This window comes from Mastigoproctus giganteus, chromosome 9 (assembly GCF_048544385.1).
Source record: "Mastigoproctus giganteus isolate SK-2022 chromosome 9, ASM4854438v1, whole genome shotgun sequence".
NCBI lineage: Eukaryota > Metazoa > Arthropoda > Arachnida > Uropygi > Thelyphonidae > Mastigoproctus > Mastigoproctus giganteus.
In genome coordinates this window covers 96,833,006-97,082,322 of record NC_143583.1, presented here as the reverse complement: position 1 = coordinate 97,082,322, position 249,317 = coordinate 96,833,006, and the positions used below count along the sequence as shown (strand labels likewise).

General features: G+C 37.3%; 2 protein-coding genes across 2 annotated transcripts in view; both read left to right on the top strand.

Moving 5' to 3' along the window:
* The window catches only part of LOC150080572 (lysophosphatidylcholine acyltransferase 1-like), a 190,724-nt gene extending 142,942 nt beyond the window's left edge, over nucleotides 1-47,782 (top strand). The window contains exons 10-13 of the mRNA XM_090380741.1: nucleotides 12,500-12,647; nucleotides 17,175-17,273; nucleotides 26,079-26,220; nucleotides 47,649-47,782. Coding sequence (XP_090236867.1) covers nucleotides 12,500-12,647; nucleotides 17,175-17,273; nucleotides 26,079-26,220; nucleotides 47,649-47,782 — 523 coding nt within the window. The remainder of the gene's footprint in view (nucleotides 1-12,499; nucleotides 12,648-17,174; nucleotides 17,274-26,078; nucleotides 26,221-47,648) is intronic.
* A 39,672-nt stretch (nucleotides 47,783-87,454) lies between these two features.
* Nucleotides 87,455-248,561, top strand: LOC150080571 (protein BANP-like). Its single transcript, XM_090381938.1, has 8 exons — nucleotides 87,455-87,541; nucleotides 98,696-98,879; nucleotides 142,947-143,039; nucleotides 155,555-155,630; nucleotides 173,855-174,018; nucleotides 189,245-189,366; nucleotides 219,069-219,311; nucleotides 248,168-248,561. Exons 1-8 carry the CDS (start codon nucleotides 87,506-87,508, stop codon nucleotides 248,420-248,422), a joined length of 1,173 nt encoding a protein of 390 aa, XP_090238064.1. The 5' UTR covers nucleotides 87,455-87,505; the 3' UTR covers nucleotides 248,423-248,561.
* The last annotated feature ends 756 nt before the right edge of the window (nucleotides 248,562-249,317 follow it).

Here is a 249,317-nt window from a genome sequence, read left to right as displayed (position 1 = left end):
GTTCCATTTACTAATCTTGTTGCCCTTCTCTGTACCCGTTCCAGCAGCTCTACATCCTTCTTGAAATGAGGCCTCCAGACCTGTATACAGTACTCAAGATGTGGCCTTACCATTGCCTTATACAAGGGAATAATCACCTCCTTATCCCTGCTAGAAAAATTCCTGTATATCATTGACAAGACACCATGCGCTACTCTTGCAGCTCGTCTGCACTGCTCAGAGAACTTCATATCTGCCTGCACAATTACCCCCAGGTCCTTTTCATTCTCCACCACTGTCAGTGTAGTACCGCAGAGTTGATACGTTGCTCTGGGGTTACTGTTTCCCATATGCAGCACTTTACATTTGTCGATGTTAAACCTCATTTGCCACCTCTCAGCCCATCTGTTCAACCTTTCCAGATCCTGTTGCAGCAGCATAGCGTCAGTATTGTCCTTAACGACCCTGCCAACCTTTGTATCATCTGCAAACTTGGACATTAAACTTGATATCCCATCATCAATATCATTCATAAACACCGAAATGATGTTAGATTGTTACAGTATATTCTGTTGATACACTTAAGCTGAAGATTATAAGGCTACTGTTTTTACCTTTTAGTACCAGTTTTATGCGACCACTGGTTCAAATTTTATTTTTGAGAGCACATAGATTCCATCTGATAAGGTACTATGAAGTCTGTGACCTAGGAGGGAGCTATTTGCAACCAAAGTGGAATGTCCTGGATGCTATTTGTAATGTTATTGCTTCAGACGTGCATCACAAAGAGACATCATCAAAGATGGTCCAGCAAATGAATGTGATAGCAACATTTGAGGGATGTAGACTGAAGGAACATGGATTGGATTTTATTGGAGAATTTGAGGAATTTGTTAATGGGAATGATGATGTTCTTAACAGCACCACCACCAATACTAGAAGAGCTGCTGACCATCAAGCAAAATGAAGTTTTTGTTACTAGTGATGAAAGTGAATAAGCACATTTGCTATATATGACTATATATTTGCTATATATTGTTCAGATGAAATTGGTTTCTTTTTTAAATTAGGTTAATTTATTAATGGGTTAGTGGGTTTTCATGTTCTTTTAGTATTAATGCTGCTATGATTCTACTGTGGTCTTTCTGTAATTATATATATAAAAATATATATATAATGCCCTGGCAGTGCAAAGAAAATAAGTAATAAGGAAATGATAAAGAAATAGGAAAGGATGCAATAAAAAGAAGAGTATAAATAGTTTATAGAAAAATAAAAGAGAGAAAAAAAAAAATATATATATATATACAGAATTAGAAGAATCGAGAAGAAAGAATATTGCTGTATAACTCACAATCCTGGTGTCTTTGTCAGGTGTCAACTACCAGATTGAAAGTTAAAACGGCAATAAGATGTCTCTATTTCTGATGTACAATACATGCCAATAAAGGTACAGACAAGGCATAAGTATAAAATGAAATTTATTAAAAATTTTGGTATAAAATTTAAAAAATTAATTAAATTTAATGAAAAGTTTGGTTAAAAATTAATGGAAACTGAATAAGCAGGTGTATTAAATAGGAGGGATGATTTATGTAGATGGAATGTAGTTGACACAACAGAGACCATTAATTTGTATCGAAGGAGAATGAGAAGGTGCAAAAGATAACTCTCACTTAGAAACTTCAAAATATATAGCTTAAACTAGTGACATCTAACAAAAAAAAGGGTGAGAGATTAAATTTGCGATACTTACAGCTAAGTACAAAGTAATATGAAAATAATCTAACTAAGGAAAAAGGAGAATTTTAAATATTGTATAGAAAACATCATACATAATAATATGTAGATTACTATCCAATGCATGCTTTTATGATTGTACAAATCTAGATAATGAGAAGTGAAGAATAAAATTAGCAGAAATTCAATGCTGAAGTTGAAATATAATTGGACAAAAATATAAAGAAAATTTAGAAGTAAATCTGCATGTGAGGTACAGTGAAAAAAAAAACACAACAGAATGGAAAAACTTATTTGAAGACGAAATGCACAAGTCATAATCCTTATGGGTTTTGGTAATTAACTATATAATATTGGTGTAGATACACCATAGTTAACCCATAAATTTGAACTACGTATGTAGTGTAAAAGACATTGTTTTAATAGTATCTCATATTGTGGATGCCTTCACAATGAGATAGCTGGTATTGCACTACTTCAAATAAATAATGCTTCTCTAATAGAGAAGACTACTGTTATTTATTTTCAGAGGATACCACCACCCAGATGATCGTTTTTGAAGCTAGTGGGCTTCATCAGTGAGCAGGCAGGTACCCTGGTAGTGCAACATGCCATCGCAGTTGCAAAGTTATATCCACGATATGAGAGATGCCAAAGGGTGTTGGTAATAAAGTATTTGAAGGCAAAATGCACAAGGCATGATCCTTATGGGTTTTGGTAATTAACTATGTAATATTGGTGTAGATACACTATAGTTAACCCGTAAATTTGAACTATGTATGTAGTGTAAGAGGATACTACCAGGCACCTCCGTAGCCAGGTGGGCAGGAGCAGCAGTGTGTAGCACACGCTTCTTGATTAGACTGGGGTTCGAGCCCGTGACCACCAAATTCGGAGGATGCGGAAAGGTCAGGGAATGACCACCGCATATTCCCGGAGCAATATGGCCTTAGTTGATAATGCTTCTAAAAACCAAATAACCAACAACAACAACAGGATACCACCACTGGGTGGTGGTATCCTCTGAAAATAAATAACAGTAATCTTCTCTACTAGAGAAGCATTATTTATTTGAAGTAGTGCAATACCATATATCTCGTTGTGAAGGCACCCACAATATGAGATACTATTAAAACGATGCCTTTTACATTACATACGTAGTTCAAATTTATGGGTTAACTATGGTGTATCTACACCGATATTATATAGGAAAAACTTATGAAATGAGCAAAGAAACCAGTAAATAAATGAAGATAGTAGATAAAGCTAGATAAAAAAGGAATAATAATAATAAATAAAAAAAAAAAATAAGAAATAAAATGAAATAAGAGAGAGAGAGAGAGAGAGAGAAAGAATAACATTAAAGGAATATGTATCTAACAAATTTTTGAATAAATTAAATAAAAGGCAAGTATAGTCAAAATTACAAATTAATAGATAACAAATTTAGACCCTACCCAGTCATAATGCCAAGGCCAAATATGTGTGAAATATCATGTCAAGATACAATAAACCAACCACAAAAGTAATAAGAGTAAATGAAACAATAAAAAATAGAAATGAGATTGCATATATTTTTACTTTTGATGTCTCAAAAAAATTTTTTCCTCTTCTCCCTTTAATTCTATTTATTAATTTTACTTTGCCATTGCACGTACTTTATGTTAGAAATAGACGATAGTTTGATAATCCAAACTATATTTCATTTTGTCATGCAATTCGGGTGGTTGATACTTGAGATGCCAGGGGTGTGCGATATGTGACAATATAATCATATATAAATATTTACAGTGGATCCCCACTTTACAATATTAATCCTTTCCAGAGACACCATTGTATCATGAAAATATCATAATGTGAACCCAAATTAACACATTATTTTTTGGTAATTCGTTACAAGACCTAGGAAGTTGAAATTTTCACTATATAATTAAGCTATTTATCTCTTTAAAAGATGATTTTTATAGTGGTAATTGTACATATTGATTAAAAAAATTTATTAAAACTAATATATTGATTAAAGCACAACACAAAAAATCACTTCAACTAAAGGATGTAAAAACAAAACATGTGGCCAACATGTTTACAAATGTGCTATTGGCTGAGAGGAGGGACCGCATTGTTGGAGGCAATTGTAAGCCCATCCGATCGTAAAGTGAAATAAGTAGGCGCCGGTTAACATTATCGCTGGTTAGTGGAATCAGCTGCTTTAATTTCAAAAAATCAATTCAAATCACTAAAATGCACTACACTTGCATTATTGTCACATGTTCACTTATAAGAATCAATTTTGAATGCCTTTGGCACATTTCTGGAGGTCACTACAATAAAACAATAAAAGCAATTTGCAGTTTCCAGTTTATTGGGCTTTTCTGTTAGTGCAGTCTATTATAAATAGGTAGTAAACTCGATCTTATTGCATTTGCGATAATACCAATAGCTGGAATCCTGTGGATTTTTACACTATTATTGTGAAACGTGTTTCCCCTTCCTCTTCAATCATATAAAAAACATAAATTTTAGTCTTCTCTTCATTCCTATTTTTTATAGCTTTGTAAACTTGTTACTTCATATCTCACTTGCGCGTATCGAATTAGTTGCAATTTGTGCATGCCGTGTTCTTTGTTATCAATGGCTTATCTTTTTTACTGTTTTACATTTTACAATCCCCCCAAAAATGTCAGTGAATAGAAATATCAACTAGTTAGTATGTACATATTACATACCGATAGTACATATTAATTAAACTATGTACGTAAGCATAAATTTATTTTTATTTTGCTAACCTGTGGAAAATATTCTTCCGATTTTCACGTATCATTTAATTTTGTTAATTAGTAATTGTAATAAAGTGTAAATTTGTGATCTTTAGTTTTATAACCTGTGGATAATGTTCCTCCTATTTTCGCTTATTAGAATCTCCATTTAATAGAATTAAAATTCAATTCACAAATGTGATCACAATGACCAGCACTTACCACATATCGTATATATATATATATATTTTTTTTGTTTGTTGTTGGCACATCGGCTTCTGTGGCCATAATACACCTCCCAAAGTTTTTGCATTTTACTCTGATCCAAGCCCGAGGCAGGATTTGAACCCGTGACCTTTGGGTTACATATCGTATAGTGAACGGTATTTTATTATGGAGAGTTCATTGTAAAGTGATTCGATCTTATAGTGAACTAATTGTAAAGTGGGGGCTCACTGTATTTCTATATATTGTTTAAAATTTATTCATTTGGATTATCAATTCTCTACTATATATATATATATATATATATAGTAGAGAATTGATAATCCAAACTAATTGGGAGGGATAGTTCAGACTTCTGGTTTGTTCAGATTTTCGAACTTATCAAAAATACTGTTCTTGAGACTTAAAAAAAAAAAAGGTTTAGTAAGTTTAGAAATAAAATCACTAAATTTTACTTACATATTTTTATCCATAGGTAACAAAACAAATGGAACTTTCAGCCACAATAACACATATGTATAGGCTTTAATGAAAATAATTACTTATTTTTTGCTGCACCATTTTCGAACTTTTCAGCAAGAGTAGTTGAGTTGGATAGCATTCAGTTTGTTCCTCATACCAACCATTGCAGTGTCTAGTGCAGCAAATGCCTCAGCATGCATAGGCTCGGTGTTGATGTCATTTTCTTTGTTGTCATCTTCGTCCATATCATTTTCAGGACCTCCAGTTTCTTTTACATTCACAATTTTGTTTTCATTTAAAATAGGAAACCCTGTAGCATCAATATCATTTTTCCATTCCCACCCTTGCATCACCTTCATCTTAATCTTCAAACCCAGGGATTGACTGAAACAAGTTGATAATTCCATTCAGTATTTGTCCCTCATCTCCTTCAGTTCTCCGTAGCCGAGTGGGCAGGAGCGGGAGTGCAGTAGCACACGCTCTTTGAATAGACCGGGGTTCAAGCCCCTGACTGCTGAATACGGTCGATTTGCCAACCCGCACTGGACCAGCGTGGCAGATTATGGTCCATTTCCCTCAGCATGAATTGTTGAGGAGGCTTCCATCCTGCAGTGGGTTGATAATGGCTGCACTTTACTTTACTTTTTACTCCTTCAGTTTGATTCTGCTCACTCCTACGGTTTCTTCTGCAGTAGGCCACAGTTTATTCCAAGCATTAAGTGTAAGTTTGTGCTTTATATCTTCATTTTTATATCCTATGGATAATATTCCCCCAATTTTCACTTATTAAAATTTCCATTTAATAGAATCAAAATTCAATTTGCAAATATGATCACAATAATCGGTGCTTACTGTAATCATTTTATGGCACCAGCATAAAAAATAAATACTGGCTCGTTCGGATTATTGACGTTCAGATTTTCGACACTTTACTATGTGTGTGTGTGTATATATATATATATATATCCGATAATTCAAAATAAAACAAATGATTACAGTAATATTTATTTATTTTCCTATTTTATGTTAAACTTTTAAGCCATTATTTAAATATATATATATATATATATATATATATACTAAATAGATACGTTATAGTGTAAAGTTAATATCTTTAAAGTTTGAAAATCCATATAGCCATAGTCCTGCCATATCTCCAGTATACATGAAAACCAAAATATAAATCATATTAAGTAAATTAATAAAATAATAAAATAATAAGCCCAACACAGGAAAATTATTTTGCAAGGAACTTTGTCGAGGGCTAAACCCTTACAAAATAACCAACCCATGCTAGACTGAGCCATCGGTTTCTGTTATCATCTGCCTGTATACTAAAGCCAAAATAATATAATAGTGGAAATGTGGAATAATTTAGTATAACATTAACGTAAGATTTGAGACAAATGTAAGTCTAGAATGCCAAAACAACAAGTGTCGTACCGTAATACATAACAACAATTTATAAATGATACAGGCTGGATGATATTTAGCCCGACCGATCGCTACCACATTATAAGCACAACTGAGTAATTATTAAAATTTTTGCTGAACACAATTTAGCATAAAATTTTGCAGAAAATAGCTAATAAAGCTAACCGAAGGAGAACGGAAAAATGTATAGTAGAGCAATAGTACCTCACTCCCCCTCGAATTACTCTAATAGTTCGCGAGGTATGAAAAATAAGGCAAGAGGAAAGCTAAAAGCAAAAAGAAAGAAAAGGTCAATTTATCGATAGTACATCGGATATTAACCGGGAGCGTAACTTCCCGACCCTAAAAGTAGGGATCCTGGTTAGGTAGTAAAGGCCTGTAAAAATATATCAATCGAATAAAAAGAAAAAGAAGAAAAAGAAAAAGGAAAAAACGGAATGGCTAATTCCTAATAAAGTTTACTTTAAGTAGGACATAAATAATGTCAGATAAAGTCAAATTGTCAGTAATGCTAAGAGAACGAAAGACGGAACCTGTCAGATAAGGTCGAATTGTCAGTAATGCTTAGAGAACAAAAGAGGGGACATGGTAAAAACCCCGTAAGGAATCTACCAAGCATACTTTACCGTAGCCCAAGGCGGGAAAAACAAACCGCCTGCAGCAACCTCACTAGACTTATATAACTACAAAGCGTCATGCGCCACCTAAGATTTGTCAAGAATTAGCCGGTGTTTTTTGGATGAACAAAAGCATAATAGCGCCCTCTATAATAGAGAAAACAAAACCAATAATACTCAGATGTAGAAGAGAAATCCTAGTATAATATAGAATTCATTCCTACTGTAAAGAACCCATATAGGTACCACTTTTCTAAGGCGTAAGCTATATATAGCGAGTTCAAAACAGCAGTCCCTAGTATGTACATGTATATACAAAGGCTAATTAGTACACCACTCGCTATATCTATACCCTATATTAAAAAACAATAATGATTACATTAAGACCACGGCAATATCCAAAATGTATATAACAGTTTAATAAACTGCCTGCCTAATATTTTCGATAATTTCCAACTGGTTTAAATTATCGTGGTACTTTTTTAGTGCTATGGATAAAGCAGTACTCATATGTTTCAAAATGAAATTATATGGGAAACCGTTATCCAATAATTTATGCTTAAGATCGATAAGCGCATATATAACATCACTTTTATTATTACAAATATATACTCTTCTGATAGTTTGTGTCACTATAATGTTTTTAAGTATACGTACAGAGATATTAGTACCCCAACGGGTTAAGTCTATAGTTTTGAAATTGAATTCTTTGCGTTTGTCAAATAGCTTGGTAGATAGTGTATTATTATTAATCTGAATATCTATGTCCAGATATGCTACTTTAAAAGGGTCACCGTTGTTAGTGACTTCTAGAACCAACTCCTGCGGGTAGTGTTTAACCGCTTCTGTAAGAAAGCTAGTATTGTTGAACACAATTAGGTCATCAATATATCTGAACATATGGATATCTTTAACAAAGTTGTTTTCAAAATGATGCAGATATAAGTTGGCGATGAGACACGAGCTACTCGCCCCCATGGCAATGCCAGCATGCTGTATGAAAATATTACTACCATTATAAATATAGCTGTTGGAAATACAAAGATTAATCAAGTTATCCCAATAATTACGTTGGCAGGGTAAAATTTGGCTATATTCTGTAAAATAATTATTTAACACCAATTTTAGACTATCATGTGGGATGCTAGTAAATAAATTTTTGAAATCATATGTATTTATATGTTTGATGCTATTCATATTGTTCTTTATAAAGGTTAAAATAGGTCTATTGTTATTAATAATTCTGGAGGAATCTATAGCCTTGAAAATCATGCTGAGCAATTCAACTAGCTTACTATGTGGGACTTTTGAGTAGCTATTTCTACAAGATGTAATAAATCTGAAACTAATAGGCGATTTGTGAAACTTGGGAATACCATACAAATACGGAAAATTAGTATTATAGTTACTAATTTTTAACCTTTTTTGTATAGCCAGTAGCTTTTTGGTAATAGTACCAAGGTTACAGTTAGATTTAGTATATGTAGCACTGCTATGTAGTTCATTGTATAATAGTGTGGCATAGAATTTTTTGCAGATGAAACTGTAATTATTAGCGGCCTTATCTATAGTTGTTATGATAAATATATCCTGTAACTCCTTTAAATGTCGTTTGATTAACTGCATATTATATCTTTTGCTATCTCTAATGGTATGATGCTTCCTATGTAAAAGCATACTAAATATATGTTGTTTAAAATCGCTATTAGTAAGAACTAGCCAATTATAGAAGGCCTCTAGTGGTAAATTAAACTTATAGGCCAATTTAAGGCAAAAATGCATAAGGTCAGAATGTATTAGTTTGGTTATAAGATTAGCATTAAGGCTAGTGTTAGGTCTGTATTTAAAACCGTAGGAAAGAACAGATCTCAATTCCTGGTGAGGAACCAGGTTAAGATTACCAGTAATTACATGCCCATGATGTAAGTCAACGAAATCATGGTATTGTGGTAAGTGGCAGTAGCAAATAGCATCCTGGTAGACATTATCTAAGTTGCAGGCTAGCTGCTTATAATTACAAGCAGTAAGCCCAAATGGTTTATTGTAACTAAACCTAGTTACTATATTCCTATTACTGAGTGGAAAACTGCTAACATGTTTATTTAATATCTCCTTTAACGGTAAGTAGTCAAATATAATGTTACTGAATTTAATATTGATATAGATGTTATGGATAACAGGTTTATTACATAGACGATATTTAAAAATATCCCTAAGTAAGTGGTCAAGATGCTGGTTACGATGTGAATATGTCTGGTTAATTTTTTCTAAGGCTTTTAACTTGCTATGCTTGAGGCCGAATAAGATATCATGTATGAGTTTAATATTTATAACATTTTTATCCCAAGTATCCAGCATGTCGGTAAATTTTCCTAAAGTATGCTTAGTGCGCATTTGAATGCCAGTACCAGTATTGTTAAAAACTTTGTTTCTCATCTTACTACGTGGCAATTTAGGCTGGGATCTATTAGCCATATGAAAAAGTTTATAAACACAAGTATCTAAACTACCAATATTATAATTACGTCCATTAAACAAACTATTGAGACCATAAGGGTACAGGGTTTTATATTTAAGAATATTGCAGTTTTCACGTTGTAATCTATTGGTTCTAGAAGTCACTAACAACGGTGACCCTTTTAAAGTAGCATATCTGGACATAGATATTCAGATTAATAATAATACACTATCTACCAAGCTATTTGACAAACGCAAAGAATTCAATCTCAAAACTATAGACTTAACCCGTTGGGGTACTAATATCTCTGTACGTATACTTAAAAACATTATAGTGACACAAACTATCAGAAGAGTATATATTTGTAATAATAAAAGTGATGTTATATATGCGCTTATCGATCTTAAGCATAAATTATTGGATAACGGTTTCCCATATAATTTCATTTTGAAACATATGAGTACTGCTTTATCCATAGCACTAAAAAAGTACCACGATAATTTAAACCAGTTGGAAATTATCGAAAATATTAGGCAGGCAGTTTATTAAACTGTTATATACATTTTGGATATTGCCGTGGTCTTAATGTAATCATTATTGTTTTTTAATATAGGGTATAGATATAGCGAGTGGTGTACTAATTAGCCTTTGTATATACATGTACATACTAGGGACTGCTGTTTTGAACTCGCTATATATAGCTTACGCCTTAGAAAAGTGGTACCTATATGGGTTCTTTACAGTAGGAATGAATTCTATATTATACTAGGATTTCTCTTCTACATCTGAGTATTATTGGTTTTGTTTTCTCTATTATAGAGGGCGCTATTATGCTTTTGTTCATCCAAAAAACACCGGCTAATTCTTGACAAATCTTAGGTGGCGCATGACGCTTTGTAGTTATATAAGTCTAGTGAGGTTGCTGCAGGCGGTTTGTTTTTCCCGCCTTGGGCTACGGTAAAGTATGCTTGGTAGATTCCTTACGGGGTTTTTACCATGTCCCCTCTTTTGTTCTCTAAGCATTACTGACAATTCGACCTTATCTGACAGGTTCCGTCTTTCGTTCTCTTAGCATTACTGACAATTTGACTTTATCTGACATTATTTATGTCCTACTTAAAGTAAACTTTATTAGGAATTAGCCATTCCGTTTTTTTCTTTTTCTTTTTATTCGATTGATATATTTTTACAGGCCTTTACTACCTAACCAGGATCCCTACTTTTAGGGTCGGGAAGTTACGCTCCCGGTTAATATCCGATGTACTATCGATAAATTGACCTTTTCTTTCTTTTTGCTTTTAGCTTTCCTCTTGCCTTATTTTTCATACCTCGCGAACTATTAGAGTAATTCGAGGGGGAGTGAGGTACTATTGCTCTACTATACATTTTTCCGTTCTCCTTCGGTTAGCTTTATTAGCTATTTTCTGCAAAATTTTATGCTAAATTGTGTTCAGCAAAAATTTTAATAATTACTCAGTTGTGCTTATAATGTGGTAGCGATCGGTCGGGCTAAATATCATCCAGCCTGTATCATTTATAAATTGTTGTTATGTATTACGGTACGACACTTGTTGTTTTGGCATTCTAGACTTACATTTGTCTCAAATCTTACGTTAATGTTATACTAAATTATTCCACATTTCCACTATTATATTATTTTGGCTTTAGTATACAGGCAGATGATAACAGAAACCGATGGCTCAGTCTAGCATGGGTTGGTTATTTTGTAAGGGTTTAGCCCTCGACAAAGTTCCTTGCAAAATAATTTTCCTGTGTTGGGCTTATTATTTTATTTTATTAATTTACTTAATATGATTTATATTTTGGTTTTCATGTATACTGGAGATATGGCAGGACTATGGCTATATGGATTTTCAAACTTTAAAGATATTAACTTTACACTATAACGTATCTATTTAGTATATACATAACGTCCGATGTAATGTTCGATCGTTTGATGGCATTAATTGGGTGTTCTATATATTACACTTTAACTATAATTTTACATCTTCACAACCTAAACTCAGTAATTTTATGGATGCTATATATATATATATATGCATGATATTTTCATTTCAGCTGTGTTCTGTCTTTTCTTATGGTTTCTCTTATACATAATATTAAAAAAAGTATGTATTATTTTGTACAAGATTATGTTAAAATTATATATATGTACCAAAGAAAATCTTCAAGTTTGATATTTTTGGCAGACATTGTTATTACAAAGCCTTTTTATTACAAAAACCTGAAAATTTAGGTTCCCTGAACTTTGTATTAACAAGATTTTACTGTATTTCTTTACACTCCCTTCCTTCCCTGTCTTTTGTTTGTCATAGCCCATTTAATTTTTCTCTCACAATCCTCATTAGTTGTGTACACTAGTTGCAATAGATGTCATCTATTGCAGCTAGTGTGGATTGTGATAGGTGAAAGAAATTTGGACATGTTTTTAACATAATTAGCTGTATATATTTTGTTTTAACCTAGTTGTACTTATTTATTTAATGATTTTATTTTTACAGTATCCAGTTGTCTGTTACAAGAAATTTTTATGAGTTAAAATTTATAAAAAATTCACTAAAAGTTTTATTAATTTTTAATACAGCCTGATGCCACTTTTTATTTTTATTTATTTATTTTTTTGTTTGTCTTGCATTTCTACATGGGTTAGTCTGTTCCAAATTTATTTTCTGGTAAAAACTCAGTTTGCTCTATGCAGACAGCACAGTAACACACTTTAATTATAACTGCACTATATTAAAAACAAAATTAGATATGTATTTTTTTTTCATATATATCAGCATTATATATCTTTCTTTTATTTAAAGACAGTTTGAACATATTCATGACGAATTATTGTTTCTCACAAAAAAATTGAAATCCATGCCTGTGTACTGCACATATAATCAATTTGCCAAGTTCCTTGAAGTTCAAGTTTCTGATGCTCTTAGAGAATTCTTTGATGTAATTGACCAGGTATAGTATGAAATAACTACTTTAATATAATAATATTATATAAATCAAATATTCTAATAAAACTAATATTACCTAATATAATAATTTATTTAATGTATGTTATAATTATTGGACTTCTGCTAATGAGGCCATCTGGATGTGCAACTTTTTTTGGGAGCTGCTAAGTGGGACTTTCTCTATTGCTTAAAAATTTTTAAAACTTTTGATTTAAAATTAGTAGTGTAATAATTATTTGTGATTCTCCGATAAAGTTGGTGCTTTTGTTCTTTACTAGGCCTTTGTAATTGCTTAAAAAACCACAGTTTACCTCTGCCACCATTATGTTGTATTGATAAGAACATTTGAATTTGCTGCCATCATTATAGTATTGATATAGGCGATAATTAGAGGTTAACATACTTTTGTAGCAGTGTAATCAGTATTAAAAGAGGCCTATAAACTATAATTTATAGCAATAAAAATGTGCTTCAATAAATTAACTTTATCACACAATATGTAACATACAACATTAATATTCATAGAGCTTTCGTATCGGTGATTTGGCATGAATATGTTATCACGTAACTAGTAGTGTAGTGCATAGTAGTGGAATTGTAGGGTTTTAATTGTGGTAAACAAGTAACTCATAGGTTCTAATCATGTAGGATGGTGTATAATTTTTTTTTGTTTTAGCTAAGAAACTTTATTTTAGTAAGGCTATAACTAATTTAAAATTCAACAAACATAACAGTATAGCATAATACATATTATTATGTAAACTTCATAGCATAATATGTATTATTGCATTTAGGTATCTATCAGTTTATTCTCAAGTTAAGTTGAATTTAAATGGAAATCACCTCAGACTAGAGCAGCAAAGCAACAGGCTCAAAGTAGTGGGAGAACTGAAGGGGGTTCTCCTGTGAATCATGGAAAATGAGAAACTTGTGCAGTGTTTGTGGACCTATCTGGAATGGGACATGATACAGCCAAGGGGGAGGGGAGTGTCTTTGTGTGTGTTTGGTTCAAAGAGTATGAGAAAATTAGGCATGAACTCAGCATTCTGATGGGCATTTATGAGGGCTTGAAGAACAGGGTGGATGCCCTTGAAGGAATTAAAATGGGGGAACATCAGGCTTTCAGCTGCCCAACTCAGTGCCAGAGCCCTCACTTGGGCATCAGGCAACATAATGACAATCCCCAAAGCAAAACGTGCTGGTCCTAAAGGAGGTAGTTATTGCTGGTGACTCTATTATCAGGGAAACGGGAACTATGTTGTTCAAAAAGGATATTTGGAAAGCGACCAGCATATATCTGCCAGGGGGAAAAAGGATATAGAGCAGATATCTACATGGGCACTAATGATATTAAGTGAAAATCTGGAAATTTACTTAACGAGTACAGAGCAATGTCAGGAAAAAGTTGCAAGTTAGGATTAAATTTGAAAGTGTCTTCAATCCTGCCCAGACCTGATAGGAAGGGATACATGTTGAGAGCCTTGTCAGTTATTTGAGCCCTGGACAAATTGTGCAAGACTCGTGGGGTAGAAAATTTCCCAGCATGGTATGTGCTTATTAACAGGAGAGACTATTTTTACAGGGATGGAATACTCTTAAATAAATGGGATACAGAATTTTCGCTGATGCTATAAAGGCAGTGTTAGGTGGGTCAGAAAAACTGAAAGCTTTGGGAGGATACATAGACTAATAAATTAACTAGCGCTACAGGCAAAAGTGAAAGTGATTCTTGCAATGCTTTTTTTTGGAACATGCGGCAGCCTGGAAAGAAGATTTTGGGGATGTCGAGCCCTGGTGTGGGTTATCATGAAACAAGTAAATACATGGACTATATTAAGGAAACTAATAGTAAGAACATGTGCATGAATACTTGTATGTACAATAACGCTAGGAGTTAATCAAGTTGATGGATTTCAAGGACTGATTAAGTCATAATTGTGGGGATATTAGAGATAATGGTGTCACTCAGACATAAGGGATGCAGACTTTGAATATGGGAGTAAAATATGTACAGAATATGTACAGGAGGGGTTATGCTCATGGTTAAGAACCACAGTATATCTAAGACAGTGCATCCAATCAACATGAATGGCCTGTGCAAAGTTGAGTCAGTTTGGTGTGACATATGCACTGGGAAAACGAAAATGAGAGTAGGAGTGTGTTATAGTCCCAATGACTGTAATGAGTATAACAAACAAGGATACGAAGAAATAGAGCAGGCCATAAATGAGAATGTCTTATAATGGGGGATTTTAACTTTACAGATAATGACTGAAACTTGTGGATTGGCATTCACACATTAGCAAGACTTTTGTAGATTTCTTGGATGACTGTTTCCTACAGCAGCATGTTAGAGAAACAAGATGAAGCAGTACTCTTGATCTAATTTTCAGCAGTGATTCTTTATGTGTTAAGAATCTGCAGGTAAAAGACTCTGTGGTAGTGATCACAGTGTGCTGATGTGCGATTTACTTAAAGACATAACTATGGTTAAGGGTAAAGGGAGCAGTTTTTGCTTTTAATGGGAATTACAGTGGTCTCAGATAGTTTTTAAATTCTGTGAAGTGGGACCAACCAATGGTTGTTACCAACAGCAATTCTAAATGGGAAGCAGTAAGGGAAGTAATCATGGAAGTTACTAGGCTTTTCATACTAATGAAGAAATACTGTCCAAGGCTTAGATCTAAATGGATGTCCGATGAACTGATGAAGCTTGTAGCTGAGAAGAAAAATGCATAAGATGCATATAAATTATTATGTGATGTAGAAGAATGTGGTAGATATAAACTAGTCTGTAATCAAGTCACAAAGGAGGTTAGACAAGCTAAGGCAGATTACGAGAAAAGCTGCATGAAAAGCTGCAAAGATGTCTTTACTTATATCAACAGTGGAAGGAAGGGGTTGAATCACATTGGGCCACTTGTCAGTGGGTTAACTTCTGATAATCCTGCTCAGGTTGCTGAAAAACTGAATAGGTATTATTTTGCCAATAAATCATTAATCAATTCAATCATTATTCAATTGCCAGATAAAAAAGTTAAAATAATTGCAAATATTTATTTAAGAGTGTGAAATCCTTTGTGAAATTTTAGAACCATTAGAAGATGAAACATTGTATAATAGGGTTATCTATTTTAACAGGTTCTCATATCTTAACCCTTTCTAGGCATCCCAAGGGCTCACATCTAGTGAGTATGGGCTTGGCACACCCAGGGTCCAGAGCTGGATATCATCATTCTTCTCTTTCTTGGTGATTCCTTTCTATTTCTCTCTCTCTCTCTCAGAGTAACTCAGAATAACTCAGAATTTTTTTTTGGTTGGTACAGCATAAGCCTCAGGATTCCTTGCAACATATGGCTAATAATAATAATGTACATTTATGTTTTCAAGGTCATTCTTATTCTTTTTCTAATAAAATGGATAGAATCTAAAAAAAATTGCTGTACAATTTCTCCTTCCCCACTTCTTTTAACTTGGACCAAATAGTTTAATTTAAGGTATTCTAATAGGATGCATAAAATCTTTATCTGTCATCTCAGTATATAAAGGAATATTACTGGAATAATGTTGTTTCCTGTAGCATTTCCTGAAGTTTAACATTGACAAACGCAAAGTACTGCATATGGATAGCAATAACCGAAGAGAAACATACCAACTGTGTGGTACTACCTCAGGGAAGTAGAAAGTTAAAAAGACCTGGGGGTAATTGTACAGTCAAATATGAAGTTCGCCCATGGAGTCTTGTCAATGATATATAGGTATTTTGCTGGCAGGGACAGGGAGGTTATTATCCCGTTATATACAAGGCAATGGTCAAGCCACATCTAGAATACTGTGTACAGGTCTGGAGGCCTCATTTTAGGAAAGATGGATGTCCAATGAACAAGGCTTAGATCTGACAAACGCAAAGTACTGCATATGGATAGCAGAAAAAGAAGGGCAACAAGATTGGTCAGGGGAACAAAGGGGTGCCCTTACCAAGAAAGGCTTAAGTTCTGCAACTTGCAGCACCTGGTGAGTAGGCACCTGCGAGGTGATCTGATTGAGGTGTATAAGGCCTTGAATGGGTTGAGCAAGCTGGTGGGATTCTTACTCTTGCTCAGACTAAGAACCTGAGGGGGCACAGTATCAAATTGAGGAAAGATAGTTGTAGAATAGAGGTGCAGAAATTTGCCTTTAGCCAGCGGGTAGTTGATTGGTGGAACAGGCTTCCATCTTTTGTTGTGGAAGCTAATAGCCTTAAATAAATTTAAGGCTGAGCTGGACAGGCATTTGGAACAAATGGAGGAAAAAAATGTTTTTTTTTTTTTTGGCTGATGCTGCATAAGCTTTCTTTCTTCCATCGTATGACTCTGCTAATGTAAGGCACATTAATTAGATTCAGTGCTGGGAAAAAGGATATTAAAATTTCAAAATGGAATAATTTCCTTTTTAATAAAGTTTTTACATTTTATCAATTGATATGATAAAAAGAGCATTATTTTTATTTATAAGGAACGTATAAAACTGATTTCTATTTATTCAATTGCAGGATAAAAGAGGTAAAATAAATGCAAATATTTTCCTTGCTGGGTTATGGATTTTAAGAACAGATCTGACCAAATCTGAAAGATTAAAACATGCATTTCAGGTAAATTTAATTCTCATAACATTACAATAAAAACTAGGAAAATCCAGAAAAACCATTAACTTTTGAAATTGGAACTATGACAAAAGGGAATATAATGTGTGCTTTTTCTTCCAGATGTACTTCCTTGTGTGCTTTTTCATGACCTTATTTTAGCATTTCCTCAAAATGGATAAATACTGGAGGTGGCCATGTAAAGCATGGCTGTGAGGTGCAGTGTTATCATTCTGGAAGATATTTGTTCTGGATAGGCAGAAATACTTCAGTATGGAGTGTAGATGATTGATTAGAATGGTTGTGCAGCTCATTCCAGTGATGGCCATCTATGGGATGGGGTGGGGAACCGAGACCATGCCTGGTGAACTTGTCACAACACATTACTACAGAACTTCTAGAATCCTTGACTTGGATACTTCCTTAAATCCTTCTTCTGCAAGTATCTTATAATGATGTAATGTTCAGATTTTCTTATCTGAAAAAAAAGAAAAACATTAATTTCAATGAGTTTTTGAGCAAAATATAAAATAGTTTGAACCTATTTTTTTGCATTTGTTTATACAAACAACTAAATAACCAAACAAGATTATATTTACATTATTATCATTATTTCTATATGAGATTACAAACTTTTCAATATCTCCCTCCCCATACATCTCATATTGTGAAGTGACACTTACCAAGAATAAATAGAAATATACTTCTCTTCATGCAGAAGTGCTATTTATTTGAAAGTTAAGAATGATGCACATGATTTGCTTCACTATACAGTGCTTTTATGTATAAACTTCAGTTTGCCATTATAGCAATGCCTTTGAGATATACACTTTCTGTATCTTCCCATAGCTCAAAATTTCTTTTCTTTTATCCTTTTTATTAGCTAAAAATCCTTTATAGCTCAAAATTTCTACTCATTTTAATCATTAACACACTTTGTCAGCTCCTTAAACTAGGAGTGCCTAGTAATAGGCAGAGCTGGGATTACTATTCTCCAATGAAGGGATAATAATTTCGGAAATGGTCTGTCTGAGTCATGCCAACCACTGAGAATAAATAGCAAATATACATCTTTTTATGGATAGCACTATTTATTCAAAGATTAAGAATGAGGTAACTCCCTATTGTTAGTGGTGGTGGTTTTACGGCGCAATGGCTACTAAAGGCCATTATGCGCCAAACAATGGTAGGAGTAACTCCCTGTGATTTGCTTCACAATATGAAATGTGTGATGCTTTTATGTGAAAATCTGAGTTTGCCATTATATTTGCAATACTTGTGTGATAGTTAAATAATTAAAATAGCTAAAAAGCTTAACAAATACAGTAGACTTTAAGAATAATGGCACCTTTAGGGATTCAAGGTGCCACTATTTCGATTTTTCCATTATCTAGAAAGTTTTATTTTTAATATATTTAATGCAGAAATAATAAGCTAAATAAGAAATAGAGATTAAGAATGCAATTTTATTAACTGCACATAAAAAACATGTTGACAATCCAGTGCTACATTCTGCTATTAATATACTCCTGCTTACGCTCCATTCTATTTTCTTTATTATATCAAATTTAGTCTGTGCAGTAGCACAGTGATATCGTCACCATCCTCCCCACACTGGGCAGAAAAGTCCTAGGTTTGAATCCTGTCGATGACACAAGGAACTTTTATGGGCTTTTTTTACTCCATGGCCGAGTTATTTGGTCTCTGGCATAGATAGCAAAGTTTTTCCCCAGAAACTGGGGTTTTTCTTCCAGAAAACAGGCAAATCAACCAGAGAATACACACAATTTACAGACACATTACACATGGGTATATGAATTAACTTTTCGGTTGATCCTAATGTAATATTTTGATTATATAAAGTTTGTCACAAAGCTTTAATGTTGTTTTTTTTTCTCTGTATGAGGTTTATTAACTTTAGGAGCCATAGAGAGGGGTTTTTAATTTAAAATGAATGTAAAACAGCAGTATAATCCACGATATCAGTACAGAATTCACTTTCAAAATGGCAAATGTAAACAAATTCAGTAATCATGTGACTTGCCGTTTTTTCTTTTTTTGTCACTGCAAGACATCTGTGCTGTATGTAAACATCTGATCTCAATGTGCCATTAGCTCGAATGTTCTGTTATTTGGGGTGCCATTATTTCCACAGTCTACTGTATATGGTCCTCACCTCCTGTACTGCAATGGTATGCTTGAGAGTTAAGACAAACTTAAGTGATATAAAAAATATGAAATTAAAGAAGATATCCTCATTAGAGAAAAGGTGCACAGTTTCTTTCTTAGTTTGTAAAATTAAAAGTTTCTGACAGTAAGCTAAAATTCAATCATTAAATGATGTGAAATTATAAAAGCATAATGAAGTTTTTTAGATATGTGGTACAGGGTATGTGGGCTAGAGGTATCCAAAAATAATGGCTTATAATGCGAGAACCACTCATTATATTTTCTCAAAAAAAGCGCTGTCGATAGGAAATATCTCCAAGATTTGTTTCATCACACTGTCAAGATCACTAGTCAGGAGCGTCACCAGTAGCCACACATGTGCAAAAATGGCATAAGAATGGCTATTGCCTCAGTCCCTCATTCGAGATGTGGACACCACAGTGGAAGGTGCAGTGCATGCTTTGGTTAGCTGAATTTCAATTAGTTACGTGTGTTCAGCGGTGTGCACAAAGGGAATGGAATGTGGATTCTCCCACCTCCAAATCCATTCTTCAGTGGGATAAGACTCTAAAAGAGAAGAGAAGTTTGGTTTCACAAACTGGGAAACACCTGAAAAAGCATGTGACCGATGAGACTTTGGATCGGGTGTGTGAGTCATTCTATAGGAGTCCATATAAGCCAATTAGACTGGCTAGTAATGAACTGCAGATTCCTTGTTCAACAGTTCACGACATTGTTCGCAAATGTCTTCATTTGCGTGCGTACAAACTTCAACTTCTTCAACACCTTAAGGCAGATGATCACCGCTTAAGAGCTGATTCCACTGCTGAGATGAGCAGCTGTATCGATGAAAATTCCAATTATCTTGATCTGTTGTTATTCAGTGATGAATCAACCTTTCACATTTGCAGGAAAGTTAACAGACACAATTGCCGCATTTGTGGTATGGAGAATCCTCACCAAGTGATCAAAAGTCAATGTCTGGTTAGGAGTGCACAAAAATGGCGTCATCAGTCCATTTTTTTTCATAGAGCCCACAGTGATGGGACTTACCTTGACATGTTGTAGATCTTTACTGTTCCACAGATTCCCCCAGGTTTCAGGTTTCAGCAAGATGGTGCTCCACCACACTTCCCTCGAGATGTTACCACGTTTTTGAACAAGACTTTTCCTAGACGTTGGATCGGAAGAGGAGGCCCAACTGCCTGGCCGTCTAGATCTCTGTATATGACTCCATTGGACTTTTTTGCATGGGGCTTTATTAAAGACTGTGTGTACCAGAGAAAAGTTCGGGATTTCGACGATTTGAAACCACATATCGTTGAAGCAGTTGCTCTAATAATGCTTCAGATGCTGGGAAACACTTGGCAAGAGCTCAAGTATCGTTTTGACATCTGTCGAGCTACAAAAGGAGCCTACATTGAACTTTACTAACCTTCACAAAAACTTGGTGAGTTACTCTGTATAATAACAAAAAATTATTTTAATACACGTTATAGATGCTGAGATATATGTGTGTATTTTTGGATTCCTCTAGCCCAGACACTGTACTGTCAACAGTTTTACCAGGAAAAAAATGCATGGGAAAGAACTACTTATAAAGGAGAAGTCACATGTCATTGGGTGAGGCATAGTTATATTTGATTAGCTGTCTCAAAATGATCGTGCAAAAGGTGCCATTTCTGTCAGGTGTAACTATTCTTTGCTTTTCATCTTTTTAATTTTATTTTTGAATCTCACTTCATGTCTTCATCTTTAACTTTTAAATATACAATACACTATGGCAGTGCTAGAGGTTTGATTCATATATTTGTAAAGCAGCTGAATTCATAGTTCAGTTTTCTTCAGGGGGGGGTTATTGGAGGTTTGTAAAATTAATGTGCTTCCATAATGGAATTGGATATTGCTCGGCTGATCCCTAACCAGCTTGGTTGACACAATCTTCTGTAAGGGTAGACCCTCTGGGATATCCTCTTCCTTTTTAAACTGCTCCACATATTATTAATGAACTCTCCAGTTGCCCATATTCACTTAATAGACTTTTTATCTACTATATTGCAGAAAATGTATAACTAAACACAGCACTATTACAGGTATGATGAAATCTGCATAGGCCTTAATTTTTCTTTATTATTGGATTAATTAGATATCTAGGTTTACTCTGTACACCAGCTAAAACTCACTATTGATATACCACATTACATCTGCAAGACAGAGGTATTTTACTTTATATATCACTTATGTTTTAAAATTTGCATTATTTTCCTTTATAATTCATTTTTTTAAATTTTTTCACTTTTTTTCCCACTTTTTATTATAATAATAATTATTATTATTTTTTAAAATAATATTAACCCAAAAAGACACTGTTAAACCACGTGCAAATGATAGCACATTTATTGGAACATTTACAAGAGAACTAAATAACCATCACAACAGAGGTATTTAATGACATGATGATATTTCATTGTATTACATTAGTAGAAGTATACAATGCAAGAAAGCAAGCTTATGCAGAACCAGCCAAAAAAAACCTCCCATTTCACCCCTCCATTTGTTTTCAAATGCCTGTCCAGCTCAGCCTTAAATTTATTTAGGCTATCAACTTCCACAACAAAAGATGGAAGTCTGTTCCACCGATCAACTACCCACTAGCTAAAGACAAATTTCTGCACATCTATTCTACAACTGTCTTTCCTCAATTTGAAACTGTGCCCCCTCATGTTCTTAATCTGAGCAAGAGTAAGAATCCCATCAGCATTCAGCTTGCTCAACCCATTCAAGGCCTTATACACCTCAATCATATCACCTCGCAGGTGCATACTCTCCAGGCACTGCAATTTGCAGAACTTAAGCCTTTCTTGGTAAGAACACCCCTTTGTTCCCCTGACCAATCTTGTTGCCCTTCTTTGTACTTGTTCTAGCAACCCTACATCTTTCCTAAAATAAGGCCACTAGACCTGTACACAGTATTCTAGGTGTGGCCTGACCATTGCCTTGTATGACAGGATAATCACCTCCCTGTCTCTGCTAGCAAAATTCCTATATATCACACAAGACTCCATGATCTGCTCTGGCAGGCCGTCTGCAATGCTCAGTGAACGTCATATTTGACTGCACAATTACCCCCAGGTCTTTTTCACTTTACTTTTCTCCGAGTATAGTACCACATAGTTGGTACGTTTCTCCTCGATTATTGCTACCCATATGCAGTACTTTGCATTTGTCAATGTTAAACTTCAGTTGCCACTTCTCAGCCCATTTGCCCAACTTATCTAGATCCAGTTGGAGTAGCATACTGTCTTTACTGTCATTAACAACCCTGCCAACCTTTCTATCATCTGCAAACTTGGACATTAAACCTGATATACTTTCATCAATGTCATTGATAAATATACAAAACAATGGGCCCAACATCGAACCCTGGGGAACTCCACTAATAACATTTGACCATGAAGAGCAGTGTCCATTAATTACCACTCTCTGTCGTCTCCCACGCAACCATCCCTTTATCCATTGTAGCAAATTACCCATTATGCCATACCTCTCCAATCTGTACAGCAGTCTTCCATGTGCAACAGTATCAAAAGCTTTCCTGAAATCCAGTATATGATATCAAAATTATTTTTTGCATTCAGTTCCTTTGTGACTACATCATAGCATCCAATTAAATTGGTCAGACAAGACCAATTTAACAAACCAATGCTGTGTCTTAACTATTACTGCAGTCTTGTATAGATGATTCTGCAATGCTTCTTTAACCAGTGATTCCATTATTTTCCCCAGAACTCAAGTTAAACTAACAGGCCTATAGTTACTTATGTCACCTTTTGAACCCCCTTTGTGAATTGGTGATACATTTGCACACCTCCAGTCCATGGGAACCTCCCCTGAGTCCAAGGAATCTCTCATAATTATGACTAAGGGTTTGCTTACTTCCTTTGTTGCCTCTTTTAATATAACTGGATAGATCCCGTTACCCCCCCCCCAGGTGCCTTTTTTATGTTTAATTTCAACAATTTCTCCTCCACTTTGCTCTCAACCATTACAAAATCACTTAGTTCCCTGTTTGATAACTTATTCAGTGAATGTAAATGCAAAATACTCATTCAGTTTATCAGCTACCTGAGCATGATCATCAATAGTCAACCCATGTATGTTAAATGGTCCAATTTGATTCATTCCTTTTCTTCTAGAGTTTACATGAGTAAAGAACTCTTTGCTGTTTTTCTTTGCATCCTTTGCCAAAGATTTCTCTTTATATGCCTTTGCATGCCTAACCTCCTTTATGACTTGATTACAGACTAGTTTATATCTGCCATGATGCATATAAAGTGTCACCTGATACTTTATATGCATCCCATACATTTTTCTTCTCTGCCACAAGCCTAATTAATTCATCTCACATCTATTTAGGTCTAAACCTTGAACAGTATTTCTTATTTGGAATGAAAAGCCTAGCAGCCTCCAAAATTAAGTCCCTGAAAGCTTTCCATTTAGAATTCAACATTGGTAACACATCCATTGATCCCACTGTACAGAATTTAAAAACTGTCTGAGACTCCTGTAATCATCTTTACGAAATCAAAGCCCTTCCCTATAGCTTTGATGGTAGTTACATCTTTAAGTAATTCCCACATCAATAAATTGTGATCACTGTCACCCAGTGGTTCTTTTATCTGCAGATTCTTAATGCATGAATAATCACTGCTGATAATCAGATCAAGAGTATTGCCTCTTGAACATTTTGCTGTAGAAAACAGTCATCTAATAAATCCACAAAAGTCCTGCTGGTGTACGAGTGACCAACTCACAAATTCCAGTCAATATCTGGAAAGTTAATTCCCCCATTATAAGACATTCTGATTTATTGGCCCACTCTATTTCTCTGCACAATTGCTCATTATACTCATCAGATTCATTAGGCCTATAACACACACCTACTCATTTTTTCCTTTCCCAGTGCTTATCTCACACCAAACAGACTCAACATTGCAATGTCCACCCATGTCAACTGGATGCACTTCCTTTTAGATTTTATGTGTTTCTTAACTAAAAGCATAACCCCTCCTCCCTTCCTGTCCTGTCTATCCTTTCTGTACACATTGAACTCCCCAAATCCCAATTCTGCACTGCTTATGTCTGTGTGACACCATGTCATTGATATCCCAACAATATTTGCCTTTGATGTCTTGACTAGCACTAAAGCTCATCAAATTTATTAACTATATTCCTAGCATTGGTGTACATGCAAGTATACATGCAGCTGTTCCTACTCTTAGTTACCCTAATACGGCCCATGTATTTACTTGTTCCACTATGACTCCCAGCAGTCCTGGAAATCTCCATTGCCTTGCTTTCCAAGCTACTGCTCATTCTAATAGAAGCAGTGCAAGTATCACTTTTGCCTCTGCCTGTGGCTACTGTTAAACGTTTAGTCTGTGTATCCCCCAAGCTAGCAGTTTTCCAACCCACCTAACACTGCCTTGATGGAATCAGCAAATATTATTGTACCCTTTCTATTTAAGTGTACCCCATCCCTGTAGAAACAGTCTCTCCTGTCAACAAGCACAGACCAAGCTAAAAAAATTCTATCCCTTGAGCCTTGCACAATCTCTCCAAGGCCGAGTTGATTGACAAAGCTCTCAACATATACTCCCTCCTATCATTTTGGGCAGAATTGCAAACACTTTCACATCCAATCCTAACTCGCGACTTTTTTTCGACATTGATCTGTACTTGTTAAGTAATTCTGCCAGTCTCCTACTCTTAATATCGTTAGTGCCTACATCTATAACAATATCACCTTTTGTGCCCTTAAAAGATGATATCTGCTCTACAACATCATCAACTCTTGCCCCTGGCAGACATACCCTGGTCCTGTTCCACCTATCCTTTTTGCATAGCATATTCCCCTTTCCCCTGACAGTAGTCACCAACAATAACTAGTTCCTTTGGGACCAGCACATTCTGCCTTGGAGATTTCCTCTGTGTTGCCTGATGCACAGGAGTGAGCTCTGCCATTGAGCTGGGCAGCTGAGAGCTTGATCGCCCCTCATATTAATTTCTTCAAGGGCATTTACCCTACACCTGAAGCTCTCATAGATGCCCATCAGAACGCTGAGTTGCAGCCTAATTTCTCGACACGCTGATTATTTTTTAGTATTGTTAGTTAATAATTATTATTAAATATATAGTAATTATTATATTAATGTTTATATTAGTAATATAAATGTATATATCTGTATTAGTATATTAGTCATTATATAGTAATTATTATTAGTTATTAGTAATTATTAGTTTTTTTTAATTATTTTTTTTTACCTCCCCTGTATGCTTTTTCTGTCCCTTTGTGTGTAGGTCATTTTGAACATGTCAACATGCTCACAGCAGTCATACACAAAATGGCTTCAGCCTATTCACTATTTTTTTTTTTAATTTTCATATAATCTTAAACAAAGGTATTTTAAAAAAACAGTAAAATTTGGTGATTTCAAGAAAACTTAAATCTATATGAACTGATATGAAGTATTTCCATTACAGGAATTTGTTTGTGAAGTTTTCAGTAATTTTACAGAACATTTCAGTAATTTTTTAGAACATTTTAATAATTTTAGTTTAATCAACATTCTGCTTTATGAACAGGTATTTTGCACTGGCAAGGAATTGAAACTGAGTAGCAATACCTTTGCTTCTGTAGCATTTTTATGGTTTGGAGTGCCATTTCATGTAGCAGTAGAGCTGTTTTATTCTCTCAACACAAATAAACAGGATCACATTCATTTCAGTAAGTACATTAATTTTTAGTTTAAAATGTTCTTTTTTTTAATTCCAAATAATGATGACATAATACTCTAAACAGAAAAGTCCTATGAACAGCAACAGGAAGAGTCTAAGAAGACAGACAGAGGTCAGAGAGAGAGAGAGAGACTCAGTTCACCAATAAAATAAATATTCCATACTGAAAAAACAAAATAATTATTACATGCCACTTTGAAGGATTAGTTTTTAATTACCTATTTGACAAAAATATTATGGATGATACCACACACAAGTATATATTATACATGCTACTGTGTGTATATCCAATTCTCACAAAGTACCATAATTTTTTAATTTTTACTTCTTCTTGGTTAATGTGCTTAATGCTTTTGGCATCGATGATTAGTTGGTATGTCACACTGTGCCATCTAGACATTTTGATGTGATATTTAATAATTAAATAATTTAAATTGCTGCTTCACTTCAAACCTTAACAATTTCACACTTAATTTTAATTCAGGAGCATGTTTTCCTTACCAAACTAAATATCAAGTTCCTCGTGGAATCAAGCGGTTACCATTTTAAACTGTCACTGTGGCTAACACATTCCCTCTACAGATAATAAACTGAGATGAAGTTAAAGTGGTAAACATAAATATTGCTATAATATTTAAATAGTGATATTTGACATTTGCAAAAAAACATTGTAACCTTATTTTGTGATCAGCCCTCATACTTTTTGAAACTTTGCAACCCTACTCACCAGTAGTTGTTGGTCAAGGGCTGGTTCCATAGAATGATGAACATGATGATTTGACACCGCACCATGTGTACTATTTTTTTTTTCACATGTTGATATTGATGTTTCCTTATAAACCTCAGAAATTTGGTGATGAATTTCTGCTATAATGTACTTTGCATATAAAATCTGAATATTCCACAAAGTTTCTTGCAGAACCAAGTTTCCATTTGGTTGCTATGACACCATTTATGGGCAATAAACTTTGAGTTTATATCAGTCTGATAGAATTAAATACAGTCGGTCCTCGTATTGAACAATAGTTGTGTTCCTAGAAACCCTCGTGCAATGCAAAATCGTGCAATATAAACAACAGGCCCTATGGGAAAAATAGGGTTAGGTGCCGACCACCCAAGATTGAACACACATTTGTAACCAAAACATTACCAAATACAATAAATAATCGTAATAAAATACTTACGTATTTTATTACGACTATTACGTAATAAAATATTGCTACTGCTTTTGCTTCTATCGTAAGCCAACTTGTTTTTTGTTTGATTTTTCTATCCAAACAGATGACAGCTGTTCCAATTCTTTGTGTCTTAATCTAATGGATTTTAATTACACTTTGAGTTGTTCCTGCTATGAAAGATTTTTTCTCTGCATTGCCTCATTTAGGCCTGTAGCATGTGCAATATCACATGGTTTTTCATTTCGCTCAAAGCGTTTCACAATTTCATATTTTTTCTCTATTGACAGAGGCCGACTGGCCATAAGTCTTACCGGGGAAACCCCGGTGGGCCAGAGACCGGTGTGATTTTGGCCATAAACGCTAGTATGAGGCCACTACAAATTTTCCCAGATAAGAATTTTTGACCCAGTCCACCTCTGTTTATCGATATTGCTTTTCTTTTTCTCTCTGAATCTGTAGTGTCTTCACCAGGATGCTTCCTGTTCACACCTTTTAAGAATTTTACTCATTTTTAGGGAATAAAGCACAATTACAAAATGAAGAGGCAAGCTTGATACACATAAACAAAGCTGCAAGCGTGTAGCAACTGAATAAACAGCACCATAAAGACAGAGATACACTATTAACACCTCACATTTTACTAAAGCACATTTCTAGGCGTTACTACCATAAAACAATAAAAACAATTTCCAGTTGCATTTCTGCCAGTGTAATCTGTTATAAACTGGTAGTAAACTCTATCTAATTGCATTTGCGATTATACCGATAGCTGGAATTGTGTTGGTTTTTACGTTATTATGGTGAAATGTTTCCCCTTCACTGATATAAAAAACATAAATACATTTTCAGAATCTTCTCTTCGTTCCTATCATGTTGCATTCCGTTGGGGTGATTCTGCGTTTGACTGCCATTTCTTGTAAACACAAAGGCAAATCGTGCATAAGTGAATTCGGTTCGTGTTATATAAGATATCGTTCCCCTATTTATAAATCATGTATGATCGAATTCGTGTAGTGTAAACACGTGTTATACGAGGACTGACTGTATGTCTTAATAATTTAAATATTAATTTTGACACTTTTTTCCAAAAATATGATCATTGTAACCTTAATTTTCCAATCAGTGCTCTTATATGAGTTATAGATAGACATATATTATGCACAGTTTGGAGCATTCTGTTATATTTAATTTTAAAAAAAACTTGCGTATACATTATAAATGAATAAATCTTGAATTATTTAGTCCAGATAATCAGGAATTTACTGTGCTAATGCTGGGAAAAAAATGTTTGAAAAATGTGTAAGTGTCAACTTTGTTTCATATCAAATTGTACTTCAGCAGAGAACTGGGCCTTTTTTTCATTAAAAACTTTTTTGCATGATCTGTGACGTGTACACTTACAATTGTAATTTTTTTTGCTGATTGTGGATGGATGGGGATCTGTCCAAGTATATTGAGGGTGGCAGCAAATTATGACTAAAGGTAAGCAAATCTTTACCCATAATTCTGAGAGCATCCTTGGATTCAGGGGAGGTTGTTATGGACTGGAGATGTGCAAATGGATCTCCCCAGTTTAAAGGGGGATCAAAGGGTGACATGAGCAACTACAGACCCATTAGCTTGACTTCTATTCCAGGGAAAATTATGGAGTCACTGGTTAAAGAAGTAATGCAGGACTGTCTACACAGAACATAGTTATACTGCAGTCACAGCATGGATTTGTTTGTATGAAAGCGATCTTATCTGACCAATCTGATTGGATACTGTGATGCTGATGAAAAAAAAATAATTTCCACATTGTAAAGTTGGATTTCAGAAAATCTTTTGATACTGTTGAACATAAAAGACTGCTGTAAAATTGGAGCAGTGTGACATTGAGGGCAAGTAACTGCTATGGATAAAGGAACGATTGAGTGGAAGAAGACAGAGTAGTTATCGGTGGGTACTGCTGTTTTTAGACTTAATGTTATGCTCTGATGGGTAGTATAGTTAGTATAATCACCATCCTCCCTACGCCAGATGGAAAAGATCTGAGTTCAAATCCATCTATGACACAGAATTTTTATGGGCCTTTTTCACAACATGGTTGAGTTAGTTGGTCTTGGGCGAGGGTGGCATGGTTTTTGGCTCCCAGAAACTTGGGTTTTTTGTCCAGAAACAGCAAATTGACTACACACAGCACAATTTACAGACATATTATATATGGTGCAACAGTTGCTGATGTGCCTAAAACCCTACAACAACAAACAACTAATATTATTGGTGGATTTCAACAGAGTTCAGAGTTGTGCCCATTGTTTGTTGTTTTCTGTGTTTATTAATGATATTGATAAAGGCATATAAAAATAAATTTTCTGTTTATACTCTGGCACGACAACCAAGTCAGTAGAGTTTACAATAAATCATCAATACAAATATTTATCGTATTTAGTAGTCACGGGCTTGAACCCCGGTTCTCTCAAGGAACATGTGCTATGCACTCTCGCTCCTGACCACTGGGCTATATCAGGTTTGATGCCTAAGTTCGCAGATGATATGAAGTTGGCAGGGTGGTTAATGACAGTAAGCAGGGTATGCTTCTGAAACAAGATCTGGAAAAATTAGGCAGATGGGCTGAGAAGTGGCATTTGAAGTCTAACATTGACAAATGCAAGGCACTGCATATGGGTGGCAGTAATCCAAATTAACATACAAACTGTGTGGTGCCACACTGGGGGGGGGCAGTGAATGAAAAATACATGGGGATAATCATGTAGTCAGATATAAAATTATTTGAGTAGTACAGCCAGGCTGCCAAGTCAGCTCATGGGGTTTTATTGATGCTAATAGGAATTTTTCCATATGGGATAAGTAGGTGATTATCCCATTATATAAGGCATTGGTTAGGCCACTTCTTGAGTATTGCATACAGGTCTGGATATGTTACTTTAGGAAGGATTTGGATCTGCTGTTGGAACAGTTGCAGAGAAGAGCAATAAGATTAGTGAAGGGAACAAAAGATTAGTGAAGGGAACAAAATTAGTGAAGGGAACAAAAGAGTACTCTTGTCAGGAAAGACTTTAGTTCTGCAAATTTCAGCACTTGCAAGGAGATTTGATTGAGGTGTTTAAGGCTTTAAATGGATTGAGTAAGCTCAGTGCTGATGGAATCTTTCCTCTTGCTCAGACTGCACATATGAGGGGGCATAAATTCCTAATTTGAGGAAGTAATTATGAAAGACATTTAATTAACTCAGCAGCTGCACAATGATGATAATGTTCCAATCCTTTGGGATTCGTTTTTTAAATCTAAAAGAAAAGACAAATATTCTAACCATATTGGTAAATAATACAGAAAAACATTTCAAGAATAGACAGCTATTCTATCATTACCTGCATGTTATTATACAAATCATTCATTACCTGCATGTTATTGTACAAATTATATATAACGAATATTCTGAATCACGCTAATAATTAGTATTAGTAATGGCCGCATGGTGAAGAAAGCCTATGCTTATGCTGCACCAGCCAAAACAAAAAAAAAACCGAATAAAACAATGATAAAAAAAAAAAACTAATTATTAATAAAAGAAAAGGAAATTAAACCTATCATCCTATGCATTTCCCTCACCCGAAGGTACTATCCAGATGTCCTTTGAATTTCCCCAAACTGTCAGCCTCTACCACCCATGTAGGCAACCTATTCCAGTAATTTATAACTCGTTGGCTAAAATAAAACTTCCTGCAGTCCAATCTAAACATCTCCCCCCCCCTGTAACTTGAATTTATGTCCCCTAGTTCTAACATCATTTATAATCTTGAAAATTTCGTCCTCATTCCTCTAGTGCAGAGGAACATTTAAAAAACGAAGACAATTAGTGCAGAGGAACATTTAAAAAAGCGAAGACAATTATTCTAATCAAAGCAGTGACTATTTAGATAATTTTTAAATTAGATGTGATTAGTTATTAATAAGAGTAAAGTACCATATTACAAAATAAGGTAAGTTTTTTGTGACTGCACATTACAGAAATGACTGCACATTACAGAGAATAACGCTATTATTGTGCATTTTTATTTTGCAACATAGACTGCCACAGAACACTTGATAGCCAATTCTTTAATGAAAATAAGCAAAAATTCACAAAAAGGTTTTTTTAAAAGCCAATTTTAATGTGAGTTTTTGGAAGAAGACAGACTCTTCTTCATCAACTATATTATGATGGTAAGATGGAGAAAGGTCAAACTGAGTAAAAAGATGGAGTTTCTATTGTAAATGCAGAGAGTCAGCACTTATGAAATCATTTTCTTGGTACAAACAGTGGAAAGGATTTAATTCTTTACTTTTCTCAGAGGACTCACTTTTGTGTTAGTGATATTAGTATTAGTAGTGGCAAATGATGCAAGAAAGCAAACTTATAAGCATCAACCAAAAAAAGACCCCACATCATCTCTCCATCTTCTCCAATAATTTGTCTAGTTTTTTCTTGAATTTATTCAAACTATCCACTTGCAAAACAATATGTGGAAGTTCGTTCCAACAATCAACCACCTGCTGGCTGAAAGCAAACTTCCATACATCTGTGCTGAACCATTCTTCTTCAGTTTGAATTTATGCCCCCTCTTGTGTGTAGTCTGAGCAAGAAGAAGAGTGCTAACAGCATTGAGCTTGCTCAATCCATTCAAAACCTTATTCACTTCAATCAGGTCACTTCACAAGTGTGTAGTCTCCAGATGCTGCAATTAGCAGAACTGAAGCCTTTCTTGGTAAGACCACCCTTTTGTTCCCTTCACCAATCTTATTGCTCTTCTCTGCACCCATTCCAGCAGATCTACATCCTTCCTAAAATGAGGCCTCCAGATCTGTATGCAGTACTCAAGATGTGGCCTAATCATTGCTTTATACAATGGGATAATCATCTCCTTTTCCTGATAGCAAAGTTCCTGTATATCATTGACTAAACTCTATGAACTGTCTGCACTGCTCAGAGAACCTTCATATCTGACTGTGCAATTACCCCATGGTCTTTTTCATTTTCTACTACCCTAAATGTAATACCATGCAGTTGGTACATTAATCTTGAATTACTTAACCCATATGTCCAGATTAACCATTGTTTCTATTTCATTTTCATTCAGTTCACTTAAAAGAAATGCATGAAAACCTCAAATTTCTTAATAAAGTTAAATAAGAAGGTCATAATTGACTGTTTTGTTCTTGGGTTAGCAATCAAATTACATAAAATGCTATATTCATATGTGAATGAGACAGCAGAGCACAAAGTCAACACTGGACAAGGAAGCCACAACCATGCAGAGACAGCATTTTATCACGTTAAAAAAATATTGAATGCAGAAGTCTGGCAGATTTACTGAAAGACCTGTTACTTCTATTTCATATTATAACAAGAAAGGTAATTATTTTAAGTATCTTTGCAATAAGATTGTTTATCTGATACAATACTCTAAGAGGGAATTTTCATTGGATCACATCCAGTGAAAATGCCCTCAGACAAGCAATTTGAAGGAAAAGTGACCAAAACTGAAAAAAGGGAACAAGAAAAATGCTAGTTATGAGAATATTTCATCAATTATATTACTAGTACTGGAAATAGAAATGTATTTCTAATTCTTAGAGAACAAGAAAAATGGCAGTTGTGAGAGTATTATTGAAAGTAGGCTGAATAAATTTCAAAAATTATAATGTTAGATGGACTTGAGGGTTCATTTTTTGTACTCCCACACACATTTTGTTGCAAATTCTTGGTTCCATCAGTAAGGAAATCCACTAAGATTTAAAGGAAATAAAGTACTGAAGGGATAACATAAACATGGCTTATTACTGCTAGTCTTTAAGTGGAGTTTTTATTCTAATGTGTACACTACAAAACATTCATTTGAAACTATAAGAACTAGAATTTATTCCAATAAATCTGATGAAACTGCATAAACATTCACTTTTATTAATATTATTCTGTTTTTTTCTTGTTTTGTCCATTTAATTACAAAAAAATGTACCATGTGGATAAATAAAATTTACAAAATAAAGAAAAACGTCTTGTTTTTTTTATAATTTCTGTACAATTCTTATGTTGTACAGTAATGTAAATGAATTTTTAAATCAGCATAAAGGAAGGCAGCATATTAGAATAAAAACCCCATTCTGAAAGTCTCAATCTGTTGGCCTCTATTGAGTTATTAAATGATGGAGGCCTCCCTTTATAGTGTCTGTGAATGATCTTTATAATTTTAAGCTTTTGTTCTTTAGAACATATTTAAGGTAAAGTTGAAACATATGCTAGCTAGAAAGATCATCTCAGAAGTTTTAACTTGACTTCTGGGTTGCAGTTCACTGTTCATTATTGCAAAATGGTGTACAGTCACCAGAAAAGACATTTTGTGTGCTAGCCTTTCATTAAATATAATCTGTTGTGATAGAAAAACAACAGTTTCAGCATAAGTACTGAATAGATTCACCAAGTAAACTATCAGTTCTTAGCTGGTACAGAGATTTTGTAAATATTGGTGGTGTCTGTAAAGGAAAAAGCACTTGCAGTCCTGTGTTAAAGACATTGGTGACTCTGTTGTCAGGGAAACTGGAAACATGGTATGTAAAAAGGATAGGTGGAACAGGACCAGGGTATGTCTGCCAGGGGCAAAGGTTGATGACGTTGTAGAGCGGATATCATCTTTTAAGGGCACAAAAGATGATATTGTTGTACCCGTTGGCACTAATGATATTAAGAGTAGGAGATCAGCGGAATTACTTAACAAGTACAGGTCACTGTTGAAAAAAAGCCATGAATTAGGGTTGAATTTGAAAGTGTCTGCAATTCTGCCCAGACACGAAACATCAAAGGCAGATATTGTTGGGATATCAGAGACGTAGTGTCACACAGATATAAGGAATGCAGAACTGGAATTTGGGGAGTGTAATGTGTACTGAAAGGATAGACAGGATAGGAAGTGAGGAGGGGTTATGCTATTAGTTAAGAAACACAAAATCCAAGGAAGAGAAGCCAGTCGGCATCACTGGACAGTGCAATATCGAGTCAGTTTGGTGTGACATAAGCATTGGGAGATCAAAATTGACAGTAGGAGTGTGCTATAGGCCTAATGACTCTGATGAGTATAATATGAAACTGTACAGGGAAATAGAGTGGGTTGGTCACTCACACACTAGCAAGGCTTTTGTGGATTTATTGGATGATTGTTTTCTACATCAGCATGTTCGGGAGGCAAATAAAGGGAGTAATACTCTTGATCTGATTTTCAGTAGTGATTCTTCATTCATTAAGAATATGCAGATTAAGGAACCACTAGGTGGCACTGATCACAGTGTGTTGAAGTGGGATTTACTCAAAGAGGTAACTACCATCAGGGGTAAAGGGAAGGGTTATTGCTTTTGTAAAGGCGACTAAGATGGTCTGAGACAGTATTTAAATTCTATACAGTGGGACCAACTGATGATGTTACCAATAGCAAATTCAAAATGGGAAGCATTCAAAGAATTTATCTTGGAAGCTACTAGGCTTTACATACCAACTAAGAAATATTGTTCAAGGTTTAGGCCTAAATGGATATCAGATGAACTAATGAGACATATGACAGAGAAGAAAAATGCATGGGATACATATAAATTAATGAGTGACATGGAAGCCTATGATAGATATAAGCTGGTCTGTAACCAAGTTGCAAAAGCAAATTATGAGAAATCCTTGGTAAAGGATGCCAAAGAAAAACAGAAAAGAGTTCTTTACCGAAGGAAAGGGATGAATCAGATTGGTCCACTGGATATTGATGGTTCAATTGTTGATGATCCTGCTCAGGTGGCTAACAAACTAAACAAGTATTTTGCATCTACATTCACACATGAGGAGTTATTCAGGAAGGGGAATGACAGAGGTGAAGTAAACTCTGGCAGTGAGCTAGATGATTTTGTAATAATGAGAGGAAATTGGAGGAGAAATTGTTGAGGATAAGCATAAAAAAAGGCACCTGGGGTGGATGGGATCTATCCAGTTATATTAAAGGAGGCAGCAATGGAAGTAAGCAAACCTTAGCCATAATTATGAGTGCTTCTTTGGACTCAGGGTAGGTACCCATACACTCGAGATGTGCAGATGTGACCCCAATTCACAAAGGAGGATCAAAGGCTGACACAAGTAATTATAGACCTGTGAGTTTAACTTCTGTTCCAGGAAAATTAATGTAGGCACTGGTTAAAGAAGCACTGCAGGATCATCTAGACAAGACTTCAGTTATAGCTCGGACACAGCATGGTTTTGTTAAGGGAAAGTCTTGCCTGAATAATTTGATTGGATACTATGATGCAGTCACAAAAGAACTGGATGCAGGGAATAACTTTGATATTATATATTTGTATCTTAGAAAGGCTTTTGATACTGTTGCACATGGAAGACTGCTGCACAAATTGGAGAAGTGTGGCATTGGAAGCAAATTGCTGCTATGGATAAAGGAATGGTTGAGGAGGAGAAGACAGAATGGTAATCAATGGACACTGCTCATCGCGGACTTATGTTATTAGTGGAGTCCCTCCGGATTCAGTGTTGGTCCATTATTGTTTTCTGTATTTATAAATGATATTGATGATGGTATATCAAACTTAATGTCCAAGTTTGCAGATGATACAAAGGTTGGCAGGGTTGTTAAGGACACTACTGACAGTATGCTGCTGCAACAAGATCTGAAAAGGTTGAGCAGATGGGCAGAGAGAGGTGGTAAATGAAGTTTAACATTGACAAATGTAAAGTACTACATATGGGAAACAGTAACCCCAGATTAACATATCAACTATATGGTACTACTCTTAAGGTGGTAGAAAATGAAAAGGACCTGGGGGTAATTGTGCAAGAGTAGCTCGTGGTGTCTTCTCAATGATATACAGAAATGTTTCTAGCAGGGATAAGGAGGTGATTATTCCCTTGTATAAGGCAATGGTTAGGCTACACCTTGAGTACTGTATACAGGTCTGGAGGCCTCATTTCAAGAACAATGTAGAGCTGCTGGAAAGAGTACAGAGTAGGGCAACAAGATTAGTGAATGGAACAAAGGGTTGGCCTTACGAAGAAAAGCTTTAGTTTTGCAAATTACAGTGTCTGGAGACTAGGCACCGGCGAAGTGATCTGATAGAGGTGTATAAAGCCTTGAATGGTTTGAGCATGCTCAATGCCAATGGGATTCTTCCTCTTGCTCAGAATAATCACCAGAGAGAGCATAAATTCAAATTGAGGAAAGACAGATATAGGATAGATGTGCAGAAATTTGCCTTTAGCCAGCGGGTGGTTGGTTGGTGGAACAGACTTTCATCCCTTGTTGTGGAAGTTGATAGCCTAAATAAATTTAAGGCTCAGCTGGACAGGTATTTAGAACGAACAGAGGGGTGAAATGGGAGTGTGTGTGTTTTTTTTTTTTTTTTTTTTGGCTGATGCTGCATAAGCTTGCTTTCTTGCATCATGCTAATACTAATTAGTAAGTCATTTTTGCAGTTTGCAGAAATTGCAGCAGCATGCAAATTCAGCAACTTAACATTTCGCAAGTTTTTTGAAAGTGAAAGTTCGACAGGTTGTTTGCCTTCATCTATGTGCCTATCAGTTAAATTTTTCAGCAACTAAAACCCCAGTGGCTCTCATCTGGTGAGTATGTGCTTGCACACCCAGGGTCCTAAGCTGGATATCATCTTTCTTCTCTTTCTTGGTGATTCCCTTCTACTTCTCTCTCTCTCTCTCTCGATAAATCGGGAATTTCTTCTTTTTTTTTTTTTGTTTTTTTTGCTGGTGCAGCAGAAGCCTCAGGCTTCCTTGCACCATATTGCTAATAATAATAATAATAATAAAACTCACAAATGAAGCAAGTGATATGAGTTTTGTTCAGAATTCCTTGAAAATGTGACTAATGATGACATGATTATGAACAAGTTAGCCTTCAAAGCAGTGAAATTTTGTGCCACTGCTTCTTCAATGCAATCACTTTGTGTTTAAATAAGTGTTATTGAAAGAAAAAATTATAATTCCTCAGAGCGGTTTTTAATTTCAGAATACACATACAATACGGTTAATATATAAATATAAAGAGCTTTCGGCTGAGTGGACAGCCTTCTTCAGTTAGAAATTTATTAAAATGGCAGTTGGAATGGAGATGTGCACTGCCAAGATGGTGCGTGAGGCGCGTGGCTAATTGTTTGAGGTTGAAGTTTGTGGCTGTGACGTATGGTGGTGACGTGGCCAGCGTTTGTCTATGGACAGAATTATTGCTTCTGTGATGGGGTTAACTTGACAACCACTGTTCCTGTTCAAAGAGGTATCCCAGCATTTTATGTTTAACGATTCCAACCAGGTGCGCCTTAGGTAATGGTGGGACCTGTCCACAACCACGACATCGCGGTGTGGGTCAATGTCGTGGTGGGTTGTCCAGACATGCTCGGCGATAGCTGAGTGTTCCACATCTGCCAAACGGATCGCCCTTTTATGTTCTGAGAGATGTTTCTCGAGCCGACGTCCAGTCTCTCCAAAGTAGCAGCTAGTGCAGTCACGGCAAGAGATGCGATAGACAAAACCGCTCTGCAGAAGGGTGGGGACAGGTGTTTTCATGTTGGAAATGAGAGAACGCAGTTTCTTGCCTGGGAGTTGGATGCACTTTATCCCATGTGATTTTAGGATTTTACCGATCTGTTGTGACAGATTGGAGTAGTATGGGATAAATGCCCTCGTGGATGACTCGCCACTGTTGGCGTTGCTGTTGGTCGTCACGTTGTCGCGTGCCTGTAGGTCACACCTGTCAAGGATGTCGATGGGATAGCCACACCTCGCAAGGTCCACTTTGACCCTGGTGATCTCTGTGCGTCTTTCAGCACACTTATTTAAGGTGTTTAAATTAAACACCTTAAATAAGTGTTTAATTTAAATTGTGCATTTAAATAAGTGTTGGACTTACTTTTAATCTGGTATTTCAGTTCGTCCTAAATATATCCTGTGAAACTGTGAATAGAACTCTGTGACAGTCAAACCACAAACCAAGTTCTGAAGACCATTAAGGCTCAGCTGGACAGGTATTTAGAACGAACAGAGGGGTGAAATGGGAGTGTGTGTTTTTTTTTTTTTTTTTTTTTTGGCTGATGCTGCATAAGCTTGCTTTCTTGCATCATGCTAATGCTAATTAGTCAGTCATTTTTGCAGTTTGCAGAAATTGCAGCAGCATGCAAATTCAGCAACTTAACATTTCGCAAGTTTTTTGAAAGTGAAAGTTCGACAGGCTGTCATTGCTAAACAATTTGGTCTTCTTCAGTGATAAAGCAACATTTCATATGTTTGAAAAAGTAAATTAGCACAATTTGTGGATATGAAATTGACTTGAGTTAATTGAGCATTGAAAAAGAAAAGCAGTCCCAAGGTTAATGTTTTTGCTTTATGTATGATATATGCTGAATTGTTAAAGGAAAAGATTGGATAAAAATTGTCTGTCCCAGAATGAACAGGTTATGAAATACTCTTATTGTGCTAAAAGTGGTACCTTTGGTAGTAGTAGTGCCAAAACCCTCTATGCTGCCAGATTTATTATCCTGCAATATTGAGAATATTATGGACAACCCCAGTGGTAACCAGGGCCGGCCCCAGTATTTGTGGGGCCCTGTTCAAGAATTACTTGTGAGGCCCTGATCAGGAATTACTTGCTGGGCCCTGTTTGTTATTTCCTTACCTCCAGAAGTTAAAAAAAATACAGGTATTATTGAAAGTGAGTATACCATAAAAATTCCATTTGTAAATAATGTCCTATGTTTGATATCAAATGAAACACATATTGAGAATGAAATATATGCTCTACTTCTAGCAATTTTCAAGTCAACTTGTGCAAGCACCCTTGGAGTGACAATAATGTGGGTAACTAGACATTAAGACGGTAGGTTCATTGATAGAAATATGGAAAGGACAGGGATGATATTATTATTTAGACCATTTGAACACTGGGCCCTGTTCGACAAGAACCAGTTGAACATGCTTGTGGCCATCCCTGATGGTATCTACACTGTCAGTTCTGTGGAATTGGGCCTCGTATGTTCTGTCCAATAAAGTCAAATTTGTACATTTGGTTTGATGAAAATGAGATTCCACAATTGGTTTGACTGTCACAGAGTTCTGTTCACAATTTCACAGGATATATTTAGGACGAACTGAAATACCAGATTAAAAGTAAGTCCAACACTTATTTAAACACAAATTGATTGCATTGAAGAAGCAGTGGCACATAATTTCATTGCCTTGGTTGCATTTGTTGGTTACTTTATGCATCAGTCAAAATCTTCCATTCATGCCAAAGGTAGGCCCAGTGGTGGGATTCAGCCGGTTCGCACCGGTTCGGCAGAACTGATACCTAATTTTTTGTTGAGTTCGGCGAACCGGTTGTTAAAATGGCACTTGTGATCAGGGTTCTCTCTAAGGTGGGCGCCTGGTATTCTATGCCATTTATTAATTCAGCAAGAAATTTTCGTTTAATATCGATAAAATGAAGAAAATGTATGTTCTGACTGATGTTTATCAATGGTATAAGCATAGTGCTTTGTTTATAAAAGTTTATGATATGACCACACGTGGACAGAACCAGTAAAAAAATTCAAATATATTGGCACATATCCACTCCTGCTCTATAATATATTAAAATAAAACATTTTTAAAATTTTTTTGCAGTAGCCCTTAAAAGAATGAAAAGGCAACAGAGTTTGACAGATTTTTTTCAATAAGAAACCAAAATCAGAATTTGTTGTATTAGAATTGGCATTGGATTCAGTTACATCACCAAAAATTTTCGTTGAACTAGTTGAATTGGAAAAACAAGATGCAGAGACAATACGTTCTTCAGTTATGGAAAGTTTAAATAATGTTGGGCTTACTAAGAACTACCTAGAAAAAAATTTAATAGGATTTTGCTCCGATGGTGCCAGCGTTATGCTTGGAAGAAAATCTTGAGTGAGCACTAGGATTGCAAAAGAGTTTCCAAACATAATAATATGGCAGTGTTTAAATCATCGCCTCCATCTTGTTTTAGATGATTCGATAAAGGAAACAAAGCAAGTAAATCATTTTAAAATATTTATTGATAAGATATATAACTATTTTTCATCAATCCAATAAGAACCAAATTGAACTTTCCAAAATATCCGAACAACTTGGAATTGAAATTATAGATTGGTAGAGTTTTGGGACCAAGATGGGCTGCCTGTGGTTTAAGGTCAACCCTAGCTGTGTGGCCCACTTATCCAGCGCTACATCGCTATTTTTATTCAAATAAAAAGTACTTAAGTATGGCTGCCCGTCTTGAAAATATATATTTTATAACTGATTTTGCATTGATGATTGATATTTTAAACGAAATTTTTCTTCTTTCAAATGCACACCAAGCAAGAAATATAGACATAATAAAGGCTGAAAAACTCGTGATAAGATCTATTAAAGCATTTCAAATGCTTGGAAAAGAAAAGGGTCCATACGAAAAAAAAGTTGATGAATTAATTACTTCAGAAACCTTCAAAAATATAAAATTTGTAGAAAATCATCGATTTGTCTCGGGCTTCCTCGGGAAAGACTTTTAGAAAACATCGTAACGAATTTGAAAAAAAAAAAGACTAATGGATTGTAAACATTTAAAAGCAAGTTGTAGCTAATTTCAAGATAGGAATAAATTTCAATTTCTCAATTTTTTGGAGCCAGATTACTGGAATATTGAAGAAGTACTAGTTCCATGGAAAGCAGCTGAAGAACAATTGCTCGTATTTAATGACATTTTTAATTACCAAATTGATATTAATGATTATCGAGATTTCTTGGAAAACGTTTTAAAAAATTCCCAGAATTATGCAATTTCAGAATTATCCTGAAAGTGTTGTCAAATAGTGTTGTCAAAAATATTGTCAGAACAATTGCTGTAAGTTCAGCAGAAGCGGAAAGGGGTTTTTCAAAGATGAACATAATATGTTCAGAGAAGAGAAGTTGCCTAACTGTTTCTAATATATCAAACACAATGACTATTAGTCTAATCGGTCTACCTCTAAAGGAATGGGATCCTACTCCTACAGTGGTTAAGGATAAATCACTCAGCCGATGATGCTCGGATAAAAGCGAAGAAAATTGCAAGCGAGGACGCCAATCAAGAAACAATATGGAAATATCTTAAATAACAGTTTTATTGTTTTTTGTCAGGTATTATTTAATATTTTTTCATTAATATTTTAAAACTCTTTCTTATAACATAATCTAGTTTTGTGGACCTCTTTTATTGTTCTTATTTAAGTATTAACTGCATGAAATAATAAACTACCTTTCGGTATATAGTTTTTTTATACTTAGAATGGTCATTAGGGCAGCAAACCGGTTGTTAAATTATTTGAATCCCACCACTGGGTAGGCCCATACATTTTCTTTGATAAAAATTCATTTATTTCAGTATTACTGATGTTTGAATACTTTTTAAGAAATTGTGTATGTACAAGGAGACATTTCTGAAGTTTCCTATAAAGCACGAGTGAACTTCTGTTAACTGATGCTAGTGTCATCTCCCATTGTATATAAATGACATCAGCAAAGTGTTTGGTTGGTTCAATTCTCAGTTATAGATCACAAAATGATGCAAGTAAGTTTCAAGTTTAGATGATTAAATTTTGTAGTAGTAGCAGGGGTGGCAAACGATGCAAGGAAGCAAACCTCAATAGCATCACCCAAGAAAAAAAAAAAAAAAAACTGCACATTTCACCCATCTACACCAAGACTTTGTCTAATCTTTCCTTGAATTTATTCAAACCATCCACTTCCACAACAACAAATGGAAGCCTTTTCCAACAATCAACCACTTGTTGGCTGAAGGCAAACTTCCACCAACTTTCCTAGATCTATCCTGCAATCATCCGTTATCAACTTAAATTTATATCCCCTTATGTATGATCTCATCAAGAGGAAGATGCCATTCACATTCAGCTTACTCAATCCATTCAAGGCCTTAAACACCTCAATCAGATCACCCCACAGGTGAGACCTCCAGACCTGTATATAAATCTCAAGGTGCAGCCTAACCATGGCCTTGTACAAAGGGATAATTACTTCCTTATTCCTGCTAGTAAAGTTTCTGTATATCATTGACAAAACCCCATGAGCTGTCCTGGCAGCATGTCAGCACTGCTCAGAGAATTTCATTTCTAACTGCACAGTTACCCCCAGGTATTTTTTCATTTTCTACTACCTTGAGTTTCATTTACCACTACCACGTAGTTTATAAGTTACTCTGGGATTACTGCTACTCATATGCAGTACCTTGCATTTTTCAATGTTACTTCAGCTGCCGTTTCTCAACCCATCAACCCAATTTTCCTATATCTTGTTGCAGTAGCTCACCCTGATTATTGTCGTTAATCACCCTGCCACCTTTGTATCATCTGCAAACTTAGACATTAAGTTTGATATACCTTAATCAATATCATTAATAAATATTGAAAACAACAATGGGCCCTGCACTGAACCCTGATGGACTCTGCTAATAACATTAGTCCACAAAGAGCAGTACCCATTGATAACTACTCTCTGTCTTCTTCCACTTAATCATCCCTTTATCCAAAGCAGTAACTTGTCCTTAATGCAATATTGCTCCAGTTTATACAGCAGTCTTTTATGTGCAACAATATTGAAATCCCTCCTGAAATCCAAGTACAGTAGACTTTCAGAATAACGGCACCTTTGGGAATTCAAGATGCTGTTATTTTGATTTTTCCGTTGTCTAGAAAGTTTTATTTTTAATGTATTTAATGCAGATATAATGAGGCTAAATGAGAAATAGAGAGATAAAAAATGCAATTTTATTAACTGCACATAAAAAATGTAAACATGTTGAAGATCCAATGTTATATTCTGCCATTAATACACTCCCTTATGCCTGTTCTATTTTCTATTATTACATCAAGTTTTTCACTAAGCTTTAAAGTTGTTGTTCTTTTCTTCTCTGTATGATGTTTATTAACTTTAGGAGCCATAGTGAGGGGTTTTTAATTTAAAATAAATGTAAAAAAGTGGTATAATCCATCATATCAGTACAGAATTCACTTTCAAAATGGCGAATTTAAACAAATAAAGTAATCAAGTAACGTGCCATTTTATTTTTTTCTGCACTGCAAGATATCTGTGCTGTATATAAACATCTGATCTCAATGTGCTGTTAGCTCGAATGTGCCATTATTTGGGGTGTCATTATTTCGACAGTCTACTGTATATGATATAAAAATTATTTTTTGCATCCAGTTCCTTGATCACAGTAACCTATCGGATTTCTTAACAGTACACAACAAATCCATTTTGTATTGTTAAGAAAAATTCAAGTGAGTCCCTAAGTCCTTCACTTGGTTATGACATGTAATAAAACCCCCCAACAGAAAATGAAACTTGGCCACAGTGTGAACTGTGACTAAGTTTCATTTTTCACTCCGACTATGTGGGAAACTCACTTGTATTGCTTTCATGATTTGCAGCTGAAGACTGAATAAATGCCCTCTTACCTGTGACATTCATGTATAATGTGCAGCTGATACTAGCATCACACTAATGAAATTTCACTTGCAAATAATTACATGCTAGCATTAACCATACCAGAAAATTCTGACATGCCCCTCATATATTAGACATAAGTTATAAACATAAGTTATAAGCAATATAGAGTTCAGATAATAACCAATATTCTACTATATATCCTTTCCGTTATAAAAGTTTCATAATCATCCCATATATTGGTAGAAAACTATATGATATCAAACTATATTAGCATTAGCATTAGTAGAGGCATTTGATGCAAGAAAGCAAGCTTATGCAGCATCAGCCAAAAAAAAAAAACCACTTCCACTTCACCCCTCTGTTCGTTCGAAATACCTGTCCAGCTGAGCCTTAAACTTATTTAGGCTATCAACTTCCACGACAAAGGATGGAAGTCCGTTCCACCAACCAACCACCCGCTGGCTAAAGGCAAATTTCCGCACGTCTATCCTACATCTGTCTTTCCTCAATTTGAATTTATGCCCTCTCAGGTGATTATTCTGAGCGAGAGGAAGAATCCCATCAGCATTGAGCATGCTCAAACCATTCAAGGCTTTATACACCTCTATCAGATCACATCGCTGGTGCCTAGTCTCCATACACTGTAATTTGCAAAACTTAAGCCTTTCTTCGTAAGAGCACCCCTTTGTTCCATTCACTAATCTTGTTGCCCTTCTCTGTACTCGTTCCAGCAGCTCTACATCCGTCTTGAAATGAGGCCTCCAGACCTGTATACAGTACTCTAGGTGTGGCCTGACCATTGCCTTATACAAGGGAATAATCACCTCCTTATCCCTGCTAGAAAAATTCCTATATATCATTGACAATACACCATGAGCTACTCTTGCAGCCCATCTGCACTGCTCAGAGAACTTCATATCTGCCTGCAAAACTACCCCCAGGTCCCTTTCATTCTCTACCACTGTCAGTGTAGTACCACAGAGTTGATACATTGCTCTGGAGTTGCTGTTTCCCATGTGTAGTACTTTACATTTGTCAATGTTAAACTTCATTTGCCACCTCTCAGCCCATCTGCTCAACCTTTCCAGATCCTGTTGCAGCAGCATAGTGTCAGTAGTGTCCTTGACAACCCTGCCTACCTTTGTATCATCTGCAAATTTCGACATTAAGCTTGATATACCATCATCAATATCATTTAAAAATACAGAAAACAATAATGGACCCAACACTGAGCCCTGAGGGACTCCACTAATAACATTAGTCCACGACGAGCAGTGTCCATTGATTACCACTCTCTGTCTTCTCCCCCTCAGCGACCCCTTTATCCACAGCAGCAATTTGCCTCCAATGTCACACTGCTCCAATTTGTGCAGCAGTCTTCCATGTGCAACAGTATCAAAAGCCTTTCTAAGATCCAAGTATATAATATCAAAGTTATTCCCTGCATCCAGTTCCTTTGTGACTGCATCATAGTATCCAATCAAATTGGTCAGGCAAGACTTCCCCTTAACAAAACCACGCTGTGTCCGAGCTATAACTGAAGTCTTGTCTAAATGATCCTGCAGTGCTTCTTTAACCAGTGCCTCCATTAATTTTCCTGGAACAGAAGTTAAACTCACAGGTCTATAATTACTTGTGTCAGCCTTTGATCCTCCTTTGTGAATTGGGGTCACATTTGCACATCTCCAGTCTGTGGGTACCTCCCCTGAGTCCAAGGGAGCTCTCATAATTATGGCTAAGGGTTTGCTTACTTCCTCTGCTGCCTCCTTTAATATAACTGGATAGATCCCATCCACCCCGGGTGCCTTTCTTGTGTTTATCCTCAACAATTTCTCCTCCACTTTACTCTCAGTTATTACAATATTCTCTAGCTTACTGCTAGAGTTGAATACACCTCTGCAATTCCCCTCGCTAAATAACTCCTCATGTGTGAATGTCGATGCAAAATATTCATTTAGTTTGTTAGCTACCTGAGCAGGATCATCAACAGTTGACCCATCGATATCAAGTGGACCAATCTGATTCATCCCCTTCCTTCTAGAGTTTACATAAGTAAAGAACTCTTTGCTGTTTTTCTTTGCATCCCTTGCCAAAGATTTCTCGTAATCTGCCTTCACCTGCCTAACCTCCTTTGTAACTTGGTTACGGATCAACTTGTATCTATCATAGGCTTCTGTGTCATGTGTTAATTTGTATGTATCCCATGCATGTTTCTTCTCTGCCATATGCCTCATTAGTTCATCTGACATCCATTTAGGCCTAAACCTTGAACAATATTTCTTAGTTGGTCTGTAAAGCCTAGTTGCTTCGAAGATAAGTTCTTTGAATGCTTCCCATTTTGCATTTGCTGTTGGTAACATCATCAGTTGGTCCCACTGTATAGAATTTAAATACTGTCTCAGTCCATCATAGTCGCCTTTATGAAAGCAATAACCCTTCCCTTTACCCCTAATGGTAGTTACCTCTTTCAGTAAATCCCACTTCAGCACACTGTGATCACTGCCACCTAGTGATTCATTTGTCTGCAGATTCTTAATGCATGAAGAATCACTGCTGATAATCAAATCAAGAGTATTCCTCCCTCTAGTTGCCTCCCGAACCTGCTGATGTAGAAAACAATCATCCAATAAATCCACAAAAGCCTTGCTAGTGTGTGAGTGACCAGCCCCCAAATTCCAGTCAATATCTGGGAAATTAAAATCTCCCATTATAAGACTCTCTGATTTACTGGCCCACTCTATTTCCCCGTACAGTTTCTTATTATACTCATCAGAGTCATTAGGCCTATAGCACACTCGTACTCTCAATTTTGATCTCCCAATGCTTATGTCACACCAAACTGACTCGACACTGCACTGTCCAGCGATGTCCACTGGCTTCACTTCCTTGGATTTTATGTATTTCTTAACTAATAGCATAACCCCCTCCTCCCTTCCTATCCTGTCTATCCTTTCTGTAGACGTTGTACTCTCCAAATTCCAGTTCTGCATTCCTTATATCTGTGTGACACCACGTCTCTGATATCCCAACAATATCTGCCTTTGATGTTTTGAGCAATACCTCAAATTCATCAAATTTATTTACTAAACTCCTAGCATTGGTGTACACGCAAGTATACATGCACCTATTTCTATTATTAACTACCCTAACACAACCCATGTGTTTACTTGTACCGCAATGACTCCCAGCAGTCTCTGAAATATCCTGCATCTTGTTTTTCAGGCTTCTGCTCATTCCAATAGAAGCAGTGCAAGAATCTCTTTCACCTCTGCCAGTGGCTACTGTTAATCTATTTGTCTTTGTCTCCCCCCAAGCTAGCAGATTTCCGACCCACCTAACACTGCCTCGATAGCATCAGCAAATATCCTTGCACCCTTTCTATTTAAGTGTATCCCATCCCTGTAGAAGCAATCTCTCCTGTTAACAAGTACAGTCCAGGCTGAAAAAAATTCTACCCCTTGAGCCTTGCACAATCTTTCCAAGGCCGAATTGATCGACAAGGCTCTCATCATATATACTCCCTCCTATTGTGTCTGGGCAGAATTGCAGACACTTTCAAATTCAACCCTATTTCACGGCTTTTTTTCAACAGTGACCTGTACTTGTTAAGCAATTCTGCCGGTCTCCTACTCTTGTATTTATGTTATGTTATGTATTTATGTTATGTAATAATATTTATGTTATTATTTCAATTCTTGCAATACTATTTAATCTTTACAGATATGGTGAAGGAATATTTTCTTGGTGAAAAGTGTGATATACTTCCATTTGATGATGCATTAAATAGAATTAAAAATGAACTTTCCATGGTTCGTAGCACCAATATATTAATTCAAAAGCCAAAAGCAGCATGAGAAGGTGCCTTCTACTTATTTAAAACATTTACTTGTGTTATTTTTCATGTATCTTTTGCTTTTCTTTGTGTGTTTCCTGTAATTATTTCTAATATACTGTTATTTTGTAGTAATTGGCTGTTGATAATTTTATAGACTTCAGACACACCCAAGGTATTTCAAAATAGGATTTTTATTGATGTTTAACGGTTAATTATAGTGATGTCATATTGGTTTTTACTGGCTTTAAAAATAAAAAAACAAAAAAAAAAAAAAAAACTACAATGAAGATGTAAACTCCTCTGTGTCCAGCCTGGGACTGTATCAAAAGTTTTTTTTTTTTTTTTTTTAAATATTTACTCTACTCTGGCAGAATTACTGGGGATACCATGGTTCATTGACAAAAGACATGCTTATAGCCATTGCTTAAGTTGGAAAATATTAATACCTAGAAAGCTAACATGTGGCAGTGACCTTGTAATTGACAACAACCACATTTTGGCTAACATTTTTTTTTTTTGGAGTTTAATAAACAGAACACTTTAGCTTGGTTTTAAAATGTAAAATTGTTGCATGGAATATGTAGTTCCAGTGTGTTCAGCCCAATTTGAGCACTGCTTATAGCATAAACCTTGATGACAAGTAGAACTGCTCTTGACACACTTTGATACTTTTGGGCACATTCTCCATAAATTTAGGGAGAATGTGCCCCAAATTCATTCCTCCTGCAAAGCATCACCAGATCTAAACTGTATATAATCTGATATGACATTTGACACTTTAAAAAAAAACAATCAATATTGAAATTGCTAAGAATTGAGACAGCTTTTCTAGGTTTTTGTCCCCAAACCTATCATTCATGGCTTCTGCCTTGACACGACATAATATGATATTGAAACAAAAATGGCTCTGCCCTCACAAAAATTAAAACAGAAAGGGGAATTATTAAGGAAGCACTGAACACTGTGTTCACTTTTCTTTCACAGATGTCACTGATTTTAGACCTTTGTCAAAGACTTTGGTGTAAAGCTGAAACATAACAGTAAATGTACTAATATTTTTGGACTGTGGTCTATCTATTTCTAAAGCTAATTTAATTTGTTAACTAAGTTGTTAATTGTTAGTTGGTTAATTTTTGTGTAGCTGCACAAGAGAGAATAAAAGTAGTGCATTTAAAAAAAGACCTGTGTTTAGTGTTCTTTAAGAGAAGAACACTAAACGCAGTGTTCAGTATTTTTATCTTAATAATTCAAGTGTTTGTTGCCTGAATGATATCATGTGAATCACACATATTACCAGTAATATATAGAATATAATTGTACACTCTATTATTCATGCTATCAGGAAAAACAATAATCCTGCTCCAAACAAATAAAAAAATCATCAAAAAAAATATGCAACATGACTCTGCCAATTGTTAAATTTTGTTATAAGAATGAATCACTCTTATATGAGGCCAACATTCAGAGATCAGCAACAGTGGTGCTACTAAAGGATGTTCCCCACAGCCTGAGATGCTCCATGGTACTGTTTTGTGTAGAAATTGACTAACTCCTAATGACAAATTTGAGGCAGTGCCAGTTAAATCTTTGAGTGAAAAGGTTTTCAAAATGATGCAATATTGGAATATTGAAAAAAAAATCAACATTCCGACATCTCCAGCATTCTGAAAATTCATACATAATGGTTGAAAATTAAAAGTTTGAAATTCATTGCTAAAAGCAAATACTTAATTTTGTGCTGAGCTGTAAATCAGAACAAATCTTAAAATTTTATAAAAAGTTTATTCATATACATCAACTAACAAAAACAACACAAGCAAAGAACAAATAAAATGTGTGGCAAGTCTATAAACAAAAGCCAAGCATTACTGAAAAGCATTCAATCAGTGTGCCAGTGCTGAATATCTGGGAATTTCTTGTGCCTTTACATTTATGGCACTCATTGGTTGACCTCTCGTATGTGTTATGGCACAGGTGCTTGGGTGCATTTTGAATGCTGATATGCATTGCGGCACATTACCTTAGTGCCATTTTACACATATATACATAAAAGCAGCAAATGTGTTAGTATTTAATGTTATATTATGTGTAATCTCAAGAAATTATGCATAAGCATGACATGAATGATGGTTAGTGGATGACTGTGGAGAAGAATGGTTAGCAGTATTTGTAACATCACACCCAGCATAGCAATGCATATGTATAAAATGGAAAGGAACAATGAACCAGGCACAGAATAATAATAAGTTTAATTGTCAGATAATTTCACAAATTAGTGGTACAATAAAGACAGTGGGATGGTGCATTTGTACTCCCTGAGCTGAATTTCATTTAGTAATACACTACTGCATTATTTCCATTTCATTCTCTGTTACTTAGTAACTTCACTTTTATACACTACTTTTATAGGAATAATGCACTACTGCTTTATTCCTATTTCACTCTTTGTTACTTCGGCTAAGGTAAAGAAAGCCAACACGAGAACGACGAGAAATGTCAGATAACTTACGCGGAAAATTAGTTTCCCAACACCGAACTCTAGTGCTGCTTGCTCAGTAAACAGATGGTAGGTGTTATCGGTCTGGAGCCAAAATCGAGAAGGATATATTGATTGACAGGTAGGCGTGGCAAACGATGAAATGATTGGTGGTGGGTGTGACAGAGGACAAGCTACTGTGTAGTCATTGGTTGGCATTATAATGTATTTATGAGTAAAGAACGGTACATAATAGTTTTGTAATGAACGGTAAACAGGTAATAGTAGTGATGAATATTTGGATGGAAGAAATTTGTAAGGAAAATAAAACATTGGTTGATTTTTTGATGAAAACTAAATTAATAAAAGTTTTGTTCTGTTCATTTTTATGTTCTTCCTTATGTTTTTTTCTCATTATTAAAAGCAGATTTTTGGAGTTCATGAGTGTTTTTACTATACTGTTGATTTAGGTTTGGTTACGAAAAAAGGAAAAGGTTTCTTTATTTTTCGTTATATTTCATAACCTAACCTTAAACGTTAGGTTAGGAAATAATACAAGAAAAGAAAGAAAGATTCTATATATATATATATAGTGAATAGCTGTTGAGGTGTTGATTGATGTTATGATACGTGTGTATCTGCATGAGTGTCTTTAAAAATAAAAGTACAGTAATAAAAAAATATTTAATATTATGTATTTCATAAATTGTTTATTAACAAAATAATATTTTGTTAATAAACAATTTATGCGGTAGTCCACATGATTCTAAAGAAAAAAGGTTATGTTACCCCCCTCCAGTTTGGGAGGGGTTCAAGCTTCCATGGGATTCAAGTGGAGGTAACCTGACCTCTTTTCACTATTAGGGCATATTATTGAACAAGAAAATAAAAATAGTTATAAAAAATTTATTTTTTATGAATGTATTTCTAAATATGACTGTGATTCTAAAGTAAAAAGGTTAGGTTACCCCTCCACTTCGGGAGGGGTTCAAGCTCTCGTGTGATTCATGTGGAGTTAACCTCACCTTTTTTCCCCATTACGCAAAGCGTTCTTTAGGGCAAGTTACCATTAGTGCTTCTGAGTGCTACTAAAATGATACTGATCCGATGTTATTGTGTGTTGTGTTCGCGCACCAATCAGCACATTGTTTGCTACGCCCACCTGTCAATCACTGTATCCTTCTTGACTTTGCTCCAGACTGATAACACCTACCGTCTGTTTACCGAGCGAGCAGCACTAGAGTGCTGTATCGGGAAACTAATTTTCTGCGTAAGTTATCCGACGTTTCTCGTCGTTCCCGTGTTGGCTTTCTTTACCTTCGCCGTTACTTCTTCTGAACTTCACTTAGTAATACACTACTGCATTATTCCCATTTCATTCTCTGTTACCATTGATTATGTAGCCATAATTTTTTAATAATTTTCTTTAAAGCACAGTACTATAACGGAGTTCAAGATAACCGCTGGGTTGCACTCACATACAGTATTCTTTCTACTAGTAACACAAAAGATATGAATTGCAAAATTCAAGTTCTACACTTGCTCCATTCCCTTTCAAAGGTTAAGGTAGTAGCACGAATGCACCCAGTTCAAATGGGTTAGAGCTGGTAGTCTGTACTGCACACGATTACTGATTGTATTTTGTTGCTTATTTCATTTAAAAAATCTTACAAAATAAATTTAAAACATCAGAACAAAAGTTATTCTCATTAAAAATTCTGTTATTAATCACAATCTAAATTTGTGATATATTTTAGATAGAATAATTGAAAATTAGAAACTTGAAGCAAATATTTTTCCATTGGCATTAATGGCATCCCATTCCAAATTTTTTGTGCTGCTATACCAAATCAGGATAAAATCCTATGAAAATTTCTAGGATTATACACAAAATAGGACATAAATTGAAACTGGAAAAGGATGATTGCAGGATAGATATGTGGAAATTTGCTTTCAGCCATAGACTAATTGATTGTTGGAAGTAAACTTCCACCTGATGTATAGTCTGAACAAATTTAAAGAATTGGACAAATTATTAGAAGGGGTAGACAAGTGAAGTAGATAGTGTTTTGCTAATGCAGTATATGCTTTCCAGCACTTGGGAGCATTGAGCACAATGTATTGATTTGGGAGTTACACATAACTACTCTCAAGGCTTTGCTTTTATAAAGGTGACTACAATGGCCTCATACAATTTTTAAAATCTATTCAGTGAGACCAACTAGCATTAGCATTAGCATTAGCAGAGGCATTTGATGCAAGAAAGCAAGCTTATGCAGCATCAGCCAAAAAAAAAAAAAAAAAAAACCCACTTCCACTTCACCCCTCTGTTCGTTCAAAATACCTGTCCAGCTGAGCCTTAAACTTATTTAGGCTATCAACCTCCACCACAAGTGATGGCAGTCTGTTCCACCAACCAACCACCCGCTGGCTAAAGGCAAATTTCCGCACGTCTATCCTACATCTGTCTTTCCTCAATTTGAATTTATGCCCTCTCAGGTGATTTTTCTGAGCTAGAGGAAGAATCCCATCAGCATTGAGCATGCTTAAACCATTCAAGGCTTTATACACCTCTATCAGATCACCTCGCTGGTGCCTAGTCTCCAGACACTGTAATTTGCAAAACTTAAGCCTTTCTTCGTAAGAGCACCCCTTTGTTCCATTCACTAATCTTGTTGCCCTTCTCTGTACTCGTTCCAGCAGCTCTACATCCTTCTTGAAATGAGGCCTCCAGACCTGTATACAGTACTCTAGGTGTGGCCTGACCATTGCCTTATACAATGGAATAATCACCTCCTTATCCCTGCTGGAAAAATTCCTGTATATCATTGACAATACTCCATGAGCTACTCTTGCAGCCCGTCTGCACTGCTCAGAGAACTTCATATCTGCCTGCACAATAACCCCCAAGTCCCTTTCATTCTCTACCACTGTCAGTGTAGTACCACAGAGTTGATACGTTGCTCTGGGGTTGCTGTTTCCCATATGTAGTACTTTACATTTGTCAATGTTAAACTTCATTTGCCACCTCTCAGCCCATCTGCTCAACCTTTCCAGATCCTGTTGCAGCAGCATAGTGTCAGTAGTGTCCTTGACAACCCTACCAACCTTTGTATCATCTGCAAACTTGGACATTAAGCTTGATATACCATCATCAATATCATTTATAAATACAGAAAACAATAATGGACCCAACACTGAGCCCTGAGGGACTCCACTAATAACATTAGTCCACGATGAGCAGTGTCCATTGATTACCACTCTCTATCTTCTCCCCCTCAACCACCCCTTTATCCATAGCAGCAATTTGCCTCCAATGTCACACTGCTCCAATTTGTGTAGCAGTCTTCCATGTGCAACAGTATCAAAAGCCTTTCTAAGATCCAAGTATATAATATCAAAGTTATTCCCTGCATCCAGTTCTTTTGTGACTGCATCATAGTATCCAATCAAGTTGGTCAGGCAAGACTTCCCCTTAACAAAACCATGCTGTGTCTGAGCTATAACTGAAGTCTTGTCTAAATGATCCTGCAGTGCTTCTTTAACCAGTGCCTCCATTAATTTTCCTGGAACAGAAGTTAAGCTCACAGGTCTATAATTACTTGTGTCAGCCTTTGATCCTCCTTTGTGAATTGGGGTCACATTTGCACATTTCCAGTCTATGGGTACCTCCCCTGAGTCCAAGGAAGCTCTCATAATTATGGCTAAGGGTTTGCTTACTTCCTTTGCTGCCTCCTTTAATATAACTGGATAGATCCCATCCACCCCGGGTGCCTTTCTTGTGTTTATCTTCAACAGTTTCTCCTCCACTTTACTCCCAGTTATTTCAAGATTCTGTAGCTTACTGCTAGAGTTGAATACACCTCTGGCATTCCCCTTGCTGAATAACTCCTCATGTGTGAATGTCGATGCAAAATATTCATTTAGTTTGTTAGCTACCTGAGCAGGATCATCAACAGTTGACCCATCATTATCAAGTAGACCAATCTGATTCATCCCCTTCCTTCTAGAGTTTACATAAGTAAAGAACTCTTTGCTGTTTTTCTTTGCATCCCTTGCCAAGGATTTCTTGTAATCTGCCTTCGCCTGCCTAACCTCCTTTGTAACTTGGTTGCATATCAATTTGTATCTATCATAGGCTTCTGTGTCATGTGTTAATTTGTAAGTATCCCATGCATTTTTCTTCTCTGCCATATGCCTCATTAGTTCATCTGACATCCATTTTGGCCTAAACCTTGAACAATATTTCTTAGTTGGTATGTAAAGCCTAGTAGCTTCCAAGATAAGTTCTTTGAATGCTTCCCATTTTGAATTTGCTGTTGGTAACATCATCAGTTGGTCCCACTGTATAGAATTTAAATACTGTCTCAGTCCATCGTAGTCGCCTTTACGGAAGCAATAACCCTTCCCTTTACCCCTAATGGTAGTTACCTCTTTGAGTAAATCCCACTTCAGCACACTGTGATCACTGCCACCCAGTGGTTCATTTATCTGCAGATTCTTAATGCATGAAGAATCACTGCTGATAATCAAATCAAGAGTATTACTCCCTCTAGTTGCCTCCCGAACATGCTGATGTAGAAAACAATCATCCAATAAATCCACAAAAGCCCTGCTAGTGTGTGAGTAACCAGCCCCCAAATTCCAGTCAATATCTGGGAAATTAAAATCTCCCATTATAAGACTCTCTGATTTACTGGCCCACTCTATTTCCCTGTACAGTTCCTTATTATACTCATCAGAGTCATTAGGCCTATAGCACACTCCTACTCTCAATTTTGATCTCCCAATGCTTATGTCACACCAAACTGACTCAACACTGCACTGTCCAGCGATGTCGACTGGCTTCACTTCCTTGGTTTTTATGTGTTTCTTAACTAATAGCATAACCCCTCCCCCCTTCCTATCCTGTCTATCCTTTCTGTAGACGTTGTACTCCCCAAATTGCAGTTCTGCATTCCTTATATCTGTGTGACACCACGTCTCTGATATCCCAACAATATCTGCCTTTGATGTTTTGAGCAATACCTCAAATTCATCAAATTTATTTACTAAACTCCTAGCATTGGTGTACACGCAAGTATACATGCACCTGTTTCTATTCTTAGCTGCCCTAACACAACCCATGTGTTTACTTGTACCGCAATGGCTCCCAGCAGTCTCTGAAATACCATGCATCTTGTTTTTCAGGCTTCTGCTCATTCTAATAGAAGCAGTGCAAGAATCTCTTTCACCTCTGCCAGTGGCTACTGTCAATCTATTGGTCTTTGTCTCCCCCCAAGCTAGCAGTTTTCCGACCCACCTAACACTGCCTCGATAGCATCAGCAAATATTCTTGCACCCTTTCTATTTAAGTGTATCCCATCCCTGTAGAAGCAATCTCTCCTGTTAACAAGTACAGTCCAGGCTGAAAAAAATTCTACCCCTTGAGCCTTGCACAATCTTTCCAGGGCCGAATTGATCTACAAGGCTCTCATCATATACTCCCTCCTATCGTGTCTGGGCAGAATTGCAGACACTTTCAAATTCAACCCTAATTCTCGGCTTTTGTTCAACAGTGACCTGTACTTGTTAAGTAATTCTGCCGGTCTCCTACTCTTAATATTATTAGTGCCAACGTGTACAACTATATCACCTTTTGTGCCCTTAAAAGATGATATTCGCTCTACAACGTCATCAACCTTTGCCCCTGGCAGACATACCCTGGTCCTGTTCCAACTATCTTTTTTACAAAGCATGTTCCCCGTTTCCCTGACAATAGAGTCACCAACAACTACTAGTTCCTTCGGGACCAGCGCATTCTGCCTTGGGGGTTGTCTCTGTGTCACGCGATGCCCAAGTGCAAGCTCTGGCGTTGATGGGCCCCTCAACTGATAATGTTACCAACAGGAAATTCTAAATGGGAAGCATTCAGGGAAGTAATTGGAGAAGGTACTAGGCTTTTTATACTAACTAAAAGATAGTGAACAGAGTTTAGACCTAAATGGACGTTAGATGAACTGATGAGACTGGTGGCGGCACCTCCGTAGCCAGGTGAGCAGGAGCAGCAGTGCATAGTAGTAGTAGTGGCATGTGATGCAAGAAAGCAAGTGTATGAGCTTATGCAGCATCAGCCAAAAAAATAAATAAATAAAAAAAATCAAATAAAAAAAAATCACACCATTCCCTCCAAATGCCTGTCCAGTTCCTCCTTAAATTTATTTAACCTATCAACTTCCACAACGACAGATGGAAGTTTGTTCCAGAAATTAACCACCCACTGACTAAGGGCAAATTTCCTCACATCTATTCGACATCTGTCTTTTCTTAATTTGAATTTATGCCCCCTTAGGTTCATAATCTGAACAAGCGGAAGGATCCCATCAGAATTCAGCATGCTCAACCCATTCAAGGCCTTATACACCTCAATCAGATCACCGCGCAGGTGCCTAGTCTCCAGCCACTGCAATTTTCAGAACTTAAGCCTCTCTTGGTAAGGGGATCCCTTCATTCCCCTCACCAATCTTGTTGCCCTTCTCTGTACACGCTCAAGCAAATCTACATCCTTCCTAAAATGAAGCCTCCAGACCTGTACACAGTACTCAAGGCGTAGCCTGACCATTGCCTTATACAGAGGGACAATCACCTCCTTTTCCCTGCTAGCAAAATTCCTATATATCATTGACAAAACCCCATGACCTGCCCTGGCAGCTTGTCTGCATTGCTCAGAAAACTTCATATCTGACTGCACAATTACTCCCAGCTCTTTTTCATTTTCTACCACCTTAAGCCCCTCGACGTGGGCACCTGTACGTGGTGAGGGGACTACCAGTGACGCTGCTGGACTTCCAGACTAGCATCACTGAGATCCAATGCCCACAGCCCAGGTTCCAGGCTTACATCAATGGAATCCAGCATGTTTGCCGTCCACTGCAACCCATGGAAATTCGGAAAGGGGGATCCTGGTGGTTGAGGGGCTCAGCTTCAATACACCACTTTGGAAGGGTTTGGAAGGGTTGGCAGGCTCTCCTAAGTCTGTCAAACGGCTTTGTTCGGGTGACATACTTGTAGAAACCAGAAATGATATACACTCAGAACAGCTCCTCCGTGCTACATCTATCGGGGGAATGCCTGTCACTATAACCCCCCACAATACACTGAACTCATCCCGTGGTGTCATCGCGGAATGGGATTTGATGGATGTGACTGAAGAGGAAATCTGTTCAGAGTTAAAATCACAGGGAGTGACAGCTGTTAAACGTATATCCATGCGTAGGGATGGAAAATTAATTCCCACTAGAAATATCATAACATTCAATTCACCAACTTTTCCTCATGAAATCAAAGCTGGCTATATTAATTGCCCGGTGCATCTGTATGTACCAAATCCATTATGGTGCTTCAAGTGCCAGAAATACGGACACTCACAGATGTCTTGTCGTGGAACCTTTGTATGCGCTCGGTGTGGTGCAAAGGACCATTAAACAACATGTTCAGCTGCAAAACCAACCTGCATTAACTGCCAAGAACACCCAGCCTACTCAAGGGCATGCCAGAGGTGGAAACAAGAAAAAGAAATTCAACGACTTAAGGCAGAGCAGAACATATCTTATCAAGAGGCAAGGAAAATGGTGAAACCTTTAAATATAAATAAACCAACCTACACTCAGAAGGTAGCAGGGAGATGTTCCATCGGAACTCAGACCGAAATGACCATACCACCAAAGGAGTCATTCACTCCTATTGCTCGCTACATGCTAAGTTCAATAAAACCCGCACAAAAGGACCAATCAGCTGCCACTCCAATATCTGTACCCCTACTGCCCCACCAGTTAGAAAACCAGTTTCTGGAGAAAAGAATAAAAAATCTGACGTACATCCTAGTTCTCAGGAAAAAAATGGATGTTGAGGAGAAGGAGGTACATGAAGAAACAGTCCTGGAACTCTTTCCTGAAGAGGATATGGACACGGAGTAGCGTCCATACTTCCCCAGGAAGGATAAATCTAAGACTGACAAAAATAAGCCCTCAGCACCTCGAAAGCCGCCTGAAGGAACCACCAAGCTAAAATAATGGCTAAATTCCTACAATGGAATTGTCGTGGATTCCGGCAAAATACAGAAGACATCAAGGTCCCCCTGCAAAAGCACAACCCATCTTGCTTTTGCATACAGGAGACTTATCTAAGGGCAAATGATGACCCCAGGATGCATAACGTTACTATCATTCGCAAGGATAGAATTGGGGATGGCCCCGCTCATGGAGGAGTCGCAATCCTTGTGGGCAACCATACCCCTTTTCAGCATCTGCAACTTTCTACCAGCATAGAGGCAGTAACAACTCGAATAACAGTGGAGTTTTTACTAACCGTTTGCTCTATATATTTGCCACCTGGTACTGACATCTGCCAGAAAGACCTTGATGATCTCGTAATGCAGTTGCCTCCCCCTTTCTTAATTCTTGGGGACTTTAATGGACATAACCCTGTGGGGGTAGTGCTAAAATTAATAGAAGGGGCGAGTCATAGAGTGTATGCTCATTGACAATGACCTCTCCCTTCTTAATGTGGGAACAAACACCTTTTTCCACATGCCTACCCGTATGTTTTCTGCCATTGATCTTTCTATCTGCTCCCCTTCTCTTCTCCCTTCACTTACTTGGGAGGTAGAAGAGAACCCGTATGGAAGTGATCACTTCCCCGTAATAACCACCTTAATTACTGGAAGACCTTGTCTTCCTGTCAGGATACCGCGGTGGAAGTTTGATCAGGCTGACTGGAGTACCTTTCAACACCTGGCAAAGTTTGACAACTCTGCAGTCAGTCAGGAGCCTATCAATGATGCAGTTACGTACATAACAGAAAATATTGTCCATGCAGCTGCAACTACGATTCCAAAAACATCCACACGGTTTCCTCCCTTTCCAAAGCCATGGTGGAATCCAGAGTGCACAGCAGCCAAAGAGGCTCGAAACAAAGCTTGGGGGATATTTCGACGATATCCTACCACGGTCAACCTATTAGCCTTTAAACGTGCACGAACCAAAGCATGCTACATCCGCCGTCAGAGCCAAAAGGAATCGTGGATCCGTTTCACATCAACCATTACCCAGACGACCAGCACTAAGGTGGTCTGGGAAAAAATCCGGAAAATGAAGGGAAAATACGCAGCACACCCCTCATCGGTCCTTGAATATAATGGATGTACTATTGCCGACTCTACTGCAATAGCCAATGCTCTTGGGGAAACATTTTCTAACATCTCTGCAACATCATCTTACCCCCCAGAGTTTCTCGTCTTAAAACACAGCACTGAAAAACAGGCCCTTAAATTCACATCGAAGGGTTCCCACCCATATAATGGGCCATTTACTATCTATGAGCTGAAAACAGCCCTTGCCCGTACAAAGGCTACCACTGTTGGACCAGACAACATCCATTATGAAATGATCAAACATCTTTCACCAGAATCTATGGACCGTCTGCTCTGCCTGTACAACAGGAGTCTTTCTTGAAGAGCATTTTCCGGACACCTGGCCCAAGGCAACTATTCTTGCTTTTGCCAAGCCAGGAAAGGATTCTAAATGTCCAAAAAACTACCGTCCTTTTGCTCTGACCAGCTGTCTGTACAAAATATTGAAGAGAATGGTCAATGCTCGTCTCTTATGGTATTTAGAATCGAATGACCTTCTCTCCCGCTTTCAGTGCAGCTTCCGAAGAAACAGGTCCACACTGGACCACTTAATTAGACTGGAAACATCTATCCGAGATGCTTTCCTAAAAAGAGAACATTTGGCATCCATCTTCTTTGACATGGAAAAAGCGTACAACACAACTTGGAGATTTGGTATTTTAAAAGACCTTTACAACCTCGGTCTAAGAGGCCACCTTTCCATTTTTATTAAAAATTTTTTATCCTGCCGTTATTTCCAAGTTCGTGTAAGATCCGCCCTTTCCCAGTCTTTTTGCCAAGAGGAGGGGGGTACCACAAGGATCTGTCTTAAGTGTCACGCTTTTTGCCATTAAAATAAACTATTTCCAAACAACTTCCTCCAATATAAACAGTGCACTCTACATCGATGACTTCAGCATATTTTCTCAATCATGCAATATGAGGGTTATTGAGAGACAACTTCAACAAGCTATTGACTGTCTTAACACCTGGGCCATGGCCAATGGTTTCAGGTTCTCACCGGATAAGACCGTTTGCGTCCATTTTTTCGCAAACGTAATCTCCACCCTGAGTCTGAATTACGACTTGGACAAAGCACCATTCCAGTTGTATCAGAGGCGAAATTCCTGGGACTCATTTTTGACAAAGAGCTGACATTTGTCCAACATATCCGTCACCTATACACAAAGTGCACGAGAGGGCTTAACATTCTCTGCTCTCTCTCTCTTCTACCTCTTGGGGTGCAGACCAATGCACTCTACTACGTCTATACCATGCACTTGTCTGCTCAAAATTAGATTATGGGTCTCAGGTGTATTCATCTGCCAGAAATAGTGCTGTTCGTTGGCTTGACCCCGTCCATCATCAAGCCATTCGTATTGCTACCAGCACATTTAGAACTTCGCCTGTCCAAAGTCTGTATGCCGAAGCAAATGAACCATCCTTGTTGCTTTGACGAATGCAGTTGTCTCTACAATATGCCTTCAAGCTGAAGTCCCTGCCAGATCATTCCACATGGACATCCGTTTTTGAGTCACGATGGGAAAATCTTTATAACACACGACAGACCGCCAATCGCCCATTCAGCATTCGTGTTCAAGAGCTACTCAATGAGCTTAACATCTTGTTAGACAAGGTTGTTCAATCACCAAAGGAGCCCCTTCCACCCTGGCATGCACCAACACCAGCATGTGACTTCTCGCTCAAGATTGCGACGAAGTCTAATACTCCGTCTTCTGTCTACCTTCAGCTCTATTCACAACACTGTGCAGAACATTCTGACTTCTTGCCAGTTTACACAGACGGCTCGAAATCAAAATCATATGTGGGATCTGCTACAGTTTTTCCAAATAATACCATATCAGAACAGATACCCCTTGACTGCAGAGCTGCATGCTATAGAGTTAGCTCTAGTTCACATAAGAAAACACCGATACTAACAGTGTATTATATATGCCGATTCAGTGAGTGCACTACAGGCTTTATCAGCAGTGTCACGCACTAATCACCCAAACCTGTCCTGAATTTAGCAGATAATATACAGCCTCTATGCAAATGGATTTGATATCCGCTTCTGCTAGATCCCCAGTCACATTGGGGTTAGAGGAAATGATTTGGCTGCCATTGCAGCCAAATCGGCAGCTCTGACGGATAATCTTGACCTGTTAGTCCCCTATACAGACTACACGCAAGTGATCCATAGCGCCTCCATAGCCAGGTGGGAAGGAGCAGCAGTGCGTAGCACACTCTTCTTGATTAGACCAGGGTTCGAGCCCGTCACCACCAAATACGGAGGATGCGGAAAGGTCAGGGAATGACCACCGCATATCCTGGAGCAATATGGCCTTAGTTGCTAATGCTCCTAAAAACCAAATACAGTTGGTCGTCGACTTACGACCGACTTCTGTTCTGACTGACCGGTCGTAAGTCGATCTGGTCGTATGTCGGCCATATATTTATTAACAGTATTTTTTAACCTTTCTAATCTTTTTATCATCTTTATAATTTATTTTTATAATCTTTTAAATTTTTATCATCTTTAATTTATTTTTATAATCTTTTAAATTTTTATCATCTTTTATTTTTCATTTTAAATACAGCAATGTTTTTATCTTTTACTTAGCGATACTGTACTAGGCGTAGAAACGAAGGTATCTCTCTCTATGAGCTTAAATTCAAACGTTCTCTACATTTTAATTGGTTTATTATTCGTACTGTTTATAAAAAAAAAAAAAAAAAATTACAATCTATAATTATATTGTACATAATGTGAAAAATAATACTGTGCATAATGTACTGTAAACACTAAAATTAATGTAAAAATTAATACAAATGAAATTTACAAAATCAATTTTTAATCTTTGCTTGTGCTGGGTTGTGCATCATCAGGGTCATGTTCTTGGGTTGAGGTAGGAGATGTTTATTTATAGAGACATTATGCAAAGCAAATCTTTTTTTTAAAACGCTTAAACCACCCAGTACTAGCCTGAAAATCTTCAGCGTAATCGTCTCCGGCGCGTGATTTTAAACTCTGAAAAACAAACTTCTAGCCTTTGCTTGCACTGTGTGAAGGCTCATGGGTGTATTTTTTTTGTATTAAATCTTCCATCCACATAAACAACAATTTCTCCATTTCATGGATGGGTTCCTGTCGTTGTTTGGTTAAAATTGTAGACATAATAGGTGCAGTATCGTCGATACCATGGAATGTGATAATTTCAAGTCACGTGCTATCGTATTCACTTTCTTTCCGCTTTCATACTGCTGGATAATTTTCGTTTTACACTCTGAATCAATAGTTTTCCTTGACTTCTTAGCTGACGTATATGTAGATGAAGACATTTTCCTTTTACTAAACATTTTATGCGTATTTCAGTGGAATTTTAATTAATACACCACACGCAACAGATGCTTAATAGCGACTGGGTGTATGTGAGAGAGAGCGACTGAGTGTATGTGCCTGGTGCTGTCCTCAGGCCTCCCGTCATCGACGTGCCTCCTCACCTGGGTTATGGGTGTCCTCAGTAGTGATTTCCTGATTTATTATTAATTTATTCATTATTTATTATATATATATATATTTTTGTGGTCGTAAGTGCGGCCGGTCGTAAGTCGCATAGGTCGTAAGTCGACGACCAAGTGTAACAACAAACAGTGATCCGTAATAACTTACAATCTCAGTGGCAAGATTTGTGGCATCAACTGATTACTACAAACAAACTATTTCGAATTAAGCCTGTGATCCATCCTTGGCAGTCCAGCTTACACAGGGATCGCAAAGAGGAAGTTGTTCTTGCTCGGCTCCGCATAGGACACTGTCATGTGACACACTCCTTTTTGCTGAGGGCTGATGACCCTCCTATGTGCGAGCAATGCGACACCGTTTTATCCGTCCAACACATTTTATGCGATTGTACCAGTTTTATAAATGCTCGTTTTAGCGCTTTTACCCATCTGACTGAGCCATATACACTCACTCAGATATTAAATGACAATGACAATGTGTCAGCAGTTTTTAAATTTTTAAAATCGATCAATATGTATACACTCATATGAAATATACAATTTGCTTTTATCATTGTACTGATTTTATGTATTGATATGGCTGTATATATATGCACCTTTAGACGAAGTAACCTTTTTAAAAGTAACCAGTCTAATCTTTTTTGAATTTTAATCTTTCCATGGCGCACTATAACCTTGCTGTTTTTGCGCCACAAAAAAATCAAAATCAAATCAAACTACCTTAAGTGTAGTACCACACAGTTGGTACGGTTCTCTGGGGTTACTTCTACCCATATGCAGTACTTTGCATTTGTCAAGGTTAAACTTCAGTTGCCACTTCTTAGCCCATCTGCCCAAATTATCTAGATCCTGTTGCAGTAGCACACTGCCATTACTGTCATTAACAACCCTGCCAACCTTTGTATCATCTGCAAAATTCGACACTAAGCCTGATATACCTTCATCAATATCATTGATAAATATACAAAACAACAGAGGACCCAACACCGAACCTGTGGGACTCCACTAATAACATTAGTCCACGAAGACCAGCACCCATTGATTACCACCCTCTGTCTTCTCCCACTCAACCATCCTTTTATCCATTGTAGCAACTTACCCTTAATAGCACACGCTTCTTGATTAGACCGGGGTTCGAGCCCGTCACCACCAAATATGAAGGATGCGGAAAGATCAGGGAATGACCACCACATATCTCTGGAGCAATATGGCCTTAGTTGCTAATGCTCCTAAAAACCAAATAACAAACAAACAAACAAACGAGACTGGTGGCAGAGAAGCAAAATGCATGGGATGCATATAAAGTATTAGGAGATAGAGAAATCTTCAATAGGTATAAACTAGTCTGTAATCATGGTCCTGCTCAGGTTACTGTCAGATAGAATAGGTATTTTGCATCTACATTTGCACATGAGAAATATTTTGTTGATGGGGACACCAGAAATATATCAAATTCTAATGGGGATCTGAATGATTTTGTGATAACAGAGGAAAGTGTAAGACAAATTTTTGAAGCACCTTAGGTAGATGGAATCTATCCAGTTATATTAAGGAAGGCAGCAAAGGAGATAAACAGACCTACCTTCAGCCATAATTATGAGAGCATGCCTAGATTCAGACATGTGCAAATGTATCTCCGATTCACAGAGGGGGGAATCAAAGGGTGACACGAATAATTACAGACCCGATATCTTAACTTCTATTTTGGAGGAAATAATGGAGTCGCTGGTTAAAAAAGTAATGCACTAGACCATCTAGGCAGGAATGCAGTTATACAGCAGTCATTGCATGGATTTGTTGAGGGTAACGATTGTCTGACCAATCTGATTGGATAATATGACACAGTAACAAAGGAACTGGATGCAAAAAATAATTTTGACATCATATACTTCAATTTCAGAAAAGCTTTTCATACTGTTGAACATAAAAGACTGCTGTACATATTCCAGCAGTGGGGCATTAAGGGCAAGTTACTATTATTGATATAGGGATAGCTGAAGGCAAAAAGTGTTTATCAGTGAGCACTGCTCTTGGACTAATGTTCTTAATAATGGATTGTCCCTGGGTTTAGTGCTCGGCCCATTTTTGTGTTTTGCAGATAGGTATGCTGAGCTGATAGACGCAAAAACGCCTGTGCTAGATAGTAGATCCCTAGCCTGGCTTCACTTGCCAGGAATGGAAACTAGCTTGCTGCAGTGAGCTAAGCTGAGTGGCCAGTCACACAACACAATCTGATGTTACACTATGATACACCTATACCACTACAGTGATTGGCCTTTATCTGTACACTTTCTACACACAAAACGTGGTGTTGCCATGGTTTGGTTGGGGCTGCATAAAACAATAAATAAAAAAAATTTTAAAAAATGTTTTCAATATTTATTAATGATATTGGTAAAGGCATATCAAATATGCAGATACAAAAGTTGGCAGTGTTGCACTCAGGATCATGTATACATACTTTCATGTATCTTTCAAGCCAACAGCTTGAAAGAAACATGAAAATGCATATCAGTTGTGCAGAAAAACTGCTTTTCAGCCATCAATAAATATACATTAGGATAGTTGTTGTTATTTGGTTTTTAGGAGCATTAGCAACTAAGGCCATATTGCTCCGGGGATATGTGGTGGTCATTCCCTGACCTTTCCGCATCCTCCATATTTGGTGGTCACGAACTTGAACCCCGGTCTAATCAAGAAGCGTGTGCTACACACTCCTGCTCCTGCCCACCTGGCTATAGAGGCGCCCATTAGGATAGGGTTTAATGCCCAGTTCATTCGGAAGACCACTAATATCTTTACTGAAACACATACCATGTTCTTTAAAAAATATTTTGAAAACATTAAAATAATGAAATCTTGAAATATTTCGCCAAGCCAAGAAAATGTTTTCATTTTCTTAGCTTTGTCATGTTTTCGATATACTGTAATTTCTGCTTCAACTGTTGTAACTTAAAAATGGAAGTTTGCTTTTAGCCAGCGGGTAGTTGGTTGGTGGAACAGACTTCCATCTTTGTTGTGGAAGTTGATAGCCTAAATAAATTTAAGGCTGAGCTGGACAGGTATTTGGATCAAATGGAGAGTGTTTTTTTCTTTTTTTTTTTTGGCTGATGCTGTATATAATTGCTTTCTTGCATCATACTGCTAATGCTATTCATCATCAGATAAGATAGATGCTAATATTGGAATTTACAGAATAAGGGGAAAAAGAAACTGTCAGTAAAAATATAGACTGTTAACTAATGCTAACTTAGAACCATGGAATTCTGCTTGTTCTTTAGATAAGTTTAAATGACGAACTAAGTCATTCCACTCTTTTTGCTTACTTAAGTGCAGCTGTTATAATTTTCTGGTAGGTAGTCCAAATCTGTTGAAGTGGACAGTCCAGCAAAGTCCACAACACAAGAATCCTTACTATATTCAGAAAACCACTAATATCTTTACTGAAACACATACCATGTTCTTTAAAAAATATTTTGAAAACATTAAAATAATGAAATCTTGCTTTCCTTTTCTGGCCATCCCTGATATTTTTTTCATGCAGAAATAGCAATCATCAGTGTGGTTGTGTGGTCCTTTCCACACCATAGGAACAGCAAAAGGCATATTTTTAAGTTTCTCATTTAGCCACATCCTCATATTTGTAGTGCAGATGCTACTCAAACAAAATACAAAGAATGTGCATGTGTAGTAATACACTTGCACATTCTTTGTACTACATATGCACAATATATGTGCATATGTAGTAGATTTTCTTCCTCTGAGTTTTTTTGGTAAACTATCCACACATGTGGCCAAAATTGCCAGAGTAATTCAAACACTTCTTTTGCTTCTGCTTGAACATTTTAACAATATGATACTAAGAATAACATAAAGCAAACAAACAATATGCACTAAACAACAATAACAAACAATAATATATGCAGATAAACTGCCCATGTACTCACACTGCAACTGTCATTCTGTTACTGAAAGAGAGAGGTAGGAGGGAGGAAAACAAGGTTGAACTTGTTAATCCTCCCCCAACATTACTGCCACTTATGAGCACATTCAAGCAGACATTATTATTTGCAGTTAATATTATGGTCATTGTCATAGCCACTTCCCTAAATGTTAGTATGATAGATGTATTATGGGTAAATACAAAAACCTATATATGTAAAAATTATAATATGATGTGAAATTTTAAGAATTATTTTTAATATATGCCTATAAAAATTGACTGCAAACAGTGGATATATGCAAATTTCCTCTCTTGGGAATTCGGAATTTTGGATTTTTCATCTAGCAAACAGATAAATGAATGACAGAACACATGCATTATAATCACAATATACTGATGTTTCATAGTCTTAGTTGCTTTGGTAGTTAGCGCATGCTTACACACACACACACACACACACACACACACACACACACACACACACACACACACACACACACACACACACACAAACTTATGCAATGAGCCTATTAAGTGTTAAAACCCACACCATTAATTAACAGATTTAGAAAAAAAAGGGTGTATGTACACACACACACACACACACACACACACACACACACACACACACACACACACACACACACACACACACACACACACACACACACACACACACACACACACACACACACACAGGGTGTCCAAAAAAATCAAAAAAAAATCTCAACTGTGGACTTCTAGTTTCATGAGAAGAAATCATTTTAGCAAGACTCCAAATCGGTCATTCATATATAACTCATCTGTTCTTGCTTATGAGAGAGAACCCTCCTCAATGTTCCTTCTGTCAATCCCAATTAACAATCAAACACATTCTCATAGAGTGTCCTCAATATTCAAGTATCCAGAAATCCAGTTTTTGCTTTCTATCCAACTTTTAGGAACCTTTAACTTTCCCACACATACTTGGCAATAATGCAGATTTTGAAGCTGTTTCAATACTTGATAAGTATAAATATATATAATTGCCTCTGATAACTATAAGATAAAACATTCAGTCATAAATTAATCATGAACAGGCACAATATGGTCCAGGAGGCCCTTGTGCTAAAAAAGCTTCAGCACAACAACAACAACTAACACAACCAGGTGGCTAGGATAATATGTACATCATAAGCTAGCGCTAAAATACCAGCTGATCAAATAGAGGTTACCATGTTACAAGTATGAGCCTCGAGGCCATACTAGAGAAATCTACTCACAGACTATACTGGGATCAGGCCATCATAACTGACAAGATGATCCCACACAGTGGACCAGACATAACCCTCATCAACAAGAAGGAAATGGCTACCTACTTGATCGACATAGCAATGCCCAACACCAACTTCCAGAAAACATAAGAGGAAAAGATCAGGAAGTACTCACACCTAAGACAGGAAGCCAAAGATATGTGGCATATGGAACAAGTAATGACCGTCATGATCATCATGTCAATCACTGGCATGGTGCTAAAGAGCCTCCATAAGAAACTAGCAACAATAGGCCTCCCAGAGAACACTTATACACTCCTGAACACCTGTAGAACAGTAAGAGTTTCTGGACCAAAAGTGACAATAATAATAATAACCAGACAAACCCAACCATTCCATGCACTTGGTACCAGCACCTGTCATGGGTATAATAAAAATCCAGTAAAGGAGAAAGTTTATTTTTTATAATAATAATAGTATCAGTAGTGGCAAATAATGCAAGAAAGCAAGCAAGCTTATATAGCATTAGCCCAAAATGAAAACTGAAAGAAATTCCAGCATTACTTGTCCATCCCCTCAATTAGTTTGTAAAATCCTTCCTTTCTGTTGTTAAGGAGTATGTGATTTCCAACTTACCGAAGTATCACCTATGCATCCTCTCTAATAATTTTTGACTCTTCCTTAAATTTATTCAAGCTACATAATTCTACAGTACCAGACGTAAGTTTGTTCCAGCAATCGAAACAATCAACTGGAGGAAGACAAATTTCTGCATATCTCTCCTGCAATTTCTCAATTTAAATTTATGCCTCCTCGTGTAGTTTCAGCAAGAGGAAGGATGCAGCTAGCATTTGAGCTTACTCATCCCATTCAAGGCTTTAAACACCAATTAGATCAACTCATGCCTGGCTTCCTGATGCTACAATTTGCAGAACAACCTTTCCCGATAAGAACATTCTTTTGTTCCCATCACTAATGTAGCTTTTTTCTGCACCCATTTCAACAGATCCAATTCTAAGACAAAGCCTCCAGTCTTGTATGGAGTACTGAAGATGTGGCCTAAACATTGCCTTGTACAACAGGATAATCATCCCCATATCTTTGCTGGAAAAATTGCAGTTTACCATGAGCTGTCCTAATAGCCTGTTTAATGCTAAACTTCACTTGAAACTTCTCAGCCAAACTGCACAATTTTTATAAATCAGTCGCATGCCCTGGTTACTTTTTATCACCTTGCCAACCTCTGTATCATCTGCAGACTGAGATATTAAACCTGATATTAGTTGACCCAGTATCTGTAAGTTGTTAGTTCAAATACACCGTGGTATTCTATGATTATACAGAACTTTGTGTGAGGCCAGGAATGAGTGTTGTGCTATATTTGTGCACTCTGTGTTGTGTTTTCAGTTCTGGCCTATTTTCTACTAGAATGAAGCAATCACAGAGAAGGTAACCACTGCTTTCCGTTACCAGCTCATGCCATGAGGGGGAGGTATCCCCACTAGGAAGCATATTAGCAATTGGTCAGATGTACACCTACTCCATGAGTGCTGAAGTGAACATGGAGAGTTAAGAAAGTCCCACAACATTGGGAAAGAAAAATAAAATCCCACACCAATTGAAGGGTACTAAAAATAGTGCTCTATTCAGATGTGCCTCAAAATCTCACCTCCGAAGAGGTCAATCACACAGACAGTCTCACAGGATCTTATTCTTTCATACTAGAACAGGAAAAAAAGGAGAATTAATAGGAGAATTAATTTCTGCCATGCATTAGCCAGGCAAAAATACTGCATTCAACAGAGGTAGTGTAATAATAATGGGTGCTAGCAATTTCGTTCCAATGGTGGCCCATGATAAGGGCACTACAACTAGGTGGATGGTCTAAAAACAGTCAATTTCCAGCATTGGAAGTACAGAAGAGCTTGAATGATGCCAATACTAGCTGGAGTTGACAGCTAGTATCAGTAATGACACAGAGATCAGGTTAAGGAGTTTCATGATGATGCCAAACATAAGCCTGGGCAAATCTTGAAATACCAAGAATAAATTTTTATTGATGGTAAGAGCCATTTCATTTCCAGGAGAAAATTTGGAGCCTTGATTAGACAGAGCTTGACAGTAATCAAGGTATAATGGAAAGGTGCATAATAGATGTTTCCAGTCATTGGTTGCATTGCAGGAACAAAGATCTCTATTACAAAGGAAGTAGTGTAACTTTGCATTTATAGTTCCACAGCTAGTTATGCAGTGGTCCCGGCCTATAACCCCTTTAGTCCCTTTAGGGACTAAAGGGGTTATAGGCCTCCGTAGCTGAGTGGGCAGGAGCAGGAGTGCAGTAGCACACACTCCTTGAGTAGACCGGGATTCAAGCCCCTGACTACTAAATACGGTTGATCTGCCAACCCACTCTGGACCAGCATGGCAGATTATGGTCCATTTCCCTCAACATGAATTGCTGAGGAGGCTTCCATCCTGCAGTGGGTTGATAATAGCTGCAGTTTACCTTTTATCCAACCCCTTGAGATGAAAATAATCTGGATTTTTTTTGCAGTTACTTGATGATTAGAGCTTAATGATGCCTCTGAACACTACTTTATCCTCTACCTTAATTATTTTAGCCCGTTCTTTCAAAAAATCCTGGGTTCCCCTCTGCCCAGTTAAAATATATGGCGTGAAAAGACTTGGCTGAAAGGCCATTTTTGATTATTCTTATTGAGGACAAATGATTAATGTACAAATTGGAGCAGAATGGTATTAAGGGTAAGTTGCTATAATGGATGGTGGTTGAGGGGGAGAAGACAGAGGGTGGTAATCAATGGATGCTAATCTTCGTGACTAATGTTATTAGTAAAGTTCCACAGTGTTCGTGGTTGGGCCCACTGTTGTTTTGTATATTTATCAATGATATTAATGAAGGTATATCAGGCTTAGTGTCGAAGTTTGCAGATGATACAAAGATTGGCAGGGTTATTAATGACAGTGTGCTACTGCAACAGGATCTAGAAAAGTTAGGCAGATAGGCTGAGGAGTGACAACTGAAGTTTAACATTGACATTTAACATTTAACATTGGTAGAAAATGAAAAAAATCTGGAAGTAATTGTGCAGTCAGATATGAAGTTTTCTGAGCAATGTAGACAGGCTGAAAGAGCAGGTCATGGGGTTTTGTCAATGACATACAGGAATTTTGCTAACAAGGAAAAGGAGGTGATTATCCCTTTATATAAGGCAATGGTCAGGCCACGCCTTGAGTACTGTGTACAGGTCTGGAAGCTTCATTTTAGGACGGATGTAGATTTGCATGAGTGTGTACAGAGAAGGGCAACAAGATTGGTGAGGGAAATGAGATTGGTGAGGGAATTTGCAGACTTAAGCTTCTCTCTCTTACCAAGAGAGGGTTAAGTCTGCAAATTGCACGGGCTGGAGACTAGGCACCTGGTGATCTGATTGGACTGATGCATAGTCAGGTAATCTGATTGAGGTGTATAATGCCTTGAAAGGGTTGAGCACGCTGAATTCTGATTGGATTCTTCCACTTGCTCAGATTACGACCCTATGGGGGGGTGCAAATTCAAATTGAGGAAAGACAGTTGTAGAATAGCTGTGCAGAAATTTGCCTTTAGCCAGCGGATCGTTGATTGCTGGAACAAACTTCCATCTGTCGTTGTGGAAGTTGATAGCTTAAATAAATTCAAGGAGGAACTGGACAAACATTTAGAGGGAATGGTTGTGTGAATTTTTATTTTTTTGGCTGAAGCTACATCTTCTCATACACTTGCTTTCTTGCATCACATGGCTCTATTAATATTATTACTATTACTATTTGCAGCCACTCTGCCTGCAAGTCTTCCCACAGTGTCTGAATAGATTGTTTTTTTTTTTTTTTTTATGAAAACCCCAAACACAAACGGTATCAAAACCTATAGTACTTAGTACCATGCATGGGTTGAAGGAGAAGTATGGGGGGGGGATGCCGGAAACTTTGCTCTAGAGACTAAACATGGGTTTCACCACTTCAAGCCTCCAATAAGCAAAGTGGTGGTATTTCACCAGTTGATAAAAGTCATCTACCACCTGTTGCATGTCCTAATGCCGTGCTTCCCCTTTCAAAACACCCAACTGGTGTTCAATTGGATTGAGGTCAGGTGAATTCGAAGGCTAATGAATATGGGTGATATCTTCACTGTGTTCCTGCAAAGCTCGATTCCTTTAAATAATTCCGTTTCCCCTCCAAGAAAAAATGCAACATGGCAGTGTGCATATGCAGTCAACAGAGCTGCTGGATTTCACTAGTGAAATGCTGGTCCATATGCACCAGGGATCCTGGTTCTTGACAGGAAAAGAAGTGCCATATTAAGCAGCCACAGCTACCTGTCTGGATAGTGGGCACCAGGCACGATGGGTCTCTGGACTTCTGTTCCTTTCGCCACACACAAAGGCTTCCGTCGGTGTTTTGTGCTAAGTATTTGGACTCATCTGACCAGCACTCGCCATTGACACTATGGTATTCACGTTGACGATGATCAACGGTAGGGGAGGGGGTGTCTCCTGGATGTCTGCTGTGGACCCCATACATCCGAGTCTGATGCGCATTGTCATTTGGGAAATTGTTCTTGTATTCCCCATATTGTATTGCGACACGAACTGTTGTTATTATTATTATTATCCTCATATTATTTCTTCCTGATTGAGGATCCACCTTGTGATGGGAATTGCTACCAAGTACACAGGGTGGTTGTCATTATGTCTGGTGTTACTGTTGGTCAAGAAACTCTCTGACTATCCTACAGGTGTTCAGGATTGCAACTTTCTGGAGGTCCATGTAGGTGTTTGCTGTGAGACCTATTGCTGCTAGGCTGTTATGTAGGGTCTTTGGCATCATACCTGTGGTGGAGACGATCTGCGTGGGGAGCACACTGGTATCGTCACTGTCCTCCCCACACTGGGTGGAAAAGGCCCAGGTTCGAATCCTGTTGACGAGGCGGAGAAATTTAGTGGGCTTTTTTCACTCCGTGGCTGTGTTAGTCGGTCTCAGGCATAGATAGCAAGGTTCCCCCCCAGAAACTGGGGTTTTTCGTCCATCAGCAAACAGACAAATCGAACATAGAATACACGCAATTAACAGACATAAGACACAGCAGGGCAGATGAATTTAATTATTCGGGTGGCCTAAATATAATAGTTTGGTTTTAGTTTTTGGTAGAGACGATGATCGGGATGGTCGTTACTTTTTGCATATGCCACATCTCTTTGATCTCCTCTTTTTGCCGTGGGTTTTCTGCAGGTTGCCAGTGTTGGGTACCACTATGCAATCAGATAGGTAGTCTTTTTTCTCTTGTCCACAAGGGTTATGTCTGGCCTGTTGTGCGGGATTGTCCTATCCGTTATTATGGCGCTGTCCCAGTACAGCTTGTGAGTTGGGGTCTCTAGTACTGCCTGGGGTTCGTATTTGTAGTATGGTACACTTTGTTCGATCAACTGGTATTTCCTTGCTAGCTTCTGATGTATTATCCTGGTTATCTGGTGTGTTTATGTGTGTACTCAGTCTGGGCAATAATCTTGCATCCCGTGGTGATCTGTTGGATCGTTTCTGACTCCAGCTGGCATCATTGACACGTGTCATCGAACACTCTGTGCTCCTTGGTGAAGTATTTTCTATAGCTCCTGGTGTTGATTACCTGGTCTTGGATGGCGAGCACGAATCCTTCAGTCTCGGGAAGGAGCGTCCTGCTCGTCAGCCACGCATTCGAAGCAATCTTATCTATGTGATCTTGACGGAGATCATTCTAGTGTCTGCCATGGAGTGTCTTCTATGCCCATCTGTCTAGCTTCGTTTGTGGCTTCTGGTTGTGGGGGACTCTTCGCTTAGTTTGAATGGGGTATAACGCTTATCTGTCTTCCTTATGGCCTTGCCTGTCGAGTGCTGAATTGTGTTTCTGGAAGTAATCCTTCATTATTATTATTATTACTGTTGCTCTCTTATATTATTTCTCCCTGATTGGGGTTTCCACCTCGTGATGGGTATTACTACCAAGTACACAGGGTGGTTGTTGTTATGTCTGGTGTTACTGTTGGTCAAGGAACTCTCTGACTATCCTACAGGTGTACAGCATTTTTACTTTCTGGAATTCCTTGTAAGTGTTCGGTGGGAGGCTTATTGCTGCTAGGCTGTTATGTAGAGGCTTTGGCACCATACCTGTGGTTGACACGATGATCAGGATGGTCGTTACTTGTCGCACATGCCACATCTCTCTGATCTCCTGTCTTAGGTTCGCTTACTTCCTCATTGTTTCTCCATGAGTTTTCTGCAGGTTGCCAGTGTTGGGTACAGCTATGTCAATCAGATAGGTAGTCTTTTCTTTCTTGTCCACAAGGGTTATGACCAATTTGTTGTGTGGGATTGACCTATCCGTTATTATGGCGCAGTCCCAGCACAGCTTGTGGTTTGGGGTCTCTAGTACTGCCAGCGGTTCGTACTAGTAGTATGGTACACTTTCTTCAACCAGATGGTATTTACTTGCTAGCTTCTGATGTATTATCCTGGCTACCTGGTCATGTCTATGAGTGTACTCAGTCTGGGTGATCACCTTGCATACCGCGGTGATGTCTTGGATCGTTTCTGACGCCAGATGGCATTGTCAACATGTGTCATCGAACAATCCAGGCTCCTTGGCGATGTATTTTCTATAGTTCCTGGTGTTGATTACCTGGTCTTGGATGGTGCGCATTAATCCTTCAGTCTCGGGGAAGAGCGTCCCGCTCGAACCATGCATTGGAAGCAATTTTATCTATGTGATCTTGATGGAGATCATTGTATTGTCTGCTATGGAGTGTCTTCTCTGCCCATCTTTCTATTCTCGTTTGTATCTCCTGGTTGGGGAGAAATCTTCACATAGGTTCAGTGGGGAATACTGCTTATCTATCTTCCTTATGGCCTGGTGGACTGTTGCTGCGTGTTTCTGGAAGTAATCCTTGAGGTTAACTATCGCTGTTTTCTGTTGCTGTATCAGGTCTATCAGGCCTCTTCCTCCTTCCCAGGCATTTGGCTCTCTCTCCACAGCATATTTCAGGTGGTGTTGGCGGCTCTTGGTCGTCATTGTCCTTGTCTTTCACATGATATCCTCCAGCTCGGTGTTAGTCCAATCTATAATCCCGAAGGAGTATGTTAGCAGTGGGACTGCATAGGTGTTTATGGCTTTAACTGTGTTCCCTCCGTTCAGCTTTGCTTTCAGCAGGCTTCTGAGTCTCTGATCGATTTTTCGGTCAGGCAGGTCTTAATTTCCTTGTGTTGAAACTGCTGAGCCTGCATCATCCCCAAGTATTTTTAGGCCTCTCCCTCTGCCATGGCTTCGATATCTTTACCACTCTGCAGCTAGTAGTTTTGGTTGACTAATTTTCCCTGATGTAATCCCTAGGTCTTGCACTTGCGTAGACCAAATTATATCCTAATATCATTGTTGAATTCTTCGGTGATCTGGAGTAGTTGCAGAAGGCGTTTCCCAGTTCACGCGTGGAGCTTGATGTCATCCATGTACATCAGGTGAGTAAGTGTGTACAGGTTCTTTGTTCTTTCTTTGAGGTTTTATGATACCTGCTACCGTTAAGCCTGGTGGATTCTGGGTTGAGTGCTAGACAGAACCACAGTGGGTTCAGAGTATCTTCCTGAAAGATTCCTCTTCTTATGGGGTTGGTTTGGTTGTAATGTTCTGGACCTTAATGGTGGTACTCCACTTCACCATTGTTGTTCCTAGGAAGTTTTTCACTATCGGATTAACCTTGTAGATCTTGAGGGTCTATATTAGTCAGAAATGAGGTACGAAATAATAGTTGTTGGTGACTCTATTGTCAGAGAAACGGGGACCATGCTATCTAAAAAGATAGGTGGAACAGGACCAGGGTATGTCTATCAGGGGCAAAGGTTGATGACGTTGTAGAGCGGATACCATCTTTTTGGGCACAAAATGTGATATAGTTGTACACATTGTCACTAATGATATCAAGAGTAGGAGACCGGCAGAATTACTTAACAAGTACAGGTCATTGTTGAAAAAAAGCTGCGAATTAGGGTTGAATTTGCAATTGTCTGCAATTCTGCCCAGACACGATAGGAGGGAGTATATGATGAGAGCCTTGTCGATAAATTCGTCCCTGGAAAGATTGTGCAAGGCTCAAGGTGTAGAATTTTTTTCAGCCTGGTGTGTACTTGTTAACATGAGAGACTGCTTTTACAAGGATGGGATACAATTAAATAGAAACGGTGCAAGAATATTTGCTGATGCTATCGAGGCAGTGTTATGTATGTTAGGTGGGTCGGAAAATTACTAGCTTCGATGACACAAGGACTGACAGATTAACAGTAGCCACTGGCAGAGGTGAAAGTGATTCTTGCACTGCTTATATTGGAATGAGTAGCTGCCTAGAAAACAAGATACAGGCTATTTCAGAGACTGCTGGGGGTCATTGTGGTACAAGTTAACACAGGGGTTGTTTTAGTAGCTAAGAATAGCAAGAGGTACATGTATACTTTGGAATACAGGAATGCTAGGAGTTTGGTAAATAAATTTGATGAATTTCAGGAGTTGGTAAAAACATGAAAGGCAGATTTTGTTGGGACATCAGAGACGTAGTGTCACACAGATATATGGAATGCAGAGGTGGAATTTGGGGCGTAAAATGTGTACAGGAAGGATAGATAGGATAGGAAGGGAGGAGGGGGCTATGCTGTTAGTAAAGAAACACATAAAATCCAAGGAAGTTCAGCCGGTCGACATCGCTGGACAGTGTGGTGTCGAGTCTGTTTGGTCTGACATAGCTGCTGGACGATAAAAATTGAGAGTAGGAGTGTGTTATAGGCCTAAGGACTCTGATGAGCATAATAAGAAACCGTACAGGGAAATAGAGTGGGCCAATAAATCAGAGAATCTTATAATGGGGGATTTTAATTTCCTGGATATTGCCTGGAATTGTGGGTTGGTCAATCACATACTAGCAAGGCTTTTGTGGATTTATTGTATGATTGTTTACTACATCAGCATGTTCGGAAGGCAACTACAGGGAGTAATACTCTAGATATGATTATCAGTAGTGATTATTCATACATTAAGAATCTGCAGTTAAAGGAACCGCTATTTGGCAGTGATCACAGTGTGCTGAACTTGGATTTATTCAAAGAGGTACCCACCATCAGGGGTAAAGGGAAGGGTTTTTGCTTTCGTAAAGACGACTACGGTGGTCTGAGACAGTATTTAAAATCTATAAGGTGGGACCAACTAATCGTGTTACCAACAACAAATTCAAAATGGGAAACAACAAAATCAAAATGGGAAACATTCAAAGAATTAATCTTGCAAGCTACAAAGGCTTTACATACCAACCAAGAAATATTGTTCAACGTTTAGGCCTAAATGGATGTCAGATAAACAAAGGAAACATATGGGTGAGAAGAAAAATGCATGGGATACATAAATTAATGGTGACATGGAAGTCTACAATAGATATAAACTGGTCTGTAACAAAGTCACGAAGGAGATTAGGCAGGTGAAGGCAGATTATGAGAAATCCTTGGCAAAGGATGCAAAGAAAAACAACAAAGAGTTCTTTACCTATCTAGATTCTAGAAGGAAAGGGAGGAATCAGATTGGTCCAATGGATATTGATCGTTCAACTGTTGATGATACTCCTCAGGTGGCTAACAAACTAAATGAGTATTTTGCATCTGCATTCACCCATGAAGAGTTAGTTATTCAGGGAGGGAAACGCCAGAGGTAAGCTAAACTCTGGCAGTGAGCTAGTTGATTTTGTAATAACTGAGAGGAAAGAGGAGGAGAAATTGTTGAAGATAAACATAAAAAGGCACCCGGGGTGCATGGGATCTGTCAGTTTATATTTAAAAAGGCAGGGAAGGAAGTAAGCAAATTCTTTGCCATAATTATGAGAGTTTCCTTGGACTCAGGGGAGGTACCCATGGACTGGAGATGTGCAAATATGACCCCAATTCACAAAGGAGGATCAAAGGGCGCCACAAGTAATTTTAGACCTGTTAGTTTAAGTTATATTCCAGGAAAATTAATAAAGGCACTGGTTAAAGAGGCACTGCAGAATCATCTATCATTAGCATTAGTAGAGGCAAAGGTTGCAAGAAAGCAGGCTTATGCAGCATCAGCCGAAAAAAAAAAAAAAAATACTTACACTTGACCCACCCATTCGTTCAAAATACCTGTCCAGCTGAGCATTAAATTTATTTAGGCAGATTTCCGCACACCTATCCTACATCTGTCTCCCCTCAATTTAATTTTATGTCCTCTCAGGTGATTATTCTGAGCAAGAGGAAGAATCGCATTGGCATTGAGCATGCTCAAAACATTCAAGGCTTTATATGCCTCTATCAGATCACCTCGACGGTGCCTAGTCTCCAGACACCGTTATTCGCTAAATTTAAGCCTTTCTTTGTAAGAGCAACCCATTGTTCCATTCACTAATCTTGTTGCTGTTCTCTGTACTCGTTCCAGCAGCTCTACATCCTTCTTGAAATGGGGCCTCCAGGGAATAATCACCGCCTTATCCCTGCTAGAAAACGTTCTGTATATCATTGACAAGACACCATGGGTTACTCTTGGTGCCTGTCTGCACTGCTCAGAGAACTTCATATCTGTCTGCACAATTACCCACAAGTCCTTTTCATTCTCTACAAGTGTCAGTGTAGTATCACAGAGTTGATACGTTGCTCTGGGGCTGCTGTTTCCCATATGTAATACTTTACATTTGTAAATGTTAAACTGCATTTGCCACCTTTCACCCATCTGCTGAACCTTTCCAGATCCTGTTGCAGAAGCATAGCATCAGGTGTATAAAGCCTTGAATGGTTTAAGCATGCTCAATGCTGATGGGATTCTTCCTCTAGCTCAGAAAAATCACCTGAGAGGGCAGATGTAGGATAGACGTGCGGAAATTTGCCTTTAGCCAGCGGGTGGTTGGTTGGTGGAACAGACTTCCATCCCTTGTGGTGGAGGTTGATAGCCTAAATAAGTTTAAGGCTCAGCTGGACAGGTATTTTGAACGAACAGAGGGGTGAAGTGGAAGTGGTTTTTTTTTTTTTTTTTTTTTTTTTTTTTTTGGCTGATGCTGCATAAGCTTCCTTTCTTGCATCAAATGCCTCTGCTAATGCTAATGCTAATGCTAATGCTAGTGTCCTTAACAACCCTGACAACCTTTGAATCGTCTGCAAACTTGGACATTAAGCTTGATATGCCATCATCAATATTATTTATAAATACAGAAAACAATAATGGACCCAACCTGAACCCTGAGGGACTCCACTAATAAGATTAGTCCACGATGAGCAGTGTCCATTGATTACCACTCTCTGTCTTCTCCCCCTCAACCACCCCTTTATCAAAAGCAGCAATTTGCCTCCAGTTCCACACTGCTCCAATTTGTGCAGCAGTCTTCCATATGCAACAGTATCAACAGTCTTTCTAAGATCCAAATATATAATATCAAAGTTATTCCCTGCATCCAGTTCTTTAGTGACTGCCTCGTAGTATCCAATCAAATTTGTCATTCAAGACTTCCCCTTAAGAAAACCATGCTGTGTTCGAGCTGTAACTATAGTCTTGTCTAGATGATCCTGCAGTGCTCCTTTAACCAGTGCCTCCATTAATTTTCCTCGAACAGAAATTAAACTCACAGGTCTATAATTACTTGTGTCAGCCTTTTATCCTCCTTTGTGAATTGGGGTCGCATTTGCACATCTCCAGTCTATGGGTACCTCCCCTAAGTCCAAGAAAGCTCTCATAATTATAACTAAGGGTTTGCTTACTTCCTTTGCTGCCGCCTTTAATATAATTTTATAGATCCCATCCACCCCAGATGCCTTTTTGTGTTTATCGTCAACAATTTCTCCTTCACTTTACACTCAGTTTTTACAATATTATACAACTTACTGCCAGAGTTGAATACACCTCTGGCATTCTACTTGCTGAATAACTCCTCATGTGTGAATGTCGATGCAAAATATTCATTTAGTTTGTTAGCTACCTGATCAGGATCATTAAGAGTTGAACCATCAATATAAAATCGATCAATCTGATTCAACCCCTTCCTTCTAGAGTTTACTTAAGTAAAGAACTCTTTGCTGTTTTTCTTTGCATTCTTTGCCAAAGATTTCTCATAATCTGCCTTTGCTTGCGTAACCTTCTTTTCGACTTGGTTACAGACCAGATTATATCTATCATAGGCTTCTGTGTTACGTATTGATTTATATGTATCCTATGCATTTTTCTTCTCTGCCATGTGTCTCATTAGTTCATCTGACATCCATTTAGGCCTATACCTTGAACAATATTTTTTAATTGGTATATAAAGCCTAGTAACTTTCAAGATAAATTCTCTGAATTCTTCCCATTCTGAATTTGCTGTTGGTAGCGTCATCAGTTGGTCCCACTGTATATAAGTTAAATACTGTCTCAGACCATCGTAGTGACCTTTTCGAAAGCAATAACCCTTCCCTTTACTCCTGATGGTAGTTACCTCTTTGAGTAATCCCACTTCAGCACACTGTGGTGACTGCCACCTAGTAGTTCCTTTATCTGCAGATTCTTAATGCATGAAGAATCACTACTGATAATCAAATCAAGAGTATTATTCCCTCTAGTTGCCTCCCGAACATGCTGATGTAGAAAACAATCATCCAATAAATCCACAAAAGCTTTGCTAGTGTGTGAGTGGCCAAACCTCAAATTCCAGTCAATATCTGGGAAATTAAAATCCCCCATTATAAGACTCTCTGATTTACTGACCCACTTTATTTCCATGTACAATTTCTTATTATACCTATCAGAGTCATTAGGCCTATAGCACACTCCTATTCTCAATTTTGATCTCCCAATGCTTATGTCACACGAAACTGACTCGACACTGCACTGTCCAGCGAAGTCGACTGGCTTCACTTCCTCGGATTTTATGTGTTTCTTAACTAATAGCATAACCCCTCTTCCTGTCTATCCTTTCTTTAGACGTTGTACTCCCCAAATTCCAGTTCTGCATTCCTTATATCATTGTGACAACACCACGTCTCTGATATCCCAACAATATCTGTCTTTGATGTTTTGAGCAATTCCTCAAATTCATCAAATTTATTTACCAAACTCCGAGAGTTGGTGTACACGCAAGTATACATGCACCTGTTCCTATTCTTAGCTACCTTAATACAACCCATGTGTTTACTTGTACCGCAATGACTCCCAGGAGACTCTGAAATATCCTGCATCTTGTTTTCCAGGCTTTTGCTTATTCCGATAGAAGCATTCCAATCTGGACAAGACTTCAGTTATAGCTCGGACATAGCATTGTTTTGTTAAGGGAAAATCTTGCCTGATCAAATTGATTGGATAATGTGATGTAGTCACAAAGGAACTGGATGCAGGAAAAAAAATTTATATCATATATTTCGATCTTAGAAAGCCTTTTGATACTGTTGCACATGGAAGACTGCTGAACAAATTGGAGCAGTGTGGCATTGGAGGCAAATTTCTGCTATGCATAAAGGGATAGTTGAGTGGGAGAAGAGCAGAGAGTGGTAATCAATGGAAACTGTTCATCCTGGACTAATGTTATTATTGGGGTCCCTCAGGATTCAGTGTTGTTGCATTGTTGTTTTCTGTATTTATAAATGATATTGATGATGGTTTACCAGGCTTAATGTCCAGGTTTGTAGAGGATACGAAGATTATGGACACTAATGACAGTACGCTGCTTCAACAGGATCGAGAAAAGTTGAGCAGATGGGCTGAGAGGTGGCAAATGAATTTTAATATTAACAAATGTAAAATACTATTTATGAGAAGCAGTCACCCCAGAGTGACGTATCAACTTTGTGGTATTACGCTGAGAGTGGTAGAGAACGAAAAGGACCTGGGGGTAATCGTGCAGGAGGATATGAAGATTTCTGAGCAGTGAAGACGGTCTGCAAGAGTAGCTCATTGTATCTTGTCAATGATATATAGGAATTTTCTTAGCAGAGATAAGGAGGTGATTATCCCCTTGTATAAGGCAATGGCCAGGCCAAATGTTGAGTACTGTATACAGGTCTGGGGGCCTCATTTTAAGAAGGATGTAGAGCTGTTAGAACGAGTACAGAGAAGGGCAACAAGATTATTGAATGGAACAAAGGGTTGCTCTTACGAAGAAAGGCTTAAATTTTGCAAATTACTGTGTCTGGAGACTTGGCACCTGCAGGGTGATCTGATTTAGTCGTGTAAAACCTTGAATGGTTTGAGCAATCTCAATGCTGATGGGATTGTTCTTCTTGCTCAGATTAATCACCTGAGAGGACATAAATTCAAATTGAGGAAATACAGATGTAGGGTAGATATGCAGAAATTTGCCTTTAGTCAGCAGGAAGTTGTTCGGTGGAACAGACTTCCATTTTTTGTTGTGGAAGTTGATAGCCTAAATAAATTGAAGCCTGAACTAGACAAACATTTGGAGTGACCGGATGGGTGAAATGGGAGCGTTTTTTTTTAGTTTTGGCTGATGCTGTATAAGCTTGCTTTCTTGCATCATGTGCCTCTACTAATGCCGATGTTAATGCTAAGTCGAAGGTTTGCATTAATCGATGTAGGTCATGTATTGGTTACGGTGCTTCTTGTAGGCTTGCTCCATAACTGCGGCTTCTATGGTTAATTGCTCCTTGCATCCTTTGCTTTCATCTTTTCTGCTGTTTGGCCATTATGTTCTGACTCTCTAATTTGTCTTATGTAGTCTTGGTTATTCAGCTGGTCAGGACCTTGCACATCGTTGAAGGGAGGTGATTGATTGTCCTGTATTTCTCCGGGTTTTTTGTATCTTCTTCTTTAGGCTTCCGATATGTGACTCCTTAAGTGAGAAACCTCAGGACCGTCTTCGGGCGCCTTATCATTCGAGTGAACTGTTCTGCTATGTGCTTCTGTGTGCAAGTGAGCTTCATGTACCAGTAGTTGTGTATGTTATTAATTCCTGTGGTTCGACAGTTGTCGGTGTTCCCGATCGACTGTTTTACTTCTTCTTCTCGAATCCCCCACTCTTTCATGATCTTGTACGACTTTGGTTTTCTCACGTTCTAATTCTATCCATGGGTCTTGGCTGTTAGGTCTTACTTCATTGCTCCAGATATATCCGCAGAACTTCTCGATCGTCTTCTTCTCATGTAATCCGTTTCCTTCTTTCTCATCTTCTCCCTATTTCCTGTAGAAATCTGTTTGGTCCTCATGGAAGATTCGGTTGTTTATTTTCCTCTGGGCGCTCTCTTTGTATCCTTGTAGTCTCTTGCTGATTGCAAGGAGGATCTGCCTTAGTGTGTCGAAGTATTCTCCTATTCTCTGCTTTCTGTGGACGCTGTCTCTCTTGAGGATTCTCTTCACCTTCCCAATCAATTTCTTATTTCTGTTACCCTGTTAACTGGGTCAAGTGACCTATCTTATTTCTAATTCTTTTATCTTCTGCTGAAGTCTTCTTTCCCAAGATGGCGGTTCCTTCTGTTTTCGGTTCTTCTGCTGTTGGTCTCTCGTGTCTTTTCAAGCAATCCTATTGACTGCTATGGCAGCACAGTATACGACAGTGTGGATAGCCTCCAACCTTGCACCATTGTTTTCAGCGTAATGTGGTATTATTTTCAGATTGAGGTGGCCTCTTACTCTCCACAGGATTTTATTTGGTTTCTACTTAGGTATAACGTGGGTACTTGTGGGTCCATTCCTTCGAATTCTGTTAGGGCCTTCTTCCATTCTGGATATCATGACTTCTTCAGCGACTCTGGTTTGTATTTGTTATTATTACCATGTGGTGCTAGGAAGCCTGATGCTTAAACTGCACCAGCCAAAAAAAAAAAAAACATTCTCAGTCACCCTGAGAGAGAGAGAGAGAGAGAGAGAGAGAGAGAGAAGAATGATGATATGTAGCTCAGGATCCTGGATGTGTGAAGCGCATACTCACCATATGTGAGACCCTGGGTTTGTTGCATTACGGTTTTAGGAGCATCAGCGACTAAGGCCATATTTGCACCGTGTATACTTCTGTAAATTGCATGTGTTCTGTGGTAGATTTGCTGTTTTGCGGGACAAAAGACCTGAGTTTCCGGGAAAAAAATCATGCTGCCCTCGACTGAGAACGACTAACTTTGCCACGTTGTGAAAAAGGCCCGTACGAATTCCTGACATCATGGACGGGGCTCGAACTCGTGTCTTTTACGCCCGGTGCGGGGATGACGGCGAACTGGAGTGTTGTGAACTACTAGTAGTAGTAGTAGTAGTAGTAGTGGCATGTGATCAATCAAGAAAGCAAGTGTATGAGTTTATGCAGCATCAGCGTCTGCCCGGGTAGCCCAGTGATATCGTCACCGTCCTCCCCACACCGGGGGGGAAAAGGCCTGGATTCGAATATCGTCGATGACGCGAGGAACTTGAATGGGCTTTTTTCACTCCGTTGCTGAGTTAATTGGTCTCAGACGTAGATAGCAAGGTTTTTCTATCTGGGGTTTTTTCGTCCAGCAAAACAGGCAAATTAACCATTGAACATACGCAATTTACAGACACAAATACGGGTTAATGTATTTAATTACGGGAAACCCTAAAATATTAATTTTTTTTATGCAGCATCAGCCAAAAAAAAAAAAAAAAAAAATCACACCATTTCCTCCAAATGCCTGCCCAGTTCCTCCTTAAATTTATTTAATCTATCATCTTCCACAACGACAGATGGAAGTTTGTTCCAGCAATTAACCACCCGCTGGCTAAAGGCAAATTTCCGCCCATCTATTCTACATCTGTCTTTTCTTAATTTGAATTTATGCTCCCTTAAGTTCGTAATCTGAACAAGGTGAAACCCAAGTTTAGTCTCTAGAGCAAAGTTTCCGGCATCGCCCTTCCCCCATACTTCTCCTTCAACCCATGCACGGTACTAAGTACTATAGGTTTTGTTCCCTTTCGTGTTTTCGGTTTTCATAAAAAAAAAAAAAAGTGGAAGGATCCCATCAGAATTCAACGTGCTCAACCCATTCAAGGCCTTCTACACCTCAATCAGTTCACCCCGCAGGTGCCTAGTTTCCAGCCACTGCAGTTTGCAGAACTTAAGCCTCTCTTGGTAAGAGGATTCCTTCATTCCCCTCAGCAATCTTGTTGCCTTTCTCTGTACACGCTCAAGCAAATCTACATCCTTCCTAAAATGAGGCCTCCAGACATGTATGCAGTACTCAAGGCATGGCCTGACCATTGTCTTATACAGAGGGAAAATCACCTCCTTTTTCCTGCTAGAAAAATTCCTATATATCATTGACAAAACCCTATGACCTGCCCTGGCAGTCTCTCTGCATTGCTCTCACCTCCTTTTTCCTGCTAGAAAAATTCCTATATATCATTGACAAAACCCTATGACCTGCCCTGGCAGTCTCTCTGCATTGCTCAGAAAACTTTGTATCTGACTGCACAATTATTCCCAGGTCTTTTTCATTTTCTACCACCTTAAGTGTAGTACCACACAGTTGGTACGTTTCTCTGGGGTTACTTCTACCCATATGCAGTACTTTGCATTTGTGAAGGTTAAACTTCAGTTGCCACTTCTTAGCCCATCTGCCCAAATTATCTAGGTCCTGTTGCAGTATCACACTGCCTTTACTGTCATTAACAACTCAGCCGACCTTTGTATCATCTGCAAACAACGACCATAAGCTTGATATACCATCATCAATATCATTGATAAATATACAAAACAACAGAGGACCCAACACCGAACCATGTGGGACTCCACTAATGACATTAGTCCACGAAGAGCAGCACCCACTGATTACCACCCTCTGTCTTCTCCCACTCAACCATCCTTTTATCTATTGTAGCAACTTACCCTTAATACCATTCCGCTCCGATTTGTACAGTAGTCTACCATGCGCAACAGTGTCAAAAGCTTTCCTGAAATCCAAATATATGATATCAAAATTATTTTTTGCATCCAGTTCCTTTGTAACCACATCATAATATCCTATCAAATTTGTCAGACAAGACTTTCCCTTAACAAACCCATGCTGTGTCTGAATTATTGCTGCAGTCTTGTCTAGATGATCCTGCAATGCATCTTTAACCAGTGACTCCATTATTTTACCCGGAACAGAAGTTAAACTCACTGGTGTGTAATTACTCGTGTCACCCTTCGATCCCCCTTTGTGAATTGGGGATACATTTGCACATCTCCTGTCCGTGGGAACCTCCCCTGAGTCCAAGGATGCTCTCATAATTATGGCTAAGGGTCTTAGTTGCTTTGCCGCCTCCTTTAATATAACTGGGTAGATGCCATCCACCCTAGGTGCCTTTCTTATGTCGCACTGTGACCTGCTTTAGCCCACACAACGCACTGCACTGTTTGCTTACGAGAAGCATCCACTTTGCTTGCGGAATTCTTTACAGTTCTGTCGGTGGGAGGTGTTTTGACACCATTCTTTGTTGACCTTAACCACAGTGGGCCGTGAGCAACTGACAAGGCATTCCGTTTACGATATTAAAGTGCCCGATCGAGGAGCTACTACATCACCCTCTTTTAAAGTTCGGGGATATCTTTTCTATATCCCATAACTACGATTTTATCACTTTGATTTGCAGGAGCAGATGGAAATTACCACTGTTGTAGTGTAGGAAGCTGTTATTCTTTTAATACTGCTATCTCTACAGCATAGTCATCGTTTATTAATTATGTAATTTTCAGTACAGTAATATCACCTCAGGGGCTCATATCTTGTAAGTATGGGCTGGGAGCACACAGGTTCTTAGCTGGATATCATCAATCTTCTCTTTCTTGGTGATTCCTTTCTACTTCTGATTTTTGCTGTCTCTCTCTCTCTGAGTGAATCGGGGATTTTTTTTTTTTTGACTGGTGCAGCATAAGCCTCAGGCTTCCTGGCATCATATAGTTAATAATAATAATAGTATTTGTGTTTTGAATTTTTCTAGTTTTAGTTGTGGATTCTTTGGTCAAGTGTATTTGAAAAATAGAGAAGAGGGTGCGCATAGGGAATAATTTATAGCACAGAGTACTCCGTGACTTGTAATGTGATTTCTGCTGTTACGTGTATTAGTTCGGTGAAAATGTTTTTTGTTTAGTAGTTTCTATTGATCCCGTATCTAATCTATGTTTTTTCACACTGCTAACCAGTTAAAATATGTTATTACTTCATTAGTACAACAGCATAAGTAGTCGCGTGTTATAATTGTTTGAAAATTTTGATATGCAGATTTGGTATTTTCTAACTTTAAAACCGGAAATAAAGTGAGAAGGAACGAGAACTAAGGCCAGCAATAATCCAAAAGTACAGAATTAGCTTTAAAAAAAAAAAAAAAAAAAAAATTCCATCAGTGTCCAATTTATCAGAACGGTTAAATGGAGGAATTTCGACTCCAGGAAGAACCTCTGAAGGTATTTATTATGCATTCAGAAGTACGAATAGCCGGCCATACTAGAGTGGTTTATCGGCAGATGTGGACTGAAACTGAAAACTGCCATTTAACCACTAACGCACAAGAAAAATTCACTTAAAAAAACAACAAAAAAAAAAAAAAACGAATAAAATGCATGGTAATTAAAAACCATACGTGTGATAAATACCGCGAATTTGATTTGACGCGTAGGCTTTCGGAAAGTAGAAAGTCCCCAGTTTTCGAAAACCCTGCACAGTTTGTTATAGTACTTGGGTATAAATGATATTGTTTAATTAATAAAAATATCATTTTGGATTTCTTTGTGGTTTCCTTCTACTGCTGGTTCTCTCTCTCTCAGGGTAATTCAATTTTTTTTTGGCTGGTGCAGCATGTAGTAGTGGCATGTGTATGAGCTTATGCAAAATCAGCCAAAAAAAAAAATTCACACAACCATTCCCTCTAAATGTTTGTCCAGTTCCTCCTTAAATTTATTTAACCTATCAACTTCCACAATGACAAGACGGAAATTTCTTCAAGCAATTAACCACCTGCTGGCTAAAGGCAAATTTCTGCACATCTATTCTACATCTGTCTTTCCTTAATTTGAATTTATGTCCCCTTAGGTTCGTAATCTGAACAAGTGGAAGAACCCCATAAGAATTCAGCGTGCTCAACCCATTCAAGGCCTTATACACCGCGCAGGTGCCTAGTCTCCAGCCATTGCAATTTTCAGAACTTAAGCCTCTCGGTAAGAGGATCCCTTCATTCCCCTTACCAATCTTGTTGCTCTTCTCTGTACATGCTCAAGCAAATCTACATCCTTCCTAAAATGAGGCCTCCAGACCTGTATGCAGTACTCAAGGCATGGCCTGACCATTGCCTTATACAGAGGGACAATCACCTCCTTTTCCCTGCTAGCAAAATTCCTATATATCATTGACAAAACCCCCATGACCTGCCCTGGCAGCCTATCTGCATTGCTCAGAAAACTTCATATCTGACTGCACAATTACTCCCAGGTCTTTTTCATTTTCTACCACTTTAAGTGTAGTACCACGCAGTTGGTACATTTCTCTGGGGTTACTTCTATTCATATGCAGTACTTTGCATTTGTCAAGGTTAAACTTCAGTTGCCACCTCAGCCCCATCTGCCGAAATTTTCTAGATCCTGTTTCAGTAGCACACTGTCATTACCAACCCTGCCAACCTTTGTATCATCTGCAAACTTTGACACTAAGCCTGATATACCTTCATCAATATCATTGATAAATATACAAAACAACAGTGGACCCAACACCGAACCTGTGGGACTCCACTAATAAAATTAGTCCACGAAGAGCAGCATCTATTGATTACCACCCTCTGTCTTCTCCCACTCAACCATCCTTTTATCCATTGTAGCAACTTACTTTAATACCATTCTGCTCCAATTTGTACAATAGTTTTCTATGCGCAACAGTGTCAAAAGCGTTTCTGAAATCCAAATATATGATATCAAAATTATTTTTTGCATCCAGTTCCTTTGTAACCACATCATAATATCATCTTAAATTTGTCAGACAAGACTTTCCTTTAACAAACGCATGCTGTGTCTGAATTATTGCTGCAGTCTTGTCTAGATGATCCTGCAATGCATCTTTAACTAGTGACTCCATTATTTTACCCGGAACAGAAGTTCAGCTAACTGGTTTGTAATTTCTCATGTCACCCTTCTATCCCCTTTGTGAATTGGGGGTACATTGCACATCTCCAGGCCATGGGTACCACCCCTGAATCCAAGGATGCTCTCATAATTATGGCTAAGGGTTTGCTTAGTTCCTTTGCCGCTTCCTTTAATATAACTGGATAGATCCCATCCACCCCAGGTGCCTTTCTTATGTTTAACTTCATCAATTTCTCCTCCACTTTGCTCTCAGTTAATACAAAATCATTAAGCACCCTGCTACAATTTGATAACCTTCTGGCATTTTCAAAACTTAATAACTCCTCATATGAATGTTGATGCAAAATACTCATACAGTTTGTTTGCTATCTGAGCAGGATCATCAACAATCGATATCAAGTGGACCAATCAGATTCATCCCCTTCCTTTTAGAATTTATATAAGTAAAAAAATATGCCTGCCTAACCTCCTTTGTGACTTGATTACAGACTAGCTTATATCTGCAATAGGCTTCTGTGTTGCTTGATAATTTATAAGCATCCCATGCATTTTTCTTCTCTGTCACTGGTCTCATTAGTTCATTTGATAACCATGTGATAACCTTGAACAATATTTATTAATAGGTATGAAACTTTTAGTAGCTTCCATGATTAATTCCTTGAATGTCTCAGGCTTCCTTGCATCATATGGCTAATAACAATAATGTGCATTTTCATTGTTGTCATAAAAAAAAAAAAAAAAAAACTTTCCTAGCAGCTTAAATCATGGTTAGGTAATAAGTAGAACAATGGTAACATTGCCATACCTGGTCCATGATTGGTGGGACCTGATGGCTGGTTTGTTTATGGTTTTTAACCCGATTGAGTCTTGTGTTGGTCGTTGTACAGTTTTGCTGGGTTTCCCTGATTTTATAGTTTTGCATTTGAAGCAGATCCATGTACCAGTTTAAAAGACCATAAAGAAGCTGTATATAGACAGGATTTCCACATTGAAAATCATCCCTGGAACTCAAAATTCCATACAAAAACTCTAGTTTGTTTATTTGGTTTTTAGGAGCATTAGCAACTAAGGCCATATTGCTCTGGGGATATGCGGTGGTCATTCCCTGACCTTTCCGCATCCTCCGTATTTGGTGGTCACGGGCTCGAGCCCCGGTCTAATCAAGAAGCGCGTGCTACGCACTGCTGCTCCTGCCCACCTGGCTACGGAGGCGGCCCAAAAACTCTAGTGTACACCAGACTGAGTGAAACTGAGCAAAATAAATATGAGCATCAGTAATTCAATATATATATATTCAGATGATTTAAATAAATAAAATATAAAAAATCCTTTTTCTACACTGGGCTGTGCTTTTTTTGGGGCAGTGTATGGGTTTGATATAGCAATGTATATTATCCCAGGACCTTGGACAACATTTAAAAATTTTGTCCTAGATTTCGCTAGACATGACCAGGAAAATCCTGACACATAGTAACCCTATAAATACACTTCAGAATTATTTGAGAATGAATGAAATAAGTTTTAAATATTTTTTTTCAATTGCCAGTTGGTGTTTGGATAAACAGTTTTGACCACTTCAATTCATTTTTGATATCCGAGCTTTTATTATTGTATTTCCTGGGTTTTGCATTCAACCGACATAGTTGTTACTTGTGCATTTCAATTAACCGAAGATTCCTTAGATGTTTTTGAACTTGAATTGCTTAGAATAACAAAACTGTGCATTATCCATATAATTAGCACATTAGTAGAGGCATATGATGCAAGAAAGCAAGCTTATTCAGCATCAGCCAAAAAAAAAAAAAAAAAAAAACACACACCACTCCCATTTCACCCCTCCATTCGTTCGAAATACCTGTCCAGTTGAGCTTTAAATTTGTTTAGGCTATGAACTTCAACAACAAGTGATGGAAGTCGGTTCCACCAACCAACCACCCGCTGGCCAAAGGCAAATTTCCGCACATCTATCCGACATCCGTCCTTCCTCAATTTGAATTTATGCCCTCTGAGGTGATTATTCTGAGCAAGATGAAGAATCCCATTGGCATTGAGCATGCTCAAACCATTCAAAGCCTTATACACCTCTATCAGATCACCTCGCCGGTGCCTAGTCTCCAGACTCTGTAATTTGCAAAACTTAAGCCTTTCTTCGTAAGAGCAACCCTTTGTTCCATTCACTAATCTTGTTGCCCTTCTCTGTACCAGTTCCAGCAGCTCTACATCCTTCTTGAAATGAGGCCTCCAGACCTGTATACAGTACTCAAGATGTGGCCTAACCATTGCCTTATACAAGGGAATAATCACCTCCTTATCCCTGCTAGAAAAATTCCTGTATATCATTGACAAGACACCATGAGCTACTCTTGCAGCTCGTCTGCACTGCTCAGAGAACTTTCATATCTGCCTGCACAATTACCCCCAGGTCCTTTTCATTCTCCACCACTGTCAGTGTAGTACCGCAGAGTTGATACGTTGCTCTGGGGTTACTGTTTCCCATATGTAGTACTTTACATTTGTCAATGTTAAACTTCATTTGCCACCTCTCAGCCCATCTGTTCAACCTTTCCAGATCCTGTTGCAGCAGCATAGCGTCAGTAGTGTCCTTAACAACCCTGCCAACCTTTGTATCATCTGCAAACTTGGACATTAAACTTGATATCCCATCATCAATATCATTCATAAACACCGAAAACAACAACGGATCCAACACTGAACCCTGAGGAACTCCACTAATAACATTAGTCCACGTTGAGCAGTGTCCATTGATTACCACTCTCTGTCTTCTGCCACTCAACCATCCCTTTATCCATAGCAGCAATTTGCCTCCAATGCCACACTGCTCCAATTTGTGCAGCAGTCTTCCATGTGCAACAGTATCAAAAGCCTTTCTAAGATCCAAATATATAATATCAAAGTTATTCCCTGCATCCAATTCTTTTGTGACTACATCATAGTATCCAATCAAATTGGTCAGGCAAGACCTGCCCTTAACAAAACCATGCTGCGTCTGAGCTATAACTGAATTCTTGTCTAGATGATCCTGCAGTGCTTCTTTAACCAGTGCCTCCATTAATTTACCTGGAACAGAAGTTAAACTAACAGGTCTATAATTACTTGTGTCAGCCTTTGATCCTCCTTTGTGAATTGGGGTTACATTTGCACATCTCCAGTCTATGGGTACCTCCCCTGAGTCCAAAGAAGCTCTCATAATTATGGCTAGGGGTTTGCTTACTTCCTTTGCTGCCTCCTTTAATATAACTGGATAGATCCCATCCACCCCAGGTGCCTTTTTTATGTTTATCCTCAACAATCTCTCCTCCACCTTCCTCTCAGTTATTACAAAATCATCCAGCTCACTGCCAATATTTACTTTACCTACATCATTCTCCTTCCTGAATAACTCCTCATGCGTGAATGTAGATGCAAAATACTCGTTTAGATTGTTAGCCACCTGAGCAGGATCCTCAACTGTTGAACCATCAATATCCAGTGGACCAATCTGATTCATCCCTTTCCTTCTTGAGTTTAAATATGTAAAGAACTCTTTTCTGTTTTTCTTTGCATCCTTTGCCAAGGATTTTTCGTAGTCTGCCTTTGCCTGCCTAATCTCCTTTGTGACTTGGTTACAGACCAACTTATATCTATCATAGGCTTCCATGTCACCCATTAATTTGTATGTATCCCATGCATTTTTCTTCTCTGCCACATGTCTCATTAGTTCATCTGACAACCATTTAGGCCTAAACCTTGAACAATATTTCTTAGTTGGTATGTAAAGCCTGGTAGCCTCCAAGATTAGTTCCTTGAATGCTTCCCATTTTGAGTTTGCTGTTGGTAACATCATCAGTTGGTCCCACTGTATAGAATTTAAATACTGTCTCAGACCATCATAGTCGCCTTTACGAAAACAAAAACCTTCCCTTTACCTCTGATGGTAGTTACCTCCTTGAGTAAATCCCACTTCAACACACTGTGATCACTGCCACCTAGTGGTTCATTTATCTGCAGATTCTTAATGCAAGATATTGTAAGATATTGTAACCATATAGCTTTCTTTGCAGATAAATCCAGTTCAGTCCACCATTATAGAGTATAACACATAGTGGTTTTGCTTGCAGTTATTCTTGTACCAGTTCCATTTATGGATAGAACTGATCAGTTGTTTCGAATCTAAGGAAAGATTTATCTACTGTTTTTGACCAGCACAGTCTAAACTGAAGGTTAAACTACTCACATGGCCTAGTATTTTGGGGAAGTTATGATATTTCAGAATCTCCAGAGGAAACTGTAATATCTCATATCAGATGACAAATTTCAGACTTTTGGTTTAAATCTGTTCGGGAATCATGTATAATTTGCATTCATGTAATGTTGGTGGATTGGCAGAACAAAGGTTGACAATAGTTTGCTCTATGTACAAGTTCACATTGACATCAAGTGGTATACACAGCCCTTACTGTAGTGCATTTAAGAAATTTGACAGTTAGGTTAAAGCAGCACTTAATTTGCACTAATTTCTATGGTAATTAAGCATTAGTTGTAGTGGTACTGGTAAGTCATGTAGGTTGAGCTATATGTGCAGAATGCCACAGAAAAATTTGTCAGATTATTATTATTATTAGCCATATGGTGCAAGGAAGCCTAAGGCTTATGCTGCACCAGCCAAAACAAAAAAACAAAAATTCCTAAGTTACCCTGAGAGAGAGAGAGAGAGAGAGAGAGAAGTAGAAAGGAATCACCAAGAAAAAGAAGAATGATGATTGGAAAAGTTGACCTAAAAATCACAAGAATTACGACCATTGTGATGATCAACTACTTGTTTATTTGAATTATCCTGTGTTATCCATTTATGATCACCACACAGAAGTACCATTAGTTATCTTTTGGAAGTTTGCACTGTAAATATCTGTATGTTCCTTTATGTAGATATTGATGGAAATGAAATAAAAGCATGTTTCATAAGAATGAATTTCTTGTTTTCAACATCATTATATTATCAGTATAAATATTCCTTCCCCCTACAACAATAGACATATTTCAAAAATTAACATAGTTACTCTGAATACATGATTTATAGGTGAACACAGAAACATGACCTGTAGTTAACTTTACTTACTATGCATTGAAGTCAGTCATGAATAATGATGAATAATGTTCTTTGTAATTTAAATTACAAAGAATTATTAAAGTAGAGTAACATATGTGACATAAGTATTTCTGCTGGATCCTGCTACCAGTCTTGGATGGAGGCTGCACATTGGTTGGAACTTAACAATTGCATAATAAGTCCAGTTGGTTGGAATTTTTCTTTTTCCCAAGTTCTGATAACCTTCTGATTGGTTAGACCCCTGGTAAGGGCATGATGTTGCTGCTTTTTCTGCATTCTTTGCTCTCTCTAGAGTATTTGCATGTGAGGAAGTCGTGTTACTACTCCTAAAATATATACTGACTGAATTTGGCTCTGAAATAACTTGGGGAGTGAATTCAGCTCAGCTTTACTGAACCATCATTTTTATTTTAGTTTATTTAGGCATGCTTATGTAAACATTTGCCATAATTTTCACTTACAGCAATTAAATAAAGTAATAAAGTGGAGAGCTGAAAACAAGGAAGAATATACTACCATCTTTCTACCACCTAACCTTAGTGGTAGAAAGAATTTAACTTTGTTATTTTTGGACAGAAACAGCCACTCTAGTTGGATTGTCAATTTTTCAGTTGAGGGTATTCCATTTTTTTCCATTTATTAATACACACAGTTTACATACATTCATATATATATATATATATATACAAAACTTACATAGATTTATATACAATTATATATACATTTCCATCATCCAGGGCTTGTGTGTGTACGTGTATCATGGTGGCTCCAAGGCAGTTGAGGGTAGGGGGAAAAGGCAGTTGTGTATTATTATTATTATTAGCCATATGGTGCAAGGAAGCCTGAGGCTTATGCTGCACCAGCCAAAAAAAAAATTCCCGAGATACCCTGAGAGAGAGAGAGAGAGAGTAGAAAGGAATCACCAAGGAAGAGAAGAAAGATATCCAGCTCAGGACCCTGGGTGTGCCAAGCCCATACTCACCAGATGTAAGCCTCTGGGTGGATTTAGTATTTTTGGGACCCTAAGCAGGAATACTTTTCTGGAGTCCATTTGTTAAGATATAATTATAAAAATATAATAAATATAGAAATAAAATCACTTTCCACAAGAAAACTCAAAAGCCTATTTCATCATGTAACGTGTTTCATATTTTGTACACTTACTTACAAAAACTATTACTGAAATTTTTGAATGAAGTAATATTTTTGGTTCATTTGTCATATATTTTCTAAAGATATTCATAAGTTATTCTTTCTTTCAGTAATTTCTCAGCTTCTGACATGATCTTTTCTTTTGCTTTAGTTATTTTACTTTTTCAGGTCAAAATTTTCTTCTTGTAATTCTTTGTTATGAATGAATTAAGTAGATTTTACTTTTAAAGAGAGGAAAAAAAAACAAAACAAAACAGGTTAAGACCTTTTTTTTTTAGTTTCGTATATTCTTCCTTTTGTTTTCAGCTCTCCACTTTATTACTTTATTTAATTGCTGTAAGTGAAAACTATGGCAAATGTTTACATAAGCATGCCTAAATCAACTAAAATAAGAATGATGGTTCAGTAAAGCTGAGCTGAATTTTAACTCCATTTCCAACTGAACATGAACTGTTATATTTATGTTAGGGTAAAATGCTTTTACCTTTTTGGATTTTCATTTATTACTTTTGTGTATTTCCAAAGATTCTAAAGTTTTTACTATTACTTTGGCAATTACATTGAATTCAGAATTTTGAAAATAGTTTTATGGCAGAAAACCTAATGCTACAATAGCTGTAAAACATTGTACAGTTAATTTTTAGATATTACCTGGTCTTGGCGCATTATAGCCTTAGTTGCTAATGTGCCAGTAAAATCCAAACCAAACCAAACCAAACATTGTACAGATAGGGTAAAGCCTCATTTTGTTTGTAACAGTGAGCAAACTGAATTTTCTACTAAATGCGCCTCATTGTGGAAGCCTTTCACCACAAGTTTCTTCGGTATTGCCCTAATATAAATAATAAAAAAAAACTGCTGCTTGAAGGGAAGAAGTTTACTGCTATTTGTTTACAGTGTATGCTATTACACATATTGCCATTTTTATCCTATTTGGGGTCTAACTGGTTGGTACTCTTAACTCACATAACGGGTTTTTCACATAATGAAAAACCCATTATGTGAGTAGTAAAAACAATATTATGGATATTTATAATATTTATAATTCTTTGTCCTAAATTTATTTATTATTATTTTTTATTAGCTACCATACCATCTCATATAATGGATATTTTGTCACTGAGTTTCTCAGCTCTTCAAAGGCAGTTTGACACACTGAGAAACTCAGTTTGCTTATTTAACAACTGATAAGATCCCAAATAGGAATAAACCAGTTTGAGATCCATCAAGAGATAAATTGAGGTTGTGAGATTTGTGGAGTTTGGCCTCTTTTGTTTTCCTTTCCTATCAGAATCACTTTCCTTTCCTATCAGAATCAGGCTATGCTACTTCAAAAGGATTTATACTGTTTGCTATTATGTTCTGAAAAATGGCAGTTAAACTTTAGTGAATGCATTTAGGAACAGAAACCCAGCTGTAGTTTACAGACCAGGAGAGGAATTAAAGGACATTCAGTAAGTGGGAGAGAGAGAAATCATTGTCCTATCTATAAGGCAGTGGTGAAACCACACTTGGAATATTGTGCAGTCTGCAGAACATAGCAACTAGACATCTTTTGGGGATTTGACTGATGTGTATAGGCCCTGAGAGAGATCAGTAAAGTGAGTGAGGAGGAGGAAGAATTATTCTCATTGATGAGTGAAACAAGAAACAAAATCTCAGGAAGTAACAATGGATTATATCATATGAAATTTACCTTCAGGTAGCATGTTGTGGGATGTTGGAATAAGTTACCTGCAAGGATTTAGAAGGAATTGGATAGGAATGGTACGTGAGAATTTGTTTTAGCAGATGCAGAATAAGTTTGCATCCTTACATTATTATGTCATTTTAATACTAACATATTATTCACATAAGTTTTCCACTCCCATAAGATTAGTTTATTCCATTGGTCAGTAACTTACTGATTGAAGTTAAAATTTTTTATATGCAGTTTGCCAAATATCCTTCTCAATTTAAATCTTCTCGTGTACATTCATCAAAAATAGAGAAAAGATACCCACAGTATTTAGCTCTTTTAAACTCTTAAATACATGAATGAGGTCACCATACAGATACCTTGTTTTTATGTATGGCAACTAATGAAGTTGGAAGTCCTCCTTGTGTGGCTGGCTGGAGATTTCTGGTGCATAAACTACTTTTAGTTATATTGCAACTTCTTTTATGGTATTTTTGTCTGTGGTGTGTGTGTGTGCACACATTCACAGTGAAAAACTCAGGATAACTTGTGGGAACTTCCTCCATCTGAGATTTGTTAACTACACTCTTAAATGAAGAGGTCTTCAAGAATTTTTACCCTGTATCTTCATATGAGTTAATCTCATTGTTCTTCCCTCTGCCCTTTCTAATAGTTGACATTCTTCTAAAAGGTGATTTCCAAACTATATCCAATGTTAAGATGTGGCCAAACCATTGCTTTATACCAGTGATGATCAAAATTTTTTTTTATCAGTATTCTCCACATAGTGGAGAACAGAAGGAGGTTAAAATTCTTGATTACTTTTCATCCTTAGGGGAAAGTGTTCTTCATGGTTTGTGAACTGATACATTGTACAGCTGACTGTTGTTTTGGCATAGCATCCAAGTTCATAGCTGTGTATGCTTTATCAAATCTGTATGCCACCACAAAAAATGCACAGCTCACTTCTAAATGATAATTTGTGCTCTTTTATTTGCCATAACATTTAAGTTGCAAACTCATGTATTAGGTCTGCTGTTCAAGACTATATATAAAACAGAAACTTTATAACACATTTTCTATACAGTGAGTGAATAATCATATTTCTTTGCCTGTGCTGGCCAAGTTCCTGTATACCACGATAGAACCCAGTGTGCTATGATAGCAGGCTCTCTTTGTGATACTGAGAAAATTTCAAGTCAGATTGTATCCTTACCCAAAATTTTTTTTCATATTCAGCCTTTGGTTGAGTGACATACCTACAGTAAATCATTAATGTTTCAAATAAGGAAGTCATTAATGCTTAACACTTTATTGTTACTTGCCCTGTATAATGGTATTTTGTAAATAAAATTATCATGAAAAAATGTTTTAATAATGCCGATTGCTATGCTGTTGCTCATTGCTGAGAGAAAACAAAGATAACTGAATAAACTTAAGAAATATGATGCCACGAACTGTGATTTCTTGAAGGATTGTGTTAAACACATTCTTGATATTTTAAAAACATTCTTGAAGGATATGTTTTAAATTTTCTTTTGTTGTTATCCAGCAACTTCTGCTGACTTTCAACAATGTAGTTTGCGAAAGACTGGATGCCATAGAAAGTAGATTGGATTGTGTTAATGATTATTGCCAGACGCTGGAGGAAAAAGTAGAAATGTTATCTTCCCTTGTTAAGGACAACAGTGTACCAACTACTCTAGTTAGGTATGTATTTATGACCAAGAAAGTTTGTCTGAAATAGAGTTATACTTAAAAAAAATAAAATAAATATATATGTGTGTATTTGTATTATTAATTAATACATTCACAGTAGCTTTCCAGTTGTCTGAAACTTTGATTATGCAAAAAGGTTTTGTTACTTTATTTTTTTTTCCAAAGCTATTGTGAATGCAACAGAGGCATAAGTTTCAATTCATGTAATAGCCGATTTATGGATACAGTTATCCAGAATAATTATTGTCAGACTCTTCCGGATAGCAATATTTTCCGGATAATCGAATGTAAGGTAAAATTAAATAAATTCTGTTCTAATGTAATAAGGTAAAAGAAAATGATTTTAAATAGCGTGAAAAAAAATGAATTTATTTAATTAAAATAATAATAATAACAATAACTTATACAAAAAAAAATATGTACATTTACATATGTATGTATATTCGGGATAGGTATTTTACAACAAATTTTATGTGGAAAAAATTTAAAGTATTTTTTTAAAATAATGTTCGATCGTTTTTTTGTTTCGTTTGTAGTTGTGACCTATTTTTTTGCTACTAAATCTCTCAAGTTCTTTAATAATATCAATTTGATTATATTGTTTTCTTCCTGGTTTTCTGCCCATTTCAGTGCTGTTTCTTTTCGTTGACATTTCACCATAAAAAAAAAACTGAGAACAATAATAAATAACACAGTTTCGGGCCGATATTATTTGTACCGAATCTGGAGCTAAACTAAACATAATATGAAATGAAGAGAAAAAAATATGCCATGGAAAATTGGGTTCAGAGAAGCGAATGACTAAACTCTTATCACTCATGGTTTCTGAGAAAACACATCAATCCTAATCCAACATTTCACCAGAAATACTCTCGTAGCTTAATAAACATTTAGCATTAGCATTAGCATTAGTAGAGGCATTTGATGCAAGAAAGCAAGCTTATGCAGCATCAGCCAAAAAAAAAAAAAAAAACCCACTTCCACTTCACCCCTCTGTTCGTTCAAAATACCTGTCCAGCTGAGCCTTAAACTTATTTAGGCTATCAACCTCAAACCACAAGGGATGGAAGTGTGTTCCACCAACCAACCACCCTCTGGCTAAAGGCAAATTTCCGCATGTCTATCCTACATCTGTCTTTCCTCAATTTGAATTTATGCCCTCTCAGGTGATTTTTCTGAGCTAGAGGAAGAATCCCATCAGCATTGAGCATGCTTAAACCATTCAAGGCTTTATACACCTCTATCAGATCACCTCGCTGGTGCCTAGTCTCCAGACACTGTAATTTGCAAAACTTAAGCCTTTCTTCGTAAGAGCACCCCTTTGTTCCATTCACTAATCTTGTTGCCCTTCTCTGTACTCGTTCCAGCAGCTCTACATCCTTCTTGAAATGAGGCCTCCAGACCTGTATACAGTACTCTAGGTGTGGCCTGACCATTGCCTTATACAATGGAATAATCACCTCCTTATCCCTGCTGGAAAAATTCCTGTATATCATTGACAATACTCCATGAGCTACTCTTGCAGCCCGTCTGCACTGCTCAGAGAACTTCATATCTGCCTGCACAATCACCCCCAAGTCCCTTTCATTCTCTACCACTGTCAGTGTAGTACCACAGAGTTGATACATTGCTCTGGGGTTGCTGTTTCCCATGTGTAGTACTTTACATTTGTCAATGTTAAACTTCATTTGCCACCTCTCAGCCCATCTGCTCAACCTTTCCAGATCCTGTTGCAGCAGCATAGTGTCAGTAGTGTCCTTGACAACCCTGCCAACCTTTGTATCATCTGCAAACTTGGACATTAAGCTTGATATACCATCATCAATATCATTTATAAATACAGAAAACAATAATGGACCCAACACTGAGCCCTGAGGGACTCCACTAATAACATTAGTCCACGATGAGCAGTGTCCATTGATTACCACTCTCTGTCTTCTCCCCCTCAACCACCCCTTTATCCATAGCAGCAATTTGCCTCCAATGTCACACTGCTCCAATTTGTGTAGCAGTCTTCCATGTGCAACAGTATCAAAAGCCTTTCTAAGATCCAAGTATATAATATCAAAGTTATTCCCTGCATCCAGTTCTTTTGTGACTGCATCATAGTATCCAATCAAGTTATTATTATTATTTTTTATTATTATTATTAGCCATATGGTACAAGGAAGCCTGAGGCTTATGCTGCACCAGCCAAAAAAAAAGAAAAAAAAATTTCCCGAGTTACCCCCTGTGTGTGTGTGTGTGTGTGTGTGTGTGAGAGAGAGAGAGAGAGAGAGGGGCATCACCAAGAAAGAGAAGAATGATGATATCCAGCTCAGGACCCTGGGTTTGCCAAGCCCATACTCACCAGATGTGAGCCCCCGGGGTTAAATTGGTCAGGCAAGACTTCCCCTTAACAAAACCATGCTGTGTCTGAGCTATAACTGAAGCCTTGTCTAAATGATCCTGCAGTGCTTCTTTAACCAGTGCCTCCATTAATTTTCCTGGAACAGAAGTTAAGCTCACAGGTCTATAATTACTTGTGTCAGCCTTTGATCCTCCTTTGTGAATTGGGGTCACATTTGCACATTTCCAGTCTATGGGTACCTGCCCTGAGTCCAAGGAAGCTCTCATAATTATGACTAAGGGTTTGCTTACTTCCTTTGCTGCCTCCTTTAATATAACTGGATAGATCCCATCCACCCCGGGTGCCTTTTTGTGTTTATCTTCAACAGTTTCTCCTCCACTTTACTCCCAGTTATTTTTTCAAGATTCTGTAGCTTACTGCTAGAGTTGAATACACCTCTGGCATTCCCCTTGCTGAATAACTCCTCATGTGTGAATGTCGATGCAAAATATTCATTTAGTTTGTTAGCTACCTGAGCAGGATCATCAACAGTTGACCCATCAATATCAAGTGGACCAATCTGATTCATCCCCTTCCTTCTAGAGTTTACATAAGTAAAGAACTCTTTGCTGTTTTTCTTTGCATCCCTTGCCAAGGATTTCTCGTAATCTGCCTTCGCCTGCCTAACCTCCTTTGTAACTTGGTTGCATATCAACTTGTATCTATCATAGGCTTCTGTGTGATGTGTTAATTTGTAAGTATCCCATGCATTTTTCTTCTCTGCCATATGCCTCATTAGTTCATCTGACATCCATTTTGGCCTAAACCTTGAACAATATTTCTTAGTTGGTATGTAAAGCCTAGTAGCTTCCAAGATAAGTTCTTTGAATGCTTCCCATTTTGAATTTGCTGTTGGTAACATCATCAGTTGGTCCCACTGTATAGAATTTAAATACTGTCTCAGTCCATCGAAGTCGCCTTTACGGAAGCAATAACCCTTCCCTTTACCCCTAATGGTAGTTACCTCTTTGAGTAAATCCCACTTCAGCACACTGTGATCACTGCCACCTAGTGGTTCATTTATCTGCAGATTCTTAATGCATGAAGAATCACTGCTGATAATCAAATCAAGAGTATTACTCCCTCTCATGCTGATGTAGAAAACAATCATCCAATAAATCCACAAAAGCCCTGCTAGTGTGTGAGTAACCAGCCCCCAAATTCCAGTCAATATCTGGGAAATTAAAATCTCCCATTATAAGACTCTGTGATTTACTGGCCCACTCTATTTCCCTGTACAGTTCCTTATTATACTCATCAGAGTCATTAGGCCTATAGCACACTCCTACTCTCAATTTTGATCTCCCAATGCTTATGTCACACCAAACTGTCTCAACACTGCACTGTCCAGCGATGTTGACTGGCTTCACTTCCTTGGTTTTTATGTGTTTCTTAACTAATAGCATAACCCCCTCCCCCCTTCCTATCCTATCTATCCTTTCTGTAGATGTTGTACTCCCCAAATTGCAGTTCTGCATCCCTTATATCTGTGTGACACCACGTCTCTGATATCCCAACAATATCTGCCTTTGATGTTTTGAGCAATACCTCAAATTCATCAAATTTATTTACTAAACTCCTAGCATTGGTGTACACGCAAGTATACCTGCACCTGTTTCTATTCTTAGCTACCCTAACACAACCCATGTGTTTACTTGTACCGCAATGGCTCCCAGCAGTCTCTGAAATACCATGCATCTTGTTTTTCAGGCTTCTGCTCATTCTAATAGAAGCAGTGCAAGAATCTCTTTCACCTCTGCCAGTGGCTACTGTCAATCTATTGGTCTTTGTCTCCCCCCAAGCTAGCAGTTTTCCGACCCACCTAACACTGCCTCGATAGCATCAGCAAATATTCTTGCACCCTTTCTATTTAAGTGTATCCCATCCCTGTAGAAGCAATCTCTCCTGTTAACAAGTACAGTCCAGGCTGAAAAAAATTCTACCCCTTGAGCCTTGCACAATCTTTCCAGGGCCGAATTGATTGACAAGGCTCTCATCATATACTCCCTCCTATCGTGTCTGGGCAGAATTGCAGACACTTTCAAATTCAACCCTAATTCTCGGCTTTTGTTCAACAGTGACCTGTACTTGTTAAGTAATTCTGCCGGTCTCCTACTCTTAATATTATTAGTGCCAACGTGTACAACTATATCACCTTTTGTGCCCTTAAAAGATGATATTCGCTCTACAATGTCATCAACCTTTGCCCCTGGCAGACATACCCTGGTCCTGTTCCACCTATCTTTTTTACAAAGCATGTTCCCCGTTTCCCTGACAATAGAGTCACCAACAACTACTAGTTCCTTCGGAACCAGCGCATTCTGCCTTGGGGGTTGTCTCTGTGTCACGCGATGCCCAAGTGCAAGCTCTGGCGTTGATGTGGGCAGCTGAGAGCTTGATGGGCCCCTCAATTTAGTTTCTTCGAGGGCATCCACCCTGTCCTTCAAGCTCTCATATAGGCCCACAAGAACGCCGAGTTGTTACCTGATATCGATACACTCCTTGCATCGCGCACACACAAAGACATCCCCCTTGGCAGTATCATGTCCCGTACCCGATTGCTCTGCAAACATCAAGCAAACAGTGCATTTTATAAGGCTGTGAGTCAGAGGACAACTGCCCCCCTCAGTTCTGCTCTGAGCCACAGCACTTCCATTAGCTTGAGCCTTTTGCTTTGCTGCTCTGGTCTGAGTCATGATTCTATTAATTTATTAATTAATTATAATTAATTATGTTATGTTATTAATTATGTTAAATATAATTAATTATATTACATTTGTAATCTAAGTCGTTATATGTATTTATTTAAACGTACAATTTAACTGCTAACGAAGTTCAACTAACGCTATCTAGTACGGTATATAACTATCGTATCACAATGGCGGGAAAATTACGAACGGTAGCGGAGTTGAAACACGTGGAAACCTTTACTGATACTTTTATGCAATTACAAGGCCGAGTAAAGAATAAATACACCAAGTTAATCAGAAAATCACAAAATAATGTTATACTACTAAATTTAAATCAAAAGTTTTAGAAAAACAATAATTTCAAATCAATAAATAAGAAAAATCCACTTAGCGGCTTTGAACACGACCGTCTCTAGTAGCCTCGTCAGCAGAAGAGTATTTGTCTCAAATACTACCATTAATAATAATAATAATAAAACACTAGGTGGCAGTGATCACAGTGTGCTGAAGTGGGATTTACTCAAAGAGGTAACTACCATTAGGGGTAAAGGGAAGGGTTATTGCTTTCGTAAAGGCGACTACGATGGACTGAGACAGTATTTAAATTCTATACAGTGGGACCAACTGATGATGTTACAACAGCAAATTCAAAATGGGACGCATTCAAAGAACTTATCTTGGAAGCTACTAGGCTTTACATACCAACTAAGAAATATTGTTCAAGGTTTAGGCCTAAATGGATATCAGATGAACTAATGAGACATATGGCAGAGAAGAAAAATGCATGGGATACATACAAATTAACACGTGACACAGAAGCCTATGATAGATATAAGTTGATCTGTAACCAAGTTACAAAGGAGGTTAGGCAGGCGAAGGCAGATTACGAGAAATCTTTGGCAAGGGATGCAAAGAAAAACAGCAAAGAGTTCTTTACTTATGTAAACTCTAGAAGGAAGGGGATGAATCAGATTGGTCCACTTGATATCGATGGGTCAACTGTTGATGATCTTGCTCAAGTAGCTAACAAACTAAATGAATCTTGATATCGATGGGTCAACTGTTGATGATCTTGCTCAAGTAGCTAACAAACTAAATGAATATTTTGCATCGACATTCACACATGAGGAGTTATTCAGCGAGGGGAATGCCAGAGGTGTATTCAACTCTGGCAGTAAGCTAGAGAATCTTGTAATCACTGAGAGTAAAGTGGAGGAGAAATTGTTGAAGATAAACACAAGAAAGGCACCTGGGGTGGATGGGATCTATCCAGTTATATTAAAGGAGGCAGCAAAGGAAGTAAGCAAACCCTTAGCCATAATTATGAGAGCTTCCTTGGACTCAGGGGAGGTACCCATGGACTGGAGATGTGCAAATGTGACCCCAATTCACAAAGGAGAATCAAAGGCTGACACAAGTAATTATAGACCTGTGAGTTTAACTTCAGTTCCTGGAAAATTAATGGAGACATTGGTTAAAGAAGCACTGCAGGATCATCTAGACAAGACTTCAGTTATAGCTCGGACACAGCATGGTTTTGTTAAGGGGAAGTCTTGCCTGACCAATTTGATTGGATACTATGATGCAGTCACAAAAGAACTGGATGCAGGGAATAACTTTGATATTATATACTTGGATCTTAGAAAGGCTTTTGATACTGTTGCACATGGAAGACTGCTGCACAAATTGGAGCAGTATGGATTTGGAGGCAAATTGCTGCAATGGATAAAGGGGTGGTTGAGGGGGAGAAGACAGAGTGGTAATCAATGGACACTGCTCATCGTGGACTAATGTTATTAGTGGAGTCCCTCAGGGTTCAATATTGGGTCCATTATTGTTTTCTGTATTTATAAATGATATTGATGATGGTATATCAAGATTAATGTCCAAGTTTGCAGACGATACAAAGGTTGGCAAGATTGTCAAGGACACTACTGACACTATGCTGCTACAACAGGTTCTGGAAAGGTTGAGCAGATGGGCTGAGAGGTGGCAAATGAAGTTTAACATTGACAAATGTAAAGTACTACATATGGGAAACAGCAACCACAGAGAAACATATGAACTCTGTGGTACTACACTGACAGTGGTAGAGAATGAAAAGGACCTGGGGGGGGTTGTGCAGGCAGATATGAAGTTCTCTGAGCAGTGCAGATGGGCTGCAAGAGTAGCTCATGGTGTATTGTCAATGATATATAGGAATTTTTCTAGCAGGGATAAGGAGGTGATTATTCCTTTGTATAAGGCAATGGTCAGACCACACCTAGAGTACTGTATACAGGCCTGGAGGCTTCATATCAAGAAGGACGTAGAGCTGCTGGAACGAGTACAGAGAAGGGCAACAAGAATAGTGAATGGAACAACGGGGTGCTCTTACGAAGAAAGGCTTAAGTTTTGCAAATTACAGTGTCTGGAGACTAGGCACCAGCGAGGTGATCTGATAGAGGTGTATAAAGCCTTGAATGGTTTGAGCATGCTCAATGCTGATGGGATTGTCCCTCTTGCTCAGAATAATCACCTGAGAGGGCATAAATTCAAATTGAGGAAAGACAGATGTAGGATAGACGTGCGGAAATTTGCCTTTAGCCAGCGGGTGGTTGGTTGGTGGAACAGACTTCCATCCCTTGTCGTGGAAGTTGATAGCCTAAATAAGTTTAAGGCTCGGCTGGACAGGTATTTCGAACGAACAGAGGGGTGAAGTGGAAGTGGTTATTTTATTTATTTATTTTTTTTTAATTAATTAATTTATTTATTTATTTTATTTTATTTTTTGTTTTTGGCTGACGCTGCATAAGCTTGCTTTCTTGCATCAAATGCCTCTACTAATGCTAATGCGAATAATAAAAAAAAAAAAAAAAAAAAAGAGGAATTTCTTTCTTTTTTTTTTCTGGATAACCAGTGTTCCACTGTATATATATATTTTATTATTTAATTTTTTTCAGCATAATTTTTATGTATCACAGTATGGTTGGTGTTATGGGGAGATGGCATGGATAATCTACCCAGCCTGCTTTAGCTTTTTTGTGTGTGTGTGGGTGGGTGTTGAATAGAATAACTAGAAAGTGGAAACGAACTCTCTAGCTCCCTTACTTTTTTTTTTTTCACTTTACACACGCACACACACATAGTGATATTGAACTAAATTAAGAATATTAAGAATAGGCATGCAGAAAGGTCATGCCAAATAAGATACAAATACAAAGAAAAATAGTACTAACTACAGCAACAAGACAAGGGGAGGGGGAGGTTGCAGAGGAATATGTATCCAACATCCATTTAGGCCTGAACCTTGAACAGTATTTCTTAGTTGGTATAAATAACTTAGTAGCCTCCAAGATGAAGTCCTTGAAGGCTTCCCATTTAGAATTCACTGTTTGCAACATCGATCTTCCTGTATAGAATTTAAAAACTGTCTGAGACCACTGTAGTCACCTTTATGAAAACAAAAACCCTTCCCTTTACCCTTGATGGTGGTTACATCTTTAAGTAAATCCCACATCAGTACACTGTGATCACTGTCACCTAGTGGTTCTTTTATCTGCAAATTCTTAAATGCATGAATAATCTGTGGTGATAATCAGATGAAGAGTATTATCCCTTCTGGTTGTGCCATGAACATGTTGCTGTAGAAAACAATCCTCCAATAAATCCACAAAAGTCTTGCTAGCGTGCAAGTGCCCAACCGACAAGTTCCATTCAATATCTGGAAAGTTAAAATCCCCCATTACAAGACATTCTGATTTACTGGTGCATTCTATTTCTCTGCACAACTGTTCATTGTACTCATCAGAGTCATTAGGCCTATAACATACTCCTACTCCCATTTTCCCTTTTCCCAGTGTTTATGTCACACCAAATAGACTCAACATTGCACTGTTCACCCGTGTCAACTGGATGCACTTCCTTAGATTTTAGTTGTTTCTTAATTAACAGCATAACCCCTTCTCCCTTCCTACCCTGTCTGTCATTTCTGTACACATTGTACTCCCCAAATTCTAATTCTGCAATGCTTCTATATGTCACCATGTCTCTGATATCCCAATAATATCTGCCTTTGATGTCTTGATCAGCTCTTCAAATTCATCAATTTTATTTACTATACTTCTAGCATTAGTATACATGCACTTGTTCTTACTCTTAGTTACCCTAACGCAGCTCATGTATTTACTTGTTTCATGATGATTCCCAGCAGCTCTTGTACACCCGAGAAACTTGCTCTCTAGGCTGCGGCTCATTACAGTAGAAGCAATGCAAGAATCACTTTTGCCTCTGACTGCGGCTACCATTAATCTTTTATTCTGTGTATTCCCCCCCAATCCAGCAGTTTTGCTGTCTTGAAAGCATCAGCAAATATTTTTGCACCTTTTCTGTTTAAGTGTATCCCATTCCTGTAGAAGCAGTCTCTCCTGTTAGCAAGCACAGACCACTCTGAAAAAAATTCTACCTCTTGAGCCTTGCACAATCCCTCCAGGGCCGAATTGATCGACAAGGCTCTCATCATATATTCTCTCCTATCGTGTCTGGGCAGAATTGCAGACACTTTCAAATTTAACCCTAACTCGTGAATTTTTTCCAGCATTGACCTGTACTTGTTAAGTAAATCTTCAGATCTCTTACTCTTAAGATCATTAGTGCCAATGTTTATAAGAATATCACCTTTTGTGCCCTTAAAAGATGATGTCTGCCCTACAACGTCATCAACTTTTGCCCCTGTCAGACATACCCTAGTCCTGTTCCACCTATCCTTTTTGCATAATATATTCCCCGTCTCCCTGACAATAGAGTCACCAACAGTAACTTCTTCCTGTGGGACCAGCACATTCTGCCTTGGAGATATCTTCTGTGTTGCCTGATGCACAGAAGTGAGCTCTGGCATTGAGTTGGGCAGCTGAGAGCTAGCTGGGACCCTCATGTTACTTTCTTTGAGGGCATTTACCCTACACTTCAAACTCTCATAGACGCCCATCAGAACGCTGAGTTGGTGCCTGATTTCTTCACAGTCTCTGCAACTAGCACACATACACAAAGACACCTCCTTGGCTAGATCATGTCCTGTTCTAGAAAGGTCTGCAAACATTTCACATTTCGTGCATTGCTTTAGACTGTGATGCCTTGGAGAATCGCCCTTTTCGGTTCTCCTGCGAGCCAAGCACTCTGGCTGTTCTGTGAACGCTGCTTTGCTGTCCTAGTCTGGGTCATGATTCCATTCAAGTTTAATTTAATTAATAATGAACTTTAATAAATTTTACTGAATAATTGATAATATGTTGTTGTTGTTATTTGGTTTTTAGGAGCATTGGCAGCTAAGGCCATATTGCTCCGGGGATATGGCGGTGGTCATTCCATGACCTTTCTGCATCCTCTGTATTTGGTGGTGACAGGCTCGAACCCCGGTCTAATCAAGAAGCGTGTGCTACGCACTGCTGCTCCTTCCTACCTGACTACGGAGGCGCCTTAATTGATAATACTATAGTAATCTAACAGATTTCTAATACAGTGCTGCGTTTTTCACTATCTAGTTTTACGTTAAGCTTACACTATTACGTATAACAATCGCGGAAAGTTACGAACGTAAAATCTATGGACACTTAAGTATTAACTTTCAAAATCGCTATCTAATTTCAAAAATAAACCACGGAGCTTGGCTAGAACTATAAACCTACTTATAGAAAATAATTGAGTATAACAATTAAGTCAATAAAACGACTAAATATAAATGAAAACTTAGCATTAGCCGGAGCTGCAAAAATCTTGGTCAACGTGGTAACACATGACATAAAGCAGAATAATTAGGAATAGAGATGGCAGCATGGGTGTTGCATTAGCATCACAACCCACTACTACTATAACATACAAAAATTAAGTTTATATTAATGTTTAAAGAGTATAAGAAGTACAAAAACAAAGAAAATATAGTAAAGTAAATATTGGTAGTTGTAATGCATTTTCTGACTGCATGTTGTTAGAATAAAATGATGTTGAACTAAGTTAAAAATAAGTATGCAGAAAAACGAAGCCAAGTAAGATATGAATACAAAGAAAAACAGTAAGTACGTAACAACAGCAATAAAAGAAGATGGGATGGGGGAGGAAATAAATTAAGAATAAGAGTGTTGTAGGGAAATACACGTCTAAATAAATTTAGAAATTATAGCCAATTAGAATAAAAGTAGTGGTGCCTTCTGAATGGTACCCATGGCCAAATTGTGTGAAATATCCTTATATATGTAATTAGGACTGGTATGGAAGTAATGCCTTCTAATTTTTTGCTTTCAAATGTTGCATTGTAGATCACTTCACTTGTCACTGAGTGGTCACTAGAGGTCTATTTTCACCATACTGAGTGGCTCTGTGATTGGTCTCGTGAGTGCAGCACACAGATAGTTCAAAATGGTGGATGTTACAGATATATGTATCAAGCAAAGAGTGCTTTTTCAAAAAGGTTTTTCTTTCATGCATAGCCACAGGTGACGAAACCTCGGTCCACCCTTATGACCCTGAAACGAAGAGACAGTTGATGGAGTGGCACCATCAAAATTCACCACACAAGAAGTAGTTCAAAAGACAGCCTTCTGTCGGTAAAGTCATGGCGACAGTGTTTTGGGACAAAAATGGGGGTCTTGCTTGTGGACTTCTTGGAATGCAGCACCACAATCAACTTGGATCGATATGTGGAAACGTTGAAAGCCTGCATCCGTAGAATTTGACAAGACCAAAGCTTTAATGAGGTTCTTATTCTCCATGACAACACATAACCCCACACCAGTCTGCACACGATGGAGGCCATTGCAAAACTGGGGTGCATTGTTCTTCCTCACCCCTCTCATAGTCCGGATCTTGCCCCTTCTGACTATCACCTCTTCGGCCTGCTAAAGGATGCACTGTGTGGAACCCATTTTGTGGATGACGACCAGCTCAAGCACAGTGTTCACAAAGCGCTTCAGAGTAAGAACTTTTACAAGATTTGGAATACAGCGTCTGACTCAGAGATGCAGAAGTGCATAGAAATTGATGGTGACTTTGTGGAAAAATAACTGTTTTTATTAATGATTGAGGATTAATTGATGTAAAAGGCATAGTTGTAGGAATTAAATTTTCTGAGGAAAAAAAAGAGATATTACTTTTGTACTGCTCCTCCTCAACAATGCTAGCATTACCCCTTGCAAAAATTTTGCAATTGGTAGCACAGTTTTTCTCTAGCTGTTATAAAGAAATGTAGTATGCATCGAATCCTGTCTCATTTCTTATTCCTGTAAAATAAAACTATTATTTCTTTTAAGGTAGGCATCACTAGTAGAGAAAATTGGCCCATTCTGTAAAATAAAACTATTCAGAATTTTTATATTTTCCATGTTTCTGCACACATAGGAAGAAATATCTTCAATAAGAGACCAAATCGGTTAGACCTATCGTACGCAATGGCTACAACTAGTTGTACCTGTTGCAAAATTTCGCAATTGGTAGTAGAGTATTATTATTATTATTTTAATTTTTTTTTTGGAACAAAGAACACGATTGTGTGAATGTGCAAATTGTTAATCAGAAAAAAATGCATTATCAACTTAGACAACTGTTTGTTTAACACCTTCCTGTGGTTCCATCTATGAAGTGAATTTTAAACTATTTTCATTTGTAGTACAAAGGTGGCCCATTTTCGTAAAATAAAACTATTCAGGATTTTTAAATTTTTAACAACTTTCTGCACACCAAAGAAGAAATATCTTCAATTTGAGACCACTTCCATCCTGATCGGTTAAGCCTATCGTTCACACTGACTGTCGAAAGAAAACGGCTTCTGTATTAAATCTATAGATGACCATAATGTGAAAAACAATAAATCAAAACAGACTGACCATTGAGCTCCATCTTGTCTGAGGAACACAGGCCTACTATGTTGTGGAGTCTGCATTTTGAGTGATAAACAAATCAGCACATGGACACAACTGACAAATAATCAGCAAGCCGATGCAATAGATTTAGCATATGTTACTGTATATATAAAAATCCCTTGATCTTTATGAGGGCTTTTCTTTGTACATGTTGATTTCTAACACATTTAATAGCAGTGCACAAAATTTGGAAATTTTAACAGAAATGGTTTCATCATTAAATACTAATCTGAATCAGAAAAAGTTAAATGAAGGGGGAAAGACATGTTGGTGATTATATACCATGGGAACTAATATAGCGGGTGAAGCATTAAAAACCTTCCAGTTGCTTCAAGATGGGCCAAAATCTGCTCTACCATGGAATATTGTTCGCACATCTGGGGCAGTTCCCCCGAAACCTCTCAGGCATCTAGATTCCATTCAGAAGAGGGCAGTTAGGTTAATTAACGACTTCTATCTAACAGAGTCTCTCCACTTGCTGTCTTGTAGACGTACTGTTTCTGCTGCATGCCTTTTCTACAAATACTTCCATGGGCACTGTTCTTCTGAATTGGCTTCTATAATTCCTGCTCTCTCTTTCAAAACAGTCCAAACACGTGCCGCCACCAGCCAACATCCATTTACTGTCCAACTTCAAACTCATAGAACCAACTTTTCATCTTCCTTGTTTATTCATTTAACTGCCATTTTTGGAACAACCTTCCTTCATACATATTTCCTGAAAATTACAGTCTACAGAAGTTCAAGTCTAATGTCAACAAATATCTTCTTTCGTCTTCTCAACCTCCAACACAAGCATGGTACTATATGTTCTAATACCGCTCGTGTTTGGGGTTTTCATAAAAAAATGGGCCAAAATATACGAACCAATTAGTTTGTTAAAAATGCAGATCTTGCAGCAGAGAGAAAAATCAACATCTTTCAAGCAGAAAACGAGTACTAATTAATTAATTGGTACACAAATTACGGCAATTCTCTCATTAACTGTTTCCTACTTCCTTTTTATACTCTAGATGGCATTTAGAAATTGATTATCCGAAAAAATTGTCTATCCAAAATGTCTTCAGTTCTAATTTGAAGTTGTAGAGAGGATATCATCTTTTAAGGGCACAAAAGGTGATATAGTTGTACACGTTGGCACTAATGATATCAAGAGTAGGAGACCGGCAGAATTACTTAACAAGTACAGGTCACTGTTGAAAAAAAGCCGTGAATTAGGGTTAAATTTGAAAGTGTCTGCAATTCTGCCCAAACATGATAGGAGGGAGTATATGATGAGAGCCTTGTCGATCAATTCAGCCCTGGAAAGATTGTGCAAGGCTCAAGGGGTAGAATTTTTTTCAGCCTGGACTGTATTTTTTAACAGGAGAGACTGCTTCTACAGGGATGGGATACACTTAAATAGAAAGGGTGCAAGAATATTTGCTGATGCTATTGAGGCAGTGTTAGGTGGGTTGGAAAACTGCTAGCTTGGGGGGATACAAAGACTAATAGATTAACAGTAGCCACTGGCAGAGGTGAAAGTGATTCTTGCACTGCTTCTATTGGAATGAGCAGAAGCCTGAAAAACAAGATGCAGGATATTTCAGAGTCTGCTGGGAGTCATTGTACAAGTAAACACATGGGTTGTGTTAGGGTAGCTAAGAATAGAAACAGGTGCATGTATACTTGCATGTACACCAATGCTAGGAGTTTGGTAATAAATTTGATGAATTTGAGGTATTGCTCAAAGCAACAAAGGCGGATATTGTTGGGATATCAGAGACATGGTGTCACACAAATATAAGGAATGCAGAACTGGAATTTGGGGAGTACGTCCACAGAAAGGATAGACAGGATAGGAAGGGAGGAGGGGTTATGCTATTAGTTAAGAAACAAATAAAATCCAAGGAAGTGAAGCCAGTCGACATCGCTGGACAGTGCAGTGTCGAGTCAGTTTGGTGTGACATAAGCATTGGGAGATCAAAATTGAGAGTAGGAGTGTGCTATAGGCCTAATGACTCTGATGAGTATAATAAGAAACTGTACAGGGAGAGTGGGCCAGTAAATCAGAGAGTCTTATAATGGGGGATTTTAATTTCCCAGATATTGACTTGAATTTGTGGGTTGGTCACTCACACACTAGCAAGGCTTTTGTGGATTTATTGGATGATTGTTTTCTACATCAGCATGTTCGGGAGGCAACTAGAGGGAATAATACTCTTGATTTGATTATCAGTAGTGATTCTTCATGCATTAAGAATCTGCAGATAAAGGAACCACTAGGTGGCAGTGATCACAGTGTGCTGAAGTGGGATTTACTCAAAGAGGTAACTACCATGAGAGGTAAAGGGAAGGGTTATTGCTTTCGTAAAGGCAACTAAGATGGTCTGAGACAGTATTTAAATTCTATATAAGTGGGACCAACTGATGATGTTACCAACAGCAAATTCAAAATGGGAAGCATTCAAAGAACTTATCTTGGAAGCTACTGGGCTTTACATACCAACTAAGAAATATTGTTCAAGGTTTAGGCCTAAATGGATGTCAGGTGAACTAATGAGACATATGACAGAGAAGAAAAATGCATGGGATACCTATAAATTAACACGTGACACAGAAGCCTATGATAGATACAAGTTGATCTGTAATCAAGTTACAAAGGAGGTTAGGCAGGCAAAGGCAGATTACGAAAAATCTTTGGCAAGGGATGCAAAGAAAAACAGCAAGGAGTTCTTTACGTATGTAAACTCTAGAAGGAAGGAGATGCATCAGATTGGTCCACTTGATATCGATGGGTCAACTGTTGATGATCCTACTCAGGTAGCTAACAAACTAAATAAATATTTTGCATCGACATTCACACATGAGGAGTTATTCAGCGAGGGGAATGCCAGAGGTGTATTCTACTGTGGCAGTAAGCTAGAGAATCTTGTAATCTCTGAGAGTAAAGTGGAGGAGAAATTATTGAAGATAAACACAAGAAAGGCACCTGGGGTGGATGGGATCTATCCAGTTATATTAAAGGAGGCAGCAAAGGAAGTAAGCAAACCCTTAGCCATAATTATGACAGCTTCCTTGGACTCAGGGGAGGTACCCACAGACTGGAGATGTGCAAATGTGACCCCAATTCACAAAGGAGAATCAAAGGCTGACACAAGTAATTATAGACCTGTGAGTTTAACTTCTGCTTCAGGAAAATTAATGGAGGCACTGGTTAAAGAAGCACTGCAGGATCATCTAGACAAGGCTTCAGTTATAGCTCGGACACAGCATGGTTTTGTTAAGTGGAAGTCTTACCTGACCGATTTCATTGGATTTTATGATGCAGTCACAAAAGAACTGGATGCAGGGAATAACTTTGATATTATATACTTGGATCTTAGGAAGACTTTTGATACTGTTGCACATGGAAGACTGCTGCACAAATTGGAGCAGTGTGGCATTGGAGGCAAATTGCTGCAATGGATAAAGGGGTGGTTGAGGGGGAGAAGACAGAGAGTGGTAATCAATGGACACTGCTCATCGTGGACTAATGTTATTGGTGGAGTCCCTAAGGGTTCAGTGTTGGGTCCATTATTGTTTTCTGTATTTATAAATGATATTAATGATGGTATATCAAGCTTATTGTCCAAGTTTGCAGATGATACAAAGGTTGGCAGGGTTGTTAAGGACACTACTGACAATATGCTGCTGCAACAGGATCTGGAAAGGTTGAGCGGATGGGCTGAGAGGTGGCAAATGAAGTTTAACATTGACAAATGTAAAGTACTATATATGGGAAACAGCTACCCCAGAGCAACGTATCAACTCTGTGGTACTACACTGACAGTGGTAGAGAATGAAAAGGACCTGGTGGTAATTGTGCAGGCAGATATGAAGTTCTCTGAGCAGTGCAGACGGGCTGCAAGAGTAGCTCGTGGTGTCTTGTCAATGATATACAGGAATTTTTCTAGGAGGGATAAAGAGGTGATTATTCCCTTCTATAAGGCAATGGTCAGGCCACACCTTGAGTACTGTATAGAGGTCTGGAGGCCTCATTTCAAGAAGGATGTAGAGCTGCTGGAACGAGTACAGAGAAGGGCAACAAGATTAGTGAATGGAATAAAGGGTTGCTCTTATGAAGAAAGGCTTAAGTTGTGCAAATTACAGTGTCTGTAGACTAAGCACCGGTGAGGTGATCTGATAGAGGTGTATAAAGCCTTGAATGGTTTGAGCATGCTCAGTGCTGATGGGATTCTTCCTCTTTCTCAGAATAATGAACTGAGAGGGCATAAATTCAAATTGGGGAAAGACAGATGTAGGATAGATGTGTGGAAATTTGCCTTTAGCCATCAGGTAGTTGGTTGGTGGAACAGACTTCCATCCCTTGTTGTGGAAGCTGATAGCTTAAATAAATTTAAGGCTCAGTTGGAGAGGTATTTCGAACGAATGGAGGGGTGATGTGGAAGTATGTTTTTTTTTTTTTTTTTTTTTTTTTTCGGCTGATGCTGCATAAGCTTGCTTTCTTGCATCATATGCCTCTACTAATGCTAATGCTATATTGTGGAAAAGGTTGAATTTGGCAAAAAAGCTGCTCAACATCGAGACTTTGGTGAAGCAAATGTGTGCAAGTTTTTGTAATTTTTTTCCCCTTAATCATTTTCTCTTCCAAATTATGCCATATTGAAGAGGGAAAAAAAAAACATTTGGAAGAGGGAAAAAAATTTGAGTGTTTACTGTATTTTTCCACATATTGTGAAAAAAAAAGACTACTTTTGCAGTATCATGTTTAATAAGTTGCGGTACAGAAATTCAATATTTTTTGTGGCTTTTTTCTTTTATAAGTATAATATGACCAGCCAACTACATGAAATCCAGAAGGTTCCGAGATCCTGCAAGGATCATGTCCTGATGCTGCCAGATTTGCGAAGTCAACTGTACAATAGTCATGATAATTTGAGGTATATTGTAACCAAGGCCAACCCAGATTATGTAAAATGATAAAAATAAAAAGTGTATTATTTAAATTAAGGTTAATTAAAAAACCTTTAAAATATTGAATGAAATGATAATAAAATTAAGTAATTAATGGAAATAACATGGTAAACCTTAGAGTGAAATTGGATAGTCCCTTTTTAGCAGTAGGGATAATATGAGTGATTGGGGAATTTCTTTTCTTTTTTTGAGTATGTTTGCAAGATGCAGAAAAAGGTTTGCTTTCTTGTATCATTTAGCTATTCTGATACTAATACATGCAAAACAAAAATACATGAATACATACTTCATTTGTATTTAACTTTATTGCAGCAATACACTTTGCTTATTGGAGGCTTGAAGTGGTAAAACCCATGTTTAGTCTCTAGAGCAAAGTTTCCGGCATCCCCCTCCCCCCCATACTTCTCCTTCAACCCATTCACGGTACTATAGGTTTTGATACCTTTCGTGTTTGGGGTTTTCATAAAAAAAAAAAAAAAATTGGGTGATATGTGCAGTGTGTTACAGTTCGGATGTGTTAAATTGAATTTTTTTCAGTTAGCATTAGCATTAGCATTAGTAGAGGCATTTGATGCAAGAAAGCAAGCTTATGCAGCATCAGCCAAAAAAAAAAAAAAAAAAACCCACTTCCACTTCACCCCTCTGTTCGTTCAAAATACCTGTCCAGCTGAGCCTTAAACTTATTTAGGCTATCAACCTCAAACCACAAGGGATGGAAGTCTGTTCCACCAACCAACCACCCTCTGGCTAAAGGCAAATTTCCGCACGTCTATCCTACATCTGTCTTTCCTCAATTTGAATTTATGCCCTCTCAGGTGATTTTTCTGAGCTAGAGGAAGAATCCCATCAGCATTGAGCATGCTTAAACCATTCAAGGCTTTATACACCTCTATCAGATCACCTCGCTGGTGCCTAGTCTCCAGACACTGTAATTTGCAAAACTTAAGCCTTTCTTCGTAAGAGCACCCCTTTGTTCCATTCACTAATCTTGTTGCCCTTCTCTGTACTCGTTCCAGCAGCTCTACATCCTTCTTGAAATGAGGCCTCCAGACCTGTATACAGTTCTCTAGGTGTGGCCTGACCATTGCCTTATACAATGGAATAATCACCTCCTTATCCCTGCTGGAAAAATTTCTGTATATCATTGACAATACTCCATGAGCTACTCTTGCAGCCCGTCTGCACTGCTCAGAGAACTTCATATCTGCCTGCACAACCACCCCCAAGTCCCTTTCATTCTCTACCACTGTCAGTGTAGTACCACAGAGTTGATACGTTGCTCTGGGGTTGCTGTTTCCCATGTGTAGTACTTTACATTTGTCAATGTTAAACTTCATTTGCCACCTCTCAGCCCATCTGCTCAACCTTTCCAGATCCTGTTGCAGCAGCATAGTGTCAGTAGTGTCCTTGACAACCCTTCCAACCTTTGTATCATCTGCAAACTTGGACATTAAGCTTGATATACCATCATCAATATCATTTATAAATACAGAAAACAATAATGGACCCAACACTGAGCCCTGAGGGACTCCACTAATAACATTAGTCCACGATGAGCAGTGTCCATTGATTACCACTCTCTGTCTTCTCCCCCTCAACCACCCCTTTATCCATAGCAGCAATTTGCCTCCAATGTCACACTGCTCCAATTTGTGTAGCAGTCTTCCATGTGCAACAGTATCAAAAGTCTTTCTAAGATCCAAGTATATAATATCAAAGTTATTCCCTGCATCCAGTTCTTTTGTGACTGCATCATAGTATCCAATCAAGTTGGTCAGGCAAGACTTCCCCTTAACAAAACCATGCTGTGTCTGAGCTATAACTGAAGTCTTGTCTAAATGATCCTGCAGTGCTTCTTTAACCAGTGCCTCCATTAATTTTCCTGGAATAGAAGTTAAGCTCACAGGTCTATAATTACTTGTGTCAGCCTTTGATCCTCCTTTGTGAATTGGGGTCACATTTGCACATTTCCAGTCTATGGGTACCTCCCCTGAGTCCAAGGAAGCTCTCATAATTATGGCTAAGGGTTTGCTTACTTCCTTTGCTGCCTCCTTTAATATTAATTAATCCAGTTATTAATAGAAGTGAAAGTAAATAGCTAATTATCTTGTTACCATTTAATTACTAATTGATTAACTAACAATATATGAAAGTAATTGTTTCCACTTCACTGTGCATACATTACAACATAATATTCACTTAATGCTTTGTAATACTTTACTTATTTTTTCCTTGTGTTTTTAGCCAAAATTGAAATGCAACATGTTTCATGAATCTCCTGTGATTTAATCAAATAGCAACATTTACTTCAGTTCATAGTGTGTGGTGAAATTTTTGTAATGTATTTTCATATGTATAAATGAACACTTCTTTTCTACACATCCACCATATTGCCCATTTGTTCCTCTAATTTGCTCTACAAATCTTAGTCCAATATAAAATTTCATTAAAATACATCCACTGAGAGTTGAGTTATTACATGCATGCAGACTGATGGAAGGAAATAGTGAGGACAGTTAGCACTATAAAGATATATGTGAACAATTTAATAAAAGATATTAATTTTTTTTTTCTCTCAAGTTTAAATAACTTTTAATGAAGAATAGGGATAACTACAAATGAAAGAGATTTAGTTATCAAACTTTTTAATATAGTTGAAATCATTAGTTATGGCTGAAATTCTGTTTTAACTAAGCTGTGTTTATTTATGTGAAATGCAGTTCATAGTGTAAAAATTTGTTCCTCTCATCAGCATTCACTATTACAATACTGCAGGTTGATAAGTTATCTGTTGTTGTTCAATTTGACATAAATTTATTTAAAAATTTTAAAATACTGAAACCAGCCCATTTCTTTTTATAGTTTTAAGCTTGTTAAAAGAAGAAAGTCTTTGTACATTATTTTACTTCTCTTCTAAATAGTCAACTTGATTGTTAAGAAGCTGCCATGAATTGTACTACTTTCAGATATCAGTTCTCCCCTCCCACCAAATAGGATTATACAGACTGCTGTTCATTTATCATTGTTGTATCATCTATTGCTTCAGCAATATGTCACCTCATCAGAGAATATGTTGGCAGTTCAATATTTGCAAAACATTTGATAAAAGAAGCAAATTTATGAGAGGTGCCATGAAGTGCCCAAAATTGATTCTTTCAAAAATCTCTTCATTTGGTTTTATTTCTTTCATAAGTAGTCAGCTTTCAGTTATTGATGAGTTTATTTATGTGAAATGAAGTACTTTCAGATAAACAGTCCTTCCCAAGAGGAATCTACAGGCTCTTTCATGATATCGTAGACGATATAAAAACTCATAATGTGGTAACTGTGTTTTTAATTCCAAAGGCAAATGCAACATTCATAACCCAAAAAAAAAAAAAAAAATCTTTTTTAACAATCTATAGATATTTCATATGGGCATCTTGTGTGGTTCAGCAGAGATATCCAGTTGAGTCAAGTTCTTTTCATATGTATAAGTAGCAACAGAAGTATGTATCCGTTATCTTTCACGAAACTCCATAGAAGAAAGTTTTAGGACACCTTTCTGTACAGTTTGCTTTTGCTTCATACTTTGTCTTTTCTATGTGGGTTGGCATTTTGATATTCTGATGATGCAAGTGCCATTCACATTTGAGTACAACCTCAGGTTCATAAAAAAAAACTTTTTGAGGTTTTGGAATTAGTTGCTCTGTGTACCTTTTTAATTAAATGGCTGGTTATTATTGCATTTTTTTTTTTTTTTTTTTTTGTTTTCAATGCCGTGGGAGACTGCTATTTCTTTAATAGGCCATCACAGCTCTAACAGCTGTTTCAACCTTCATCATTTTATTTTTGTAAGGACAGATTTCCAGCATATGTGGTATTTTTCATAAATCTACTTTTATCAGTCTTGCTAGTATTGAGCTAATTGTAAATCTGCTCTCTGTTGTGGTAACATACCACTGAAACAGCCCAGATTTTTGAGATTATTTAAATAAATAGCAATATCAATAAGTTAGAATAAATAGCTACAACTCTTCAGGGGAGGATTGTTTATTTGAAAGTAATTCATACGATGGCAACTCATTGTTAAACAAAAGTTGGTTACATGGAAGAGACCAAAACCATGTAAAAAGACTTATCTTTTTCATAGGCTTCAAATAATAAAAAGAAATGGAACAGCTTCACCACATCAATTTATTTAAAAATTCAAAAAATTCAGTATGTGATAAAATACACCTAATTCTGTTTTTACGCTATAGATACGTTCCTGAAAAATACGTGAAAAAAAAAATTCGTGTAAAAAAATACATTGTATTTATGGAAGAAAAGAAGATTGGTTCCGGATCTAAAAAATCAGTAAAAATAATTAAAAAAAAAACACATAAAAATATTCTTTTTAAGCTTATTATTTTATTTAAACAAAATACACATGTAATAATATGTAATGAAAATGTATTAAAGTAAATTTGTATGCATATGAAATGAATTCTTCATGAACAAAAAAAATCTGTTTTACACATAACAAAATTTTATTCATTTTCACTTTCTGATAATAAGCGGCGCATACGTTTGCGTACGACTGGAATATCACTGCTATCACTAGAAATGTTGTGGACATCGTCTTCTTCCTCTATTAATGAAATTCTTTCTGTGATCTCTTGAGCAAAATCAGCACGAGTATCCTCTGGTGGTGATGTTTCACCGGTTTTACGAACGAATTCAGTTATTAATCGTTGTGTTCGTGTTTTGGTTAGGCCGTTATATAATTCTCTGTAAGAGGCTGTCAACAATTTCAGTTCACGTTGAAACTTCTCAGCGCGTTCCTCATTAGGGTCGTGTTTGACAAAATGATTACCTAATTTTCTGGCCAGTTCCAGACCTTCTTTTATTAAATCTGCTTTTAGAACAGGATCATTTTCTTCATTATCACTACGTTCTGTGAGATAAGGAGTCCCAAGGACAATCTCTAATATTTCATCTTGGCTTAGGGCTTTGTCGGTTAACAATTCATCACTATCTTCAAACGATAGATCATCGAATCCTTCTCCACCAATTTTGTGTGTCATTGTAATGATGTTGGGAAATTCGGTCGTATTAAGGATGATGGCATCTTTGCTTTTTACACATTGTGGCCAAACCGCTTTCCAACACGCATTTAAAGCTGCTGGTTTTAATTCAGTTAACGCTAATCCAACTTGATTGATACAATCCATAATTGAGAATTTCTTCCACACATCAATGACTGTTAGTGTTTCATCATTCAGTTTGTCCAAAACGTGTTGGAATGTCGTTTTACGTAGTATGTTTTAATTATCGCAATTATACCTTGGTCTAGCGGTTGTATCAAAGATGTAGTATTAGGTGGCAGAAATAAAATTTGTACGTTTGGGTGTTCCAAGACAGGATGGCCGGGTGCATTGTCAAGAATCAGAAAAACTTTAAATTCGAGACCTTTCAAATTCATATAACGTCTGACTTCTGGGACGAAACATTTGTTGAACCATTCTGTAAAGATAGCAGTAGTCACCCAGGCCTTCTTGTTTGCCATCCAGTGAACAGGCAGTTTATTGATATCTACACCTTTCATTGAACGTGGGTTTAGGGCTCGATTTACCAGCAGTGGTTTCAACATACGATCTCCTGAAGCGTTGGAGGAAAATAATAAGGTCACACGATCCTTAGCTACCTTAAAACCACAAGCAGTTTTCTGCGATTTGGCTACATACGTTCTGTTCGGCATTAGTTTCCAGAAGAAACCAGTTTCATCTGCATTCCACACTTGATCAGGAGTGTATCCTCCATCTTCAATAATTTTTGCAAGTTCCTGCGGGAATACTTTAGCAGCCGATTCATCTGCAGATGCAGTTTCACCTTTAATTTTCATATTATGAAGAGTATTCCTTTTAAGAAGCCCTGTCATCCAACCTGTACTCGCAGAAAATTCATACTTTCTGTTTAATTGAGATGAAGTGCTTGGCTCCTTTTCTTTAATCTGTCTGTAAATTCTTAGTGCTGTTTGCTTGATGGCATTTCCATCTACTGGTACTCTTTTTTGTGACTGGTCTTCTATCCATATTACCAGAGCCTTTTCCATTTTTTCCTTGACAATATCTCTTGTATATGATGATGAATTAACACTTACTTTTGTTCCAGAACATACCGACTTTCTAATTGCAGCTTCATTTTTCTTAATAGTTCTTACGGTAGCTTCATGTACACCAAAATGCTTTCCTACAGACGTAGCCCCTTGTCCAGTTGCAAGACGATCTAAAATTTGAATTTTAAGTTCCAAAGAAATCGCTTTCCTTTTCATTTTGGTAATAGGCGAATTATTCGACATTATATAAGGGCTACCGAAAAATATCTCAGTTATAATTAATAAAAAAAGGTATGAAAAATTTGTAAACTTACAATTTATTGACTATCGGCAAAATTAATAAATTTTTATGTGCACAAATTTCACTAAAGATTCTTTCACTTTGAAATAGATGAACTTTAAAGATGAACTTTAGAGCGTACTACTAAATGTCTTCCGAAGATACAATGCACGAATACCGTAGATGTGCACCAAATTCAATAAAAACGTTGACGATTCATAGATACCTAGACGTACACATTGGTAAACAAAAGCACGCGTTTCAAAACGCACACACTAGCTGTTATCCAATCTATTGGTGCGTGTAAAATAGAAATGATACTAATATGCCACAAATTAAAAAAAAAAAATTTCTTAGAATTTAGGCAAAAAAAATTCATTGAAATCGTGTTAAATCAAAATGACTCGCGTAAAAAGAGAATGAAATATTTATTTTGAATTCGTGTTAAATCAAATTCGTGTAAAAAAAGTTCGTGCGAAAACAGAATTAGGTGTACTGAAAAAGGAACTACTCTATGAAAACAAAGAGTAGTTCCCTTTATTTTTTGTTTTCATAATGAAGTAATGTATATCATTTCCTTGCTCAACATAATAGATGTATTCTTAAATAGTATGAAACTAAGTGAAAAGAAGTTAACTTGTTTTCACTTAGTTTCTTAGTTAAGTTGTTTTTGCTTAGATTCTTTAAGTTGTTTTTATTTAGTTTCTTGGTTGTTTTCACTTAGTGTCTTAGATAAGTTTTTGCTTAAGATAATATTTATCTTAAGAAAAAACAACTGAAAATATATTAATAGTATTAATATTTCTCTATATGAAATAAATTAAAAGGTGGGGAATAAGCTTAGCCCAGGCCTGATTTTTATATTTTTAAGTATTAATATTATTTCAGAGGTATTTTTTAAAATGTGCTGCATATGAGAAAATGAGATAGATATTACATTTTTGCAACTAACTTTTACTTTTTTTGATATTTGCGTTAATGTGGAACCACCTTTTGGGCCTTGTCAGGCCAATCCTTTGTGAACCATTAAGGTCTCCAAATGACACATTGTTGGCAAGTTCAATGTTGAATCAGTTTGGTGTGGCATATGCACTGAGAAAACTAAAATGAGAGTAAGAGTCTGCTATAGGCCAAATGACTGGAATGAATATAATGAATAACTGTACAGACAAGTACATTGGGCCAATAGATTAGAATGTTTTATAATGGGGAATTTTAGCTTTCCAGATATTGACTGGAACTTGTGGATTAGTTACTTGCACAATAGCAGAAATATTCTGGATTTAATTTCTACAGCAGCATGTTAGATTGGCAACAAGAGAAAGAGTACTCTTGGTCTGATTATCAACAGTGATTCATCATTTACTTGGAATGATGAATCACTGTTAATTCATCATTTACTAGGAATATCTAGATAAAGGAACCATTAGGTGGCAGTGATTGTAATATAATGATATGGGATATATTTAAAGATATAACTATTGTCAAGGGTAAGGGGAATGGATTTTGCTTTCATAAAGGTGACTACAGTGGTCTTAGACAGTTTTAAATTCCTTTCAGTGGGACCAGCTGACATTGCTATCAACTGCAAATTCTAAATGGCAGGAATTCAGGGAAATAACCATATTAGGCTTTTTATACTGACTAAGAGATACAGTTCATTATTTGGATCTAAATGGATTTCAGATGAACTGATGAGGCTAGTGGTAGAGAAGAAGAATGTATGGGATGATTATAAATTATGAGGGGAGATGGAATTGTACAGCAAGTACAGACTAGTCTGCAATGAAATAGGTCACTAATGGGGGTTAGGCAAGCTAAGGCAGATTATCAGAAGTCCTTGGCTAAGAATGCAAAAAAAAGTAGCAACAAATTCTGTACTTGTATTTACACTAGAGGGAATGGGATGAACAACATTGGCCTGCTAGATATCAGCAAAAGATTTCAACAACACTATTGATGATAATATTCAGGTTGCGCACAAACTAAATTAATATTTGCATCCACATTACACGCAAAGCTTTTAGGGATGAAGTACACCAAATTATAACTGGAAGCTAAATGATTTTTTTATAACTGAGAAAAAAGTGAAAGAGAAATTTCTGAAGCTAAAAGCAAATATGGCATCTGGAACTGATGGGATCTATCCAGTTAAATTAAAAGAAGCAGCAAAAGAGATAGCAACCCCTGGACATAATTATGAGAGCATCCTTGGTTTAGGAGGAGTTGGCCCCGGGTGCCAAGCGTTATTGTGATCGAGCGATTCTTTGAGCGATTTACAGAGCGTCTTCTCAGTGTGACAGATCTTGTTAATTTTCAAAAGTTTTTCTTACGTTTAAGGTAATTTACCATTAACTTATTCTTACGATCTGTAAGTAAGTTTAAGAAAGGAAAACCACCTTTCTTTTCTTTTCCTTAAAACTAACAAACTAACTTATACCGCTTGGTCACTCTAGCGGCACTGCTCCTGCCTCCCCGTGGCGGGGCCGGTAACCTTGGCAGAAAAGGTTCTCTGCCAAGGGCTAAAAGGAGCAAACATGGATCACGAAGTCCGTAATCCATCTGTTGAGCCTCATGCCTCAACTTATTCAAGGACAGACCAAACTGACTTTGACAATTCCCATCCCAAGAGACAAAGAACAGAAGGATCCAAAAAGGAAACACCACTGTTTCTTATTATACATTCTCAAACAAGTCAACAAGTAGGTGCACTTTCTCCATTTCTTATCCAGAAATGTCTCGAGAATGCTGCTGGGCCACCTAAAACGGTGAAAAGACTCCGCTCTGGAGATCTACTTATAGAGACAATGAATAGCAGGCACTCTGAAGCCCTGCAAACAATTTCAAAATTCGCAAATATTCCTGTCACAGTAACTCCACATTCCACCTTAAATTCATCCAAAGGAGTGCTGTCTGAATGGGACTTAATAAATGTTACCGAAGAGGAATTAGTCCAAGAGCTACAAGACCAAAAAGTTGTACAGGCAAAGCGAATTAAAATCAAGAAAGACGGTGAATTAGTTCCCACTCGCAGTGTTATACTGACCTTTTCGACACCAATCCTTCCAACTACAATTAAGGCTGGATATCTGAACTGCCATATTCGACCTTATATCCCCAATCCTCTGAGGTGCTTCAAGTGCCAAAAATTTGGCCATGCTCAAACAGTGTGTAGAGGGGTTTCAGTGTGCCCCAACTGTGGATCTAAGGAACACACACAAACAGACTGCCCAGCACAAACATCAGCATGTCCAAACTGTAAAGGTAACCATCCAGCTTACTCGAAAATCTGTGAAACCTGGAAAACTGGAAAGAAGATTCAAAAGTACAAAATAGAAAACAAAGTGACTTACCAAGAAGCAAGGAAACAAGTTTTACTCTCACTACCCAAACTCACATATGCAGCCGCAACACAAAAACACAAATCGGAAGGAACTCAAACTGAAGTGTCCATACCACCAGCTACATCCATTTCCGACTGGGCACGAGCCATCCTAGCGAGTCCGCTGGAGTCCCCTAAAGAACATGTAAAAGATCAAGCAAATAATACCCCAGTCACTGTACCACCAACTATTACTCCATCACACTCAGATACTGAGAGTAGGAGAAATATTAAACCTCAAAAGATTCAAACCGCAGATATGGAAATTGATGACAAAATTCATAACGATGAAACAGTTTTAGAAATACATGCCGAAGAAGACATGGACACTGCACGACCCACTTTTCCGAGAAAAGATAAAATAAAATTGGAATGCCATAAACAGATTGGATCCAAAAAACAGTCAGAAACACCTACTTCAAAAACTAAATAATGGATCAGTTAATTCAATGGAATTGTAAAGGCTTCCGTAGCAACATAGACGATATTCATGATTTGATAAATCAGCATCATCCAGTAGGCATCTGTCTACAAGAAACAAATCTTTCTCCGCAAGTGACACTGTCAGTTAAAAATTATACAATTTTCAGGCATGACAGGATCTCTCCACATGGTGGTGTAGCTATACTGATTGATAGTAAAATCCCTTCCAGACGTATACCCCTACAAACCACTTTAGAAGTTGTTGCAGTACGCCTTGCTCTTGGTAAAACGCTTACACTTGTATCAATATATATCTCACCAAATCAGAACTGCTCGATAACTGAACTAAATGACCTTATCCTACAACTACCCTCTCCGTATTGCCTGTTGGGCGATTTTAATGCGTATCACCAGTTATGGGGATCTTTGCAGACAGACAATCGGGGACGCACAATAGAGGCTTTTCTTGTAAAGAATAATCTCACTCTGCTTAACACAGGCTCCCACACCTATGTCCATTTCCCAACAGGCTCAACCTCTGCTATAGACCTATCGATATGCTCACCCACATTATTTCCAGACTTCGATTGGAGAGTCTCAGAGAACCCATTAAATAGTGATCATTTCCCTATAATCTGTAAGCTCTGCACAAGGACAAACTTACCAGTAAGCAATCGATCTAAATGGGCTCAAAAGCTGACTGGAATAAATATGTATCTAGTATTACACTAGAGGATGATATTATCCAACATCACTCCATAGATAACGCCGTTAAACATATCACAGAACAAATGTTGACAGCTGCTGCTACTAGCATTCCTCAAACTTCAAATAAAGGATCGAAACACAAAAACTATTGGTGGAATTCAGCATGTAACACTGCTAAGAGAGAGAAGAACAAGGCGTGGAATCAGTTTCGAAAGAATCCAACCACTGCTAATCTCATTATATACAAGAAACTAAAAGCCCATGCTCGCTACACCCGGCGAAAAGCTAAAAAGGAATCTTGGATTCGTTTTGCTTCATCTGTCACTAAAGACACAAGTGCAGGACTAATCTGGCGGAAAATAAGATGCCTTACTGGTAAGTTTTCATCAATTCCTTCCCCAATCATCATCTATAAAGGACAAGAGATAACCCTTCCAGAGGATATTGCAAACATCCTCGCGGAATCTTTTGCTCACCATTCTGCCTCAACCGCATATGATCCAACTTTCCTAAAAGCCAAAACAATAACTGAAAAATATAAAATAAATTTCGGAACAAAGTCAGCCCTCTCTTATAATAAACCACTAACCATGTATGAATTAGAAGAATCCTTAAAAAATTCAGCCAATAGTGCACCTGGTCCAGACGGCATATACTACCTAATGTTAAAGAATCTAAATGAGGGAACTCGTTACTCTCTCCTAAAACTTTTCAACAGAATATTTGTTGCAAATTATTTTCCAATTTCTTGGAGACATTCTGTTGTTCTACCCATTCCAAAACCAGGAAAAGACCAATCAGATCTGCATAATTATAGACCAATCTCACTTACTAGCTGCCTGGGTAAGACTCTGGAAAAAATGGTACACAGTCGCCTTACCTGGTATCTTGAAACTCAAACTACTATGAACAATGATCAGTTTGGATTTCGTAAAAACAGGTCTACCCTAGACCTTATGATTAAGGCTGAGGCAAATGTGCGAAATGCATTCATAAAGAACGAACATTTGGTCATGGTGAGCTTAGATATAGAGAAAGCTTTTGAAACCACGTGGCGTCATGGCATCCTTCGTGACTTACATGCCCTAGGACTAAGGGGACATTTACCATCATTAATTCAGAGCTTTCTCGAATATCGAACCTTTCAGGTTCGTTTTCAAAGTTCACTCTCGAAAATCTGCATACAAGAGGAAGGAGTCCCACAAGGGTCAGTCCTCAGTGCCACACTCTTCGCAGTTAGAATACACACTCTAACAACAGCCATCCCGAATTCAGTAGAAACTTACCTTTATGCTGACGATCTCACTATATCCAGTCACTCGCAAAATATGTTCTCCATTGAAAGGAAACTCCAATTGTCAATAAACAAAACGCAATCATGGATGTTACAAAATGGCTACCGACTATCTCCTCAGAAAACGTTTGCTATACACTTCTGCAAGAAACGAAAACTGCACCCTGATCCTGAATTGCGCCTGGGAAATCATGCTATTCCAGTCAATGACAATATTAAATTCCTAGGTTTAATATTGGACAAGAAATTAAACTTTCTGAAACACATACAGCATGTACGAACTATTTGTTTAAAAAAAATGAATATCCTTAAAGTTCTTTCTGCAATATCATGGGGAGCTGACCGATACTCCCTTCTTCACTTATATAAAACCATAATCCGATCCAGACTAGACTATGGTGCACCCATATATGACTCAGTTAGAAAGTCAGCATTACAGTCCCTAAATACCATTCAACATAATGCACTTAGAATAGCTCTAGGTGCCTTCCGAACATCTCCCGTGCATAGTCTATACATTGACGCACATGAACCTCCATTATCCTTAAGGAGACAGATGCTGCTGCTTACGTACGCTGCAAAGCTTCGGAGTATGCCCTCACATCCTATCTGTCCTTACCTCTTTAACCCGTCTTTCATAAATCTCTACAGGAACAAACCAAATGAAAATAAACCTGCTGGAATCAGATTGAAGTATGTTGCTCAGTATTGGAGTGTCCCACTCGACAATATCCACCAAGATACCGGAGAAATAGAGCCTCCATGGTCCACTTTTAAAACTTTGTGATGATGTTTTTCGAAAATGGGGAAAACAGGCGCTGAACAATGAAAATATACAGCAGCTACATTTAGCTCATGCATCAGCAAACAAACACTGCCTGCAAATATTTACTGATGGATCCAAATCTGATACAGATGTGGGCGCTGCAGTAGTTCTTCCCACTTGTTCAATCTCTCAAAAACTTTTCCCAAGTTGCAGTATTTACACCGCTGAACTTCATGCAATAAAATTGGCTATCGAACACGTCAAAAACAGGTCTAATGAAGAGATTATAATCTATACCGATTCCTTGAGTGAAGTAACCTCTTTACAACATAAATGTCCGAACTCTCACCCAATCCTGAAAGAAATCAGAGCAGAGTTAATTAATCTAACAGAGCATAACACAGACGTAAGATTCTGCTGGATTCCCGGGCATGCTGGAATCCAGGGAAATGAAAAAGTAGATCAAGCAGCAAAAAATCCGATCAACCCAGTGTCTTCACTTACCTCGATTCCTTATATGGACTGTAAACTCCTCATAAAACAGTTATGTATTGACCAAGGGACATCAGAATGGCAGCAACAGACCCAAAACAAACTTTTCCAAATAAAGCAAAAGCCACAATACTGGAAATCTAGTTTCCGATTAAACAGACGAGAAGAGGTTGTCCTTGCAAGGACACGCATTGGCCATTCCCATCTGACCCGCCTCCATTTGTTGACAGGGGATGAACCTCCTCACTGTCGTCATTGTTCTGCCCTACTTACAGTGAAACACATTCTCCTCGAGTGTCCCTACAATCATGCTGCTCGACTAACAAATTTTAAATCGGTTTTAACTCAAAACAATTCATTAGAGATGAACCATATTCTCAAGGATAATGCAAATTTATCCGATTTATTTAATTTTTTAAAACAAATTCATTTATATGAACTTATCTGACATATGACTGGAAAAAAAAAAATAAATAATAATAAAATATATATATATCATTTGCCGAATTACTGTGACAGGCACAATTTGGCCTTAGTTGCTCTTGTGCCAATAAACTTCCATTAAACCAACCAACCAACCAACCTTAGGAGGAGTTTCATACAGAGAGAGATGTGCCTAAGTTTGTCCTATTTGCAAAGGGGATTGAAGGGCATCACGAGCAATTATAGACCTGTAAGCTTGACTTCTGTTTCAGGGAAAATAATGGTTAAAGATGTATTGCAGGATCATCTTAACAAGATTGAAGAATTTTGGGTGGGTATGAGGTTATTACTGTGTTGGCCAAGATTTTTGCAGCTCTGGTGATGCAACCGCTAAGTTTTATATATATATTTAATCATTTTAATGACTTAATTGTTATACTAAATGATTTTCTATAAGTAGCTTTATTGTCCTAGTCAAGTCCCTTGGTTTATTTGAATTTAGATAGCGATTTTGAAAGTTAATACTTAGTGTCCATAGATCTTACCGTTCGTAACTTGCTGCCATTGTTATACGATATGGAATAGCGTAACGTAAATCCCAAACTTCATAGTGTACGGTTTAATGTAAAACAAAATAATGAAATACATAGCACTGTATTAGAAATCTGTTAGATTAGAATAGTATTATCAATTAATCAGTAAAATTTAAAGTTCATTAAAAAATTTAATTAACAATGAACGAACTATTAAAGTTCGTTCATTGTTAATTAAATTATACTTGAACAGAATCATGATCAAGATTAGGGCAGCAAAGCAGCGTTCATAGGATAGCCAGAGTGCTTGGTTCGCTGGAGAACTGAAAGGAGCAATACTCCAATGCATCACAGTCTAAAACAATGCGCGAAATGTTTGCAGACCTTTCTAGAACAGGACATGATCTAGCCAAGGAGGATGTCTTTGTGTGTGCTAGTTGCAGAGACTGTGAAGAAATTGGGCATTAACTCAGCGTTCTGATGGGCGACTATGAGAGTTTGAAGTGTAGGGTAAAGGCCTTCAAAGAAATTAATATGAGGTGTCCAGCTAGCTCTCAGCTTCCCAACTCAATGCCAGAGCTCACTTCTGTGCATCAGGCAACACAGCGGATATCTCCAAGGCTGAATGCACTGGTCCGTCAGGAAGTAGTTATTGTCGGTGACTCTATTGTCAGGGAGACGGGTATATATTATGCAAAAAGGATAGGTGGAACAGGACCAGGGTATGTCTGCCAGGGGCAAAAGTTGATGACGTTGTAGGGCAGACATCATCTTTTAAGGGCACAAAAGGTGATATTCATGTAAATGTTGGCACTAATGATCTTAAGAGTAAGAGATCTGAAGATTTACTTAACAAGTACAGGTCAATGCTGGAAAAAATTCACGAGTTAGGGTTAAATTTGAAAGTGTCTGCAATTCTGCCCAGACACGACAGGAGGGAGTATATGATGAGAGCTTGTTGATCAATTTGGCCCTGGAGAGATTGTGCAAAGCTCAAGGGGTAGAATTTTTTTCAGCATGGTCTGTGCTTGCTGGCAGGAGAGACTGCTTCTACAGGGATGGGATACACTTAAATAGAAAGGGTGCAAAAATATTTGCTGATTCTATCAAGGTAGTGTTAGATGGGTTGGAAAACTGCTAGCTTGGGACGGACGGAGGCGCCTCCGTAGCCAGGTGGGAAGGAGCAGCAGTGCGTAGCACACGCTTCTTGATTAGACCGCGGTTCGAGCCCGTCACCACCAAATACGGAGGATGCGGAAAGGTCAGGGAATGACCATCGCATATTCCCGGAGCAATATGGCCTTAGTTGCTAATGCTCCTAAAAACCAAAATAACAACATAACATAACAGCTTGGGACGGATTCATAGACTAAAAGAAAAACAGTAGCCGCAGGCAGAGGCGAAAGTGATTATCGCACTGCTTCTATTGTAATTAGCAGCAGTCTAGACATCATGTTCCTCGGTAATTCAAGAGCTGCTGGAAGTCATCATGGAACAAGTAAATACATGGGCTGTGTTAGAGTTAACTAAGAGTAAGAACAGTTGCATGTTTGCTTGCATGTACACCAATGCTAGAATTATAGTAAATAAATTTGATGAATTTGAAGTGCTTATCAGGGCATCAAAGGCAGATATTGTTGGGATATCAGAGACATGGTGTCACACAGATATAAGTACAGTCGGTCCTCGTATAACACGTGTTTACATTACACGAATTCGATCATACACGATTTATAAATAGGGGAACGATATCTTATATAACATGAACCGAATTCGCTTATGCACGATTCGCCGTCGTGTTTACAAGAAATGGCAGTCGAACGCGGAATCACCCCAACTGAACGCAACACGATAGGAATGAAGAAGATTCTGAAAATGTATTTATGCGTTTTATATCAGTGAAGGGGAAACACATTTCACCATAATAACGTAAAAACCCACACGATTCCAGCTATCGATAATTTGCAATTGCAATTAGATCGAGTTTACGACCAGTTTATAACAGATTCCACTAGCAGAAATGCAACTGGAAATTGTTTTTATTGTTTTATGGTAGTAACCCCCAGAAATGTGCTTTAGTAAAATGTGGTGTTAATAGTGTATCTCGGCCTTTACGGTGTTGTTTATTCAGTTGCTACACGCGCGCAGCTTTGTTTATGTGTATTAAGGGTGCCTCCTCGTTTTGTAATTGTGCTTTAAAAATGAGTAAAATACTTAAAAGGTGTGAAAAGGAAGCGTCCTGGCGAAGACACTGCAGATTCAGAGAGAAAAAAAAAAAAAAGCAATATCGATAAACAGAGGCGGACTGGGTCAAAAATTCTTACCCGGGAAAATTTATAGTGGCCTCATACTACGGTTTATGGCCAAAATCACACAGGGATTTCCCGGGTAAGGCTTATGGCCAGTCCGCCTCTGTCGATAGAGAAAAAAATATGAAATTGTGAAACGCTTTGAGCGAAATGAAAGACCATGTGATATTGCACGTGCTTCAGACCTAAATGAGGCAACGCCGAAAATTATAAAGAATGCGGAGAAAATAAAAACAACTTTCATAGCAGGAACAACTCAAAGTGTAATTAAAATCCATTAGATTAAGACACAAGAATTGGAAGAGATGGAACGGCTGTCTTTTCTATCTGTTTTTCGATTTTCTATCTGTTTGGATAGAAAATCAAACAAAAAACAAGTTTGCTTACGATAGAAGCAAAAGCATTAGCAATATTTTATTACGTAATAATCGTAATAAAATACGTAAGCATTTTATTACGACTATTTTATTTAATATAATAATTTTTTTACGAATAAAATACGTATTTTATTCGTAAAAAATACTTTTTTAGTATTAAAAAATACTAAAAATACTTTATTATAATATAATAAATAATAAAAAAATAAATATTTTTTATTATATTATAATAAAAAAATATTATATTATTTTTTATTACGTATTTTAATCGTTATAAAATACGTAAATATTTTATAACGATTAAAATTACCCGATTATTTATTGTGTTTGGTAATGTTTTGGTTCCAAATGTGTGTTCAATCTTGGGTGGTCGGCACCTAACCTCACTTTTCCCATAGGGCCTGTTGTTTATATTGCACGATTTTGCATTGCACGAGGGTTTCTAGGAACACAACTATCGTGCTATACGAGGACAGACTGTAGTGAAGAATTGGAATTTGGGGAGTACAATGCGTACAGAAAAGGTAGACAGGGTAGGAAGGGAGGAGGGATTATGCTGTTAGTTAAGAAACATAAAATCTAAGGAAGTGCTTCCAGTTGACATGGGTGGACAGTGCAATGTTCAGTCTGTTTGGTGTGACATAAACACTGGGAAAGGGAAAATGAGAGTAGAAGTGTGTTATAGGCCTAATGACTCTGATGAGTACAACGAACAGTTGTGCAGGGAAATATAGTGGGCCAGTAAATCAGAATGTCTTGTATTGGGGGATTTTAACTTTGCAGATAGTGACTGAAACTTGTGGATTGGTCACTCGCACGCTAGCAAGACTTTTGTGGATTTATTGGAGGATTGTTTTCTACAGCAACATGTTCATGGCACAACAAAAAGCGGTAATACTCTTGATCTGATTATCAGCAGTGATTATTCATGCATTAAGAATTTGCAGACAAGGAACCACTAGGTAACTGTTATCACAGTGTACTGATGTGGGATTTATTTAAAGATGTAACTACCATTAAGGGCATAAAGGGAAGGGTTTTTGCTTTCGTAAAGGTGACTACAGTGGTTTCGTAAAGGTGAATACAGTGGAATGAATTGATGATGTTACCATTGGTGAATTCTAAATGGGAAGGCTTCAGGGACTTAGTCTTGGAGGCTACTAAGCTTTTCATACCAACTAAGAAATACTGTTTAAGGTTCAGGCCTAAATGGATATCAAATGAATTAATGAGGCTCTTGGGAGAGAAGAAAAATGCATGGATGCATATAAATTATCAGGTGACACAGAAGCCTATGGCAGATATAAGCTAATCTGTAATCAAGTCGCAAAGGAGGTTAGGCAGGCAAAGGCAGATTACGAGAAATCTTTGGCAAAAGACACAAAGAAAAACAGCAAAGAGTTCTTTACTTATGTAAGCTATAGATGGAAGGGGGATGAATCAGATTGGTCCACTTAACATAGACGGTTTGACTACTGATGATCCTGCTCAAGTAGCTATTAAACTGAATGAGTATTTTACATCTACATTCACACATGAGGAGCTATTCAAGAAGGGGAATGCCAGAAGTTTATCAAACTCTTAACAGGGGGCTAAGTGATTTTGTAATAACAGACCAAAGTGGAGGAGATATTGTTGAAGTTATACATAAAAAAGGCACCTGGGTGGATGGAATCTATCCAGTTATATTGAAGGAGATAGTGAGGGAAGTTAGCAAACCCTTAGCCATAATTATGAGAGCATCCTTAGATTCTGGGGAGGTCCCCATGGGCTGGAGATGTGGAAATGTATCCCCAATTCACAAAGGGGTTTCAAAGAGTGACACAAATAATTATAGACATGTTAGTTTTACTTCTATTCTGGGGAAATTAATGGGGTCACTGGTTAAAGAAGCATTGCAGATTCATCTAGACAAGACTGCAGTAATAGTTCATTCACAGCATGGGTTTGTTAAGTGGAAGTCTTGTCTCACCAATTTGATTGGATACTACCATGTGGTCACAAAGGAACTGGATGCAAAAAATAATTTTGATATCAAATGCTTGGATTTCAGGAAAGCTTTTGATACTGTTGCATATGGAAGACTGCTGTACAAATTGGAGCGGTATGGCATTAAGGGAAGTAACTGCAATGGATAAAGGGATGGTTGAGTGGGAGACGGCAGAGAATGGTAATAAATGGATACTGCTGTAAGTGGACTAATGTTATTAGCGGAGTCCCCAAGGGACTCCACTAATAACATTAGTCCATTCGATGCAGGGCCCATTGTTGTTTTGTGTATTTATCAATGATATCGATGAAGGTATATCAGGTTTAATGTCCAAGTTTGCAGATGATACATAGGTTGGCAGGGTTGTTAGTGACACTAATGACAGTATGCTACTGCAACAGAATCTAGAAAAGTTAGGCAGATGGTCTGAGAAGTGGCAACTTTAGTTTAACACTGACAAATGCAAAGTACTCCATATGGGTAGCAGTAACCCAAGCAAAATGTTCCAACTGTGTGGTACTACACTCAGGGAAGTGGAGAATGAAAAAGATCTGGGGGTAAATGTGCAGGCAGATATGAATTTCTCTGAGCAGTACAGACAACCAGAGCAGGTCATGTAATTTTGCTAGCAGAGACATGGAGGTGATTATCCCTTCGTATAAAGCAATTGTCAGGCCACACCTTTAGTACTGCATACAGGTCCTGAGGCCTCATTTTAGGAAGGATGTAGAGTTGCTAAAATGAGTACAGAGAAGGGCAACAAGATTGGTGAGGGGAACAAAGGGGTTTGTTTATGAAGAAAGGCTTAAGTTCTGCAAGTTGCAGCATCTGGAGACTAGGCACTTGCGAGGTGATCTAATTGAGGTGTCTAAGGCCCTGAATGGTTTGAGCTGGCTCAATGCTGACGGGATACTTCTGCTTGCTCAGACTAAGAACCTGAGGGGGCATAGATTGAAATTGAGAAAAGGCAGTTGTAGAATAGATGTGTGGAAGTTTGCCTTTAGCCAGCGGGTAGTTGATTGTTGGAACAGACTTCCATCTGTTGTGGAAGTTGATAGCTTGAATAAATTTAAGGCTGAACTAGACACACATTTTGAGTGATCGGATGGGCGAAATGGGAAAGTTTTTTTTTTGGCTAATGCTGTATTAGCTTGCTTTCCTGCATCATATGCCTCCACTAATGCTAAAGATGGAATTCTGTGGAAGTTGCAGCATGAGTTTGTCAAGTGGGAATTACGTTTGACCAATCTGATTAGCTACTGTGACATAGTAACAATGGACCTGGATGTATATGATAATTTTTACATCATATATTTATGTTTCAGTAAATATTTTGACATTCTACATTATAAAGACTGCTGTACGAATTGGAGCAATGGGGCACTAGAGGCAAGTTACTACTATGAATAAAGGGATGGTTGAGTAGCAGAAGACAGAGAGTAGTTATCAAGGGGGATTGATAAGTGAGTGCTGCACTAAACCTTCCAGGTTTAGTGCTGCACTTATCAATCCCCTTGATAACTCTGCACTCACTTATCAATCTCCCTTCATCAATATCATTAATAAATACTTCAAAAGGCATATCAAGCTTATTGCCTAAGTTGCTGATGATACAAAAGTTGGTGGCGCCTCCATAGCCAGGTGGGCAGGAGCAGCAGTGCGTAGCACACGCTTTTTGGTTAGACCGGGGTTCGAGACTGTTAGCTACTAAATACGGAGGATGCGGAAAGATCAGGGAATGACCACCGCATATCCCCGGAGCAATATGCTCCTAAAAACCAAATAACAACAACAACAAAAGTTGGCAGGGTGGTTAATGACAGCCCTCTTGCCAACCTTTGCATCATTTGCAAACTTAGACATTAAGCTTGATATACCTTCATCAATATCATTAATAAATATTGAAAACAACACTGCACCCAGTTTCCCACTGAACCCTTTGCCCATTGATAGCCACTCTCCGTCTTCTCTCATTTATATCTACCCCAGGCTTCTGAATCACCTGATAATTTATACACTCATTCAACCATTTCTTTATCCATAGCAGTAACTTGCCATTAATACCACATTGCTCCAGACTGCATAGCAGTCTTTCATGTGCAACAGTGTCAAAAGCCTTCCTGAAATCTAAGTATATGATATCAAAGTTATATTTTGTATTCAGTTCCTTGGTCACTGCATCATAGTAACCTATCCATCTGGTTATACAAGACCACCCCATAACAAACTCATGATGTGACTGCAGTATAATTGCATTCCTGTCCAGATGGTCCTGTATTACTTTTTTATTGAGTGACTCCATTATTTTCCCTGGAACAAATGTTAAGCGAACAGGTCTGTAATTACTCGTCACCTCTTGATCCCCATTTATGAATTGGGGATACATTTGTGGTGCATAGGAACCATCTCCCTTGAATCCAATGGTGCTCTCATAATTATGGCTAAAGGTTTGCTTACCTCCTTTGCTGCTTCCCTTAATATAATTGGTTAGATTCCATTCACCTCAGGCATCTTTTTTATGTTCAGCTTCAACAATTTAAACTGGATCTAGAAAAGTTAGGCAGATGGGCTGAGAAATGGCAATTCAAGTTTAACATTGACAAATGCAAAGTACTGCATATGAGTAACAGTAACCCCAGAGTAACCTACCAACTGTGTGGTACTACACCTGGAGGTAATTGCTCAGTCAGTTATGAAGTTCTCTGAGCTGTACAGATAGATTGCTGGACAGCTCATTGGGTTTTGTCAAAGATATACAGAAATTTTGTTAGTAGGGATAAGGAGGTGATTATCCCATTGAATAAGACAATGGTCAGGATGCATATTGAGTAATACATACAAGTCTGGAGGTCTCATTTAAGAAAGGATGTAGAGCTGGAATGAATACTGAGAAGGGCAATGAGATTGATGAGTAGAACAAAGGGGTACTCTTGCTAAGAAAGAATTGCAGTCTAGAGTCTAAGCACCTGCGAGGTGATCTGATCGAGGCGTTTAACACTTTGAATGAATTGAGCAAGCTCAATGCTGAAGGGATTCTTCCTCTTTCTCACACTATGCATATGGAGGGGTACAAATTCAAATTGAGGAAGGATGGTTGCGGAATAGATGTAGAGAAATTTGTCTTTAGCCAGTGGGTGGTTGATTGCTGGAACAAACTTTCATCTGTCATTTTTGAAGTTGATAGCTGAAATAAATTCAAGGAAGAATTAGATAAACTATTGGAGGGAATGTATAGGAGAAATGGGAATTGTCTTTTTTTTTGGCTGATGCTCTATACATCAATTGCCACTACTAATGCCAGTACTAATTTCTCTTCCTCTTTCCTTTCAGTTATCACAAAGTCATTTAGTCTCTGTTAGAGTTTGATAAACTGGCATCCTGTCCCCTGAAGAATTCCTCAAGTTGCCCAATGTGATTCAATCTCTTCTTTCTGCTGTTACTATGAGCATAGAAATCTGCTGCTTTTTTTTGCATTCTTTGCTAGAGACTTCTCATAATCCACCTTAGATTGCCTAACTTCCTTTGTGACTTGATTACAGATTAGTTTATGTGTACATTGGCTTCTGTATCACCTGATAATTTATATGCATCCCGTGCATTTTTTTTCTCTGCCACTTGTCTCAATAGTTCATTTAAGACCTATGTAGGCCTAAGCCTTGAACCATATATATTTATTCATTGGTATGAAGAGCCTAATAGCTTCTATTATTACTTCCCTGAATGTTTCCCATTTAGAATTTGCCATTGGTTCCACTGCATAGAATTTTAAAACTATCTGAGAGCTCTGCATATCCCCTTACAAAAGCCAAAGTCTTTCCCTTTACCCTTGATAGTTATATCTTTAATTAAATTCCACATTAGTACACTATGATCACTGCCACCCAGTGGATCTTTTACCTGTAGATTCTTAATTCATGAAGAATCGATGCTGATTACCAGACCAAGAGTATTTTTCCCTCTTGTTGTCTCTCTAATGTGTTGCTGTAGAAAACAGTCATCCAAGAAATCTAAATCTACAGACTTCTAGCGTGTGAGTGATCAACTCACAAATTCCAGTCAACATCTGGAGAGTTAAAATCCCCCATTATGAGACATTCTGATTTTCTGGCCCACTCTACTTCTCTGTATAGCTGTTTGATATACTTATTGGAGTGATTAGCCCTACAACACACTCCTACTGTCAGTTTTGTTTTCCCAGTGCTTATATCACACTGAACTTAATCAACATTGCACTGGTCACCCATGTTGACTGGATGCATTGCCTTAGATTTTATGATTCTTCACTAATAGCGTGACCCTTCCACCCCTTCTATCCTGACTGTCCTTTTCTGTATACATTGTACACCCCTTATTCAAATTCAGCATCACATCCAAGTGACACCATGTCTCTGCTATTCAGTAAATATTCCCTACAATTTCTGCATTTGATGACTTAATCAGTACAGTCAGTCCTCGTATAGCACGATAGTTGTGTTCCTAGAAACCCTCGTGCAATGCAAAATCGTGCAGTATAAACAACAGGCCCTATGGGGAAAATGGGGTTAGGTACTGACCACCCAAGATTGAACACACATTTGTAACCAAAACATTATCAAACACAATAAATAATCATAATAAAATATTGCTACTGCTTTTGCTTCTATCGTAAGCAAACTTGGTTTTTGTTTGATTTTATATCCAAACAGATGACAGCCGTTCCATCTCTTCCTATTGTTTGTGTTTTAATCTAATGGATTTTAATTACACTTTGAGTTGTTCCTGCTATGAAAGTTGTTTTTATTTTCTCTGCATTCTTTGTAATTCTCGGCGTTGCCTCATTCAGGCCTGTAGCACGTGCAATATCACTTGGTCTTTCATTTCGCTCAAAGCGTTTCACAATTTCATATTTTTTCTCTGTTGACAGAGGCAGACTGGCCATAAGCCTCACTGGGGAAACCCCGGTGGGCCGGAGGTGATTTTGGCTATAAACGCTAGTATGAGGCCACTACAAATTTTCCCGGGTAAGAATTTTTGACCCAGTCCCCCTCTATTTATCGATATTGCTTTTCTTTTTCTCTCTGAATCTGTAGTGTCTTCAACAGGACACATCCTTTTCACACCTTTTAAGTATTTTACCCATTTTTAGGAAATAAAGCACAATTACAAAATGAGGAGGCACGCTTGATACACATAAACAAAGCTGCGTGCGTGTAGCAACTGAATAAACAACACCGAAGGCAGAGACACACTATGAACACCTCACTAGCTCACATTTTACTAAAGCACACTTCTGGGGGTTACTACCAAAAACAATAAAAACAATTTCCAGTTGTGCTTGCGTTTCTGTTAGTGGAATCTGTTATAAACTGGTAGTAAACTTGATCTAATTGCATTTGCGATAATACCGATAGCTGGAATTGTGTGGGTTTTTACGCTCTTATGGTGAAATGTGTTTCCCCTTCACTGATATAAAAAACAAAAATACATTTTCAGAATCTTCTCTTCATTCCTATCATGTTGTGTTCAGTTGGGGTGATTCCGCATTTGACTGCCATTTCTTGTAAACACAAAGGCGAATCGTGTAAGCAAATTCAGTTCGTGTTATATACGATATCGTTCCCCTTTTTATAAATCGTGTATGATCGAATTCATGTAGTGTAAACACTTGTTATACGAGGACTGACTGTACTTCAAATTCATCAAATTTGTTTGCAATGCTCCTAGCATTAGTGTACTTTCAAGTATATATGTACATGTTGTTACTCTTAATTATTCTAACATAGCCCCCATATTTACATATTCCGTGATGACCCACAGCAGGGCTCGAAATTCCCGACACCTTTCTTTCTAGGCTGCTGCATGTCCAATAGAAGCAGTGCAAGACTTACTTTCATCTCTGCCTGCTGCTCTAGTTAATCTGTTAGTCTGTATATCCCCCAAGCTAGCAGTTTTCCGACCTACCTATCACTGTCTCAATAGTATCAGCAAATATTCTTTCACACACTTCTATTTAAGTGTATCCCTTCCCTGTAAAAACAGTCTCTCCTGTTAACAAGTACAGACCATGCTGATTATCTTGTTTGGGTAGAATTGCAGGCACTTCCAAATTCAGTCCTAACTCACGACTTTTTTCTCACCGTTACACTGTACTTGTTAGTAAGTCCTCATATCTGCTACTCTTAATATCATTAGTGGCAACATATACAACAGTAACACCTTTTTTCCCCTTAAAAGATAATGTCTGCTCTACAACATCATCTACTTTTCCCCAGCAGACATACTCTGGTCCTATTCCACCTGTCTTTCTTGCACAACATATTTCCCGTTTCCCTGATTATTCAAGAACATAAATGGGCACTCTTACCACAAGAGACTTCACTTCTGCAAATTGCACCACTTGGAAAATGATGGTATTTTAACTCTTTCTCACAGTGCACACAGGGGGACTTCATGCCTATGACATCTCTTGTTCAGATTTGCTGAATTTCCATCTGGCCTGTCCTGCCTTTAAGCCATTCTAAAAACTGCTAAATATTTCCAATTGAAACATTTAACTACTAACATTTATTGCAGAAAGTTTCTGTAAGCATGGGATATTGTGAATTCTGAAATAAAAGATGTTTAGAAATCAGAGAAGTATAATTTTATCTTCAGTAGGTTTCTTATCTCTTATACTATCAGTTTTAAAACTTTTCAATCTCTCAGATGAATAGCAACAAATTCAAGAAAAATTAAAACAAGATGCAGTGATGAAGACCACAAAACTTATTATTGCCCTTCTTCCCTTCCAGAAGTCAAAAAAAAATTTATGATTTTAATTATTAATATTTGCAAAGCTTTGATTATATGAGCAAGGTTCTTGAAAAATTTTATATTTATGAATAAACTAAAAATACACTAAAAAAGAATTAGATTTTTATGATTTAAATAGTATCAAAAGCAGAAAATAAATCTTTCTTATTTTATAATTTCTTCCTTTTTTTTTAGTGCAGCAGGTAAGAAGGATGAAGAGGACATGAGGTTTTTTTAATACCAATTCAAATAGATTGCAAGTTTTAAATATTTGCTCATCATTTGTATATTACTATGGAAATAACTTTCTCTTTTTTGCCACTGAAATAATAGCATCACCTGGCAGCGTAAGCTCAGAGGATGGCATTGGAGGAGGAACAGTACCTTCTGGATCAAATGTGACTCTTATTACTCTCAATACTGAAGGTTAGCATTATTTAAAACCTAGAATTGACATTAGAATATTTAATATTTTAACCTACTGAAAAGTATATTTAAATTATTTTAAATGCATGTCAAGCTATTATCACTGGAAAAAATCAGTAGTTGTAATGGATAATTAGAAAAGACAGAAAAGTTATGAAAATTACTTTATTGCACAAGTAATAAAATGTTATTGGCTAAATGGCAAGCTTATGTGTCATTGGTCCCAATCTTGCAGCTTTGCCTTGAAGGCTGAACATAGATATTACAACTTCAGGCCACCAGAAAGGAAAGTGGTGGTACTGCAATGGGTGATGAGAATTTCCTACCACCTGGTAATGCCCATGACACAGAGGATCCACCATTCCTTTGTCAGAGTGGCCCATGCTTACATTAGATCACACTGAGATGGTCACCTCCATGCTTGTCACAGATGTTCTTCCAGGTATGAAAGCTCAAGCTTAAGACCCAGGAGTTCTAAAATGCTAGTGGAATTGACATTAGGTTCCCTATAAGACAAGTGGACCAAATTTCAGCAGTCTGGTCATTCTGCAACAACCAAATCCTCTGCTTTCACCTCCACAGTGCTGAGACTGTTAGTGACCGTGGGTTTGTTTGTTTGTTTGTTTGTTATTTGGTTTTTAGGAGCATTAGCAACTAAGGCCATATTGCTCCAAGGATATGCAGTGGTCATTCCCTGACCTTTCCGCATCCTCCGTATTTGATGGGCACGGGCTTGAACCCTGGTCTAATCAAGAAGCGTGTGCTAAGCACTGCTGCTACTCTGCCCACCTGGCTACGGAGGCACCAGTGACCTTGGGTATCTATCCATGTGCAAGGTTAGAAATGTTGTATATAGTATACTGGAGGTGACCATCTCAGTGTGATTTAATGTAAGCATGGGCCACCCTGACAAAGGAATGGTGGATCCTCTGTCACGGGCATTACCAGGTGGTAGTAAATTCTCATCACCCATTGCAGTACCACCACTTTCCTTTCTGGTGGCCTGAAGTTGTAATATCTATGTTCAGTCTTCAAGGCAAAGCTGCAAGGTTTTCCCGTCTTCTCTGTTTTGGAGTATGAATTATGCCTTTTGAGGTTATGGTTTGGCATTGTGGGGAGATCCAATATTTCTTACATTTTGCAGGTACTTTAAAACAGTTTATGCAGACCAGCTGCTGGGTAGTTCACTAGATTGCACCTTTTGGTAACTCCCCAGGAGGCATCCGGATCATACTCTGCACTGCCTGCTACTGAGTGTATGGTACTCAAGTAATGTGTGTGGGGGGTGGGGGGAAGGCACTGCTGAGGCCATGTTATGTTAAGGAGATAGCTGTATTCTTGTTGTGTGTAAGCCCTATATAAAAAAATCATTAATTCATGTAATGTTATTCCCTCTACTTTTACCTTATATACTCGATACATCACGAATAGCCAAAAAACATACCTGCAGAAAGATTTAAACCTCCCAAAAAAAGTTTCTCATTCATTTCACAAATATATGTGGTCTCAGTGCTATTCATTTTTACCTATACTGTACTAAGTCCCATTTACTTTTTGTGACAGAATCTGAATTATTGGTTGCCTCAAACACTACTCATCTTAGTTACTTTAATTATTTGCTTTGTAATTCCTTTCGCTTCAAAGGTAGCACTTGTGTACATGTCTGCTCAGAGACAAACGAGAAGATTCCTAATCTGGAATCTCTTTTGATCTCTGACTTAAAATACCTCTACCCCATTCTATCGGATTTATTTGCTGCTGCTATTGTTCTACCAGTTCTACAAATTGCTCAGAATGGTTTGATTTCCTTTCTTCAAAATTCAACTTTATTAAATCTAAGTTTTCTAACAGTGAGGTAATTTTCCTTGAAAATTTTAATGTTCACAACTCCAGCTGGCTTCTGTTTTTTAATTAAATGGATCCACTAGTTGAGATTCTCAGGCCTCTGCTAATGACCTTGCACAACTTGTTCAAATACCTACTACAATACTAAATAATCCTAATTATTTGCTTTTTCATGCACACTCATGATTTTTTTTTCATTGTCAACCACTCTTCAAAGTACATAAGCAATGTTAATGGCCTTCTAGGTACCTCAGATCACCCATAGTTAGGCACATTATGGCCTTGCTGCCCTTGCACCATAAACAACAAACCTCAGATCACAAATTGGTAACAGTCTCTTTTCCAGTAGAGTAGAGCCTTTCTCGTGGCCATTCTCAGCGTCTTGTTGTTTGGCATTACAAGAATTCAGAATGGGATGATCTGAATGATTTCTATTCCTCTTTTCCTTGATTGAATTACTGTTTTGAATCTTCCAATTCTAATGCGTATTCAGATTGTCTCAGTGAAATTATTTGTGTAAAGATGAAATTCTTTATTCCACCCTAAAACCTTGTCCTTTATCTAATCTTTGATTTTTCCAATAAATATGCTAAGGCTGTTCAAGACAAGAATTTAGTATATCACAGTTTGCTTGTATCTATGTCTCCAGCTTCATTTTCTTCCTACACAAAAGCTCACAAAATTTGTAAAACAATTTTTAATCAACTCAAACTCAATTTTGAACCTCTGGTTAATTAATTATCCCTCTTAAAAATTCATTCCATTCCCTTTAATACAGATGTTCAGTTTCTGCTGCATGCATTTATTTATAGATATTTATGGTCACTGCTCTTCTGAATTATCTCTAATTCTATTCCTTCTTCCAGTTCACTCCAAACTTGTGTCAGCTAATTGATGTCCACTCATGGTTCACTTCTTGTTTCACCAAACAAACTATTCTCTTTCAGTTAATGTCTCCTCTAGTTTTGTTCTTCTCTGGAGTAACCATCCTCTGTAAGTATTTTCTGAAAATTACACTCTGCAGAAATTCATCTCTCTTTTGAAGGTTTCTTTTGGTTTCCCAATCCTTAAACTATTGAAAGTACTACAGTATTATAGGTTTTAATAATATTACACATTGTGGGTTCCAATTACAAAAAAAAACAAAAAAAAAAAAAAACACCCTTTATTTTGAAACACTATCATGAAAGAAGATGGCTACCAGAAATTATATACACTACCCATTAGAACTTTTGTGCTTCTGGTGGTGATGGGCATAATTGAGAGTCATAATTGATTATGGCATTTTCATAATCAATTATATATAAATTTTAATTATTTAAATAATCGATTATTAATCATGCCCATCACTAGTTACAGACTAATTTACGCCAGATGACTCTCATCAACTGGTGTGCGTACCACTGCTTTGCTTATTAGAGGCTTGAAGTGGTGAAACCCATGTTTAGTCTCCAGAGAAAAGCTCTGGCAAACCTCCCCCCCCATCCCTTCCATCATGCAGTATGATTGATGTCCTTTGAGGTTGTGTATCATGGCGAGATCCAATATGCTTTACATTTCAAGGGTACAGCTCTCTGTGTTTGCTGGCCAGCTGCTAGATAGTCTGCTGGACCAAACCTATTGGTAATTCTCTAGAAGGAATCTGCATCGGCTAGTGTATAAGCTCGTTGCTTCTACTTTGCCAGATAGTGATTGGGGGAGTCTTGAGTAGTATATATATGAGGGGAACAGTGTTGAGGCCATGTTATATCAAGGAGCTGGGTATATTCTTGCCGTGTGTTATTTACCATATCCAAAAATTTCATTACTTCATACAACATATGTCTCTCCCCCCCCACACCTTTTCTTTACTACTGAATTCATCATGAATAGTTAAATTATTAGAACAAACTTATCTGCAAAAAAATCTAAACCTATAAGTATTGTGCAAGGAGGCCACAGGCTTTTGCTGCACTGGCAAAAAAAAAAAAAAATGTAGATAAGAAAATACAAATTATGGACTTTCCTTTGAATTTCTTCAAACTGTCAGCCTCAAATACCTGTGACTCGTTCTAGTAATCAAAAACTTGCAGACTAAAAGAAAGCCTCTCAAACACATTCTCATTCATTTCACAAATATATGTGGTCTCTGTTCCAATCTGAATGATGTACATTTCCACTTAGTCTTCCAACCCCACTTTTTTTGACAGAATCCCAACTATTGGTTGATCCAACCACTCTCATTTCAGTTGTCCTGATTATTTGCTGTATGATTCTATTCGCTTCAAGGGTGGTACTTGTGCATATGCCCATTCTAATATTCCCTGTCAGAAACAGTATTTTGGAATCTCTTTTCAGTATTCTCTAGCTTAAAATCTTACTATCCCATTCTGTCAGATTCATTTGTTACACTAATCACTTCGAACCCTTTGACTTCCTTTCTTTGAAACTCTCCTTTCTCCTCTGGAACATTACAGTGAGGTAATGCTCCTGTGTTTGTTCAGGCAGACAAGAGCATCTCACTGACACATAACATAAAGCAGTTACCACGCTGACATTACAAAGAGGGGTTGTGTTGCTCTTCATTTTTGCTGTTTTGTCTTATTTCAAATTTATCCCCTTATTAAGGGGGGTAAATTTGAAGGGTGTTTGGAATAAACTCTGTCCTCAGTTTATTGATAATTTTTAGGGATTTCAAGAACCAGCAGAGATTGTACAAAATGAAATAGAAGCAGTCGTTAATATTGCTAACCAATTGCAGCTTAAGGTTTGTACAGCTGACATCACTGATCTGTTTCAAGCACACAGTGGAGAGCTCACAAATCAAGACCTCCTTGAAATGGCAAAATGTGAAGAAGCTGAGGAAGAAGAAGATTTAACAGCTGAAACTCCTCTTTGTTTCTTCACTCTCAACAGGCTTGACAAAGCTTTTCAACACAGAAAAAGCAACTGAGATTTTTGAGTCACAAGATTCAAATTTTGAGTGCACTAGAAAAGTTGCTACAGATTTTAAAAAATGCGTATGCATGCTATCATGAAATTTATATAAATAAAAGAAGAAAAGACTGTCTTGGAAACAAACGGCTCTTGAAGAATTTCTGAAGAAGAAGAAAACTCCTTGTGCTTCCAACAAACCAACGAATGCCAAGCCAACAATGAGTGATGAACCATCAATGAGTGCACATTTAGTCAATGATGATGAAGAATAAACATTCTTTAACATTTGTATGGCATAAATAATTTCTTTATTATTATAATTTTCTTGATTTTAAAGGCTATGTTTCATTTCTTTGGATAAATAAATCATTGTTTAATCATAAACTATTGTTTTGTTGACCTTTATCTAACATTACTATGGTCAGATTTCATTGTTGAGAATGTAACCCCAGTTTTGAACATTACATCTATGGGAAATAAATTCCCACTTTACAAGTTTTCTCTTTATGAGCACGCACTATGAACGAATTAATTCATAATGTCGGGAACTACCTGTACTGTCCTCGCAGCCTTACTGTACTTTTGAAAGATCTTCATATTGGACTATTGCAACTCTAAGATCTTTCATGTTGAACAGTGTTGAGTGCATTATACCTCCAGTCCTTTAGATTACTATAACACAAATGCAGACCCTTGCATTAATTACCATTAAAGCCTAATTTTCATGTTTTGGACCACTTGTGTAATTTTTCTGTCTTGTTGCAGCAATATTCCTTGATTTTTGTTGTTAACACCCCTGCCACTTAATATCATTAGCAAATGAAAATTAAAAACAATAAGAACCCTTGCTCAGAACCCTCAGCAATCTCTCTTCCAACACTGGTTCATGCAGAGCAGTTCCCATATATAACTACACTTTGTTTTCCCATTATTCTGGTTCTGCCATATGTAATAACACTTCTTAAAGAACATGGCATCTAAAGAATAAGTGACAATTTATTAATCCTAAAATGACAAACATTTTATAGATAATTTTAATATTTTCTTTAGGTTTTATTTATTCAAGACAGGACAGTTAAAACAACAGCATCATAAAATGAAAATTTTAAAACTCTGGACATTTATGTAACAAACCAGCATAACAATATAGAGCCTATATTATTGTAGCATAAGCATATCTACAAGAATATAGGCTTTCAATGAGTATCAGTTCTGCAAGCAAAAGAATTGCAAAATTTCTTGGAACTTTTTAACAACCACTGGCAAGGAAGGAAGAATTCTTCACAGATTGATTTCAACAAGTTTGATTTCCTTTTTTACTTTTATCTGAAGAACAACTTTTGCTAACTGCCTCACAAAAATTCTTCTGTAGAATAGCAAAATGTTAAAGAAATAGTTTCATACCTTTTCTCCCAATTTTTTATTCTTTTAGTATAATGAAAGTACATGAGGTGGACAAATAATGGAAACACCTGATATGAAAGTACAGTAAACCCCCGCTATTCGCGGGGGTTACGTTCCTGAGAAATGTCGCGAATACCGAAAATGCGAATACTGAGTTATTGCTCCCATAGTAATAAAGGGGTTCCGTTCCAAAGTATGAAATATATAAGAAAAACTAGTCTAAAATTTTGTCTATGTATGTATTATATGTACCTTCATAATATGACTATGTACATAGACAGTACATAGTGAATTGCAAGCATATGGCATCGAAATGAAAATAAGAAACAATTTAATATTAAATGTAATATTTATTAGAAATTTCAAACAAATCTTTCAAACCAGCGCCTTTGCTAGCTAAAAAACTTATCCCGCCAGTGCTATCACCAGTTTCGCTAAAGTGTTGATAAAGGAGTTTTGCCTTTTCACGAATGATGAGCGAACTTAACAGAATTTTATTTTGAGTTCGGTCTTCTATCCACAGATTAAAAGCTTTTTCCATTTTTTTAAATTTAACATCACGAGTTACAGAGCAAATTTTTGAAGCAATTAGTGCGTTTTCACGGACACTACGGCGGATTTTTTTCTTTTGATTTTTTGATTGATCGTACCGTTGACTCATTGATTTTATAATGTTTTGCCACTGAGGAGTCACTTTCACCATTAGAAAGTTTGTCTAATAACTCAATTTTATTCGCTAATGTCATCACCTTCTTTGATTTTTTCACATTTCCCTTGTTATTCGTAGCCATATTTTTGTACGGGTTAGAAAGAACTTGTCCACAATAAAGTCACTTTCTTCCGTTAACACACTCGAAAAAGTCTGTTTTACACTGCAAAACAGAAGATTTATCACTTTTGTAAGCATATCAATTTATAAATTGATAAATTTATTCAATTTATAAGCATATAAATTAAAAGCAAACAACGAAATCTTCCATGACAAGTGCATAACACACTGAACAAGGATTAGTGAGAAACATCCAAGCTCGCGATTTTGTCACCCCTCTCCCCCCCACCCACGGAGCGCTGTTTTGAATGGAAAAGATGATTTTAGCCACGTCTATGTTTTTTTATGGCGGAAAATGTTCATGGCGCTTTAAAATTCAAATTTTTTTAGGTTTCATTTTATATTAAATCAGCGACTGAAAATACGCGAAACCGCGAATACAGATACCGCGAATAGCGGGGGTTTACTGTAGTAGTTTTTGTAATGGCTTCATGACATATCTATGAACATGCAGTGATGATTTTTTTTTTTTTGTTTCTTGCAGGTAGTAATGTGAAAGAAAAACAGTAAAAGCTGATGTTTATTTAGAGGTGATATAAAAAGGTACATGAAGAAAATTACCCACCTGTCTGAATTCCAAAGAATTGCTGGTGCACGTTTAGCAAGGGCATTGGTGACTAAAACTGTTGATTTGTTTAACATACCCAGAGTAAATGTATCAGAAGTGATGACTGCATTCACCAAGTATGGAGAAACAAAATCTGACAGGATAAATTGTGGCAGAAAATCGAAGCCAACTGAAAGAGACCACCAGACACTGAAAAGAATTGTAACCTGAAAATATAAAGCTGCTGCCCCAAAAGTAACTGCAGAACTTAATGCAAGTTTTATCAAGTCACTTTCGAACAAAACAGTTCAGTTCAGCAAGAACTTTGTTAAGTTGAAATTTATGGCAGAGCTGTTATTGCCAAGTCACTCATTACTGATGGTTAATGCTAGAAAGAGGATGCAGTGGTGTAAGGATCACAAAATCTGGACATGATGATTGGAAACATTTTCAGACTACTTTCACACTTTTCCAGCATCAGTGAGAGTTTACGTTTGGTAAATGCCAAAGGAAGTACATCATCTGGACTGTCTTTGCCATTGGTCCTGCCTTCACCCTGAATTACTGCCACCAATTATCTTGGTATTCTGAGTGACCAGTTTCATATCATGTTTCAGGAATTGTTTCACACAAATTATGTCATGTTTCAAGATAATAATAATGCTCCAATATACACAGTCAGATGTGTACATCTTGGTTTGAGGAGCATGAAATTGAGGCAGTGTCTCTCCAATGGCCTGCCCACTCACCAGACTTAAATGTAATTGAGCCATGTAGTTGTGGGCATATTTGGAGAGGAGAGTGAGAAGCAGATTTCCTCCACCTTCATCATTCAAGGAGCTTGAAACATTCCTTCATGAATAATGGTCCAGTATTCCTCTTAAGACAGTTCAAGATTTATTTGAATCTATTCCACATAGAATACAAACTGTTTTAAAAGCAAAGTGTGGTCCATCACCATATTATTGCATATCTGTAACTCTTATCACAGGTGTTTCCACTATTTTGTCCACTCCTCTGTATATGTATAATGGTATAGATTAATAATTTGAGTTTTAATACTATTTAAATTTGCTGAATGCTGAGAACATCAGCCAAACAAACTAGATTACTTTTAAATACCTGCATTCCTCACCAATAGGAAATTATAGATCCTCAACAAGACAGCAGCGAAAAACAAAATTTGGAAATACTAACTCAAAAATGTTAATCTTGCACACAATAACCAATCATGGGTGTTCCATTTAGTGCTCCCATAGCTAATATTACCAGAGGCCTTGGAGGAAGACATATTTTTGAATCTGTCAGTGCCATTTAGGTTCTTGTGAAGATATATGGATGATGTGTTATTATTATTATTATTAGCCATATGGTGCAAGGAAGCCTGTGGCTTATGCTGAAGCAGCCAAAAAAAAATTTGAGTTACCCTGAGAGAGAGAGAGAGAGAGAGAGAGAGAGAGAGAGAGAGAGAGAGAGAGAGAGAGAGAGAGAGTGTGTGTGTGTGTGTGTGTCAAAAGTAGAAGGGAATCACTAAGAAAGAGAAGAATGATGATATCTGGCTCAGGACCCTGGGTGTGCCAAGCCCATACTCACCAGATATGAGTCCCTCACAGTCATTTCTCACAAGTCAGAGGTACTGCTTCTGAAATATCTCAATTCTTTGTCCTCTTATATCTCTTTTTCTATGGATTTAGAGGTGGATCATGTTCTCCCGTTTCTAGATGTCTTTAGTTGGGTGTGGATTCCCATTTTGCGACCCCAGTATATAGAAAACCAGTGTGCCAAGAACAGTTCAATTATAAGTCAGCACATGCCCCAGGATTATCTGCATAGAACATCATGAGCATTATTTAGTCAAACATGGTCTCACTGTGCTTCTTCTGCCATCAGGGATGCCAAGATCTCTAGGATCAGGACAGAACAGATTTGTCTAGGTGAGGATATCTCCCCTCTCCCAAGTTTTGAATAGATTTCCGTTGCATGAGAATGATTCAGTTTCCCATTTTGATCATAATAATGAGTTAATTATGCTTATTTCCCCACTATCCGGGCATTTCTACATGTCTTGCTAGAGTGTTGTGATGCTACTATATTGATTGTATGCATCTCCCTGGCAGGAAGTTGCAGTCAGTGGATTCCAGAGTTAAATCTGTCATTCCCTTGTGTTTAGATTCTGTTTATTCGATCATATCCCCAGATTGTGGGGTATGTTGTATTGATGAGTCAGATCGTGGGCTTTCTGATAGTAACTCAGAGCATGAGGGAGCTATTCATCAGGCTAAATTTGCCTGCTCTGCTGTTGTTGAGTATTGTTGGTGTGAACAGCATGTTAATTGTAACTCACTCACATTCCAATGCTGAAAATTTGAACACTGCACACACAATTCTTGTCATTACTCCGCTGTTGGTAGGTTCAAACATTAATTGCAGTCATGGAACCTACATGACTACATTATGCATGTGATTATTCTAAAGCATGATTGAGAGATGTTGAGCTTATAAAGTGGCAGATGTATGCAGCTCTACTTCTACAACGTCTGACAGTTAATGTTTTGTTCCTCTCCTCTTTTTCTGTCTTTTTTTTTTTTTTTTTTTTTTCACACCATTCATGATCTGCCTTGATCTGTTGTACATGTGTATATGTAATTCTGCAAAATATAATGATGATTGTTGTACTACTTGTCTTCAAAGTTGATAAAGGAGCACACTGCTTCAAAAGCTTTCTTGGTGTGTACAGGCACTTCCCGGCTTATTTAATACTCAACTTACGGAAATTCGACTTTACATAAGTTTTTGCTGGCTGGTGCAAACTTAAAAAAAATCATGGAAACGTATTTTGCATCCCGTAGGAATAAATGGAGGTATTGTGAAAATATCGTAATGTGAACCCAATAACACATTGTTTTTTTTTTTTTTTTTTTGGTAATTCGTTCCAAGACCTTGGAAGTTGAAATTTTTGCTATATAACTAAGCTATTTATCTCTCTAAAGGGTCATTTTTATAATGGAAATTGCACAACACTTTCATCGTTATCATATGTTCCATTATAAGAATCAATTTTGAATGCCTTTGTGATATTTTTCTAAAGCACATTTCTGGAAGTCACAACCATAAAACAATAAAATCGATTTGTACTTTCCGGTTTATTGGGATTTTCTGCTAGCGCAATCTATTATAAACGTGTAGTAAACTAGATCTTATTGCATTTGTGATAATACCAATAACAGGAATTCTGTGGGTTTTTACATTACAGTATTATGGTGAAATGAGTTTCCCTTCACTGAAACCTTCAATCATATAAAAAACAAATAAATTTTTAGAATCTTCTCTTCATTACAATGGTGAAGGGAAAGGAACCAATGGAAAGTGCAAGTGCTGGCAGTGGTAGGAAACAAAACAAAATTGATTTAGAAATGAAGATGGTTAATTAAGAAGTATGTAGCAGGACAAAGTTTGTCATCTATTGCACGGAATTAGGTCTCGCTGCTTCAACAGTGTACAGTGAATAAGTTTTAAGGGACAGTGCACGTATAAAAGAACATGTTAAAGGATCAATGGATTTGAGATCAACAGTGATCACAAAACAGTGTTCAGGTGCTATATCAAAGATGGAAAAGCTATTAATAATATGGAATCAGATTCAGAAGTAAGTGCCCCTGAGTCCAATGACCATTCAAGCAAAAGCAAGAATTATTTATGAAGATATTAAGGATAAGTATGGCGAACCCCAAGCCTAGTTCGTGGAAAGCAATGGGTGGTTTAATAGGTTTGAGCATTGCACTGGTTTCCAAAACATTAAAGTATGCAGTGAAGTCACCAGTGCCGATTCTGCAGTTGCAGAAAAATTTTGTGATGTGTTGGAAAAAAACCCCTTCTAAATCTTCAGAGCCCTCAACTTCCGCAGTGGCATGCTTGTCAGCTGGAGAGTTAATTCTGGCAACAATGCTTGAAAGGTAAAACTTGCAGAGTTATGCCTGTCTCTTTTCTCTTTTTGTAATTTTATAATTTTGAAATTTTTGTAATTTTGTACACTTTTGTAATTATTCCTGCGCCTGAGATAAAAAAAAATTGAATAAATAATTCTATTTACATGTTTGTCTAACTTTTTTTTTTTTTTGCTTCAATCAAATTCAGTGCTCATAGTTGTGGGTGCTGCATAAGCATTTAAGGAAATTCTGACTTTTGTAATATTCGACTTATGTAGAGTTCCGCGGGAATGCATCTGTTACGTAAGCCAGGGAGTGGCTGTATTTTGCTTTTTACGCTTTTAGTACTTTTATCACTTTTGGTATTTATCTATATATTTTACTTCTATCTGTTTCAGCTTCTACTCTTTATAAAATTTCTATTATATTGTACCCTATTTTTTTTTCACCTTATTTTAATAAAATTTTTTATGATTTGTCGGTAGTTACAAGATTTGTTTCAGCATATCCTGTGCAGTTGTTTGTGGCAGTTCTTTCTCCAAAAATTTCCAGTTGCATAATTCATTAGTTATTGCATTTTTTGAAAACCCTACTAATTTTTTTTATTATTTTCTTATAGTCCTATAGTCTTACAGTTAGCTCCATCTCTTACTGTAATGGTATTACAAGAAGTTAAGTCCTTAAGTCTAGAGTCAATTGACAAGGTTCTCATAACTTAATAATTCCTGCTGTTATATCTTAAGACAAGATGTCTGCCATGACCCACTCATTTGGAAATCTTGTATCGAGTCTGATCCAAACAAAATTTACCTGAGAGGGGATTGTGGAATATACTGGCTGGTATTTTTATTTCATTTACCACATTCAAACAAGACTGAAACAGTTTTAATTGCACATCTTGTCAAAAATGTGGTTAGTAGGCTGCTTTACTTAATCTATTTTTAACTTGTTTTTAATTTAGAAGTTGCTTCCACATATAGACTTAATATAGACTTTTATTAAAGGATTCAGTAAAATAAATGATATAGGTTATTCTTTCTTATTACAGCTGATTATCCAAATGGATCTTGGTTAGGAGATGAAACTAATCCTGAATTGAGAGTTCGTTGTCATATTAGTCCAACGTAAGTAGTTGTATCAATCAGAAGTAATCATTAGTGCTTATTGTTTAGTTCCATTATGTAATTTTTTTTTTCATCCTCTTATTCATCGGTTGCCTTTTACATTATCCTTCTAGTAATCTTGTAAACTACAATTTGTTGATAAACTTAACTATGTGATTATTATTATTTTCAGACTTGTAGAAAAGGGTGGGCACACCTGCCAACTTTTCTGGTTTCCCAGAAGATTTCTCAAAATTAGTTGTCTTTTATGGTTTTGTGGAAAGTTTACTTTTGGATTTCAGTAAAGCATGTGTTATATTTTTAAAATATGTACATAATTAAAGAAACCTACATATAGTGCAGAGAACAGTAGGCATTATCTACTCAGATGAGTGTCTCTGTGTTTTCAGCATCTCCTTTGCATTTTTTCTTTAATGTTTTAGTATATTCTCATAATAATTCGCTCTTTGAAAAAATAATAGGAACATGCAATTCATTTGTTGTGACATAAACAGTGGTAAAACAAAAAGGAGAGTAAGATTACCTTAATAGCCAAATGACTCTGATCTGTGTAATGAACAACTGTTCAGACAAATAGAAGCAAATTATAAGATTCCTCTGGCTTTCTGTGTAAGGAATCACTATTGTATAAAATTTATGTTAATAAAGCATCATTATTATTATTAACTACAGACCTGCAAATTTGTTCTCTGCTAGAGGAAATAATGGAGTCAGTAGTTAAAGAGGTAATGCATGATCATATCTGGTAACCCTGATTAGCTACTGTAAGATTGACACAGAGGAATTGCATGCAAAGAGTGATTTTGACATGTATTACTTTGACTTCAATAAAGCATTTGATATCTTAAGAACAACTGTTAAGTAACAGCAGTGTGGCATTAGGGAAAGTTTCTACAATGAATAAAGAAGGCATTTAAATGGTAGAAGACAAAGAGTAGTTATAAATGAATACTGCTCTTCTTGCACTAATGTTACAAGTGGAGGACTACTGTATCCATTGTTGGTCTCCATACTATTTTTGATATTTATCAATGTACAGATTTCAAAATTGATGTCCAAGTTTGCTGATGATACAAACATGGGCATGATAGTTAATAATATTAATCAGAGTATGCTACTTGAAGAGGACCTAAATAAACTACGCAGATGAAATGGACTTAAAAATGGATTGAGGTTTAACACTGTTAAGTGCAAAGTACTGCATTTAATAGTAATCCTAAAATAACATACCATTTGGGTAATAGTAATCCTAAAATAATACACCATTTAGGTTGTGTCAAATTTAAGATACATGTTAAAGGAAATTACCCAGGGATAGTAGTACAATTCCAACAGAGACAAAGAGGTAATTATCTGATTGTAAAAAGCAGTGGTTAGGCTATGTCTGGACTACTGCATACAGTTTTGGAAACCTCATTTTAAGCAGAATTTGTTGGAAAGGATTTGAAAGCATGATAATAGATTTGTTGTAAAAAGTCCAGAAAAGAGCAATGGGGTTAATTGGTGACACAAAAAATTTTATTATCAAGAAACATAAGAAAAATTGCAGTATCTGAAAACTGGGTATCTTCAAAGTGACCCGATTGAAATGTTTAAGGCTTTGGATTATGTAGATTAAATGCTGATGGCATCTTTACTTTTTTTTCATGCAAGACACAGAGGCGACATAAATTTAAATTGAAAAAAGGAAGGCTACAGGATAGATGAACAAACATTTATTTTCAGCCAGAGTAACTGACTGTTGGAACAAACTTCCATCTGGTGTTGTGGATTTGGGTAGTTAGAATAAATTTAAGGAAGATTTAGCAAAATTATTAGAAAGAATGGAAAATGAAATGGTAACAAAGTTATATTTTCTGTTTTTCTGATGCTGTATAAGCTTTGCTTCCTTGTTTCATTTTGCCTAATACAGTATATCTTTATTAATTTACTTGGTATCATATTATTCAAAATGCAATGTATTTTGAAGTTGTATCAGGGTACAGTACAACTGGATCCTTGTTGCACAAGGGTCCAGTTATACTGTACCCTGACCAGTGATATAGGGTTTTAAATGCATTTTAGTGTGGTTCATTTAAAATACATATACAGTTAAATTCAAAATCTGAATTGGGTCCTGCCACTTGCGAATAGTTTATCTAATTTGAAAAGACTGCCAAAACCAAGTACTGACAAACATTGTTATAACAAAATTGAATGGAGCTATAATGAAAATGTTACTATATATATACAATGATACTATATACATTGTACTGTATATAGTATCATTATACAGCATATAGTAACATTGTACTTTCAATTTTACATTTTTATTCTTCCTGAAGAATTGAATGCAGTCATGAAGAAGTAATGTAGCTGTAACTTGCATTATGGGTACACATGCAATCCATTTTGTTTATACTACTTTTGGGGGGGGGGGATGCACTGATTGTTAACATTATAAATGTGTGATTTCCAAATGCAGTACCTGCTTTGGGAAATTGAGTTTTGTGTCATTATTCGCCACATGTATACATTTAATTTTAGAGACAATGGCAATGAATTTGCTACACAAAAAAATACTTTCACATTGAAGTATTTAAAAAACATAACTATACTTCTTAAGAAATGCACAATGAAGAATGTGAAATCTTTTTCAGTTTCTTGCATGTACATTGTATAAAAAACAAGGGAATCCTATTGTCTCAAAACTTGATACTATGACACGTTGAACAGACAACTTGTGTAATTGAGACCTGCAAATATTTGTAAAATCGGACAAATGCTAACTGTTGTGATTTTCTCTTGTAGAAGGTCTGTGTCTTCATTTTGAATTTAATTTTTAAATTAGTGGTTTGATTTTAAATCAAATAACAATAAAATATTAAGTGAATATATAGGATATTAAGAAATATATTTTAGATATTTTAGAAATTTGAAGTCAGGAATTTTCTTACCTGGGATTTTTCGGGAATAACTGAATCCAGATAGGGTATAATTAGATTAGGTGGAAATAGTATTGAAAGACCTGCCTAAAGAACAGGACAAAGGAATGAAAGCAAGCTTTGACTTCACGCATGGCAAATTTAAGGAAGTATAAAGGGAGATCAGCATTTGTCCAATTTTGTGAATGTTTGTGGGTCTCAATTACACAAGTTGTCTGTCCAATATTTCTCACATGTAATGACAAAGATTATTGAGCTTTGTTTATGCTGACATAATGTTCATGCAGCTTAATATATATGGACTTACATTAAAACAAGGGCTGTGTTGTTTATTATGTATAATTGTACATACCTTCTAAAGAGAGTATATCCATATCTTGTAATATCATTTGCTGTAATACTTGTAATTCATCCAAAACAGGGTGAAATTTGTCTTCTACTACTCATTCATTAAATTGCTGCATAATAGCTGTAACAGTGTGATGAGAGTCCTTTCTTGAAATGGTCATAAGAGTGCTTTTGTGAACTGTTGAACCAGTTTGATGTTGCTTTTGAGCAAGTAAAGATAGTGAGAGAACTCAGTGTATGGATACAGCTATAAAAATGTACAATTGGTGATAGTTATGAAATTTTACTTTGGTCTTTGGTTGTGGAATTAAGTATATATGTTGTGAGTGTAAATTAAGTCACAATTTTTGAGAAACATTTAAACCATGAAGCAGCTTGAGTTTTTCTCTTATGTTTAATACTATTTTGCCAAGCCAAACTAAAAGATGAAAGATGCAAAAAATCTGAATATTTTTTGTATCTGTTTTTTACTATTGTGTATTATGTAGTGCACTATAACACGCAGCATAACATGGTAAGACCACACTTAGAATGTTGTGTACAAGTATGAAGTTTGGACTATAAAAAAGACATCAAAGGACATAAAAATGCTGTATAAGCTTGCTTCCTTGCGTCGTTTGTACTACTAATAGTAATACCAAATTTCCATTGTTATAAATGATTCCAGAACATTGTAGGAATTGTTCTTTTAGCCAGCAAGTTACTAATTACTGGAATAAATTGCCTCCATGGGTAGGTGAGGCTAACATCTTGGGTAAATTTAAGGGTCAGTTGTGTAACTGAGTTGCAGTACATATATTTGTGTAGTTATTTTTATTTGCCATATGGTAATGTTAAGCAGAAGTATATAAACATTATATCTCTCAGAGTGATATTTAATACTTTTTTCAGAAGCTGGAACCAAAATGATGGCTCAATAGTATATTGAGCCATCATTTTGATAAATATACTATTAGTGACATAAAAAAAGAAAGAGAAAATAAGAAATTTTTTCATTCATTTCATTTGCTGACCAAGAGCTGGGTAAGCTCAAAACACTTAAAACTGGATGAATAACCTTTAGGGGGAACCTGGTTCCTCTAAGAGCAATCATGTAAAACTCTGATATTTGGATAGATTTTATGCAAGAAAACCAAATTTTTTTTTTTTTAGTAATAAATTTCAAAAAATTAGTTTCAAAGCTAGTAATGGGCGGATTGATAAACTTAAAAAGTGAAAATATCATTATAAAGTCATGAAAGATGTTATATTTTTGCCATAGAACATTTTCAACATGAATTGAAAAAGATAAATGAATTGGATTTGAGCCCTGAACAAGTTTACAGTACTGAAGAGAATGGTTTATTTTGGAGAATTTTATAAAAATTCTCCAAAATAAGCCATTTGCATCTGGTTGCAAAATCAGCAAAGAATGAGTGACATTCTTGCCTTTTGAAAATTCTGCCATAAGCTACAAATTATGTTTATTGATGAAGTAAAATCACAGAAACCACAGATTTTCAAGAATTGTTCACTTCATTCTCTACAAAGGCCATAAGAAGGGTTGGATAATTGAGGAAGGATAGTTATAGGAGAGATATGCAGAATTTGTTTTTAACCAGTGGGTAGTCGATTGTTGGAACAGACTTCCATCTGGTGTTGCAGATGTGGGTAGTTTGAATAAATTTAAGCAGGAACTAGACAAATATTAGAGGCATTGGACAGGTGACGTGCAGTGTTGTTTTTTATTTTTATTAATTTATTCATTTATTTTTGGTTGATGTTATATAAGCTTTTTCTTGCGTTACTTTACATAACTAATACTCTGAATTTATTCTCTGTGAAAAACATCTTTTAGATATTTTTTTCACAGAGAATGAAAATACTAAGAAAATCTCTGCTGATTTTTGATTATGCATGATGAGGTCATCCTGATGTAGATGAATTGTGAAATGATGATGGAACATTATAGCAGCATTTTTTCCACTTAACTGTACACCTTTAATGTAGCCAGTGGATCAAAATGTGATTAAATTTATTTAATCGTGTACCATAAAAATCTTAATGTCAGTGCAGTAGCACAAACTGAAGATATCAGAACTACATTATGAAAGATAACTTTAAAAGATATGGTTTCCACTTGCTGAAGCTACAGATTCTGTTTTAACCAAACTTGAGACCTCAGGGATTCTGAATCAGTTTTCTAAATATTTAGAAACTGCAGCCAATAAAGCTCACAATAGCAAAAAATTGATATCAGTTAATCTGATAAATTAAACAAGCCAAGAAGGTGAAATAAGTTGTGGTGAGGTTGGATAATGGGAAAAATTAAAATTATTTTGAATTTCAGACTGATAGTGAAATTATATATGGCATCTTAAAAGATGAAAAAGAGGAAAATGAAGAGGATCAAGATGGTGCCATTCTTATGAACACAGAGATGCTACATTTTGGTAATTTGAACAGTCCCTTGCATTAATGGATTACTGTAGTTGCATTTATGAGTGCCAGAGTGAGGTTATGAATAGTTCAGTTGAAGACTTTTGAACTCTTGGATATGGGTAAGTTTTTTTGAAAATTTTTGCTATTTTTTACTTAATTAACATTCTAAATTGTATTCAGTAAATAATTTTAGTATTCCTAGTTACGTCAGCCCACTTTTAAATTTAATTAGGGATTTAGTAAGTTACAACTTAATATTTGTAGATCCTTTGTTATCAGTGATTTTGGTGCAAGTATCATATCTAGTAACTAGTAACTTATAGTGTAGTGCATCATAATGGTAGTTTTAGTGTTTTTAATTTGTAGTAAAAAATAGTTTGAAGGTTCTGATTGCATAGGTTGGCATTTTTTTGCTTTATCTAAGAAATAAGAAAGGCAGTAGCATTATTTACAAACAAAATAGCATAGCATGTACTATGTAACCAAATGTTGTAACAATGTGTGTGTTTTAGTACTCCTAACTCTTAGTTTATGAAGTATTTTTACATTTTAAATCAAATAGGAGAAGAAAAGCAAAAAAGCCATGCTTTGACTGAAAAGAAAACTGTTGATAGCAGTTCTCTAGCAAATCACAGCTACATTCATTGTACTAAATGACCTTTTTGCAGAATTCTCTCTAGTGAGACATTAGCATTAGTAGAGGCATATGATGCAAGAAAGCAAGCTTATACAGCATCAGCCAAAAATAAACAAAAAAAAAAAAAAAAAAAAAAATCCCAATTCACCAATCCCTTTGCTAGTTCTTCCTGGAATTTATTTAAGCTATCAACTTCCACAATGATAGGTAGAAGTTTGTTCCAGCAATCAACTACCAGCTGGCTAAAGACAAATTTCTGCACATCTATTTTAACTGTCTTTGCTCAATTTGATTTTATGCCCCTCAAGTGTGGAATCTGAGCAAGAGGAAGAATCCCATCAGCATTGAGTCTGTTCAAACCATTGAAGGCCTCGATACACCTTAATCAGATTACCTCATAGGTGCCTAGTCTCCAGATGCTGCAGTTTGCAGAATGTAAGCCTTTCTTGGTAAGAGGACCCCTTCGTTTCCCTCACCAATCTTGTTGCACTTCTCTACTCAAACTAGCAACTCTACATCCGTTCTAAAATGAGGTCTCCAGACCTGTACACAGTACTCAAGGCATGGCCTTATACCATTGCCTTATACAAAGGGATAATCACCTCCTTTTCCCATACTAGCAAAATTCCTGTATATCATTGACAAGACCCCATGACCTACTCTGGCAGTCTGTCTGCACTCCTCAGAAAACTTTGTATCTGACTGCACAATTACCCCAGGTCTTTTTCATTTTTTATCACCCTGAGTGTAGTTCCACACAGTTAGTACGTTTCTCTGGGATTACTGCTACCCATATGCAGTACTTTGCATTTAGCATTAGCATTAGCATTAGTTGAGGCATATGATGCAAGAAAGCAAGCTTACAGCATTGAGCCTGTTCAAACCATTCATGGCCTTATACACCTCGATCAGATCACCTTGCGGGTGCGTTTCCAGATGCTGCAACTTGCAGAACTTAAGCCTTTCTTCGTAAGCACATCCCTTTGTTTCTCTCACCAATCTTGTTGCCCTTCTCTGTACTTGTTCTAGCAACTCTACATCCTTCATAAAAGGAGGCCACACTTTGACCTCCAGTACTTAAAGTGTGGCCTGACCATTGCCTTATACATAGGGATAATCACCTCCTTGTCTTTACTAGCAAAACTCCTGTATATCATTGGCAAAACTCCATGAACTGCTCTAGCAGCCTGTCTGCACTGTCAGAGAACTTCATATCTGACTGCACAATTACCCCAGATCTTTTTCATTCTCCACCTCCCTGAGTGTAGTGCCACACAATTGGTACGTTTCTCTTGGGTTACTGCTACCCATATGGAGTAATTTTCATTTGTCAATGTTAAACTTCAGTTGATACTTCTCAAGCTCATCTGCCTAACTTTTCTAGATCCTGTTGCAGTAGCATACTGTCTTTACTGTCATTAACAACCCTGCCAACCTTTGTGTCCTCGGCAAACTTGGACATTAGGCCTGATATACCTTCATTGATAAATACACAAAACAACAATGGGCCCAGCACTGAACCCTGGGGGATTCTGCTAATAACATTAGTCCACGTAGGCAGTGTCCATTTATTACCACTCTCTGCCATCTCACACTCAACTGTCCCTTTATCCATTGCAGTAGCTTGCTCTTAATGTCATACTGCTCCAATTTGTACAGCAGTCTTTCATGTGCAACAGTATCAAAAACTTTCCTGAAATCCAAGTATATGATATCAAAAATATATTTTTGCATCCAGTTCCTTTGTGACCACATCGTAGTATCCAATCAAATTGGTCAGACAACTTCCCCTTAACAAACCCATGCTGTGTCTGAGCTATTACTGCTGTCTTGTCTAGGTGATCCTGTATCACTTCTGTAACCAGTGACTCCATTATTTTCCCCGGAACAGAAGTTAAACTAACAGATCTATAATTATTTGTGTCACCTTTTGAATCCCCTTTGTGAATTGGGGATATATTTGCACATCTCCAGTCCATGGGAACCTCCTCTGACTCTAAGGATGCTCTCATTCTTATGGATAAGGGTTTGCTTACTTCTTTTGCTGCCTCCTTCATTATAACTGGATAGATTCCATCTGCCTCAGGTGCCTTTTTTATGTTTAACTTCAATGATTTCGCCTCCACTTTGCTCTCAGTTATTACAAAATTACTTAGTTTCCTGTTAGAGTTTGATAAACTTCTGGCATTCTCCTCCTTGAATAACTCCTCATGCATGTGAATGTAGATGCAAAAAATACTCATTAAATTTATCAGCTACTTGAGCAGGATCATCAATAGTCGAACCATCCATGTTAAGTGGACCAATCTGATTCATCCCCTTCCTTCTAGGGTTTACATAAGTAAAGAACTCTTTGCTGTTTTTCTTTGCGTCCTTTGCCAAAGATTTCTCATAATCTGTTATCTGCCTTCGCCTGCTAACTTCCTTTGTGACTTGATTACAGACTAGCTTATATCTGCCATAGGATTCTGTGTCACCTGATAATTTATATTCATCCCATGCATTTTTATTCTTTGCCACGAGCCTCATTAATTCATCCACCCTTAGTTTAGGCCTGAACCTTGAACAGTATTTCTTAGTTGGTATGAAAAGCCTAGTAGCCTCCAAGGTTAAGTCCCATTTAGAACTCACCGTTGGTAACATCATCAGTTGATCCAATTATATAGAATTTAAAAACTGCTGAGACCACTCTAGTCACCTTTACGAAAACAAAAACCCTTCCCTTTACCCTTGATGGTAGTTAGATCTTTAAGTAAATCCCACATCAGTACTCTGTGATCGCTGTCACCTAGTGGTTCCTTTATCTGAAAATTCTTAATGCCTGAGAGTAGTTCCACACAGTTAGTCTGTTTCCCTGGGGTTACTGCTACCCATATGCAGTAATTTGCATTTGTCAATGTTAAACTTCAGTTGTCGCTTCACAGCCCATCTCTGGCACCTCTGTAGCCAGGTGGGCAGGAGCAGCAGTGCGTAGCACATGCTTCTTGATTAGACTGGGGTTCGAGCCTGTGACCACCAAATATGGAGGATGCGGAAAGGTCAGGGAATGACCATCGCATATCCCCGGAGCAATATGGCCTTAGTCGCTAATGCTCCTAAAAACCAAATAACAAACAAACAAACAAACACAGCCCATCTACCCAACTTTTCTAGATCCTGTTGCAGTAGCATACTGCCATTAACAACCCTGCCAACCTTTGTATCATCTGCAAACTTGGACATTAAGCCTGATATACCTTCATCAATATCATTGATAAATATACAAAACAACATCGAACCCTGGGGGACTCCACTAATAACATTAGTCCACAAAGAGCAGTGTCCGTTGATTACCACTCTCTCTTCTCCCACTCAACCATCCTTTTATCCATTGTAGCAACTTGCCCTTAATGCCATAATGGCATGGTACAGCCAAGGGGAATGTCTTTTTGTGCTTTAATTATAGAGAGTGTGGATCTTTAGCATCAAGTCAATGTTCTGATGGGCTTATTAGAGATCTTGAGAAACAGGGTTGTTGCTCTCAAAGAAATTAAAAAGAGGGAGCCGCCAAGCATTCAACTCCAGAACAAAAGCTGGAAACAACATTAATGCAACACAGGACATAAAGTGATCTTCCACAGCAGAGTATGCTGGTCCCACAGGTGATAGCTATTGATGGTGACTATTGTCAGGAAAGCAGGAAATGTACTTTGTAAAATTGATAGCTTGAAGGACTGGAGTATATCTTCCTCGGACAGGTATAGGACAGCTGTCATTTTTTATGTGTATAAAAGGTGATATTGTTGTACACATTGAAGTTACTAATAATATTAAGCATGGGAAACCCGAGAATTTGCTTAGCAAGTACAGAGCCATGTTGAAAAAAATGTCATGAGTCAGGATTAAATGTGAATGTTTACAATTTTGCCCAGACATGAGAGGAAGGAGAGCCTTGGTAAAATGAACTGGCTTACCAAGATCATCAATAAACAAGTTTGAAGAAAAGTAGGATGGTAGCATGTCAGCTTTATCTTTGACTGAAGTGGCAATAGAACCATCTGGTCTTGACAGAGGTGGGAACAGAGATAGGCAAATGTTGCAGCCAATAGCTTTGGCAAGAGACCAGAATGCTCAAGTGATTAGTGGATTTGGACAAGAAGCAAGTTTTCTATTCTTAGCCTGTTCGAAATCTAGTTTGGACTGATAAATAACTGCTTTACAATTGTTAAACCTTTGATGTAGGCAGAAAATGAACCTGGAGGTTTGGATACAAGCCATTTGTGATATGCAACACCTTGAACCACCTTAGCACATTTATTGGGAAACAAAGGTTTAGATAAAGGATGAGATTTTAAGGTGGAGTGCGGAATAGGAAGATTTCATTCCTACAAGAATAATTTCACTGACGATCTAAGCAAATGTTGATCAGAAGATTTGAAACAGTAATTCGACTAAGGAAAAGAAGAAAAGAAATCGTGCAGATCATCCCACAACATGAGGTTGAGAATGGTCATGAGAAAAAAGGCTCCAGTGGAGAACAGACCATCACCAATTTGTGATCTGAGGTGCCAAGAGGACCACTCGCTTCAACCATGTACTTAGAAGGGTTGTTTATGAGGAAAAGATCAATTGTTTGGCTGCACGGTTAGGATTGTCTGGTATTCTGTTAGATAAATGAACACTCTGATCAAGGCCATTAGTAATTGCAAAATCCTCGCATCTCAACCAGCTGAGTTCGTGTGAATAGAAAATGGAAGCCAGTTGGAGTTGTGAACATTAAAATCACTAAGGAAAATTACCTCACTGTTTGGAAAGTTGGACTGGAGAAAGTCAAGTTTCAAAGAGTTCCAAGTGATTAGTGGAGTTGGGAACATGATAGAGGGAACAGATGAATTTGACAGAATGTGGTAGAGAGAGATTTTAAGCCAGAGAAGATTGAAAAGAGGAGATCCAAATTACTAAGTCTCTGACAGGAAAATCAGAACAGATGTATGCGCACCTTTGAAGTAAAAGGAATCATACAGCAAATAATTTGGACAACTGAGATGAACAGTTGTTGAATCAACTGACAACTGGGATTCGGTCATAAAAAGTACATGGGAGGTTTAGATTTTTTCACACATAAGTTTGACTCATAATAACTGCAATACAATACACCAACCATACAATTGAAACTTTATTAAAATAATAATAAGATAAGACTGGATAAAATTTTGTAAAAATAAAATGATAAAATAAACTAAAATACACTGATTGTACAATAAAAGTGATAAAATATTAGATAAAATATATTAAAAATATAGAAATTACACTATACAGAATTAAAAGTGATAAAAACAACCGTAGCTTTCGAAAAGAGGCGGCTACCTCCTTTATCAACAGTAAGACTTAACTTGTCACCATACATCCTTAAATAGGTGCAGGTTCACGGCTCACAGCACATGTTATCATAGGAGCATTTTTGGATATGGCGTACACATGGCAAGAACATACCCAGCTCCTTGACAATGTCCCTGCACACTAGTGTGTGTGGGGACTCCCTCCAGTCGCTGTCTGGCAGAGTAGAGACAGCAAGATTATACACTAGTTGATCCAGAAGCCTCCTAGAGGCTTCTGGATCAACTAGTGTATAATCTTGTACAGTGGACTATCTAGCAGCCAGATTGCAAACACTGTTTTAGAACTGTACTTTCAAAATGTAAGGAAGATTGGATCTCGCCATGATATCCATCATAACCTCAAAAGACATCAGTCATACTGCATGATGGAAGAGATGGGGGGTTTCTGGAGCTTTGCTCTGGAGACTAAACATGGGTTCCACCAATAAGCAAAGTGTATTGCACTGGTTGATGAGAGTCATCTACCACCTGGTATTGCCTGGTAACACTGAAGGGTGGCATTCTGTGTTGTGTGGGCACTACACTTCGATGCCTGCTTATGTTGGTTTGTACCTGGTTTGTCAACTCTAGTATGCTAGGTGCCATATTTCAGGACTTGCGCATGGGGGTTACTAACAGCCCCACCATCGTGAAGGTGCAAGCAGAGGATTTGGCTGTCACAGACTGACTGGACTTCGCTGAAATTAGGTCCATAGACTTGAGTGTTACCTGTTTATCAAATATCAGTTTCATTAATGTTTTAGATTCCCAGGTAGCAAGCCCAGCTTTGAATACCTGGGAGAATGTCTGTGACAGCTTCAAGGACCAGACTGGGACCACAGGATCACAAATGCAATTAATATAAAACTGGAACACACCTGGAGAATGTGTTTATGGAATTGCAAAATCATACTAAAATTTGTATCAGTAATGATGGTTTTGTTGAACCTTAGTATTAGTAGTGGCAAATGATTCAAGAAAGGAAGCTTATATAGCATCAGCCAAAAAAAAAAAAAAAAAAAAAATGCCATTTCATCTATCCATACCCTCCAATAGTTTGTCTAGTTCTTTTTTGAATTTATTCGTACTATCTACTTTAGCAACAAAAGATAGAAGCTTGTTCCAGCATTCAGCCACCCATCGCTCAAAGGCAAACTTCTGCACATCTATTCTGCAACCATCCTTCGTCAGTTTGAATTTATGTCCCCTCACGTGCATAGTCTGAGCAACAGGAAGAATCTTATTAGCACTGAGTTTGCCCAAGCCATTCGAAGTCTTAAAGAGCTCAATCTGATCACCTTGCAGGTGTCTAGTCTCCAGGCACTGCAATTTACAGAACTGAAGGCTTTCTTGGTATGATCAACCCATTGTTCCAATCACCAGCTGTGTTGCCCTTCTTTGTACCTATTCCAGCATCTTTACATCCTTTCTAAAATGAAGCCTCAAGACCTAAATGCAGTGCTCAAGGTTTGGCCTGACCATTGCCTTATACAAAGGGATAATCACCTCCTTATCTCTGCTAGCAAAATTCCTGTATATCATTGACAAAACCCCACGGGCTGTCCTGGCAACCTGTCTGCACTGCTCAGAGAACTTCATATCTAATTGCACAATTACCACCAAGTCCTTTTTATTTTCCACTATCCTGAGTATAGTACCACTCAGTTGATATGTTACTCTGTTTTTACTACTACCCATATGCAGTGCCCTGTATTTGTCAATGTTAAAGACATTCTTTGGTAATCTTCCAGTTGTCATTTCTCAATCCATCTGCCTAATTTTTTTAGATCTTGTTGCAGCAGCATACCTTTGTTACTGTCATTAACCACTGTGCCAACCTTTGTATCATCTGCATACTTAGGCATTAAGCCTGATATACTTTCACTAATATCATTTATAATTATAGAAAACAATGATGGGCCCAGCACCAAACAATCTGGAATCCCACTAATAACATTAGTCCACAAAGAGCAGGTTTCAGTGATAACCACTCTGTTTTCTCCCACTTAACCATTCCTTTATCCGTAGCAGTAACTTTTCCTTAATGCTGCACTGTTCTAATTTTTATAGCAGTCTCTTATGTGTAGCAGTATTAAAAGCTTTCCTGAAATCCAAGTATATGATATCAGAATTATTTTTTTGACCTTGTCTTTTTCAGATCTTGCCTGACCAATTTGATCCATCAAATTGGTCTTGTCCATTATTTTTTTGGAACAGAAGTTAGGCTAAAAGGTCTGTAATTAGTTATGTAATCCTTTGATCCCTCCCATTTGTGAATTGGCGATGCATTACTGCATCTGCTGTCCACAGGTATCTCTCCTGAATCCAAGGATGCTCTCACAATTATGGCTAAGGGTTTACTTACCTCCTTTGCAATCTACATTAGTATAATTGGATAGATTCCATTCACCTCCAGGTGCTTTTTTTTTGTTTAACTTTGACAGTTTCTCTTCCACTTTCTTCTCAGTTATTAAAAATCATTTAGCTCTCTGTTAAAGTTAAGTTTCGACAACCACACATGAGGAGCATCGACATTCACACATGAGGAGTTATTCAGCAAGGGGAATGCCAGAGGTGTATTCAACTCTAGCAGTAAGCTAGAGAATCTTGAAATAACTGGGAGTAAAGTGGAGGAGAAACAGTTGAAGATAAACACAAGAAAGGCACCCGGGGTGGATGGGATCTATCCAGTTATATTAAAGGAGGCAGCAAAGGAAGTAAGCAAACCCTTAGCCATAATTATGAGAGCTTCCTTGGACTCAGGGGAGGTACCCATAGACTGGAAATGTGCAAATGTGACCCCAATTCACAAAGGAGGATCAAAGGCTGACACAAGTAATTATAGACCTGTGAGCTTAACTTCTGTTCCAGGAAAATTAATGGAGGCACTGGTTAAAGAAGCACTGCAGGATCATTTAGACAAGACTTCAGTTATAGCTCAGACACAGCATGGATTTGTTAAGGGGAAGTCTTGCCTGACCAACTTGATTGGATACTATGATGCAGTCACAAAAGAACTGGATGCAGGGAATAACTTTGATATTATATACTTGGATCTTAGAAAGGCTTTTGATACTGTTGCACATGGAAGACTGCTACACAAATTGGAGCAGTGTGACATTGGAGGCAAATTGCTGCTATGGATAAAGGGGTGGTTGAGGGGGAGAAGACAGAGAGTGGTAATCAATGGACACTGCTCATCGTGGACTAATGTTATTAGTGGAGTCCCTCAGGGCTCAGTGTTGGGTCCATTATTGTTTTCTGTATTTATAAATGATATTGATGATGGTATATCGGGCTTAATGTCCAAGTTTGCAGATGATACAAAGGTTGGCAGGGTTGTCAAGGACACTACTGACACTATGCTGCTGCAACAGGATCTGGAAAGGTTGAGCAGATGGGCTGAGAGGTGGCAAATGAAGTTTAACATTGACAAATGTAAAGTACTACACATGGGAAAAAGCAACCCCAGAGCAACGTATCAACTCTGTGGTACTACACTGACAGTGGTAGAGAATGAAAGGGACTTGGGGGTGATTGTGCAGGCAGATATGAAGTTCTCTGAGCAGTGCAGACGGGCTGCAAGAGTAGCTCATGGAGTATTGTCAATGATATACAGGAATTTTTCCAGCAGGGATAAGGAGGTGATTATTCCATTGTATAAGGCAATGGTCAGGCCACACCTAGAGTACTGTATACAGGTCTGGAGGCCTCATTTCAAGAAGGATGTAGAGCTGCTGGAACGAGTACAGAGAAGGGCAACAAGATTAGTGAATGGAACAAAGGGGTGCTCTTACGAAGAAAGGCTTAAGTTTTGCAAATTACAGTGTCTGGAGACTAGGCACCAGCGAGGTGATCTGATAGAGGTGTATAAAGCCTTGAATGGTTTAAGCATGCTCAATGCTGATGGGATTCTTCCTCTAGCTCAGAAAAATCACCTGAGAGGGCATAAATTCAAATTGAGGAAAGACAGATGTAGGATAGACGTGCGGAAATTTGCCTTTAGCCAGCGGGTGGTTGGTTGGTGGAACAGACTGCCATCCCTTGTGGTGGAGGTTGATAGCCTAAATAAGTTTAAGGCTCAGCTGGACAGGTATTTTGAACGAACAGAGGGGTGAAGTGGAAGTGGTTTTTTTTTTTTTTGGCTGATGCTGCATAAGCTTGCTTTCTTGCATCAAATGCCTCTACTAATGCTAATGCTAATGCTAACCATATTGAAGTAACTTTGTTCCACGCATCATTCAATAAATTTATGGCATCCAATATTAATATAGACTCGATAAGTTTCTGTTTTCTTTGACTGATCAGATGTAGAACCAGAAATCTTTTATAAAATCCTTTAAAACTCATTTACGCCTATGTTCATTGGTGTGTAAAATTGATGTCGCATTGGGAGGCAGAAACACCAGCTTAATGTTGGACTAATTTTGAATCTAGGGATATGCAGGACAGTTATCAACTAACAATGAAATATTTTTCTTCTTTTTGAATTCCAATCATTTATGTATTGCCAAAAAATATTCAAAGCCATCCAAGCTTTCTTGTTTGCAGCGTAATCTACAGGAAATTTCCTTACATTTTTGAAACACCAAGGTTTTAACGATTTTCTGATAACAAACAGTTTTTTTTTTTTATCCTGTCATATTTGTGCATTCCAGCACCGTCAAGCGAGCCTTTGATTTTTTTCCACCAACACATTTTTCCTCTTTGAATTTAAATGTATTGTCTGGTGTCAAATTATAAAAAAGTCCTGTTTCGTCGGTGTTGAAGATGTCTTCGTCATTGAAATCTTTCCTCATTTCTGCCCAAACAGTCAATCCATTCATTTGTCATTATTGGATCTACAGATCGAGATTCTCCACTAATTTTTGTATAAATGATGTTATGTCAGTCAGTTTCTAAATCGATCCAGCCAGCCGTTGTTATATACAAAATTGTCACATTCAAATTGTTTAACAAATTTTTCGGTTTGAGACCTTCAAGATCAGACCCTTTATTGAAAATCCAGCACTTCTTTCTTTATGTAGTGAACTATTGAAGCAATGCTTCATCAATGTTTGTAACCTTGCACTTGCTAAATTTTTTTTTTTTTTTTTTTTCGGTTATGTTCTTTTCCAGTGCCAATATGTAAACATGTTTATTCTTCCACAATGTCGATACTGTTGAAGAGGACAAATAAAACTTTTACACACTTCAGCATTTTTTGCACCATGCTCTAACTCATGAATAATTTCGACTTTTTCGCAAATTGAGAGACACTTTCTTTTCTTTTTAGACATGTTTCCAAAAGAAGGGTTCGTTTCTAACTGATTTTATTTTAAAATGATAAAAGTGATCTGTATACAACGTTCTTAGAAGTCTCAAAATGCATACAGTACAAAGTTCTTAGAAGTCCTGTTTCCAAAATTTTTAGAAGTCCTAAAATAAATTTATGGTCAGTGAATATAAGACAATTTGTAAATAGGGTAATGCGACAATCAGAATGCCATGCACTATTGTATAGTCCTCCTCCCTGGAAGGACAAGGTCATAAACTGGCTGCTAATCTGATGCAGGTGGTCATAAAACATTTATTTTCATCTATTCCAAGAAATGGGTTTTTTTTTTTTTACTACCCAAGCAATTAAGAATGTCTGCATAGTTACCAAAATTTGTTCAGTATATCCATGTAGTATGCTTGTTATATCAGTGAGCGATTGTATGGAAATAAGCCTAAATTAAAATCATTATGGCTTTTTGCTCGTTACATCCGTGATCTCGTTATTTCTGTTATAACCAAGTTCGACTGTATGTATATTTATACACATGTATATAAAAAATATGTATATATTTTGACATATGAAGAAGACCAGTGGAAAATTTGGTTTTTCATTATTGTCAATGGTGAGATTTCATTTGTGAAACAGCAGTAAGCACTGCTTTTTATGTTAATTACAGATGAACTGTTTTTATGCAAACTGTGCTGTATCTAAGTATAGCTCCTAGTAGCTTCTGCAGTGGTTTTCTATTCTAAAAGGTTTGCGTAGTCCTTGTCTAAATGGTAGGATTAGCTGTTATTTTGGTATGAAACTGTCTGAAAACAATACTCACTTCAAACTTAGGAATAGTTCCAGACAACAGAATATTGCATTTTCTCATTTTTTTAAAAATCTTCTGCATAAAAGAACACCTCACTTCCCGTCTCCTAAAGAAATATAAAGTAAAATAAAGAATTTGTTTGCTTTATAAAAATGATAGTACTACATATAGACCCATGTTTTCTATTAAAAGTCAACTAGAATAATATTAAACAGAGTATTACACAAAGTAATATTGTGATTTCTGAATAGTGTATATTTTTTTGGTTGTAGACTGATTTTTCTTTCTGTTTGCATCCTTGTGAAGCACAGCTTATTTTTATGTTACTTACTTAATATATTTTATTTAAAGCCTTGTGTCTGCATGATATAGGAATTTTTGAAATTTATTTTTGTGGTTTCTTTTACTCTTTTTGAATTAAATTTACTTTTTGTGAACTTTCCTTCCTTTTGCATTGCAGTGATCTGTTTCACATTAACACAACTTGCAGTTCTCCAGAGAAAATGGCATTGACACTATTAGATTACTTATTTGACCGAGAAACTCAAGCATGCTCTAACATTTCTGGGACAGGAAAACACAAGAAAAAACAGTTAGACCCACTTATGATATATGGAATTTATTGTAAGTATTATTATGAGCTGTTTATTAAGTGTTAAGAATATAGCATAATGTAAAGAATTTTATTAAAAGTGTTAAGAATATTGCAAAAAAATTCTTAGAAAAATAAATTGCCGCAACATATTGTGTTGTGCCAATTATTATTTTTTTAAGAAAAACACATGTACCACAACCACGATATTTATAACTTTTTGTAATGATACTGTACTTATACTGATACATTTTTGTTATCACTGTGGCAAGGCACTAATGCCAATTACATAGAAAGAAGTATACTGACTACTTATCCAATTTAGAACACTACTTGAGTTTGGCATCTCTCTTAAATTTTTCTCCTCCCAGGTATTCCTTCATTGGCTCAAACAAGTGATAATTATTAGGCACAAAATCTGAACTTATACTGATACATTTTTGTTATCACTGTGGCAAGGCACTAATGCCAATTACATAGAAAGAAGTATACTGACTACTTATCCAATTTAGAACACTACTTGAGTTTGGCATCTCTCTTAAATTTTTCTCCTCCCAGGTATTCCTTCGTTGGCTCAAACAAGTGATAATTATTAGGCACAAAATCTGAACAGTAAAGAAGATGATACATGGTTTCCCAGTCCAAGGTTGACAATGTCATCATTCTCAAATTCAAACAGTATTTTTGCCAACACCGATCCATATGGTTGGTGTAAACAAGAATACACTTCTAATTTAAAAATACGTCAATCAAAAATATATATTTAATAATAAGAATTTATTTAAGAATACATTTATTGTATTTATACAAGAATTCATTTCAAACCTAAAACTGAAGTTTTAAAATTTTAATGTTAAATAGTTTGTTTCCCAGAGGCACTTTGACTTCCTCTTTTTGAAACTCGACTATCTCTAGTCCAACTTTCCTAACAGTGAGGTAATTTTCCTTGGTGATTTTAATGTTCACAACTCCAGCTGGCTTCCGTTTTCTAGTCACACCGACCCAGCTGGTCGAGATGTTGAGGCTTTTGCAATTTCTAATGACCTTGCACAGATTGTTTATTTACCTACAAGAATATCAGACAATCCTAACCGTACAACCAACACACTTGATCTTTTTCTCACAAACAACCCTTCTAAGTACACGGTTGAAGTGAGTGGTCCTTTAGGTACCTCAGATCACAACTTGATGATTGTCTCTTCTCCAATGGAGCCTTTATTTCATGGCTATTCCCAGCCTCGTATTGTTTGGCATTACAAAAATGCAAAATAGGATGGCCTGCAAGATTTTTTTTCTTCTTTTCCTTCGTCAGACTACTGTTTCAAAACTTCTGATGTCAATGTTTGCTCAGATCGTGTCAGTGAAATTATTCTTGTAGGAATGGAATCCTTTATTCCACATTCCACTCTAAAATATTGTCCTTTATCTAAAAATTGGTTTTCCAATAAATGTGCTAAGGCTGTTCAAGAGAAGAATATTGCATATTGTAATTGGCTTGTTTCAAATTCTTCAGTTTCATTTTCTGCCTACACCAAAGTTCGCAACAATTGCAAAGCAGTCATTAATCAGTCCAAACTAGATTTTGAACAAGCTAAGAGTAGAAAACTTGCTTCTTGCCCTAATGGTAGCCAAGCATTCTGGTCCCTTGCCAAAGCTATTGGCCGCAACTTTTGCCCATCTCTATCAAAACTAGATGGTTCTGTTGTCACTTCAGCCAAGGATAAAGCCGACCTACTAGGTTCCCATTTCTCTTCCAACTCATGTATTAATGATCTTGGTAAAACACCTCCCACCATTCCCAACACGCTCCATTCAATGCCTTCTGTGGTCTTCCGTCAAAAGGATGTCAGAAGGATTTTGATGAATCTCGATGGTAAGAAATCTCTAGGTCCTGATGGTATTTCTCCACTTGTTCTCAAAACCTGTGCTCCTGAACTTACTCCTGTTCTTTGCCGCCTGTTTTCACTTTCATATTCGAAAGGTGTTTTTCCTTCTGCTTGGAAATTTGCCCATATCCAGCCAGTTCCTAAAGAGGGTGACAAGTCCCTCCCATCCAATTATTGTCCCATTGCAATTACTTCTACTCTTTCTAAAGTAATGGAGAAATCAATTAACCGCCAACTCTTAAACTACCTAGAAACCTTCCGTCTGATCAATGATCGCCAGTATGGATTCCATCAGTGTCGATTCACTGGTGATATTCTGACTTATGTTACCCATTTATGGAGAAATTCAATGGAAAAGTTTGGCGAAACACAAGCAGTTGCTCTTGACATCTCAAAGGCTTTCGATCGTGTTTGGCATAAAGGTCTTCTAAACAAGTTTCCATCTTATGGTTTGCCAACTGTTTTTTGTAATTGGTTATCCAGTTTTCTTTCTGATTGCTCACTGAGTGTGATGGTAGATGGCTCTCTGTCTTCTAACTTCTCCACTAATGCCGGTGTCCCCCAAGGTTCAGTTCTTTCCCCCACTCTTTTCCTTTTGTATTTTTTTTTTTTTTTTTTTTGATTTGGTAGTTGTTGGCGCATCGGCTTCTGTGGCCATATTGCACCTCCCAAGGTTTTTGCAGTACTCTGATCCAAGCCCGAGGCGGGAATCGAACCCGCGACCTTTGGGTTGCCGGGCAGGTACTTTACCCGCTCGGCTAGCCCGGTCGGCTAACTCTTGTATATTAATGACCTTCTTTCATTGACTGGAAATCCTATCCATAGTTTTGCCGATGAAAGCACATTGCATTCCACTTACGGCGCCTCCATAGCCAGGTGGGAAGGAGCAGCAGTGCGTAGCACAGGCTTCTTGATTAGACCGGGGTTCGAGCCCCTCACCACCAAATACGGAGGATGCGGAAAGGTCAGGGAATGACCACCGCATATCCCGGAGCAATATGGCCTTAGTTGCTAATGCTCCTAAAAACCAAATAACAAACTAACAAGCATTCCACTTACCATTTTGAAAAATCTTGCCCTGCTCAATCAGCTTCAACTTCTCGAATATCCACTACCAATTCCTTAAATGCCAATCTCCAGGTAATTCTCCAGTGGGGCAAAGACAACTTAGTTGATTTCAATCCTTCTAAAACTCAGTCCTGTCTTATATCTCGCAAAAAGGATTTTTCTGCTCCTCTGCTTATCTTTGGTGACACTCCGATTTCTAGGAAAAATTATATATCTCTTTTGGGGATTACCCTGACTTCTAATCTCTCTTGGCACAAGCACATTACAAATATTGCTTCCTCTGCATCTAAAAAACTTGGTTTCCTCTTTCGCTCTCAGCATTACTTGTCTTCCAATCAGCTGTTCACTCTGTACAAATCGAAAATCCGCCCTGCCATGGAATATTGTTCCCACATCTGGGGTGGTGCCCCCAAAACCTCTCTCAGACTTCTAGATTCCATTCAGAAGAGGGCAGTTAGGTTAATAAATGACTCCTCTGTAACAGTCTCTCCACTCTCTGTCTCATAGATATACTGTTTCTGCTGCATGCCTTTTTTACAGATACTTCCATGGGCACTGTTCTTCTGAATTGGCTTCTATAATTCCCGCTCTCTCTTTCAAAACAGTCGGAACACGTGCCGCCACCAGCTGACATCCATTTACTGTCCAACTTCAAACTCACAGAACCAACTTTTCATCTTCCTTGTTTATTCATTCGACTGCCGTTTTCTTGAACAACCTTCCTTCATACGTATTTCCTGAAAATTACAGTCTACAGAAGTTCAAGTCTAATGTCAACAAATATCTTCTTTCATCTTCTCAACCTCCAACCCAAGCACGGTACTAAGTACTATAGGTTCTAATACCTCTCGTGTTTCGGGTTTTCATAAAAAAAAAAACTTATTTATTTTATGCATTTTATATTTAATTTTTCATGGCTTTGAACACCTTGCTAGTTAGGATTGTGTTTGCTTACTGGCTGCCATAGTATCAGGGCTGCAGCTACTCAATTTGACTCTCTGGGTTCAGAGGTTCTTGAAACACTATGTTTATCCTTTGTACACTGTAGTGCCTTGTGGTTTCCCCTTAAAAAGTTTGGGTATTAGTGGCTGAATTTCTTCTTCTTTTTCAGTATTTCCATTTATTCTTCATTAGGCAACTTTCATTTTATTCATCTTACCCTCTCTAAAACTTTTTATTTCAGTATATGACAGCTTTAAATCAAGGAGATATCACTTCACTGGAATTCTTGGTTTTCACTTCTGAAAAAAATTAAATTTTCTGATTTTTGGAAACCCTAAACCTGCAAGGAGACATACTGCCTCACTGGTTTTTGGCATTTTCCTTCTTTTCTTATTATTTTTCTATATAAGCAGACTTTATTTTACTAATTTAAAAATTAAGTCACATGTCCCTCATGTTCTTTTGTTTTATTTCTTTTATGTCAGTGTTAACAAGAATGCCATTTTCTGTTTTGCTTCTGACCTCTAAACAGGGCCTTTGTAGTCAAATTGACTATGTAGACATGTATTGTCATGCAGCAGAATGATTCCCTTTGACAGTGTCCCAGACCTATTCTTGCAAACTACTGTATGTAGTAAAAGAAAATTGACCCTTTTGAATCCTAGAAGGTTCAATTTATGCAGTGATCTTGCCAGATGAAAGCAGTGTCTTAAATTTTTTGTGGGGTGGAGATCCTTTGTGATGCCTTTCCATATCGGATCTCTTTGATTCTGGAGTGTAGTAGGGTACCCATGTTTCATCGTAATACATTGTTCACTGCAGAAATGCGTTTCTCTCCAGTTCAGCTGTTCGTGTAAAAATCAACATATTGTGCCTTCTGGTTGAGTGTTACCATCTTTAGGATTCACTATGTTGATCCACACAATGATCATGAATAATTATCTCTCCATATTGTGGCATTCCATTCCATGGTTTGAGGAGAGTTTGGCATTATCCAACAATGATCTTGTGGTTAGAAGCAGAGTTTATATGTAATGCATGTTGTACCAAAGTAACACGGCATTGTGGTGGTTATAATATGTTACAATGAGCACTAGCTTTATGAAAAGGCTGGATTTTCATTCTTGCAAACATGGAGGAAACAGCAGAAACAGCAGCATCATGTGAGGCTACTACACTTTATTACTTGATTCCTTTGAATATGTACTAAATGTCAAAATAACCATAGTTTTTGGGAAACCATTTTCCAGTTTCTTAAAAACTATAGTTATTTTGTTTTATTCCAAAGCTTTTACATTGTGTAATTTATTATTGTGTAGTTTTATACTCTACTTGTTTTTTAAATCTGTACAGTGTATTTAATTCAGTTACACATGTCAACAAGTGTTTTTTTCCATTGGAAAAAAATATATATGTGGACTAGATCAGTAGCTTGCAAACTTATTTCACTTGCGACCCCTTTTATTAAATATAAAATTGAAGTGACCCCTCAATGTAAACCTCGAGGAAGGATAACAAGATTTTTAGAGAAGAAAAATGGCATTTTATAAATTATGTAGTAGGAAATTTTGAGTACTGAGAAAGGAATAAAAAAATTTTTCCTTTTTAATTTACATGTTAAAATAATTGTTTATTATTTTAATTGAATACAGCAAAAATAAATCAAATTCTTATTCTTCAGTTAAGATTACAAAACAATAAAACATGAACAATTACAAAACAAAACAATTATTGAGAAGGATGAGCCTGGATAACCGATAATATTTGGTCCATATTTGGATGCAGTATTTGAAATTGCTAAACTCATGTCATCTTCTGGATCAAGTCTGTAATGCTGTTTTGTTTTTATAGCTGTTAATTTTGAGAAACAAACCTCACATAAATATGTAGACCCTGAATAAGTATTTTGCAGCTACATTCACACAGGAGGAGTTATTAAGGTTTGAAAATGCTACAAGGTTATCAAATTGTAACAGGATGCTTAATGATTTTGTAATAACTGAGAACAAAGTGAAGGAGAAATTGTTGAAGTTAAACATAAGAAAGGCACCTGGGGTGGATGGGATCTATCCAGTTATATTAAAGGAGGCAGCAAAGGAAGTAAGCAAATCGTTAGCCATAATTATGAGAGCATCCTTGGACTCAGGGGAGGTCCCCACAGACTGGAGATATGCAAATGTGTCCCCAATTCACAAAGGGGGATCAAAGGGTGACATGAGTAATTACAGACCAGTTAGTTTAACTTCTGTTCCGGGTAAAATAATGGAGTCACTGGTTAAAGATGCATTGCAGGATCATCTAGACAAGACTGCAGCAATAATTCAGACACAGCATGGGTTTGTTAAGGGAAAGTCTTGTCTGACAAATTTGATTGGTTATTATGATGTGGTTACAAAGGAACTGGATGCAAAAAATAATTTTTTGATATCACATACTTGGATTTCAGGAAAGCTTTTGACACTGTTGTTCATGGAAGATTACTGTACAGATTGGAGCATAATGGTATTAAGGGTAAATTGCTACAATGGATAAAAGGATGGTTGAGTGGGAGAAGACAGAGGGTGGTAATCAATGGGTGCTGCTCTTTGTGGACTAATGTTATTAGTGGAGTTCCACAGGGTTCGGTGTTGAGTCCACTGTTGTTTTGTGTATTTATCAATGATATTGATGAAGGTATATCAGGCTTAGTATCGACGTTTGCAGATGATACAAAGGTTGGCAGGGTTGTTAATGACAGTAATGGCAGTGTGTTACTGCAACACAGGGTCTAGAAAATTTGGGCAGATGGGCAGAGAAGTGGCAACTGAAGTTTAACATTGAAAAATGCAAAGTACTGCATATGGGGAGAAGTAACCCTAGAGAAATGTACCAACTGTGTGGTACTAAACTTAAGGAGGTAGAAAATGAAAAAGACCTGGGAGTAATTGTGTAGTCAGATATGAAGTTTTCTGAGCAATGCAGACAGGCTGCCAGGGCAAGTCATGGGGTGTTGTCAATGATATACAGGAATTTTGGGAAAAGGAGGTGATTGTCCCTCTGTATAATGCAATGGTCAGGCCATGCCTTGAGTACTGCGTGCAGGTCTGGAGGCCTCATTTTAGAAGGATGTAGATTTGCTTGATCATGTATAGAGAAGGGCAACAAGATTGGTGAGGGGAATGAAGGGATCCTCTTACCAGGAGTGGCTTAAGTTCTGCAAATTGAAGCAGCTGGAGACTAGGCACCTGCAAGGTGATCTGATTGAGGTGTATAAAGCCTTGAATGGGTTGAGCGCACTGAATTCTGATGGGATTCTTTCACTTGTTCAGATTACAAACCTAAGGGGGCATAGATTGAAATTGAGGAAGGACAGATGTAGAATAGATGTGCGGAAATTTGCCTTTAGCCAGCAGGTGGTTAATTGCTGGAACAAACTTCCATCTGTTGTTGTGGAAGTTGATAGGTTAAATAAATTTAAGGAGGAACTGGATAAATATTTAGAGGGGATTGTTTTGTAATTTTTTTTTTGGTTGATGCTGCATAAGCTCATATGCTTGCTTTCTTGCATCACATGCCACTACTACTAATACTACTACAGTATTTCTTAATCAGTATTAAAAGCCTAGTAGCTTCCACAATTAATTCCTTGATGTTTCCCATTTAGAATTTGCTGTTGCTAACATCATCAGTTGGTGCCACTGTATAGAATTTAAAAACTGTGTGAGACCACTGTAGTCACCTTTATTAAAGCAAAAACTCTTCCTTTTACCTCTGATGGTAATTATATCTTTAAGTAAATCCCACATCAGTACCCTGTGGTCACTGCCACCTAGTGGTTCCTTTATCTGCAAATTCTTAATGCACGAATGATCACTGCTGATAACCAGATCAAGAATATTACTCTCTCTGATTGCCTTTTGAACATACTGCTGCAGAAAACAATCATCCAATAAATCCACAAAGGTCTTGCCAGTGTGTGAGTGACCAACCCACAAGTTCCTGTCAATATCTGGGAAGTTAAAATCCCCTATTATAAGACATTCTGATTTACTGGTCCACTATTTCTCTGTACAATTTTTCTTCATACTCATTAGTCATTAGGCCTATAACACACTACTCATTTTTGCTTTTCCAATGCTTATGTTACACCACACTTATCTACATTGCAATGTCCATCTATGTCAACTGGATGCACTTTCTTAGATTTTATGTGTTTCTTTATTAACAGCATAACCCGTTCTCCCTTCCTATCCCATCTATCCTTTCTGTCCACATTGTACTCCCCAAATTCCATATAACTGTGTGACACCACATCTCTGATATCCCAACAATATCTGCCTTTGATTTCTTGACCAGCATTTCAAATTCAAATTTATTTACTGCACTCCTAGCATTGGTGTAGATGCACATATACATGCACTTATTCTTATTCTTAGTTACTCTGGTGATCAGATCTTATTTCAAGCTACTTCCTGGAATTTCCATGCACAAATATTACCATATCATCTGCATAAGTTATTGTATGCGAGTGTTCAAAGTTTGTCTTTAGCAATCTTCCAAAACCAAGTTCCACATCAAATGACCAAAGACAGATCACTGTGGACAGCCTTGAGTCACATGATGCGTAATTGATCCAAAATTCAATAACTGTTACTGTGTGATCTCTAAAGTAATCTTTAATTACAGAGAAAATATTAAAAGAACATTTAGCATGTGCAACATCATTAAAACACTGTCCCAACTAATGGAATTAAAGGCACCAGCAAAGTCTACAAAAAATATTTATAATTCTATCTCCAAATATTGTGAGCTAAAGAGTGCAGTGCATCCTCAGTGCTTACACCAGGAGTGAAGCCATATTGTTTGTTTGAAAGGCCAACATTATCATTTTGGTAGATAGCAATCTGCATGGCTAAAAGCCTCCCATAAACTTAACCAAGAATAGGAAGCAATTCAATGTAGTTGGTCTATATGAAGCGGTGAGCTTGTTGGCTTGGTTGGAGATTTTAGGATAATCATGAGCAGTGCATTCTTCCAGGGAGACAGAAATACACCATCTCTTAGACAGTTATTAAAAACTTGTAACAATTCATTCAAATAAAGATTAGAGAACTTTTTGATTACCTCTCCCTCCAGTAGGTCCATACCAGAACATTTATTATTTTTTATGGACTTAACAACGGTGAGAAGTTCATAATGGGTAAAGGGTAATTCTTCAACTTCATTACCATAAGACTTATTCAATTAATGCATATGACGATGTTCTAGATTAACACACAAGTTATCGGCCACATTATCATTATCTACAAGATGATCTAAAATTGCACTAATGAAACCTTCCCAATTACATGTTTCAGCAGGGGCTTGCCAATAGAATATATAACATCAGCAGCTATTCTGAATTTGCCAATACAAATTTTATAAACCAATCTCTAAGGGTCATTATTCCCTGATGTTTTCACCATTTTCTAGCAGTCATATTTCTGTCATAGTCATTTCTTTAAATGAATAGCTTCCAAGGCACTTTCCCTACATTTTCTCTTCTGAAATAGCTTCTTAGCCTTATTGACTGTTTTTTTAAAAGAGTAAGCTAAGGTGCCCACCACTTAATCGGTCTATATTTTATCTGTGTCCATTTCATAGTAGCTACACATGCATCATAGATTACTTTTTTGCAAAACTCCACAGAATTCCTACCTGTCTTGTTAGATACCTCAGAGACCACGATAATAGCTCACCGAAGATTTTTCAAAGTTATCCCAGTTTGCTTACTTAACAGCAAAGGACCATAATCGAAGCAAGCCAAGAATGTTTTCCCCTATGTGTATTGATTTCATAAAATATCGCACGATGATCACTTGATACCCAGTCAGATTTGACTTTCCATCCACAGACAAATCTATCACCAATTGAGTTAGTAAGTTATGTTGCTGTCTGATTCATCATTTACTGTCCAAAAGGTGGAGTTCTCCCCAGGTTGTTTGTGAACCATAAGCTTCTGTGCTAAATATTATCATATCTGTGGTACTATCGCAGAGAAACTTGTACCTGTTGTAGGTTTCAGTACTTTTCCTCACTCGGTAACTGTCCTATGCTATCTTTTTCTGCTCTGTTTGACCAGCCAGCCATTTTGGCATCCTTCTCTTGCAATGTTTTCTTCAATGCCTCAGATTCTTCTCATAATGCATCAAGTTGTTGTTGTTGTTTGGTTTTTAGGAGCATTAGCAACTAAGGCCATATTGCTCCAGGATATGCGGTGGTCATTCCTTGACCTTTCCGCATCCTCCGTATTTGGTGGTGACGGGCTCGAACCCCGGTCTAATCAAGAAGCATGTGCTACGCACTGCTGCTCCTTCCCACCTGGCTACGGAGGCGCCGCATCAAGTTGTAATTTGAGATTGGTACACTCCATACATTGATTGCAAAGAAAAGAATTGCCGGATGAACTAGGTCTGTGTACTAGACCAGCTTTAGAATACATGCCATGGACTATACAAACAACGAAGTTGCAACTCACACCGGAAATGCCCACAAGCATTTCCGTTTGAATCTCGATGTCCTCAGACTTTGTATTGTACGTGGATCTTGTAGCAACCATAATTCAAGTAAATTTTGAACTTTAGAAGATTATGAAATTTAAATTTACAATATATTTCAGAATTTATATTAACAAAATATTTCAGAATTTATATTAACAAAATATTGAAGAAATTAAACTGTTGATAAAACTTAAATCACTAAAGAAGTTAAATTTAAGCTACTTTTTTTTTTTATCGTATGATGTGAGCAATACACAAAGGAACCAGTTTTTTCCTGCTTCCTTCATGTATCGTGGCTGTGAGGTCCAACTGGAGAGTACAGCACTATCGTAATATCCAAGCCCGAGGCAGGATTCAAACCCACGACCTTTGGGTTTCCAGGCAGGCACTATACCCACCTGGCTAGCCTGGTCGGCTTTAAGCTACTGAACTAAAGTTATGAAATTCCCACCAAAATATTGATAACAAAAGCTATCTGAAAGCTGTAACTTTCCAAATACTTTACAAATCTAAACTTGCAGTATACTACGGAATATAAATTAACAGAATATTACAGAAATTATACTGCTGACAAATTACAACCAGTGAAAATTACTGGCTACCCAATGAAAGTTATAAAGTTCCTGCCAAAATATCAATAGCAAAGGCTATCTGAAATATTAAGCTGTAGCTTTCCAAATACTTACCTAAATGCAAAAATAAACTAACCTATGTGACTATAGGAATTCAAACTATATATTAACTACAGTTTGGTATATTATAATAAAATAAAAAGCTCAAAATTATTTCAAAAAGTAATCAACAATGAAGAACTTCAGAATTATGCAGTCACACACTGCGTAATTCTTTATCATGGACAGCATCGTAAAGGACCACAGCATGCAGTGCATAGAAAGAAATGCAAAATTAGATGTAGCATTGTATAGTGACAATGATGTACATGACGAATGTTTATTTGCATCCTTTGTTATAGAACATAATCTTCCTCTGAGTTGTTCTGATCATGCAGTTGCATTGTTTGCATGTTTCATAATAGTGAAATAGCAACAAAATATGATTACAGAAGAACAAAAACAACAGATATTGTTAACAAAATTGCATAGATAGGGAAAGAAATGGTTAATGATGGTTCTGAGAAATGGGACATTTTTGTTTTCTGCAGATGGCAGTAATCAAAGTAATGACTTTTTGTAATAGGATAAAAGCTGTTTCAAATTTCAATCGTGAAATTGGAAGCAGTTTCCTCTCAATGCCAGCATTAGAAGGTGACTTTGCGGGGTACAAAATTGGACATCTTCTTAACAACCTGAAAGCATGTGGGATTCCTTCAAAAAACAGTCTGTAACTTAGGGTTTTAACAAGCAGATTAGATGTAATGTCAGTTATGACATCTAATGTTCTTGTTATGGTAGGTCTAAAAACTAGAGTAGCAAGGGTATAAAAGAGGAGATCAAATACTTGGTAACAGGCTATCCTTGTCACCTTATTAATTTGTATGCTATAAAGGGAGCTGTGCCTTCCTGTGAAAGTGGATGAACACCAAATATAATTTACCACTATCTATAGACAAGTGCTAAAAGGAAAGATAGATTTTAACATTTTCATCTGCCACTGAAACTTTTAACAGTACCACTGAAGTAAAAAAGATTTTGAAGCATGTGTACACATTGGCTGCCTTTAGTTAAATGTGTAACTAGACTACTAGAATTTATACTCATTACTCCCAGATATGTTTAAGAATGTTGTCTGCAAATTTATTTTACCAACAGTTTTTGAATCCACTTTCATTTTAGATATTTATTACCATAGCGTACTAAACCAGAAGGATGATTCTGACTTAGTCTTAGGCATTTCTGCTGCCAGGATCATGGAGAGTCTAAAACAAGAGGAGAAGATTCTGTCCGTTTGTTCAGTGAGGAAGTACTTTATTGCTGCTTGTGACTATATTGTGTACAAATTCCTATTGAAAAATTATGTTCTTATAAATGCTAAGGTAGTACAAATTTCACAGTTGGCAGCACATCATTTTCAAATTTGAAATTTTTTAGGACAAGTTTCCCATACTTCTTGGTGTCATTAAAGATAATGAAGTAGATGAAACAATAGATTTTTTGCAGCATGAGTTTTGTTAGTTTCAGCATGAAAATCTACTTAATGTTATTATGAAAGAAGTAAGAATTGATGTACAGTGGTCTTTGGTTGGGGAACTAGCAAGTGCATAAGGAAGCTTGAAATATAACAAATTAACCCAAATCATGTTTGGTGTTTTAACAGTTCCTCATAGCAATGCTGAGTGTGAGAGAATATTCAGCCAGGTTAGAAAAACAAAGTTCATGTCTTCTCTTTCTGTTAAGGTTTGGAAATGCCCTTGATGGCCAATTCTAGACAGCAGGGCTATTGTTATGAACAAAACTTTGACTCAGCATTTTTGAAGGGGGGGGGGGGGCACATCTTCAATAGTATCTTTCTTGAAATGATCAAAATCAGATGTCTAACAGAAAATCCAAATAGAAATCCACAGTCAGAAAAATCCTAGGTAAGTCTGAAAGCATGTTATATGGTTAAAAAATAATACACATTTTAATATAAAATGTGTATCTTGCCATTGAAATCTGATTTCTACTGAGTGTAGGCTTTACAAAACCTCCTGCTTTTTCTGAAAAATCTGTTTTCCTCCTTTTTTTTTATTGCCTGTTCTGTCCAAAAAAAACCCCTTAAAGCCATTCATCGCCATTGCTCTCCTATTCTTCTAAAGGAGACTACTTATAACACAAAGATGTTACTTGAAGCAATTCAATACAACACTCTTCGGTGGAATGTATATAGTGACTTCAAAGTCATTGGTATGTTAATGGCATGCAAGGAGGAGTCACAAAATATTGTTTTTTATTTCCTCTGCTTATGGGAATGTTGTTTTACCACAAATTGTTATATTGACATGACTGGCCTTAAAGAAGCACATATGAGCCAGGAACAAGTAGCAATTGTATGTTCAATTAGTGGATCCAGTTAAGATTTTCCTTTCACCTCTTCTCATTAACACATTTGCTGCAGCTTGTACTTGCAAGTGTCCTTTATTTGTCCCTTGGGCACTTCTCTTGGGCACTGAAACAAGTAGGCAGTGCTTTTTAGTAAGTGGATACCATCTGGGCAGAATTATCATGTAACAGCAGCATCTGTTGTCAGCAGGTGCATTTGAACAGGTGCATGACATATTATAAAGAGCTGATTCAATGCCATCAGCTTCAATATATTGTCCATTTCTGTTTCTTTTCAGTCTTGATGTCCCAGACTGTGGATCCATTATAACAATCCTTTAGGGTAAAATTTTATAGGAAAACACAAAATTCTACAAAAAATTTTATCAATAGACACACTAAGGGTAGTGTTTTGTTTTTCACAAACTAAAGAATTTTAATTCTTTAGTTTATGAAAATCAAGCATCAATTCATCAGGCATAATCTTCAAAAAAATTTACCTTATCTTGTGGAAAATAATAAACTAGATAAAATAACTTCAGCATAAGCAAAGAACATATGGAACTGTGAACCAAGTATACAGCTTTTATAGTGCCCTCTAGAGTGTACAATTGACACTAAGCAACATCCCAGCTGTTCAATCAGTGTGCTGATATCGCTTAGTTGTTCATTTCATGTGCTTTTCCTTTTATAGCACTCATTTATTGGCTAGAATTCAATGGATACATATTTGCATTGAGGCACAAAAATTGCAGTTAATTTTAATGCAAGTTTGTATTCGTGCAGTGAACGCGTTAAATTTTGCTTATTGAAGGGTTTTGTTAACCTGATAGGTAAAACGAATTCAAGAAGATTTTATTACTTGGTGAGAAAATTCCAAAGATCAGTGCCACAAAAGTGAAAGAGAGAATTTTTGTAGTGCCTCAGATCAGAGAGCTTCTGCAGGATGAAAACTTTGAAGAATATCTCAGTGCATTAGAACTAAAACCATGGCAGGCTTTCAAATGACTTTGAGGAAACTTTTTAGGTAATCACAGGTCTTCGACATACAGAAATGAAGTTCATAAACTGCTTGATGTACATAAAAAAAATGGTTGTCATATGTCACTAAAACTTCATTTCTTGCATCTGGAACAACTGTATGTTAGCAGACTGCTGGTGGATGCTGTACTGTGACATTCTGACAAAGTGTACCAAAGGAAATCATCTACCCAACATTTTTAAATTGTACATATCTTTTTTTACATATGAGCTATATTAGTATAGCTATGTGCATAAAGTGCATTTGGCGTAAACTCTGAAAGTAATAAAAATGTAATTGTAACCAGTCTCGTGTAATGAAATCATCTCAATTTATCTCATGTAATGAAATTATCTTAATTAAGTTGTACTAATATTATGAAGTCATATTGTGAAGACTGCATGTGCTAAGAAAAAACTATGAAATCAGTGCATAAAACTGGTTTAGAAAGTGTTTACATTTTTGATGACAAAAAAAAAAAAAAAGTTTAATTAGGTTGATCAGTTATACAACAATGTTAGTTTTATTTCTTTATTTGTTATGGCTGGTATACATCCTAGGTTTTATGGTGACTGATCTACACAAATATATATATTTTGTTGTTGCCATAGGCAGGAATCGACAGACAGATAACAAAGATTTTCATTTACTATATAGAATTAATGTAAATTATTATATTTATTAATGGATTTTGTGGTTTATTAAAACATTAATTATATTTATTGAAAAATGTTTATTATTATTTTTATTATATTGTAATTTATAAAATGCAAATTTGTTTTAAAAAATCAATACTGCGATTACTACATTTTGAAAATAAGAGTAATAGTATAACTTTACAACAGGTCATCTTGCTCACAAATTTTCTATCAACAGTACTGACTGGAACAGAATCAAGCAAAATTTGGACTCTAAATGTCGCACTGCTTTTCGTAGAAAGCAGAAAGGTTTACCCTTAACATCCAAGGTAAGAATTTTTTTTATTGCTTTTAGGAAATTCCAAATAGGGTATATAATAAACAGTATGATTGGTATCATCTGCTGCTTCATCTGATTCTTAATTTAAATATAAGGGTCCCTCCAAAACTAATGCTGCCAGATTTTTTTTGAATAACAGATAAAAGGTAAACTGCAGCCATTATCAATCTACTGCAGGATGGAAGCCTCCTCAGTGATTCATGATGAGGGAAAATTAACCATAATCTGCCACTCTGGTCCAGTGCGGGTTGGCAGATCGACACTATTTTAGCAGTCAAGAGTTTGAACCCCAGTCTACTCAAAGAGCGTGTGATACTACAATTCCTGCTCCTGACCACTTGGCTATTTTGGCTACCATTGGATAACAGATATGCCACTTTAAATGTATATTCCACATAATCATTACCACTTTATACACATTTTGTTCATCATTAAACCTGAACCTACATCTCCCTCTTGTAAAAGTTGCTCTGTTAGTGTCCAAGCACTTTCTTAATGGCTTCAAAAACATCCTCGTCATTGGCAAAATGTTTCCCCAAGAGGGCCATCTTCTTAGGGATAAATAGATGGAAGTTTGATGGTACAAGGTTGGACTGTATGGGTAGCATGTGTGTGTCTGAACAGTCCACCCAGATTCTTCAATGTCCTTCCTTTTCAGGATTCTAGTATGGGGTCTGGCATTGGCATGTTAATGGCAAACTTTTCCTTTCTTCTCTAGCCTTACTCTTTCAGTTTCTCTTTTCAGCGTTTCCACATAGCAAGCAGAAATATTCCCGTGTCTGCATTCCAGCAAATCCACAAGAATAACTCCTCTGTGTCTTGGAAATTTGAACACATTCTTTTCCAGCAGATGGCTAAGCTTTGCATTTCTTGTTTTTTGGTGACTCATTGTGTCACCACTCCATTGACCAGTGGTCTCCAAAGTTGGGTGCACGAGATAATCTGCAATAAATCAATATTTATTAATTATGAAAACTTTAGTTTTTTGAAACATAATTGAAAATAAAAATTATAAATAAATATTTTTTTAATACTTCAATATGCGGCTTTGATTATACAACTTTGTTTGATCATACTGTTGGTTTCGCCCATGTCCGAAACGAAGCAGCCACATGCTCACTTCAGGCTTGGAGTATATCTTCCATCCTTGTTTACTGAACAAATGTAGATCAAGCAAACAATCAAACAAATGATTTTATAAATGTGATTTTAGATAAAATGCCTTCCATGTAAATGATTTATAAATTTTAAAAAATATATTAAACTTATATATTTAATTTTTTATCCCGGGGTGTGCACTAGTCCTTGTAAGTAAAATAAGGGTGCACAACCAAAAAAGTTTGGAGACTGCTACCACAGACTACTGCTTTGACTCTGGTTCATAGTGGTTTACCCAGGTCTTATCTTTGATGATGATGATACTATTCAGAAACTCATTGCTTATGGTCTCGTATCAACCCACAATCTGTTATATTGTAATCTGGTGTTATCATTTAGTCTACCTGGTGCACAATTTCTGTATTGCAGAGTGTTCAAAATTTCTTTCAATTCATCATAGTTAATTCCTATTATTGCACTCATTTCCTGGGTCGCGCCTCCGTAGCCAGGTGGGAAGGAGCAGCAGTGCGTAGCACACGCTTCTTGATTAGACCGGGGTTCGAGCCTGTCACCACCAAATACGGATGATGCAGAAAGGTCAAGGGAATGACCACCGCATATTCTCGGAGAAATATGGCCTTAGTTGCTAATGCTCCTAAAAATCAAATAACAATAACATTCCTGGGTCTCAGTGCATTGGTTTTGTGATTTAATTTATCCACCCTCTCTCCACTTTCTGCCATCACTATGCTGTGAGGGGCGCCTCCGTAGCCAGGTGGGAAGGAGCAGCAGTGCGTAGCACACGCTTCTTGATTAGACCGGGGTTCGAGCCCGTCACCACCAAACACGGAGGATGCGGAAAGGTCATTCAGGGAATGACCACCGCATATCCCGGAGCAATATGGCCTTAGTTGCTAATGCTCCTAAAAACCAAATAACAACAACAACAACAACAATATGCTGTGAGGGTGGACTGACCTTGGCATGTCCTTCAACCACAACTACCACTATAACTGACATGCCTTACTGTTCATATCAATTGTCATCTCCCCATAAATGTTTTTCCAACATTGATGATTTTCAATGAGCAATGTTCTCTGCATTCAGTAACTCAGTAACACACCACTGCTTCATACACATATCAATGTCATCTTCTGTTTTCACAAGACCACTACAGCCCTGCCACCTGTCACCATTACATTTTGTAGGCAACATCACAAGGACAGAAAAAAAAAATTGGAAGCATTACTTTTTGGAGTAGTTATCATATCTTGTTTTGGTGTATTTTGTAAGATACTAGGCTGCCATCATTTTAAGGGGGAGACCACACGGGTTTGACTTTAGAAGTGATGCAAAATTTAGAAAGCAGAAATAAAAATATTTCTTTTTAACCCCCCCAACATCCTCTATCCAAGTTACCCACCTACTCTTGAACATCATAAATTGATTGTTATGCTTCTCTAAGAAATTGGCCAGGTAGCAGTAAATCAAAAGTTGTTTCTCGGTTACTTTACATGTGTTACTTTCTCAACTGTTCATTACTCTTTTTTTTTTTTTTTTTTTTTTAGCCACTGTAATGTTACTATTTTTCAGCTAAAGTTACTATTAGTTACCATTTTTGAAAATCAAGTGCAAAACCTCATCCAAAAGTTGTCTATATAGTTGGGTAGTAACTAGTCTGCCAGCCTATAAGAGCGAGTTTTTCCTTTGGTTATTTTCTTTTATCAGATATTAACAATTAAAATTATTGTGCATAGTCATTGGCAAAACCTCATTTTTAACCTCATCTCTTATGGCGATGGTGAGAATATTTTTGAAACAGAGGTAATTCTTGAAATTTTTGAAACAGAGGTAATTCTTGAAATTTTTGAAACAGAGTAATTCAAAGAATGAGGAGTCATTTAATAAGGGGAGTGCCAGAAGTTTATCAAACGCTAACAGGGAGCTAAGTGATTTTGTAATAACTGCGAGCAAAGTGGAGGAGAAATTGTTGAAGTTAAACATAAGGAAGGCACCTGGTGTGGATGGGATCTATCCAGTTATATTAAAGGAGGCAGCAAAGGAAGTAAGCAAACGCTTAGCCATAATTATGAGAGCTTCCTTGGACTCAGGGGAGGTCCCCCATGGACTGGAGACATGCAACTGTATCACCAATTCACAAAGGTGGGTTCAAAAGGTGACACAAGTAACTACAGACCTGTTCGTTTAACTTGTGTTCCGGGGAAAATAATGGAATTACTGGTTAAAGAAGCATTGCAGGATCATCTAGACAAGACTGCAGTAATAGTTAAGACACAGCATGAGTTTGTTAAAGGGAAGTCTTGTCGGACCAGTTTTATTGGATACTATGATGTGGTCACAAAGGAACTGAATGCCAAAAATAATTTTAATATCGTATACTTGGATTTCAGGAAAGCTTTTGATACTGCTGCACATGGAAGATTGCTGTACAAATTGGAGAGGTATGGCATTAAGGGTAAGTTGCTACAAGGGATAAAGGGATGGTTGAGTGGGAGACGATGGAGAGTGGTAATCAGTGGACAATGCTCTTTGTGGACAAATGTTGTTTGTGGAGTTCCCCAGGGTTCGGTGTTGGGCCCATTGTTTTGTATATTTATCAGTGATATTGATAAAGGTATATCAGATTTAATGTCCCAAGTTTGCAGATGATACAAATTGCAGGTGCTACTCCAACTGGATCTAGATAAGTTGGGAAAATGGGCTGAGAAGTGGCAACTGAAGTTTAACATTGACAAATGCAAAGTACTGTATATGGGTAGCGATAACCGAAGAGAAACGTACCAACTCTGTGGTACTACACTCAAGGAAGTGGAAAGTGAAAAAGACCTGGGGGTAATTATGCAGTCAAATATGAAGTTTATTGAGCAGTGCAGATGAGCTGCCAGGGCAGGTCATGGAGTCTTGTCAATGATATATAGGAATTTTGCTAGCAGGGACAAGGAGGTGATAATCCTGTTATACAAGGCAATGGTCAGGCCACTGCTAGAGTACTGTGTACAGGTCTGGAGGCCTCATTTTAGGAAGGATGTAGAGTTGCTAGAATGAGTACAAAGCAGGGCAACAAGATTGGTGAGGAGAACAAAGGGGTGCTCTTACCAAGAAAGGCTTAAGTTCTGCAAATTGCAGCACCTGGTGAGTAGGCACCTGCGAGGTAATCTGATTGAGGTGTATAAGGCCTTGAATGGGTTGAGCAAGCTGAATGCTGATGGGATTCTTACTCTTGCTCAGACTAAGAACCTGAGGGGACACAGTTTCAAATTGAGGAAAGATAGTTGTAGAATAGAGGTGCAGAAATTTGCCTTTAGCCAGCAGGTAGTTGATTGGTGGAACAGGCTTCCATCTTTTGTTGTGGAAGCTAATAGCCTAAATAAATTTAAGGCTGAGCTGGACAGGCATTTGGAACAAATGGAGGAAAAAAATGTTTTTTTTTGGCTGATGCTGCATAAGCTTGCTTTCTTGCATCGTATGCCTCTACTGATGTTAATGAGAATGCTAATGAGATGTCACCACCACCACCACAATTATTGAAACATAATAAACAAAGTGTTGAAGACAGTACTATTTACTTTCCTAATCCTCTTTGCCATTACCCTTGCATCTTTTCCTATAATTTGTGTACTTCGTAGCGAGGGTTTAATGTCAGACAGTGTTAACTACAAAATCATTTTGTAGTAAATGTTTTTGTAATTAACCAAGAAAAAGTCATTTGACATTTTCTTGGTTTACTGGAAACATGCTTATAGCCCAAGCTAGCTTGTAAACTACTAGAGAAATACATTTCTATGATATGATATGATATGCATTGTTATTTGTATAAAGTTAAACTAAAGTTGTGTCAAAACGAAAATGTAATTTTGTAGTTAACTAAAGTTGTGTCAAAACGAAAATGGAATTTTGTAGTTACATTTGACTGACACTAAGCCCGTGATGTCAAGTGCACAAATTGCAGTAAATTGTTTTCTTTCTTTCTTTTACTTTTTTTTTAAATTTCTTATTCTGTTCTTTGTAATTACAAATAGCAATGATAGTAAGAGTGAGTACATACAATCGGACTTCTCTTTAACAAACTTCCATATAGCAAAAATTTGCCAAATTTTTCTATTTAGCAAATTTTTTTGATTTTCCCCTTAGTCATTACATTAAAAATAGTTTACGTATTACAAAGTAAATTTCCATATAACGAACTGATTTCTAGAGACCTGGGTACACATTGTTTGCACCTCTGGCCTTTAGGCAATAAAGCTGATGCTGTAGAAAGCATGAATTAAGAGCTAAAAGGATTAAGAATTAATCACTTTAGCTTTTAAGAGCTAAAGGGTTTAATTCTTAACAGCACAAATTAAGACCTAAAATATTCCACAGTTTAGTGGTGCCCATAAAACCTATACAACCACCTCTACTGTACCAAGAAGTCATGCTGGTCAATGCTATCTGTGTCCACAACCATTGGCAAAGATTAAGGCATATTCCTGATGTGTACGTTGGTTCTGGTCAACCTGTTTTCACTGGACAAGTTTAAAAAGCACCATCGCTTACTTGAAAAAGTTTATTTCTGGTGAAATTGGTGTTGTAACCAAAGAAGACTGTACCCATTGGAAAGAAACAGTTTTGAAAAAAAAATTGTGGAGGGCTATGAGCCCAAAGACATATTCAACATTGATGAAACAGGTCTGTTTTTTAAATATTTGCCAAACAAGACACTGACTTTTAAAGGTGATCAATGTTTAGGTGGTAAAAATAGTAAGGAGAGAATTACAGTCTTGGTTGGTGCAAATTTGGCTTGTAATGAAAAACTGAAGCTTTTGGTAATAGACAAAAGTAAACAACCCCAGTGTTTCAAAGGAGTAAAGTTGTTAGAGTTGGACTACAACTACAACAAAAAAGCTTGGATGACAAGTGAAATTTTTGAACAGTGGATTTTAAATTTCGATAGAAAAATGGTGAAAGAAAACAGAAAAATCGCATTGATTGTTGACAACTGCTCTGCCCACCTTCACTCGGTAATTTTGAAATTTACAAGCATGAAGCTTGTTTTCTTCCCTCCGAATATCTTGTTTAAACTTCAGCCAATAGACTAAGGCATTATCAAGAATTTGAAAATGCACTGAATTTGAAAATACTGAAAAAAATTGTACTGAGAATAGAATCCAACCAACCTATAGACTCTGTTATAGATTTGTATATATGCATATCAGAGTTGGCGAAAGTGTGGAGGCAAGATGTGACGGAAACAGTGATTAAGAATTGTTTTGCAAAAGCAAGTTTTGCTAAAAAATGCCAATTAACAGCGATAAGAGGGATGAACTACTACAAGACATTGAGAAATCTTGGGAAGAACTACTACAAGACATTGAGCAATCTTGGGAAGAACTACTACAAGACATTGAGCAATCTTGGGAAGAACTCCAAGCAAGAGGTTTGATCAGTGGAGGAATTGTTTTCTTGACGAATTTTTAGGAGTTGATAATGATGTCATAGTAGCTGAATACCCGAGTGACTCCAAAATTTCGGAGTGTATTCAAAGAACTAGTGACAATATCAATGATGAGTTGGATGAAAATGAGGGCAACAAAGGCAGTGTGGACAATATTAAGCCTTCCGCACATGAAACGTTGGAAGCATTTGAAACTTTGCATTGAGGCCTTCAGTGTGAAGAAAATGTGCCAGAAAATATATTTGAGTGTTTAAACAAATGCGAGCATTTTTATAAACGATGTATAGTAAAATGCAGTGAACAGCAAAAAAATAACCAAATATTTTATGAAATAATTCTTAAAAGTGTACTAATATATTGTGTGCATCATGTGAGTAGTCATTTCTTAATATGTATGTATTAATAAATTAGATGTTTTAAAATGTTAGAAAATTTATTCATTCCCACTTATTTCTGATTTATTTTCCATCTTTTACTATATTTCTGAATGTTGATTACAATATTTTTCATTGTTGAAAGGTCATATTTCTTTATAATGAAATTTCTGTTTAATGAATTTTTTCAAGCGAATGATCAATTTTGTTATATATAGATCCGACTGTACAGGAATACCTTGCATAGTGCGGTTTCGAACAGCGCGGGTTTCGCTATAGCACGGTTTACAAATTGAAAAAAAATCAACTGTGTTACGCACCAATACATTTGATATGTATGTATTATAATGCCAGCACATAGGCCAATGCATTATGCATTCAAGGCCATTCTGACTGTTGTCGAAACTCCCATTATATACGGACTCTGCTAGCATACATACATTAGTAAACACTAGATTCCGCGAGGTGAGGTCATTGTGCGTAAGCTGTACAAATATTTTTCGCTGTGTAGTAGTAGTAGTAGTAGTAGTAGTAGTAGCATGTGATGCAAGAAAGCAATTGTATGAGCTTATGCAGCATCTGCCAAAAAAAAAAAAATCACACCATTCCCTCCAAATGCCTGTCCAGTTCCTCCTTAAAATTATTTAACCTATCAACTTCCAGGAGATGGAAGTTTGTGTTCCAGCAATTAACCACCCGCTGGCTAAAGGCAAATTTCTGCACATCTATTCTACATCTGTCTTTTCTTAATTTGAATTTATGCCCCCTTAGGTTTGTAATCTGAACAAGGGGAAGGATCCCATCAGAATTCAGCGTGCTCAACCCATTTCAAGACCTTATACACCTCAGTCAGATCACCGTGGAGGTACCTAGTCTCCAGCCACTGCAATTTGCAGAACTTAAGCCTCTCTTGATAAGAGGATCCCTTTATTCCCCTCACCAATCTTGTTGCCCTTCTCTGTACATGCTCAAGCAAATCTACATCCTTCCTAAAATGAGGCCTCCAGACCTGTACGGAGTACTCAAGGTGTGGCCTGACATTGCCTTATACAGAGGGACAATCACTTCCTTTTCCCTGCTTGCAAAATTCCTATATATCATTGACAAAACCCCATGACCTGCTCTTGCAGAGTGCATTGCTCAGAAAACTTCATATCTGACTGCACAATTACTCCCAGGTCTTTTTCATTTTCTACCACCTTAACTGTAGTACCACACAGTTGATACGTTTCTCTGGGGTTACTTCTACCCATATGCAGTACTTTGCATTTGTCAAGGTTAAACTTCAGTTGCCACTTTTTAGACCATTTGCCCAAATTTTCTAGATCCTGTTGCAGTAGCACACTGCCATTACTGTCATTAACAACCCTGCAAAATTTTGTATCATCTGCAAACTTCGACATTAAGCCTGATATACCTTCATCAATATCATTGATAAATATACAAAACAACAGTGGACCCAACACTGAACCCTGTGGGACTCCACTAATAACATTAGTCCACGAAGAGCAGCACCCATTGATTACCACCCTCTGTCTTCTCCCACTCAACCATCCTTTTATCCATTGTAGCAACTTACCCTTAATACCATTGTGCTTCAATTTGTACAATAGTCTTTCATGTTCAACAGTGTCAAAAGCTTTTCTGAAATCCAAATATATGATATCAAAATTATTTTTTGCATCCAGTTCCTTTGTAACCACATCATAATATCCTCTCAAATTTTTCAGACAAGACTTTCCTAGACAAGACTGCAGCAATAATTCAGACAAGTCTGAATTATTGCTGCAGTCTTGTCTAGATGATCCTGCAATGCATCTTTAACCAGTGACTCCATTATTTTACCCGGAACAGAAGTTTAACTAACTGGTCTGTAATTACTCATGTCACCCTTCGATCCCCCTTTGTGAATTGGGGATACATTTGCACATCTCCAGTCCGTGGGGACCTCCCCTGAGTCCAAGGATGCTCTCATAAGTATGGCTAAGGGTTTTCTTAGTTGTTTGCCGCCGCCTTTAATATAACTGGATAGAACCCATCCACCCCAGGTGTCTTTTTTATGTTTATCTTCAACAATTTCTCCTCCACTTTGCTCTCAGTTATTACAAAATCATTAAGCACCCTGCTACAATTTGATAACCTTGTGGCATTTTCAAACCTTAATAACTCCTCATGTGTGAATGTAGATGCAAAATACTCATTCAGTTTGTTTGCTTTATGAGCAGGATCATCAGCAGTCGAACCATCGATATCAAGTGGACTGATCAAATTCATCCCCTTCCTTTATATATAAGTAAAGAAATCCTTACTGTTTTTCTTAGCATCCTTTGCCAAAGATTTCTCGTAAACTGTCTTCGCCTGCCTAACCTCCTTTGTGACTTGATTATAGACTAGCTTATATCTTCCATAGGCTTCTGAGTTGCTTAATAATTTATAATTTCTTCTCTGTCACGAGTCTCATTAGTTCATTTGATAACCATTTAGGCCTCAACCTTGAACAATATTTCTTAATAGGTATGAATCTTTTAGTAGCTTCCACGATTAATTCCTTGAATGCTTCCCACTTAGAATTTACTATTGGTAAATCGTCAGTTTATCCCATTGTACAGAATTTAAAAACTGCCTGAGACCACTGTACTCACCTTTACGGATGCAAAAACCCTTTCCTTTACCCCTGATGGTAATTATATCTTTAAGTAAATCCCACATCAGTACACTGTGATCACTTCCACCTAGTGGTTCCTTTATCTGCAAATTCTCAATACACAAATGATCACTGCTGATAACCAGATCAAGAGTATTACTCTCTCTGGTTCCCTCTCCAACATGCTGCTGCAGAAAACAATCATCCAATAAATCCACAAAAGTCTTACTAGTGTGTGAGTGACCAACCCACAAGTTCCAGTCAATATCTGGGAAGTTAAAATCCCCGATTATAAGACATTCTGATTTACTAGCCCACTCTATTTCTCTGTGCAATTGTTCATTGTACTCATTCGAGTCATTAGGCCTATAACACACTCGTACTCTTATTTTTGCTTTCACAGTGCTTATGTCACACCAAACTGACTCAACAGTGCACTGTTCATCTATATCAACTGGATGCACTTCTTTTGGTTTTATGTTTTTCTTAAATAACAGCATGACACTTCCTCCCTTCCTATCCTTTCTGTACACATTGTACTCCCCAAATTCCAGTTCTGCATTCCTAATATCAGTGTGACACCACGTCTCTGATATCCCAACAATATCCGCCGTTGATGTCTTGACCAACACTTCAAATTCATCAAATTTATTTACTATACTTCTAGCATTGGTATACATGCAAGCATACATGCACCTATTCCTATTCACCCTGACACATCCCATATACCCACCTGTTTCATGATGACTGCCATCAGTTTTTGGCGCATTATAGCCTTAGTTGCTAATGCACCAATAAAACCCAACAACCAACCAACCAACTGCCATCAGTCCCTGAAACCCCCAGCACCCATCGCTCCTGGTCACCACTTATTCTAATAGAAGTTGTGCAAGAATCACCTTCACCTCTGCCTGCGGCTCCTTTTAACCTTTTAGTCTGTGAATCCCCCCCCAAGCTAGCAGTTTTCCAACCCACCTAACACTGCCGCGATAGCATCAGCAAATATTCTTGCACCCTTTCTATTTAAGTGTATCCCATCCCTGTAGAAGCAGTCTCTCCTGTTGACAAGCACAGACCACGCTGAAAAAAAATCTACCCCTTGAGCCTTGCACATTCCCTCCAGGGCCGAATTGATTGATAAGGCTCTCATCATGTACTCCCTCCTATCGTGTCTGGGCAGAATTGCAGACACTTTCAAATTTAACCCTAACTCACGACTTTTTTGCAACATTGACCTGTACTAGTAAATCTGTAGATCTCCTACTCTTAATGTTATTGGTGCCAATGTGTATAACAGTATCACCTTTTGTGCCCTTAAAAGATATGTGCTTTACGTCATCAACCTTTGCCCCTGGCAGACATACTCTGGTCCTGTTCCCTCTATCCTTTTTACACAATATATTCCCTGTCTACCTGACAAAGTCACCAACAATAACTAGTTCCTTTGGGACCAGTGCATTCTGCCTTGGAGATTGCCGCTGTGTTGCCTGATGCCCAGGAGTGAGCTCTGGCATTGAGTTGGGCAGCTGAGAACTTGAGGGCCCCTCATATTAATTTCTTCAAGGGCATCTACCCTACACCTCAAGCTTTCATAGATGCCCAGTAGAACGCTGAGTTGATGCCTAATTTCTAGGCACTCTCTGCACCTGGCACACACAAAGACATCCTCCTTGGCTATATCATGTTCTGTTCCAGAGAGTTCAGCAAACGTTTCAGAAGTTGCACATTTTTTTAGGCTGTGATGCATTGGAGAATCACCCCCCCCCCTCAGTTCTCCCACTCTTGACAGTTTGTGCCCGTTGCTTTGCTGCTCTAGTCTGGGACATGATATTTTAAATTAATAAGATCAATAAATTTAATTAATTAATTGTCAATACTACACTATCTAATAGAATCCTAAATGCAGTGATGCGTATTACGCTATATAATTATACGTTAGAGCTATCTAGTTACCACAATTAAAAATTTGAATTCCCTACTACTCTATACAAAAACAATGGCTAAAAGATTCGAACGAAATAACGGTTTTATGTATAGTATTAGTATTAGTATTAGTAACGGCCGCATGGTGCAAGAAAGCCTATGGCTTATGCTGCACCAGCCAAAAAAAATAAAATAAATAAAATATAAAAAAATATAAAATAAATAACTAAATAATAATAATTAATAAAAAAAAAAAAAAGGAAATTAAACTTATCATCCTATGCGCTTCCCTTACCCGAAAGTACTATCCAGATGACCTTTGAATTTCCCCAAACTGTCGGCCTCTACCACCCATGAAGGCAACTTATTCCAGTAATTTATAACTCGCTGGCTAAAATAAAACTTCCTGCAGTCCAATCTAAACATTTCCCCCCGTAACTTGAATTTATGTCCCCTAGTTCTAGCATCATTTATAATCTTGAAAATTTTGTCCTCATTCATTTTACTGATGCCTCTCAGAGCCTTAAACACCTCAATCAAATCTCCTCTAAGGTGTCTAGTTTCCAAACTCTGCAACCCACATATTCGAAGTCTTTCTTCATAAGGACGCCCTTTTGTCGATCTCACCAGGCGAGTTACCCTTCTTTGCACCCTTTCAAGAAGCTCGATGTCTTTCTTTAGGTGCAGTCTCCATACTTGAACACAGTATTCCAAGTGTGGTCTAACATAAGCCTTATATAATGGGATTATCACGTCCCTATCTCTACTTGCAAAAGTTTGATAGATCATCGATAGGACACCATGGGCCTTCCTTGCAACCTGTTTACAATGCTCAGAGAATTTCATGTCTGACCGTATCGTAACACCCAAGTCCCTTTCCTCCAGTACTGGGTTTAGTTGAACTCCACCAAGTGAATAAGTTTTTTTGGGATTACTGTTTCCCAGGTGTAATACCTTACACTTTGTTGGATTAAAGCACAGCTGCCATTTTTCTGACCATTCCTGAAGTCTAATAAATATATTAAGTAGTAATCTACTAAAACTCTGTATCTAAATTAAAAATAAAAATAACCAGCATAACTATAACTATAAGTGTATTTTTATTAAAGATTATTTTTTAAAAACGTTACACCTTTATACCCAAATGTGAGCGGAAAGAAGAAATGTGATGGCACTGAGTGTTCTTCTAGATCCAAACATCGATCTAGAAGATCGAGGCATTGCAAAATGAAATTCGATGTTATAAAGAGATGTATGCAGATAAAAAGAAGGAAAAAACTGTGCAAACCAATCTGATCAGTTATTTTTCAAAATAAAAATACAGTACATACTTCACTTATATTCTTTTGGTATATAATATCGGTGTGTAGATATATAGGATCGGTGTGTGTATATAGATATTAAACTCTTAATGTATTATGCCTTGTGCATTTAATTATTTTAAAAATTCTTTTGGTATGTACATACTGCAATAAAAATCATTTCTACTGTACTTACTAATATTTTTCATTTTTATCATTTTAGTTTCTTTTTTTTGCAAGAACTTCGTGTGCATCAATTTATAGTAATCAAACACCTATATATTTTTGCAACTCGACCCATATAATCAAATTGTCGGAACGCATTACATTAAAATACATGCTAATAATGCCTCGATCAGCGCGGTATTTTTTTGGCATGAATTAACTGCACTATGCGAGGTATTCCTGTATTTCCTAAATTTAATTCAAATCTAACTTTAACCTATCCATCTTTTAATTTTAACTTTATGTAATTTATCTATTGTAATTTTTAATTCTATTTGCCGTCTTCAAAAAAGTGGTAGGAACATACCATGAAATGTCTGATCATGATCTGTATATAATTTCCAATTGAAAATACAGGTGCATTACAGCATGAGGATTTTTCCTTGGCTCAGTAATGTATTTTATGCAAATTAATGATTGTCTCATGAAAAAGTAGCATTATCCACGAAGAGTAACTAGCTTGCAAAAAAAGGAACTTTGGCCACAATAACATGAATCATTAGCAGAATTGTTGTTGGAATAATCTGCTGGGCTTAGCACTTGGACTTTTTATGGACAAAAGGAATACAATTGTTGGTTATGAAAAGGGTATCAAGCAATCATGTAGTTTATATCACCAGCAGCACTGATTCATTGGGTGCTTATTGGTGGATCATGCTCTATCATTTGGAGATTTGGCATTGTCTCATTCAGCTTTTTCAACTACTAGCCCACAGGCTGGTGGTTGTTCTTCACATTGCATGAGACAAACTTGACCACTTTCCTTCAAATGCTGGTCTACAGCCACAAAAATTTTCCAGTCTGCAATCCTTTTCTAGGAAAATTTTGCTTGTACAATCATCTTGCTTCGACTTCAGTTTCATGAACCTGGCCATATTGAGGTGCATATCTACATACTTGCCAAAATTCGGACATGATTGGCAGGAGGCATGAGGCATGTAAAGACAGGTTCTTTGTTTACCAAATAGTTTTGAAGACTATAAAATAAGATATAATTTTGTTTTTTTATAACTGCATGGTGATTGTGCAATAATACCTTATTTTGCATCTATGGATGCCACTTTGAATAGATGTAGTGAAATCATCATCATCATAAGCCATTTTCAATCCACTGCAGGATGTTCTGTTTTGAGCACTGGCCATCCATTTACTACCCACAAACTCATGAATTTCATCTATCCTCTCCACCTTTGTCTTCCAGGTTTTCTTCTAGCTCCTCTTGGGTACCATTCTGTTATTTTCTTAGTCCATCTGTCATCATGTCTTCGAGTTATGTGTCCTGCCCAAGACCATTTTAGTTCTTTAGTTTTGATAAGAATGTCCTTTACTTGAGTTTGCTGCCTAATCCATGTGTTTCTCTTCTTATCTAACAGTCTGATTCCCAATATAATTTGTTCCATTCTTCGTTGTGTAGTTCTCAGCTTCTCTTCCATTCTTTTGTTGAGTGCCCAAGTTTCACTTCCATAAATCATGGTGGGGAGTATACATTGGTTCATTATTTTACGTTTCAGACAAACTGGGATATTGCTCTTCATTATGTGACTATATTTCCTGAATGCTATCCATCCAAAATTTATTCTTCTCTTGACTTCCAGCCATTTATCATTATTACAGCTAATAACTTGTCCCAGATAAGTATATGACTCCACCTTTTAAATTACTGCTCCTTCAATCATTATTTCCCTTTCTGTGGCATACTTGTTCATCATTACTTTTGTTTTAGCCATATTCATCTTTAGTCCAAAATCCTTACTAACTCTGCATAACTGATTAAGATTTTCCTCTAATTCTTTGGGATCGTGGCTTATGATCACACTGTCATCTGCAAATCGTAAATGGTTTAGGTACTCTCCGTTCACATTTGACTCCCTTCTGCGACAAGTCTAATTTTCTGAAAGCTTCCTCAAGGGCAGCAGTAAAGAGCTTCGGAGATATTGTGTCTCCTTGTTGAACTCCTTTCTCGATTTTAAATTTCCTACTGTCTTTGTCTAGTCTAATAAAGAGGTAGCACTCTCATATATTTTCTTCAAAATGATAAGGTGCCTCCGTAGCCAGGTGGGAAGGAGCAGCAGTGCGTAGCACACGCTTCTTGATTAGACCGGGGTTCAAGCCCGTCACCACCAAATACGGAGGATGCGGAAAGGTCATGGAACGACCACCGCATATTCCCGGAGCAATATGGCCTTAGTTGCTAATGCTCCTAAAAACCAAATAACAACATCAAAATGATAATATGTGGTATATCTATGCCTTGTCTTTCCAGTGCCCGAAACATTGCCTTATGCTGTATGGAGTCAAATGCCATTTCATAATCCACAAATGCCAGGCATAATCGTGTTTTATATTCATTTGCTTTCTCCATTAGTTGTGATATTATGTGAAGGTGATCCATAGTTGAGAATCCTGTCCTAAAGCCAGCTTGCTGTTTCGGTTGATTCTCATCAAGTATTCTTTCTAATCTGTTAGTAATGACCCTAGTGAACAACTTGTAGGTGTGGGATAACAAGCTAATTGGTCTATAATTTACAATTTCTGATTTATCTTCTTTCTTATGCAGCAAAACTATGATTGCATTATTCCACTCCATAGGCGTCACACTTTGTCTAATGCATTTTGTGAAGAGTCTTGCCAGTTTTTGTGTCATGTCTCTTCCTCCCAATTTTAACAACTCTACAGTAACTTCATCTTCCCCCGGGGCTTTCTGATTCTTTATTTTCTTCGATGCATGTTCTACCTCATCATGAAGAATATCAGGTATGTCGTATGTGTTGCTACTTTGCAATCCATCTTCCCCATTGCTGGCTTCATTCCCTCGCTCCTTGTATAATTCTCTATAGTAGTCTTCTGCTATTTGAATTATGCTTTCTCTGCTGTTTATAAGTACACCATCGCTATTCTTCAGTTTCAGTATCATTTGTCTTTCTGTATTACTGCTCATGGCTGCTGATTTAAATCCTTTGTTTTCCCTTAATGCTTGTTCTACTTTTCTTGTGTTAAATCTTATGTCCTCTCTGAGTCTCTTTCTAATGGATTTGCATAACTCAGTATACTCAATTTTTTCCTTGTCAGTGTTTAACTTGCTCTTCATTTTTCGCCTTCGGTTCATCATAACAAATGTTTCTTGGCTAATTTTTTCTTCTTTGGATTTCTTTTTCCCTATAGGTTTCTTGGGCTTTATCACTTTCAGAAAGTTGTAATATTCCTTGTCGATATCTTGGTCCTCAGCAGTCTGCAGAAGCTCAAACTTGTTCTTAAGTTCCAGTACATACTGCTTTTTCTCCTCTTCTGTTATCTCAAAGACCTTTGTATTATTTACTCGAGTCAGTTTTTTCCTTTCCTACATCTATATCAAGTGTACATCTTACCATTCTGTGATCACTTCCAACATTTACCTTATTCAAGACGGTAACATCATTCACAATATATCTTCTGTTAGTGAGGATGAAGTCAATTTCATTAGTTGGTAATCCATTTGGACTCTTCCATGTCCACTTTCTGTTCATCCTTTACTTCAAAAAAGTGTTCATTACTGACAATTCTTGAGATTCTGCAAATTCCACAAGTTTGTTGTTTGTTTGTTTGTTATTTGGTTTTTAGGAGCATTAGCAACTAAGGCCATATTGCTCCGGGATATGCGGTGGTCATTCCCTGACCTTACCGCATCCTCCGTATTTGGTGGTGATGGGCTCGAACCCCAGTCTAATCAAGAAGCGTGTGTTACGCACTGCTGCTCCTTCCCACCTGGCTATGGAGGCACCATTCCACAAGTCTTTCACCTCTTTCACCAATTCCAAAATTTCCTATAGTTCCCCTTTCTGCGCTGTTTTGTCTTTTTCCAACCTTAGCATTGAAGTCCCCCATAATAATAGCATAGTAGGTTTTCTGCTCATCTAAAAGACTCTCAATTTCGGTGTGCATTTCTTCAACCTCTTCATCATCATGGCTCGATGTTGGTGCATAAATCATTATAACCTTTAGCTTGTACCTCTTAGAAATCTTGAGTATTAGTCTTGACACCCTTGGTGATGTACTTTTGAATTCCAAAATGTTGTTTTTTAAATCTTTATGGACCAGAAACCCAACTCCACCTTCACTCCTTTCACTGTTTCCATTGGTGTACAGCAGATTTCCACTTGATAAACTTATAAGTGATTCGTTTCTTCTTCTTGTTTCAGCCAAACCGATGATATTCCAATTCACATTCTTTAATTCCTTTTCCAGCTCTGATATCCTGTCTTCACTGATGAGTGATCTTACGTTGTAACAGGCCAAGTTCAGTTTCTGTGCATGGCAGCCTGGTCATACCCAGAGATTCTTAGCACCCTCTGCTTCCACTCTGATCCTCTCGCTGCTGTAAGAGGGGGAGTGAAAGCTGCTGGGGACTGAGGGCCATTTGTTTTGTCGTGCTGGCATATGCTGGAAGGTTTGGTCTTTTCCTCTTCACGCTGACCAGGCATCTTGAAGAGAACCACTCTACACGTTTGTTGCCACCTAAGTGACGTAACAGGGCTTTCCATCGAGAAGGTGTGCATGAGTGGATTTTAGGGAGGCAGGCCAACCGGACTTCTCCTAAATCTTCTGTAATAGAGAGATATTGGATCCATCAATGTTTTAGGCTGAGTGTCTGATAACACACAGGATACCTGTTCCCCTCTAAGCCCCTTTGGTGAAATGCCTTTTATTAATTTACTTTAAAATAAAGCATGTTTGTCCATCTGTTTGTAGGACTTTTTTTTTTTTTTCCATAAAAATGCTATTTTTTTCCTTTACACTTCTGTGACAACATGTACATGTGGTGCATAATTCTTTTTTGAAATGGTTCGAAGAATTAAGAGAAGAATGTTCAGAGTTCAGAATGTATATCAAATTTTCATGTTTTTGATGATTTTCCCAAAAAAATATGGGATGGTTACTCAAAAATGCAGTAAGAAATGTACAAAGGGTACTAGGAAAGTTTTGCAATATGACGCAACAATGAATCACAGGAAGCTGCTTGTTGCTGCATGTTGAGACATGTTCATACGTGCATAGTAGCCGCCGCGCCAAGATGGGCTCAGTTATTCATTAGTAGTGAGAGTGTAAAGTGCTTGCGATGGCATCATGGTCACGAAATGAGATAAGGACAGTTTTGCGGTATAATTTTGTGCGTGGTTTAACCATAGACCAGTGCTTAGAAGAAATGACTCTTGCACTAGATGATGATTGTCCACATCGTACAACGATATTCAGGTGGTATAGAGAATTCCAAAGGGGAAATTTCACTCTGGAGGATTCTGAGAGGCCGGGAAGGCCACGAACGTCAGTTACGGAGGAAAACGTTACTGCTGTGAGGAAAATGCTTGACGAAAACAGGCGAGTGACCTACCAACAGATAGAGGATACTTTGGGCCTAAATGCACCAGAAATTCGTTCGATTCTGTAAGATCATTTGCACGTGAAGAAACTTTGTTCTCTCTGGGTGCCGCATCAACTGACTGAAGAGCAGATGACACGACGTGTGACTTGGTGCCGGGAGATGTTAAAAAAGTTTGATAAGGGACAATCTCGGTATGTGAACAACATCGTGACAGGTGACGAGACTTGGCTGTACTATTACGATCTGCCGACCAAGGCTCAAAACAAAGTTTGGGTCTTTGATGATGACGACACACCCGTAATTGTCAGAAAATCCCGATCTGTAAAGAAGAAAATGATAGCTGTATTTTTCAAATCGAGTGGAATTGTGGAACGTGTCGTTTTGGACACGAAGAAGACAGTCACAGCTAAGTGGTATACTGAACAATGCCTGCCTAAAGTCATTGGATCTATGAAGAACCTGCAGCCAAAGTCAAGAATGGACACCTGGTACATCCATCACGATAATGCTCCAGCTGACCGCGCCAAAGCCTGCACCGAATATTTGACCACGACAGGACTGAAACTTCTCGAGCACCCTCCCTACAGTCCAGACCTTGCTCCCTGCGACTTTGCACTGTTCCCGCATGTGAAAATGAAGCTAAAAGGGAGGCGGTTTTCCAGTGATGAGGACCTTCTACGGGCTTGGGACAACGAGTGTGCTTTACTCCCTAGTGAAACTTGGCAGAACTGGTTTAAAGATTGGTTTCGGAGGATGGAGAGGTGTATTGAATGTAGAGGAAATTACTTTGAAAAAATTAAATAAACAAAGCTGTATTGCAAAACTTTCCTAGTACCCTTTGTATATCAGCTAAAAGTTAGCATTAGTAGAGGCATATGGTGTAAGAAAGTTTTCACCCATCTATTCACTCCAAATGTTTGTCTAGTTCTGCCTTGAATTTATTTAAGCTGTCTACTGAAACAAACTTCCACAGTGGAAGTTTGTTTCAGCAATCAGCCACCTGCTGGCTAAAGGCAAATTTCCACACATCTAATCTACAACTGTCTTTCCTCAATTTGAATTTATGTCCCCTCAGGTTTGTAATCTGAGTAAGAGGAAGAATCCCATCAGCATCGAGCTTGCTCAAACCATTCGAGGCCTTATATACCTCAATCAGATCACCGTACAGGTGCCTAGTCTCCAGACACTTTAAGTTCTGCAAATTGCAGAACTTAAAAAAAAAAAAAAAAAAGTTCTTGAAAAAATTCTTGAAACATGCTCCATTAAGATGGCTCATTCTGAAAGACTCTTGTATTTGGTTACTTTAGCAATGTCAGTCTCCTGAAAAATATTTCCTGAGTTTCATTTCCAGTAAATATAGATCTTTGAGTTAAAAGAAGATTGTTTCAATTTAAAAAAAAATCATTCTATAAAGCTTGGACTATCCTAGTTTTGCTGTCCCAAGTGACAGATTATTTTGTGCATAAAGCGAAGTGTTTGAAAAACAAGAACCTCTCATCCATGTGTTGTATGATGAACCTAAGAGTTTGTACTCTTCACTTTATTGTTCTCTCTCTCTCTGTCCCAAATCTAAAAAGAAAAAAATCTTTCTCTATTGTTACCTTTGAAAATTTCATATAAAATTCTGATTTTATGAAATAATCCAAATGAAAATAATCTTCCACAAGCTGCACAAATTTGAGCAGTGTGGCATTGGAGGTAAATTACTGCTATGGATAAAGGGATGGTTGAGTTGGAGAAGACCAGAGAGTGGTAATCAATGGACACTGCTCTTCATGGACTAATGTTATTAGTGGAGTCCCCCAGGGTTCAGTGTTGGGTCCATTGTTGTTTTCTGTATTCATTAATGATATTGATGATGGTATATCAGGCTTAATGTCCAAGTTTGCAGGTGATACGAAGGTCTGCAGGGTTGTTAATGACACTAATGACAATACGCTGCTGCAACAGGATCTAGAAAAGTTGAGCAGATGGGCCGAGAGGTGGCAACTGAAGTTTAACATTGACAAATGTAAAGTACTGCATATGGGAAGCAGTAACCCCAGAGTAACATATCAACTGTGTGGTACTACACTGACAGTGGTAGAGAATGAAAAGGACCTGGGGGTAATTGTGCAGGCAGATATGAAGTTTTCTGAGCAGTGCAGATGGTCAGCAAGAGTAGCTCACGGTGTCTTGTCAATGATATACAGCAATTTTTCTAGCAGGGATAAGGAGGTGATTATCCCTTTGTATAAGGCAATGGGTACACCTTGAGTACTGTATACAGGTCTGGAGGCCTCATTTTAAGAAGGATGTAGAGCTGTTGGAATGAGTACAGAGAAGGGCAACAAGATTAGTGAATGGAACAAAGGGTTGCTCTTACGAAGAAAGGCTTAAGTTTTGCAAATTACAGTGTCTGGAGACTAGGCACCTGCGAGGTGATATGATTGAGGTGTATAAAGCCTTGAATGGTTTGAGCATGCTCAATGCTGATGGGATGATTCTTCCTCTTGCTCAGAATAATCGCCTGAGAAGGCATAAATTCAAATTGAGGAAAGAGAGTTGTAGGATAGATGTGTGGAAGTTTGCCTTTAGCCAGCGGGTGGTTGATTGCTGGAATGAACTTCCATATGTCCTAGAAGTTGATAGCTTAAATAGATTTAAGGCAGAACTAGACAAACATTTGGAGCGAGTGGATGAGTGAAATGAGAAGGTTGTGTGGTTTTTTTTTTTTTTTTTTGGCTGATACTATATAAGCTGGCTTTCTTGAATCATGTGCCTTTGCTAATGCTAAAGTTTATTCTTTCTGCATCTTTTCCTATTCTTTTCCTATTCAGTGACTGAGAATGACAATTCAGATTGTTATTCTCCGTCACTCCTAATTCATGTGATTTTCTATTTAAAAGTTTACACAAAAAAGGCTGTGAAATACCAAGTTTTAATGCAGCTTCTCTCTGTTTATACTTAGTTAAGGCGTCAGAAGCACTTAGAATTTTGTTCTTTTCACTCAAACTTAAATCTCTACATTGCTGCGACATTTCTATTCTAAGAAAAAATAAGTCATGGTTCCATTCTCAATGGATGTCAGTTGCAAACTAAACTGAAGTCTGTTCATGGAAAGCAGGCAGTGGATACAGTACTGCACATATGCACTCTGAGATCACATGATCACTTGTGGGAAAAATTCAGATGTTTGGACAATGTAATTAAACACCAGTAACTTAGTCATAGATTGTTGTAAAACTTTATAGTAGTTGGTTCAACTGCTTCTTTCCCCAGTTGAATAGGCTGAAGGCAAAAGCATAATATTGGTGATTGTTTTTTTTTTTTTAGAATGGATGAGGTCATAAACATTATTTCGTGTGTCAGGATTGTAAATAACAACAGATTTCTGACTTAAATACAGTTTTAGGTGTGTTCTAGAAGACATTTCTCCTAATCGAAATGAAAAATGATAACATTAAATGGTGGTATGATCATATAAAGTGGCAGAATTTACATATATTATAATAGAAATAGTTTTAGATTTTCATTTTTGATTATAATAAGGAGCTAATAAAAATAACCAGTGATAACATTAACTGACATTCACTGTATAATAAATTATCCCAAGTTATACTTGCTGTTTTAACAATTCATAATAGAAATGTTGTATGTAAGAGAATATTTAGAAACTGTGGTTTTAGTATTAATAATGGAAAGTGATGCAAGAAAGCAAGCTCATACAAAAAAACTGACAGCAGCTCTTTGCATATCACCAGTCTATCCCCTCTAACAATTTTTGTAGTTTTTCCTTGAATCTATTCACACTATTCACTTCCAAAACACCGGATGGGAGTTTGTTCCAATAATCAACCACCCATTGGCTGAAGACAAATTCCTGTACATCTATCCTGCAACCATCTTTCCTCAGTTTGAATTCATGCTCCCTCAGATGTGTAGTCTGTGCTAGAGCAGAATGCCATCATCATTCAGCTTACTCAATCCATTCAAAGCCTTAAACATCCCAATTGGAACACTGTGCAGGTGCTTAGTCTCCAGACACTGCAATCTGAAGAACTAAAGCCTTTTCTGTTAAGAGTGCTCTTTTCTTCACCTTACTAATCACGTTACTCTTTTCTGCATGCATTCTAACAGATGCACATCCTTCCTAAAATGAGGTTTCCTCTCTGCAGTATTCAAGATGTGGCTAACCATTGTCTTGAACAAAGAGATATCACCTCTTCAGCCTTGCTGGCAAAAATTGCTGTATATCATTGACAAAACCCCATGAGCTGTTCAAGCATCCCATCTGCACTGCTAAGAGAACTTCATATTCTTCACTACACTGAGTATGGTAAAATAGTAGGTATGTTATTCAATTGCTGCTACCCATGTGCACTAAGTTGCATTTTTCAATGTAAGGCTTCAATTTCTACTTCTCCATATAAATAAATAAAAAATAAATTTTCTGTTTATACTCCAGCACGACAACCAAGTCAGTAGAGTTTACAATAAATCGTTAATACAAATATTTATCGTATTTAGTAGTCACGGGCTTGAACCCCGGTCCACTCAAGGAATGCGTGCTATGCACTTTCACTCCTGACCACTCGGCTACGTGAGGCCAACATATGCATAAGCTTCTCAGTCCACATGTAGAAGTAATGCAAGATCATCTAGACAAGGCTTCAATATACAGTGAAACTTCCCTTTAACGGACAGCCATGGGGAACGAAAATGTGTCCGTTAGAGAGAAGTGTTCGCTAACAAGAAGTCTGAGGGAGGAAAAAAAAAAAGAAAGAAAGAAAAATCGTTAAACGTTTAATGTAAAATTAAATTAAAATATATACAGATTTTTAACAATATTTTTGTAAATAATATACAATTACATACACAAGAGATAAAGTAAAATCGTTAAACGTTTAATGTAAAATTAAATTAAATTATATACAGATTTTGCACAATATTTTTGTAAATAATATACATACAATTGTGCTATGCATATTATGACTTTATCTTAAGAAAAATACATACAGTAATCACTTATTTTCTTCTGCACCTTCTTCCGGCTGATAATTTTTGTAAATAATATACATACAATTGTGCTATGCATATTATGACTTTATCTTAAGAAAAATACATACAGTAATCACTTATTTTCTTCTGCACCTTCTTCCGGCTGATAATTTTGTTTTTAACATTTTTTTGGAGTGAAGAAACCATCGAAAGTCCTGCAGTATCTTCTTCAGCGGCGAAAAACATTTTTAAACGATTGATTTGTATGAGCGCTTCTTCTATTTTCATCGGTGGTTCGTCGTTAATATGTTTCTTCGACAGAATGACCTCCTTCCATTTCTTCATCCTCACGAGAAACTTCTAGAAAAATATCGATGATATCTAGAGCACCATCTTCAGTATTGAGGTTCGAGTCTATATCTTTGTAGCCAGGGTCACTTGTAGCTGAAGTATCATACATTATCAATAGATGTTGAAGTTCTTGTTCTTCTTGGTGCTCCACATTGCTGTTCACAACTTCAATTTTTGCATTTGAGAAGCCAGACTTTACAAAACAGTTCACGACAGTTTGTTTTCTAATTGTGTTTACTGAAGAGGAAATCCATTGAATCGCATCTAGGATGCTGATTTTCTTTGCAAGGTCACTCGCACATGTTACATCATTCATGTTTGCAATGAGATGTCTTAAAACACGTTTTCTGTAGTGAAGTTTAAAATTTTTTATTATCCCTTGATCCAAGGGCTGACACTCTGCAGATGTGTTTGGTGGCAGAAAAACGATTTGAATGTTGGACAATTCAATGTGCGGGTGAGATGCAGCATTATCCATGAAAAGAATAATTTTTCTGTTTTGACGAATCATGTTTTGGTTAAAGTGACTTATCCATTCGCTCATGATATCTCGTGTCATCCACGCTTTTTTATTAGACTTCCAGTCAACATTCAAAAGATTCAACTTTATGCCCTTGAAACAACGAGAATTTTGTGGTTTTCCTATAACAAGAGGTTGTTCAAAGTCTCCCAGCATATTTGTACACAATAGTACAGTCAAGCGTTCCTTAGAAATTTTTCCGCCCTGGCACTTTTCGTTTTTTAGAGTCATTGTTTTTTCAGGAAGAGCTTTAAAAAACAACCTTGTTTCGTCAGAGTTGTAAATATCCTTAGCTTCAAAATAACAACATAAATCTTCCAATTTGATGGTCCACTCTGTTACAACCCCAGTATCAACAGATCCACCTTCACCACTTACGGTTTTCCAAGAAATTTTATGCCGAGTTTTGAACTTGTCTAGCCATCCCACAGAAGCTTTGAACTCATTTACTCCCATAGATTTCGCAACCTCCAAAGCCTTTTCCCTAATAATAGGCCCATTAATGGGAATTTTTTTAGCACATTCGCGACAAAACCACTCATACGTAACATTGTCAATTTGAAGTCCAACAGTTTTCGGGAATGATTTTTGAACGTGATCATTTCCATGTTGCCAAAATTGTTTGAGCAGGTCATTTTTTTTCTTTAGGATGTCGCTTACCTGCGTCTTTCCGATTTTGAATTTTGCAGCGAGATTGCGAACACTATTTTTTTGCCGATCATACGCATTAATGAGTTCGACTTTATCTTTTAAAGTTAAATGTTTACGAGAAGACATTGTGCACTTCACACGACACTGAACAAAACTGAAAACTGAAACTGAAAAGACAAAAGGCCGACCAAATTCCCCCCCCCCCTGCACACACCGAATTCATCAGAAGTTTTACACGTGCCTTAAAATTCTTGAAAAAGGGTTTAGAACCGCGACGTAAACCTTGATAAAATTCAGAGACTCTGAAATAGAAAATAAACACACGATTGAGGCAATATGTGGAAGAAAAGTTCCTAGAAAAAGGGCCGTGAGCTCGCCCGCTGTCCGTTACGGGGAGATCAAATTAAGTGCTATTCTAAACGAATCAGTGCAGATTTCCTGTCCGCGTCCGTTACAGAGAATGCCCGCTAGACAGAAGCTGAAAACACGTTAAAACCAATGGAGGTGAGTTGGGGAATTTGAAAATGTCCGTTGTAGAGAGATGTCCGTTAACGAGAGGTGTCCGTTAGGAGAAGTTTCACTGTACTTCAAAACACAGCATAAATTTGTTAATTTGTATGCATTTTGTCTGAGCAATCTGATTGAATACTATGATGCCGTAACAATGGAACTGGATGAAAAAAAATAATTTTGATATCATATACTTGGATACTGTTGCTCATAAAAGATCACTTGTATAAATTAGAGCAGTGTGGCATTAAGGGCAAGTTACTGCTTTGGATAAAGGTATGATTGAGTGGGAGAAGACAGAGTAGTTATTAATGGATACTGCTCTTAATGGACTAATGTTATTAGTGGAGTCCCCCAAGGTTCAGTGCTGGGCCCATTTTTTTTTTTAATATTTTTATTAATGTTATTGATGGAGGTACATTAGGCTAATGTCTAAGTTGCAGAGGGTTGGCAGTGTGGTTAATGACAATAAAGACAGTATGCTGCTGCAATAGGATCTAGAAAAGTTGGGCAAATGGGCTGAGAAATGGCAGTTGAAGTTTAATATTGATAAATGCAAATTACTGCATATGGGTAGTAGTAATCCTAGAGTAACTTATCAACTGTGAGGTACTGCACTTAGGGTAGTGGAAAATGAGAAAGACCTGGGGGTAATTGTGCAGTCAGATATGAAGTTCTTTGAGCAATGCAGATGGGCTTCTAGGACAGCTGATGGGTTTTGTCAATGATATACAGGAATTTTGTTAGCAGGGATAGGAGGTGATTATCCCATTGTATAAGGCAATGGTCAGGCCACATCTTGAGTACTGCGTACAGGTGTGGAGGCCTCATTTTAGGAAGGATGTGGAGCTGCTGGAATGAGTACAGAGAAGGGCAATGAGATTGGTGAGTGGAACAAAGGAGTGCTCTTACCAAGTAAGGTTTCAGTTCTGTAAATTGCAGCGTCTGGAGATAAGGCACCTGCAAGGTGATCTGACTGAGGTGTTTAATGCTTTGAATGGTTTCAGCAAGCTTAGTGCTGATGGGATTCTTCCTCTTGCTCAGACCACACACACATGAGGGGGCACAAATTCAAAATGAGGAAGGACAGTTGCAGAATAGATGTGTGGAAATTTGCCTTTAGCCAACAGATGGTTGATCGTTGAAACAAACTTCCATCTGTTGTTGTTGTGGAAGTTGATTGAAGTAAACATTAAGGAAACCATTTAAGTTAGGAATTCAAATTGAGGGAAATTTTGTTTAGAGTTAGACTTGCTTTAAAAATAGGGGAACCAATTGGAGATAGATATCCTGAAATAGTTAAACCACTGAACTGTTTGCAAGAGAAGGAATTATACAGAAAATTATACATCTTTAAACAAATAGTTATACAAAATTAAATATACAGAGTTATACAGATGTAGAATATACAAAGTTATACAGATAAAAATGTACTAAGATGTACAGGATTAAAAATATAAATAATTTTACAAATAATTATACAAAAAAAAAATTTGTTTTACTTTATATCTTTTAGTTACCAACTAAAAGATACTGTTTGAGGCAAAGAGCTAAAATGGATGTCACATAAATTGATGAGACTCGTGGCAGTGAAGAAAAATGTATGGGATTACATATAAATTATCAGGTGATATAGATGTCTTGAGGAGATATAAAACAGACTGCAATCAAGCCATAAAGGAGGTTAGGCAAGCTTACGAGTGTCTAGTAAAGAAAAGTAACAAAGATTTCTTCACTTATGTAAACAGTAGTAGGAAGTGGTTGAATCACATGGTCCACTAGATATGAATGGATTAACTGTTGTTGATCCTGCTCAGGTTACTGAGAAACCAAATGGGCATTTTGCATTTGCATTCACACAAGGAATTTTTTAGGGATGGGGATACCAGAAGTAAATGAAATAGCAGCAAGCTAGCAAAATTATTTTGTAATAACCAAAAGAAAGTGGAAACAAGAAATTCTTAAGCTTCCTTTAATATAACTGGATAGATCTCATCTATCCAGTTATATTAAAGGAAGCAGCAAAAGAAGTGAGCAAACCTGTAGCCATGACTCTGAGAGCATCCCTGGATTCAGGGGAAGTCACTATGGACTGAGATAGGCAAATGTATTCCCAATTCACAGAGGGGGATCAAAGGGTGAAATGAGTAATTACAAACTGTTAATCTTGGATTCTGTTCCAGGGAATGTTATGGAGCCAATGGTTAAAGAAGTAATGCAGGATCATCTAGATAGGAATGAACCCCACAGTTGCAGCATGGATTTATTAATGTGCAATCTTGTCTGACCAATCTGATTGGATACTATGATGCAGTAACAAAGGAACTGGATGCAAAAAACAATTTGACATCAAAAATTTCAGAAAAGCTTTGGTCACTATTCCATATAAAAGAATGCTGTACAAATTGGAGCACTGTGGCATTAAGGGGCAAGTTGCTGCTCTAGATAAAGGGATGGTTGAGCGGGAGAAGACAGAGAGTGGTTATCAACAGTTGCATCCCTTCATGGACTAATATTATTAGCAGCGTCCCCACCAGGTTCAGTTTGATTTAGTTTGGAGTTTATTGGCACACCTGCAACATAGGTTATAATATGCAAACAATAGTAAATGAATAAAAAACATAAAAAAGGTGATAAAATATTACATTGACCCACAAAAATTAGTCACTATGTCAAGAAAAGAATTATAAGCTATATAAGAGAGTAGAAAATTGTCAAAAAAAAAGGTATAAATGATGTATAAATAAATAATAAAATAGTATATTTTAAATAGGACTAAACATGTTAATTAATTTTAAATATTTTTTTATCACCTTTTTTATCTTTTACCATTTTTATAATGTTTTTTATTCATTATATTCATTTGTTTGTGTATCATATCTAGTGGACTATGTGATTCAACCATTTCCTACTACTGTTTACATAAGTGAAGAAATCTTTGTTGCTTTTCTTTACTAGATGCTCGTAAGCTTGCCTAACCTCCTTTATGGCTTGATTGCAGTCTGATTTATATCTCCTCTAGGCATCTGTATCACCTGATAATTTATATGTAATCCCATACATTTTTCTTCACTGCCACAAGTCTCATCTGTTTATGTGACATCCATTTTAGGTCTTTGTTTCAAACAGTATCTTTTAGTTGGTAACTGAAAGATATAAAGTAGCTTCTATGATAAATTCCTGAATGGTGTCCTTTTGGTAACTTCATCAGTATTTAATAGAATTTAATAACTGTTTGAGACTGCTGTATTGACATTTGCAAAAGCCCTTTCCCTTGCTTGTGACTGTAGCAATAGTTTGAGTGAATATTGTGAAGGTTAATTTAAAATATAGATCTTGGTTGAATTTTATTTTGGCAATGCCATGAAACTCCATTTAAGGCTTTTTCAGGTGTTGTTGGAGTTAAGAGTTTGGTCTGTCGGAGCATGAGTTATATTCATGTATTGAACAAAAGGATGTATTTTATGTTTTAGTTAATAGTGACTTAAGAGATGAGTATCATTGAATGGTGATATAGAATTTTAATGATTATGTAGAAGGTGCTGAAAATTTTAAGTCTCCGAACTTGCAAAATAAGGAAAATACGGAACTAGGCTGCATTCTCTTTGGGAAGGGAGAATGCACAGACTCATTTTATGAAGTGACTTCCAGTGTCACAGTTTAACCCTGAATAAATGGTGGTGCTGCATGTTTATTAGAGTGTTTGATTTCAGTCATATTTAATTATATAATTGCTGAAGCTGTAGAACTCAGTGAAGCAGAAGACCGTAGTGATTTCTACATTATTGGATTTTTTTTTTTTTTTTTTAATTTTAAAAAAAAAATCCAGATTTTGGAGAAGTCTAGAATGTTCAACAGCCATTTGAACCCAACCATTGCCCCCCTTTCTTGCATTGGTGGACCTGATAGCATAGTAGTTTCACTATTGCTTTTGCTGTACAATATTTATGCCTGTGTGAAATGATAGATATGCATGTGGGGCACAACGTTGCACCTGCAACAGGTGCAATGTTACCAGTTTTACTACTTTTACTACTTACAGCTACTTTTGTTTTTCATATTTTTATTATATCTGATTAGCAATTAATTATCTGTATTTTCTGTTCTTATTGGCTTAATTGTACAAGCCTATAAATGCTATGAAAAGTTAAATTTTTACTACACAAAGTGGTATTAATGCATCGCAGTACAGAGTCAGTTAAAAATGGTTAAAACCCTGACAAGTTGGGTTTTTTTCCTTCCTTTTTTTTTTCCTTTTTTTTTTTCTTCCTTTTTTTTTTCTTCCCTTTATTTTTTCTTTCAGGGAAGTTTTGCCACTCAAAATCAACAGGATATGTCACCAGGCATAACTACCAATGTTGCTTTGAATCCAATTGAAGGTGTAGTTACTGGTATCACTACTGTTACAGGAGAATCAGTGCTTGCAGCCATGAGTGATGGAGAAATTTCTGATTTAGGTAATCAGTCTGGCTTCACTTTACATTCTGGTACTGTAGATTCTCCACTTGATCAACAAGAATTGGCAACAATAATGCAAGAAGCACAGGTATGAAGAGCTCATAGTTGGCTAGTTTAACTTTCAAGTTTTAATGTATTTTTATTTTTTTTTTTGGTATTTCTTTTTATCTAAAGAGTAACAACAAATTAATCAATTAACTGCATTAATATGTTAAAATGTCATAAGTTTCAGTGATATTTCAGTACTAATCTTATATCTTCAAAAATGAGAACAAGCCTAGAATGGGCATTGACTAGACTTCTGTATGGGTTCTTATCAGAAAGTTCTAATACTTCATTACAAAAAAGTGCTGTAGGTAGAGTGCCAAGGTGATGAGTAAGCATAGGTGAGGGGTCACCACATTCCTGATTCAGGCCACTTCCTGCTTCATCAAACCAGTAGTGAGCAGTATATGCATGTGTGAAGTTCGGGCATATTTTAGGCCTCTATCACAATGTTTTTGTGAAGAAAAAGAAAAATGGTATGGAAATTCTCTAAATGTTAAGAACTGCATTTGGTGATATCTGTTTTTCACAAAAGGCTGTCATTTCCTAGTGAATGAAATAATTCAAAAATTTGCTAATTCCATAAAAAAAAATTCATTCTGATTAGCACTTAATCATACAAGAACTTGCTGATGAGCTGGTAATCTCCTTTAGATCATGCCAGGTGATTTGACTGAAAACCTTTAGCATTCATTGAGTGCCAGCAAAATTTGTTCCAAGAGTGTTGAATTATGACTGAAAGATAGACCATCAAGTGTGTGAAGAGCTGAAAAGGATGAGTGAAAAATGGACCTAATTCCACCAATTAAGTTTTTAATGGTGATGAAATATGAGTGTATGATTGAACCTAAAAGAAAATACCAGTTGCCCCAGTGGAAGTCACCAATATCACCCTGTCAAAAAAAAAAAAAAAGAAGCACAACCAGTTGGCCATGTGTGAAAACAGTGTTGTTTGATTTTTTCAGCAGTCAATGCTTTGTTCACTCTGAATTTGTTCAGAATGGTCAGATGTTAAACTAGTGATCTATTATCAAGAGGTTCTCATTTGATTGAAGGAAAAAGTTAGGACAAAATGTGCTGGTTGAAAAAAAAAAAAAAAAAAAAAAATCCCCATTCCTGTAGTAGGTAAAAACCATTCCCTTTACTCTATATTCACATAACTTTGCCCCAGTGTGATCCCCCCCATTTGAAATGAAACTTGAAAGGATGGAAATTTAATGACATTCCAACCATCCAATATAGTGCGTGAGTGAAACTGAACTGTCATTCATTGTTGAAGAGTTCTAATAATTCACTTTCATATCATCAGAGTGACGCTACTTTGAAGAAGATATTTTCATAAAATGTACATACTATAACTTTTTTTTTTTTTTAGAAAAATTAAACTTTTGAACTTTCTGATCAGACTTCATATTCACTTGTTTTGCTTTGATATCTAAAGCCATGCCACATCTAAAGTTACTATCATAATAATAAATTCATCGATTTCTGGTATTTGCTTCCTTAATCTAACTGGTTGCACTGACTGATTTCACACTTGCTAACTTTAAGAACCCAGAAACCAGAAAATGTTTAACACAGATGGGCTTGCAGCAAGAGACCAGAAAGTGTAAACAGTTTTGCAAAAACACATTTTGACGAGGAATGCAATCTGTATGTTTAAGTTAGCCATAAGATATATGTTGGAAGTTTGGACTAATCATATTGTGCTAATTACATTGATGAAAAAATCTAAAAACAGCCAGAAATATACTGTAGATCAGCAGTGGTAAATCCTAGTGTATCACAGAAATTGAATGGCATGAGTGGTATGCTTGAGAAAAAAATGCTGACTTACAGTATTTATGAATGACTGTAAGCCATTCATATTTACACTACAAAAAAGTATTTTTTATTTGGAGACAAATTTAATTTATAATCTATCAGCCACATCTAGGTGGTGAAAATCATAGATGTAATTGTGCACAAAATTATGTGGCAACAAAGTCCTCACCAGAAATTTTTGAGTAATGTTATCTTTTTATATCAATAAAGACTGTTTTTATTATTAATAGTATTTTTTTAATTTATTTTCTATGGCATAAGGAAATTGTTAAATCTTTCTTTTTTTTGGCTTATTTTTTACATACAGGCTGGAAACGGTTTACCTTTGGTAAACCGTTTCCAATTAAATTATACTGTTATATAATTTAATTGATTCTACTTGTGGTATTTAAGATTGATAAAATTAAATTCATATATCAGAAAATTGATTAATATTGTCCTTGTTCTGGCTTATCCAAAGAGTAACGGTTTACATACAAACACCAGCACTGCTTCAGTTTAATACAGGTGTGTTTGAAAAGCAAAATGTTTCTGAATATGAATTTTGAAGAAACAGTTTTTTGAGTTTCACAACAGATGATATACTCATATATTTTCTCCTCTCAGGAAAGAATGCCAGATTGGCTGCTGTTAAACATCTTTAGTGTTTTATAATTAATATGATATTATTGCTAATGGTAATAACTAACTTTCTCACAAAAAGGAAAGAAGTTGCAGTATACAAAATAAATTCCTACTTATCACTAAGGGGGAGTGCTGATTTAAGACCTTAAGATGCAAAGGAAGCCATAATATTAAAAACATGCTTTAGTTTAATACAGAGGGCAATGGCTGTATACATCATAAAAATACTTGCTTACTAAACACCACTAAACACCTACTTATAGTAAAGTTATAGACCAGATACAAAGATTATGATTTTTTTTAAAAATCATTATAAGATGAGTGGCATTTAATGTAATCGAAAAATTACACAAGCTATTAAGAAATGCAGTAAACAAATTTTAAAGTTTCTTTAAACATTTCTTTGCTTTGTTGAAATTTTTTAAAAGCAATAAATTTTTTAATTACAGAACCTTTTTTCATTATCGGAAAAAAAAATAAGCTTCTGCAAATAAATATAACAGAAATGTGTAAAAAGACTAAAAGGACTAATTACGAACTTTCAGAAACAAACACTGATATTAAATTAAATTAAAGATAATTCTTTATTAAAACAAATTGCCACAATCATGTAATGCTATACCTGCCTGTCAGTTGGGATTAAATATTTAAGAACAAAAGTACAGTGGAACTGTAGGACACTTTCAAGGCATTCATCATTGAAGCTACTAATACATTCATTCTATTAAGGAGGTGCTCCACAAAGAAGGTTCCAAGATGAATAAAAAAAAGATATAGTGAGTTGTTAGAGCAGAAAAGGGCAAGGCCATGGGACAATTTCAGAGTGATAGGCAGTTAAAATTCTTATATTAATTATAAGTTAGCATTAGTACAGGCATATGATAGCATCAGCCAAAAAAAAAAAAAAAAAAAAAAAGCACTTCCCATTTCACCCATCCATTTGCTCCAAAAATTTGTCCAGTTCTTTGAATTTATTTAAGCTATCAACTTCCACAACGACAGATGGAAGTATTTGACATTACATAACTGAACTTGAGAGGAAAGTGTTTGACACAATTCTACATGTGAGTTTATTGTACAAGTTCTAGAAGGTCCTGAGATGGATTGAAGTGTGGCTGAAATGAAGATAGAGGGTTGTTATAAATTGCTATTCTTGGGAGTGGCCCAAACTCTGAGGGAGCCTACAAGTAGGCTCCCTCAGAGTTTGGTGCTAGAGCCAGTCTTGTTTCTGATCTTCTTGAATGATACAGTTCAGTGAATAAAGGGTATATGATGTTGAAATTTTGGATGGCATAAAGGTTGGATTGGGTGGTTGACAGTGCAAATCATTCTGAGCTTCTTCAAAATGATTTGGTCAGGCTTCGTGAATAGTCAGAGAAATGGCAGTTACAATTTTTTATTGCAGTATTAACAAGTACCTTCCTTCTTCAACCTTCTTTACCTTTCTTGATTGGGTTCACCATGAAAAATAACAATAAATAAAAAATAAAATCCAAAGCAAGAGATGCTTCTATTAAACAAAATTTACTCTTTCCTCAAAAGGTTTTCAAGAAAAGAGGAAAGAGGCCATAACACACACATAAATGGTCATTCTTATTTAGTCAATATATGGGTAATGTAAAAGTAAAGGCACATGAAATGAACTGCTCAATTCTGAATAAACTTTCAAGAATATTTAAAATTTTGTTCTGATTCAGAGCTCAGCCCAAAGGTAAGTGGGCTGAGCTTTTAGCCATGAATTTCAGACTTTTACTTTTCAAACATTATTTATGAATTTTTAGAATGTTGAGAATTTTGGAATGTTGTAATTTCTCAATGTTCCGAAAATTATGGCACATTGAATGCACCCTCTCAAATATATTGCAGCGAACATGTTGAGGATAAGTTACTATTTTGGATAAAGGGATGGTTCAGTAATAGTAGATAGAGAGTAGATATAAATGGTCACTGCTCTTCACTTCATGACCATTGCTATGTGTGGAATCCTACAGGGTTCTGTTCTAGGTCTCTTACTGTTTCTAACATTCATTAATGATACCAGTATAGGTATTTCAAGTTTAGTGTTTAAATTTTCCGATGATACAAAGGTGGACAAGTAGTTAATGACAGTAATCAAGATATACTACTTCAACAAGACAAATTATTTAGAGAAATGGCATAATCCTAGAATAACTTACCACTTATCACCAACTCAAGATTGCCGATAATGAAATATATTAAACATACTTGAGCACAAACTGTACAATATGATATGTGGTTTTCTGAGCAGTGTAGACAGGCTGTTAAGACAGTTTATTGGTGTTTTGTCAGTGTAAGAACTTTGACATTGAAGATAAAGAGGTGATTAGTCCTGATGTAAAACAGTCATTAGGCTACATCTTGAATATTGTTTACAGGCTTAGAGACCCCGTTTTAGGGAAGATGTGGACTTTGGAAAGGGTATAGAGAGTGGTGATGAGTTTGGTAAAGGATATAAAGGGATAATCTCATCAAAAGAGACACAGTTTTATAAGTTACATTTGTAAATAAATCAACGGGATGCCCTGGTTGGAGGTGTTTAAGGCCTTGAAAGTACAAGTAGACTAAATGATGAGAAAATGTTTTCACTTAGTCATGTGATATACACAAGCGGATATAAATTTAAATTGAGAGAAGGTATAATTATAGACTAGATGTCTGAAATTTAACCTTCAGGATAAATGCTGAAAGAAGTAGGTTAATGAAGTGAGGAAGGATGACATTAGTTACTTTATTTTATTTTTTAATAGTTAAGTTCAGGGCAAGAGCCTTAAGCCATGAAAAAAAATCATTGGGCGTAGCCTCTTTCTGTACATAGCTGTGAGCAAATTGAGTTTTTGATTTAGTGCATTGATCTTATATTGTGAATCACTTTGCCACGAGTTATTTTGGTATTGTGCTGCTATAAATAAAATGCCCTGCTGGAGAAGTAGATTGCTTTTTATTTAATGTATATGCCACTACTTTTTTGATCCTTTTTTGGGATCTCATCAATGGGCAAGTAGGCATTGTGAAGACGTGAACAACCCAGAGATCATCAACCTTTGCCCCTGCCTCTGCCAGGGGCAAAGGTTGATGACGTTGTAGAGCGAATATCATCTTTTAAGGACACAAAAGGTGATATAGTTGTACACGTTGGCACTAATAATATTAAGAGTAGGAGACCAGCAGAATTACTTAACAAGTACAGGTCACTGTTGAACAAAAGCCGAGAATTAGGGTTGAATTTGAAAGTGTCTGCAATTCTGCCCAGACACGATAGGAGGGAGTATATGATGAGAGCCTTGTCGATCAATTCGGCCCTGGAAAGATTGTGCAAGGCTCAAGGGGTAGAATTTTTTTCAGCCTGGACTGTACTTGTTAACAGGAGAGATTGCTTCTACAGGGATGGGATACACTTAAATAGAAAGGGTGCAAGAATATTTGCTGATGCTATCGAGGCAGTGTTAGGTGGGTCGGAAAACTGCTAGCTTGGGGGGAGACAAAGACCAATAGATTGACAGTAGCCACTGGCAGAGGTGAAAGAGATTCTTGCACTGCTTCTATTAGAATGAGCAGAAGCCTGAAAAACAAGATGCATGGTATTTCAGAGACTGCTGGGAGCCATTGCGGTACAAGTAAACACATGGGTTGTGTTAGGGTAGCTAAGAATAGAAACAGGTGCAGGTATACTTGCGTGTACACCAATGCTAGGAGTTTAGTAAATAAATTTGATGAATTTGAGGTATTGCTCAAAACATCAAAGGCAGATATTGTTGGGATATCAGAGACGTGGTGTCACACAGATATAAGGGATGCAGAACTGCAATTTGGGGAGTACAGCGTCTACAGAAAGGATAGACAGGATAGGAAGGGGGGAGGGGTTATGCTATTAGTTAAGAAACACATAAAAACCAAGGAAGTGAAGCCAGTCGACATCGCTGGACAGTGCAGTGTTGAGTCAGTTTGGTGTGACATAAGCATTGGGAGATCAAATTTGAGAGTAGGAGTGTGCTATAGGCCTAATGACTCTGATGAGTATAATAAGGAACTGTACAGGGAAATAGAGTGGGCCAGTAAATTAGAGAGTCTTATAATGGGAGATTTTAATTTCCCGGATATTGACTGGAATTTGGGGGCTGGTTACTCACGCACTATAGCAGGGCTTTTGTGGATTTATTGGATTATTGTTTTCTACATCAGCATGTTCGGGAGGCAACTAGAGGGAGTAATACTCTTGATTTGATTATCAGTAGTGATTCTTCATGCATTAAGAATCTGCAGATAAATGAACCACTAGGTGGCAGTGATCACAGTGTGCTGAAGTGGGATTTACTCAAAGAGGTAACTACCATTAGGGGTAAAGGGAAGGGTTATTGCTTCCGTAAAGGCGACTACGATGGACTGAGACAGTATTTAAATTCTATACAGTGGGACCAACTGATGATGTTACCAACAGCAAATTCAAAATGGGAAGCATTCAAAGAACTTATCTTGGAAGCTACTAGGCTTTACATACCAACTAAGAAATATTGTTCAAGGTTTAGGCCAAAATGGATGTCAGATGAACTAATGAGGCATATGGCAGAGAAGAAAAATGCATGGGATACTTACAAATTAACACATCACACAGAAGCCTATGATAGATACAAGTTGATATGCAACCAAGTTACAAAGGAGGTTAGGCAGGCGAAGGCAGATTACGAGAAATCCTTGGCAAGGGATGCAAAGAAAAACAGCAAAGAGTTCTTTACTTATGTAAACTCTAGAAGGAAGGGGATGAATCAGATTGGTCCACTTGATATTGATGGGTCATCTGTTGATGATCCTGCTCAGGTAGCTAACAAACTAAATGAATATTTTGCATCGACATTCACACATGAGGAGTTATTCAGCAAGGGGAATGCCAGAGGTGTATTCAACTCTAGCAGTAAGCTACAGAATCTTGAAATAACTGGGAGTAAAGTGGAGGAGAAACAGTTGAAGATAAACACAAGAAAGGCACCCGGGGTGGATAGGATCTATCCAGTTATATTAAAGGAGGCAGCAAAGGAAGTAAGCAAACCCTTAGCCATAATTATGAGAGCTTCCTTGGACTCAGGGGAGGTACCCATAGACTGGAAATGTGCAAATGTGACCCCAATTCACAAAGGAGGATCAAAGGCTGACACAAGTAATTATAGACCTGTGAGCTTAACTTCTGTTCCAGGAAAATTAATGGAGGCACTGGTTAAAGAAGCACTGCAGGATCATTTAGACAAGACTTCAGTTATAGCTCAGACACAGCATGGTTTTGTTAAGGGGAAGTCTTGCCTGACCAACTTGATTGGATACTATGATGCAGTCACAAAAGAACTGGATGCAGGGAATAACTTTGATATTATATACTTGGATCTTAGAAAGGCTTTTGATACTGTTGCACATGGAAGACTGCTACACAAATTGGAGCAGTGTGACATTGGAGGCAAATTGCTGCTATGGATAAAGGGGTGGTTGAGGGGGAGAAGACAGAGAGTGGTAATCAATGGACACTGCTCATCGTGGACTAATGTTATTAGTGGAGTCCCTCAGGGCTCAGTGTTGGGTCCATTATTGTTTTCTGTATTTATAAATGATATTGATGATGGTATACCAAGCTTAATATCCAAGTTTGCAGACGATACAAAGGTTGGCAGGGTTGTCAAGGACACTACTGACACTATGCTGCTGCAACAGGATCTGGAAAGGTTGAGCAGATGGGCTGAGAGGTGGCAAATGAAGTTTAACATTGACAAATGTAAAGTACTACACATGGGAAACAGCAACCCCCAGAGCAATGTATCAACTCTGTGGTACTACACTGACAGTGGTAGAGAATGAAAGGGACTTGGGGGTGGTTGTGCAGGCAGATATGAAGTTCTCTGAGCAGTGCAGACGGGCTGCAAGAGTAGCTCATGAAGTATTGTCAATGATATACAGGAATTTTTCCAGCAGGGATAAGGAGGTGATTATTCCATTGTATAAGGCAATGGTCAGGCCACACCTAGAGTACTGTATACAGGTCTGGAGGCCTCATTTCAAGAAGGATGTAGAGCTGCTGGAACGAGTACAGAGAAGGGCAACAAGATTAGTGAATGGAACAAAGGGGTGCTCTTACGAAGAAAGGCTTAAGTTTTGCAAATTACAGTGTCTGGAGACTAGGCACCAGCGAGGTGATCTGATAGAGGTGTATAAAGCCTTGAATGGTTTAAGCATGCTCAATGCTGATGGGATTCTTCCTCTAGCTCAGAAAAATCACCTGAGAGGGCATAAATTCAAATTGAGGAAAGACAGATGTAGGATAGATGTGCGGAAATTTGCCTTTAGCCAGCGGGTGGTTGGTTGGTGGAACAGACTTCCATTCCTTGTGGTGGAGGTTGATAGCCTAAATAAGTTTAAGGCTCAGCTGGACAGGTATTTTGAACGAACAGAGGGGTGAAGTGGAAGTGGGTTTTTTTTTTTTTTTTTTGGCTGATGCTGCATAAGCTTGCTTTCTTGCATCAAATGCCTCTACTAATGCTAAGTTCGGGGCAAAATCCTCAAGCAGTGAAAGCTATAAAAAGTCACCATTCATGTTGGACATAGCTATGAGCGAACTGGGTTTTCTATTTAATGCATTGATCTTATGTTATGGAGGCACTTCATCATGGGTTATCTTCATCATCAATATCAGCCATTTTCAATCTGTTGCAGGATGAAGGCCTCTCCAGCAACTTTCCAGTTCCTTCTGTTTTGTGCAGTGACCATCCACTTACTACCCACAAACTCATGAATTTCATCTGCCTATCTCCGTCATTGTCTTCCATGTCTTCTAGCTCCTCTTGAGTACCATTCTGTTATTTTCTTAGTCCATTTGTCATCATGTCTTCGAGCCATGTGTCTTGCCCAAGACCATTTTAGTTCTTTAGTTTTGATAAGAATGTCCTTTACTTGAGTTTGCTGTCTAATCCATGTGTTTCTCTTCTTATCTAACAGTCTGATTCCCAATATAACTCTTTCCATTCCTTGCTGTGTAGTTCCCAGGTTCTCTTATATTCTTTTGGTGAGTGCCCAAGTTTCACTTCCATAAGTCATGGTGGGGCATATACATTGGTTCATTATTTTACATTTCAGACAAATTGGGATATTGCTCCTCAGTATGTGACTATATTTTGTGAATGCTGTCCATCCAAAATTTATTCTTCTCTTGACTTCTAGCTATTTATTATTATTACAGCCAATGACTTTCCCAGATAAGTACAGTGGATTCCAGTTATTTGGGCCACCGGTTAATTGGGGCAGCCGTTTATTTGGGGAAAATCTTAAAAAAACAGAACCCAGTCGAGAAAATAGCCAGGGTTTACTTCGCTTAATTGGGACAACATACTGTTTAATCAGGGCAGGAGACCGCTGCACTGGAGATTACCTTACAGTTGTCTCCGACTGTACCACATGGTTTGGTCTGATTTTTGGAGGTCACAACCATAAAACAATTAGCAGTCACCTGTTTATTGGGCTTTTATGTTAGTGCAATCTATCATAAATGGATAGTAAACTCGATTTTATTGAATTTGCGATAATACCGACAGCTGGAATTCTTTGGGTTATTATGCTGAAATGTGTTTACACTTCCATGGAATCTTCAATCATATAAAAAAATTTATTTTCAGACTCTTCTCTTCATTCCTATTTTTAAAGCTTCGTAACTTGTTACTCCATTCACATTTGCGCGTATCTTGTTACTTGCAATTTGTGTGTGCCGTGTTCTTTGTTATTGATTGCTTCTCTTTTTACTGTTTTAAATTTTAACCCCCACCGACAAATGCCAGTGAACAGAAATGTCAGCTAGTTAGTATGTACATATTACAGTGCGTATTAATTATTCCGATTATCACGTATATTCTTCCAGTTTTCACATATCATTTAATTTTTTTAATTGGTAAGGTAATAAAGGGTAAATTTGTGCTAATATATCTTTACTTTTATAGTCTGTGGATAATATTCCTCCTATTTTCGCTAATTAGAATCGGTTTTTAACATAATTAAAATTCAATTTACAAACGTGATGACAATGACTGGCGCTTACTACACATCGTATAGTGAACGGAACTTTACTATGGTGACTCCATCATAACTTGATTTGATTGTACAGTGAACAAATTGTAAAGCGGGGGTCCATTGTATTTTTAACTTTTTTTACGTGAAACTTCAAATAATTGAGGCAGCTGCTTAATCGGGCCAAAATGCACTAGTCCCAATGTGTCCCAAATAATCGGAATTGACTGTATATGAATCCACCTTTTCAATTACTGCTCCAATGATTATATCCCTTTCTGTGGCATACTTGTTCATCATTAGTTTTGTTTTAGCCATATTCATCTTTAGTCCGAAATCCTGACTAACTCTGCGTAACTGATTAAGATTTTCCTCTAATTCTTTGGGATCATGGCTTGTGATCACAATGTCATCTGCAAATCGTAAATGGTTTAGATACTCTCCATTCACATTGACTCCTTTCTGCGACCAGTCTAATCTTCTGAAAGCTTCCTCAAGGGCAGCAAACAACTTCGGAGATATTGTGTCTCCTTGTCGAACTCCTTTCTTAATTTTAAATTTGCTACTGTCTTTGTCTAGTCTCATAAAGGAGGTAGCATTCTCATATATTTTCTTCAAAATAATGATATATGGGGTATCTATGCCTTTTCTTTCCAGTGTCCGAAACATTGCCTTGTGCTGTATGGAGTCAAATGCCTTTTCATAATCCACAAATGCCAGGCATAATGGTGTTTTATATTCATTTGCTTTCTCCATTAGCTGTGATATTATGTGAAGGTGATCCCTAGTTGAGAATCCTGTCCTAAAGCCAGCTTGCTCTTTCGGTTGATTCTCATCAAGTATTCTTTCTAATCTGTTAGTAATGACCCTAGTGAACAACTTGTAGATGTGGGATAACAAGCTAATTGGTCTATAATTTACAATTTCTGATTTATCTCCTTTCTTATGCAGCAAAACTATGATTGCATTATTCCACTCCACAGGCGTCACACATTGTCTAATGCATTTTGTGAAGAGTCTTGCCAGTTTTTGTGTCACGTCTCTTCCTCCCAATTTTAACAACTCTACAGTAACTTCATTTTCACCCGGGGCTTTCTGATTCTTCATTTTCTTCAACGCATGTTCTAACTCATCAGGAAGGATATAAGGTATGTCATATGTGTTATTAAATTGTGATCCAGCTTCCCCACTGCTGGCATCATTCCCTCACTTCTTGTATAATTCTCTATAGTAGTCTTCTGCTATTTGAATTATGCCTTCTCTACTATTTATAAGTACACCATCACTATTCTTCGATTTCAGTGTCATTTGTCTTTCTGTATGGCTGCTGATTTAAGTCCTTTGTTTTCCCTTAATGCTTGTTTTACTTTTCTTGCGTTAAATTTTTTATGTCCTTTTTGAGTCTCTTTCTAATGGCTTTGTATAACTCAATATACTCAATTTTATCCTTGTAAGCATTTATCTTGCTCTTCATTTGTTGTCTTTGGTTCATCATGATAATTGTTTCTTGACTAATTTTTTCTTCTTTGGATTTCTTTTTACCTATTCTTGGGCTTTATCACTTTCAGAAAGTTGTAGTATTCCTCATCGATATCTTGGTCCTGAACAGTCTGCAGAAGCTAACTTGTTCTTAAGTTTCAGTACATACTGCTTTTTCTCCTCTTCTGTTATCCCAAAGACCTTAGTATTATTTATTGAGTCGTTTTTTTCTTTCTTTTCTTACATCTATATCAATTCTTACCATTCTGTGATAAATTCCAACATTTACCTTGTTCAGGAAGTAACATCATTCACGATATATCTTTTGTTAGTGAGTATGAAGTCCATTTCATTAGTTTTTAATCCATTTGGGTTCTTCCATGCCCACTTTCTGTTCACCCCTTTTCTTGAAAAAAGTGTTCATTACTGACATTCCTCGAGATTCTCCAAATTCCACAAGTCTTTCACCTCTTTCATTTCTTTCACCAATTCCAAAATTTCCTATAGTTCCCCTTTCTGTGCTGTTTTGTCACTTTCCAACCTTAGAATTGAAGTCCCCCATAATAATAGTATAGTGGGTTTTCTGCTCATGTGGAAGACTCTCAATTTCGGTGTACATTTCTTCAACCTCTTCATTGTCATGGCTTGATGTTGGTGCATAAATAATTGTAACTTCTAGCTTGTACCTATTAGAAATCCTGAGTAATAGCCTTGACACCCTTGGTGATGTACTTTTGAATTCAAACTGTTGTTTTTTATATCTTTATGGACCAGAAAGCCAACTCCACCTTCACTTCTTTCACTGTTTCCATTGGTGTACAGCAGATTTCCACTTGATAAACTTATAAGTGATTCATTTCTTCTTGTTTCATCCAAACCGATGATATTCCAATTCACATTTTCTGATTTCTTTTCCAGCTCTAATATCCTATCTTCACCAATGAGTGATCTTACGTCGTAACAGGCCAACTTCAGTTTCCTTGCAATGACAGCCTGGTTGTACCCAGATATTCTTAGCACCCTCTGCTTTCACTCTGATCCTCTCGCTGCTGTAAGAGGGGGAGTGAAAGCCGCTGGGGACTGAGGGCCATTTGTTTCATTATGCTGTCATGCACTGGAGAGTTTGGTCTTTTCCTCTTCACACTGACCAGGTGTCTTGAAGAGAACCACTCTACATGTTCGTTGCTACCTAAGTGGCGTAACAGGGCTTACCATCGAGAAGGTGTCCATGAGTGGATTTTAGGGAGGCAGGCCAACCGTACTTCTCCTAAATCTTCTGATCTTGGTATTGCACTATTTTAAATAAAAAACACGGCTCCACTGGAGAAGTACATTTCTTTTTATTTAAGATGCATGCCACTGCCCTGACCTGGTTTCAGTTCTTTTTGGGATCTCATTGGTGAGCAGGTAGGCACTGTGAAGACCTGAACAATCCATCTACAAGTTATTATTATTATTGTTAGCCATATGGTGCAAGGAAGCCTGAGGCTTATGCTGCACCAGCCCAAAAAAAAAAAAAAATAAATAAAATAAAATAAAAATCTGAATTACCCTGAGAGAGAGAGAGAGAGAGAGAGAGAGAGAAAGAAAACTCGACATGGGGAACAAAATTTTTTAATCAACTAGATGACAGTTATTTGTATCAACATGTCAGGGAAAGTACTAGAGAAAAGAATATCCCAGAGCTCATCATCATCCATGAATCAGATGACATAACAGGGCTGACAGTAGAGGAACCAGTAGCAGGAAGTGATCACGGAGTTCTACGGTGGATGATGACGAGAGAGGTAGCAGAAGTAAAAGGCAAAGGAATGGGTTTTAATTTCAGAAAAGGAAATTATGATGCCTTAAGGTACTACATGGCCTCTATTAACTGGGTAGATATCATGCAGAAAATGAATACATTTGAACTGTGGTACGCTTTTAAAACATTACTCACAGATGCCTTGAATGCGTATATACCATTAAAAAAATACTCCACGAGGAGTGTTCCAAGTTGGATGAATAGTGAAGTTACCACATTACTTGAGCAGAAAAAGGTGGCATGGAAAGGTTACAGAACAGTAAAAAGTACTGAAGCCTATAACAGCTACAAGGTGATGTGTAATAGAGCCACAGAAAAGGTAGTAGTAGTAGTAGCAGTGGCATGTGATGCAAGTGTATGAGCGTATGCAGCATCAGCCAAAAAAAAAAATCACACCATTCCCTCCAAATGCCTGTCCAGTTCCTCCTTAAATTTATTCAACCTATCAACTTCCACAACGACAGATGGAAGTTTGTTCCAGCAATTAACCACCCGCTGGCTAAAGGCAAATTTCCGCACATCTATTCTACATCTATCTTTTCTTAATTTGAATTTATGCCCCCTTAGGTTCGTAATCTGAACAAGGGGAAGGATCCCATCAGAATTCAGCATGCTCAACCCATTCAAGGCCTTATATACCTCAATCAGATCACCGCGCAAGTGCCTACTCTCCAGCCACTGCAATTTGCAGAACTTAAGCCTCTCTTCATAAGAGGATCCCTTCATTCCCCTCACCAATCTTGTTGCCCTTCTCTGTACACGCTCAAGTAAATCTACATCCTTCCTAAAATGAGGCCTCCAGACCTGTACGCAGTACTCAAGGCGTGGCCTGACCATTGCTTTATACAGAGGGATAATCACCTACTTTTCCCTGCTAACAAAATTACTATATATCATTGACAAAACCCCATGACCTGCCCTGGCAGCCTGTCTGCATTGCTCAGAAAACTTCATATCTGACTGCACAATTATTCCCAGGTCTTTTTCATTTTCTACCACCTTAAGTGTAGTACCACATATTTGGTACGTTTCTCTGGGGTTACTTCTACCCATATGCAGTACTTTGCATTTGTCAAGGTTAAACTTCAGTTGCCACTTCTTAGCCCATCTGCCCAAATTATCTAGATCTCGTTGCAGTAGCACACTGCCATTACTGTCATTAACAACCCTGTCAACCTTTGTATCATCTGCAAACTTCGACATTAAGCCTGATATACCTTCATCAATATCATTGATAAATATACAAAACAACATGGACCTAACACCGAACCCTGTGGGACTCCACTAATAACATTAGTCCAAGAAGAACAGCACCCATTGATTACCACCCTCTGTCTTCTCCCACTTAACCATCCTTTTATCCATTGTAGCAACTTACCCTTAATACCATTCTGCTCCAATTTGTACAATAGTCTTCTATGCGCAACAGTGTCAAAAGCTTTCCTGAAATCCAAATATATGATATCAAAATTTTTGCATCCAGTTCCTTTGTAACCACATCATAATATCCTATCAAATTTGTCAGACAAGACTTGCCCTTAACAAACCCATGCTGTGTCTGAATTATTGCTGCAGTCTTGTCTAGATGATCCTGCAATGCATCTTTAACCAGTGACTCCATTATTTTACCCGGAACAGAAGTTAAACTAACTGGTCTGTAATTACTCGTGTGACCCTTTGATCCCCCTTTGTGAATTGGGGATACATTTGCACATCTCCAGTCCGTGGGAACCTCCCCTGAGTCCAAGGACGCTCTCATAATTGTGGCTAAGGGTTTGCTTAGTTGCTTTGCCGCCTCCTTTAATATAACTGGATAGATCCCATCCACCCCAGGTGCTTTTCTTATGTTTAACTTCAATAATTTCTCCTCCACTTTGCTTTCAGTTCTTACAAAATCATTAAGTATCCTGCTACAATTTGATAACCTTCTGGCATTTTCAAACCTTAATAATTCCTCATGTGTGAATGTAGATGCAAAATACTCATTCAGTTTGTTTGCTATCTGAGCAGGATCATCAACAGTCGAACCATCGATGTCAAGTGGACCAATCAGATTCATCCCCTTCCTTTTAGCGTTTATATAAGTAAAGAAATCCTTGCTGTTTTTCTTTTGCCAAGGATTTCTCGTAATCTGCCTTCGCCTGCCTAACCTCCTTTGTCACCTGATTACAGACTAGCTTATATCTGCCATAGGCTTCTGAGTCGCTTGATAATTTATATGCATCCCATGCATTTTTCTTTTTTGTATTACGAGTCTCCTTAGTTCATTAGATAACCATTTAGGCCTAAACCTTGAACAATATTTCTTAATAGGTATGAAACTTTTAGTAGCTTCTACGATTAATTCCTTGAATGCTTCCCACTTAGAATTTACTGTTTGTAACATCGTCAGTTTATCCCACTGTACAGAATTTAAAAACTGTCGGAGACCACTGTTCGACAGGCAAAGGCAGTTTATGAGAAATCACTAGCAAACAGAGCAAAGAGGGGGGATAAAGAATTCTTCACATATATAAATGCCAAGAAGAGCAGGACAAACCAGATCGGACCTTTACGTAAGGGAAAGGGGATAGTAATAAATACACCAGCTGCCGTTGCAGATGAACTCAACAGATATTTTGCATCGATATTTACAAATGAAAAACCTTTTGTGGCAATGGGAAATTGTGGGAGCGAAGTTAAAAAATATGTAATTAATGATATTGAAATTTCGCAAGATTAATTAATGAAAAAACGTTCGAGCCTATAGGCCAGTAAGGCTCCTGGAGTTGATGGATTATACCCTATAATCTTAAGGGAGGCAGCAAGCGGGTGCATTGAACCATTGAGGCTAATTATGCGAGCATCACTAGACTCTCGGGAGATTCCCTTGGATTGGAAAAGTGCAAATGTATCTCCCATACATAAGGGTGGCTCTAAAAGTGAAGTTGGAAATTATCGACCTGTCAGTCTGACTTCAGTAGTAGGGAAAATCATGGAGGCAATGATCAAGGGTGGAATTCAGGATCATTTGGATCGAATTGAAATTCTCAAGGATACTCAGCATGGTTTTGTAAAGCGAAAATCACGTTTAACAAATCTGGTTCGCTATTTTGAAAGGGTCACTCACGAGCTGGATTTAGGGAATAATTTCGACATTATTTATTTAGATTTCAGCAAAGCTTTTGACTCAGTCCCATATGAGCAGTTGCTTTATAAGCTGGAACAGGTTGGAATCACTGGGAAAATCCATAGATGGATAGAAGGATGGCTTCAGGGCAGGAGGCACAGGGTTGTGATAAATGGCTATTCCTCAAATTGGGTTGATGTAAGAAGTGGGGTTCCCCAAGGATCAGTATTAGGACCACTGTTGTTTTTAATTTTCATAAACGACATTGATGAAGGGATGGAGGGCGTGATATCTAAATTTGCAGATGATGTTAAAATTGGTAGAGTAGTTAATGATCACTGTCAAGCTGAGCTTCTTCAGAGAGACCTAGAAAGACTTCAGGAATGGTCAGAAAAATGGCAGCTATGCTTTAATCCAGCAAAGTGTAAGGTATTACACCTGGGAAAGAGTAATCCCAAAATAACTTATTCACTTGGTGGAGTTCAACTAAACCCAGTACTGGAGGAAAGGGAATTGGGTGTTACGATACGGTCAGACATGAAATTCTCTGAGCATTGTAAACAGGTTGCAAGGAAGGCCCATGGTGTCCTATCGATGATCTATCGAACTTTTGCAAGTAGAGATAGGGACCTGATAATCCCATTATATAAGGCTTATGTTAGACCACACTTGGAATACTGTGTTCAAGTATGGAGACCGCACCTAAAGAAAGACATCGAGCTTCTTGAAAGGGTGCAAAGACGGGTAACTCGCCTGGTGAGATCGGCAAAAAGGGCGTCCTTATGAAGAAAGACTTCGATGTGGGTTGCAGAGTTTGGAAACTAGACACCTTAGAGGAGATTTGATTGAGGTGTTTAAGGCTCTGAGAGGCATCAGTAAAATGAATGAGGACAAAATTTTCAAGATTATAAATGATGCTAGAACTAGGGGACATAAAGTTATGGGGGAAATGTTTAGATTGGACTGCAGGAAGTTTTATTTTAGCCAGCGAGTTATAAATTAGTGGAATAAGTTTCCTTCATGGGTGGTAGAGGCTGACAGTTTGGGGAAATTCAAAGGTCATCTGGATAATACTTTCGGGTAAGGTAAGTGCATAGGATGATAGGTTTAATTTCCTTTTTTTTTAATTAATTATTATTATTATTTATTTATTTTTTTTTTTTATCATTGTTTTGTTCGGATTTTTTTTTTTGTTGGCTGGTGCAGCATAAGCCATAGGCTTTCTTGCACCATGCAGCCATTACTAATACTAATACTAAGAAAGAAAACAAGTAGAAAGGAATCACCAAGAGAAGAATGATGATATCCAGCTCAGGACCCTGGGTGTGCCAAGCCCATACTCGCCAGATGTGAGCCCCTGGGGTGATATATATCAACAGTATGTAAGATGCCAGATGATGTGGTATGTGAAATATAGTGAATTTTAGAGAAAGAGGCTTTTGCCTTGAGCCTAACTATGTCTACTTCACTTACTGTACTATCACACCTCACATATTTATTGTGGTATATATATAGCTCATCACTGTGTTGTTCAGGTTGTCACAGTGCCTACTGATAAGATTCTAGAAAGGTATGGGCTTAGAGATTGTATGCCACTAACCAAGTTGCCTTGGTTAGTGGCATACAATTTAAATTTAAAAAAAAGCAATATACTTCTCCATTGTAGCAGTCCATTTTATTTAGAGTAGTGCAATACAAAATCAATGCACTAAGTAGCAAACCCAGTTTGCTCACGGCTATGTATAGAAAGAGGCTATGCCTGACATGTACAATTTCTTTTTATTTTTTAGTTACATAAGCTCGCTTCCTTGCATTATTTTGCTGATACTAATACTAATTTCTAAAATCTTCTCTAGTTGAGCCGATCTCAGTTTGAGGGAAATCCCTGCAAGTTGTTCTGTGGTTTTTCAGCCTGTACAATATGGCCTTAAGTTGCCGATACAAGCCTGCATTACAGAGAAATGTAATAATTGAAATTAGTATTGTTTTAACTACATGCAGCAAATATTTGTTTATCTGAGCTTGGATAAAAGAGAAAATTTAAGAATTTGCATTGAATAAAATCTTTTAAATTTCTAAAAAAATTATCAAATGTTTTTGGTATCTTCTGCATGAGTTCCTCAGTGATTGAATTGCTGTTCTTATTATATATCAACTTCATACCCAGTGTGAAGTACCATAATTCCTTTAGAAATTAAGACAGATTTTACTCTGTAGAGGTTGAAGTACTTAAATTTTTCCTTTTTCATCTGTTTTTATTTATTTGTGCACCATGCCATTAAAAGAAATGTAATATTGTAGCACATACTGCATGAAAAAAATCTGGTAATAGCTTTGCATTGTTATACTCTTACCTCTTAGGTTGTGTGGTAATTTTTAATTAAATTTATACTAGAATCATGCCTCAAAAATAAAGAACAGCAAAGCAAAAAGTGCAGAATAGTGGGAATGATACGAAGGTTGGAAGAATGGTTAATGATAGTAATTTGGGGTATGCTACTACAATAAGATCTGGAAAAATTAGGCAGATGGGCTGAGAAGTGTCAATTGAAGTCCAAAATTAACCACCTGCTGGCTAAAGGCAAATTTCCGCACATCTATTCTACATCTATCTTTTCTTAATTTGAATTTATGCCCCCTTAGGTTCGTAATCTGAAAAGGTGGAAGGATTCCCATCAGAATTCAGCGTGCTCAACCCATTCAAGGCCTTATACACCTCAATCAGGTCACCGCACAGGCACCTAGTCTCCAGCCACTGTAATTTGCAGAACTTAAGCCTCTCTTGGTAAGAGGATCCCTTCATTCTCCTCACCAATCTTGTTGTCCTTCTCTGTACACGCTCAAGCAAATCTACATCCTTCCTAAAATGAGGCCTCCAGACCTGTACACAGTATTCAAGGCATGGCCTGACCATTGCCTTATACAGAGGACAATCAGCTCCTTTTCCCTGCTAGCAAAATTCCTATATATCATTGATAAAACCCCATGACCTGCCCTGGCAGCATGTCTGCATTGCTCAGAAAACTTCATATCTAACTGCACAATTACTCCCAGCTCTTTTTCATTTTCTACCACCTTAAGTGTAGTACCACACAGTTGGTACGTTTCTCTGGGGTTACTTCTACCCATATGCATTACTTTGCATTTGTCAAGGTTAAACTTCAGTTGCCACTTCTTAGCCCATCTGTCCAAATTATCTAGATCCTGTTGCAGTAGCACACTGCCATTATTGTCATTAACAACCCTGCCAACCTTTGTATCTTCTGCAAACTTCAACATTAAGCCTGATATACCTTCATCAATATCATTGATAAATATACAAAACAACAGAAGACCCAACACTGAATCCTGTGGGACTCCACTAATAACATTAGTCCAAGAAGAGCAGCACCCATTGATTACCACCCTCTGTCTTCTCCCACTCAACCATCCTTTTATCCATTGTAGCAACTTACCCTTAATACCATTTTGCTCCAATTTGTACAATAGTCTTCCATGCGCAACAGTGTCAAAAGCTTTCCTGAAATCCAAATATATGATATCAAAATTTTTGCATCCAGTTCCTTTGTAACCACATCATAATATCCTATCAAATTTGTCAGACAAGACTTGCCCTTAACAAACCCATGCTGTGTCTGAATTATTGCTGCAGTCTTGTCTAGATGATCCTGCAATGCATCTTTAACCAGTGACTCCATTATTTTACCCGGAACAGAAGTTAAACTAACTGGTCTGTAATTACTCGTGTCACCCTTTGATCCCCCTTTGTGAATTGGGGATACATTTGCACATCTCCAGTCCGTGGGGACCTCCCCTGAGTCCAAGGATGCTCTTATAATTGTGGCTAAGGGTTTGCTTAGTTCCTTTGCCACTTCTTTTAATATAACTGGATAGATCCCATCCACCCCAGGTGCCTTTTATTACAAAATCATTAAGCACCCTGCTACAATTTGATAACCTTCTGCCATTTTCAAACCTTAATAACTCCTCATGTGTGAATGTAGATGCAAAATACTCATTGAGTTTGTTTGCTATCTGAGCAGGATCATCAACAGTCAAACCATCGATATCAAGTGGACCAATCAGATTCATCCCCTTCCTTTTAGAGTTTATATAAGTAAAGAAATCCTTGCTGTTTTTCTTTGCATCTTTTGCCAAAGATGCCTTCGCCTGCCTAACCTCCTTTGTGACCTGATTACAGACTAGCTTATATCTGCCATAGGCTTCTGAGTCGCTTGATAATTTATATGCATCCCGTGCATTTTTCTTCTCTGTCATGAGTCTCATTAGTTCATTTGATAACCATTTAGGCCTAAACCTTGAACAATATTTCTTAATAGGTATGAAACCTTTAGTAGCATCCACGATTAATTCCTTGAATGCTTCCCACTTAGAATTTACTGTTGGTAACATCGTCAGTTGATCCCACTGTACAGAATTTAAAAACTGTCGGAGACCACTGTTCGACAGGCAAAGGCAGTTTATGAGAAATCACTAGCAAACAGAGCAAAGAGGGGGGATAAAGAATTCTTCACATATATAAATGCCAAGAAGAGCAGGACAAACCAGATCGGACCTTTACGTAAGGGAAAGGGGATAGTAATAAATACACCAGCTGCCGTTGCAGATGAACTCAACAGATATTTTGCATCGATATTTACAAATGAAAAACCTTTTGTGGCAATGGGAAATTGTGGGAGCGAAGTTAAAAAATATGTAATTAATGATATTGAAATTTCGCAAGATTAATTAATGAAAAAACGTTCGAGCCTATAGGCCAGTAAGGCTCCTGGAGTTGATGGATTATACCCTATAATCTTAAGGGAGGCAGCAAGCGGGTGCATTGAACCATTGAGGCTAATTATGCGAGCATCACTAGACTCTCGGGAGATTCCCTTGGATTGGAAAAGTGCAAATGTATCTCCCATACATAAGGGTGGCTCTAAAAGTGAAGTTGGAAATTATCGACCTGTCAGTCTGACTTCAGTAGTAGGGAAAATCATGGAGGCAATGATCAAGGGTGGAATTCAGGATCATTTGGATCGAATTGAAATTCTCAAGGATACTCAGCATGGTTTTGTAAAGCGAAAATCACGTTTAACAAATCTGGTTCGCTATTTTGAAAGGGTCACTCACGAGCTGGATTTAGGGAATAATTTCGACATTATTTATTTAGATTTCAGCAAAGCTTTTGACTCAGTCCCATATGAGCAGTTGCTTTATAAGCTGGAACAGGTTGGAATCACTGGGAAAATCCATAGATGGATAGAAGGATGGCTTCAGGGCAGGAGGCACAGGGTTGTGATAAATGGCTATTCCTCAAATTGGGTTGATGTAAGAAGTGGGGTTCCCCAAGGATCAGTATTAGGACCACTGTTGTTTTTAATTTTCATAAACGACATTGATGAAGGGATGGAGGGCGTGATATCTAAATTTGCAGATGATGTTAAAATTGGTAGAGTAGTTAATGATCACTGTCAAGCTGAGCTTCTTCAGAGAGACCTAGAAAGACTTCAGGAATGGTCAGAAAAATGGCAGCTATGCTTTAATCCAGCAAAGTGTAAGGTATTACACCTGGGAAAGAGTAATCCCAAAATAACTTATTCACTTGGTGGAGTTCAACTAAACCCAGTACTGGAGGAAAGGGAATTGGGTGTTACGATACGGTCAGACATGAAATTCTCTGAGCATTGTAAACAGGTTGCAAGGAAGGCCCATGGTGTCCTATCGATGATCTATCGAACTTTTGCAAGTAGAGATAGGGACCTGATAATCCCATTATATAAGGCTTATGTTAGACCACACTTGGAATACTGTGTTCAAGTATGGAGACCGCACCTAAAGAAAGACATCGAGCTTCTTGAAAGGGTGCAAAGACGGGTAACTCGCCTGGTGAGATCGGCAAAAAGGGCGTCCTTATGAAGAAAGACTTCGATGTGGGTTGCAGAGTTTGGAAACTAGACACCTTAGAGGAGATTTGATTGAGGTGTTTAAGGCTCTGAGAGGCATCAGTAAAATGAATGAGGACAAAATTTTCAAGATTATAAATGATGCTAGAACTAGGGGACATAAAGTTATGGGGGAAATGTTTAGATTGGACTGCAGGAAGTTTTATTTTAGCCAGCGAGTTATAAATTAGTGGAATAAGTTTCCTTCATGGGTGGTAGAGGCTGACAGTTTGGGGAAATTCAAAGGTCATCTGGATAATACTTTCGGGTAAGGTAAGTGCATAGGATGATAGGTTTAATTTCCTTTTTTTTTAATTAATTATTATTATTATTTATTTATTTTTTTTTTTTATCATTGTTTTGTTCGGATTTTTTTTTTTGTTGGCTGGTGCAGCATAAGCCATAGGCTTTCTTGCACCATGCAGCCATTACTAATACTAATACTAAGAAAGAAAACAAGTAGAAAGGAATCACCAAGAGAAGAATGATGATATCCAGCTCAGGACCCTGGGTGTGCCAAGCCCATACTCGCCAGATGTGAGCCCCTGGGGTGATATATATCAACAGTATGTAAGATGCCAGATGATGTGGTATGTGAAATATAGTGAATTTTAGAGAAAGAGGCTTTTGCCTTGAGCCTAACTATGTCTACTTCACTTACTGTACTATCACACCTCACATATTTATTGTGGTATATATATAGCTCATCACTGTGTTGTTCAGGTTGTCACAGTGCCTACTGATAAGATTCTAGAAAGGTATGGGCTTAGAGATTGTATGCCACTAACCAAGTTGCCTTGGTTAGTGGCATACAATTTAAATTTAAAAAAAAGCAATATACTTCTCCATTGTAGCAGTCCATTTTATTTAGAGTAGTGCAATACAAAATCAATGCACTAAGTAGCAAACCCAGTTTGCTCACGGCTATGTATAGAAAGAGGCTATGCCTGACATGTACAATTTCTTTTTATTTTTTAGTTACATAAGCTCGCTTCCTTGCATTATTTTGCTGATACTAATACTAATTTCTAAAATCTTCTCTAGTTGAGCCGATCTCAGTTTGAGGGAAATCCCTGCAAGTTGTTCTGTGGTTTTTCAGCCTGTACAATATGGCCTTAAGTTGCCGATACAAGCCTGCATTACAGAGAAATGTAATAATTGAAATTAGTATTGTTTTAACTACATGCAGCAAATATTTGTTTATCTGAGCTTGGATAAAAGAGAAAATTTAAGAATTTGCATTGAATAAAATCTTTTAAATTTCTAAAAAAATTATCAAATGTTTTTGGTATCTTCTGCATGAGTTCCTCAGTGATTGAATTGCTGTTCTTATTATATATCAACTTCATACCCAGTGTGAAGTACCATAATTCCTTTAGAAATTAAGACAGATTTTACTCTGTAGAGGTTGAAGTACTTAAATTTTTCCTTTTTCATCTGTTTTTATTTATTTGTGCACCATGCCATTAAAAGAAATGTAATATTGTAGCACATACTGCATGAAAAAAATCTGGTAATAGCTTTGCATTGTTATACTCTTACCTCTTAGGTTGTGTGGTAATTTTTAATTAAATTTATACTAGAATCATGCCTCAAAAATAAAGAACAGCAAAGCAAAAAGTGCAGAATAGTGGGAATGATACGAAGGTTGGAAGAATGGTTAATGATAGTAATTTGGGGTATGCTACTACAATAAGATCTGGAAAAATTAGGCAGATGGGCTGAGAAGTGTCAATTGAAGTCCAAAATTAACCACCTGCTGGCTAAAGGCAAATTTCCGCACATCTATTCTACATCTATCTTTTCTTAATTTGAATTTATGCCCCCTTAGGTTCGTAATCTGAAAAGGTGGAAGGATTCCCATCAGAATTCAGCGTGCTCAACCCATTCAAGGCCTTATACACCTCAATCAGGTCACCGCACAGGCACCTAGTCTCCAGCCACTGTAATTTGCAGAACTTAAGCCTCTCTTGGTAAGAGGATCCCTTCATTCTCCTCACCAATCTTGTTGCCCTTCTCTGTACACGCTCAAGCAAATCTACATCCTTCCTAAAATGAGGCCTCCAGACCTGTACACAGTATTCAAGGCATGGCCTGACCATTGCCTTATACAGAGGACAATCAGCTCCTTTTCCCTGCTAGCAAAATTCCTATATATCATTGATAAAACCCCATGACCTGCCCTGGCAGCATGTCTGCATTGCTCAGAAAACTTCATATCTAACTGCACAATTACTCCCAGCTCTTTTTCATTTTCTACCACCTTAAGTGTAGTACCACACAGTTGGTACGTTTCTCTGGGGTTACTTCTACCCATATGCATTACTTTACATTTGTCAAGGTTAAACTTCAGTTGCCACTTCTTAGCCCATCTGTCCAAATTATCTAGATCCTGTTGCAGTAGCACACTGCCATTATTGTCATTAACAACCCTGCCAACCTTTGTATCTTCTGCAAACTTCAACATTAAGCCTGATATACCTTCATCAATATCATTGATAAATATACAAAACAACAGAAGACCCAACACTGAATCCTGTGGGACTCCACTAATAACATTAGTCCAAGAAGAGCAGCACCCATTGATTACCACCCTCTGTCTTCTCCCACTCAACCATCCTTTTATCCATTGTAGCAACTTACCCTTAATACCATTTTGCTCCAATTTGTACAATAGTCTTCCATGCGCAACAGTGTCAAAAGCTTTCCTGAAATCCAAATATATGATATCAAAATTTTTGCATCCAGTTCCTTTGTAACCACATCATAATATCCTATCAAATTTGTCAGACAAGACTTGCCCTTAACAAACCCATGCTGTGTCTGAATTATTGCTGCAGTCTTGTCTAGATGATCCTGCAATGCATCTTTAACCAGTGACTCCATTATTTTACCCGGAACAGAAGTTAAACTAACTGGTCTGTAATTACTCGTGTCACCCTTTGATCCCCCTTTGTGAATTGGGGATACATTTGCACATCTCCAGTCCGTGGGGACCTCCCCTGAGTCCAAGGATGCTCTTATAATTGTGGCTAAGGGTTTGCTTAGTTCCTTTGCCACTTCTTTTAATATAACTGGATAGATCCCATCCACCCCAGGTGCCTTTTATTACAAAATCATTAAGCACCCTGCTACAATTTGATAACCTTCTGCCATTTTCAAACCTTAATAACTCCTCATGTGTGAATGTAGATGCAAAATACTCATTGAGTTTGTTTGCTATCTGAGCAGGATCATCAACAGTCAAACCATCGATATCAAGTGGACCAATCAGATTCATCCCCTTCCTTTTAGAGTTTATATAAGTAAAGAAATCCTTGCTGTTTTTCTTTGCATCTTTTGCCAAAGATGCCTTCGCCTGCCTAACCTCCTTTGTGACCTGATTACAGACTAGCTTATATCTGCCATAGGCTTCTGAGTCGCTTGATAATTTATATGCATCCCGTGCATTTTTCTTCTCTGTCATGAGTCTCATTAGTTCATTTGATAACCATTTAGGCCTAAACCTTGAACAATATTTCTTAATAGGTATGAAACCTTTAGTAGCATCCACGATTAATTCCTTGAATGCTTCCCACTTAGAATTTACTGTTGGTAACATCGTCAGTTGATCCCACTGTACAGAATTTAAAAACTGTCTGAGACCACTGTACTCACCTTTACGGAAGCAAAAACCTTTTCCTTTACCCCTGATGGTAATTATATCTTTAAGTAAATCGCACATCAGTAGCTTAAAAGAATTTTTTTTTTTTTTTTTTTTTTTTGGCCGATTTACTTTCTTGCATCACATGCCTCTATTACTACTATTACACACACGACTTATGTAATGCAAACATTTTTCTGATAGTTGCTGCTATGTAGTAGCAACTATCAGAAGAAATGCACTTAATATGTATGTTATGATCCATGTGTGATCTTTCTGTGATCACTCCTCTGCTGCACTGACCAAGTACCTTCTGCATAAACTTTCATTTCTTGAGGTCTGCCACAAACCTGTACATCTCAACGTGCCTATTCTTAGAGATTTTTGCAGTCACACCAAATACTATGTACTTTGCATTTCTCTAGTAGTCCTGTTTTTATTTTATGGTATGCATAAATTGTGCACCTTATGATTGTCCAAAAGAAAGTCCATTGCTTAAATCTCAAACCTCACTAGTTTACTGATGTTAATACACTTTGCATGTTCAATTTCTTTTGTAGGTGATAAGAAGTGGTCAATTCTTGGTGACCTCTTTGTACACACCAACAATTTTAATCTGATTTGGTCTTAGTGAAATTTTCTCTTGAAGATATATGCCAATGAGCCAAAACATTATGACCACCTACCTAATATGATGTTGGTCCTCCATGTGCAGCCAAAACCACTCGTACCCAGCGAGGCATGGATGCTACAAAATTTCTAAATGTGTCTTGTGGTTTCTGGTACCAACAAGTAACCAATAGATCCTTTAACCCCTGTAAGGTCCGTGGTTGAGATGCCCCAGATCGGAGTTGCTGTTCCAACACAAACCACAGATGCTTGATGGGATTGATGTCTGGGGAATTTGGAGGCCAGGGCAATACCTGGAAGTCTTCCTCATGTTCCGTGAACGTGTCGAACAATCCAGGCAGTGTGTCATGGCACATTATCCTGCTGAAAGACGACACCACCAGAGGGGAAGTCTGTTGCCATGAAAGGGTGTACCTGGTCAGCAACGGTGTTTAGGTAGGTGGTAGATGTCAGTGCCCAGCACATGGATGACTGGACTCAGGGTATCCCAGCAGAATATTGCCCAAAGCATGACACCACTGCCATCAGGTTGTTTTTGTCCCATGGTGCATCCAGGCTCCATTATTTCCCTAGGTAAATGAGGCGCCTCCGTAGCCAAGTGGGCAGGAGCAGCACACGCTTCTTGATTAGATCGGGGTTTGAGCCCGTGCCCACCATATACGGAGGATGCGGAAAGGTCAGGAAATGACCACCGCATATCCCGGAGCAGTATGGCCTTAGTTGCTAATGCTGCTAAAAACCAAATAACAACAACCAGGTAAACGATGCACACGTACCCAGCTGTCCATATGGTGCAACAGGAAATGTGATTCATTGGACCAGACGAACTTCTTCAAAGCTTGTGTGTCCATTGTAGGCACTGTCGCTGGTGACTTGTGGTTAGCATGGGCACTCGGAGCAGCCTGCGGCTATGCAGCCCCATTTTCAGCAGAGTTTGATGTACCATGTGTTGTGACGCATTACTCCCACACCAGCATTCCAATTACCGGCAAATTGCGCCACAGTCACCCTTCTGTTGCCACATACCATCTGGGAGAGCCTTTGCTCACGTCGAGCATCGATGAGCCATGGTCATCTAACACCTCACCACTGGTTTGTGGGTTTCCTCTCCTCGGAGCACTTTTGGTAGGTATTAACCATGGCTGACCATGATCACCCCACCATCCATGCCGTTTTGGATATGCTCTGACCCAGTCGTCTGGCCATTGCAATTTGCCTTTGTCAAACTCGCTTAAGTTGCCTTTTTCCTCCAGGTGTCAGGTGTTTTTTATACCGTGTCTCAACCTGCACATACGCTGTAGTTCACCTGCAGTTGCTTCGACTCGCTGGTCATAATGTTTTGGCTTATCGGTGTATATATGACATTGTAAGCAGAACAAGAAAAAAATTTACTGAACTTGCAACATATTTTCATTTTGGAAATTAACATTGTACATTTAATTACAGGACTATAATTAAATGTACACTGTTAATTCCAAAAAGAGAACCTGAAAAAAGGTTCTTTTTGGAATTAACTACTGTCCACCACCCATTGATTTTTGGGTATGGACAGAATTTGGATATAGTCTTGATGTTTTATAGGGCTATGAAAGGAGCTTATTAATTTAAAAAAATGAAGAAAAAGTTTTTTTTTGTTTTTTTTAATTTTGAAAATGCAATGTTCTAAGTTATCTGTATCAGTAAATATTAAAATTATCACATAGTTCTTTCATAGACAGTTTTTACATAGCTAATTCTAATATAAACAAATTTTCTGATAGAAAACTAAGAACCATAAATTTATTTTCAGATTATACGGACTCAGCATGGTGATATACAAGTTCTTCATGCTACTCCAGAACAACTAGTTCAGATCCAACACACACATCAGATCCAGATTCTTACTGGTGGACATTTGTTAGCTACTCCTGTTGAAGAAAATCATGGTACTGTTTCCATATCATTAAAAGGAGATGTTATACCAGATGATAATGGTAATGGTGAGGTTAAGGAAGCTGATGAACTTGATAAGAGAGACTATGGGATCAAACAGGAGGGCTTTTGAAAATCTTTGCAGTCTACTAGCTAAAGGAATATTAATCAAAAAATTATGTATATGTGCCATTTGGAACTTTGTATAAAGCATGATTATGATATTTTATCAGTGAAAATATATAGTATATTCTCCGTAATGTGGACTAATAGGAACAGTTTTAATTAATAAAAGGCCAAATTAATGAATGTAATTATATATAAATATTTTCAAGAAGTAGTCATAAAAAACAAATTTATTCACAATCCAACAATATATGTTAATTCTGATAGTATTAGGACAGAGCTATGATGAAAGGTGAAGAAAATTTTATATGTTTATATTCAAAACAAAATTGTATACAAAGTTTAAATGAAATAGAACACTAATGTGATTTTTTAAAAAAATATAAACTTCAATCATTTAAATGTTTTAATAACTAAATTTAATCAGATCTAGATGATCCATCTGCAGTTGTCTTTTTTGAAGAAATTGGACATATTCTGTTGAGCTTGCCATTTCACATTGTTCATTTCTCTTAAAGGGTAAAAATATTTTTAAAATTACTGGTCAGATTTAGTAAATTTAATTTACTATATCTTACCAGTTTTTTTTTTTTTTTGCCTTTGTGTATATTTAACCATTTCTATTTTGCTACCCTTCTCAGTTCACTTATAGAATTTTCCCTCTTGAAATGTCATTGCTATTGATTCCTCTATCGACATGTGATATCCAACCTCTTCTTCACTTTCTTATACCTGCATTCTTGCATTCACCAAATTAATATTCTATGTTTAATATTAATATGTTACTGTTGTGTAGTGCATTTTGATAATCTTTGATTCCATATGAATAAATAAGAACGGTCATTTATAACTTTTTTTTTGCACTCTGCTTTACTTCATTCCAATTTAAAATAGCACTTTGT

Bases quoted from the DNA above. Each gene is read 5' to 3' on its own strand.
- LOC150080571 (XM_090381938.1), top strand. From the start codon at position 87,506: ATGGAGGAATTTCGACTCCAGGAAGAACCTCTGAAG. The intron at 174,019-189,244 runs GTAAGTATTATT...ACTTTACAACAG, and splicing joins TATGATATATGGAATTTATT to GTCATCTTGCTCACAAATTT. The intron at 189,367-219,068 runs GTAAGAATTTTT...TTTTTCTTTCAG, and splicing joins GTTTACCCTTAACATCCAAG to GGAAGTTTTGCCACTCAAAA.